Source organism: Syngnathus typhle, linkage group LG6 (assembly GCF_033458585.1).
Source record: "Syngnathus typhle isolate RoL2023-S1 ecotype Sweden linkage group LG6, RoL_Styp_1.0, whole genome shotgun sequence".
NCBI classification, from domain to species: Eukaryota; Metazoa; Chordata; class Actinopteri; order Syngnathiformes; family Syngnathidae; genus Syngnathus; species Syngnathus typhle.
Window position 1 is genome coordinate 15,336,127 of NC_083743.1, and position 255,360 is coordinate 15,591,486.

Genomic DNA, 255,360 nt, shown 5'->3' on the forward strand with positions numbered 1-255,360 from the left:
TTAGTATTTTGACAATACTGCAAGAGGCAGCCTTGAGAAGGAATTGCTAAGAGTTAAACAGCACACAATTGCCACCCATGATGCCTCCCTCACGCACATATTAAAATGTAACAAAATAATTACTGAATAAAATACATACAAGAGGACACCTGATTTTTAACACTATAGTACTCACCAAAGTCAAATTATAGCGCATGTGAGAAAGAGAAACTTTGGTATTATTGAACATAATGAAATGCATGGTGGGACTATTCAAACTCACATTACCGTCTGAGGGAGTTACATCAATTTTTAAAAGTATTGAGATAATTATCAATCATTGCAATACATTCTATATTCTTTTTAGGATGAGAATTCATAAATACGCGTCATAAATGAACACTGTGGATATACTGTTAAAGTGCTACTACCAACATGGATTAGGACAGTTTTGCGACCTGCTAACGTCAGCCTCGTCATCAGCCTCGTCGTCAGCCTCGTCGTCAGTTGCGGCTCCAATTATTCCACAGATCTACATATATGTTATAGTCACTCCCCGTATCCCGCCGATTGCGACTGGGACTCCCCGAATGCCGCCGATTGCAGTGGGGACTCCCCGAATGCCGCCGATTGTGGCTGGGACTCCACGTATGCCATCGATTGCGGCTGGCACTCCACGTATGCTGCCGATTGCGGCGCGGACTCCCCGAATGCAGCCGGTTGCACGCGGACTCCCCGAATGCCGCCGATTGCGATTAGGGCTGGGACTCCCCGTATGCCGCCAATTGCGGCGCGGACTCCCTGAATGCCGCCGATTTCGGCTGGGACTCGCTGAAAGCCGTCGATTGCGGCGCCGACTCCCTGTATGCCGCTGATTGCTGCTGGGAAAACCCGTATGCCGCAGATTACGGTGGGGACTCCCCGAATGCCGCCGATTGCGGCGTGGACTCCCGGATTTCTGCCGATTGTGGCGCGGACTCCCAGAATGTCGTCGATTGCAGCGCGGACTCCCCGAATGCCGCCGATTGCGGTGCAAACTCCCCGAATGCCGCCGATTGCGGCTGGGACTCCCGGGGAGATAACTATATTGTAGCGTTACCAAAGTACCAGGCAAGACATGGATTTGGTAACCGGCTCTTTATTTCACAAAACAAGAGCTCAACATATGAGTGTGTACTCAAAGCAAGCGCCCTGGATGGCTCTTCCCATCATCCCCCGCTGCCTTCACGGCCTCGCTAGATAATCGGAAACTACTCAAGTCTAACAACATACACGTTGCTACTCTAAATAAACTATATATCAAATAACTATAACATAAATAAGTAGTTTATCGAACTTTCTGTCACTCCAAATCATTAAATCTCCTGAGTCCGGAAGTCAGTGAATGGAACTCATTGTCAGTGAGACTCCAATTATTCCACAGCCATAGTGCGCCCTCATGCGGTTTAAAGTGAAAATAACGTGAAGTGATCAACTATACTAGTAAGTAATGTGTTAATGATCAAGTAAAAATTTGTGAATGATTTCACATGTAAATCGCTCCTGAGAATAAGTTCTCCCCCACCCAAACTATGAAAAAAATGCGAATTATAGTTCGAAAAATACGGTAGTTTTCTTTTTCTCTTGTTTATGTATGTAGTGTATATTGTTTTCATGTTTGAAATAAGCCAAACCAAAGCAAACCAAATCAGCTTAGAAAAGACTTGCCAAACAACATAATCAGATGCAAGGTTGCCTCAGTATTGCATTTGCAAAGTGAATACTTGTGAAGCATTTTATATATCAATAAAGACAACTTTGTGTTGATAATACAAAAAGATGGAAGTATAACACTAGGTTGCTCCATAACACATTAAGTTTTTAATGGCCATCTTACATATCAGCCACACTAATGAGCATCACGGCTCTGAGGTCCAAGTATACTAGGTTGTCTCGCATTTTTTAAAAAAAAGAATACAAATCACATATTAGCAAGTATTGGTTGTCTCGCATTTTTAAAAAAAAAAACAATACACATCACATATTAGCAAGGAGGCGCAGGAGCAGGCAATTCAAGATTTTAATATTTTTGAGCGCACGCAGCTAAAGCACACGCAGCTAAAGCACACGCAGCTAAAGACTTGTGGGTGTGAACACAGTTGGCTTGATTTGCCACCAATCAAAGCAGCTCCTCTCATTCCCTTTAAAAAGGTACACTTTGGCAGAAGAATAAACTGATTAGCTGGAGTTCATGCAGCGGGTCGACGCGTGCCAAGTATGTTTATAAGGAATTGCAAGCAGAATGCGACGGCTGGATGATTTGGCCCGGGAGATCAAAGATCTGTGAAGTGGGCACTTGGACACAGCCTTCCTCCCCAATCATACGTGTCCTTGTGTGAGCTGCTGTGTCACACCATGATGCTAGAGTTGAGGACGCTCTCCACCACTCATCTGTAGTAGATCCTCAAGACACAGGTCCCTTTCCGGCATGATGATGCTTCTAGATGAAGTGGAGATTTTGGTCATTCTTTAGCAGACAGTGTTTCTGGTACAGGTGACCCATGAGTCATCTTCAAATTTCACTATATGACAGCTGTGGACTTTCATGGAGCTTTCATACGTCAGTAGTGTGAACAGGAGGGGACTCAGAAGACAGCTCTTGGAGGAGCCAGATCAAGGAGGAAGGACGAATGACAGACCGGTAAAATTTAGACCTCTGATGATTCATTCATAGATATGACAACAGTGGGCATCAACCCCCATGAATCATTGTAGAAATCAATTCATTAAACACATTATTATTAATATAATAAAACAATTATTTATTTTGGGGGGGTTGACGGACTGATAGAAGTGATGGCAGGAGCCCTTTTTAAAGAATGAGGACAGATAGAAACGCTGACAATTAGACAATATGAATAAGGACAGATTGATGACGACTGAATGGTGCCCTGGTTGCAAACGGCGGATGAATGATGGACAGGCTGAATTTGGTAATCGCCCACCTCTGACTGATATGTTATTCATAAATATAACACCAGTGGGGATCAAACCACATGAATCATTGTCAAAATAAATTCATTGAGCACATTATTATAATAAAATATTTTTGGGGGTATCGATGATTGACTGACTGCCCTGGTCACAAAAGGACGAATGACGGACAGGATAAATAAGGCCACCTGTCAAGATCTGTCACAGTTCTTTTCCTTGTTTTAATGTCATAGTTTCAGTTTGCGCGTCTGCGTGCTCGCCCCTCCCCTCCTGTGCTCTGATCAGTGTACCGTATTTTACGGACTATAAGGCGCACCTAAAAAACTAAAATTTTCTCAAAAGCCGACGGTGCGCCTTGTAGTCCGGTGCGCCTTATATATAGACCAAATTCCTAAATTTAAACTTGCCCGAAGCATTGTGTCATGAAATCAGTCATAAGTGGCCCGCTGAAGACTATGAATCATGAATCAAAAAGACTATGGATCATTATTTTGTGATTAAAAAGTAATTTGTTGCGTCTGAAGTTGAAATAGAAAAGATAAAATGGAGAATGATTTGATTTGGATTAAAAATCTGACATGACGCATTAATGGTGCGCCTTATAGTCCGGTGCGCCTTATATAAGGACAAAGTTTTAAAATTCGGCATTCATTGAAGTTGCACCTTATAGTCTAGTGCGGCTTATGGTCCGGAAAATACGGTAATTGCCGTCACCTGCCTCTCGTTAACTGTCTTGTCTGTCATTCCCTGTGGGATTGTTCTCGTCTCTCGGCTTCTTGGTTCTAGTCTCCAGTCTGTTCCGGTCTACTCTTTCTGTTCAGTTATTCATGTCGCTAGTTGAGCATCTATAGTTTGTCTTTTGCATTCCTTCAATAAACCCTGGTCCAAGCTGCATTTGGTCGCCCAGCTCCATTCCTTCTATGACACCACCTCTATCTATTTAAAAAGAGTCTGGCATGTTGTAGCCACGTTTCCATCAAAAAAAGCAGAGAACAATTTCGAAACGCGTTGGGTAGAGTAGTACCGTAATTTTCGGACTATAAATCGCGTTTTTTTTTCATAGTTTGGGTGGGGGGGCGACTTATAATGGAGCGACTTATATGTGAATTTTTTCAAAAATGTGAAACCGCGATGTAGCAACGGATTACGGTAATTTGAATTTCAAGTGACGTCAGCAGTGCGGCGCCGCGGTTGTTTACATAAAGGACAAAGATTCGATCACGGGATGACGAAGATGACGAAGCGCCCCACGTAATACCGGCATCATTAGCGGCTTTGTTTCGAAGTGACACGGAGGACGAAGAGTTTGAAGGATTCAAGGATTTGGAGTGACACAGAAGGTTTGAAAAATTATTATGGCTTTTACGCACACCCGATCCTACTCTACGGAGCTCTCTTTCACCTCCGTGGATAGAAATCGGGGGCCGGCGCTCGGGCGGGTGGCTGTCCGGGGACGGTGGATGGGGCTCGGTCATGGCTTTTACGCACGCCCGGTCCTCTTCTATGGATCTCTCTTCCACCTCCGTGGCTGGAAGTCCACGCCGCCACACGCCTGGAAGTTTTTTTGTTAAATAAAGAGCCGTTTACCAAACCCACGTCTTTCCTTGTACTTTGTTAACGCTCCAATATAGTTATATACTAGATCTGTGGAATAGCGACGAGGCTGATGTCAGGGCGCACGCGCGGCGTTGTTGACAAAGGGCGAGGAATTTGATCGATAGATTTAATGATTTTTGGTGCACAGATGGTTTGATAATATTATTGCTTATATAATAGTTATTTGATATCTATTTTGTGTTGGATTTTGTCGAATAAATTGCCCCCCAAAATGCGACTCCGGAGCGACTTATATATGGTTTTTTTCACGTTATTGTGCACGTTATTTATGGCTAATGCGACCTATATTCCCCGGCGACTTTTAGCCCGAAAATTACGGTAAGTGAATTTTATTGACTAGTAGGAAAATGTTGGCTATGAAGAGTGATGGCATTGGTGGCTTGCAAGACGAGCTGAGCAAGCCAACCCGCTTGTTTACCACAATTTGGATTATGTGCGGATAGCTCCCTGTTGCAGAGTTCTTCACATTAGAGATGAAATTGTCACTGAACTCTTTATAAATTGGTATAGTTCGTGCAAGGTAAACTTCACATGCGTCATTAGTGTTGAGATGGACCTAAAATCATCTTTGTAAAGAGGCTTAATCCTCTGAGCTCGAGAAGCTGCTGTACCATGGAGCAGAGCGGTCAAATAAGGTGAGTTTTTTTTAAACAGCATGAGTAAAGACATGGCTACAACAAAAACTCCCACTTGTATTCAAAGAGCTTATCATTTCACTACAAAACTGATGAACTTGTCCTTAATGTATGCCACTTAAGAATGTTCCAATGTTACTTAAACTACAACTATCTGCGATTGGTTGGCAACTACTTCAGGATGTGCCCGCCTACTGCCGGAAGACAGGTAGATGAATGCATTAAACTAATATATTTGCTTTCTAACAAGAGAAACACAATGAATACACACCTGGACAATTCCTTCCTCAGTCACGGCCAAATACGTTGATGCAAAATGCATATGTAATAATAGACATGGACTGGGCAGTATGTAAACAAGTATAATTTTACTCTGATTTCATGACATCCATAAATCAACTTTCTGTTAACATAGTGTGGCATGGGAAATTGCACACATCACACACTGATGTATTCACTCACGTCAAAGAGTGTGTGTTGACATGCACATACACGTGTAGGCATGGTGATGAATTTGAATCCTGGGGAGCGAGCGGCCATCATTCAAATACCCTTGTATTGTCCTTCATCTTCATTGTGAATGTGAGTCAGGGCTTGGCATTGCACCAGACTGGCTCATTACACGCAATGACAAGCAGGCTCTTGCATGCGGACACATACTACCTGCAGGCACAAAGCACACAAAGCAAGGCCAAATATACAGTACAAACAATAAGTGTCACCATGGACATTTGTGTTATTCGCATTATCTTTTACACATGTAGGTAGGATAGGTTAGATAAGAAAACCTGGTGTTAGGAAAGAGGTGAAGGGTCATTGTCACCTTTGCCTTCATGTATGCAGTGATGTTTGTCTGAGGACAAGTTATGAATTCCAAACAGCCAGTGTGTGTGAGCTGAAAGACGAGTAGAAGACTACAAATAGAATGAGAAATGATGACTGCTGTGTGAGAAGGAAAGTCAGTCAGCGTGCTTACTAGAGAGGAACCAGGAACTAACCAGATGGATATAAATGGGCATCAGAAGTTATAGACATCTTTGACTGCGGCACATTCATTACTGGCACATTAATTGTGTAAATAAATAGCAAATTAGACCAAACACCCGCACACTGCAGATCATTTTAAGATGTACTATTCAAGCATAGACCTCAATACATAGAGCCTTAACTACTATGGTCTCTTTGTTAAAGCCCCGATTTTAAAATGACACGTGGCTTGTATCATAGGTGCATATCTGATGTTTGTAATAATGCGATCCTTGTCCAAATCGAGTTATGAGTTATAATGCCTAATATGTATTTTTTTGTAATGAATTGAATTTTTTTTTTTTTTTTAATGTAATTCGGAAACTCCAAGCATTTGATTGCTGTAGTTATGTAGTTAGCCAGCTAAGCTAACGCCTCACACTGCTGAGCAGAGAGGTTGTTGAAGGACAGTTTTCCCCATTTTCTACACAATGTGCTCCAAACGCAGTCTTTTGTCGGATACGCTCTCTTGTTTGCGTCTTTAGGGGCTTCAAAACAAGTGAGCTAGGAATACCTTGGTATTAAGTTTTCTATTTATCCTTTATAGACATGTTTATTGGACACTAGTGAAAGAGCAAAAGGATAGTATAACGGACAAGGACACAATAAGGATATAGCATGTGAAATCTGGTCTTCTAGTGTATTGTTCACTTTCAGTTTTGTTCACATGGATAATAGATGAAACAGAAAATATATAGAAAAGAGATGTATAATGAATGGAGAGGAGTGAAGGGAGACCGGTGGATCATTCATTTTAAATTAAACCTGATCGAGCAGTCAAGATATAGATATATATAGATAAATGGACAATAATAAAAGGCTTGCAATATTTCAGTTGATTTGTAATCAATCCAGAATGTATGACATTTTTAGTTTTTTAATGGCATTACAGAAAATAAAGAACTTTATCACAATATTCTAATTTTCTGAGACAGTCCTGTACACATGTATACTGTTTTGTTAGAGCTCATCTATTGGTAGTTGATTGTGTCACCACAAAGCCTAACTGCATTAATGTTCGGTCTTTCATTAATTGGTGCACTCTGGCCTGCGCTGTAGGATGCAACCATTATCTTCTTTAAAGGTGGGGGGTTGGTTAGAGTCCCGGAGTCAATTCTAAACTTGTTATTAAAACATTCATTAACATGGAGACAATATAAGAAAAACATATAGTCTCATTTAGATCTCATTACAGATAGATTCATTGGGGAGCCACCATGTGAAATCTGTGCCCCAACTGGTCTGAACATTGTATTCTGATTAATTTTGCATTTGTGGAATATGAATTCAGCAGCAACATCTAATCCGTTTATCTAGGTATTCTTTTGCCACTAACTGTCGACTGAAAATGACAAAACCCCTGTGGTGGGTTTAAAAAGAGGTTATAGATTTGTTTGTTTTTTTGCTTAAATCTAATGCAATAAGAATCTGAATGTTATGTTTTGACTAGTGGGAGCACACAGAATATATTGTATGGACAAGTTTAATTTGACTTTAAGTTAGTGTTAGTTTGATCATTTTGCCTACTTGCACTGGTTTTATGACTTCATGGCTGGGCTGGTAGAGTTGCTGTCTGGCAATCAGGAATGGTTGTTTTAATTTGACACTCCTCCTGAGACTTGAAGTGTGTATTTTTGAAAAGTATAATCAAGTCCTAATTGCTCTGGATAGTGTGGGATCAGCGAATGAGTTCATTTGTTACTTTGTAGCCATTGCCAGCCATTGTAGCCACTGCCATCATCATCACTTTGTGAAAGAGAAAACAAACCATTAAAGGATCTGTATTAAGACCGCACATATACCCTGTTTCCCTGCCGTTGTTTTAATGTCTTTAATCTGGTTTGCTGATGTTGTAAAACTGACAAACTGACATACGTGTGACCCTAATGAGGACAAGAGATATGCAAAATGGATGGGCAAGATTTGCATAAAAATTAAATAACTCCTTTAGATAAATTAACATCTCCACCCAATACATAATCTTCCCTATCTAATCTATAAGAAAAACGTCTATTCTTGCCCCTGAGAAATATCTTGGATGCTGGTGCTTTGACTTAGGTTGATGGTTGATGTTTTTTTTTTTTTCATTAAAGAATCAGCTAAGATTAAACTATACGCACAAAACCACCCCCAAAACACATAAAATATAGACGTAGCAGTGGTGTCATCTAAAAACTACCCATAACTTCAGTAATGCCATATGCACTCAGAGGACACAATCACCTTTTGTTCCAGTAACAAAAGATCACCAACTCATATTCAATTATTCTTGGTCTTTGTCCATCTTTTTACATGCATTTCTTTATATCTCTTTCAGTGTATTCTCAGCCTTTTGATGATCTCTATCTATCTATCTATCTATCTATCTATCTATCTATCTATCTATCTATCTATCTATCTATCTATCTATCTATCTATCTATCTATCTATCTATCTATCTATCTATCTATCTATCTATCTATCTATCTATCTATCTATCTATCTATCTATCTATCTATCTATCTATCTATCTATCTATCTATCTATCTATCTATCTATCTATCTATCTATCTATCTATCTATCTATCTATCTATCTATCTATCTATCTATCTATCTATCTATCTATCTATCTATCTATCTATCTATCTATCTATCTATCTTGCAGCCAGAGTATTTGAAAGTTTTCCCAATCTTGTGATGCCTCTTGTTTTTGCTCAAGATTGCCACTGCCATTCTTTGAATTAAACATGAATATTAATAAATATCATACACATGCATACAGTTTCCTCCCACAGTCCACAAAACATGCACGTTCGGCCGATTGACCACTCCAAATTGTAAGCGCGAGTGTGAATGGATGTTTGTCTTTGTGTGCCCTGTGATTGGGTGGGGACCTGCTTACTGCCCAAAGTCAGCTGGTATAGACTGTGAAGATAATGATAAATGAATATGTATGCTATAACACGCACCCCTCCCCCCAAATCGATTTATAATGTAATTTGTTATTTTGGTGAAAAATCAGTCTTGTAGACCGAGCCTTGCATGTGCAACATTTTTACAGTATCTTGCTCTCAGTTCAATAAAAAGTGGATGCACAAATAAAATATTAATGATATGCAAATGATAAATGGTTGCCTTTCTTCTATCTACTTTTTCTCCCCATCATTGAGCTGACTTTGCTTTTCGTGTACCTTGTGCAACAGAATGCTTGATTGAACACCTTACATTCCAAATTTCAAAGATCCTGTCAGCACTGCTATAAATAGCACTTAGATGAAAAAGCATAGCTTGAGTGTATAGAGTCAGTGTTTTGACATTGCTCGTTCAATAGCTTGGAAAACAGCATATTATTGATTCTTGCTGTTCAAGATTTTGACAATTTGACAAAGTGAGTCTTTTCTGTTGAGGTCAGAGATTTCATTCAACAAAAAATAGTGCATTTGTTCTATCAGTAGATACAATCAAAGATATTCCACTCGTGTCAAATATTGCGTAAATTATCCAATACATTGCATTACATAAGCACAAAGTCAAAATAAGCAAAAACTCAAAGACGTAAAAATCTCGTAAGCTAGTTGCTAAATGGAACATATAGAAGATAGAATATATACTGCAAGAATGTAGGTCATACGTACTATTTGTGTAAAAGCAAATATTCATGCACAGCTATAGCTGATTTATTAGTGTGCAATCAAATCCATCTACCTGCCAGAGAATTTCAATGGTAATGTATCACATATACACACTATGTGTGTTTAGTAACTATGGAAACTGATAATGTCATTCATTAAAACTTTTGTTTTAGAAATTGGCCCAAATTGTGTTGAGAATTGTTTCGAGTTTAAATTTTTATGGTGAAATGGATGGATGGATGGATGGATGGATGGATGGATGGATGGATGGATGGATGGATGGATGGATGGATGGATGGATGGATGGATGGACGGACAGATGGACGGATGGACCGATGGACGGATGGATGGACAGATGGTGGACGGAGGGTAGACTGACGAACGGATGGATGAAGCTGTTTAAAGCCTCCAGCTGTTGTAGTATAAAAATACAAGATGATTTGTCCCATGTGTACAGGTACGTCTTCAGTCTGTACACTCTTCTCATACGAAACAGAAGTCATATCAGTCTTGGGGAAGTGACGTGTGCCGTAAAGCAGTCAGCACATTTGTAGTTTTTTGTGTGGCAGCGTTCCCGCCACCCCCCTCAATTTTATTTCATGCCAGTAAGAGCAATACAGATGCCATCAGGCCATGACAGCAGTGCCACTTTTAACTATTAGTAAGTCAATGTTTCATCAGAACAGTTTGAAAATATTTTATGAGAATTGAAAAGTTGCCTTGTCTTGCATTAACTCACGACAATTAAGCTATTAGTACGTAGTGCTGGATGCCTAGAGTTTACGTTAAATCAATGGTTCTTAACCTTGGTGGAGGTACCAAACCCCACCGGTTTCATATGCGCATTCACCGAACCCCTCTTTAGTTAAAAAATAAAAAACTGATTTCAAATTCAAGCCATAGATGTTTTTTACTGACGCACAAAATGAGCCGTGCATGAACATCACCTTGTTCAAAGAACAAAACCAACATAATGAATGAACTCACAACAAATTACATAACCGCAAATCAGTGTGACTTCTGCTGTTGCCTTTGCGAGATATGCGTCATCCCGAATTTACACAATAAATCAGGTGTGTTCGGACCTCCGCAGTGGAGCCTCTGCTGAACCCCTGAGACCGACTCACCGAACCCCTAGGGTTCGATCGAACCAAGGTCAAGAACCACTGCGTTAAATGTAAATGATTAAAATCTAAAATGTTATAAAATGTTGGAAGCGTCACCTCTGTGATAACTTCAAAATACTTTGTGTTACAACAGTAAGACAGAATTCTCATTTACATACGTCTCAGAAATGCTATGGATACAAGTTGCCCCATATCTAGGCGTAGCTGTGTTTAATTTTACTTTAGTACTTAGTGGTGAGGAGACATTTGCCACAGTCAAGCAATCCTAATTTGGCTCTGCACCTATGATAGCCACAGGGAGTATTGCCTTTACTTCATTAGTCAAGATCTGGCATCATCCATTTAAGAGACAATGTGCAGAATGTTTTGATCTTTCAATGTGCATTCATTTAAAAAACCTATTAAACTATTAAATAAATGAAAAAAAAATAGTTCTATCACATCAACGTTTATATAGTTTATTTAAATGCTAATTATATCAGTTGGGTCACGCTCTGCCATACAGGGCGCTAACATGTCTCGCTGCCATCTTTCTGCTACGGAAACCCGAAGGAGACAATCACCCGATCAAAAATTTTACTTTGTAACTTCAGGGAGTACTAGAAGTAGTTTCTGATGACATTTTGCTTCAACCTCTGCTACAGAAATTTGAGGTAGGGTTGCAAAGTGTGGTCTTTCTGAGGCACCGTAGTGCGCGATGCTTCAAATGCACCCGTTTCGATCTTAGGTAATGTATGCATTATAATAGTTCACCACTAGATGGCAACACACTGTCTCTAAGAAATTAGGAAAATGTTGCAAATGTTGACATGATTCTCATTCATTGCATGGACAAGAACGTTTAAACATTTGACTGGGACTGTATGTATTTAAAAAAAAAAAAAATATTCATGCGTCCTACTCTGCCTGTATAAAAATTTCAGTGGTGACGATTTCAGATGTTGTTTTATCTAGTCTCTTGGTTTAAACGGGTATCATATAAACTCACTAATCATCAATAATGTGATTTACAGTAATTGGTTAAAGAGTGAATTACAAAACGAATGTCGCACTAAATGAAATGGATCCAAAAGTATGAAAAGCAAGCGTCAGTGGACTGAGACAGAATTTATTTGTATTTTATTTTAGGGAGGGGGGTTGATGGCCACAGTGAACACACAACCAGCTCTGTTGAACATTACATGGAAATAAAAGACAGCTTTCTGCACCATTTGCTGAAAATAATGATTGTGGAGACTAAATCAGATTCAAAGGTCACTTCCCTTTTCCATGTTGTTATACAGCAGCGCTATTTAGAGATCAAAATTACATTAATAAATCCTCATTGGAAAAGGTTGGCTGGGATGATGATCATGAAAAATAAAGTGTGCCAAGTATGTGCTGTCCTTTTTGTTAAAGTGATTGAAGGGTACAATAAAACGATTGCAGGGGGATAACTCCTGCATTGGATGGAGTCCTTGACAACATTGTCTTGTGAGTTCAGATTTATGGGATTTATCGGTAAGACCTGCAGATGGCAAGGTCTGTCAATAAGTTGAACCCACTGAACACAGCAGCCTCTTCTCAATGGCTTCCCCATGTCTTTTGATGACAGTTTCTTGGAATAAGGATTTTGCAAGGCAAATGTTGTGTCACCTTGGATTTACAAGATAACAGAATCATGCTGCTGCCATCCATGTATACCATGTGACAGAGAATATTTTGTAAACCCAGTATTAGGAAGATAGGATCAAATAGCTGTTTACATTTTTGAGCCATCTGAACAAAGCACCGATAGAAATTGTATCTCCTATTTTCACATTCTAAATTCAAGTTCTGGAATTGTAGACTAATTAAGACTTATTGATTTGACACTGCCCCCAATAAAAGACCGGTTTCAGACTGTTAATTTTCAAATTGATTTCTTCTTTTGGGCACAGTCAATTAACTACTTAATTTTTACACATTTAATTCCATTACGAGGCTTCAGAGTTGATTTGTTAAAAAATGGATAAACCGCCTGCCTCGACTCCATGGGTTTGTGTGTGTGTGTGTTAAAGTTAAAGTCCCAATGATCGTCACACACACACCTGGGTGTGGTGAAATTTGTCCTCTGCATTTAACCCATCCCCGTGTGATTTTAATCCATCCCCTGGGGGAGAGGGGAGCAGTGAGCAGCAGCGGTGCCGCGCTCGGGAATCAGTTGGTCATCTAACCCCCCAATTCCAACCCTTAATGCTGAGTGCCAAGCAGGGAGGCAATGGGTCCCATTTTTATAGTCTTTGGTATGACCCCGCTGGGGTGTGTGTGCGTGCGTGTGTGTTGTCTGTGTTCCACAAAATGGAACAAGACTTTTTTTGCATAGAGAATATCAAAACTGCCCTGAATTTCACATATTTTTTGACATCTATTGCATCCATGAAATCACAGGTAGGTAAATAGCCCCAATTTATCAACTTTGCACATGTGCTTGTATTTATTTCATCACCAAAATCTGAATTTGTTAAAAAATGCTATTGGTAAAACATGGTGGAACATTAAATTATGTAAAATGTGTACGAGAAATGTATTTCTTGCGAACATCCAAACGTTTACGTTTCTGCATACTTTATAGGTTAACATTAATGTTTGTTTAAAAATCAACCTTGTTGCAATGGCCAATTTTTTAGGTGTACAACAGACCAAATTAAGTGAAATAATTCGTTTTTACACGACGGGAATTACGGAATTGAAAAAATTTGAATACAATCTGTTGGTTCTCCTGCAGGCTGTGCTGTGCCCGCGCACTTCTGCGCGCGACACGGCTCCGTCATGAGCGCGCTGAAGCAGCAGAGGAGAACGCTCACAGCGGGAGAAGCCACTCGGTGAGCAGTTGCTGTGCATTACAGTTACACCGGTGTGGATGGTAATCATAAGTACGACGAAGTTATTCCCTGGGATATTCCGCTGCATATATAGGTAAGTCCCCCCCTGTATATCTTAGATGATGTATGCGAAGTTCGGAACATGCACGTAAACGTGCGGTGAGGATGAATGAGGAGCAACGCGGATTTCTGCAACCAGTTATGCGTTTTACAGTATTAAATGAATACCTATCATGTGCTGGATACGAAAAATGACCAAGAGCATGATGCACCTCAATACTGTAAATGAAGTCCTGCAGCAGTGTGTGTCCTGAATAAAAGGGTGGTGGAGGAAGGAAGAGCGGATGAGAGGTGATTGCTGATGATTGGTGAGCTAAGCATGGAGCTTCAGTCTCAGTCGCGTGGGACTGTCCGGGCTCAGATAGCGTCTCCGTGTTTTTTTGTTTTCATATTACTACTAATCTAAGCCCTGTGGAATGTTAAGAACTATAGCCACACGTGTAGGAGCGCTCAGCTTGAGAGTATGCCACAGAAGCAGGTGTATGTTGAATACGCGAGTACAAACCGTCAGCGACTTGAATATCAATGGTTTTGGTTGCATTTGCTTGAAAAAATCATGAAGTACAAACGTATACTGTGTCCTTGATATTAATTAGTTTCCATACTCAACCTTCAGATATAGAGAGAACTCATAGTGATCATTGTGATTCCTGCAGGATTGTATATAGCTGCAGAAAAGCATATGGAAGCAACAACTGGGGCTGGTCTAAAATGTCCCATGGATCTCCATCATGAAGGTTACCACCAGTCATTATAGGGCTGCTTTGGCGGGGTTGAGAATATTTACAGTCGAGTTTCTGCAAAAGCCATCAGGATGCATGAGACCAATTTCTGATGTGACCAAAGTGGTTATTTAGTTTACAGCCTGGCTTCTCTGATTACAACATACATCGCACGCACACGCAAGCGAGCGTGCACACACACTCGCACACAATAACACACGCACACACATACCTGTGTACACACATCTGCTGCTTTGTGTATTAAGCGGCATCTTCTCACCTTTCAGCTGGCAGGGAGCAAAAAACTGCACAGCTGTATTGCTGCCTGGTGGGCCTGTGTTTACAGCTCCTCCTCATTTCGCACCCTATCACCTCCTCCTCTTCCACCCTCTCACCTCATCGTTGCACCTCCTTTATCACACTGCTCTTGCTTTCAACAGTTTTGCATAGTCTGGGTTGTAGATCAGCCCGGCTCACTGTAGACTTGTGTCCTTGCAGTAGCCTACATAATATTTCTAGCACGTAACCAAAACAGAGCCTGCAGGTGTTTATCATTCTGTCGGATTAATTTTTAACCACATTTGGTCTTCTTGGAAGATTTAGTTTATTGCTGTTTGACATATGGAGAAATGAGCACAGAAGTGATCGTCCCAAAATAATGCACCATTATATTTGGTTTAAAAATTTATAGATCACCTGGACTGGTTTTAATAGAATACAGTTTATCTCTTTATTGAGCAGAAATCCTTACATTTTGTTCTGTAGAGTGTGTGGACAGTGACGCCTCAAGTGTGGCATCAAGTTTTTTTACCATTGATTATCAAAATTAATTATCAATGAAGTTGATGGTGGTTAGCTGTTGACTAATTGTTTCATCTCCTCCAAATTTAGACAATGTAGTGGAGCAAGAGGTCGCGCAGAACCTTTTTAGTTGTTTTTGACTGGTCATATTCCTTAGTTCTGGGCGAAGAACCCATCCAGGCATACATTTCTGACTGATCTTGTTCGGGCATTAGAGAGAACCTAGAGTCTATCCCACCAAGACAAAACTGTTCACCCTGAAAACTGCTGGGCAAAACAACCCAGGAAGTTGGGTCAAATTGAGCACACTGCATGGGTCGGTCCAATTTTTAACCCAAACTGGGTTGTTTTTACCACAGCATTTTTAAGGGTATATAGTTTGTGCTCGCTTGCATTAGACGTTAATATGAATGAAATTCCACCTATTTAAATAACGCTGCATATGGAAAATATTTATCCATCCATCCATTTTCTGTACTGCTTTGTCCCCACGGGGGGTCGCGGGCGTGCTGGAGCCTATCCCAGCCGTCATCAGGCATTAGGCGGGGGACACCCTGAACCGGTTGCCAGCCAATTGCAGGCCACCCCCTAACCCTAACCTTAACCCTAACAACCATCTGTACTCGCACTCACACCTACGGGCAATTTGGAGCGCTCAATCAGCCTACCATGCATATTTTTGGGATGTGGGAGAAAACCAGAGTGCCCGGAGAAAATCCTTGCAGGTGCCGGGAGAACATGCAAACTCCACACAGGGAGGGCCGGAGGTGGAATCGAACCCGCACCCTCTGAACTGTGAGGCGGACATGTTAACCAGTGCATTACTGTGCTGCCCTAGGAAAATATTTAAATTTGAAAAATATCCAAGATCTACGGTACAGATGATGGATGGATGGATGGATGGATGGATGGATGGATGGATGGATGGATGGATGGATATACTATATAGAACATTTTCAGAGATCACCAACGTAGCACTAGCCCGTAGCATTGTTCTAAAAGTAGCTCGTCTGTGATAGAACATTGTGATTTTCTTGGAACGATGTAAAAATAAACATTTAAAAATGCAAACTCTTGCAGAGTTGTATGAACAAAGAGAGTGCATATATTTCTCTGTTTTCTAATTATTGTGAGGCATCGGTAACATGACGACCAGTGTCTGAAAATGCGTATTGTAGCACATAATGTTGTTAAAAGTAATTTGAACTGATTAATTTCAGATGCCTACCAAATCTATAGCCCTCAGCAGTAATCAGTACATAAGAAGTAGGTCTTCTTAAAAAGCTTGGTGACCCCTGTTCCAGACATTCCAAAAATATTATACCGTTTTTTTCCATGTATAGTGCGCCCCCATGTATAGTACGCACCCCTAACAATGGCATGCTGATGCTGGAAAAAAGCTTGTACCCATGTATAATACGCACCCAATTTTTATGAATTCTTTTAAATTTATTTTTTTTTTTTTTTTTTTTTTTTTTAAGTCCCAAAGATCGTCACACACGCAGGGAGGCAATGGGTCCCATTTTTAAAGTCTTTGGTATGGTCTTAACTAGGCTGGATGTCATTTTTTTTGTTGGCGTTGATTTCTCCGACTGCCCCTAAACGCACCACCGCGCTCCGTGCGCACACGGCGGCTCTGTATGGGAGAGACGTTGAAGAGGAATAAAAACACCCTTGGAAACCAAAACTTGCCCCTCGTCGTGACTCGGAGCCGCAACAAATGTTTCGGATTTGTGTAGGGTACATTGTGAGACAGCAAACGAGCAGGTGATCGAGCAAGCCTTGTCTGATACGAGAGCATTGCGGTCGTATGGAGCGTGTTTGAAATGAACAGCAGAGACGAAAGGAACAAGGCAAAGTGTTGTGAAATAAAATATTACCTGTAATACGCATTTTGTTATTTGCTGATTGAAACTGCTAATTAAACTGTGAATTGAAACTAATAGGTGGAGAACTGAACTCTCGCTCTTTATATAGCTGACGTGTCTTGCGCAACCGTTCTGCGCATCTGTAATGGCGGCCTCCGTATGACGTCCGGTCCGCGATGGAGATTAAAAAACAAACAATATTTGACAATAACACACCATCGAGGATTGCACCATCGCATCAAACGATGTGTCGTCAATTATGAATTTTACTAAGTGTGTTGGGCAGGATGGCTGAATGCGATGCGCGATTGACAACAAACAAGAAGAAAGGTGAGTTTTATTTCGGGGGAGATTTGTCATGTCTCGTCCCCAGTTTTGCTATGTGTCTAGGTTGCCATAGTTTCTGTTCGTGTCACCCCGCTCTTCCTGTGTCACCTCAATCGATGTAACGTGTTTTGTATTTAAGTCCTGTCTGCCCCTCGCTCACCGTTGGATCATTGCATGTGTTACTGTCATTCTGTTCCTGTCTTTGGTAATGTCACCCTGTCTTTTTGTTCCACGACTTTGTCGGTCAGTCCTGCTGTTGGTTTTGTTGTACCATGACTTTATTTAAAAAAAAAAAAAAAAAAATAAAAAAAAAAAATTAAAAAAAAAAAATTAAAAAAAAAAAAAAAAAAATTTTTTTTCTTTGTACCCATGTATAATACGCACCCCAGATTTTAGGACAATAAATTAGTAAAATAATGCGCACTATACACGGAAAAAAACGGTAATACAATATATATGTACAATATATAATGTTGTCTATAATGTTGCTCATTTTGTCATTTTATTGAAGTGAAAGCAGCTCAAGTGTTTAGTAGGCATGCCTCACAATTCTGAGGTTTGTAACTCTGCTCCAGCCTTTATGTATGTTGTAGGCATGTCTTCCTTGTACTTTCCGAACTTTCTGGTATCCGGGTCTCTGGGTTTCCCCTGCATTCCAGTAACATGCTTGTTCGGTTGATTAAAGAAGTTTAATTGACCAGAGTTTGAATACGAGTGTGCCCTGTGAATAATACAAATGGTAAGTCTGAAAAGCACATTTCACTCAATACTATCCTTACTTGCTTTGCCATGGATTCACCCAAAAAAAAAAAAAAAATGTTTTCTATGTTTGTATGAGTTTGGTGAAACAAAGTACAGATCGTGGGATCATTGCAAATTATCTGTAGTCAAATAACACAATGTTAAAAATAAAAGGAGCAACAGACATTTTATTTGACAACAAATTTATTAAATCAGGTATAAGTACATTTATATGTGATTTTGCATTGTCTTATTGCCGTCGGTGGGTAAGTGTGCCAAAGGCTCCAATGTGCTCGTTGTGAGTGCAGACTTGACTATTGAATTTGCTTAAAGACATTTCTTGAAAAATATCATTTTAGAAAGCTGTTTGGCAGCAATTTTAATGAGGTAAAGCCAGCATATTTTTCCTTCATCGTGGTTGGAGCATCTGAGCCAGATGTCTTATCAACTAGGCATTCGACAGCCATTACTGAATACACAAAATTAATCCATTTTACTTCACACTGTATTTGCACGACATAATCAAATATTTTTTCACGAGATTATATTTTGCTGTTACAAATTTAATAATGATCAGTTTTGATTGACACTATCAGCTAGGACTATAAATTAACATTCCATTCCATTCCATTACTGACAACAAATTGTCGAAACTGTTTGAAGTAATAAACTCATCTGTCACCTTTACCAATGCAGCTAATTTGGTAAGTATGGCTCTTCTACCCGTGACTCTGAACTGGTTTAGCAGAAAAGAAATGCTAGCTGGATGAGCATCTCTACGGCAGTACAAGCGGCAGGTTAAATTGACTTTATTTTGTTGGCTTCATTAACAACATTGCATTGCTCTTCAGGTGTTTTATGTATATAATATATCATATGTATTATATAATATAGTGTATCGTGACTGTTAAAATAATATCTCTTTTACAAATTTGCTAATTTATTCCCTGTGTGCAATGTGCATTCAAGTAGTCTGTTTGTTTTGTTGAGCTCTATGTGCATAAACCAAGGCCTGACCGAAATATATTCTTTTGATAGTTTTGAGTAATTAGGTTTTAGTAGTTGAATAGATCCAGTTTTGAAATCACTGAAAATGTGTTTTATTACCGTAATTTTCGGACTATAAATCGCACCGGAGTATAAGTCGCACCAGCCATAAAATGCGCAAAAAAGTGAAAAGAAACATATATATGGATATAAGTCGCTCCTGAGTATAAGTCGCCCCCCCCCACCCAAACTATGAAAAAAAACCGCGACTTATAGTCCGAAAATTACGGTAATCATGATTTCAGCCATTTTCAAAACAATCACGATTGTTTTTCTATAATCGCCCAGCCCTAGAATAGCGTAATCTGAATACATGACCAAGGAGGCAAATACTTGTCAGCACGTGTATTGCCGAGATGTACGTATGTCATTTCCTTCTGGCAAACAGCTTGGATTTATTGAATCTTGTGTCGTAATGATGACTGCAGATGTACACTACATGCAGATTTTTAAGAGGGGTGATGTGCGTCTCCTGCTGCAGTGGCTGACCTCTCTGCCAAGCATACTGACCTCCACATGAAGGAGGAGGAGGAAAGGGAGGCCATCCCCCTGTTCGTTTTGTTCTCATTCTCCCTGAGCGCCTCGCTCCACAGGCTGCCTGCTTGGAAATGGCATTACTGCAACCCCTCCCCTCCGTGCTCCTCCACCCTCCCCCACATTTCTCCTTCATCTCCGGGGTCCCGAGGGCTTTGTGAGCGTCTGTTCGTGCCAAATGCCAGCACTCCGAAAGCCCCCCTCCCTCGCTCTGACTGTGTAAGAGAGAGAGTGAGTTGGGGGATTTCTTTGGTTCCCCTCTCCATACAAGCTGGGGGTGCCTGTTCTGTGCTCCTTCGTGTCGGAGCGGTTGGATAGTGTGAGTAAGTGTGTGTTTGTGTGCAAGGACCCACTATTGTTCTCAGCAACTGCTGGAATGCTGTTGAATAGTGGTCGTGGCAGTACAGCGGCATTGTCTGTCTTTGTCATTTTTTCTATGTGTATGGACTATTTTGGCCTCTTTTGTGAGACTGTCTTGCCTCACAATGAGCCTGCTTCTCTGCCCTAAACACTGTCTGGTCTGCTGTACATAAGGTTGTGAACTAAAGCAATATGCTGCATCAGTTTTGCCATCAACGACTAACATCAATATTCATTTAGAGTAATTAGCAGTAGTTAAATGTCTAAAATATGCTGATAGCATTTGCAGCTGCAGTTCAAATATGTTAAAAGTAGGGCTGAACGGATTCATTATAATACAATTTTAACTCTGCCCGAAATTTGCAAATTAACTTGATTAGTTTTTCAATATCAAATTAGAATAAGAGAAATCAGAGTCGTCTTTATTGGCCAAGTAAGAAGACCCAAGGAATTTGTCTCTGGTAGTTTGAGTCACACTAGCATTATAGCAACAAGCAACAAAGAAACGTTTATACACAAATAAGTACAGAGAGTCATTAAACAATGTAGGGATATCATTAGTGCTGTAGTACAAAACAGTGACAGCTGTGCAAATGATGCGGAGAGTCTTCAAGCAAAATAAAGTGAACAAGCGTGCAGTAATTAGGATATAAAGATGATCATGCAAATGATGCAGAGTCCTTGAATCCGTTTTGTCCAGGGGGGTAAAATAATGATCAGCAACAGTTTAACAAATATGTAGAGTCAATCCTACAATGATGGATGCGGTAAACCTTGCTTCATGCTTGACACGTGAAGGCTCTGCTCAAAAACAAGACAAGCGGAATCTGTTGTGTATTTTGCACTATTTTCTATTCTGTGTGGCTTGCAACTGCAGTTAGCCAATATCCTCCCATAGTGTAGGGGGCAGTGAAAAGAATGTTTGGCATTCGAACCACACTACACTGTGAATACTACTACATTTTATAACGTGGCAATACTCACAGGTTAATCAATGATGACACACTGTTTAATGAATCATAACTGTTTGATTGATAACACACTCACATCTTTCAGAAGGTGTATTCTTTGTTCTTCCTGGAACCACTCTACCCTAAGGCATCCTTTTTTGCTTTTTAGGAAGCAATCTCTTAAGTTGTTCCAACTTTTTTAATCGCCTCCTTGTCTATTCCAAGTAATGTCCCAGCAACTCGCTTTTCAATTGTGCAAATGTTTGAACTGTAGCTACAATCGTCGGGCAGGATTAGCTCGTCCGCTATGTTTTCTGTGTGGTCGTGTCCGCATGAATATACAAATCTCAGAAAGTATGCGAGTCTGCTGGTTTTAGTGCACACAGATCAATAGTGCCTAACTGAGGGAAGGAGATGGAAAAGGTGGCGACCAGGATGTGAAGGGTCAGAGAGAATTTTGTCTTAGTTCTTGTGGTCTGCAAGTCATCATAGCAGGCAGGAGGGAGCCAATGATCGTTTCGGCAGTATGTCTCCCTGATTTATTGTGACATTCAATAAATATTTAAATGGTGCACCGGTCTATGCAAATAGCCTGTGAAATCTGGTATTGTTTTACATAGTTGAAGGTTTTTAAAAAATATAGCACGATAATCACTTTCCATGTCAATAGTGACGCAGGCCGTAGGTAGTCTATGACTAATTTAATTGAGCTTTTAGGAAAAATACTAGGAACTATAACTAATGCTTTTTTCCAATTCGTTTGCTCAGCACTGATTATTATAGATTTCAAAAAGGCACTGTGGTCTAGAACTTTTGGACACTTCAGGACACAACACATTCTGTTGTGCCACGCCATTGTGACAAACAGTGAGCTGCAGAACTGTGTTAAAAAAAGCCTCAATGATAAAAGGTTAACTCAGGGTGAGACTGATTTGATCTGACAAAGAGATGCTGACAATGAAACTCATAGAAGCTCTTTGTGTGTTGCTAGTTCCAGATTTGATTGTTGGAATCTACAGTATTAGTGTAACCTACGCTACAAGACTGTTCAAGCTGGTGGCAGTGATATGATATTGTGAAAGATGTTTTGTTTGTTCACTCTGACCAGCAGTACCATGTGGATCCCGGGACTTAAATACAAACATAATTTATGGCTTGCTGAACCTTCTCTGTCACGAGATATGAGTTCAGCAGAACAACCATTTGATGTGGTAGAATTAGCAGAGTGACAATGGCATTTCCATCACATATGATGTGATGCAATTACTGTGTGTAGAAATGGACCTCCATAAAAAAGGAATTTGTGTGATTTGTTTGTCATTTTCCTCTGTGAGCATTAACGGGCGGAGACTCCTGCATCATACATTCGGGCACTTTCAATGAGCTGGGGTTGTAGGTGCAGCAGTAGCCGATGGGAGACGAGACGGGATTATTTTAATTGCTTCCTTCATCGTCTCGGTTTCCAAGGATTGTCTTTCCAGTGAAATCTAGAATGCGCTTGCTGTTTTTTGCCTGACTTCTAATAACAGTAAGTACAGTACACCTGCGATTTCTGTTATTTATGTTTTTCATTTCTTGTGTAGGTTTTACTTTTTATTAGTTTCCGCTGTGGCTCTTTCAAGTGTCAAAGACCTTTTTATTGTTTATTAATTACAATGTGAGTTATTTATGCATCACAACACTTTTCCCCTTATTGTTTTCAATTTAGTTATTTGAATTATTTTATTTTCATGTCGGTTCTTAGAGGCTACTTTGGGAGCAGTCAAATCAAATAGACTCCCTTATTACAAAAACTTGAGTCTTTGAGAACTAAGAAATGGGAGCCCAATGCATAATTTTCCGTCTATATACAGCTGTTTTAACATGTATGTAATATGTAATGTGCTGCAATCAGCAGTCCGATGTGGATTCACTGTACTCTGTGCATTTGATTACTCAAGGCTGTTATCTAAATTTGTTGCAGTGTCCACAGCAACCTAATGTATCCAGTAACACTTTGTCACACTGGCATTTACTGTACTTGACCATAAACCAATTTAGGAAATGAAGGTGTGATTGTTATCAGACTCAAATTAATTATACATGCAGTATGCCGTTAAAGAGGACCATTAAGGACCATTATCTCTTATCAGCACACATAATTTCATCAAGCCTCTTTATGGTTGATCACGTACACCACCAATCATTTTCTATGTTTTAGGCAACACAAAGACAGGTGTCCCATTTTAATTTCCACATGCTTGCAAAAATAGATTAATCTGTTGCCAGTGCGCAGAAATCATAATTTCACCATCCCCCATTTCTAACTGCTGGAAAAGGTCATTACTGGTGACAAATTGCACTTCAGCTAATATTAATGGAGAATAATTATTTAAAATCCCATATTTGGAGACGGTACAGAACTCGCCTTCTCGCCATAATTATCGATGAACTCAGAGCTGTCACCAAGAACAGGCCTACAAGTTGTTTGTGCCCCCCTACCTTGAGGCTTGAGTCTCAGAAAAATATATTTTTAATCACAATAAATGTGTATTTTAGTATTGTTGAAAAGGCTACAAAGTCAAAGAGTATGGGTAACCTAGTATTATGGTTAGTAATTTGCATACTTTGCATCCCGGAGGTGCCGAGGACTAAGCGGAACCTTAGATGGGATCGGGCCTTTTCTGTTGCTGATCCTTCCCTCTGAAATGACATCCCCTTAAATGTCAGGCAAGCCCCTTCTCTTTCCATTTTTAAAACTCGTTTGAAGATCCATTATTCTTTGCTTTTTGACTGACTTTCAACTGTTATTCTGCTTCTGGCCATTCCCTTTTGTGCCAAATTGTGCAGCGTTTTTGATGTCTCCACATTACATCGCAGTGATTGTTAAGTTGGTGTGACGTCGCAGTCAGGAAGTGGTACCAATTCACTGCCACCACAAGAGCATAAACTGGAAGTTGTGCTTAAATGTAGCTAGCTTAACCATGCTTTGTTGAATCTAATGTGCAACAGCCCATCATGTCGCAAAGTTAGTTTAAAGCGTGTATGTGTGTTTGCACTGTAGCATATGAGCTATGCATACACACACCAATGCAGTTGTTTATTGGGTAATTACAACCCCCCCCCCCATGCATTTAATTTCCCACCCTAGACTGGTAACAAGTCTGGCATCAATCCCGCATTAGCTTTCCCAACTAACTTTGTATGTAGAACAGAAGGTATGATTTGGGACTTGTGAGCTCATTGTGCTTGTGCACACAAAGTGGTTGCAGTGAAGGGCTCATACAACTAGTAAACTAGTAGTCTAATTGGGCTTAAAATCATGCCTCAAGGCATGAATGGACAAAACATGAGTAGGTGGTGGCAACATCAGCTTGTACATCGTGAAGAGTATTGGAGGTTCTGTAGTCCACGTCATTTTTTAGTTGCTGTCATCCTTGCATCTGATAGGTGTCATTAGTTTCAATTTATTTCATTGGAACAACCTTTTAATTCCTTTGTGGTAATATTCATCATCTAATCAGAATGTACAGTGTTTAAGTGTCGAGTGTGTTGCAATGTTCACACAGATAGATATCCGTTCTTACTGCTGCTATGTATTATTGGCACCACATGATACCAGAGCAGATGGGTACTTATAGTGGGTGGATGTTGGCAAATCAGTCACTTGCTTGTAGAACTGTACATCACAGTAATTAATTTGAGACTTAGCCATCTGAATGACACAGAGGCGTAGCCAGAAATTTTTCCAGTAGGGGCGCACGCCCACAGGAAAAAAAATCTAACATCACCCACGGCGTTCGCTGATCGCTAAAACAACATCCGGGTCCGGGAGGCAAATGGTGAATGGATAACATCGCGCACATAGAATAGCGCAAGCACATTCGCGCAAGACCGAAAGAAAAAAACGGCATGAAAACGAAGAATCGAAAAAGCTCGATTTTTTTCAACCGGGGCGCAGGGAGTCCTAACCGGGGCGCCACCCCGGCTCGGCTACGCCTCTGGAATGACAGATCATAGCTCTCTCACATCCATCCTACCGTCCATCCTCTCGTCTATCCAGCCATCCGTTCATCTGTCGGTCGATCATCCATCCATCCATCCATCCATCCATCCATCCATCCATCCATCCATCCATCCATCCGTCCAACCGTCCGTTCGTCTGTCCGCCTGCTCATCAGTCCGTCCAACTATCCCTCCGTCCGTTCACCTGCCCATCCATCCGTCCGTCCGTCCGTCCGTCCGTCCGTCCGTCCATCCATCCATCCATCCATCCATCCATCCATCCATCCATCCATCCATCCATCCATCCATCCATCCATCCATCCATCCATCCATCCATCCGTATGTCCGTCCATCCATCCATCGAACCATCCATCCACCCGCCCATCCTCGTGACAGCATAGAGAGGCATTGAAAAATTAAAATAAAAAAATATTTTGAAAAGTCTGCCTCTGCTTTGCAGATTTCACTTATTGCGGGCATTGTAACCCCTGTGATAATCAAAGGAATACTGTACCGGTATGTAAATGAATGAACAAATAAATAAATAAATGAATGAATGCATAAATAAAGAAATGAACGAGTGAGCGAACGATAACTAACTCACTAACTAATAGGGGTGTAAATCGCGGGTTTTGTCACGATACGATATAATATCGATATAAATAACTACGATACGATATTTGCCGATATCTTAAAGCCTGCTGCGATTCATTCACGATATATCGCGATATAGTGCTCTACGATCGATTTTTTTTTTTTTTTTAATAAAAAATATAGAACAATATCCTGATTTACAACAATTCATACGCAAAATCAACAAGGTACTGCAAACTCTTTATTTAGGAAATTACAAGAGTATTGTAGTATACAAATTGCTTACTTTAACACTGAACTTTGATGTCGTGTTTTTTCTTTAAATGTGCGGCGAGATTTGTGCTCCCTGAATATTTGATCACCGCATGGCAGGATTTACAAACTGCACGTGTCTTGTCCGTTGAGCCATCTTTTCTTTGGAATCCAAAGTGCTTCCAAACGAATGACTTGAAGCCTAAAGGGGAGCAAATTTCCTCGTCTTTTTGGACACTAGCCATAGCACCAGCCCAGGAGCCGCGTGCTAGTTGTCGACTCCCCTTTCACGTGCAGCAACGCCGCGCACTGCTCCCTGCTCCCGGAAAGAGGAAGCAAGCAACAATGAACTGGATTTCAAAATAAAGTCGCGTCTAATGTCCGAGGTCAAACACGGCGATATAAATCGATGTTTACCTTTAGCATCGATGCCAATAAATCGTAGAGCATTATATCGATTAATCGATGTGTATCGATGTATCGTTACACCCCTACTAACTAACTAACTAACTAACTAACTAACTAACTAACTAACTAACTAACTAACTAACTAACTAACTAACTAACTAACTAACTAACTAACTAACTAACTAACTAAATAAATAAATAAATAAATAAATAAATAAATAAATAAATAAATAAATGACAATCTTAACTCATTGTGCATCTATGTGCAGGTGATAGGGCTTAAAATAGATTTTGTTCATGTCAAGAACCTGCAAAATGTTCTAAAGAACACTTAGCAAACATTTGTGACGGGTCATTCATCACCCAATCTGATACAGGACCTGAATTTAGAGCAAATGCAACAGATACTATATTTTGGCCTTCTGCAGAAGGCTTGGTTCTATTTATGAAGTGATGTTTACATGCTGATTGAATGTGACTCATTGGTCAACACTCTGGGCTCAACTATGTAAGTTTACTTTTTTTAACTCCACATTGTTTCAATTGACTATTGAGCTATTGTCAGCACTGACCTTACTATCAATCTCTGGTTCAGATGTTCACAAATTGCCCTTTCTCCGCTGCGGCCAATGCCTTTTTGTCAGAGATAGATTTTCTTGCAAGAGGTGTTGTTGACAGAAAATGGGAAAATGCTTTTGTAGTGCAGCTTAGTGGAATTTCGGGAATCAATATCTTGTTAGGTCTGATGGGAAAGTGATTCAGCAATGAACTGAGATGTAAACTCTTCACACCCTTTGACGTTACAGCTGACCAAAAGCAGAAAATTGTTACCTTAGGCAAACATTCCCATCTCAGGCACAGTGCCTTTTTTGCAAATTAAATTATATAACTCAGTGGTAGAGTGGTCGTCTTCCAATCGAGAGGTTGAGGGTTAGATCCCCTGGTATTGTGACCAGGTCGAAGTATCTTTGAGCAAGGTATTGAACCCCCAGTTTGTGATGGTGTGTCATCAGCAGGTACATTTGAATTTAGTGTGAAGCTCTTCAATATGTGGAAAAGTGATAGATCAGTGAAAGACCATTTACCATCTACTGTACAAAGATGACATTGCCTCGCTGATGTTTACAGGCCATCCACATTTGAGTTAAGGTCAACATTTGTAATAACTCAGTTACACCCGTAAATATTGTAGCTGGATCAATTGGAGTGTCCCCATCTAAATCGTGACGATTTCCTGTTAAAATAGATAATTTCTGCTTCTTATTTGGTATGGTCATCAAAAGCCATTATACACATGTCAACTAAAAGTTGTCGATTTCCTCTTCACTCCAAAATTATGGCTTTGGGCTGCATCTGACTTTTGCTGTTTGTTTACCTCTACTTGTGATTTTCTGTTGGGCTTCAGAGTAACAACAGAATATGAGAATATTTAGGTTTTTGTAGGGGTTTCCATGGCCTTGCAGGACAAGAATTTTGCCATTACAATATTTAAAGGTTACAATAATCGACTCCACATGAACATAATGTACATCACAAATGAACGTCTGTGTGGCTGAATTATTGCTGTCACCACAATTTTCAAGTGGGATTAAATTAAGTTAAATTCAAAGTTATCACTGCAATCTTTCACGACTTTGCAGTTGGAAGGATGATCGTGACCACACCAAGCCTGCCTTCCCTGCTCGCACACAGCCCATATTTTGCATCTGATTACGTAAAGGTCGGATAAGTGCGACCTGAGCATATATACTGCAGTCATAGCAGATACATACCATATCTATATTTATCGGCTCTGAAATACACATAAATCATGCGATTGAATCAGTACTACACTGTCTGTGAAGGACAACATAAATTCTTGCCAGCCCCCAATATACGTTAACTCATAAATTGTACTACACACTGCATTTGAATGTTAAAAGGAAATGATTTTACACATTTTTGTCATTTTGGTTATTCGTATACAAATACTTGAGTCTCTGGAATATCACAGGTTAAATTTGATTGCTCCTTGTACCTTTCATTTACAGTCTGAACATGTCTCCAAAAGTCCACAATATCACCACAGTAATTTGCTGGACTTGCTCCAGATTGGTTAGCTGCGTAGTTGGCGGTAGAGGCGAGCACTTTTGTCTAGGTTGGTGAATTTGAACCAGGCAGACACAACAAGTTGGCATCCAATTTGTATTTACCGCACTACAAAATAAAAGCATGGCAATCTTTGCAATTAGTCTAAGTTGGTGAATTTGAACCAGCCAGACACAACAAATTGGCATCCAATTTGTATTTACCGCACTACAAAATAAAAACATGGCATTCTGTGCAATTAGTGTGGAGACACAATGTAAGACAACATAATCACTGTGATCCTTGAGCACCAGGAGCTCTATGCTCCAGCCAGCTTCTAAAAAAAAGTTAAAGTTAAAGTCCCAATGATCGTCACACACATCTGGGTGTGGTAAAATTTGTCCTCTGCATTTAACCCATCCCCGTGTGATTTTAATCCATCCCCTGGGGGAGAGGGGAGCAGTGAGCAGCAGCGGTGCCGCGCTCGGGAATCATTTGGTGATCTAACCCCCCAATTCCAACCCTTAATGCTGAGTGCCAAGCAGGGAGGCAATGGGTCCCATTTTTATAGTCTTTGGTATGAACCTTCCAGTCTCAGGGCGGACACTCTACCACTAGACCACTGAGCTGGTACCGTCCAGGACGGAGCCAAAACTGAGCAGATTTGGAGGATGGAGAGTAAGAAAGTTGCTTTATCTGATAAGTGCACGTACATGTACTTGCTGTTGAAATGAGAATTTAGGTACCAATAGTATTTAGCATTAGCCAAAGTTGAAGCACAACCACCGGCCTCCTGATTGACTAGTGATAATTTACACATACCGTTTTTTCCATGTATAATGCGCAAAATTTAAATAATTTATTGTTCTAAAATCTGGGGTGCGTATTATACATGGGTACAAAAAAAATTATTATTATTATTATTTTTTTATTATCCGGATATGATACGGAAGCCGCCATTACAGATGCGCTTTCTTCTCTGCTGTTCACTTCAAACACACTCCATACGAACACAATGCTCTCGTATCAGACGCTTGTTCAATCACCTGCTCGTTTGCTGTCACAATGTACCCTACACAAATCCGAAACATTTCTTCGCTATCGAATTTGCTAGCGCATGCGCAGTGATATTGACCAGCAGAATAACATCCGGTTGTTCCCAAAGATGATCTTTTTTCTGAAATAATTTTACGTTTACGGACATAAGTAGGAGTCAAAATTTGGGTGCGTATTATACATGGGTACAGGCTTTTTTCCAGCATCAAAATGCCATTTTTAGGGTGCGTATTATACATGGGGGCGCATTATACATGAAAAAAAACGGTAATATGTTCTTCCCACCAAAGAAGAAGGAAGAGCCCCTGCTTTTCTATGTTGTGGCCTGGCATGAAGCTGCCGTGTTTGTGTCCCACGATCAAACTCATGCAAGGCTTAGCCCCGTGCAAAGTGATATTTCTCCTTCGGTCTCGTAGTAGTATAATAGCGACAAAGTTGTTGCTGAGTTGCTACTTGCATTGTTATATGCCCTACCTCTCTGCCGCTGGTCATGACATAATGAAAGCTATACTCATTTGGATTTGGAATGGCTTAACATTACCGATTAAGTTCAAACAGTGGTTATGACCTATGTTATATTTCTTTATCCTCTGTATATTTTGATGGAGTATTTTTGGAGACCATTTTATTAAGACACCTGGGAACAGTAAAAAAAAAAAGCACAGTGTGTCTTCTTAAGGCAAATAATTGGCAAGCTGTTAGCGAGTAGAAGCATTGCAGTATAAACGGTGTTCCAAATGAGAGGGACTAAAAAGCAGAGCAGCTCAGGTTCACTGTTGATAAGTAATACGTAATGCGGCACTCTATAAGGGAAGAAAAAGACGCCAATTTAATTGCCTTGAGATCTTGTTGACAATTAAGAGCCATTAAAGTAGGGGTGTAACGATACATCGATACACATCGATTAATCGATATAATGCTCTACGATTTATTGGCATCGATGCTAAAGGTAAACATCGATTTATATCGCCGTGTTTGACCTCGGACATTAGACGCGACTTTATTTTGAAATCCAGTTCATTGTTGCTTGCTTCCTCTTTCCGGGAGCAGGGAGCAGTGCGCGGCGTTGCTGCACGTGAAAGGGGAGTCGACAACTAGCACGCGGCTCCTGGGCTGGTGCTATGGCTAGTGTCCAAAAAGACGAGGAAATTTGCTCCCCTTTAGGCTTCAAGTCATTCGTTTGGAAGCACTTTGGATTCCAAAGAAAAGATGGCTCAACGGACAAGACACGTGCAGTTTGTAAATCCTGCCATGCGGTGATCAAATATTCAGGGAGCACAAATCTCGCCGCACATTTAAAGAAAAAACACGACATCAAAGTTCAGTGTTAAAGTAAGCAATTTGTATACTACAATACTCTTGTAATTTCCTAAATAAAGAGTTTGCAGTACCTTGTTGATTTTGCGTATGAATTGTTGTAAATCAGGATATTGTTCTATATTTTTTATTAAAAAAAAAAAAAAAAAAATCGATCGTAGAGCACTATATCGCGATATATCGTGAATGAATCGCAGCAGGCTTTAAGATATCGGCAAATATCGTATCGTAGTTCTTTATATCGATATTATATCGTATCGTGACAAAACCCGCGATTTACACCCCTACATTAAAGTATGGAAGCCAGTTATCGTATTGGCACGAATATAAGACGTTGTTTTTGCATTGAAATAAGACTGAAAAAGTGTGGGTCGTCTTACATTCGGGGTCTAGACATTATAAGCATCCGGTCCTACTCTACGGAGGTCTCTTTCACCTCCGTGGATAGAAGTCGGGGGCCGGCGCTCGACCGGGTGGCTGTCCAGGGACGGTGGATGGGGCTCGGACATGGCTTTTGAGCATGTCCGGTTCAACTCTACGGAGATCTCTTTCACCTCCGTGGATAGAAGTCGGGGGCCGGCGCTCGGCCGGGTGGCTGTCCGGGGACGGTGGATGGGACTCGGTCATGGCTTTTACGCACGCCCGGTCCTATTCTATGGATCTCTCTTCCAGCTCCGTGGCTGGAAGCCCACCCCGCCACACGCCTGGAAGTTAGTTTTATTAAATAAAGAGCCGTTCACCAAACCCACGTCTTTCCTTGTACTTTGTTAACGCTACAATATAGTTACTATATACTAGATCTGTGGAATAACGACAAGGCTGACGTCAGGGCGCACGCGCGGCGTTGTTGACAAAGGACGAGGAATTTGATCGATGGATTTAATGATTTAGAGTGCACAGATGGTTTGATAATATTATTGCTTATATAATAGTTATTTGATATCTAATTTATATATCGTTATATGGGCCTGTGGAATATTTTGAAGTGCAAGCGCCATCAGCGGATCGATGGATTTAATGAATTGGAGTGACGCAGATGTATATAACGTGTTATTTATGTACCGTATTTTCCGGACTATAAGGCGCACCTAAAAGCCTAAAATCTTCTCAAAAGCCGACAGTGCGCCTTATAGTCCAGTGCGCCTTATGTATGGACTAAATTCCTAAATTCAAACTGGCCCGAAGCATTGTGTCATGAAATCAAGCATAAGTGGCCTGCTGAAGACTATGAATCATGAATCAAAAAGACTATGGATCATTATTTTGTGATTATAAAGTCATTTGTTGCATCTGAAGTTGAAATAAAAAAGATAAAATGGAGAATGATTTGATTTGGATTAAAAATCTGACATGATGCATTAATGGTGCGCTTTATAGTCCGGTGCGCCTTATAGTCCGGAAAATACGGTAATAGTTTTTTTAATAACTCTGAATGTTACGTCAGGCCCGTTCTCAGCTCTTTGTTTGTGTTTATGTTACGTTAGCATACCTATCTAAACGATAGGTTCTTGGTGTTGGATTTTGTCGAATAAATGTCCCCCAAAAATGCGACTTATGCTCCGGAGCGACTTGTATATGTGTTTTTTTTCATGTTATTGTGCATTTTATGGCTAATGCGACCTATATTCCGGAGTGACTTTTAGTCCAAAAATTACGGTATATACATTTCATTGTGACTACTGTCCACTGTTGTGCCTTTTGTCCGATTGCGATTTGGTTCTTGTGGGTGCTGTTTGATTGACAGCTCCGGTGCGCTCCTTTAAATTTGCTTTGCATCGTACAAGTAGCCGTTACGCAGCAGTCGCCAGCAAATGTATTTTGTTGTCTCGATGACTTATGTTTGGTGTGTTGCCAAGAGTATTTCATTTATGGTTATTTAGTACAGCAGAACCGTTACGCACAGTTAGTTATGTAATGTGTGCCGTCTACGACTGTTATGTGACGTCAGAAGTTGAGCGTTGATTTACGTGCTGTAATTCTGTCTGTTGCAGAACCACACACACACACACCACACACACGCACAAACACACACAAACACACGCACACACACACGCACACACACACACACACACACACACACGCACACAGCCTTCACACGCTTCACACAATAATCACACACACAAGAATCACATTCACACACCCAAAGACTCCCATGTACATGTACACTACACACACCTGCTCTCACATCCTTATGACCAAACTATGCCTATACCCTTTTGCTAGTTTGCCTGTATGTCCCTATGAGCCACAATGCCTGTGACTTTTTTGCCAATAATTCAGTAAAGCAATCAAAACTGAACCACGTCTTCCCTCCTGTGTTCTGACCGACATCCGGGGGCTCCCCAACAATAGCGGTAGCAGTTTGCATTATTTTATTGCAATGTTTTTTCTTATTCAGATTTGTTTCAAGACTACAGTTAGTTAGACTTCACTTTGATGGTTAATGCAGTTATTGCAATTCTGTTGTTTTATTACAGTAGATTGCTTTATTTACATTTCAAAAACCAGAAGCCATTCATTTACAAATGTGATTGCACTTTAGGTTACATATTTAAATGTTCAGATATTAGGATGTGATAGACAGTTTTTGTTTGAGTCTTGAAAAAGAGGGGGTCGTCTTATAATCAGGGTCGTCTTATATTCGGGCTAATACGGTATTTAGTATATAAATGCCATCACCCACTTTCATAACATTCACTGACTCTGGTCAAAAGCAATACAAGAGCACCAGGAAGTAATTGGTGGAGGGGGTGGAGAATTCAGACAAGTGGGGAGAAAGTGCTTTGTCAGCAGGAGATTGTGGATTTAGCTTGAGGCATATATACTATGTGTTTGAGAGAAGAAACAGGGGTGGGGGTAATTTCACAGGCCTCATGTTTTTACTTTCAGTGGTTGTAATTTTTCACCAAGTGGTTGTCAGTGGTGTGTGATGTTCTTTCCTGTAATGTGTACATGATTTGTATCCGGATAGTGATTGGAAGATGGCCGTATCCTCCTTTTTTTCTCCTATAGATTGCTTTCACACAACAAATTGTTAAATTGGTGCATTTATTTATATATTTTTTATTCCACCTTTGCTTATCCAGGTAAAGTAATTTGAAACAAATAATCATTTACAAGGCTGACCTGCAAAAGCCCAAAAAAAAGAAATGCAAATAGACAGACAACAAACTTTACAGTGTGACATACTAACACATGGTTCAAGGTTCCAAAGGCTCAAAACAGGTGCAATCCCTCACAAACTTGAAAAAAAAAATGAGATTGGGATGAAGGAAGCTAGTGTTTTATAGATAAACATGGAACAATTAATTTGTAAAACTTGTGTTGCGCTTTGCTACCTTCAAGCTAATCAAGCACTTGTAAAATATACATTGTTTCACCCTATTTGATACAATGATTAATGGAATATAAAGTCATGTGCTGTCTTGCTGGGACTGCTTCTTCCTCCTCGCTCTCTCTTTCTCCTTCACTCACTCCACTAGAAATGTCATTCATTGCTTCCTTTCTTACCCCCCCCCCCCTTTTCCGTACCAGGAAACACGTCTCGTGAAAATAGAGCAGGTTCTTGGAAAAGAACCTCAGGAAAAATGACACTTGACATCGAATTAATCATTGAAAGCTGTCCTCTTGATCCATACTGTAGTTTTAGTTTAAACTGCGACAAATCTATCGTGTACGTCACTGTTCAGTTTTTAGTTGCTCTCATTTAGCCATCTTCTGTTGACGTTGTTGGTTTGTGTGTCTGCTTTTTTCCCTCCTTCCTTTCTTTTGACTTGGTCCGGGTGCTTTATCTCATTCATTTTTTGACATTGGATTTTGGAGCTTATTCTACCTCCCATCCATCCATCCATCCATCCATCCATCCATCCATCCATCCATCCATCCATCCATCCATCCATCCATCCATCCATCCATCCATCCATCCATCCATCCATCCATCCCGCTTAACCCCACGGGGGTCACGAGTGTGCTGGAGCCCATCCCAGCCGTCATCGGGCAGTAGGTGGGGGACACCCGGAACCGGTTGCCAGCCAATCGCAGGGCACAGAAAGGAACAACCATCTGCACTCGCACTCACACCTACAGGCAATTTGGAGTGCTCAATCGGCCCACCAAGCATGTTTTTGGGATGTGGGAGGAAACCGGAGGACCCGGAGAAAACCCACGCAGGCACGGGGAGAACATGCAAACTCCACCAGAGGTGGAATCGAACCTGTACCCTCCGAACTGTGAGGCACCCCTTATTCTACCTAATTCCACTTTTTTTCTTTGATGTCAAACACTGTGGTAAATACGAAATACTGAAGGTTTGAGCTGTTTACCAAAGAAAAAAGCATCACACACATATACTGTATATATTCGTATAATACACTTATTAAGGTGACTTTGACTTCTACCCTTTTTTTTCCTGTTAGCATACTTATACTTTCGCTTAGTGCTGTCAAGCACTTAAAATATTTAATCGTGATTAATGTATTTTTTTTAATTGTTAACTCATAGTTAATGGCACAATTTATTTACCGTTTTTTTCCGTGTATAATGCGCAAAATTTAACTAATTTATTGTCCTAAAATCTGGGGTGCGCATTATACATGGGTACAAATTTTTTTCAAATTTGTTTTTTCAATTTCTTTTTTTTTTTTTTTTTTTTTTAAGAAAATCATGGTACAACAAAACCAACAACAGGACTGACCGACAAAGTCGTGGAACAAAAAGACAGGGTGACATTACCAAAGACAGGAACAGAAACCAAACAGACATCATGACAGTAACACATGCAATGATCCGACGGTGAGCGAGAGGCAGACAGGACTTAAATACAAAACACGTTACATTGATTGAGGTGACACAGGAAGGGAGGGGCGACGCGAACAGAAACTATGGCAACCTAGACACATAGCAAAACTGGGGACGAGACATGACAAATCTCCCTCAAAATAAAACTTGAAATCACCTTTCTTCTTGTTTGTTGTCAATCGCGCATCGCATTCAGCCATCCTGCCCAACACACTTAGTCAGTAAAATTCATAATTGACGACACATCGTTTGATGCGATGGTGAGATTCTTGATGGTGTGGTATTGTCAAATATTGTTTGTTTTTTAATCTCCATCGCGGACCGGACGTCATACGGAGGCAGTATGACTGCGCATGCGCACTATGGATCCGATGCGCAGAACGGATGCGCAAGACACGTCAGCTATATAAAGAGTGAGAGTTGTTTTCTTCCTATTAGTTTCAATTCACAGTTTAATTAGCAGTTTCAATCAGCAAATAACAAAATGCGTATTACAGGTAATATTTTATTTCACAACACTTTGCCTTGTTCCTTTTGTCTCTGCTGTTCACTTCAAACACGCTCCATACGAACACATTGCTCTCGTATCAGACGCTTGCTCGATCACCTGCTCGTTTGCTGTCACAATGTACCCTACACAAATCCAAAACATTTGTTGCGGCTCCGAGTCACGACGAGGGGCAAGTTTTGGTTTCCAAGGGTGTTTTTATTCCTCTTCAACGTCTCTCCCATACAGAGCCGCCTTTTTCACGTCCGCACGCCTTTTTCACATGTCCGCACTGATCGCGGTGGTGCCTTTAGGGGCAGTCGGAGAAATCAACGCCAACAAAAGAAATTACGTCCAGCCTTGTTAAGACCATACCAAAGACTATAAAAATGGGACCCATTGCCTCCCTGCGTGTGTGACGATCATTGGGACTTAAAAAAAGAATAATAAAAAAAAAAAAATAATAATAATAATAATTGGGTGCGTATTATACATGGGCACAGGCTTTTTTCCAGCATCAACATGCCATTTTTAGGGTGCGTATTATACATGGGGCCCATTATACACGGAAAAAAACGGTATTGTAAAATACACCATGATATTTTTTCTGTGGCATTATTTTAGCAAATTGAAGATGAAGAATGAATGAAGAAGAGGACTGATTTTCTTGTACAGACACATTTGATTCAATTTATAAAAACAGTTCCTCAACAGTCTATTAAGATTTCAAAATTTGGGCAATATAAAAAAAATACAACATGCATATGAAATGTGAACAAGGACTCATCCGCAACAAAAGTCTTAAAGTTTTGTTTGAACTTAGCAGCAATAGCAATGTCTTGAATCACCATATTTATTAACCCTTTTTCTGATTTCTCAAGAAAGAATGAGCAGACCACTCGCCATGACGCTTTTATTTCTAAAAACAGATGAAATCTCTGCTTAAAAAGCCCAGACTAGTGTCACTAGTGTGGTGTGCTTGATGTTTATTTCCGGTCTCGCAAGATCTGGTGAGGTGTTGTAGTTTTTCTACTACAGTACGTGATAAAAGTACAAATTTTATTAGGTCAAAATGAGCCTTAATCGCACGCTTAAAAAAATGTATGGCATTAAAAGGGGGTTGGATTAATTGTATTAACGCATTAAACTGACACCAGAACTTTCACTCTAACGTTGCTTTCAGGACTGTTGGTCAACCTGCGTGGCATCACACTATTTATGTAATTGACGAAGCTATTGGCATAAAGTCACCAACACCCCATAGTACAAACAAGAGGCGGATTGGTTAACTATTAGAAAAATAAATAAAAGCCATTTTCAAACTGGCTGTAGCTGAACTAAAGTCTAAGGTTCTCAAGATGTTCTTTTTACAGTTATTGAATTTTGTTATTTGCTTAATTGCAATGAAAACAGATTAGTGCCGCAATATATTGAAGAAAATCCAATGTCAGCCTCACTGGTTACTGATTAGCCAGAGTCAGAAACTGCACAAAGTCAGAGCATTAGTAGCAGTGCATTTTTTTTTCATCTTTGTGCCTTTTGAGAGAAGAAAGCTCTTTTTTTTTGTTCAAGGTGCCTGACTCTTATGAAAGGCTTGGCAGGTGAAGGAAAAAAAATATTTATCTTTAAATAGTGACATCAGTAAACTCTAAAGACCTGCTTAATCCTGGCAAGCTGTCATGGATGGTGAGCATGGTTCTAAACTTGTTTGAATCCTTATCTCTTCTAAAAGTCCCATCTCGGCAATGAGCCCAAACACAGAAATCTCTAGGTGAATAACAAAGGTTTTTATGTCAAAACGAGAAATTCAGTTAAACCAACCAAACAAAACAGTACAGTTCTTAGCGTTAATCCAGTATATCACTGTGACCTGAATCACAATTCTGTCTTCCTAACACAACTCACATTCCATGCAACAAGGACAGCAGTATTCCATGAACATTTGAACATTAGTCCAACTTTTTTACGACATACACAGCTATTGGGCTTGTGTACGAAATATATATATATATATATATATTTTTTTAAACTTGGGTTTATAAGACCAGCAATGTCAAGAGAAAGACATTTTGGTAAAACAAACTACAATGTTTAAATGAGGCTGTAATGACACCAAGCAACGGGCACAGCACAATGTGAGATAGTAGAATCTAGAGGTGCAATAATCAGTCAATTAAATCAACAACTAATTGAACAATCATATTATCATTTATCATCTTTGGTATTCCTAATACCTTTGTAAATTTGAAATCGACCAGATTCTTCTCCTCAACGAAAGCAGACTGCATATCCTTTTGTTAGATCAAAATAAAACATTTGCCTTGACGGTCAAAACAATTGGGATTTTTTTTTTGCACATATAGACATGTTATAGACAAATTCAAATCGCAGAATAGAATCGCTTTTTTATCTGAAAGGATAGCCTGTTTTGAATAAAGGGATGTATATATGATAACTACAGATTACTATGATATTCTTATGTTTGAATAAACAATAAAGCTACAAATTATAATAAATATTCAAGTTTAATATATATATATATATATATATATATATATATATATATATATATATATATATATATATATATATATATATATACATTGATGAAACAGCCAAGATCCATGAGTACATCAAGGAAAAGGCCCGAACGGATGACGTGCTCAGTGAATGTCTCAGACAATGGCAAACAGAGGAAGAGTGGCTAGAGACACCATCATGGGAGGACAAACCCCTACATGGGATGTACCATCGGCAGATAAGTGAAGTGGCTGACATCAAGAAATCCTACCAATGGCTGGAAAAAGCTGGACTGAAGGACAGCACAGAGGCACTCATCATGGCTGCACAGGAACAGGCTCTGAACACCAGAGCAATAGAGGCCAAGATCTACCACACCAGACAAGACCCAAGGTGTAGGCTGTGCAAAGAGGCCCCTGAGACAGTCCAGCACATAACAGCAGGGTGTAAGATGCTAGCAGGGAAAGCATACATGGAACGTCATAACCAAGTGGCTGGCATAGTGTACAGGAACATCTGTGCAGAGTATGGACTGGAAGCCCCAAGTTCAAAGTGGGAAGCACCCCCTAAGGTGGCAGAGAACGGGCGAGCCAAGATCCTGTGGGACTTCCAGATCAAGACTGACAAGATGGTGATGGCGAACCAACCGGACATTGTGGTGGTGGACAAACAGCAGAAGAAGGCCGTTGTAGTGGATGTAGCAATACCAAGCGATGGCAACATCAGGAAAAAAGAACTTGAGAAGCTAGAGAAATACCAGGGCCTCAAAGAAGAGCTTGAGAAGGCCTGGAAAGTGAAAGCCTCGGTGGTGCCCGTGGTCATTGGGGCACTTGGGGCAGTGACCCCCAAACTGGAGGAGTGGCTACAGCAGATTCCAGGAACAACATCAGACATCTCAGTCCAGAAGAGTGCAGTGCTAGGAACAGCCAAAATACTGCGCAGAACCCTCAAGCTCCCAGGCCTCTGGTAGAGGACCCGAGCTTGGAGTGGGAGACCACCCGCGGAGGGTGAGAGGGGAATTTTTATATATATATATACCGTAATTTTCGGACTATAAGTCGCACCGGAGTATAAATCGCACCAGCCATAAAATGCCCATAAAAGTGAAAAAAAAACATATATATGTATATAAGTCGCTCCTGAGTATAAGTCGCCCCCCCACCCAAACGATGAAAAAAAACGCGACTTATAGTCCGAAAATTACGGTATATATATATATATATATATATATATATAACGATATAACGATATATAAATTATATATCAAATAACTTTCGTTTTTTCCATGTATTATGCGCCCCCATGTATAATACGCACCCTAAAAATGGCATGTCGATGCTGGAAAAAAGCCTGTACCCATGTATAATACGCACCCAAATTTTGACTCCTACTTAAGTCCGTAAACGTAAAATTATTTCAGAAAAAAGATCATCTTTGGGAACAACCGGATGTTATTCTGCCGGTTAGTATCACTGCGGTAGCAAACTCAAAAGCGAAGAAATATTTTTACGTTTTGCTCCTCTTATTTATTGGGTTATTTGTTTATTTATTCATCACTCATTTTATTTATTTATTATTTATTAGTTATTGTTTGTGCCTTCTTGTTTTTATTTTGTGTCGTCTACTTGTATGTTTATCGTGTACTGTGTCTCGTCACCGTGGGATGGAGGAAACGGAATTTCGGTTTCTTTGTGTGTCTGACATATGAAGGGATTGACAATAAAGCTGACTTTGAACTTTTGAACTTTGATATTTCGGATTTGTGTAGGGTATATTGTGACAGCAAAGGAGCAGGTGATCGAGCAAGCGTCTGATACGAGAGCATTGTGTTCGTATGGAGCGTGTTTGAAGTGAACAGCAGAGAAGAAAGGAACAAGGCAAAGTGTTGTGAAATAAAATATTACCTGTAATACGCATTTAGGAAGAGAACTGAAGTCTCGCTCTTTATATAGCTGACGTGTCTTGCGCATCCGTTCTGCGCATCTGTAATGGCGGCCTCCGTATGATATCCGGTTTGTGATGGAGATTAAAAAACAAACAGTATTTGACAATAACACACCATCAAGGATTGCACCATCGCATCAAACGATGTGTCGTCAATTATGAATTTTACTGACTAAGTGTGTTGGGCAGGATGGCTGAATGCGATGCGCGATTGACAACAAACAAGAAAAAAGGTGATTTCAAGTTTTATTTCGAGGGAGATTTTCTTAAAAAATTGTTGTACCATGATTTTCTTCCCAAAAAAAAAAATGTATAATGCGCACCCCAGATTTTAGGACAATAAATTAGTTAAATTTTGCGCATTATACATGGTAAAAAACGGTATTATATAAGCAATGATGTCATGAAACCATCTGTGTCACTCAAAATCATTAAATTCATCGATCGTCCTTTGTCAACAATGGGTGCGCGCAGCTGACGGCGCTTGTACTTCAAAATATTCCACAGGCCCATATAACGATATATAAATTAGATATCAAATAACTATTATGTAAGCAATAGTATTATCAAACCATCTTTGCACTCTAAATCATTAAATCCATCGATCAAATTCCTCATCCTTTGTCAACAACGGCGCGCGTGCGCCCTGACGTCAGCCTCGTCGTTATTCCACAGATCTACTATATCACTATATTGTAGCGTTAACAAAGTACAAGGAAAGACATGGGTTTGGTAATCCTCTTTATTTAACAAAACAAACTTCCAGGCGTGTGGCGGCGTGGACTTCCAGCCACGGAAGTGGAAGAGAGATCCATAGAATAGGACCGGGCGTGCGTAAAAGCCATGACCGACCCCCATCCACCGTCCCCAGAAAGCCACCCGGCCGAGCGCTGGCCCTCGACTTCCATCCACGGAGGTGAAAGAGAGCTCCCCAGAGTAGGACCGGGCGTGCGTAAAAGCCATGTCCGAGCCCCATCCACCGTCCCTGGACAGCCACCCGGCCGAGCGCCGGGCCCCGACTTCAATCCACGGAGGTGAAAGAGACCGGGCATGGGTAAAAGCCATAATAGTTTTTCAAACCTCCTGTGTCACTCCAAACCCCTAAATCCTTCAAACTCTTCGTCCTCCGTGTCACTTAGAAACAAAGCCGCTAATGATGCCGGTAGTAAGTGGGGTCCATCGTTATCTTCGTCATCCCGTGATTAATCTTTGTCCTTTATGTAAACAACCGTCGCGCCACACCGCGTCGCGCTGCTGACGTCACTTGAAATTCAAATTACAGTAATCCCTTGCTACATCGCGGTTCGTTTATCACGGTTTCACTTTTTTTTGGGGGGGGGGGGAATTTTTGAAAAAAAAACACATGTAAGTCGCTCCTTATTATAAGTCGCCCCCCCACCCAAACTATGAAATAAAACGCGACTTATAGTCCGAAAATTACGGTATATACGGACTATATACATATATATATAGATTATATTATATATATATATATATATATAAGAATAATATCCCAGAACCACACAAACATAGACATCCAGATAAACTAAGTCACTGGTCATCTGCGACCATTTATATTCAAATTTGAGTGTTTGACCCCTGAAGTTGTTCCTGCAGCAGCTATCGCTCTCTGTCTCGCTTTCTGTCTTTGTCTGAATGGATTCATCAGGCTGGAAGCTGTTTGTTCACATTCGACTGCCCTCATTAACATTTCACTGCCCCTTCTCCTGCTCACTCTCACTCTACGCACACGCACGCGCGCGCACACACACACACACACACATACGCACGCGCGCACACACACACGCACCCCCCCCCCCCCCCTTAACCACACACACACACACACAAACACACGCTGACAGGCAATTGAACATCGTGGCGGATAAACTTCCCTCACTCAGTGTATCTGTATAAATGACTATTCTCCTTGTTCACTTACCATGAATTGAAAGCAGTAATTCAGCAAAATTAGCTTTTACAAAATTATTACAATTGCTTTTAAAATAAATTGCAGAATGGACATGTCACTAAAGTTAATAAGGGATGAATAAAATCTTGTCAAAAATGATTACCAGCAATTAATTAACTGCTACTAGTGTGTGTTTACTAAACCATAACATCATAAGTAGTGTATATACACAAGTAAAGCATTTGGTCTGCTTCCACTCAAACACCAAATCAAATGTAACGTACACACGACACCTGAAGCTCGATTTTACTCGCTTCAATCCTATGTGACTTTCTGTCTAACGCAGTTTGGTCATGGACGGCAATTTTTTCTGGTCATAAATACATTTCAAGTAGTATTTTAATTGGATGCTATGGGGATTGTATGAAGCTAAATGACTTTCGCGTAAACCTTAGCGCTAGTGAATTGATGAATTCCTGTGACCAATTTAAAGGTGTTAGATAATAAGAAGTCGGGCTGTTTGATCTTTATCACTGCTTTATTAGTGTTATGGATATCTTGGATCGTTCTTGATTCGGAAAGGCGGAAATTCGCGGAAGCACCTCATCCACACAGTCACTCACAAGCCAAAGAGTGTGGCCGGACACAGTAGTAGAATAATTGGGTAGTTTAATAGTTCTTCAATTCAATTCACATAGCATCAAGATGACTTACTCAGTCCACCTGATTTTGTCATCTGCGTATTGCTTTTCTTTTACAATAATGTCAACAAATTTAGTAGATGTGTGGGGAGAATTCACGGTGACGGACGGCAAACGGAAGGGTCGACTGCTCAGCAGCATGACTGATGTAAATTATTGTATGATTACTGCTTAAAAACATGCCTTTCTAAAAAACAAGACTTTCTATTGAACGCGTTTTTCGTGTTAACACAATTTCCAAATTTTGGACCCCAAAGTTCCCGTAAAATCGAGCTACAGCTGTATTTACTAGTCTGCATCATTTTGCAGTACAACTTGGAATTATCTATTGTTTGAAAATCTGTCATTTTTATCACTCCGTTTTACTTGATGTTTCTTTTGTCTTACACAGTTTACAATGCTATCTGATCACATGTGTCACTGTTTTTATCCATCCATCCATCCATCCATCCATCCATCCATCCATCCATCCATCCATCCATCCATCCATCCATCCATCCATCCATCCATCCATCCACTGCACCGCTTATTCTCACTCACTATGCTGCAGCCTATGCCATGTTTCAGCTAATAGGCTCTGACAGCCTACGTTGCGTTAAGGCATAGAAAAAAAACTGCCAGACCTGGTGATTTGACTCATGTTGTGTTGAGGATATTTAATCGAATCTCGTAAAAACTCAGGTTATCATTGCTAAAATACTGAACACATACTATGTAGGTGTGTTTGGAGGGGGTGGAGGTTGGGGCAGGCTACGGCGCTGTGAGAGGAGTCGGACTCCTGAATTGGCTAAATTGGCAATTTCTCTGCACAAATTCGTGTGAAACAACATTGGCATGCACAGTAAACCGGCAAACACATTTGGATAATAGAGATTGGAGTCGATTTTGATGATTGTAATGGCTGCACGTCACTCCAAAGGCCTAGCAGTGAAACAACTACTGAAGGCTACCATCCCTTGAGGAAACCTAGACATAGAGATTAGATTTGTATATTTAGGTTGTCAGGTCTCACAAACAAGATGGCTACTCCATCTGGCTATCGTGATAAGGGCACTGAGTCTGAGTCAGTGGAGCACTGGGGAGCACTGATAAACGAATGATGAGCTTAGGTATAGTTTAGGGCAGCTGTTAAAAATAATCAGTTTCGTCGAGCGTGGACAGACACAGCTAGAAAGGATGCGGCAATGGACCACCCCGCCCTAGACACACGGCAGACACTGATACCCTAAACCAGGGGTCACCAACTCCAGTCCTCCAGGGCACCCATCCACAGTGTTTTAGATACGCATGTCCCTTGTATAACACATCTGATTGAAATGATCAAGATTGCTTGTAGAGAGCTTGCTGATCATTTGAATCAAAGGTGTTGGATGAAGGATACATCTAAAACACTGTGGATAAAAGCCTTTGAGGACCAGAGTTCATGACCCCTGCCCTAAACTATTGCCCGGGGGGGTAATTTGCCCCCCGCTTCATTGTCTGCCACCCATAGTGTGAGCTTGCTGTGTTACACCCTGTGGTGATGGGTTAAATGCAAGGTCAGATTTCCTGACTATGCATGACATTTTTAAAACATTTTTAACAAGAAAAACTCAGGAGATTATATTATTTATATTGAAAAAAAGTCTATATTTTAGGTAAGTAAAAATGTTGCTGGAGATACATTTCAAATCAATTACAGTTAATGTCGTGTGATTCAGTTACAAATCTTTTGCTATAAGTCATTACAACAAGCTTGTAATATTGCTAAAATTGTGGCCATTGATAAGATTCTTCACTCCTTCACGAAATGTTTCTGTGGACTTTCGAGTTCTTTTTGATGCTGCTATTTTATGCTACATCGTCAATAAAGGTTATTTAGCCTGCCCAAGAATAAGCCATAGCAAGCCAAAGCCATAATATTACTGTAGATCCTTTCTTTCTCAAAGCTTTTAGCCTTGCTATTAAATTGACAATCTTTGTCTCGTTAGTCAGTGCTACTTTCTCCCGCAATTTTTGATGCTAATGCCTGTATCTTTGGGAAATGTTCCTATTCTTTCCAATGGAAATACTGTGTTGCAGCCAGCATGGTAACTAGAGCTAACATAAGGAAAATAAATTGGTACTGAGAACAGTAGAAAGGGAGCAAATCTGAATGAGCTTTAAAAGGCATTAGTTCAATGCTTTATTCTCATCATTACCACAATTCAAAGACTTGATCCGAGGTTTTTCTTAACTGCTTTGTGTTGACCTCGCTCGCAAAAACCATTGGGATAAACCGCAACAGAGATTGTGTTCCAGGCACTCTTATAGACCAGCAACAGTGTCTGACCTCACATATTTGGAAACATACAGCCACATCTTTTAGAAGACTTCCCAGCAGGATGGACACCACAGGGTGCAATGAAAGTCCAAATTGAAATTCTGCAGTTTGTTATTCTGGACAGAGCTGTCATCACTACATAAAGTCCATTACTGTCTATAATTGCAATAGATGATCTTTTTTTTATATCCTTACTGTTGAAAGCACACAACAGAGGCTTTCAGAGGAATTGTTGGCAATTCCATAATGGGAGAAGAAAAAACTAGATTGCTACAAAAATTGCAGAACTTCACCATGGATGAGCTGCAAATGAAACAATTCATACTGTGGAGTTCTGCATTTGGGTTTGATTTATTTATTTTTTATTTATTTGAGTTTGAGTTTGAGTTTGAGTTTATTCACGCAATATCCCAGACATACAACATGAAACAACAAACAGTATTACGGATGCGTGAAAGGTCACCCCAAGCAACCTATTTAAAGCTTTTAATAGGGGGCCTGGTTTCCCATAAGTATCAGATATTGACCAGATATCCTTACATTATGGACAACATACAGATATATAATAGACAATAACAATAAACACACAATAAGGTACAACACACAATAAACATACGACAAGTAATAGATAGTCTCAGTATTCTGGTTACACTGGATTTGATGTAAAGTACATTTGCAATTGATTGTCAATCTACTTGTTAGTTAGCAAATACCATCTTGTTAATGGAGGATGGAGAACAGATGGGAGGTACCAAAATGATTCTAATGGTTAGACAATTCCAATTATTGACTCATATTGTAAAAAACAAAACAAAAAAATTCAAAAAGGGACTCGTTGCGAAAAAGTAATGAGACATATTGGGATGTTATAATTGAAATGTAATTGTGTTTTCTTTCACACTTCATTCCTCTACAAATTGTGTGTATTTATTTGTGTAAATGTGCTGTGTCCTATTCTTGTTTCACAAATAATATTGACGACTATTAAAAAGGCTCATGAACACAACCCTATCGGTGGCCCAAAACATTTGCACAGTACTGTAAATAGATAAACCATTGCTAACACCATTGCTAATATAGAAAGTACTGTTTGAGATTAGCGCTCCATGATTCAAAAGAAATAGAACAGAATAGACTTGGATTCAGTACACCAACTGTGTGTCCTATAGCTTGTCCTTCTATTACATGCCATGCCATTGCAGATTAAAAGTGGCTTTGACAAGGAAGCACAATTAACTACTGTGGTATTGTCTGCTATTAAAGTCAGTGTCTTGCCAAGTATCATTTAGGGTTATAGGGGAAGGCGCTGCCCATTTCAACACGAATGTTCAATTTGTCTGGAATGATTCTTGATTTATAAATAGCTGATACCAATTAAACTTGCTTCAAATAGACAGCGTAGAAAATGCACAAAACCAATCATGATTCAGTCTTTATTTGGGTCTGTAACATCAGAAAATAGAGGAGAAATGTGGCTCATTATTTCCCCTAAATCAAAGCAGCTGTTTGCAAATGTCCTTTACAGATTAAACACAAAGATAATCACTTGTCATATTTCACTTCAATTACAATTAAACCAAATTACCAAATGTTATGAAAATACTCATTACAGGGCAAATCAGAATAGAGTCTCTTTGGGTTTAAAGAGGTGTTACATTACTGTTGCCAATCCTATACGTATGTATGAATGAATGAATTTAATAATTTGATTATCAATGTTATTCATCCATCCTTCCATTTTCTGAACTGCTTATCCTCACGAGGTTCACAGGCGTGCTGGAACCTATCCCACGTGTCTTTGGGCAGTAGTCGAAGTACACCCTGAACTGGCAGAGCATACATACAATAGATCAACAACCATTCACACTCACACTCACACCTATGGGCAATTTGGAGTGGTCAATCGACCTACCATGGGTTGGAATGTGGGAGGAAACTGGAGGACATGGAGGAAAGCCACGGAGGCACAGGGAGAACATGCAAACTCCACACAGGAAGGCCGAAGCCATAATTGAACCCTGACCGCTAAACTTTGAGGCGAACATGCTAATCAGTGTGCCACTCTCCCGTCCTAATGTTATTCAATATAAGTATTAAAAAAAACGTTGTCGAAGGGAAATGAAGAGTTCAAGTGAAGATTTAGGTTTTCAATTGTAGTGTTTCTTTCTGCACCCTGGATGGCACCCATGTGAAATTGAAGAAGAGCAAATGTAACGTGACATATCACGAAGGTCTTCTATGCCACAAATGTGTGAATAAATAAATATAGGACTGACCATTGAGATTAGAATATCACCAAGTCCAGACAGCAACCGCTGCCCATTGTGAAACTCTCTGTAGCCATCACAAATTTCATTTCCATCAGGTGAGCTAAGCGCACTTGTGCTAATGCTAGTCCTCTGCATGCTGTTACTTCATTCCCACAGGCAAAGCCAATGTTTGTTCATTGAAAATAAGACAAACCGTTTTCCTGAGGCTAACTTTTATTGTCAATGCCAAAACTCACAGCCATAAATACGGAGCATATATCCTCGATTTTTTTATTCATTCAGTCGTATGATTTAGCCAATCGGTTCCAAGAGTGCATTGCATGCCGCAAAGTATTACATTAATGAAGTTAGGACATAAATCCTTGTCATATCCTTGCCTATCCTGTTACCAGTAGTTGAATGTGTCATGAAAGTTGACATTGTTTTTCTTTTCTTTTTTAAACAAACTGTGACTTTATGTTGTGTGTGTAATAGTGACATCCAGATCAATGTTGCCTTATTCATTGCTTGCTTGTACTGGTATATAGAAACAGTTGATATTGTGAATTAATTATTGGTAAATTAAAAAAGGTAATGGTAAAAGTAATGGTCAATTGTAAATTGTTGGCTAAACTGAATGCATATGAAATAAAATTGTGTATGCTTGCTGAAAATGGTAAAAATACATAAAAGTAAAAATGATCTGTAAACATTGGTCATTTGGCTTATTATTTTTGGCTGACACAATCAGATGATTTTATTCACCGACCGATTAACCGGTAAGGCCCTTATATTATTATAGTATTTATTTAGGAACAAATCAATTTCAGAAAAACTGGACCCTCTGAGCTCAAGCCACAATGGTCCTTTAATTAATCCACTCCATATAATGATGTAAATCCAAAACATTTCAAGGTTTGTGAATGTCATATAATTAAGTCTTAAAAGAAGTAAATGTGTCATTATACACTTCACTTTTCTTCCCTTTTTTAAATTTCTACTAAGGTAAATTTTAAGAAGATTTTTTACCATAAAGTATTCCTGAAGTGTATTAAATATTTAAGGGTAATTACTATATATCGTACGTCATATGAAGTTTTGCATGTTGTTCATTTATATAGTGTTTGATCATAGTTGTGGCAGTCTATAGTTCACTTCATATCATTTTGAGTCTGCGGTTATATCTTGTGCTTCTGACTTCTGCCTGGCATTCTCTGTCTCTGTCACTCCTATCGTGATGACTCTTCTCTATGTGATGCAGTGTGTGAGATATTTTTGCACCGTTGTCTGACACCTCAGTGTCTTACAGAACCGTCAGAACATGCAGAAAGACTTAAAAAAAAAGTTTGCCAGTAGAAGAGTGAGCAGAAACTGTCTCCCTAATTAGAACTTGCTTGCTACAGGGTGCTGGATTTAGCAAAAACAATATGAGATTTTAAAGAAACACTTTTACAAGGTCCTCTGACGAGTGGTTGTGACCTTGCGTCACGTTATACTGTATAACACTGGTCAATGCATTTTTGCTGAATAATAATGGTGGTCAACTGGTAAATGTCAGCTAACTCAGCATAGCATGAATATTGACATAGTACTGTGGTGAAGTTCGACTCTCCAGTTCGTCATGGATGTTGGAACAGCCAATTAACAACTGAGAAACTCCTGGCAGATGTGGACGGCAAGGTTGACACATACTGCCAATCTGAGCTGGTGTCTCGTTTTAGGACTAAGCATAACGGCATTAGCACAAAAGACACTAATGATGCAGAGCAAGAACAGGAGTCAAACAGTTTTGGGAGAAAAGGTTTTTTTCATGGAATGTGTTGAAAAACACACCATGAATAATATATTAATAATAATTTTCTGTTCTCATATAAAAGTGTGCTTCTATGGAATTCCAGTTGCAATTAAGATAGCATCTTGTATACCGTATTGGCCCGAATATAAGACGCCCCCGATTATAAGACGAACCCCTTCTTTTCAAGACTCAAGTTTGAAAAAAGACTTTTTGAACACCAAATTTAATTTTTATACAGAAAATAATTACATCTGAAACAAATGATTATAACAATATATTTGAGAGAAAAAGCATGTTATTTTGCCTCATTCAAATCATGCAATAACTGTCTATCACATCTTAATATCTGAACATTTAAATATGTAAACTAAAGTGCAATCACAATTGTAAATGAATGGCTTCTGGTTTTTGAAATGTAAATAAACCAATCTACTGTGATAAAACAACAACATTGCAATAACTGTATTAACCATCAAAATGAAGTCTAACTAGTCTTGAAACAAATCTGAGTAAGGAAAAACATTGCGATAAAATAATGCAAACTGCTACCGCTATTGTTGGGGAGCCTGAGGACTGTATAGGGTTGGCTCGGATTGATATGCTCTTTTCACCCCCGGGTGTCGGTCAGAACACAGGAAGGAAGACGTAGTTCATTTTTGATTACTGTACTGAATTATTGGCAAATAATAGTAATAAATAACCATAAATGAAATACTCTCGGCAACACACAAAACATAAGTCATCGATCGAGACAACAAAATACATTCGTCGGCGACCGTTAGTCGCCGTGCCGCTGCGTAACGGCTACTCGTACGATGCGAGGCAAACTTAAAGGAGGGCGCCGGAGCTGTCAATCAAACGGCACGCACACGAAGCAAACCGCAAAAGGACAAACGGCAAAACGGTGGACAGTAGTAACAATGAAATCTATATACTCACTTTGTGTCAAAGACGCACACGATCACAGCTACATACTCAATCGATTATGAGCGCGCCGGAACTGTCAATCAAACGGCGCGCACACACGAAGCAACGCTATCGGACAAACGGCACAACAGTGGACAGTAGTAACAATGAAATGTATATACTTACTTTGCGTCAAAGACGCACGTGATCCCAGCAACATACTCAGTCGATACCAGCAACCTTTAATTTACCGCTGCGCACAAGTGAAAATGGGTAAAAAACATTGTCTTATATTCGGGCCAGTACGGTAAATAAATACAATACAAATAAATACAAAAACATTTTACAAAATTATTTTCTTACATGTTGAGTCATTTTGACTTACCTTGCTGTACTAAATCTGTGCAATTAGCATTATTTTTGGATGCAAGCCCACGCTGTCTAACTTGAGCAATACCGTATCTTCCGCATTATTAGGTGCACTTAAAAACTTAAATTTTACTCAAAAAACCACAGGGCGCTTTATAATGCAGAGCACCTTATATTTGGATCAATTGATGAATTTGTTGATCCATACTGGTTGTACACAGCGCTCTGCCAAAATGTTTCAGTACGTTTTAGTACGACTAGTAAATAACAAGGTCGCATCACTTCCCAGCATTTTGGCAACCGTGGTCAGGGGGCGTCACTGAATAGCTGTTGTACTCGCGATGTTTTTGAGTACGTTTACAGATCAATATCCAACGGAATCATAAATAAGCTGCACCAATGTGTTAAATCAGTCTTTAGTCAGTTCAGATCACTTTTATTGGAGAGAGTTTGAGAAACGTGATTGTTTACAGGGGGCTGCCACGACAGTTTGCTGAGGCTCATGGGAGTTTGCGGGTGGCTAATGCTATAATGACAGCTGCTATACGCATGAGGCTATCTCATTTTAAAATACGTAGGCTGCACCGTTAATGTTTCGAGTAAATTTACGGATCAATATGGAATGGAAACATAGGTAAGCAGTACCAATGTGTTAGATCGAACTTTAGTCAGTTCCAATCATTTAATAGGAAATAGTTTGAGAAACGCGATTGTTCACAGGGGGCTGCCACGTCACTTTGCTGAGGCTCATGGGAGTCTGCGAGCTGAGGCTCATGGGAGTTTGCAGGTGGCTAATGCTATAATGATAGCTGCTATACGCACGAGGCTATTTCATTTCAAAATAGGCTGCTCTGTTAATGTTTAGAGTAAATTTACAGATCGATATGGAAGGGAAACATACGTAAGTAGTACCAATGTATTAGATCAAACTTTAGTCAGTTCTGATCACTTTTATAGGAGATAGTTTGAGAAACGCGATTGTTTACTGAGGGCTCATTGGTTATTGGCTATTGGATGCATACGGCAACCCTAGTCAACCTCAGTTTGTTGCAGTATAGCTTCTTTTTTATGCACCTTTTAATCTGGTGTGCTTTATATATGAAATAATTTCTGAAATAAAAAATTCAATGGGGGTGCACCTTATAATCCAGTGCGCATTTTGGTGCGAGAAATACAGTAATTAAAAAAATTGGAATGGATAAGCAAAAGATCCAAGATCATTGCTTAAAAAATGCTTGACAGTTTTATTTTCTCTTATCTGAATAGGGATAAACCATTATAAAGATTTTTATATGTTGGGATTTGCAAATGGGAAAATAGTTGACCTCATCCACTGCTGGTAAAATTACAATGGTTCTATATTAGTCTTGATCTTGCAGTTCATACTTGATATGTTTGGTAGGACTGCATGAAAGTGTGTGATGCTTTCTGTGGTCTGCAGAAGATGCAATAAAATGCTCCTGTCAAGAGATGGGGTGCGAATATTTGACCCAGGAGGCTAAATAGACTGGACACGCATACTGAATTACTCTGTGATCCTCTCTCAGGCCGCATATCCGGTGTGAAATCTCAGTGACATGTTGCAGCATACCGATAGTAACACCTGTCCATCATCCGTCAGCAGAGCTGTTTGTTCGACAAATGTCACTTTGCATGACTGAGGCACATTTGAATATTTTGAATATTCTGCTGAGCCCGCAGCATCATGCCATCTCAGACTAATGAACTAGTTAATGATCACATCCTCCTGTCAACAAACTCAATACTACACTTTCAATGGCAAATGTATTGGTCTGTGTCAGGGGTGTCCAAACGTTTTGCAAGGGCCAGATTTAGTAACGTGAAGGGGGCCAATATTTTTTTTCTCTTCTCTTCTTGGAGTGCTAATGGGACCTCAAACGCTGCGCATTCGCTTCCCTTCCGGGAGGGGGTTGCTAATGGGACGTCAAACGCTGCGCGTTCAGAGTCAGAGAGTCAGAGTCAGCTTTATTGTCAATTCCTTCATGCCAAGACACACAAAGAAATCTAAAATACGTTTCCCCTATCCCACGGTGACGAGACACAGCACACAATTAACATACAAGTAAACAACGGGGGAGAGAGTTCAGGATCCCAACAGGCTGGAGATCACAAACTTCGCCAGAGGCGAGCAGTGCTTGCATCCCACCACAGAATCCCGGCACCATTCGTCACGGATGTAGACGCGCATTCCACCTCCTCGTACAATGGCCCGGTCTGCCCGATAGCACGCTACCCGCTGTCCGGTTCGCTTCTCTTCCGGAGGGGGGGCTAATGGGACGTCAAACGCTTTGTGTGGCAGGCTCCATCTAGTGTGGAAACTGAGAAGTGCAACAGAGTTGAGCTCAAGCTTCTTGTGTGGGCCATATTCAATTATGTTTTCAGAATTTGCTGCGGGCCAATAAAAACTGGACCGCGGGCCGCAGTTGGCCCGCGGGCCGTAGTTTGGACACCCCTAGTCTATGTAAACTAATCAAAAGCCTACAGTTTACCTGACGAGAATCACAAAGACCAGGGAGAACGAACATGCAGTAAATTACAGATAGAATGGCCTGCACAGACTTTTAAACCCAGAACATAACCCACATCTTTTGTATCAAATAAAATCCTACATTATATATCATATAGATAGGAGGATTAGCTAGAGTATGACAAAATACGTAAGTATAATTCTTTTTTTTTTTTTTTTAATGTCAAAATAGAATGTATCGTGATGGTGAGAAGTAATCACCCTTCAGTCAAGATCACGCTATAGACACCATTAGGATGCAAGCTCTGGAGTTGTGAATAAGTGACTGAACGGAGCTCAGCGGCAATCTTTGATCTGAATCAACACTCTGCTACCGTGCCACTGCGAGGAGTATGGCTTTGCATACTAAGCATGAACAAAGAACAGAGCTCTACTCACATTCACTCCCTCACACTTTCATCATTTATGCTGTCTACATGCCACAGGTCTCCTTCGGGTTTCCCTGCATTGCAGTAAGAGCTTTTTTTTTAACGGGTCTAGCCCTAATTTGACAGTGAAATATAAATGGAACATTGCGCTCTTTCAGGATTTCAGACCAATTATCACAGAACAGGATAGCAAACTCAAGAAAGCAATTCCACTCTAGAGCAACAATTACAATATGGATAAATAATTACAAATTCAGATGTAGTAGTGGCATTAGACTGAGGGACTTTACGGCAATATATGTGATTTCTTTTGGTTGCATTTATGTTATGAGTTATTTGCCGTGTTTTATTTGGATAATAAACCTGAACGTCTTCACTTTACCTACACCAACCTGCTTACTACTTCAAATACAAAGGCACATGTCCTAACTCCGTTCATCAGCCGTGGGAAGCGACTTCATAAGGTTTAGTCACTTCAATGTGTTTATTGTGGGCTCACAGTTTTGATGTCTCGGCTGGCAGGAGTTGATCATTTCAAACAAAAAAGCTCTGAAACTAATGACAGATTTGTTGACTAAAATGTTAATCCAAATACTACATTTCTGCTGAGAAAAATCATCCCAGCTGCTCAGAAACAGTCAAAGGGATGAACACGAGTCGGTGTATTATGAGTGCACTACAATCCTGTCAGCACTTTGATTTCGAGAAGAAATCACCAATGCAGACCTTTATGATGAGTCTTGTTGATGAATGGGTTATGGAAAATGTCATCATGCCAAACCTGATTTTGCTCCTCAACAGCAACACATAGCTAGAACGTACTGACACCACAATCGTAACATCCTCATGTTTTTTGACAGAACTGTAATGGAGCCATGTCTTACAAAGGTTATGATTTCATATGAACTGTAGTGGTTCAAGAAAACTGATCTTGCCTTTGGCAAACCACAGGAAATCTGTTTTAGTCATAATGGAGTTTATTGTGAACTCGCTGGAATGGAGTCTAGTCTAGTGTCTCCATCTCCCATGACGTGGGTCAAATACTATCACATGCTACACATTGCTGCTGTATTTTACCTTATTACTTAAAGAAATCACAAAAATAAGTTTGCGGAGAACCTTTGTAGAGAAAAAATGCTGGCCTGAGGTCATTTGTGATTGCTTTATAATCAACTTGCTCACACAAGAAATATGGCCCATCGGTTGCCCCATTATGACTTGCAGTATCAAGTAACTATATTAATAGATTTGCAGTCAGTTGGAATTTAAGTATCCTGCTAAAATACTCACCAACACAAGAGGGCCTGTTGTTTTTACTGTCCACCTGTTTCATGTCTGTCATCTCCTCAGAGCACAGAGCTGCCGTAATGAGCAGTATGAGGACAGGCCGGGCTTGGCATAGATTCACATGAAGATTACATTTGATAACCTGCATTTACAGATTAAATATACAGTACTTCTAAATCCTGTGCCTATCTATTAAATCTTAAAGGGGGCATAATAAGAACATCAAATGGTCAACCCCTGGCTTCAATTTGCATCATCCCTGCTTGTAATGCTGCGCCTTCCGTTCTGTCAGTTAAAGTCATTAAATCATGTTTTATCTTGCGCAATTAAAACTCAACGAGGCTCAGAGACAGAAGAGGCACCTGGGTGAACATAGACACACTCACCCACACACACAGACTGCATTGACTCATTCATGCTTGATCTGGAATGGTGATATCATTGCCAAACCGTTAACATCCTAAGGTGGTGGGAGCCAGGCAGCCTTTGTCTGCTGGTGGCTGTTATTGCATTTGGCTGAAAGCGTAGTGTTAGGATGTTGGAATGCTCAGCAATGGGCATGAGCCAGTAGAGTCCCTGGCATCTGGTTCCATGGTAGTCCCCCCCCCCCCCCCCCCCCCCCGCTACAGCCACATTTGTAGGCTTAGATGGAAGAGTGGGGCAGAAAGACAAAGAGTGAAGGACAAGCTGAACAATTGGTAAAGACAGAGGTAAAATAACGGTCACTTTCTAAGTTCCTCCCACACATAAATTGAGGCTGAAGTGTGTGTGTGTGTGTGTGTGTGCAAGTGGGTGTGCGTTTCTCGGTGTGTGTGTGGGAAAGTGTGAAGCTATAAAGTAGCCTTACAGTAAATCTCAGCCAACCTTTTTCTCAGTCACTGAACTGCCATTCATCTTGGATGTTTGCCTGTTTGTTTGTAACGGATTATAAGGCGCCTGAACTAATGAGTTTAAGACTAGACACTTAAAATCACCCCAGCAAGACTGAGGTGAAAAGGAGGTGTAAAGCCAAAATAATGGGACGGAGCTTCAAAGTAAGACACAAATTATCATAGGTGTGCAGTTTCTGCAATCTAGAGAAAGAGTAATGTGGCAGCATTTAGCTTCTGACTTTGACTGCAAAGAAACAGAATTAAATGTGCCCCACATATGCGGTGAAGAGGAGGAGTTCTTTTGGTTTCAGGCATCGTATGAGCCCGCATAAGCCCAACTAAACAGGATTACACTCAATTTACCGTGGCCAGGCTGAACGCTTGTTGTTTTCAATCAGACCATGACAGTTAATTTGGTGCAAGGTTCCATCTTGCTGTCAAGTGACTAAACTGTGAACTAAATTCAGACAGGACTGAGAGCAACCAAACTGAACTGTGAACTGTGAAGTTGTGTCAGTCTAAACAAAATAGCTCTAAGTGGCCACTACACACTCCTCCTGTGAAATGTGATTCATGCACCTTGAAAGTTACAGCAACAGAATATATACTGAACAGAAATGAAGGGATTCATCCTAGACGAGAACGCACACCCACATACATCTTAACTACTCCATTTGAAAAGACATGAATAGTCGTGCTTTGAAAAATGAAAGGAACTAGTATTATACAGTATGCATCCATCGACTTTGGGCAGTATGCAGGGGACACCCTGAACTGGTTGCTAGCAAATCGCAGGGCACACATAATAGACGAACAACCATTTGCACTCGCTTCTCTCTCACACTTACGGACTATTTAGATTGGACAATTGGCATACCACTTTCCATAAAAAACCTCTTACAAGGACATCTGTACTACTGTGTCGCATCACTAGTCCTTTGAACATACATAACTAACCGTTTGGGAACTGCATACTCGCTGTGGAAGCTTTGTAGGTGGAATTCTTTCCTATTTTTGCTTGTCCAACTTCAACAGTGCAGAGTCCCCATGGTTGCATTTTGCCCTTCATATTAAACCAAGCTTTTTCAATAATAGACTGCTGGCAGGCCACCAGCCTAGTACTTTGTATTTAAAACAGGTCCCTTGGCACAAGTTAGAAAACACTGATCCAAACATTACTCACCAAAATTAAAGTTATTGATTAAGTCCTTTATGATGCAAATTAAACAAGGTGTAGAAGAAACATGATGATGACGATGATGATTATTATTATTGTCTATTTTATGAGAATTATACATGAATGAGCTCAGCTCAAACATAAGAAATACTTCATCTGTTTATTCACAGGACACACAGACACACAATTGTCTTTATTGAAAACATCACAATAGGTTTAAAATGAAACAAGATGTGCTGTAACCATAGTCTTTCAGTTTTAATTTGAGAGAATTTGCATCCAAATCAGGTAAACAGTGTTTGAATGATCACAGTTCATAAATGTGCCTCCCAGTTTTTAACAACAGGGTCGCATGCGTCTAGCTAAGTTCCTATGATATCCAAAACAACTCAGTCATGAACATATCAACTTTCATCGAGTTGTGATTCCAAGTTGTCTGTTTTATGGACATACAATCTTGGCTTGGATTTATAAAGACGGTTGTGGCGTTTTACGATGGTGGATACTGGAGCTAGGATACTGGAGAAGCATACGGGGCAGGATGTGCCCCACTACAATACGATTTGCACATGCCTAAAAGTGTGAATCATTAGACGTCGCCATAATCATTCCAATTTTTCATATATCGGCTGCATTATCAACATGGAACATAGTTATTCAATGTACATTTCTTTTTTGAGAGTATCCGTACACGTCTTTTTTTGTATACACATATGATGATATCATCTGCACAGCGACTGTTCATGATGCGTTAAAAGGGCAACTTGGGAAAACGTGCTATGACATGGACAACAATAGCTGAAACGTTTTCTTGGCTGTTAAAGTGTGGGAATAACAAAGGGGACAGATTTGGAAAATACAGGCAATTGTCCTGTTCCCTCCTTAACGATGCCCATACTTACAGAATAGCTTCCTTTCACATTTCTGTCTTTCTAAGAAATATAAACCGTATACAACACAGAGATAGCTAGTAGTGAAAAGTAATGTAACACAGGTAAGGCAAATATCACAGGCGAACATAAAGGTATGGTAGGCCAGGTAATCACTTGACTGAGAAGGAGATAAAGAGGTCCAGGATATTGAACACATCGTCTAGAAACATGTCTGAGAAGTCAAGTGGGATTTTATCGCAGTTGGATGTAAATTGAATGTAAATTCAAGGTATTTTTTCTTCTTCTTCTTTTCTTCAGTACAGAGACCACAAATGGGGTAATGATAGCGAAAGGAGATCATAGCCATTTGAAATGTTAAGATGGAACAGTCAGTTCATGTTTTGTTGCTGGCTGGTTAGCATTAGACAATCAGGAAAGGGGTGAAGGTCTATTGCAGTAATATGATAATGAAAAAAATATATGCCACACATATTTATGTGTACACTTAATATAACGTTCTGCTTCAGCTTGTACATTGTTGTTATCTTTGTGTGAACCACAATATGGTTTGTCACTAGTAATAAGGCTAGAATTCTTTTATTTTTCAAAAATGTAGAATGTGAGGTTATTGTCGGTCAAATACAAATTCAATCAGTTGGAAGAGAATCAATCAATTTGAGCTGTCAAGGTAATTCATTTTATTTATTGCAATGATCATTTCATAAGGAGTACGTCTATGGAATACAAAGAAGCATTTGGGAACTGTGGATAAGTCAAAACATCCTTACAACAGACATCTTTTTGAGAGCCAAAAAATAAACTATTTGTTTTGATCAGACACTTCCGTGGAATTTATGCCAACCAACTAAGATTCCAGATGGTTTGTTAACTCTAGAAAAAAAATGCACTTAACCCTGGCTTTGCTGCATTTTTCCTGTTTGACACATTCACAAATGTGCAAGTGTTCTATCTAACGCTTTTACGTTTATGTAAATCTTCAAAGCTAGGGTGTTTTTGTAGGCTTAAACTATACTGTCTGTCGCAGTTTGTTTAATTTTTCCCAACATCAATTCTGACATATTTGCTTTCTTAGACTTTTGGAGTACAATCTAACTCGTGCTCTGTGGATTTGGCTATGCTTCCATTTGTCTTGATTGACCAAAATGGAGAATGTGAAATAGACTAAAGATTTTGAATTGGTAAACATTCAAGTAACTGTTGTTTTGTTTTCTTCAGGCCAAGGTTTCATTTGCGCTATTTTTCATTTTGTATTTGACAACTTCTGATTCTATGAGAAGGGAGTGTACCTGTTATTTGAGCAAGAGAGGGTTGTAATTAGTTTATGGATGTACTGTAGTATATGTTTACTTCCATTATGTATTGTAGTTTGGTGTGATTTTGTGATGTAATGATTCAGACTGCCCAAGTTGCTAACCGGTCAATGACTGACCTGTAGTCTGCTACCGTCATTGCATGGGTTGAAAATAGGATATCTACCGTTTTTTTCCGTGTATAATGCGCCCCCATGTATAATACGCACCCTAAAAATGGCATGTTGATGCTGGAAAAAAGCCTGTACCCATGTGTAATACGCACCCAATTTTTTTTTTTTTAAATTAAATTGTCGCCCCTCCCTTCCTGTGTCACCTCAATCAATGTAACATGTTTTGTATTTAAGTCCTGTCTGCCCCTCGCTCACCGTCGGATCATTGCATGTGTTACTGTCATGATGTCTGTTTGGTTTCTGTTCCTGTCTTTGGTAATGTATTTTTGTTCCACGACTTTGTCGGTCAGTCCTGTTGTTGGTTTTGTTGTACCATGATTTTCTTAAAAATAACAAAAGTAAAAAATAAACGTTTTTTTTTTTTTTAATTTAAATTTTTTTTTACCCATGTATAATGCGCACCCCAGATTTTAGGACAATAAATTAGTTAAATTTTGCGCATTATACACGGAAAAAAACGGTAATATATGGAGGGGCTATTGGGACACAACCATTCATCTGCATGCATTCAGTGGTGGTCTATTTGGTGTTGGTTAAGGCTTAATCTCAAACTCTTTACCCCCTCAGTTAAGTTCTTCCCCAGATGTTCCTGCTCCATTACCGTCAAAGAAAACAGCTGTGTGTAAGTCGGGGTGTGCAGTTGGATCTGTGTGAATGTGTATGTTTTATTATTGTGTGCAGACCCCCAGGCGATTACTGAGAAACAGGAGCTTTTCGTCTCACCAAAGCAACTACTTCAGGTCAGAACGGGAATGCCACTATTATAAATACCGCCTGATCGTGCTCATGACCAACAAAAAAAATGGTCTAAAGCCTTTAGCCTAACATAAATCCCAGAGAGCAAATCCCTCGTTACTGCAGCGCAAGCAGTTATGTTCATGGTCCTAATTTACACCCAGGAGGAATACACCCTTTAGATCTGCTTTATGCTGCTGCCTTATGCTTGGCTCAGACATCAGCTTCTTGCAAGGATCAGTCTCAAGAGTACTTCTTTCAATGTATCTCGTCTTCTCTGCCCAGCTTTTCACCACTGCACTCTCTCATTCCGTTCTTTTTTGCATCCAAAACAGTCTGGTAGGCACTCGGGCTGCACGACAGTGGAAAAACATTCAATGTCCAATGTAGGTCTTGAGTATTACGATATCGATATTAGAACCATTTTTTTCATATATAATTTTTTGTCATCTAATGAAATAATTTTTTCATGCGGCCAAATAAGCAGCTTCAATTCTTAGGTAATTAATTGTAATAGCAATTAAAATAAAACGTTGTTCAATGTTGATAATGCCACTACTGTTCTATTTTTTCGTGATGCGCTGTTAACATTAGACAGAAAAATATTTTCACATGAAACTTATTACACATCTTTGTAATACACATTGCATAGGCCATTATCGTGATGACAATATTTTTTCGCTGTATTGTGCAACCCTGTACACATATAATGATCTAGTCGATTTTAATCTTGATTCTTCTTTCCCAGTGAAAAAGAGAAAGAACTGGTTATTTTGAGACTAACAAATTTCCTGTCCTTGGAAAACATAGGGCCTACAATTCTGAATAGTAAAGAAGAAAAAAAAATGGCTGTGACTATTGTCATTTGGAATGGAACACCAGTAAATGCAGTTTACTGGAGATGAAGAAAGAACAAAAAATAACGGCAACTGGAAACAGTGCCAAACTCAATGTGAGATGAACATCATAAATGGAGGACTAACACGTTTGGTAGTTGTGTCAAGTGCTATTGTCAGCAATCTCACTACTCAGCTTCCAGTCAGGCTGTAAACCAACCAGTCAGCCGTTCTGTTGTTAAGTACGGCAATCTCAATCCAGGAATACGATCATGATTTAACATGCTTGCCGTCAAATGCCATCATGCTCAGGTTTCTCACAAGCGTGGAAACTGGCTAGGTACAATCTATAACACCTATATTTCCGAAAGGTATATTAATTCTAGAAAGGTTATGGATTTGGGACCCTTCAAATGATTATCACTTTTGTCTCCATTACCTCAGAGCTGCAAATTGAAAATACTTTTTTAGAGCCCCTTTCAGTCAAATCATCATAATTTTTCTCTTTGTTATGGCGCCACTGCTCTGAAGAATAGGCACTTCAAACTTTGATTCATATTTCATTGGTTGACATTTTTCCTGATTGTTTGAGACACTCAACAATGTACAGTATATTGGGTCATGCTTTTTTTTTTACACAAGAATTCAAATATTTCCACTAAAATGTAAAAAATATATAAAACTAAAGATATTGGTTTTGCAAATGTACACAACATCTTAAATTTACCTAACCGCCCTATTTAGAATACAGTGGAATCCAGGTTGATGAAGTAAATTGCTTCATACATACAACAAAAGTTCATGAACCAAAGCATCTTTTCCATTGAAATTAATAAAAATATAACAAAGAATCTACTCCAGCCTCAGAATAAATTTGTTTACCCCGTCCTTATGAGTTCAGAGAAAATAAATCCACCCGTCCGTTCCTCCATCCATCCATCCATGCATCTTCAACACCGCGTATCCTGTACAGGGTTGTGGGTAAAAGAAATTCAGCACTTAAAAAATACAAACAATGGCCCTCATCTATTGACGTTTGTGTACCAATTTGTACGTAACATGTGCGTCCATCTAGATTCAGTGCCAAATCATATTCAACCCTGCACATTTTTGCACTGCAATTGTTGTACTATAAACATTAGAGCAGGAGTGTCCAAACTTTTTGCAAGGAGGGCCAGATTTATTAAAGTGAAGGGGCCCGGGGGCCAATAGTTTTTTCAGACATTTTTTAACTACAAAAATTTCATGCAAAGACACACTGTTATAAAACAAATTTCATTGTCACAATTGTCTTGACAAAATAACCAAATATAAGCCATTCAGGCAGATGTGAACAACTCTAAAAACACAAATTCTGCCTTTCATTCATGTCTGAAGAGTCAGATAACAGTGAAGAAACTGTTTGAAATACCTTACATTTACATGAGTTTAAAATAGGCACTTTTCACTTTCACTTAAGCTTTGATCGTGACTTTCCCCTAATCAAGTGGCCTGTTATTTAAGAAAAAACAAAAATTCAGTAAATCTGAAACCTGTGTACCTAATGGAGTGTCAGAGTGACGTCACAGATCCAACAGCCAATCAGGAGGTACACCTGAAAATGGGTGTGTACCTAATGGAGTGTCCGAGTGACATCACAGATCCATCAGCCAATCAGGATCAGTGTCCAGCTTTCTTTTCTTCGGGCCACTCATTTTAATGGAAGGATTCCAGGGGAAGGTTTGTGGGTGGCATTAGCGTAAAACTGTATCTGAAAACTCGAGAATATTGACGTCACAGCCGACAATCGAAATTCGGCACTGATAGATGAAATTACTACGTACTACTGAGTACGCACACGCACTTGTGAGTGTGCACCGAGCTTTCTGACACGGCTCCCGGGAGTAAATGCACGGGCATTATATTCTTTCATCACAGCAACATCTTCATTACAAATTAAACAGACACACTCTCTGTTGATTTCTTTGAAGAAATACTCATTTTCCCAACGTGTTTGGAATATTCTACACTCACTTGCTATTTTGCGTTTCTTCGGTGCAGCCATTTCTGGGGACTCGCGGTAAAAGATTTTCTTCGCTTGATTTCATTTGTGTGGCGGGCTCCATCTAGTGTTAAAACTGAGAAGTGCAACAGAGTTGAGCTCAAGCTTCTTGTGCGGGCCATATTCAATTATGTTTTCAGAATTTGCTGCGGGCCAATAAAAACTGGGCTGTGGGCCGCAGTTGGCCCGCGGGCCGTAGTTTGGACACCGATGCATTAGGGTAAAAGCATGCTGGCTGAGAATGGATTATTGCATTTTCAGTTATTTCTAATTGGGAAAATTCCTTCGGAACTGAACGGTTTCGTTTCTCAATGCTTCTTCTGGAACGAATTAGCGTTGAGATTCGATGTTATACTGTAATCAATTGCTGTGAACAAAGTCCTCATGTGGAATTACAAAGGCTTGTTTAAAAAAACAAAAAACAAAACATGAGTTCTTTGTTTCAGTGTGCCACTGTGTGACATCCAAAAAGAAGAAACTGGATGATCTTCCAATTCCTGCTGTGAGTGGTGTTTCTATCAGATATGCACGGTGATTTGTTGAGGGAATGAATGTTATAATTTTGTGTAATCAGGTCTACAGGGTTTTTTCTTTCCAATCTATGCATGAGCAGTAGCTTGACAGAAGTCACTGGGACTCTGAAGCTCTCGCATACTAATCGGAACGCTATCATCCATATTCATGCCATCCGTCTGTTCTCACGCTAGAGCGTTGTCTGCGTGTGTGTGTGTGTGCACTAAGGAAATGGAGAGCTGTATTCAAGAAAAAAATAACAAAAAACAAGGCTAGCACATAAAATAAATGTGGACAAACTGTGTTCTATTGTTTGTAGTTCCATGTTGCTTTTGTAATGCTCTCTCTCAATATATATACATATATTTAGAAAAACCCAGCTACTGACAGTAAGATAAAGACAAAAATATATAAAACAAAAAAAACTAATTTGCTCATTTGCATATGGTCTGATGTTAAGTAAGTACTTTGAAACCTGGTCTAACATTTGTCACCTCCATGACAATACGACAGAATTCCTTCTCCACTCTAAAAGCACATTTAGAGACCACAGTTTCGCGCCACAGTTGTACAATGCTCTCTTAAATCAAAGGCCCACTTAATTCATCTGCCACCCTGAAAATGCGCCAGCTAGTGGGAGGACACTGTCACATACAGAAAAATGCTCGCCATTGCTCAAACACTTAATGTTGCGTGTGCCTACGTGTGTGTGTATGTGTGTGCATGCGCTAGGCACAAGCTGTTGTCTCCCTCTGCTGACCCTATGCCCCTATGTGCTATGATGCCGACACTGCAAGGTCATTTTATAACTCCTCCAAACAGAAGGGACAGCAAGTAAATGAAATGACCATAACTGTTTTTGGTTTTAAATCGGTCAGAATCAATCAATCAATAAATCAATCAATAAATCAATCAATCAACCAACCAACCAATCAATCAATCAATTAATTAATCAATCAATCAATCAATCAATCAATCAATCAATCAATCAATCAATCAATCAATCAAGCAATCAATCAATCAATCAGCTTCTTTTTTCAGGCTTAGGAAAAGTCATTGTCAACTGCGGCAGCTCATTCTGCTTTTGTCTTTACTAAGGGAAATTATGGTACATGGTATGACAATTAGCTTAATATTCGTTTTATTATTTAAAACTATAGTTGCCCATAGTACTCATTTTATTGCTTTAAAGCATTTCATCACCATCGTTTTTGTCTTTTGCTCCCTACTAACTGTGATGTACTTGTTTTACTTGATCAAAATATTTTTTCCAGATACTTGGAAAACTAATTTTGTTGGCATCAACCCTGGTGTTTAAGATGATGAACAAGGAGAATAGCATATTGCTTGCCTGTGCATTGTGTTGAATTATTGGATTTCGCTAAATGACGATACGATAAGATTGCTCTCATGTGTTGTTGGAAAACAATTTCAGTGTGATGAAAAAAAGAAAGAAAAAGAAAAAACCAAAAGTAACACAAAATGATAACTGTGCCAAGAGGCTGGGTACATGACCCAGTTTCTACGTTTACATGCATTAAAGGTTCAGGTCAAAATTCATGTGTTTGAAACATTTGAGACATCCTGAACATTTTATTGCAAACAGGCACCATAAAATTTTGAACATGTTTCAAATTTCTTTTTGACAATAAAAACAGTTGATACAATTACAATGCGAACATTTGCCACCTTAAATGAACCTTGACAAAAAAACATTTGCGTCGGACCAGCATCCATTGATTGTGTACATTTCAAGGATTTTAACTTCTCCATTCAAATATATGCATTATCTGTGGTACTTGGGCACTTGCCCAGGTGCTGAAAGGGGTGGCATCTCTTGCGTCTGTAGCCACGGGGGAGTGGGGCTTGCAAATTTCTTCCGCAACAGAACGTCGACGAAATCATACTAGAAACCCACTCCAGGGCAGTACCCCCGATGCCAAAATATAGCGCCGTATGAAGGCGGCATGACTTTGCCAGGAATCATGGTTTTGAGAGTTGGTGGATCATGGTTCCAGAGGCCGGATTCGTGGCGTTGGACCTGGTATTCAAATACCGGCCTGGTCAGGAAGGACATTGACCATGTACTCGTGGACGGTCGCTGAACCCTGCTGCAGAACTGCACGGTGTTCCGAAGTGCACAGTTCTTCAACACCGACCACAGGCTTCTTGTGGCAACGCTGAAACTACGCCTTCAAGCTCCGAGGAGAGCGGCGCCCGGCCAGATTCGGCTGGACGTTGGCCGACTGCAGGAGCCTGGCGTGGCGGACGCGTATGCCGGGAACTTGGCTGGGAGGCTTGGTGGGCTGGGCACAACGGAGGACCCGCAGGCACTGTGGGAGGGCTTCAGAGACGCGGTCCTGGCGGCTGCCAGCGATAGCATTCCAGAGATCCCTAGGAGTGCCCTTTCCCAGGAGAAGGCGGACATAATCGACGAGTGCTGCAAGGCAAGACTCTATGGCACAACCGGTCACTACAGGGAACTGAGGCGAGGAGCCATTCAAACTGCTGGTCTGGACCATGAGGGGCAGGTTTGAGATGTCTGTGAGGCGGTCGAGGGTCACTTGGGTAAAAGTGACGCTCGCCCAGCTAACGAGGCCATTCGAAAACTCCGCTCGTCTGGGCCCCACCTGCGCAGCTCGATGGTCCTCGCGGCTGATGGCGGTGTCCTCTCGGTAGTAGTTGGGCTGAAGCGCTGGGCCGAGTACTTCAAGGAGTTGTATCGGGCCGAACCTCCACGCTGCAAGCTCTCTGCTGTAGGCATCCAGAGCCTGGTGCCTAACCCACCCCTCAGCATTGATGCGCCTACCCCTGAGGAAGTTCGAAAGGCTCTGGGTCAGCTGAGGGATAGAAAGGGTCCGGGAATCTGCGGTGTCTGTGCAGAGATGCTCAAAGCTGGAGATGATGTGCTCCGGTGGTTGCACACGCTGATTTGCTCCGTATGGAGCTCGGGGTTCATCCCAACCGACTGGAAAAGGGGCATTGTCATCCCTATCTGGAAGGGGAAGGGTGATATCCGGGAGTGCAACAACCACCGAGGGATTACCCTTCTCTCGGTGCCCGGCAAAGTCTTTGCCCGGGTACTGCTAAACAGGATACGTCAGCAGCTCTTAGACCACCAGTATCCTGAGCAGTCCGGCTTCACACCAAAAAGATCAACCGTAGACTACATCCTTGTGTTTCGTGTCCTCACCGAGCGCTTTCAAGAATTCGATAGAAAGCTGCTCGCAGCCTATTATGATTTCAAGAAGGTGTCCGACTCAGTCAGTAGAGATGCTCTGTGGAGACTTCTACGTGGGATCACCTCGCAGCTTGCCCATCTCATCTCGGCTCAATACTCTGACACAGAAAGTGCTGTTAAGTACGGAGGCACCACCTCTGACTTCTTTCCAGTCAATACTGGGGTGAGGCAGGGGTGCGTACTAGCCCCATCACTTTTCAGCACTTGTATGGACTGGATTGTGGGCCGCGTTGTAGACAGGACGGACTGCGGGGCGTCGCTCGGCAATGTTCGGATCACTGATTTGGACTTTGCTGACAACGCTGTAATCTTTGCGGAAACCCTAGACGTCTTGACCGAAGCACTTGAAGTGCTGACCGAGGGACTGCGCGTCTCCTGGATCAAGACGAAGATCCAGGTCTTCGGTAACTTTCTGGACGCTGCTATCAAGTCACCCGATGTGGTGGGCAAAAAGGTGGAGATCGTAAACAAGTTCACTTATCTCGGCATCGTGGTTCTCCGCTCCGCTTCATGTAAGGCTGAGGTCGCTCGTCAGCTTGTTCTTGCGCATGGAGCGATGGGGTCGCTGAATGGGACTGTTTGACGCTCCCGACATCCGAGCACGTTGACAAAGGTTCGAGTATTTTGCTTGCTGGTCATGCCCGTCCTGCTTTACTCTTGTGAAGCATGGACACTGACTGGCGGGCAAAGGCGAAGACTCAACACCGTTGTGTGCACTTCCCTCCGTCGCATCCTCGGGATCTACTGGCGAGACCGTGTGTCAAACCAGATGGTGCTCGAGCGAGCGGGGATGGAGTGCGTCAACTGCCAGATATGGGAGCGACAGCTGCGCTTCTACAGCCACGTGGTACGCTACCTGCCCTCGGATCCAGCGAGCAGGATTCTGCCCACACCGGACCCGAGGGGATGGAAGCGCCCAGTAGAGCAACCGGGTGCGGGGTGGTTGGAGCACCTCAGGAAGCATCTTGCGATTGTGGGGGTGTCGGACCGGGCGGGCGCTCGGTCCAATGCCGGATGCGCGGTGATTGGAGCACCTCAGGAAGCATCTTGAGATTGTGGGGGTGTCGGGCCGGGCGGGCGCTCGGTCCAATGCCGTAAGGTCACAGATGGAGTGGAGCAAGAAGGAGAGCGCAAATATGCTGAAAAGATATTTGTGGTCTGTGCATTGTGGGTGGTTAGATCATTAGTCATCTGCTCATTTATTTGGCCAACAGTTTGTTTGACTTTCCAGCCATTTTGTTATATCTGCCCTCATTCCATGGAGCTGTTTGAGTTTTCTGTCACTGCTTGCTGTTTTTCACAAGTGAATTCTGAGTTGTTTCACAGCTGTCACTGATTAGATTCAACATTAATTGTAATTTGGATGTTAACAGTCAAATACAGATACCACAACCTAGCCAACGTCGTGTTGCGGTTTAGTTGCTATGCAAAGTCCGCTAGACGAATACATTGCTAATTATGAACTGAACTTTTGACTTGTTGCCCTCATTGTGTGTGTGTGTTTGTGTGTGTCTTTGTCTGTGTGCGTGTGTGCGCACAACTAAAACAAGACATGGTAGCACATAGTCCACTGAGACAATCTAATCACTGTTCTAATTAAACACACTCACATGCCACAGTTGATGCGTATCCTGATACAATTTGTGCCTTAATGACATCTTTATGAGAATCCCCACATAATTAGACAAGTCAGATGATTTGTTTCACAAAAGAAGTGCCAGAAAAATAACAGATTTTAAATGTTTCTAAAGGGAAGGATATTATCATTTGGTTGGGTGAATAGTCAATGTATCATAATTTTCATGGTACTAAAATCAGTTGTTTGCTTGTTTTGACACCGAGATTTGTCTTTTTCCTCTTTTTTATTGGAAAACAAAGAGATCTGTTATCACAACCCCTCCATTTGAAACAAGGCTTTAAAAGATACTCACTGATCCAGTCTTTTATATCAGATCACAGCAGTATCAGTTTGAGTTTCACTTTCTTACTTTATCTGTGTTCTCTCAGACGTGAGCCATGAAATCACTGGCTAAAATATTATGTCGATAACTTACTTCCCCAAAGTCTTAGGTCTGTCAACAAAGTATTAAAATACATCACAGTGGGACCGCTAAATTCAAATGCCCTTCACATGCAGTTTTGAATTACCGTATTTTCCGGACTACAAGGCGCACCTAAAAACTTAAAATTTTCTGAAAAGCCGACGGTGCGCCTTATAGTCCAGTGCGCCTTATATATGGACCAAATTCTTAAATTTAAACTGGCCCGAAGCATTGTGTCGTGAAATCAATCATAAGTGGCCCGCTGAAGACTATGAATCATGAATCAAAAAGACTATGGATCATTATTTTGTGATTATAAAGTAATTTGTTGCGTCTGAAGTTGAAATGAAAAAAAAATAAAATGGAGAATGATTTGATTTGGATTAAAAATCTGACATGATGCATTAAGGGTGCGCCTTATAGTCCAGTGCGCCTTATATAAGGACAAAGTTTTAAAATGGGCCATTCATTGAAGGTGCGCCTTATAGTCCGATGCGCCTTATAGTCCGGAAAATACGGTAAATGATTAATTTAAATTGTATAATCCCTAGTCACATATTTCTTTACCCTGAAAGCTGAGCAAAATCTGACTAGCATCTAGGAACTGATTATATACGACCATAAATGTTCCCTTGTATGTAACGGGAGACATGTCCAATACCCCCCCGCCCATACACACACACGCACACACACACACACATACACACACACGAAATTTACAGTTCCCAAATGAGAAATATTTGTCAAAATATCCATAGGATAAAAACTTATGCACCTCTGTTTTACAACTCTCTGAACGGGGTAATCCTGTTACATAAAAATGAGCCACAGTTTACTATGCCAAAATCCACTGCTGAGCCAGTATCGATTATGATTTTCGGTATCATGACGACATGGGGCGGAACAAGAAGGTTTAGATGAGGCAATAGATTCTGCTTGCGGAAGCGGAATCCCAGATGTGAGGAAAAAAGTGAGCATGCACATTCATGTGGCGCATGCAGTGGTCACCAACAAAGTTCAGCAAAATTCAGAATGGTTTACTTAATAGACATACGTATATCAGCTCACAAAAGGTTAACGTAACTCTCGGGTGGGCAGACTGTCCACACCCATAATAACACAGTTCCTCTTTAGTTAAAATGCTTTTTGTAATTTTTTTTCATAGCAACACTGAAATCTGGAGGAATTGCCTTATTTCCAACATACAATGAAACAGCGATGACGACGTTGTCATGCAAATAATGTACGTCCACAAAATAGTAAGCAGTTCAGTTTTTTCACATTGCCTTATCTTATTACAAAATTGACTACATTATTTTTTCCCCTCAAAATTACTGTACATACAGCACTCAACGTTGACACTGTAAAAGAGAAAATTATATTTTTTTAAATTTATCAAAATCAACAACAACTAAGAAATCACACGTTCAAAATTCACCTCAGGCTCATCTTGTTTCCACTGATCATTGTAATCATAGTAATCTATCAATCTGGCTTGAATGCTAGAATGGCGAGACAAAAGTCACGGGTAAAAAGCACTTGGCAGTCCACCCACACTTTTCCTAAAGGCCCCTGAAGGAGACTCAGAACTTGAGCTAAACAACTCTTTCTTGTTTAATGAGACAAAAATATATATATTCATTATTGGTGAGAATTCCAGATGCCATGTTCAAAGAAAAGCAAACCTGGGCAATACTGTCCCTATAGTGAATTATGGCGGTGGTAGCATCATACTGCAGGGATGTTTTTCAGCAGCAACCGGGAGACCAGTCACTGAGGGAATATTCTGTGTCCGGGAGTCCAGAAATTGAGTGTTAAGGAAATTCCAACTGACTGTACTCGTGATAGCCCATGGCTCTTGATGATTTTCCCTCTCACTGATTCAGCTCTACTTTTTCCTCCATGCTTGGACAAATCTCGGTTATCTTTCCTTACAAATACCAAATCTGAAACTGGGCGTAAACATTCAGCAATGTTTATTGTTTGAGTAAACAATGTAATAGGACACAATAGCACAACAAAACACAAATATTGTCACATATTCCAATACTTTTTGCTCACTGGAAAAAATGGTGGGTTTAAATAAAATATGCAAAATATTTAAAATCTTACATCAAACGCAGATGTGAGCGCCTGATAACGTCGACCACTTCTTTGATGTCAAGCAAATGGTTTCAGTCTTCAGCAACAATAAAGGGCTTGGACTCACTTTGAATACTTTGGAAAGGCTGTGTGTGTTTTACACACCCCATATGATGTGAACACCATATTCCCAGTGACGGGATTAGATTTCAATGTAAATCGTTGTTCCTTATCCACGTCTCCTCCTTTCTTCTCACATTTCACCACCCCATTCTCCCATTTTTCTTGTCCAAAACTCTGGGGACATTCGGAGGGACATGACAGAGATAGCATTACATGGCGGGGGCTTAAATGAGCGCAGAACCCAAAACGCCCTCAGACACATAAGCCTCAACTTGATCTTTGCTCTTACAGCAGAACAAATGGGCACTCTCGAAACAGAAGCAGAACTGAGGGGTGGTCTGGGCGAGGCTTCGGTTATCATGCTCTGTGTGTCCAAAGGTCTTTGAGGACAGACGCTCATCCATAGACCCTGCCGCTGCCTTAGCTATGAGCACACTGGATAGAAAAAAAGATGCTTGCTTGGATTTAGGGTCCTCTCATGTGGGATGGAACAGAGCAACACACACAACCGTTTGAGTGCTGGAGCATTTCTGCGGAAATGCACGCAACTGCTCACACACTGACCCACTTGCGTAAAAGGGGTCTTCAGAAAGACTTATGCAATTATTTCTGCCTCTCTGCAATGCATCCTTTCTGAACTACGCGTATGTGTGTGTGCGGAGAGGAGCGATAATGGGTATCTCCTCACATCATAGCGGTATACCCACACGTCTCTAGTGAAAAATGAATGCTTTCAGAAACAAGGGAAGCATGGGAAGTGAGAACATGCACACATATAGAATTTCTGGCAATATCCGAGGAATTAGTATGGACAAGCACAAGCCAGAATCCCTCTATCTTCACATATGTATCACAAAATTGCCTGAGTGAGTTTGTAATGCTGCTTATCCTGCTGCCAGATGACCATTAGTGCAGATCGCATTTCCTCAGGCGGCTTCAAGGTCAAAGCTGCTCCATCACTTTGTGTATGTGCATATTTATATCAGTCTTTTTAAAAGTGTTTGAACTTGCCACTCATTTTACTGAAGTATTGGGAAGATGGCAGCATACTCTATGTCCTTGGTGTTCAAGTATCTCCTTTCAGACCAAAGGAAGAAGTTGGATGGATGTGTTTTTTCATTAGGTTTTATCATAGTTGCTCTTCAGGTGCAAATCAAAGATTAACCTGAAACATAATTTGTTTTGAAATCTTTGTCCACAGTAGAGATAACAAATAACAGATACCAAAAGCATCGGAATCTTGTTTCATTTTGAATACACAAAGTAAAGAAATGGGAATTTAAAATTTTTCACGCAGGCAAAACCCTGCAAAATTGAACAAAAAGGACAAAGACAGTAAACAATTTAACAGAGGTGGGACTACAAGTCACTCACTAAAATAATTCATTGATGTCTGTAATTAATTCATGTCGTTTAAGGAAATAAAAATATGTGACACAATAAACATTGTTTTTCAATTAAAATAGATTTATGTGAACATAAACAACAAAATTCAATCCAAAATGTTTATTTTCAATCAAGTTCTTCCATACACAAACAGATTAGTGCCATTTTGCTGCATTAGGTAGAGAGTCTCAAACTATTAAAAAGTATGTACATTCATCGTTAGTTGTTTTGAAATAAGTGTGATTTGTTAATTGTGGACACAGGCACATCCCAGCTGTGCACATTTCAGTTCTTTATTTTTACTCAACTTTCTGTCTCGCCTGTCTTCATTGTGGTCGCGGGTGAGTTGTAGCCTATCCTAGCTGACAATGGATATAAAGACATTATAAGTATTATAACCAGAGGCATTCAAACACATTGTAGAAATTAATTATTTTTATGGTCGTTGGAAGAACTAATAATAAGTCAGTTTAGTTTGACAGATATCTCAAATTTAAAGTTGATCACCCATCCCAAAGTATGACTAAAGATACAACATTTTGCAAAGTTATTACTACAGCATCTGTGCAAACACAAACATCCTGATAAATAATGTTGAAGGAATGAGGTTGCAGGTTGATAGTGGATTATGAACCCCACTTCTATTGTCATTGCTTCATGTGACCCCTAAAAACATGAAGATCATAAAAAAAAATACTAATTGAGTACATAGTTTTGTCGTACACATAGAATTTCTGCTAATACATAACATGCACATCCGTAGATATTAGAAGGGAAAATATTAATAATTAAGACTTTTGTAGTCTTTAAAACAAATTAATGGGTCACAATATACTGGAGGCTGAGAGACCTTTGTAATAAACATACATTTTTGTGTTTTACCCACAATGATTATTTAATGTAACCAGACGTGAAGCCATTTCGGGCTTAGTGGTTAGAACAGAACCACTAAGCATTTGAAGCAGCAGCAGCTGACTCCAGTGTTTGTAATGCAATCGGACATCGAACATGAGCATGACTTCCCAAATCTGATTGTCCAACCGGGTGGATTCGGGAATCTACAAACGGCAATTTTCTTTAAGTCTTTCATACTTGAAAGAAAAACGGTGGGAGTGAATAATCTTGATATGTTTTGTAAAAGCTATTATCAAACCAAACCTGGCATCAGACCCGCTCTCAAAAAGCGATTATTCAGCATGCCAAATGGGGCGTGAGACTGTGAGTTGATTCTGAGTCAGAGAAGTACCTGCATGCTATTAAATTCTTGAGAGTCCCTAAAAATACAATATTTAAGAGTAATACGACAATTAAATCTATTGCGGCCTTCCGTCCTTGGCAGTGACATTGTAATTTATGACTGTGAGGCTGACACACACACACACACACGCGTATACACACACACACACACACACACACACACACACACACACACACACACACACACACACGCACACACGTATACACACACACACATTGTTAATCAAATAGTGCTGGTACAAGGACAAAATGGAAGCAGTGAATGAAGCGGTGTCACGCACTCTTCCTCCCCCATCCAGCTGCCGTGGAACATGAGAACGCCTGTGTTTACCCAGAAAAACGTTGTGAAAAAGAGGAGAGAGAGAATAAGATGAGGAGAACAAATGCTTTGGTAGAGGAGGCGGTCTTAAGCAGAAAAGATCTCTGCAAAATCACTTACCTACCCTGCAAAGCAGAGGGATGGAAGAAGTATGGCAGTGAAATAATGGGCTCTTACTCTTAACAAAAACATGGGTTTGATTTCACACTTATTTAAGATTACTTTCTCATTATCCCCATTTCACTTAACAATTATCTCAAAACAGTAATTTAATTTTAGTCTTATTATCAGCAATACTAAATTGATTAGATTTAGGTTTTCTTCAGGATTATTTCCACCACATACTGTATGTGCAATGGCGGATGAGAGATTTACAGCTGGACAAAAGACGAAATAAAAATGTTTTGGTTCCATTTCTCTCCATTTGTTGCTCTCTGTGTACCATCAGTGTATTTATAGCTAGTTTTATGCAGTATTGTGTAGTGTGGTGTAAAACGTAAGCCCCCTTTAATTATCTAAGAAACTAGAGTAGACTAGTACTAGTAAATCTATAAATTTGCAAAGCAAAAATGTTTATTCGAGGTTCTAGGGATTTAAAACAACTGTAAAGAATTATTCAAGCTTGTTTGTTTATTATTTCTTTGATTCAGTGTATCAGGGTTGCTCAGATGAAGTCAGCTGCTCTAAAAGAACATAAGCGAGAACAATTCCCGATGGTAACGTGACCCTCCTCATATTAAACACGTCTTGTGATTTTAATTAGGTCTGCACCTCACCTCTTTCAAAAAAATAATGACCTTGTGGTATTTAAAAATACTCATCTAAAACACATTTCTTGGGCTGGGTATATAAACAAACTTTGAGATGTCACTGAAGACTTGTATATCAGAATGACGAGAAGTGAAAGATGAAGTGTTTGCCAATGTTTGTCCCTTGCAGTGAGAGAAATGGGTTAATTGCTCTTTCATTATCATCAATGTCTGCCTGCCTCTTCAGTGTAGGAGGGAATGGTGAGAGCAACAAGTGGGAATTGGTGCCTGGTTTAATAGAACAAAACAAATGAAGAGAAGAGCTGCAATGTAATGGAGCTAGAGTTTAGAAGAGGGACATAGGAGAGGATGGCAGAAAGTGTCATGGACTTGGTTGATTTGGTTTGTGATTTGGAGATTTGTTTCATGTTTTCCATGTGTTCTTTTGTGCTTTTATCTTGTTAGTTTAATGTATTCTCTCGTGTTCATTTACCTTTCAAGTCCTTGTAGGTTCGTTTTGTCTTTGTCTTGCACACATTCTCTTCACACTATCTACTCAGAGTTCCAAGCTGTTTTACTCGTTTTTTGTTTACTCTTTTGATTTTGGACTTTTGTTGATTCTGTATTTTAATCATCTCAGTACCTCGTTGTGCCTTTTTGTTTCCCCTTTAATAAACTGCCCACTACTGGCTCACTTCCCTGCATTTGGATCGTCAATCCTGCCACAACCACCACAGAAATGAGTTCAATCAAACATCCAGGCTTATAAGCAGTGGCTGGATTCTCCAAAACGAATGATCAATCAGACCATGCAAAGGAGCAAGAATGTGAAGATTAGGAATCAGCAATAAAAGAGCAGATATGAGAAACTAAAAGGGCCTTATCAAAGAGAGAATGATTTTGTGTATGTAGCTGGCATGATTGCTGATTAGGTGAGTTGGTCAGGGGGTGTTGAATACGATCAACTATTCTGCATTGGCAGTGCTCACAGAGCTGACCACAGGTCGCATGGAAATCAAAATCAATTAATCATCCTTTGACCTTTAGAATATAACTGGGAGGCAAAATGAAATTACAGGAATATTTCATGTCAATCATGTTACCTGCATGCTGCGTCAAACTGAGTGACCAACAGACAGTAGAATACTAATGAGTCCTACTTAATAATTTATCTCATGTTCAACGGAAAGTACAACACGCACGCACGCACACACACACACACGCACGCACGCACGCACGCACACACACACACACACGCACACACGCACACACACACAGATCACCGGGATCGGTTCCCGTTGTGACAGTGTGGATGTGGGTGTTGATTGCATGTCTCTATGTGTGCCTTGTGAATGCCTGGCGATCAGTTTGGGGGTGTACCGTGTTTTTCCATGCATAATGTGCAAAATGTAATTAATTTATTGTCTTAAAATCTGGGGTGCGCATTATGCATGGGTACAACAATTTTTTTAAGAAAATTTCCCTCGAAATAAAACTTGAAATCAGACCTTGTCACATTCAGCCATCCTGCCCAAAACACTTAGTCCGTAAAATTCATAATTGACGACACATCGTTTGATGCGATGGTGCAATCCTTGATGGTGTGTTATTGTCAAATATTGTTAGTTTTTTAATCTCCATCGCAAACCGGATATCATACGGAGGCCGCCATTACAGATGCGCAGAACGGATGCGCAAGACACGTCAGCTATATAAAGAGCGAGAGTTCAGTTCTCTACCTAAATGCGTATTACAGGTAATATTTTATTCCACAACACTTTGCCTTGTTCCTTTCTTCTCTGCTGTTCACTTCAAACACGCTCCATACGAACACAATGCTCTCGTATCAGATGCTTGCTCGATCACCTGCTCGTTTGCTGTCACAATGTACCCTACACAATTCCGAAACATTTCTTCGCTATCGAGTTTGCTAGCGCATGCGCAGTGATACTGACCGGCAGAATAACATCCGGTTGTTCCCAAAGATGATCTTTTTTCTGAAATAATTTTACGTTTACGTAAGTAGGAGTCAAAATTTGGGTGCGTATTATACATGGGTACAGGCTTTTTTCCAGCATCGACATACCATTTTTAGGGTGCGTATTATGCACGGAAAAACACGGTAGTCTGCCTTTTGCCCGACGTCAGCTGGGATAGGCTCCAGCACCCTCCGCGACCCTGAACGGGATAAGAGATGTTTAAAACGAATGAACAGCAGTTCTTTGTTTGGAATCACTTCTTTCTTCCTGAAGATTGATTGAGGATATGGTGGAATGACAAGGGTCCTTAACGTACAGTGGTTATAAAATGTCAACATATCTCTGCTCAAATGCCAAGTTTTTGTGCCATAAGAAATTAGATCAGTATAGATAATTCTCCCAAAATAGATAATTTCCCCAATTCCACTATTGACATGAACTATAGCCATCCATGCATGCAAAAACAAATGTGAAGAGGGTCTGTATTGTTATGAATGGATGTGAAGCAGGAAACTTTTGTTTTATGATTTTCTTAAAAGAAGACTGCTCTGCAATAGAGCACTTGTGCTTTAGGAATTGACTGGCTCATCTGTGCCAGCCTGTCCCAATTTGTACATTCTGGTCTACCACCAGTCCCCATGCTAAGTTCTTACAGTCTGGCCCAAAAGTCTTAAACTGTGTACAGTGCAACACAGCTATGCACAATAGGAGGGGAGTTGAACAGAGTGACTGACTCGGCTGCTCTGGTAATTGCTCATCCATTACTCTGGGACAGATTACATATACACCAAGGACATAAACACTGGCACTGGCATTCACAGCCTGCTGCCTAATGGATATTTGTGTATGTGTGTGGGAGTTGCACCCTGCGCCCTCATTTATTATATACAAACCGTTATTTTTGCTGCTGATACTCCTGGGCTATTTTACATTAGGTAAAAGCCATTTGTGCAAAATATAGCATGTGTAATATTGTTGAGCTGCACTCCTTTGGCAGTCTGATACTTGCGGTGTACCTTTTGATTTTATATATATAAAATGATGATTAGAAAATACCTGTATACAATGTTTTTCTTCATTTGGAAGTTTCTTCACTTTGTTACCACCCTCTCAGCTCTACCTCCTTCACAAGCAAGGAGATTAAACACTCCTGGCTGAGAGTGGCGAGAGACTTGATCCCTCACTGACTTCCCACAATTAGCACTGATTTTGTTCAATGTAGTGCCTAGCCAAGCTTGAAGCAGCTCTCCCACAAACTGAACTTGATCTTATTTTCACCTGCGGCAGCTTTTTGCTGAAAGACAACAAACAGAAAAAGTATTATCTCTACACTAGAAATGCAGCTTCACAAGTTTTTTTCCCCTTTTCGTTTACATTCCTTTACATTGAAGGATTTTCCTATCTCCTCAGTTGGCGAGCAGCATGTTGGTTCCTTGGCCCCAGGACATTGAATTACAGAAGACAATTTTCTTGTGAAAACGGTACACTATGATTGGGGGTTCTTTTATTGATTTAACTAAAAACTCAACAAAGGTTTATGAGTTATATAAACATATATGAGTTGAACAGATGAGACACATTGCAACTGTTTGTCTCAGAGATGGCTTTTGATAAGGCATTGAAACTGAACTTTTGGTGCCTGACCTATTTTCTGTTCATGTGTTGTGTGTGTGTGTGTGTGTGTACTCAGTCTTTCTTTTGCTTTTGCTTTCTTTCCCTCACACCGAAGCAAAACAAACATTTATGCACATACTGGCTCAAGCCAAATCAAAATTTTCAAAAAAAGGTTTTTAATTGGACTTACTATGAATCATCTGGGGATTTGCCATGCTCAATCTTTTGAAACGGTTGTGAGGCAAAGAAAAAAGAATAACGGAGTAATTGAGTTTGTCCTCGGCCCAATGGATGTCATTCTCTGGATGTGTTAAACAGAGATGACAGTCATGGTTTCAGGCAGTCTTGTGGGTGCAGTTCTTTCTCTGTATGGATGAGATAATGCACACTCCATTTTTTTTTTTTTGCTTTTGTTTGTTTTCTCCTCTAGCTTTAGTGTTCTTTATTCCATCCACCAATCTGCTTTCTTGCACTCTTTCCAGATAGATTGAGCTTTGATCATCACAGTAGGGATCCAAAACAAGCCGGTTTTTCATTCTGCAAAGAAAAATTTGGCAGTGAGATACACTAAAAGATCATTTATATAAAATAATTTCTATGAAGCATGTTGTCCTTCTTTGTAGAGTTGGTGCAGTGATGGTGTTGATGCTTGAATCTCATTGCAGTCATGCAAAAAATCTTACATGTTGTGACTGCAAAACAGAGCATTGGTTAGCTAGACGGATGGATGAATCAATCCATCCATCCATCCATCCATCCATCCATCCATCCATCCATCCATCTGTCCATATATCCATGAAAGATATGCTTTTTTCCTGGCTCCAATTGAGGCAGTGATTGAACTTCTGTAATCTAGTAATTCATACACGTGTGTATGCCACATCCCCCACTGGCTTGCACAAACATGTAAATTACAAATACGTACATTCATTTTATTGTTATTTGTCATTTTATTTTTTTGAATTCACAGATATACTAAACTACAACATATCAATACAATAACTGTCGCTATTACGTTATGTGTACAGTTAAATTACTTCCATTTCCGTTACAAATTTCAGAGTAAAAGATTTAAGACTTAAATCTTAAAAGATTTTAGGATTTAAGATGCTCTTTTGTTACAATTATTGTAACACTAATGTAAAAAATGGACGCAAAAACAACAATATATCACTTCGGTGCCTTTGTGCCTATGAAACATAGGCAGAAATTTGTTTCTGGTAAAACGTACAGTTGCAAAACAATACAAACAAAATGAGCAGTTAGAATGATTAGTGATTCAATTTCATTCAATTAAGTAACAGCCGGCTTCTGTACTGGGCTCTTCATGCACTTTTGTCAGCATGTCAACTTGTAACAAAGGCAGTGAAAACAGAAACTTATGTCACTGGATGCCTGTCTTTCTGATAACACATACTCTATGTGAGCAAGATGTCTGGGCCACCAGAAGCGACAGTAACTCATCTAGGGTGTTGAGACGGTTGGTTTCTACACACAATTCAAATCCAATCAGCCAAGGATGGAAAGCTAATGAGAGGGTGTTTAGGACTAACAGTAAGAAGGGGTTCATGTTGTGTGAGTGTGTGCGTATGCATGTGTGTGTGCGTGCGTGTGTGTGTGTGTGCAAGCATACATTTTAATGCGTGTCAGCTTTGGCTTGTGGCATTACATGTATAGAAAAAAATTATGTACTTATGACAGAACTGTGTCAATGCATTAACAAGCAATATAAAACACACACACACATTTTGTATATATATATATATATATATATATATATATATATATATATATATATATATATATATATATATATATATATATATATCAGAGGCAGACTGCGATGGTACGGACATGTAGTGAGGAAGGACGATGAACGACTGGGTGAAGAAAGTTATGTCGTATAACGTAGAGGGAACAAGACCCAGTGGCCGACCTAAAAAGACCTGGCAGGTGACCGTGGCAGCCGACATGGAGGCACTCGGCATCAACCACGAGATGGCCATGGACCGTTCCCGGTGGAAGAAGGCCATATCGAGAACCCAGTCCAACCCAGCGGCGCCTGGAAAGCGGACTTTAAACCGGTGATGATGATACATAGTATACACACACACGCAAGCAAGAACATGCAAACTCCACACAGGGAGGGCTGTAGGTGGAATCAAACTTTGAAATCGAACCTTTGAACTGTGAGGCGGACATGCTAACCGGTGTGCCACCGTGACCCCCCTGTTTGTGTGTGTGTGCGTGTGTGTGTGTGTGTGCAGTTTTTGCTCAGCTCTAATATACGAACGCACGGACTACTTGGTAAAATATCTGATCTCAACAGAAATATTTTAAGTGTAGAGCAGAGCAGCTTGTAGGATACATGTGTTCGGCATCAAACAACTCCTTGCTACACTCAAAGCAAGGCCCTGTGGCAAAACTATAAACGTGTACAGTGTAGGGGTTGCAGGAATGAATCTTGGTGGCCACAAGTGTGTTTGTGTGGTGTCAACCCAGAGGGAATACTTTGCCTCTGTGTTTATGGTTATTCAAAGTATGGCTATCTCTGGGGTAGTATAGTATCATAACTCAAAATAAACAGCAGACTAAAGTCATTCACATTTGACTTTAAACAAACAGGAGTGGCAATGCAGGATGTCACCTCTCATAAGCATACACCACATGTACAATTGGTGATAAGCACCTTCAGGAAATGGTTGTTCTGTGAATTGCTTTTATAAACAATGACAGCCTTCCATTGTATTTCAGTGAAACATTATAATTCAGGTGTCTACGCAGTTTCTGAGATAAAATTCGATGGTGTGTGAAAACATGGACGTGGCTACACTTAACAAGTGAACTCAAAGCAACGGATTTAAAATTCACATTAGATGAAGTAGTATACTCTATTTGCATAAAGCAGCAATGTGTACCATGTGGAGCATTTCCTTCAAATATTACCTTCTCTTTACTTTTTTTATGTTTTTGTTTGTCCCTGTTACCCAAACAATTAACACTGGTGGCATAGACTACAATGGAAGCAGTGTTAAGAGCTCATTCACAAACTGCTGAGGCAGTATCAGGAGCAAATGGACCTTCACTATCTTCCTAAAGATAATAGGGCAAGGTTATACGGTAATCGTGGATTGCAACCTTCAAGTTGAGAGACAACCAATCAGCTGTTGAACAAATGTGCCCAAATATTATGTACTGTTCTGCCAAATTCACAATTTAGCTAAAACATTGAGCATTAGCATCATGGTGGAACCTGTGTTTAAGAGAATTACATCTACATATTAAAGAAGACATTTTATGCCCGTAATTTAAAACAGTTGCCAAGTGTCTTAATAACATGTCTATGGCATTAGTTTTCCAAAATACCTTTAAATTGCATTTTCTTTACCTTTTAAATTGAGTTTATTGTGTTATCCTTATCATTCTTGTTGCTATATCTTTGTCACAATTAGCAATCTAAACCTGCTATTTTGAATGTTGTCTGGGATGGGTTGCGTCATCATAAGACTGCTTATCTATTAGGTCTCACTTCGCTATATCTTTTTTTTTTAACAAAAATGGACTGACCTAGTAAAAGTGACAGAGATTTCTTTCAGACACTTTTCACAGTAAAGTCCCAAAATGCCTCTCTTCCCATTCCCAAACCCCACGACCACTCAACCTCCTCACTGACTGAAGTTGATATTCTGATGACAGTTTAGGGTCAGATGAAAATTGCAGGGTTCTTCATCTTCATTTCACTGGTGTATATTCGAAGCTGACTTCCCTGAAGGATTTGACTTATATTTAAATGTTGGCTTCGTAGTCAGTTTGCATTGCTTCCACAGAGGTGGTTTTTGGCCAGGCAGGCAAAACCAAACAAACATTCAGAGGTCAAGAGTGTTGTGCAAGACAATAAAATGTTGCTTTTGTAACAGTAATATGTACTACATGAGCCTACTATATGTGGCTGTGAATGTTATATCTGTACTTGGCAATATGTTATTATAAGTATGCTTTCTTGTCCTGCCCAATATAAACTGTATGTATCCCTTGCGGTGGAAAGTGCCAAATCATCAAGTTGCAGACTAGTGTGGCTCTCCTTTGACCACAACATGACATTTACCGGATCAGGCCTGTCTTCCTAAGACTAGCTTTGCACATATTTGCGGTTACATTTTTTTCTTTTAAAACGAGAACATACTCTGAACACATTAACTTGTTCAAAACCATATCCCATTGCCTCTGGAACTATTACGTGGTTTTGAGTTCACAGTTTCTGCATATTTGAGGAAAATGATTATGATAGGGTCATGATGAAGTAGCCCATCATTTAGTCCTATGCAGTTATTTTCTGCAGTGTTTGTTTTGGTGATGTTACACTTATCTTGCTAGCCATATAATTATTTTGTTCCTGCTGAAACCGCCTGTGGTTTTTATGAAACTTGCAACTGATGGTCATTGTTTTGTAACCGCAAAAGGATGATGTCAGACCTCATTTTGGTTCCCCAAGAAACGTGCACTCGCTGTCTCCCCCTCCCCACATCCAATCAGTCTTGTGGTCTACTGGATAATTAGTCGCCCATGAGAGTAGAGCGTTCAAAGGTCAAATTCTGGTTCCTTTTGTCGCAGTAAATCTCTCTCACTGTGATCATCTGTATTTTTCTGTTTCAGGATGGAGTGATGATGGGATGGATGTGAATATGGGCCAGTGGGCAGGCATGCGTGCCCCTCTGCTCGGCCTCATCTTGCTGCTGCTGTTGTTTCTCTTCAAACCACCACCCTGCTGCGGCCAGAACACCCAAGGGCCCCCTCCGAATACACCTCATTTTGGTTTCACTCACCCTGTATACCATGCCACAGTCTATGAAAATTCAGCTGCTCGCACCTATGCCAACAGTAAAATTAAAATGGGCATCCACCTGGCACAGCGCTCCTGGGAGATTCGCTACAGAATCACATCAGGAGATGATGAGGGTTTTTTCAAAGCTGAGGAGTATGTGCTGGGCGACTTCTGCTTCTTGCGCATAAGAACCAAAGGTGGCAATGCTGCCATCTTAAACAGAGAAATACAGGACAACTATGTTTTGACAGTCAAAGCCTCCATTAAGGGAGAGGCGCTACTCGAGACCTGGGCTAAGGTCAGCATCCAAGTCTTGGATATGAATGATCTTCGTCCATTGTTTTCCCCGACCACTTACTCTGTGACCATAGCAGAAAGCACCCCACTCAGGACTAGCATAGCTCAAGTTACGGCTACCGATGCTGACATCGGCTCCAATGGGGAGTTTTACTATTTTTTCAAAGAAAAACGAGAGCTTTTTGCAGTGCATCCAACAAGTGGTGTTGTGTCCCTCAGTGGAAAGCTCAATGTTGAGGAACAAAGCCGGTATGACTTGGAAATACTGGCAGTGGACCGCGGCATGAAGCTTTATGGAAATAATGGAGTCAGTAGCACGGCCAAACTCTTTGTCCATGTTGAGCGTGTAAATGAGAATGCACCCCTTATCAAAGTGATCACCCACAACCCCTCTTGGCTTGATAAAAACTCAGTGTATGCCATAGTCACTGTTGAAGACCCAGATGAAGGTTTAAATGGTGATGTAGACTCTGTAGTCATAGTTGGAGGAGACCTCTCTGATCATTTTTACATTGAAAGAGCTGATGAAGGCGAGTTTGTCATAAAGGCCTCCGAGACAATTAACTGGGAGACTTACCCACATGGCTGCAACCTCACACTACAAGCTAAAGACCGAGGCAACCCACCAAAATTCTCTGCTGTCAAAGTTGTCCATGTTGTCGTTACCAACCAACCAATAGTGGATATCAAGTTTGAGCATGAGTTTTATGATGTTAATTTGAGTGAAATAGCACCACCAAGCACAATTGTACAGGCTGTGAAAATAAAACCAGAGCCAGATGATGCAGAATATATCTTGATCCCCTCCGCAGATTCCACATTTTTTCAAATAAATACTATAACAGGAGTCATCTCCACCACTCGTTGGTTTACCCAGGTAGCTCAGAATGTATTTAACCTGGAGATTATGGAAATTGATAGTGAGCTCAAAGTTAAAGTCCAGATTTCTATTGAGGATGCCAACGACAATACGCCAACATTTACTCAGTCCTTTTACAAGGCTTTTGTCAACGAGAGTGTACCAGTTGGGACCACTGTATTAACTGTTTCTGCAATTGATTTGGATAAAGGAGAAAATGGATACATAACTTACAGTATTTCCAGTCTTGTGACACTGCCATTCAAAATTAATCAGTTCTCTGGTGTCATCAGCACCACAAAAGAGTTGGACTTTGAATCATCGTCAGAGAGCTTCATGTTTGTAGTCAGAGCATCTGACTGGGGCTCACCTTATCGGCGAGAAAGTGAAGTAAATGTTACTATTCAGCTGGAGAATACCAATGATAACCAGCCCTTGTTTGAGAAAGTAGCATGTCAGGGTGTGATCTCCAGAGACTTCCCAATGGATGAAGTCATCACAACAATGTCCGCTATTGATATTGATGAGTTGGATCTAGTAAAATATAAAATAATTTCAGGTAATGAATGGGGGTACTTTGACCTCAACCCTGATTCAGGAGTACTTGCATTGAGACGGCCCTTGGCTACAGCCAATCCAAAGAATGGTGTCTTCAGTCTCAAAATAACTGCCACAGATGGTGAGAATTTTTCTGAACCCATGTTTGTTAACATTTCACTTGTTCATGGGAAATCTTCTCCCAAAGGATTTAATTGCAAGGAAACAAGGGTAGCTCAAAAATTAGCAGAGAAATTACTCAAAAAGTCAAAAATAAGCAACAAGCCCAAAATAGAAGAAGGTTTTATTGACCTTTTTTCCGTCAATCGGCAAATGCCCCAGTTTGAAAGCTCTTTTCCTGCTGATATTTCTGTGGTTGAAGATCTAATGGTAGGCTCAAGTGTTTTCCAGATTAATGCTTACGATGGGGACACGGGTTTCAATGGCCGCCTTATTTACTCAATTTCAGATGGGAATATTGATAGCTGTTTTACAATTGAAATGGAGACAGGTCTTATTCGCGTCTTTCTTCCCATGGACAGAGAGAAAAGAGATCGTTATCTCCTCAACGTAACTATCTATGACCTTGGCCTGCCACAGAAAGCTGCCTGGCGGTTGCTTACTGTCTACATCACGGATGCCAATGATAACGCACCTCGGTTTTTACAAGAAGGAGGTTATAGAATTGTCATACCTGAAAACACAGCCATAGGGACAGATGTCATTCAAGTGGAGGCCATTGACAAAGATCATGGACCTAATGGGGAAGTCTTCTACTCTTTTTTGACCAGCACAACCCACTTTGGTATCAACTCCACAAATGGCATAGTGTATGTTGCTGGGCAACTTGACAGGGAGTTTGGCTCGACTTTATTTTTGAAAATTGAGGCTCGAGACAAGGCAGATAAAGGGAGCCAGAGGTTTTCTGTAACCTCATTAAAAGTCATACTGGAAGATGTAAATGACTGTCCCCCACTCTTTATCCCAACTGTGTACAAAGCCAGGGTTCTAGAGGATCTCCCAGTTGGAACACTTGTGGCCTGGATAGAGACCCAAGACTTAGATCTCGGTTTGGGTGGCCAAGTCCGCTACTCTTTAGCCAATGACTACAACGGATGGTTTGAGATAGACAAAGTAAGCGGAGCTATTCGTCTGACCAAGGACCTGGACTATGAGACCCAGCAGATCTACAACCTCACCGTTCGGGCCAAAGACAAGGGAAAACCAGTTTCTCTTCTCTCTGTCACCTATGTGGAGGTAGAGGTCCTGGATGTTAATGAAAACCTCTATACGCCATACTTTTCCCAGTTTGCCTTGTCAGGATTAATTAAAGAAAACGCACGTATTGGATCTACCCTTCTGCAAGTCAGCGCTAATGACGAGGATGATGGCAGAGATGGAGAAATACAATACTCTATTCGAGATGGGAGTGGACTCGGACGGTTTGCCATTGATGAAGAAACAGGTAGGATTTCTTTGAAAATTATACATTGCAGCCATGCTTTTGATAGGATTTATTTGTTTTAACCTCCTTTGTCTGAGAAGAAATCAAGCTCTAATTTTGTGCTCTGTGCAAATCTTGCACAACGCGTGGCCTTAATCTGTACAGAGGCCAACTAGACCAAGTTCTGGTATTTTTATCTTGCTTTATGTATCACTGTGGATATGAACCTAGCTGAGTTGCAAGAAGACCTCCGTGGGCGTGTGATATAAAGTTTGCAATGTAGATCACGGCTCTGTGAAAAAGACACTTGAAGACTACCGTAAAAGCCGATTGTTCGTGTCTTTTTTTGAGCCCCGCATAACTCCCCTCCCCCCCACTTTCTCTTATTCCTGCGATTTGCTAGGGGCTATAAAAAACTATAACAATGACATTAATAATTGTGCATTCATTATGCAAGGAACTGATTTCTACAATGATGTCCTCTGCCGTCATCCTTAAGAATGAAATATGATCTATCCTCTGTATAAACATCTCAAGTGGGAAAGTTGTGACTAAATTAAATGAAAAATAAAAAGTCACAGCAAAACACTATTGGGGTGCTCACCTGTATTGGAGTGCACGCTTGTACACTAATACAATTACTGTGACATACAGAGAAACAGTATTTAACTCGTTGTGCTTGTCCCGAGGTAATGACCAAGAGCACAGTGAAGGCTAGGATTTATTGCTCTTGTTAACTGAGCTGTGGCAGGTCTCATAAATCAGCTCGAAGCTGTTAAAAAACCCTACAAATGCAATTACAACTTAAAACTAAAATTATCCACGTCCACACACACAAGCACTCACATCAGCATATATAATCGAGACAGTTTTTTAAAACACAATAATTATGTATAAAATCATTCACTAATATTATGGTGTGTTCCAGTGGCGTAGCCAAGCCGGGGCGAGCCGGGGCGGCGCCCCGCTTAGGACTCCCTGCTCCCCGGTTGAAAAAAAATCGAGCTTTTTCGATTCTTCATTTTCATGCCGTTTTTTTCTTTCGGTCTTGCGCGAATGTGCTTGTGTATTCTATGTGCGCGATGTTATCCATTCACCGTTTGCCTCCCGGACCCGGATGTTGTTTTAGCGATCAGCGAACGGCGTGGGTGATGTTCGATTTTTTTTCTCCTACATGAAGATGAATAAAAAGCGAATTACCGATTTCTTTGGTGTACCTAAAGCAAAAAATTGTCAGGAAGAGGATGATGCTTCTCGCGCTAGCTGTAGCATTGGTAGAGTTCCTGAAAGTCGACTCGGGAGCTACTCAGAGTCAGAGTCGAGCAGTGCCAGTGTCACAATCACTATCGATTCTGCATGCACGAGTGGCAGTGCAACGCCAACTGGTACAACTAGTGCTACTGCTGCTGATGAGACCGCTGGTTCTCCTGCTGCTCTTGATGGTGATCCTGCTCCTGATCGGCATGCAACTCTTACTCAGCAAAAAATGGGTAGGTTATATACTATAGCCTGTGAGCATGGCCTAATTTAGTTGTTGAATAAAACTAATTTAATAATTAGTAGCCCAATTATTCAAATTATTATTAGCCTATATCAAATTATATTAGGCCTATAGGCATATATTTTTCATATTCATTAGAGCAGTGTATTGTGCATTGTAGTTATTGAACTAAAATACTGAATTGAGAAACTGATCATTCTAATCAGCACTCCTTCCCTCATAGTAGTGACTGTGTTTTCTTAGAATGTATTTCTTACTAAACCCAAGGTGGACTATATTTTTGGCTCATATATTTTTCATATTCATTATAGCAGTGTATTTGTTATTCATTGTAGTTATTGAAGTAAAATACTGAATCTCAGTTATGAATCTCTCTTATGTTGCCTGGATTTCATTATGCTATACCACTCCAATATGAATGGATGTTGTAACTGCTGATCTATGTTCAATAAACAAGGTTGTACTTCTAAGAAATTCCAAGTTATTATTGATTACTGAGTTGATTTATTACCCTGGAACTATATGTTAAAATATAAGTTTGTTTTACATTGAAACATCTGGTTGTGGGGCCTGTGGGCGCGCGCCCCTACTGGAAAAATTCCTGGCTACGCCACTGGTGTGTTCAACATTTGGGCAAAGCGTATTTTACATTAATTCGGGGAAAAAAAGTTCGATACAGTAATCCCTCGCTACATTGCGGTTCGTTTGTCGCAGTTTCACTACATCGCAGATTTTTTTCCAAATTAAAAAAAATGTAAAAGTCAAAATAAAACTTCTAAATTGAGGAATTATGGCACGAAATTTGCCCACACACCAGCAGAAGGCAAGGTGTGCCCACACAATTGCAGTGGGTACACTTGTACCTTTTTATAATTTTTTTTTATAATAATAGGAGTTTTAAAAACATATTTACAGTGTTGTACCTTGTTCTAGATTTTTTTTTATACTAATAAAAGAGTTCTAAAAACATATTTACAGTATGTACACTTGTACCTTGTTGTAAAAAAATTGCAATAATAAAAGTTGTTCTAAAAACATATTTACAGTATGTTAAGAATTCTCCATGTTATTTATGTTATTCAGCCGTGCTTTGATTTGAGGTAGGGTGATTTATTTTGAAGGGCGTTTTCAGGCGATACTACTTCCTGTTTAGCGTTCGTGTACATGTGTCGGTTACAGTGGTACAGGAGTCATTGGCGGTGTAAGTGGGTCGCCTAACAAGTGAGATGAACGATCACGTGTCTAACCTTTGGGACAATGTAGTATTGCTCCAAATGTTCGTTTACATTCATTTAGAGGTCCGTTTTCACGGATCGTGAATTAGCATCTTTCCGCTAACCCGTTAGCCTGCCCAGTACTTCTTGTTAAAATGTTACACGCACACACGTATAATATTTATATTTTCAATATTTATACAAAAATGTCAGTATGTTATTTATACTATTTATGTATTATTTCCATGTTTGAAACAATTATTTAATGTTCTAATAATAAAATATGCACTTAAATGGTTTCATATCCATTTATTGACACAAAAAATGTACAGATGAGAGGGTGACCGTTTTTCGCGGATTTCACTTATCGCGAGTGGTTTTTAGAATCATTTATCCGTGACAAATCAGGGATTACTGTATTACTAAAATACTTTTTATTGTCGATTGGGAGTGTGTATCATTCACTGCTTCATGATTGTATTTATTGTGTTGAACTGTTATATCACAGAGATATGCATAAGTAGGCCTTATGGGAGTGGGTGTTCGGGTTACGGTGAAATTTGATTTGCACTTGGATAGAATCATAACAGCTGACAGCTTTTTTTTAAAGTCTGACAGTTCCACAGTCCAAGATGGGCAAAATGAAATGCGGATGTCACGAAGGAGTTCAAGACAGTCCATGACCGACCTCGTGCTGGTTGCATTCTTGGCCGGTTCGTTCTGTCATGGACGAGGGAGGGCAACCATGTGCATCACGGATGTTATTATTTAGAGACAGAGAAAGGGGAAACTGGAACTGCAGCAGGGCAGGTGCACGCGGCAGGCTGACAAACCTGTTGCCGAGCAAGCCTCGTGCGTCGTCGAGGTAGCTAAGGGCAAGGCAATTGCATAATCAGGGAGAGGTCAGATCTGGGAGAGGGCGCAAAACAGGCGCTACACAGCGATTCAGGTAACAGGAAACAGAGCAGGAACAGGTGTTCCTGTGTCAAAGCAGATGAACCGACCTGGAATGGATGGAGTGCAGTGTTTAAATAGGAGAGTCAATAAGCCGTGAGCAGGTGTGGTGATAGACAGCAGGTGCGTGCAATCAGTGGTGATCACTGCCGGACGTGGCTGAGAGCAATGTGGGTCACGGAGCATAACAGGACTGGAGGGGCATGACCAGAGACACCAAACTGTCAAAGGTGCTGATCGTGCTGACACGTGACAACGGAATGTTGACAATAGAGACAAAGCCATTTTTAAAACTGGTACTGCAAATAATATTCTCCTACGTCAATAAAGCCCCTTTTGAATTAACCCTGAAAATGGAAATCGTGATATGGACAAAATTTTATACAGTATTTTCCGGACTACAAGTCGCTCCGGAGTACGAGTCGCACCAGCCATAAAATGCATAATAAAGAAGGAAAAGACATATAGAAGTCGCACTGGAGTATAAATCGCATTTTGGGGGGAAATGTATTTGATACAATCCAACACCAAGAACAGACATGTTATCTTTAAAGGCAATTTGAAATAAAAATAGAATAGAGGCAACAACAAGCTGAATAATTGTAAGGTATGCTAACGTTACATGACACATAAACAACGAACTGAGAACGTGCCTGGTATATTAACATATTAAGAGTTATTCAGATAACTATAGCATAAATGGCATGCTAACAAGTTTACCAAACCATCCGTGTCACTCCAAATCCCTAAATTCAATGAAGTCTTCATCCTCTGTGTCACTTTTAAACAACTCCGTTAACATCGTCGGTAGAAGATGCGGCGCTTCTTCTTGTACATCACTTATGTCAGACTCTTCAACACAAATATCAACACAGACCTACTGCGCCCTCTTGCGGTTTAATGTGAAAATAACATGTAAAATGATATAATAATGGGTTTATAATTTCCGACTTAAGACGCTCTAGAGCACAGGTGTCAAACTCAAGGCCCGGGGGCCAGATACAGCCCGCCACATCATTTTATGTGGCCCGCGAAGAAAATTGTGCATCAAATTCATGATGTCATTACTAGGATTGCAAATTGTCTTCACTTTTAATAATACCTTTTTTTTAATATTTGACCAGTTTTTACCCGTCTGATTTGAAAATGAGTTATTTGTCAGTTTGTTTTGTAGCTTTTACTGTATATAATGTGAGGTGCTCATATATTTATTTGGGTTGACATTCGTAATGGCCCTCCGAAAGAAGCTATGACTACAATGCGGCCTGCGAAAAAAATGAGTTTGACACCCCTGACTCTAGACTCTAGACGCTAATGAGACGTCAAACGCTTTGTGTGGCGGGCTCCATCTAGTGTGGAAACTGAGAAGTGCAACTTGAGCTCAAGCTTCTTGTGCGGGCCATATTCAATTATGTTTTCAGAATTTGCTGCGGGCCAATAAAAACTGGACCGCGGGCCGCAGTTGGCCCACGGGCCGTAGTTTGGACACCCCTAGTCTAGAGTATAAATCGCACCCCTAGCCAAACTATGAAATAAACTGTGATTTATAGTCCGGAAAATACGGTACAAACATACGTAGATGTTTTTGCCAAATCTCTCGATAATGATACAGCACTGATATTACTATGAGTTCGGTAAAAATAAACATTTTTTTCTTAAGAAAAAGCAAAATATCAATCTTGAAGGATGTGGAAAGTTTTTTTTATTAGAGCATATTGACAATCATCAACATGAACAAAGTCAGCAATAAATACAAATTAATTGAACTAACATTGCACTGCAATGTTTCCAGTGAATTGGCACTCTGCAAAGGCTGAGTGCCACAATCTCCTGCCCTCTCTGGAGTGGTTCACAGCAGTGTCAAGTGGTTGGGATGAAAATCCGCACCTCCAAATCTGGGACCGTGGGTCTGAGTCGGAAAAGGGGTGTGTGCCCTCTGTAGGTTAGAAAAAAGATGCTGTACAAAGTAGATGAGCGTTGTTCACAAGTGATGGGGGAATGGGCCGGGAGATTGACGAGTAGATTGACGGGCCGATCGGTGCAGCTCTTGATTTACCGATCAATCTACCCTCACCTATGCGTGTGTGCGTGCTTGAACAGATTATTTGAGAGACAAGTGTCTCAAATTACAAACGTGTGTGCGTGCGTGTGTATTTGTGTGTGAGTGCGTGTGGGTGCGTGTGTGTGTACATTTGTTAAAGAGCTATCAACAAATGTGCAAACATTTCCTCCAAAACCTAACCTTTCTATGCTATGCCTCCACCCACTACGTTCAGTTGAATGCTCCTCACATCAAGACTCTTAATCACTCTGTCACCGCTCCTGTTTTAGGTGACAGAATGATAGAAAGGCGTGGGTATTGTGGAACAGAATTCATGGCCTCTATTTGTACTGTAATTAATTTGTAACTGGGAGGGAGGGCTGCATCTTTGTCTCCCAACAAAACCAGCTTTGTAGAGCGTCTTTAATCCAAAGCACAGAGGATGGAAACGGGGACGCACACTTGCATGCGTACAAGTTACTCTATCTGTAAATACCTAATATCTGGCATGCTGTTGATGTGATGATTGTATTTTTATTTTTTTTATTTAGTGTGTGTGTGTGTTTGTGTGTTTGTGTGTGCGTGTGTGTGTGCGTGTGTGTGTGTGTGTGTGCGTGTGTGTGCGTGTGTGTGCGTGTGTGAGATGCGTGCATCCGTGTGTGTTTTTGAACAGATTTGAGATACAAGTGTTTCAAGTTACAAACGTGGTCCTCGAATGAATTAAATTGGTATCTGCAAAGGCACTAATGTACTGTAAACTGTATCTAATTTAAAAGTGGTTGATAATAACGGGATATATTTTCTTGTCTACATTCTAATTGAGATTTGTTTGATTGTAGTATTACTCATTTTAATGTGATGATGATTTATCATAGCAATTGCTTCATTGGATTTAAATCTTGCAGAATATGGATTGGTAAAACGTGTTGGCCAGTATTGATTGATATCACGTGGGACAGATAAAAAAAAAACACGAATTCTGTTCTAAATTACATATATAAGCGGTAATAAGTAATTTTTTGGTGTCTCCAAGCGTCCTCCCAACTCCAAGAAAGTCTTGCAGTGTTGTACTCATGACCATGTGTGTCCACAACTGCATTATAGACCAGAAGTAGGGTGTCTGTTTTCTATATTTTACAGTATATTGTGTTTAGATAGATAGACAAAGAGATGGATAGACACAGACACAGATAGACACAGATAGAGACAGACAGAGGTAGACATAGACATAGACATAGACACAGACAGACAGACAGACAGACAGACAGACAGACAGACCGGCAGGCAAGCAGGCAGGCAGGCAGGCAGACAATCAGACAGATACTCGTTTATTTGAAAACTCATTTGAAAACTGACGTATCTTCTCCACCTAATGGCTTATTAAAAGTCGAATCTTACTTTGCATTGTGGCCAACTGTAGAATCTGGGTTGCTTATTGCACACGTTGGTGTTGCAAAGTTATGATGAATAGTCCTTGGGGCAAACGCTGGAGGGGTCAGCTTACAGGCTTCTTCTTAGGAGCTAGTTGTCGAGACCATAGATGTGCAACTGATAATGTTCATGTTTGTCTTTTGGATTCTTTAGGGATTTTTATGTGGAGTGGGTCTTTACTACCATTAAACAAGCAGCTATGTACAAGCTCATTTTATAAATGGTCATTTTATAACTGGGGATTTAACAAACAGACCATCGCAGAACACTACAGTAAAGACTCTACTAGGCCTTACTTTAATCTTCATGATCCCTCATCATTCACTGGCAACCGCAGATCCGACCGTGGTCATAACCATCGATCCATTTCCTGAAATGCTTATTGCTTTGGTCCAATTTTAAATCCATCCGCTCGTCTCGTTCTTTTTGCTAGTTAACGTGAAGCTAACCGGAGCTTGTAATTTGAAAAGTTGGAGCAATGCAGTCTATGAAGCAGTGGCGGATGCTGACCATTCAAATGAGGGGAAGCTCATCAGATCATCTAATCATCATCCGCGTTAGCTCATTACCCCATAGACCTGACGCTGAGTGTCCGTTGGGTGGTATAAAGCTCCGCATTTATCGAATGACCGTCAAGTTTCATGCAGTAAAACAACCCTCTCAATGAAGTAATAAATACTCAGGGTCCAGTTGTGTAAAGCGCAGTGGTGCTGCGGGCAATGGGAAGGAAGTCAGGTCAGTTTTCTGTCATAAGGAGCTAATTCTGAACAAAAGATGAAGGTATTCTAGTGCATAATTAGTTAATAGAATGTACAGACAGCAAAACATATTTTATATATCTTTTTGTTTGGGAGGGGTGAGGCTTTTAAAGGACGCTTTGCTTCCTCTTGCAGTCTCAGAGCATTCTGCTATGTCGATGTTATTACATACATACGTAAACATGCTTGACCATGGAACACTGTCAAGTGTGGGCCAATGGGGGGAAGTGGATGAAGGAGTAATTGTGCTACACCCAGTCTAATGTTCTTCTGGTGAGCACTTGCAACTAAATTAAGTGTACTGAAACAACTCATTTAACCAACACAAGCATTTTGTCTGTTGCTTTTACAGACTTGTGAAACATAATTTCAGCACAATATTTATGGCACAAAACATACTGTCATTATGAAAGTGAAAAGTGTCACATTTATCGCATACTATTAGAATAGAAAATGACAATTGTTAACCTACTGTAAATATAAAAATTTATAGTTTGACAAAACTCGACATATATCTTTTTCAGCTAGAAGATAACCCCAGTTGAAACTCTGTGCTCCACACACATTCCTTATTCTGTTCTAGTACATTCCCTTATCTACTTAACAAGGAAAAATACATTTTTTTGCAGGTGCAAAGACTCAAAATTCTCATTGCAAAGCCTATGCAACCATGTAATATGTGACTAGTCCCTAAGGACAAAGAGCAAATCTTGAAGAAATATTTAATTTATCAACTAATCAAACACACATGCACACATTCACACACACACAAACACGCATGCGTGAGAAATTTCCTACGCTGAGGAACAAAATAACGGGTAATCACAGCTTGTGGTTGCCCTCGATGTTGGGTAGCCAACGCCTACATGAACACTTGTACATTGTTTATTGGTATTTGTGAGTTTGTAGTTAACTTGCATAATTTTAATTTAGTTAATAACAGGCACTTGTCAGAAATTGAAGTCGTCATGAAAAACGTGTGGGAGTTAAGAAAATAAATATCACACTGATGGAGCTCACCAAACATATTCCTGTTTAGTACATAAAAGTATCTTCAGTTAAGTTTAATTACATTTTTTCATTCAAATCTGAGTTCAAAACGTATAACTCAATAAAGGGATGGTATTACAACACTTAACCTTGGTGTCATGGAGGTATTTATTTATAGTAAGCCGGATTTACAAATCTATCTTAGGTGCCACCAATGCCGGGTTGTAAACTGCAACTCAGGACGTCATTATATTGATAAGCCATTCATTTTCTGAATCGCTTCTTCTCTCGAGCGTCATGAGTGTGCTGGAGCCTATTCCAGCTGACTTCGGAGTAAGGCTGGAACTAGAATCGAACCCACAACCTCCACACTGTGAGGCGGACGTGCTAACCAATGCATCACCTTGCCACCCATTAAAGAACTTATGTTCTTTACTGGTTGACATTCATTGCAGTGAACATTTGAACATGTCTACCGGAGGGGGAGAAAGAGAGAGAGAATGAGCGGGAGAGAGATTGAATAAAACATGTTTTTTTATTATATTTATACCTTTTCTACAAAAAGTGAGAGTTTTTAAAACGTTTTTCGACAGTGTAAGAAACTGGTTGTGATTAAAATCTAAAAAAATCAACATGACTGTGTTTACTGTTTTAGGCTAGCTGCATTAATATTGCAGCAACAAGAACAAAGTCATGTTTTAAGCTGTTCTGGCAGCAGCTGAGTGGTTATCACAGTGAAGGTGTCATGACTCATCTGTGTTATGTTGGCGTAAAAGCCACAATAAATCTAGGTTCTCCCTTCGAACTACATACTGGAGTTTCCGGCAGACCTCAAATGCACCACTGCCGTCAGTGCATCACTGCTATCAATCGCACACCGAAGCTGATCTATACACACTAACTGAACATGTGCCAATGCAGCCCAATCAGACCGACAACAGAAAATGTCAAGATTTTCTGATTAGCCATGCACCATTAGCAAGTGGCTGACCAGTCCTTGGCTATCTGACCCATGGTTTGGCGAGCCTGTTTATAATGTGCTCCATAAATAAGATTGAGCTAAGAGATCACACTATTGCTTTGAATACTAGACATTTTTAAGGTTAGGAGATTGTGTAATGACAATTGACAAATGACGGAAGCGCTTAAAAAAGTAATGGCTGTCATCGTTGTAACGAGTGATTTGACCCACATGCAGAAAAACCAACTCAGATGTCCAGAATGAGTTAGGAGTGTTTATTGGAGGAGCTGCGGTGAGGTAGAGCGGAATGATCGGAGCCAGGAGCACGGAGCGGGGCGTGAGGAGTTCAGCCAGGACGGGGTGGATCTCGGTGGTGATCGGTCAAAGTAATCTGCAAGCAGGATGCACAAGACCTGGTCAGAGGAATCAACGTGACTGTGACGGAGATCTTACTGCGGACCAGAGGAACCTGAAGAGCATGGCGACACTCAGGCGACGAGCAGTCGACAGCATGCTCCTTAAGAGCACGCCTCAACGAGCCTGATGAGTCACACCTAGGCCCTCTGTACTCTGCTCACAGTTGCTCCTTGTGGATAAAAGAAACATGCCACCCCGGACCTTGACACGCCCCCCCCCCTCAACGGCCGCCCCCCGGCAGCCCAGAAGAGGAAGAAGGGAGTGATGGCCAGTAGTCCGAGACGAGGGCAGGGTCGCAGATGTCGGAACGGGGCACCCACGACCGGTCCTCGGGACCGTAGCCCTCCCAGTCGACAAGGTACTGCCACCCCCAGCCCCGCCGACGGGCGTCCACGATCCGTCAGACAGGGTAAAGATCAAGATCCCGGGCAGGAGGCACGGGCACAGCCGGGGGAAGAAGCGCACTGGACTCGACTGGCTTTATCTGAGAGACGTGGAAGGTGGGATGGACTCGGAGGCTCGGACGAAGACGGAGACGGACCGCCGAGGGACTAATTAATGCCAGGATCTCATATGGCCCGATAAAGCGGGGGGCCAGTTTCCGGGACACCGACTTGAGGGGGGCGTCCCGAGAGGAAAGCCAGACCTTCTGACCTGGGGGATAAGGAGGGGCAGGCGTGCGTCATCGGTCGGCATACTTGCGGTTCTGTTCGATCGACCGACGAAGGGCTTTGACAGTGTTTGACCAAATGCTCTTGCAGCGTCGGATATGGTGGCAAACAGACGTGACTGCAATCTCCTTCTCGTCGGCCCGGAACAGCGGCGGTTGATAACCTAATGAAATCTCAAACGGGGAGAGTCCTGTGGCAGAGGAGACATGAGAGTCGTGGGCATACTCTACCCAGGGGAGAAACTTGTTCCACTCAGATGGGGTATCGGAGCAGAGACATCGGAGCGCGGACTCGAGCGCCTGGTTCAAGCGCTCGGTCTGCCCGTTCGTCTGGGGATGGTAGCCCGATGTCAGGGAGACCTTCGCATCAAGGGCTGAACAGAACTGTTTCCCTACCTGGGATATGAACTGGGGACCTCGATCAGACAGGATCTCCTGCGGGATACCGTGGAGACGGAATACGTGTTTGATGAGAAGCTGAGCTGTCTGGAATGCAGAGGGGAGTTTTTTGAGCGGTATAAGATGACATGACTTGGCGAAACGGTCGATGATGATGAGGATGGTGGTCATTCCCTGTGAAACGGGCAGGCCAGTGACGGAATTTAATGCAATATGGGACCAGGGGCGGTTGGGTATGGCGAGAGGCTGTAGAAGACCAGCAGGGAGGACTTGTTGCGAGCACAGATGGGACAGGCGAGAACGTATTCCCTGACGTCCTTGTGGCCACCAGAAGCGTCTGGTGATCAACATGATGATGCGGCTGGTCCCAGGATGGGCTGAGAATTTCGTTGAATGAAATGAAACCAGTTGATTAGGCGAGGACGGACTGAGGAAGGGACGTAGGTCTTTCCCCGTGGCCCTGTGCCTGGATCGGGTTCCCGTAGCTGAGCTTGAGCAACGAGCCCCTCGATATCCCAGGAGAGGGAGCCTATGGTACAACTGGGGGGAAGGATTGGAGCTGGTTCCTCCACAGACTCGCCGGGAGCGAATTGGCGGGACAAGGCATCTGGCTTCGTGTTCTGGGAGCCTGGGCGATAAGAAATGGACGAGAGAAAAAACGAGAGAAAAACAAGGACCAGCGAGACTGGCGAGGATTCTGCCGTTTGGCGGACTGTAGATATGACAGGTTCTTGTGGTCGGTCTAGACCAGCACCGGTTGCTCAGTGCCCTCCAGCCAGTGACGCCACTCCTCAAGCGCCACTTTAATGGCAAAAGGTTCCCAGTCACCGACATCATAATTCCTCTCTGCGGGTGACAGACGTCGAGAGAAAAAGCCACATGGGGTGAAGCTTCCCATCAAAGTCCGAGCGCTGTGACAAGATAGTCCCTACTCCACTGTCGGAAGGGTCAACCTCCAGGGTAAATTGTTTGCTGGGATCTGGATGAATCAGGATTTGTGCCTGTGAGAACTTCTCCTTTAAAGTGATGAACGCGGCTTTGGCTTCTTGAGTCCAGGTAAATGTTGTCTTGGTAGAGGTCAAGGCTGCTAGGGGAGCGGCTGTCTGACTGTAGTTGCGGATGAATCGGCGGTAAAAATTGGCAAACCCGAGGAAACGTTGGACCTGGTTGCGGTTCTCTGGAACAGGCCAGTCCAAGATGACCTTGATCTTGTTGGGGTCAGGCCGAACCTGACCTCCCTCGAGAATGAATCCTAAGAATGTGACGGAATGTTTGTGGAACTCGCACTTCTCAGCCTTGACAAATAAGCGATTTTCCAGGAGACGCTGCAGCACCAGGTGGACATGATGGCGATGTTCGGAGGGGTTCCGTGAATAGATGAGGATGTCATCAAAGTAGACAAAGACGAATATGTTGAGTAAGTCCCGAAGGACATCGTTGACTAAGGCTTGGAAGACTCCGGAGGCGTTGCAAAGTCCAAAAGGCATGACCAGGTACTCGAAGTGGCCTAGCGGGGTCTTGAAAGCGGTCTTCTACTTATCTCCCTGGCAGATCCTGACCAGATGATATGCATTACGGAGGTCGAGCTTGGTGAAGATGGTGGATTCCTGGACTGGTTCAAATGCTGATGAAAGAAAGGGAAGAGGATACCTGTTTTTGACGGTGATGAGGTTGAGGCCACGGTAGTCATGCAAGGGCGGAGAGTCTTATCCTTCTTGCCCACAAAGAAGAAACCTGCCCCCAGGGGTGAGGAGGACGGGCGAATGAAGCTAGTGGCCAGTGATTCATTGATGTAAGTCTCCATAGCTTGTGTCTCGGTGCGTGAGATATTGTAGAGTCCACTGGACGGTAGCGGAGCTCCGGAAAGAAGCTCTATGACGCAATCATAGGGGCGATGCGGTGGTAAGGATGAAGCCTTGCTCTTGTTAAAAACCTGTCTTAGGTCATGGTATTCTCTGGGCACCTGTGAAAGGTCAATCAGCCCAGATTCCTCGGGTGCTACTAGAGGCGGGCGAGATGGCACGGCAGACTGAAGACAAGAGGACAAGGCATTCTGACCAGTTGATCTGAGGGTTGTGTCTCTGGAGCCAGGGGAAACCAAGTACAAGAGCTGACTGTCTTACGGGGAAGACATAAAAGGAAATGACTTCACGATGGTTGCCAGAGACGACTAGCTCCACGGGTCTGGTGTGTTGGGTTATGCTAGAGAGCCCTCTCCCATCCAGGGCAGAGACAGCGTGAGTCACACCTGGGCCCTCTGCACTCTGCTCACAGTTACTCCCTGTGGATGAAAGAAACATGCCACCCCGGACCCTGACAATGGCGGACTGCCAGACGACTGACCATTACAGCTCCATTTGGCTTGAAAATAACAGACTGACAATGACGGTTCTTCTATGCTAAAAGTGATCCGGGTTGGGCAGCAGAAGACGCAAAAAACACAAAAAAACACAAAGTAGCAGAGAGCGATTAACCGAGGCGGCCATCCGATAGACAGACAGACAGACAGACAGATAGTTAGATAGATATACACACACATACATGCGTTATTCTAATTATCGCCTGATAATTATTATTATTATGATATGACTGATTTGACAGCACGTCGAATGTCCCTGTTAAATTGTTTTTCTCCATAAACTATTATACAATTACACTCGTCACTCCGCTACAATATCCTCACACAATTACGTTATCGGGGCGTGCGCTCGAACAAGACGATCGCGATAACATGACGTGCGCAACATGTGATGTGCGACGGTAACGTGTCGCATCAATGGAGCGTCAATTGACGCACCCCGCTGTTAGAGGTGGATCAAAACAGCCGCTGTTCCAGTGTTAAGATCACCAGTGAGATGCAGGTATTGCATACTACATAAGGCAAATATACATATTATCGCCCATTTTAGTGCCCCTTGGCGATCGGACAAAAAGTGCATATAAATGTGCACACACACACACAGAACACTGTACAGTACTAGGATTGCGGACAGCAAGTCTTTGAGTCGACTAGCGGACAGAGGGCTTTTCGTGCGTCACTGTGGACAAAGAACAAGGCGATCTCGTAGTCGGGGACTGGCGAATGATTAAGCCTGACAGGGCATGGAGAGTCCCAGAAAAAACACCAGGCAGAAAGTGAGGGAAAGTTGTGACCGAGAACGGGCGAGTGGTCAGGGCAGCCAGCGTTCGGGATAGTCGGTCAGACAGACGTGCAAACAAAGTTGGCAACAGGAATCAGATGTTAAATGGAACATGAAGAAGGAGCAACAAGGGACGATCTGACAGGGAGTGACGGGATTGCAGCGTTTAAGTAGTGGAGTAGATAAACCGGTGACAGGTGGCCGGTAATCAGCAGTGATTACTGTAGGCGTGGGTGTGAATGATGTGTAACATGGAAGAGTAAGAGGAACGGAACTGGCCAGGGTGCTGAAGATGCTGACATGGGATGTGTGTGTGTGTGTGTGTGTGTGTACTGTACTGTATTTCTTTTGTATTCTTCTTTTTGACTATCACTACAAAGTACAAGAAATCCTACTAGATTCTTACATGTGTTATGCAGGGTGCATGCACGTGCACACATACACACGCACACACACATCTACACGCACACACCACACAACATGTACGGGTAAAGCTCTTAGGCCCTAAATTTGCGCTCATGCTTTAATGGAGAAGCTCATAATAAATTTAGACTACATTTTTCAGCCCGACTTCCCCAAGTGAAACTATCAATGTCGACGAATCCTACATACAGTATGAATGTGTGTGGAGAGGAAGATATCATTTACTTCCTCAGGTTTGTTACATTGATGATTCTTTGATGATTATCTGGAATGACTCCCCGCCCTTTATACTATAATTGTTGAGAAAAAACAGACAGCAACATGGAACTCAATGATTACCTCATTAAGCTTTGACTAACATTCAACAGCAGAAAAGCAGAAAGTTGTACACACTGTACAAAACAGTTTAAAAAAATTAAAATTACAATCTGAGTTCTAATATATAATGCAGGCCGAGATTAACTACAGGTTATGATACCCGACAACAGAAAGCATCAACAGAAAGTATCCCGTAGGACGCTTAAACATCAAATATTTGCATCTCATATCATGCTTACATCAGTGGGTAGTGATTTGGAGTGCTGAATAAATTTATTGGAGCAGCACCTGCTGCAAGGTTTGGCTACTCTACATCAACAGCTTGTGTAATATTTTTTGTTTCTGTATTGTTAGTATCTTTACCCGGAGGATGCGGGTTTGATTCTACCTCCTATGTGGAGTTTGCATGTTCTCCCCATGCCCGTATGGGTTTTCTCCAGGCACTCCAATTTCTTCCAACATCCCCCCCCCCAAAAAAAATGCTTGGTAGGCCAATTGAGCACTCCAAATTGCCCCTAGGTGCGAGTGCGGACGGTTGTTCGTCTCTGTGTACCCTGCGATTGGCTGGCAACCGGTCCAGGGTGTCCCCCACCTACTGCCCGATGACTGCTCGGATAGGCTCCAGCACGCCCGCGACCACCGTGGGGATAAGCGGTATGATGAATGAATGAATGTGCTCAAAATTGTGGATTAAAAGGTCAATTCAATTTGGAATTCCTAATTCTTGTTCAAAAGTGTAAAACACAGAGAGCTCACTAAAAATGGAATAAGGTCTGCATGAAATCACTTTAAAATACTAGACATTGTCTTTATGAAGTTAGTATAAGTATTATTGGTTTAATGATTGCTTATAAAGTCAAAGTCTGCTTTATTGTCAATTTCATCACATTTCAAGACACACAAAGAGATTGAAATTACGTTCCCACTATCCCACGGTGACAAGACATTCTACACAATATACACACCAGAGATGGGACCAAGTCACACATGTGCAAGTCTCAAGTGAGTCTCAAGTCTTAACCTTCAAGTCTCAAGCAAGTCCCAAGTCATTTTTTTCTTGGGCAAGTCAAGTCGAAGTCAAGTTCTTAAATAGGTCAAGTCAAGTCACTTTATTATTGCAATTTTACCCGCAGAATCTGATTTTAGTAACGTGAAAGGACAAGATATAAGTAACTTTAAGTAACCATCATTGTCCAATGTGTCTAACCTGTTTAAAAAATAACAATAATTTGGATTTGCACTGTAATTACTGATATTCAGTAAAATACACCATGGAATCAAACAAAAAAGAAATTACCTCATACAATGATTGACAGCTAAATCTAAACAAATGAACGTCTGCCGACAGTGTCTGACACATTTGAGTTGCAAATATGAAAAAATAATCTAAAAAAATAATCTGAAAAAAATCTGAAAGAAGAAACACATTAAAGAGCATTAGAAAAATTTTATGTTTCATCTGTAACATCTGGAGACACCAGAGCTCTATAAACTTCAAACGGACAAAGTTTGAAGTTGTCGTCTGGCTGTCTGAAATGTTTCTGTTGCATATCTTGCACTATGCTGTCCGTCTTTTGCCGTCATAAACACAATTACGTTAGCCGAAGGTAATGACTCGCGGTACCGCTCCCGCTAACATGTTTGTGCATGTCTGATATAAAGGGGCGTGATTCTCCAATAAACACGTTAAGTAGGTAGAGAGGGCACGACTGATTGATTGACAGGGTAGCGATCCAATCATGACAACGCCATTCTCAGCTTGCGCTCCTACCGTGTTATCGATATTACTTTTTTAAATGTATTATTAATTTTATATTCAAACTGAAAACATAAACTAAATAACACTGAAGTCATTCCAGTCATCGTGTCCCAAGTCAAGTCAAGTCCCGAGTCTTTAACTTCCAAGTCCAAGTCGAGTCTCAAGTTTTTTTATTTTTGTCAAGTCACAAGTCATCAAAACAGCGACTCCAGTCCAAGTCGCAGTGACTCCCCATCTCTGATACACACAAGTAAACAACACAAAAAGTAAAAACAAGAAGGCACAAACAATGAATAAATAAGAGTGACGAATAAATGATAAATGAACAAAAAACATAATAAATAAGAGGAGCAAAAATGGAGCAAGTGTGCATACCGCAGACAGTCAGAATATAGTGCAAGAGTACAGGATGCTACGCAGAAGGGGAGAGAGAGTTCACAACTTGAGATTGACGAGGTACAACACAGATGCCAAGTCACACAGGAACCCGAATACCAGGTCAGAGAGGAGTCAACATCAACTGCCCAAGTAATTGGGTACACAGCTCCAAGAGAATATGCAAGCCTGAACAAGTCAGCAACTGACCTGAAAAATAAGATCATGACTCGAATGAACAGCAGCCAACCCCGACGCCAACTACAAAGGCTAAGAGAAGCACCACCAGAAAGCCTGGTTGAAGATCTGAATGCAGCACTGAGAACAATCCCTACAACCACCATCACTGAAACCAATAAGTTGATATACACTTCAGCAACAGTGATCCTGGAGATGCTTGGTTACAAGAGCAATATCAAGCATGAGATACAAGACCCACCATGGAAAACAAGGTTGGAGGCTAAGATCAAGACAGTGCGGAGAGACGTGAGCCAACTATCGGAGATCCAGAAAGGTGCAATGAAGAAACCAGCACCCAAGAAGTACAGCCAGATGAACATACCTGAAGCACTGGAGACTGCCAAACAGAGGCTCCTAGCCCTGTCCAGCCGCCTAAAGAGATACACAAGAGAAAGTGAAGCCAGGCGAATAAACAGGCTCTTCACAACCCAACCAGGAAAAGTGTACTCTCAATGGCAGGGTAACAACAGCAGAGCAGACCCACCAAGACTGGAGACTGTGCAATACTGGAAGGGCATATGGGAGAAGAACACATCACACAACAGGGAGGCACAATGGCTAGTCTCTCTAAGAGAAGACCACAGCAACCACCCTGAGCAGAACCCAGTTACCATCACTGTGACAGACATCCAAAAGAGAGTCTCAGGTATGAAGAACTGGACAGCACCCGGGCCAGATATGATCCATGCCTACTGGATTAAGAAGCTCACTGCACTCCATGAGCGCCTAGCAGAACAAATGAACCAGCTACTAAAAGTTGGAACTCACCCCGAATGGTTAACTGAAGGACGCACAATCCTGATCCTGAAGGATCCCACGAAGGGTACAGTCCCATCCAACTATAGGCCAATAACTTGTCTCCCTACAACATGGAAGATCATGTCAGGCATCATAGCGGCTAAGATAAGTGTGCACATGGCTCAATACATGAGCACAACACAGAAAGGCATAGGCAGCAATACCAGAGGAGCCAAACACCAGCTGCTGGTTGACGGAACAGTCGCCCGAGACTGCAAGACTCGACACACCAACCTGTGCACTGCCTGGATTGATTACAAGAAAGCCTACGACTCCATGCCACACTCATGGATCACTGAATGCTTGGAACTGTACAACATCAACAGGAACCTGAGAGCCTTCATTGCAAACTCGATGGGACTGTGGAAAACAACCCTTGAGGCCAATTACAAGCCAATTGCACAAGTCTCCATCAAATGTGGCATATACCAAGGAGATGCTCTGTCCCCACTGCTGTTCTGCATAGGTCTGAACCCCCTCAGCCAAATAATCAACAAGACTGGCTACGGATACCGACTCAAAAATGGGGCCACCATCAGTCACCTCCTATACATGGATGACATAAAGTTGTATGCCAAGAGCGAGCGAGACATCGATTCACTGATCCACACAACCAGGATCTACAGCACAGACATTGGAATGTCATTCGGACTAGAGAAGTGCGGTCGCATGGTGACAAAGAGAGGGAAGGTAGTCCATACAGATGGGGTCTCACTCCCAGAAGGAACAATAACAGACATTGAGGACAGCTACAAGTACCTTGGTATCCAACAAGCAAATGGCAACCTCGATGAAGCCACAAGGAGAGGAGCCACAGCCAAATACCTACAACGAGTAAGGCAAGTCCTCAGAAGTCAGCTAAATGGCAAGAACAAGATCCGGGCAATAAACAGCTACGCCCTGCCAGTCATCAGATACCCTGCAGGAATAATAAGATGGCCAAAGGAAGAGACTCAGACCACAGATGACAAGACACGGAAGCTCCTAACCATGCACGGAGGGTTCCACCCTAAGTCCAGCACCCTGAGACTGTACACTAGCCGCAAAGAAGGAGGCCGAGGACTACTGAGTGTGAGAGCCACTGTTCGGGATGAAACAGCCAAGATCCATGAGTACATCAAGGAAAAGGCCCGAACGGATGTCGTGCTCAGTGAATGTCTCAGACAATGGCAAACAGAGGAGGAGTGGCTAGAGACACCATCATGGGAGGACAAACCCCTACATGGGATGGACCATCGACAGATAAGTGAAGTGGCTGACATCAAGAAATCCTACCAATGGCTGGAAAAAGCTGGACTGAAGGACAGCACAGAGGCACTCATCATGGCTGCACAGGAACAGGCTCTGAACACCAGAGCAATAGAGGTCAAGATCTACCACACCAGACAAGACCCAAGGTGCAGGCTGTGCAAAGAGGCCCCTGAGACAGTCCAGCACATAACAGCAGGGTGTAAGATGCTAGCAGGGAAAGCATACATGGAACGTCATAACCAAGTGGCTGGCATAGTGTACAGGAACATCTGTGCAGAGTATGGACTGGAAGCCCCAAGTTCAAAGTGGGAAGCACCCCCTAAGGTGACAGAGAATGGGCGAGCCAAGATCCTGTGGGACTTCCAGATCCAGACTGACAAGAAGGTGATGGCGAACCAACCGGACATTGTGGTGGTGGATAAACAACAGAAGAAGGCCGTTGTAGTGGATGTAGCAATACCAAGCGATGGCAACATCAGGAAAAAAGAACTTGAGAAGCTAGAGAAATACCAGGGCCTCAAAGAAGAGCTTGAGAAGGCCTGGAAAGTGAAGGCCTCGGTGGTGCCCGTGGTCATTGGGGCACTTGGGGCAGTGACCCCCAAACTGGAGGAGTGGCTACAGCAGATTCCAGGAACAACATCAGACATCTCAGTCCAGAAGAGTGCAGTGCTAGGAACAGCCAAAATACTGCGCAGAACCCTCAAGCTCCCAGGCCTCTGGTAGAGGACCCGAGCTTGGAGTGGGAGACCACCCGCGGAGGGTGAGAGGGGAATTTTTTTTTTATATATATATATATATACACATACGGATATATATAAATATAATTAGCGCTTACCAAGCACTTGCATACGTCTGACAGACCTTATTCTTAAAGGCGATGAAGAGAGGTGGCACATATGAGCAGTGACACATTCAAGCCACCGACTGCACACGTGCTGAGGTTAGAGATTGCACTGGCTTTGACATGTATCTTATTTATAGTAAATGACAAGATAAAAAGGATGACTCTCATAAAATAATATTTTGTTTGACTTTTACAGACTCACGTTAGCATTATAGACCCAGCTGCAGTTAACAGGCAGAAGTGGAGGCAGGGAAGGGCTAAAATGTTTTCATCATCCACAACACACAGGCAGTAAAATAAAAATAAAAAATAAATTAAATTAAAAAAATAACAACAGGCAAGAAAGAGATTACAGTGCTAGCAAATTAAAAATATGGAAGTGAGGCATGACTGAAGAATAGACAATGAACTGACAACTCAGAGCCAGGCTTGGTTTTACTCATTCACTGATTGAATGAAGTGCGTGAAGAATTTTTAGCATACTGCTGAAGATGCAAAATGTGTCATTGTAAATAACCCAGTTTGAGCATGTTTTATTTGGCTGGATGGTACAGTTTTGACCTTTGCTCAGCTGTTATTAAAAACAATGTGACATTACAGAGAGAGAAATAGGGAGACATATCACGGTATTACAAGTAGTACAACTGAACTTGACGTTGTTGCAGCTTTTACATCGTACCACACAGGTTTTTGGGACCACTAGTAATATTACTAAACACATTGGTAAAATACATTTGATATCCATCCATCCCATCCATCAATTTTCTATACTTCTAAGATAAATCTATTCTAAATGAAATGAGCCAGGATACATTCTTGAGTGGTTGCTTGTCATTTGCAGGGCACATACCATTCACACATTCACACATTGAAACATTCACACTCAGAGGCAATTTAGTCTTCAATGAACCTAAGAAGCATATTTTGGGAATGTTGGATGAAGTTGGAGTACCTGCAGGAAATTTGCATGGGCACATGCAAATTTCATACTGGAAAGCGGGACTTGAGATTTTAACCTCAGCAATGTAAAGCAGATGTCCTAACCACTCAACCACTGTGGTGTCATACAATAAATATACGTAATACAAAGAAGCACTATCTACTACTGGATGGGATATATTGTAAATTTGACACGTACCTAAACAACACATGGATGTGAGCAGCTTGAGATGGCGAGGAGAGAGGAAGCAAGTCTAGGTTCAGGCTGCATTGCTAAAGGATTACTCAAGACAATTGTGATGACTTGGTTCCACAAAACCATTATAGTTATGGGTGAGAAGTGAATAAAGTACAGTGTATAAGGATGGGTGCACACCCTCAAGGGGGTCAGTCATAAATTGTGTCTTGAGGACGAGTGACTAACAGACTGAGGCCTGCTCGAGGAAAATTGCCAGAGTCACACCTGAGAGGTGGTGCTGATGCGACTGTTTCTTTTGGGTTTAGCAGCTTTAAATCTAACATGATGTACGCCATTCTCCTATAACTATGAATTATAAATAAAGTGTGTGACAGTGACTCAATTAGTATGGCATTATGCGGAATGTGCTTGATTTGGACTTTCTGGGATAATGATGTAGAAAACACATACAACAAAGGTATTTTAACATAAAATACTCCACCACAGTGGTATACTTGATTTATAGCAGTTTGTTTGCCGCATTTGTTCCTACTGAATGTTTTATGTGCACAACACATCTGCAGTTTTCATAGTTGGAACTGTATTTCAGATCCTAGTGTGGGCCATAAATGATTCAAACTGTGCTTTCATAACACCTGTGGAATTGAAAGCATAAAAATACAGATAAACAGACAAACACCATTCATTACACGTATTTATAGTATTATATTGTGTCACTCTCAAGCAAATACGTAAAAGCCTCTATGAGCATTGCATTCCAACTGGAATACAAATAATATTGAACAAACAATATTGATTATATTGGGGGTGCTTTTGAACACCATACTGTATGGATTAGGATGAATAACAAAAATATACCTTCTCAAGTCAAATCTTGCAGTCTTGCTTTAACATAAAATATTGTGGTCTGACTGTCACCTTTTTTTCTTCCTCTAACAGGAGTGATCTACACAACAGACATGCTAGATCGCGAGACCAAGGACTCCTATTGGCTAACAGTGTATGCCAGTGACCATGGTGTGGTCCCTCAGTTTGGCACAATTGAAGTATTCATCCAAGTGGAGGATGTAAACGACAATGCCCCCCTGACGTCTGAGCCGCTGTACAGGCCATCAATACCAGAGAACTCTCCTCGAGATTTTTCTGTGGTCCAAATCCAAGCCCAGGATCCCGACGCCACACCACACGCATCATCGACTGATCGGCTCAACTACCGCATCATCAGCGGAAACCCGCAGAATTTCTTCACCATCAACCCTCGGACTGGTCAGTAATTATTTTTGCTAGCCATAATTACTTGATAAATGATGAAAAGAAATGTGCTGAATTTTCCATTAGCCGTGACTTGATTTGACAGACACCTCTTATCATTCTCCGATGCCAGTAATGACTGACACCCATTTAAACAGTTTCCACCCACATGCACAGAATGTTCATCTTAGTATTAAGAATCAATTTGATACATTTCTAAAGATTGGCACATGTACACTTTGCTCACTTGGCACATGTACACTTTGCTCACTTGAGGCATGTCACTGTAGAGAATGATTTCACAAAAGACATTCTTTCGAGGTGAAAACTGAACATATAAATCTTGTCAGAAAAAGGAAAATGGCTAATCTGAAAAAAAAGACGAGTTTACAAATGAAGAGATCAGGGAAGCAGTTGATTGCTGAAGCAGAAGCAGAAAGGACTGAGCTGTCTTTCTGTAACTCAAACATGATGAATCTCATTGTCGCTTGCTTCCACTTATCATTTTCTTTTGCTTCCGTTTATTTATTCATTCATATTAGCTGTACCCATCCTTCATCAACACAGGCAGTGATGTGAACATTTTCATGATTTAAATAATCAGAATTAAATTTGGAAACATGGAATAAATTACTGTAACAGATTATTTGATTCTTACAATTGCTTTGCCTACAGAACCCAAAAATAAGAGCTGTTGGGAATAAAGTATGAGGACTAATACTGGAATAAAAGATCAAAATAAGGATATCTTTTTGGTTACTATACAGGACATAATCTGATTGAACAAAGTGTGACAAAGTCACTCAGGCACACATGCGTAGAAACTGACGCACTTTTATTTGTATGCCGGGGCAAGTCTAGTTTACAGTGTTTGGGAATTTGGCAGATCATAATGCACCACGCCAGGCAATCCGGGAGACCGAGTGTATTTTTGTTTAAATGTCTCTGGCACATATGACAGTTTGGTGACAGAAGGTAGACTATACTTTATATACTATACTTTAGACCAAGTGAAACCAGGTCTAAATTGTAGCGCGAGGAGTATAACATGATTTTGGTGGATTTGATCCAAGCAAGGCTGACAGATTCTGTGCTTTGCTGATACGTTCATGGATGGTGGAGGATGTCATATTTCATTCATATGACAACAGGGTGTGTGCCCTACATCCTCTAAATAAGTGTAGAAATCACTTTATTGAATACATTGTTGCAATATTACCGTATTGGCCAGAATATAAAACGACCCTGATTATAAGAAAAAAGAAAAAATACTTTTTGAACACCAAATTAAATTTTTATACAGAAAATAATTACAGTACATCTGAAAAAAACCCATAATATATTCGAGAGAAAAGGCATGTTATTTTGCCTCATTCAAATCATGCAAAAACTGTCTATCACATTTTAATATCTGAACATTTAAATCTAAACTAACGTGCAATCACATTTGTAAATGAATGGCTTCTGGTTTTTGAAATGTAAATAAAGCAATCTACTGTGATAAAACAACAAAATTGCAATAACTGCATTAGCCATCAAAGTAAAGGCTAACTGTAACTGTAGTCTTGAAACAAATCTGAATAAAGAAAAACATTGCAATAAAATAATGCAAACTGCTATCGTTATTTTTATTCTTCGTGACAGGGGTTCGCTTTGGCCTGGGGAGTTAAGTTCAGCATTCGCTTTGAAAATATCTGTATATGGCGCCATCTAGTATTGAGTATAATGTCTAGACCCCGAATGTAAGACGACCCCCACTTTTTCAGTCTTATTTCAATGCAAAAAACACCGTCTAATATTCGGGCCAATACGGTAATACTAGTATCATTTTATTTTATTTATATTTATTAGAGATGGGGACTCGAGTCACTGTGACTTGGACTCGAGTCGACTTGAGTCGCTGTTTTGATGACTTGTGACGTGACTTGACTTGACAAAAAATGAAAAAACTTGAGACTCGACTTGGACTTGGAAGTTAAAGACTCGGGACTTGACTTGACTTGAGACAGGATGACTTGAATGACTTCAGTGTTATTTAGTTCATGTTTTCAGTTTGAATATAAAATTAATAATACATTTTAAAAAAATAATATCGATAACACGGTAGGAGCGCAGGCTGAGAATGGCGTTGTCATGATTGGATCACGACCCTGTCAATCAATCAGTCGTGCCCTCTCTACCTAGCGAACGTGTTTATTGGAGAATCACGTCCCATTATATCAGACACGCGCAAACATGTCAGCGGGAGCGGTACCGCGAGTCACCATCTTCGGCTATTGCAATTACTTTTATGACGGCAAAAGATGCACAGCACAGTGCGAGATATGCAACAAAAACATTTCGGACAGCCAGACGACAACTTCAAACTTTGTCCGTCATCTGAAAAGCCATTCTGTCAAGTAAGTGCTTTTCATTTATCTAAATTGGTGTGTGTATATATAGCTTTAATGCAATGAATATGATGATGAAACTGAATTAAGTAAATATGACTTGATATGGAGCAAGTTAATAAATAAAAACTACAGTTAACTTGACTTAGACTTGACTTGACCTATTTAAGGACTTGACTTGACCTCTTTAAGGACGACTTGACTTGACTTGCCCAAGAGAAAAATGACTTGGGACTTACTTGAGACTTGAAGGTTAAGACTTGAGACTTGCACATGTGTGACTTGGTCCCATCGCTGATATTTATATTATCAAGATCATTTTAAAAGGCCATGGCACAATTGGTGTGTGTGTGGCGGGGGCACACCGATGCAAGATCAGGGGTTCAAGGCGGTCTCCAAGTGCTCACTTTATACCAGCCTACTTTAAACCATCTACAAGTGCAGTTCCTTTTACAAGAAATATACCGCATTCATTCAAATTATCGCCCAGGGATTAGGTGTTGAGCAAGACCACTCTTTCTCTTTTCTCTTATGTTAGTTCAGTATGATATTTTTTGGGATTGTCACGGATCGGAATGGAGCAGGGTGACCAAATGCAGCTTGGGCCAGGGTTTATTGAGGGAAAGGGGTGTTGGAATAAAGGATGAAGGGGAACAGACAACGAACAAACTAACATAACGGCCTAACAAAACAACAACAACAGGACTGACTGACAGGGCTGGCTAACAGAAACAGAACAGAAAGACAGAGACATGAACAGAAAGACATGAAATAATCCGACAGGGGGGTGACCCGCAGACAGGACTTAAATACGTGACAGGTAACGAGAGGCAGGTGACGGCGATTACCGTAATTTTCGGACTATAAATCGCACCGGAGTATAAATCGCACAAGCCATAAAATGCCCAAAAAAGTGAAAAAAAACATATATATGTATATAAATCGCTCCTGAGTATAAGTCGCCCCCCCCCCCCCCAAACTATGAAAAAAACCGCGATTTATAGTCTGAAAATTACGGTACATAGATTGCGAGCAGACACAGGAGGGGAGGGGCGACATGAACAGAAACCATGGCAACATATACACATAATAAAACGACCGGGGACGAGTCGTGACAGGGATATGCTTCAATGCTTCCAATTTTGTGGATTTTTTTTCCAATTCCTGTGCACAAAAACCTACCCCACTTAAAGGGACGGTAGAGCGAGTATGGTTAATTTCTCACTAACTAGCCCAGATTATATATGTATTTTTTTTTATCAGCAAAATAAAAAAAAGTTTGCATTTTATATTTTATCACATTCATTTTAGAGAAATAAAAAAACAACAAATGCCTTTAAAGACGGCCACTTTTAATGAGGAATAGCCCCTCCCCCCTCCATGTCTTGGTTGATTATGGTTGATGATTTCCCCATTGAAAATCATTGTGCAGACAATCGGTTAACTCTCCGTGGCCGATTTAAGTGAAATGAGCAGTCTCTCTGCAGCTGAAGTGCCCTGTCACGTCTGTCGATTTCCTTTCATCAGTTACCAACGTATGCAAACACGGCATGTTCCAAGAGGCTTTATGGAAGCTGAATTGTTCATACGTTGTTCTACAGTTATTTTAAAGTGGTAAGGATTCACTTGCCTCACATGAAGTCCACGTATGGGGTACCACCTCTGCCGCATATCCGAAAAGGAGGTGCTTTAAACGGCCACACTCAGCTGAAGTGTCCTCCCTGGAAGTCTGGTGTTTGGCACGACACTGGGGGGGTGTTCAGAGACCACTCACACAGTCGTAAAACCCAGTAATTGCACCAAAAAGCAATGACGAGTATGTGAGCACATTGCAGGGAGTACGTGGAAGCAAAAAAAGACAATGCAATTGGTCAAATTAAGCAGACTTTGTCCAAAAAATGGGTGTCAGTACGTCCACTGCCACTCTGTTTCAAAACACTGCCCCTGACCAAACCATGTCTGCAATTGGAGCTAGTTTGTAAACCGAGGCCTTTAAATTCAACAATAGGGACCTTGGACCTCACAAAAAAATATATATTTTCACTGAATGGAGGAAATACCCAGGGGCACACTCTATTATCTTGTAGAAGGTATAGATGAATCTGTTTTTGTTGCAAACTGGAAAAGGAAGAAACTATGGTTTGTTCCCAAATCTTTTAGTTTCCTCTATATTCAGTTCCTGTTTGTGTAATGGTCAAGTTGTACATATATTTTGTTTTTACAAATCCCTTTACACGCAATATACTGAATTACTTGTATATCCAATGCATTTGCATCTCAAATGATTCATATGGGATAATATTGTGTTCATTTTCTTGGCATTTTCCACATAGACTGTGCATTTCTTTCCACACCCATTTGACCGTCTCTCTTCTTGATGGCAGGTCTTGAATATTTGATCACTCATCATGAAACATTGATGAGGGATTTATAGTTCATCGCATCAGCCTGAAATCAGGATCATTCATTCTCTCTGATTTAGCGTTTACTGTTGTCTTTGCATCCTATCCGTGTTCTGCCTGTCTTACACTCTGTTGGTTTATTGCATCCACTTGCAAATCTCTCAAACTTTATTTCTCTTCAGTACTCCTCCGTGCACTCAGAGTTTTATGTTGTCATTATAGCTGCTGGCAGGCTGTAACAAGGACATGACTCATGTACATACATAGCAATTAGTGCAGCCCTGTGAAGCTGTTGACCTGAGCCTTGGCCACCTACTTTGAACAAATCGAATCGTTGATTATAAGAGAATATTTTCAATTTACCTGGGAACAGTGATGGTGTCTCAGTTCACTTGCCTGAATTCTATGTAGGTACTGTTGATTCAAGCACACTCAAGTAGGCGAATGTAAAATGGAAAAGCTCTTTCTCTTTATGTGCCGACCACTCCAGGGCATAGAATAGAATAGAATGTTGAATCTGTGTTCAACAATGTGGCGGGACAGTCGGATGTCTGATACCATTCATTTTAGTTTGTCGTTTTCAGGAGACAAGATTTCAACGTCACTGAGGCATTGTTTAACAAACTCCCCTTCATTGTATGGCTTTTTAGCCCATGCAATGTTTCTGCCTGACTTTTCAAAGTGTCCAACTTGCGCTTGCGAAATTCAGTCCCTTTTGGAAAGTCCTTATCGATGTTAGCATGGAGTGAGCTGAAAATTCGAAGCTTTGAAATGCGCTAATGATGTTTGACATATCAGGCAGAATGGCTTGCCATTACGTTCAGCAAAAAAAGCAAAACTTTCCCACTCTGTTAAAAATGTCCTGTGTTCATCTTCATATTTTCGTTTAGCTGTGCATTTGAGAGCGAAATTGACACTAATTGATTACTCGAATGGGTTTGCCCCTCCTGCTTTGTGGAATTTCACGTCATGGAATGAAATGCCTTTAAGGAATTAAAGATGTGTTCAAATTGTTTTATCCCAATATATCTGCGTTCGCCGAAAATACCATATTGAACTCAAGCGAAGCGAACATGCACAAAAAAAAACACAAACACAAATGCTGATATGAAAGTAAAAGAGCCGCATGAAACCAGGCAAAGAGCCTCATGCGGCTCAAGAGCTGCGGGTTGGCCAGGCCTGCATTAGTATAACTTAGGATAATGTAATGTTAATGGCAGTACTAACCAAGTATTCTTAGCAAATTTTGTACTCTGCACACTTTGATGATTTCCACAGCAGCATTTGCAGTTGAGATGAATATTTCTTTGCCTGACATTGGTGCAGGGAGTGTTGGTTCAGCACCCACTCAAAGACAGTCTAAATCTGGGAGTGAAAGGTTGTCTGTTTGTATATAGCATGTACTCTGCGACTGACTGATTGTCCAGCGATTTTCTCCTCCGATACAGTCGATTTATTCGGGAGAAAATTTGTCTCCTCTGACACAATAGATTTATTTGGAAGAAAATAGGCACTGATTAGACACCCTCTTAGCTATTGTTTGTTTTTGAGGTATGCGCAATCTGGCATCTTAGCCTTTTTTGGTGGTGGTCCTGTCTATTCATGATATAATATGTTTAGTCCATCCATCCATCCATCCATCCATCCATCCATCCATCCATCCATCCATCCATCCATCCATCCATCTTCTTCCGCTTATCCGGGGTCTGGTCGCGGGGGCAGCAGCTTTAGGAGGGACGCTCAGACTTCCCTCTCTAATATGTTTACTTTTAGTGATTATTTTATATCAGCGCTTTATTCTCAATGCCAGGCATTATCTTTGGACGAAACCATGCACTGCTCATCATCGGACCAATATTATCCTGACAGTGAAGATTTCATGACTTGTTTTGCCTAGATTGTATATACGGTTATAGTTTGTTTTCTTGGTCTGGCTTGCGTGTTGGGTCTTTGGTTTCCACCGATGCTTGCAAACCTGGTCCCTTTTGTTAAGCAATCAGGTCCCTCCAACCCTTTGTGTCTTGTCTAGGTGATTCTTGTTGTCTTCTCAGTGTAGTTCAGTTTAGTTCCCTGGTTTCTTACAGTCCTGTTGAATTGTTAGTGTTTTCGAGTTTTGTTGGTACTTTAAGTTTTTGTCTTTTCGGAACTTTGCTAGTCTTTTTTAATTAGAATTTTCCATAGTAATCCTGCTGGTGTTTTTTTGTCAAATTATTTTGTTCAGTTTGTCCTGCCTTCCTGCTTTTGAGTCCTCTACTGTGCAACTTGACATGAGCATGGTGATGCAGCATTATGATAGAACTGGAAAACTCATCAGGATTGAGGGAAATATAAATTTTGTAAGGTACAGAGACATCCTCGATGAAAACCCGCGCCATAGTGGTTAGGAACTCTCTCAAACATCTCTGGAGAGTTCTGAAAATGGCCATGCACTGACACTCTCAATCCAACTTGATAGAGCTTGAGAGGTGCTCCAAAGAGGAATGGGGCAAAGTGATGTGATAAGCTTTAGGCATCAAAAGCTGTAAATACTGCCAAAATATTGAGCAAAAAATGTCATTTTTTCTAATGATTTTGCAAGTAGTACATTATTAGTAATTGTTTTTCTACATTATCATGATGAGGTGTCTTTAGTAGTATTTTGAGGAAAGTCGGTTAATGATTTTGCATGTAGTATACACTTTTTTTTAAACCGTCATGATGAGGTGTGTGTAGTATTCTGAGAGGAAAAAACGTTCATTCATTTTGTGATGAGGAGGTAATAATGTGAAACACTGTAAACACTTCACAGATGCACTGGACAAGGACAGAAAGGTTGTAACAGTGGTCTCAGAGACCTTAGCAGGGACTCTTCAACAAGTAAGGAGGGGAGTACAGAAGTATAAGCTTGTGTTGAAGACATTTATTTCATCTAATATATTATTCATATTTATTCTATAATGATCACTACGACCAGTACATTTGGTTGCACCGTTTTTTACTATGGCAGATTTGTGTTCCATGTATTAAAATGCCTTCATTTCAACTCAAGCGTGCACTGTTTGAAATTATAGTATTCATTATTCATTTCTAAGCCGGTTGAAAAATGACATCCACAACATGGTTGTGCAAGAAACCGTACAACAGTTGTATTGATTTCCCAGAGGGTGCTTTCTTGTGTCAACCAGAGATGACAGACATCCGAGTCATTGGATTTTTTTTCATTTGACTAATCAGATTCCATATATTCTTGAAATGGCTGATATTGTATGGGTAGAGGAGAATGCGATTTGATTCTGATGCCAGTGTTTTATTTTCCATGACCTTTCTTATACTTTGCTGTTGGCTTGTTTCTTATTTTTGCTCAAGTAAATTGTAGATTTTGTGGCAGCGTTCAGCCATTCATTTACTGCACAGACTTCTTCAGTGCACGCATCTATATGGTAATCAAGTCACTCTCTCTTTCTCAGACCCACACACAAGCCTCCTCCTTTACATTCCATCCCTCCTACTTTTTTCCACACTCATCATTCTTCCGTCTTCTGTTGCTCTCAGAGTTCCTGGTTAATAATATTTTCCTGTACCACCAAATCACATTATTCTGTATTGAATAGATTATTGTTAAGTTTCAGGACCTGTATATGTTTCTATAACGGTCAGAAAAAGCAGGAGCATTGTATTTCTTCAGTTTTTTTTTTTTTGCGGCATTAAGCACTTGAATTGCTTGATTTGCTCTACTACAAGCAGCCCCGCCCCCCTTTTCTTGTCTTCCGGGTTAGAGCAACGCTGGCGTCTGGACTGTTGACTGCCGCTTCTACCCCGTACCGTGTCTGCTACTTGTTTGTCCCCCATCTGTTTTGTGTTTCCCGTTTTAAGTGTGCCCGTTTTTCTTTTATTTTCTCGCCTTTTCTCCTGCCCACCGCGTATCTCTGGAGCTCTGCTCGCACCTCTCCGATCCCGCTCCCTCTGACTACGAGCTACGCTAGCCAGCTAGCCAACCCACCACCGGACCCTCCTACCTCCCGGCTCTGAGCCTGTAGCTGCTTGCTCTTGGCTCGGCAAACGGCTCCAACCCAACTTGCTGGCCACTTGGCCGGCGTCCTCGGGGGAGAGCACCCGCTCGCTGCGAGCTCGCCGGTCGTGGCTCGGCTGTGTGCCGCCATGACACACTTGGGCGTGCCGTTTGCACGGGTACAGTCGGGATTGACCAACACCACCACCCACTCCATCAACATCACGACTCGGTCCACTGCTGCTTCCATGCATTTCACTGCCTACCAACTTCTAGTTAACCAGCTACTAGCCATTTCTACCATCTTATCTGGATTATTCCCTGCTGCTGTCACGTCTCATCTCCTGCATGAACTATCACTTCTGCTACTCCAGGCTTCCATTCCACTAACTTCTCGTCCATTTGTCTACACTGCTGCTGATCTTCATCATTTCAACAATAATCACCGTCTCCCTGCTGCTGCTGCCTCAGCTGCCAGCAAGGCTGGGATCCTCCGCCGCTACATCCACCGTAGCTCCGGACTATCTTTTAAACGACATTTCCCTGATGGCTCACCCATCCCCTCTTTCTGGACTAACTCTCGCCCCCCCGTCACCCCCACCTTCCGTACTGTGAACTTCAACAATCTCCGTTCCCCCACCCCCGCTCCTTCATCCATCACCCTTGCACTGCTGAACTGTCGCTCCCTCTCCAACAAATCACTAGTTATTTTCGAACTAATATTGGACAATAATTTGGATCTGCTCCTTCTCTGTGAAACATGGCAACAGCCCCTGGACTATTTTTCTCTCAACCAAGCCACTCCGTCTAACTACAGCTACATCGCAAAACCCCGCCTCTCTGGGCGAGGAGGTGGTATTGCTGTCATCCATAAGCGGTCCCTATCAATCACTGAATTGGACCTTAACCTCCGATCTATTTCATCCTTTGAATATCTCGCTTTTTCCCTCCCCAACTCTACTACTGCTGTTCTTATCTACCGCCCCCCCCCAAGTCACATCCGTCTTTTCTCTCTGAACTCTCTGAACTTCTCACCATCGTATCCTCAGTCTCCTATTGCCTCCTACTAATCGGTGACTTCAATATCCACATCGACCAGCCAACTGCTCCACTGACGTCTGACTTCATCTCCGTTCTGGACTGCTTTCATCTCACCCAGCACATCAACTTCCCCACCCACACCAAAGGCCACACTCTGGATATAGTATGCTCCTCCTTTCCACTCACATCCAACCCCCGTCCTCTCACCTTTCCACTGTCAGATCATCTCTGCATCCTCTTCTCCGCCCCTCTACCCTCGCCTCATAAATCCACAAAGCGCACCATCTCCTACCGCAACATCAAGACTGTAAACCCAATCACGCTTTGCCAGCTCTTATCCTCTGCTCTTCCCTCCGACCCCACTTCTTCCTCCCCTGATGACCTTGCCACCACGCTCAACAACATCCTTTCTGACTCCCTTGATTCCCTAGCCCCCTGGAAAACCTCCTCTGTTACATTCACTAACTCTGCCCCTTGGTACACACCGGAACTCCGCACCATGAAACAAACTGGCCGTCAACTCGAACGCCTCTACAAAAGAACCCGCCTCACATTCCGAAACCTTTAAACAACACATCTCCTCCTATCGTGATGCTCTTCTTGCTGCCAAATCTGCTTACTTCTCATCTCTCATTAATAACACCAACCGAAACCCCCGCATACTGTTCTCCACCATCAACAAATTGCTCCAGCCACCTGTCACTAAGCCACCCTCCTCACCCGCCCTCTGTAACTCCTTCCTTGTCAACTTTAACAACAAAATCGCCCAAATCAACAGTTCTCTGACCGACACCATCAATAACTCCTCCTCCCCTGCCCTCCTGCCCCCCCTTCTTGACCGCCCGCCCTTTCCCTCTCTCACTGCCTTCTCTCTTGTTGACTCCTCCACTATCCTAGACATCATTACCTCATCCAAGACAACCACCTGCTCTCTTGACCCTCTTCCAACGACCTTAACTAAGGCCTGCCTCCCTGTCCTCCTCCCCTACCTCACCACTCTTTTTAATCAGTCTTTATCCCTAGGACACTTTCCCACTGTCTATAAACTTGCAGCCATAACCCCCATCCTCAAAAAGCCCACCTTGGACCCACTCAACCTCTCCAACTACCGTCCCATCTCCAACCTTTCATTCCTTTCCAAAACCCTTGAACGCATTGTCTCCGCCCAACTCCACACCCATCTCCAGTCCAACAACCTCTATGAACCCTTCCAGTCCGGATTCCGCCCACTTCACAGCACTGAAACAGCTCTAGTTAAAGTCACCAACGATCTCCTCATTTCTGCAGACTCTGGAGCCCTCAACATCCTACTACTACTTGACCTTAGCGCAGCCTTTGACACTGTGAACCATTCCATCCTCCTCCAAAGGTTGCGCCAACTAGGTGTTGAGGGCACTGCACTCGACTGGCTCACCACCTACCTCACCAACAGAAACCAGTTCATCTCTCTCTCCGGTCACACATCCATCCTCTCCCCAGTTACACAAGGGGTCCCCCAAGGCTCAGTTCTTGCCCCCCTCTTATTCATCTGTTACCTCTTTCCCCTTGGTACTGTCATCCGCAAACTCAATCTGGACTTCCACTGCTACGCTGATGACACCCAGATCTATATACGTACGACACCAACCAGTAACCCTTCCCTCACCCATCTTGAAACCTGCATCTCTACAATAAAAGCATGGCTGACCCACAACTTTCTCAAACTCAACAGTGACAAAACAGAGCTCCTCCTCATAGGCACTAAATCCTCCCTTAATAAAACTGGCTCCATCACACTCACCATTGACTCCTCAAACATCACTCCTTCCTCTCTGGCACGCAATCTTCGCGTTATTTTCAACCCCACACTGTCCTTTCAACCTCATGTTAGCTCAGTTGTCAAGACCTCCTACTTCCACCTCCGACGCATCGCTAAAATCCGGCACTGCCTTTCTCTCCCTGCCGCTGAATCTCTCATCCACGCCTTCATCTCATCCCGGCTTGACTACTGCAACTCCCTTCTCACTGGAATCACTGCTCACTCACTTCAACTAGTCCAAAACTCTGCTGCCCGCCTCCTTACCCACACCCGGTCCCGTGAACACATCAATCCTGTTCTCCACTCTCTTCACTGGCTCCCCATGAAGGAGCGTATCATCTTCAAGATACTCCTCCTCACCTTCAAAGCCCTTCACCACCTGGCTCCCACTTACCTATCCGACCTGCTTGTCCCCTACTGCCCCAACCGTCCCCTCCGATCCTCCAATACTTCACGTCTGACAGTCCCAAAATCCAAACTCAAATCCTTCGGTGACAGAGCCTTCTCCTGCACATCACCCCGACTCTGGAACTCTCTCCCCCAGTCTGTCTGTGACTCACCCACACTCCCCATATTTAAGTCCCGTCTAAAAACTTACCTCTTCTCCCAAGCTTATGACCTCCCCTATCCATAACTGGTTTCCTCTTCTTAAGTTTATCCGATTGTTTCCTCCCCGATCATGTATGTCCTTGCCTTGTTCCCTGTAAGCGTCTTTGGGTTCTTGAAAAGCGCTATACAAATTTAATGAATTATTATTATTATTACAACATCTATCAGAAACAATGACCCACATTTACGACCTTAACATTTATTGCATAAAATGGCATTAATTTGTTCTCAACGGTCCATTGGTATTCTCTTAATTTGATTGCGTTTTTCTTGGCTGTACCACTTCCAGTATGTGTAGCCTGAAGCTATTTCTTTAACCAGTCAGATTTCAAATCAGCCTCAGAGAGCCAGCTAACGGTTAGCACATCAGCCTCACAGTTCAGAGGGTTCGATTCCACTTCGGGCTCTCCCTGTGTGGAGTTTGCATGTTCTCCCCGTGCCCACGTGGGTTCTCTCTGGGCGCCCCGGTTTCCTCCCACTTCCCAAGATCATGCACGGTAGGTTGATTGAGCACTCCAAATTGCCCGTAGGTGTCCACTGGTATTACTGGCAGTCCGTAGGTGTGAGTGCAAGTACGGTTGTTTGTCTCTGTGTGCCCTGCGATTGACTGGCAACCGGTTCAGGATGTCCCCCTCTTACTGCTAAATGACTGCTGGGATAGGCTCCAGCATACCTGCGTAGGGACGAGTGGTACAGAAAATGGATGGAGCTAGCTAGCGGCCCTATAGTGGCATTCCAATTGGTAGGTCAGAACAAGTCAAGCTCAACTCGCACAATATATGCGCTCACATTAACACATTTAATAATCAGCATCTTAGGTAAGCCCAATGTATTTTTAAATGATATTTTATCAGGTTATCAGATAAATATTCATTCTGATGTGATCGAGATCAGGGGATTTCAACTGGTTTTGTCCAAGGGACCACCATTATAACCAAAAAGCAACTCGGGGACCACTGCTTTGGCGTAATACAATTTATTTATTTTTCACTGAAGGAGGGTAGACCTATACAGGCTATTTATTTGCATCTGTATGTCTATTTTGGGAATCTCAGCTACATTTGACACAATTTGGATGGGTAAATGATTCACAAAATTAGCTGAAAAATAAATCAAGCCCAAATAATAAACCCATTTTATTTTTAAAAATTTTACAATTATTTTCTATTTCCAATTTCGCAGACCTACCGCAATACCACCATGGAAAACTTGAGGGTCCGCGGACCACCGGTTGACAAGCTCTGATCTAGATTATATAGAAAGCACTGTAGGAAAGGAAGACACTATTTTAGTGATTGGTTATGGCTGTTTCATTGTGACAGCTACAGCTGTTGTAAAATAAAATAAAATAAATGTAATTTGTGTTGCGTGATTCTTCATTCAGATTTTGTATCGTATTAAATGTTATTATTACAACACGATAGAAAAGCCATAAGTCGATTAAGTCAGATCAGTCACCATTAAAGGCCCAGGTATCAAATGCATGGCCTGCCACTGTTGTAGTGTCTTTTTCTGATGGCACTGACAACCACAGGGTCGATTATAGAACAAGAGCGTTGACATTAATACTCTTCATGCTCCTTTGAAGTTTCAGCGGACAATCAGAATTTAATCTGTGTATGTGACATACAGCGCTGACGTTCACAAAGCGCAACTCATGAATATGGAGATGTGTTTTTGTCACGCAAGACATTGATAAGTGAGTAACTAATGAACTATATGGAGGAGATCCATGTCATGCATTTTACATTCAGATGTCTTGTACATTATCTCCCCTACAACACTACATATGCATTAGCATTTAAGTATAATGTGAACAGTTTGACAGCAATCATTTTCAATCATTCAACACAGCAACTTTATTGTACTCTTAATCTGTCTCTTCTGGGATATATTTTCATTGTTGCTTTCTCATTGGGTTACATTAACAATGCTGCAAATACTTTTCTTTGCTCGCTTGTAAGCAGGTCTACATTGGTTTCATGAGGATTTCCATTGATTTATCAATTTTCTATGCCATTTATCCTGTTCACATCAGGTGGAGCCTGGATCTATGCAAGGAGCGGTGGCATAGAGCAAAAAGCAGACTTCTGTGAAGTTACACAGCGTGTTGCACAGGATTTATGCCATTCACAGAAATAGAGCCTAAAGTATACATCAAAGGGACATTTCAGTTTTTCTTCATTTTTTTGGTGCATTTTGGGTCTATCTCTCTCGCGCGCACTCTCTCTGTCTCTTTCTGTCTCTCTCTAGCTCTATTTCTATCTCTCTATCTCACTATTTCCATTTCTATTGCTAGTGTCCATCGGCCTCTCTTTCTCTCTCATTTTCTCTATATTCATCTATTACAAGTATGTTACAGTAAGTTACAGTATGTGACGGTAAAAAAAAAAAGCCAAACTGCATTAAAGAGATAAAAGCCCTTCATTTGAACTGTTATTTGTTATTTTTTGTTTAGATTTGTAAAGTTGTCACACTATCTGGTGAAATATTCATCCAGCAAAGATGTTGTGAAAGGAATGGTATTGGTCTTAATTAGTGCTCTTTTATCGTCGACCATTTTACAGCAGATGGTGGAAATGTGTGTGAGGGAAATAAATGTGCGCAAATACACCCCTAATCATGAATCAAATTATAGGACTCTGTATTTCTTTGTTGGGGGTGTTATTTTAAGGTTGCGGTATCGTAATAATGAGGACTTGTTTGTTAGATCCATAATAATGCTTGTGTTGTTAGAGATCATGTGGCTTTGATGCTGACTGAAGACGACTGTTTACTGTCTATTAGAAAGAGGTCGAGTTCACCTCACAGCATTTTTCTTCATTGTCACGACTGCAAATTGTGTCAATGAACTTCACTTTAGTTTTCCATGTAAGTTAATAGGTTTATTATAGGTTTATTAATAGGTGTTGGGAATGTAGACACGACTGACCAATACAGAGTCCGCATCACTGCAGACCCATCAACTTGAGACAGGATCTCATCACTCTCCTGGTGATGGTAGTCTCCTCCCAGAGTCATCTTCATGGTGGAAGGGATGAATGTCACAATGATCCTAGAAGCTAAGTGGTTTGGGACTATAATTCTAGCAGGGTCACCCACAGAAAACAGGTCTTTGACAAAGCATGACTTCAGGACCCCTGTGATGAATACCTATGTGGGTCACAGCCCCTAAAGGGCGAGTGCCTGGTGACTGGGCTCAGCTCAAAAAGGTATCATGGGTCCCCCTTCCCATGGACCCACTACCTGTGAGAGGGGCCAATGAAGTGCGCACAATGTGAGCTCGACGGTTAAGAGTAATGATTCATGGAAATAAAAATGATTAACCATGGAGGTCTGCATTCAGAATCATACTCAAAGTGAACATTTTGCATGAATAAAAATGCTATTTTAAATTACATGGAAATGCCTCAGGACAATTGAAAATGAAGCTTAGTCGTGTGTGTGTCTTGCACATACGTACCTGTATACATTGCCATGTCTTGGCTTGCTCTTGATATGACATTAAATGTTTATCTGAGGGACTGGTTCGACATTTCCTATTTCTAAATACTAGACTTATCAATTAGTGTGCTTCATTAGATACGGTACATCGGACAACACAAATACACCCACATGACTGCATCAACAACTTCTCATAGCAATCATGTGTTTTCTGCCAAACAGCAATAGCCCGGTCCATGGTGTACCCTGACTCTCACACTAATCAGCTGGGCTAAGCTAAATGTGTAGTTGTCCAACTATTAGGGATACTATATCGCTTATACAGTTAATTATGTTTCATGTACATCAACTCCTCTTTTTCAAACAGCTTGTTTCCTTATGTCTTTCAGTCCAATTAAAAGTTAAAACAACTATAATTTAGACATTTGGTTCACTTGTATGGGTTTTGGTGTGTGCTTTAAACAAACTATAGCTTCATGTTTTCTCTCTCGTTTTCTGTCTCAGGTCTAATTACAACAACCTCGAGAAAACTGGACCGTGAACAACAAACTGAACATGTTTTAGAGGTGAGAACTTTTTTTTACCAAAATAATGAGCGCATAAATAGGATACAACTGATACATAAAATGACATTAAAATGTCAGAGGATAAAATTCACGCATCTCCGCATCTTCGAACGTAAAACACATTTGCTAAAAGAAAGTTAATTGGGTGAAAAATTCTGTTTATTAACATGCCATTTCACTTATATCCCACTTTTTAACCATGATTATTACACAAGGTTTATTTATTAACACATATAATTAAAAACTGTTCCATCCACCATCAGTATTACTGGTAAGGATTCAACATGGCAAACCACTTGAGGCATTGAGATACAGTTATCCAATTTCACATCGCATGAACTTAAAACCCCCAAAATTAAATGAAACACCCCTGTTGTGTTACCCCAGGACTCACAATGGTGACCCTTTCTTTATAAATAAAAGACATATGGTTGACATTGTGCTGCCGGTATTTAGCCCTGCACCATTTCAGAAGCTGCCAAGGTTTTGATGAAAACAAATGGCTTCTCCCATCTCATCTACGGCACATACTCAGCTCTATCCCCTCTGCTCCCTATGGCTTTTCCCAATGTGGTTTTCATTAGCTTAGTAATAGAGCTTGTTTGAGGACAGTCAGTCCATTCTGGTCCCTTTTAACAATAATGAGAAGTTATATCAACTCAGGTCTCCCATGATTAATGATAAATTGTGCCATGCAGTGGCTTTCTCATCATGACTCAGTTGAGTTGAGTGAAAGCAGTGTGTAGTTCTTGTTTCAGGTGTGTGTACGTGTGTGTACGTGTATGTCGTGCGGTCTTGGGACCAAAAATTACTCATAAGGGGAACGATTTTAAATGAACCTAGCAAATATCCTAGACATGTCTGCCCCCTGCAAAGAATTTTCATAGATATCCAATCCTTCCAAGTCCGTGTAATGGCCAGTGTTGATGAGGACACACGGGCTAGTCATTTCAAAAACTAATTTCAGCAAAGGTTCATTTTCTTTGCTGTTGCTATGTCATGCACTGATTTGTTTGCAAAAAGCCAATCAGGGTGATCGACCGCCACTAACAATCAAAGCTAGTTTGCATAGAGTGGCTCATTTGTTCAAATCACATGTAAAAATCACAACGACACAAAAGCTCTTAATCCATTACAATTCTAAATGTCGCCTTGTTACTTAAGTTCCTTCCTGCTTGTATTACGGGCAAGACTGGTATATGTACACATTTTATTGAATGAAACCATGACTTGGATGGTATGATAAACGATGACTTCTCTGCTATGCTGTTTTCTTGCTGTGGTTTTAAAGTAATGTTGTGATTGATTTTGACTGTGTGCAATTTAAGGTCCTTTAGTTCAAACTAGAGATGCACCGATCCGACTTTTTCAGTTCCGACACCGATACCGATGCCGTGGCTTTGCGTATCGGTCGATACCCGATACCGATCCGATATTATGGTTGACTTAACAAGCTACATAACTCTACATGTGGAACAGAAAAGACCAAAGGCAATGGCATCAGGCAGACTACACAGTTCTTTGCTCTAAATTAGGGGTGTCCAAACTAACGGTCCAGTTTTTATTGGCCCGCAGCAAATTCTGAAAACATAATTGAATATGGCCCGCACAAGAAGCTTGAGCTCAGCTTCTCAGTTTCCACACTAGATGGAGCCCGCCACACAAAGCGTTTGACGTCCCATTAACACCCCCCCCGGAAGAGAAGCGAACACGCAGCGTTTGACATCCGATTAGCCTCCGCCCCCCCCCCCCCCCATTCGGGAGAGAAGCGAACGCGCAGCCTTTGACGTCCCATTAGCAACCCGAAGAGAAGCGAACGCGCAGGGTTTGACGTCCGCTTAGCAACCCGGGGAAAAGAAGCGAACATTCGCTCCATGTTTGCGTTTGTTTAGAAAACTCTCGTGGCATGGGGCACACGTGCTGCTGACGTATGACGTAGCCCGCGTCCCAATAGATTAAGAAAAGTATCGGCTCACAGATCGGCTGTATTTTCCGATACCCGATCCATCTATTTTGTTGATATCGGGGCCGATATCCGATCCAGATATCGGATCGGTGCATCTCTAGTTCAAACAGATGGTTTTAATCATTCAAGCATCTAGATTAGTTGTATTTATTTCTTAAAAATGCAGTTAATATAATTAACGTTTAACAGAGTATCATGGGATTTAAGAATACAGCATCCATGTGAAAATGTCACAGCTCTGCCCCTGTTTGTGGCTACCTACGAGAATCGTACAGCAAATGACGTCATTCATTTTATTGTTCTGAGTCCAATCTTTATGCAACAATGGCTTGGCACCTAGAATATGCACATTAGGACCAATTCGATGACACCAAAGCCCTCAGTTTCCCTAAGTGGTCACCAGAGCGAAAATAGCGTCCTGATTAAATTCGCAACAGGGGAAATGCTGCACACAACACCATTATGGAGTCAGGAGTGGGGGAACTGGTGCTATTTAATCAACTACCTAAACATGCACAGGGAAGCGCGTTCATGCACTGTACCTAGTGTCAAGGCCTTTGACAAAAAAAAAAAAAAACGTGTCTTAAAGTGGGCTCAGTAGCTCCCCTTCCCGGAGCCAGGAAATAATTGTTCAATGTTTATAACCATGCCATTGAGTTGTTATCCAAAAATGATTGTAAAAAAATTGGAATTGGACAGCACATTAAAGAAAGGTGGATCAGTATATATAAGTATACATAATAAGAGCATACAGTTTAATTATGAGGAATTAAGACGTGGTAAAGAAGACCATGGATTTCTGAGGAGTCAACCAGAATGTATGAACCGCAACCAACTGAACACTGCAAACACCGCTACCAAAAACCTTGCTTGAGATGGCAAAGGCAAGTCTCAAGCAGATGTCTCCCTTGAGCCAATGTTTTATTTTAAAACATTTAATAATGAAAATTGCAAAGTGTGAGAAGAATTCAACTCTTGGTTCAAATCCAAGTGTATTTGACATGCATAGTTTTGGTATTCACACAATTGTAATGTGGTAGTAGTACCTTACAAAGCATTATTTTTGAGGCGGTGCGGGACTGAGTTTAACTCCTCACGCATCCCCAATCGACATCCTGTTTATGTCTGGATTTGAAGGTAAATGACATTTTATTCTTAATTTCAGTTTTGTGGTTAAAGTAGATTCGCTGTGTATGGAAAAGGGATTTAGATCTAGTGTCTTAAAACACACACGCACACACAAACACACGCGCACACACGCACACACATGCACACACATACATGCACGCACATCATGGATACAAACTAAATCTCTGGTTCCACATGTATGGTCCAGCAAAAAAACTGTCACTCTTTCAAATCTATTAATTTGCATATCCTTGCATATGTAATTCAAGGAGGTAAATGTCAGGCTTTCTCAATCCAGGGAAACATGTACTTGGAAAGATGCATTTGAGGAATTTGCAAATATTTTGGGATAGGCATTCATGCTTGTAATTCTGTTCTGCCCATTAAGGTGATGGTGTCAGATGGTGGGCCCAGTCCGAGGCAGACTACAGTGTGGGTGATGGTGCAGGTTCTAGATGAAAATGACAACAAGCCAACATTTCCAGAGAAAGTCTACCAAGTCAAACTACCGGAGAGGGAGCGCAGAAAGAAGGGGGAGCCTATCTACCGCGTCTTTGCTTATGACCGCGATGATGGACCCAACGGAGACCTTTCTTACAGCATTGTGGATGGCAATGAAGATGGGAAATTCTTCATTGATCCCAAGACTGCAATGGTGTCATCTCGCAAGGCCTTCACTGCTGGGAGCTACGATATCCTGACAGTATGTACAATTGATATTTGTCCAATTCCTGGTAACAGAGTAGCTGTAATTATTATAGTGTTTGAAAAGAACAAATGAAATGCAACCAAATGTGTATATTTGCTATTACTAATAAATTTTAATTTTAGTAAGTCAAATGAAAAACTTTCACATTGCAGATTAGAGAATTACTTTAGTTCCTAGCTAAATGAGAAAAGTCTCCTGCAACTCTTTAAGTCAGGGGTCACCAAACTACGGCCCGCGGGCCGGATACGGCCCACGGGACCGTTTGATCCGGCCCGCCAACCCTAAACAAATAGTATTATTAAACTTTTTTTTTTGGGTCTTTTTGCCTGCAATGACTGCGTTTCCCCAGTAGATGGGGAAGCGCTCGCCTGCGCATTTACTACCGGAAGCCATGTCAGAAAGCTCAGTGCACACTCACAAGTGCGTGTACGTACTCAGTAGTATGGACATGGCGCACTCGCGCTCTATTTGTATCAGTCCCGAATTTAGAGCGTGGGCTGTGACGAGAGCATTCTTGTAATTCGCGCGCTGAGCTTTCAGATGCAGTTTTGCGCTAAAGCCACCCACAAACCTTCCCCTGGAATCCTTCCATTAAAATGAGTCGCCCAAGGAAAAGCAAGGTGGACACAGTGCCGAGCGTTTAAAAGAGAGTGGCCAATTTGGCTCGACGTACGCGACGTGACGTTCAGCCACATGAACGTCAACGTCAACCCGTCACAGATCGAGGTAAACGGACCAACACCTCGGATCTCGCCTAAGAATTGCCACAACAAATTTTACTCCAGACTACGACGAACTAGCAAACTTTAACAAAAAAGACAGCGGTGTCTACAAGCCTACTGGAACCAACAAAAGGATTATAAGGAAGGAACACAAGAACTTTAAGAGACTGCTCATATGTGTCAGAGAGATTCTGCTCTGACAACTGAGCTGAACTTTTATCTGTTAAGATTGTGCATGGCACAACAGAAAGTTAATGTTCCATGGCTTTTTTTTTCTATGAAGAACCCAGAGAGAGTTATTTAGTTATTATTTATTTCCTGTTTTTTCTGTGAAGAACTCAGAGAGGGTTATTTAGTTATTATTTATTTCATTAATAGTGTTATTATTTGTTTCCTGACTTTTTTTTCCTGTAAAGAACCTGGAAAGGGTTATTAAATAACCGTTATTTGGTTATGTGTGGCTTTCTGGAAAACAATAAATTTTTTAAGCTCCCCTACGATCGTCACACTTTTTCTGTTACAAACTGACACCGGTCCCCCATCAGAGAAGGGAAAAGTTACCGTTTTTTTCCGTGTATAGTGCGCAAAATTTAACGAATTTATTGTCCTAAAATCTGGGGTGCGCATTATACATGGGTACAAAAAATTAATTTTAAATTTTTTTTTTTTTTAGAAAACAAAACCAACAACAGGACTGACCGACAAAGTCGTGGAACAAAAAGACAGGGTGACATTACCAAAGACAGGAACAGAAAGCAAACAGACATCATGACAGTAACGCATGCAATGATCCGACGGTGAGCGAGGGGCAGACAGGACTTAAATACAAAACACGTTACATCGATTGAGGTGACACAGGAAGAGAGGGGCGACGCGAACAGAAACTATGGCAACCTAGACACATAGCAAAACTGGGGACGAGACGTGACAAATGTCCTTCGAAATGAAACTTGAAATCACCAAGTTTTGGTTTCCAAGGGTGTTTTTATTCCTCTTCAACGTCTCTCCCATACAGAGCCGCCTTTTTCACGTCCGCACGCCTCTTTCCCGTGCGCGCACGGAGCGCGGTGGTGCGTTTATGGGCAGTCGGAGAAATCAACGCCAACAAAAAAAATTTAATCCAGCCTAGTTAAGACCATACCAAAGACTATAAAAATGGGACCCATTGCCTCCCTGCGTGTGTGACGATCATTGGGACTTCATTGGGAAAAAAAAAAAAAAAATCATAAAAAAAAATGCATAAAAATTGGGTGCGTATTATATATGGGTACAGGCTTTTTTCCAGCATCAGCATGCCATTTTTAGGGTGCGTATTATACATGGGGGCGCACTATACACGGAAAAAAACGGTATGTGGCCCTCACAGGAAAAAGTTTGGGGACCCCTGCTTTAAGTGAATACGCACTCTAGCATTAAAATAATACAGTATAGCAAAATGATTGATAATGTTGAGGCAGAGAATTAAACAATCATGAAGTGTGTTACAACACAATACAATACAATACAATACAATACAATACAATACAATACAATACAATACATCCATCCATCCATCCATTTTCTGAACCGCTTAGTCCCCACGGGGGTCGCGGGCGTGCTGGAGCCTATCCCAGCCGTCATCGGGCAGTAGGCGGGGGACACCCTGGACCGGTTGCCAGCCAATCGCAGGGCACACAGAGACAAACAACCATTTGCACTCGCACTCATGCCTAGGGACAATTTGGAGTCTTCAATCGGCCTACCAAGCATGTTTTTGGGATGTGGGAGGAAACCGGAGTGTCCGGAGAAAACCCACGCGGGCCCGGGGAGAACATGCAAACTCCACACAGGGAGGGCCGGAGGTGGAATCGAACCCGCACCCTCCTAACTGTGAGGCGGACGTGCTACCCACAACACAACACAACACAACACAACACAACACAACACAACACAACACAACACAACACAACACAATACAATACAATACAATACAATACAAAGTAGATCCTTTAAACGGCAAATTTATGTAAATTGCTTTAATTCAGTATTTTGCAGTCCCCTAGTGTAGCTGCATTGTGATAGGGCTCCTGCATTTAAGATGACTGAAGAGAATCTCGAGTAACACCTCAGTTCTAGGTGAAAAAAAATAAAATGATGTAGATCCAATTCATTTTAATTGTGTTCCACTGACACTATTATGAGCCTTTTGCATACTTCCTTTACAACTTGGACTTCTTTCTTTAGATCAAGGCAACAGACAATGGTCGTCCTCAGAAGTCCTCTACAGCTCGCCTCCACATTGAGTGGATCCGCCGTCCTCCAGCCACGGCTCTGCCACCTCTATTTGATGAGCCTTTCTACAATTTCACTGTTATGGAAAATGATAAAGTCACAGAAATTGTTGGCGTGGTCTCCATGCAGCGGAGTTCAGCACCCTTATGGTTTGACATCACAGGTAAAAAGAAATGTTTTTCTGGCAACGAGTGAAGTGCTAAGGGCATGGCTTGTTTGGCAGAATAGATCACTGCATTATCAGTGTAGCTCAGGTACCGTCGCCTCACTGTTTGCTCCGTTACGCCCTGCTCATCCCAGTCACCATGGTAACAGTAATTCCAGATATATGTTGTATTATGCATCGGAGAAGAAATAATAAATTAAACCAGCATTCTATAAAGAACTTTAACAAAGTACATCATTAAAATTGGAATAGGGTGTGATGATGAGCCCCCCTGAACCGTTCTGCACTAGGCTTTGTTAGTAAATTACGTCGCATTGCTCATTCATAACACCTTTGTCATGCGCCATCATTGCTGTGCCCAAAAATGTGGTTTTGTCCAACTAAATACATTTTTGCACAATTTATCGTAAAAAAAAGTCAAATTTTTTATCCTGTCCAACATTGTACACTAATATGGCTTTGATGCGTCAAAATTGACTTTCTCCACTTGAGAGGCTTAAATGAGATTATGTCATGTAAATTGCGCTAAACCCAATTTCCCTGCATGTGTTTGCACTGACTGGTGTGGTACAAGTGATGTGATCCAATTACCAGTAGTTTTTGCTGTAAATGCACATGATTCAAGTGGTGTGACAGTGTGACTGAAAATAGTACTGCATTTATTCTGCACAGTCTAGGTCTCACTTCTTTGTCACCCGGCATAGAAAGTCAGCATGTGTCCAACTTTCTGACTACTGTAGTGCTTTTGATTGACCAGTCCATAAACATTTTTTTTTACTTTTTCATATCAGTCACTGATTGTGTCTCAATATTATTGTTCCTAAGGATTTCAAACATTTTTCTTGAAAAGTAAGACTTTTTCAGTATTACATATTTTAATTTTCGTTTGTTTTTCATACTTCATTTTATATTATTCATTTTCATATTTCATACTATATACGTTATTAAATATTGCCTTTGCAGATCAGAAAATGAAGACATCCAAGCCAAATTAGTTTTATCCAATGTAACGAAATGTTAGTTACGATGATTCTGACCAACCCTCGCTCTCTCGTTCGCTCTCTCTCATTCCATCCATCCATCCATCCAACCATCCATCCATCCATCCATCCATCCATCCATCCATCCATCCATCCATCCATCCAACCCACAACCTCTGAAATGTGAGGTGACATGCTAACCAGTTCTCCACCATGCCTCTCTCTCTCTCTCTCTCTCTCTCTCTCTCTCTCTCTCTCTCTCTCTCTCTCTCTCTCTCTCTCTCTCTCTCTCTCTCTCTCTCTCTCTCTCTCTCCCTCTAGTGCTCTCCCATTCCCATGGAAGTACAATTCAGACTAGTCATTATCTATTTTTTCAGGATCCATTTTGATCAATTGGTATATTTGGATTTAAGCATTGGATTTTAGTTCAAATAAGCCTTGATTCGGTATAGTTAAGAGTTAACACTCTTCATCATTTAAAAGTGATCTGTACCTGCAGGTAATTTCTAGGCTGGCGAACATTTACAATCTCGGTGGGCTCTATTGGTGTGGTTTCTTATAGCTGTGTCTTCTTCATGCACTCCTTTTGTCCTATTCCTTTGGTCTTTGTGTCTCACTTGTTCTCTCCTCTTTCTCCTTAATGCTTCATGACTGAAAGGTCCCCGGTCTTTCCTTGAGATGTTTATTATTCTGCAGAACACTTGCATCCGGAACTGTTCCTCTGAAGGTATCTGACTTCCACTTCCTCTTTTATGCTGTCAACTTTCCACTTGGTCTCCTTTCATTTCTTCCCATTTTTTTGGGGCTGTTTTCACTGTAATCATTGTCCACCCATGTGACCTAATTGGTTTTGGTCTTATCATTTTGTCGATTGCTGGTTGCAAATATTTCACTATGGACTTGTGCTTGATCATGTCTGGTCTATTGACAAGCAATGAGTAATTACCAGAAGGTTCAGATCAGGCAGGAGGAGAGCTGTGTAATATAACAAAACACCGTAGCGCTGGTTGCAATATAAAAAAAAATGACTATACAAAACAACCCTCTAATGTTCGATTCTAGATTTCCCTTGTCGTGACCGAGAAACTCACATAATTTGTTTTCCTCCGCGTTTCAATGTATTTATGCTGAGCAGAGAGGGGCCACTGCCTATTATCTATCTTGAGCGAAGCAATGGGCTGCCTCAGCCAATGGACAGCAAGTTGCGGTCGATCTGTATAATTTTTCGCTGCCAGCTGCAGTTTTGATTGACGCATGAGCCAAGTATTGCGCCCCTTCAGTATCCACACAACTTGTTTTGTTCTTTGTCAATGTGTAAACTAGTTCTAATTATGAATAGGCCATTACTGATACCAGCCTTTTTCAAGGTATCGGTATTTTCATGTACTAGTATCAGCCGACCTCATTGGGCCATTTCATGATCAGGGATTAGAAATTAGAGATATAGAAAATTGCAATTAATTTAATGCCATTTTAAGGAAAATGCCTCCATTAGAATGTTTAGGTTTCTTTAAAATCATCTGTCATTGTATTTGGGGGAAAAAAAACATGTTTCAAAAGTACTATTGGTACTATTATGCTATTGGGGACTACCGTTTTTTTCCGTGTATAGTGCGCAAAATTTTACTAATTTATTGTCCTAAAATCTGGGGTGCGCATTATACATGGGTACAAAAAAAAAAAAAAAAAAAAATTTTTTTTTTTTTTTTTTTTTTTTTTTTAAGTCCCAATGATCGTCACACACGCAGGGAGGCAATGGGTCCCATTTTTATAGTCTTTGGTATGGTCTTAACTAGGCTGGATGTAATTTTTTTTGTTGGCGTTGATTTCTCCGACTGCCCGTAAACGCACCACCGCGCTTCGTGCGCGCACGGGACAGCAAACGAGCAGGTGATCGAGCAAGCGTCTGATACGAGAGCATTGCGGTCGCATGGAGCGTGTTTGAAGTGAACAGCAGAGAAGAAAGGCAAAGTGTTGTGAAATAAAATGCACAGAACGGATGCGCAAGACACGTCAGCTATATAAAGAGCGAGAGTTGTTTTCTTCCTATTAGTTTCAATTCACAGTTTAATTAGCAGTTTCAATCAGCAAATAACAAAATGCGTATTACAGGTAATATTTTATTTCACAACACTTTGCCTTGTTCCTTTGGTCTCTGCTGTTCATCCTAAAACACAAAGGCGCTCTTTAAGCAATGCGACAGTGAGCGCCCGGCGCGCTGCGGTTGCGCGACCGCACCAAATTAAGCTCCCTGCGCAGTGCGCACTGAGGTCCACTTAAATTTTAGAAAGTACATCAGGACTTTAAAAATATCTTCTAAATTTCAGCGACGGCTCTGTCACAATAATCGGCCAGCCCGGTGCAGTTGGGCGGTCGGCGGCGCGCTACGGTTGAGCGTTCTCTCGCACACTTTCTCTCTCGCTCTCTCTCGCTCTCGCACACACGCAAACCGGATATCATACGGAGGCCGCCATTACAGATGCGCAGAACGGATGAGCAAGACACGTCAGCTATATAAAGAGCGAGAGTTCAGTTCTCTACCTAAATCCGTATTACAGGTAATATTTTATTTCACAACACTTTGCCTTGTTCCTTTCTTCTCTGCTGTTCACTTCAAACACGCTCCATGCGCACGGAGCGCGGTGGTGCGTTTATGGGCAGTCGGAGAAATCAACGCCAACAAAAAAAATTACATCCAGCCTAGTTAAGACCATACCAAAGACTATAAAAATGGGACCCATTGCCTCCCTGCGTGTGTGACGATCATTGGGACTTAAAAAAAAAAAAAAAAAAAAAAGAAAATTAATTTTTTTTTAAAAAAAAATTCATAAAAATTGGGTGCGTATTATACATGGGTACAAGCTTTTTTCCAGCATCAGCATGCCATTTTTAGGGGTGCGTACTATACATGGGGGCGCACTATACACGGAAAAAAACGGTACTCGAGAACTGAGTACTTGTATTGGTATCGGTCTGGAGAAAAAGTGGTATCAAATATCGGTAGTTCTGATATAGCTAGATCAAATACATCACAGATGGGGCTGTGGTATTGGTGGTCTAGAATACCTCTTGTTGCAACATTATAAAAATAGAAAAAAATAAAATAACAAAGAGAGGGGGTCGAGAGGCTGCCACAGAGCACTGAGAGGTGACTGGAATGTGAATTTAGACTGTCCTAATTACAGGTTGCCTATTTGGTCAATTTGGAATGGTTTCTTTTTCTAACAAATGCTATTTAATGACTGTAAGAAGGTCATCCAAGTTAGCGTGCCTTACTTTGCTGTCCATTTGACCACCACATACAGTAGATGAGTGAATTCTGGAGCGATTGACCCCAGCTCCCCTACGAGCAGTGATTGTGAAAAGAATTTTTTGTGCTGTAGCCATAACCTGACAGGATCACCCACCTTTTTTTTGTTTAACAATGATAGTCAGAATATGGCTGCCACTTCTTTTGGTTTGTTGACATTCTAAAACCTTTGTTGTCCAGAGACATGGACACTGAACGTATGTTCAGTGGAGCATACTCTCCTGTGTGTAAGAGGGGAAAAGCACGCTTGTCTGGCTGCACAGATTCTCCATCCCCTTAAAGTGTGTCATTCATGCGTCTTCATGCCAGATACACACTTTGGCTGGAGCAACCCTCATGTGGCCTTTTCTGTCTGATCTGGCCTTCTGCGTATTCTCCCCGCTTGCAGTTTTCCTTTTGCATTTCAGAGGCTGTAGTAGGTCAAACACTCCATGAAGGTAAAACATCATATTGCACTTAAAGTTTGGATGCAGTTACAATACATGCAACTATTATTACAAGAGACTTCAAGAAAGCTATCAAAGACTGAAAACTGATTAAGTGGAGCAATTTGTCATTGGGAGTTAGCCCATTGGCGAATAATATTGAGACTTTTTTCAGTTTATTTTCAATACTCAACTCCAACTGAGCGGAATGATTCACGTTCAGTTATGATGACGGCCAACTGTCAAAGACAAGCATTTTTTGAAAGATAAAAAAGTTGCCCCAGGATGAGACTGGCTTGTTGAGTAAATGGCTCCCACTATTACAACAATTAACATTCACACAAGGGATGTCATAAATGTTTAGTTTCATATTTAATCATAAACGTTTTAGTGAGTGGTCTGCATCTCCCAATTGGCCATGTGCACACTTCACCTGCTAATGCAGTGCTTCTCAAATAGTGGGGCGCGCCCCCCTTGGGGGGCGCGGTGCTATTCCTGGGGGGGCGCGTGTGACCCTGGGGAACAGGCTTTTTTTTTGGCAGTACTAGAATAAAGTGTAATTGCGCGTTTACTACAGCAGGGGGCAGTGGCGCTCTCATTGTTACTTCTGTCACGTTTGCGACAGTGCAACATTTTACGACTTACAAGACAAGTTAGGATAGTCGGGGTGGGGAGGGGGGGCGCGAATAGTTTTCTTCTTGCTAGGGGGGGGCGTAACAGAAAATAATTGAGAAGCACTGTGCTAATGTAAAGTATTATAGTAAGGATTTTATCTATATCTCTTAAGTGTGGAGCAGAGGTTTGTTAGCAACAAAAAGTATTTTATTAAAAAAAACACTGGGTGCAAATTTGCAGGAAAAAATTTACTCACGCTTTATGTGACCTTTTTGCGGCAGTCAGGAGCCCTGTAAGAGAGTGTTTGTCACCCGCTGTGCTCTGTTCCGAGAGTGGCATTTTGGGGCAATAGTTTTAGATCAGGCGTGTCCAACACTTTAAAGATATTCTTCTCCAGCAGCCAACCTTTAATTCAGTGTCAACATCACAAACCTCCACGGTCGACTTGAGCTCAGTTTGCAGTCTACCATTTGGCAGATCGGGTTCTCCAGAAGAAAAAAAAAACGTTGATGAATTTATAAATTTTTTTAGACGACATAATTCTTAGGTGTGAAAAAAAAAATATTACTACAGTAAAAAAATGTATAATTTTTTTTTTCCATTTCTTTACCTTTTACAGTATGTCCTTTTGAGAGGACATCGGGACTCGGTTATGGCAAATCTGAAAAGCCTAGGATTTTCTCTGTAAGGGCCAACAGGAACTAACACAGTGGCATGTATGGCTTCAGAGATACAGGGCAAAGACATACGTCCTCTACAGAGGACAAAAGAGAGATCGACTTAGCTACTTTATACTCTCGCTGAGAAAAAGATTTTTCCAGGCATTTGATAACTTCAATTTTATTTTGGGGAGGCGCAATTTTGTACAATTTAACAAAAAAAAAACATTTACCAATTGCCAAAAGGAAACTGCTCTGGCAAGATGATAATGCAGTGATGATTGCTCTTTGAATTTGTCTTGTACACAGCAGTCACATTTAAAATATGATGTCATGGCAACCAAATATAAGCATGCACCAACCACACCCTTATATCAAACACCTCATTATCCAGTTAAAGCTGATACTCCACCCAGAAGATGAAACCGGTATAATTATGAACTGCTTTAGATTAGACATTCCCACGGTAGTGGATGGCCATCTGTCTACATAATTGCTACCTTAACTAGGAATAACACGTAATTGGGTTTTTGCTCCCGGGCTTCATTAAAAGGACTGAGGTGTAATTTAGTTTTAATTTCGCAAAACTTTAACTCCAAGTACAGTAGTCATAAGATGGCCTGGTTACCAAGTTTGGAGGCCCAAAAATGTGGACTCAATCAATTTGGGGCGAAAATACCCAAACATGCAAAATACTGGGAGTGATGTATGAAAACAGATTTATTTAACATGCAGAGTGTGATTTATCAAACCTGAGACAAACTGTGGTGGCTAATTTTGCATGTTAGGATGGGCAGGTCTGTACCTGCACTGCTGTGTGGAACAATTACGAGAAACCATAGCGAGAATGAGGTTAGGAATAGTGAAAGGCGATGGACGAGCGAATAATTTTTCCTTCTGTTATTATTTGTGAAAGATTAGAAACAGTTATCATCTATTAAGCGATTTGAAGCTTCTGAATGATCTAAGGTACATGTGTCAAACTCAAGGCCCAGGGGCCAGACACGGCCCGCCACATCGAAGACAAATTGTGCATTAAATTCATATGTCAATATTAAAATTACCAATTGTTTTCACTTTTAAAAAATAGCTCTATTGCTAGCAAGTTTTATTATCATTCATATTTTTAAAATATGTTAACAGTTTTTCTTAGTCTCTGTTTTGAAAACTAGTTGTTCATCTAGTCCAGGGGTGGGCAAACTTTTTGACTTGCGGGCCGAATTGGGTTCTAAATTTTGACCGGGGGGCCGAACCAGGAGCAGATGGATGTAGTGTTTGTGTGAAGTAATATAAATGACAAGTGAAGGTCCTTTTATGCAATGACCTTTTTACTTCTAGTAGATACTAAAGCATGGATATTAAAAAAAGCTTTTTTAAAACAAATGCATTTATTAACAGGATTAAAAAAATATTTCACCAAAAAACTACTATCAGTGATTCTTATTAAATACGACACTGTTATAATGAATAACATTTTCCATCACTTCAGCGCTTGCAGGTCAGATTTATAAAATATGTTTATCTAATGAGGCGAAATCACATCCAACGGCAAACATTCTGACCCATCACGTCATCTTGAAGAATCAGTGAAAGAATACATCTAAATAAAGCAATAAAGAAATCAATAGTATTGTTGGTTTCCCTTTTTAGCTAGTGCATCATAGTCTGGGGTAAGATTTGTTGTGGTAATTCTTAGGATAGAGCCGAGGTGTCGGTTCGTTAACCTAGATCTGCGCGGGCGGGTGCTTCCCCATCTACTGGGGAAACATAGTAATTGCAGGGAAAATGACCCCAAAAAAATAAAATAATACAATTTATTCAGGTTTGGCGGGCCGGATTAAACGGCCCCGTGGGCCGGATGTGCCCCGCGGGCCGTAGTTTGCCCATGTCTTATTCTAGTCATTCAGTAGTTTGTTGAGTACCGTACACTATATATAATTTGAGACATTCAGACATTTATTTGGGTTAGCAATTTCAATGGCCCTTCGAAGGAAACCATGACTATGACGCGGCCCGCGACATAAATAAGTTTGACACCCCTGATCTAAGGGCTAGTTTAGAGCCAGACGCAAGAAGGTGTCATGCAATAGCACAAATATCTGGTGTTAAAAAAATACTCACATTATGTGGTAGATCATATTTTGTTACAAAATTTACAAAATTGGCAAAGCTACACAGTACGGAAACATGTTTTGATGCTACATGTGACATGTAACATGACACCCCCCCCTCCCCTTTCTCAGTACTAACACTATCCAGTAAGTTCATAATAGAAGGAAAGCTTGTGAGTAGAGAAATGTTCTTTTCATTGAGCCAGGTTATCAAAATGGGTATTGTGTATTATATATTTGCCATATAATTGTGTTTGATTGAGAGTAAAAATTCATGTTTATTATTATACTTACCGGTAGGTACTAAATTTCTGAGTCTGCTTATGCAGTGGTAGAACTGCATGAATTTTTCCAATAGGATGAGTAAAGTTGTGTTTTACTCACTTATCTGTACTTGTACTTAAGTTCAGAGTTTTGCCACATGAAGCAAACACACTGCCAACCAAAATTAAACTTTTTTTTTAGAAATAGACAGCTCACAAAAAAACGTACCGTTTTTTTCCGTGTATAGTGCGCAAAATTTAACTAATTTATTGTCCTAAAATCTGGGGTGCGCATTATACATGGGTACAAAAAAAAATTAAATTTTCCTTTCTTCTCTGCTGTTCACTTCAAACACGCTCCATGCAACCGCAATGCTCTCGTATCAGACGCTTGCTCGATCACCTGCTCGTTTGCTGTCCCGTGCGCGCACGGAGCGCGGTGGTGCGTTTATGGGCAGTCGGAGAAATCAACGCCAACAAAAAAAATTTAATCCAGCCTAGTTAAGACCATACCAAAGACTATAAAAATGGGACCCATTGCCTCCCTGCGTGTGTGACGATCATTGGGACTTAAAAAAAAAAAAAAAATTAAATTTTTTTTATTTTAAAAATTCATAAAAATTGGGTGCGTATTATACATGGGTACAAGCTTTTTTCCAGCATCAGCATGCCATTTTTAGGGGTGCGTACTATACATGGGGGCGCACTATACACGGAAAAAAACGGTACTTGTAAATTGGGAATTCTCACTTTAAAGTCAGAATTTTGAGGAAAAAAAAGTCTGAATCTTGTCAACCCCCCTTTTTTTCTATTCTTCACTGGCCCTAATCCTCTTCTGTACTATGGAGTACTACACCAGAATTGCAAATATACCTGCATGGAAACCAAGTCAGTTCCCCATAATATGACACTAAAATGTTATCGCAATTGTATTATTGTCATTAATAAGATGCTTTAGTTACTAAGAAAACAAAAGCTGTTTTCATTGTTCTGTCATCCAATCTGGTGTACTGTGTCAAATAGCTTTTCATTCAGCAGTATTGGTTCGCATGGATAGTAATTGCTGCAGTCCCGAGTGTTGTCAAATGTGCCACTTTAAATTACAAACTGTAGGCGATATAAACACGTAGGAGGTGCATGATAGAATAACTAATAGCATACAGTTAGAATACAGTTGAATATGTGAAAGCACCAATTCAATAGGTGGCCACATTGCACTTGTGGTTTGGCCGGTTATCCACAGCAAATGTTCTTGTGCACTAGTGTGTCACTACAAAACAAATACGGATCCAATTAGAAGTTAGCGTAGCTCTGCACTACCTTAAATCTATGCTAACAGCCGTTTAATAGCCAAATAACAGCCGTCTGCAGAAAACATTAGACTGGTTATTGAATAGTGCTGGAGGTTGAAGGTCCTTTAAGGGGAACCGGCACTAGAGAAGACAATTTCAAGTGGATTTTTTTTTTTTACTGTCCTCAAGTTGCTGATGGGATTAATGTCAATTAATGCTTTTGTGTAAGCAAACATCTCGAATCTGTTGGGTGGTAGTTTATAAGTACAATTTCAAGAGCATTTAGATTTGCTTGTGTTATTATTATTATTTTTTTTGTGACGCATATTATTTCTTTAAAGTAATATCTAGCAAGCACACTTCCTAATCCTCCTTTGCATATAAGTGAAATAAGTACTGCACTGGAATGGAAATAGCAAAGCAAAAGAGCTGCTACGTATAAGATGTAAAGAATGAACTAGCAGCATAAATTGCTGCAATGCAGTAATGAAACACTGCACCATATTGACTCGTGACAGATGTCTTTAGACTAAAATTGTTCAATTGCAAACACTACAATGATAAATACTATTAATTTATGATGCGCCACCATAATGCTTGTAGCGTTTAATTGAAGATCCCATGGTGAGGTGAGGTACTGCCTTGTTCTGTCAACAGACAGTGATCATAAACCCTGCAGGCAGCAGAAAGCAATTTTGAGTTCTGGCAGAGTCTAGGTTTCTTTGTATATAATTTGGTGTTGGCAGATGGGAGGTTCTCTCTCTGGCCTCAGTGGGATTCTTGCCAAACCTCCTTCTTCCACATGGCCTAAAAGAGGATGCTTGGTTTGGACAACAGAAATAGTAATTTCAACATCCCTGTAATCACAGTGTATTTGATTTTTTTTTCTTTTTCTGTCTTAGTGTCATCTTCCCCATTTCCGACTGCCGAACAAACAGTGCATCCTGTGTTCTTCAATGTTAACATGGAAAAATCATAACAAATTGGCATTTACCTTTCAAATCTTTTGTTCTCAAAGTGCTTGTGTATGTTTCCAGCCAGCACAAAGGTTTCTCTAAACAGTGATTTCCAAAGTGGTCACATTAATAATTCACTAAAACATGCAACTAAAGACATAGACCACCCTTCAAAGCTGGAGTTATGATGCATATGTAATCTTACGTGATCATCCTATTACAAACACACTCAGTCGCAACAAGATATATGAGATCCAATACAGGAACTGTATCATAATTTCTATCTTTACAAAGAAAATGACGATCAGCTTGACAAAGCCTGTTCATGTATTTTTTTTTTTTTAATCATTGCTATTGTACTCCAGAATTGTGTAAAACTGACCCCTGGTAATTGGCCATTTTCCCATTGCAAAAGTAATGAAACTAAAATCTCACATCCCTGTCAGATTCCGAAACCACTGAAAATACCAACCAAAAGAAATAAACATCCGTGGACTGTGTAAGCAGTGTGTGTGTGCGTGTGTGTGTGTATATGTGTGTGTGTGCATGTGTGTGTGTGTGCGTGCGTGCGCGCGCGTGTGTGTGTAAGTGTGTGTGCGTGTGTGTGTGTGGGCGTGCGTGCGTGCATTCATTGTGTTAGCGGTTTTGTGTTCTGATGCAGTCTACATGATTAACATTGTTTCTCTTCCACTGTGGTTGTTTGGAGCAGGTGGGAACACAGACAGTGTATTTGATGTCGAGAAGGCCATGGGCACCATCATCATCGCCAGGCCTTTGGATGCTGAGCAACGCTCTTTTTATAACCTAACTGTGCAGGCTACAGATGGCATCAACATCGCATACACACAGGTAAGACATGTATGCCACACAACTGTCCTCACTATAATTGGATTTGAGATGGACTTAACAGTCGCAATTGTGGTAGATGTATGAAAAGTTGGTGAATATTTTAGGGGTAACAGTCACTCACACTATATAAACTTGGCAACATTCATACAATTGATATGCACTTAAATCTCGATTTCACGCCAACTTTGGGGTCCAGAATTTGGGAATCGCGTTAACCCCGAAAGCATGTCTTGGTTCTTTAGAGAGCCATGGTTTTAGGCAGCCAAAGAGGTCCTTTGTTACATTCATTTAGGTCAGCCATGTTATTGGGCCGTCGAAGGGTTCCATTTGATCCACACACATTGAAGTCTGTTGACATTTGATTAAAAGAGAAGCAATATGCAAATGGCAATATCAGGCGAATTGAGTAAGTAATTTTGATGCTAGTATGTGAATTAGATGGAAGAGAAAATAAAGCAGCAATGTGTCGCTCTTTGACTTGTGAGTGACTGTGTGGATGAGGTGTTGCCGCCAGCATCCCCCTTTCCTAATCAATCCTAGCTATCCTTAACACTGTAATATAAACAGCCCGGCTTCTTATTATCTAACGCCTTTAAATTGGTCACAGAAATTCATCGTGTCACTAGCACTAAGGTTAAAGCGCCAGTCATTTAGCTTCGTACGGTCCTTATATCCATCAATCCATTTTCTATACCGATTGTCCCCACGGGGGTCGCGGACGTGCTGGAGCCTATCCCAGCAGTCATCGAGCAGTAGGCCCTGAACCGATTGCGAGCCGATCACAGGGTCCTTATATCATCCATTTAAAATACCTGAAAATGTATTTATAACAAAAAGAAATTGGGGTACATGACCAAACGACATTCGAACGTTGCATCGGATAGAAGCAAGTAAAATCAAGATTTAAATATACTGTTGACATATTGAGGTGTTGTAAAACATAATGGTACATTTACATCAACACAGTCTGTATGTTGTTGTTGGTTTTTTAAATTAGTAATAAGTAAAAATACATTTTGGGATGTTTATGCATATTATCAAATAGCTCTACTATGGGAGAATAGTAACATGCATAGACTTGATTTTACTTGGCAAGAGGTGGTAAGCAGGTCTGCCAACTTTTGATTCAACTCAAGTTTCATTTATGTCATGTTATTGAAGATTATTTCTTGGAGGCACTTGTGTTGTAAATGTTAGCTAATAATGTGAAAATGTAACCCATTGGTTGGAGTCTTTGATTCTATACACAGAAAAACAGTTTTTACTATAATGGTTAACAAGGACAGCCCTCGTGTGTTAATGATACTAGTAAATACTAACATCATGGGACTACTTCTGGTTAATGTGGAACATTTCTATTTTTGTTTACGCTTCCAATTTAATTGATTGAAAAGACAATTGGTTAACTTTTGGTTTATTAAACTGCTCCCGCATTAAAAGTTTTTCATAAGCGCGTGTTACACAACATTGAAAACAAAAATTGTGTCAGTCATTTATAATTTACCATTCATCTGCCCAGTTAAGGGGATGTCTTTGGAGGACTTTGCTCCTTTGCCTTTGGCCTCCTCTTTTCCACACAAATACACACCTTTGTGATGGAACCACGTCTCTCGTATGGACATTCAGCACAGCAACATGCCGCCATGGAGAGCCTTGGCAGTTCAGCTACAGAAGGCTGACTGCCGCAGCAGGGTTTATATTTAGACTAACTGGAGGCAGCTCTCCAGTCGGTTTCCTTCCACTTTTTGTTATGTTTTCTTTACAAATCCCAGGATCCAATTTCCGAATGTGTGCAAAGTACATGTTGAGGCTTTCCTTGCCTTGCAAATCATACAGTTGCGCCTGCTGCAATTTCAGTTTGGTTAGTTTATGTTGGATGAGCAGTCATTCAGTACAAAAGCTGAGAGAAGTGGTCGCTTTTTTCACCTAAGCTTGAGCTAAGTGGTTTTGAAGAAGGCTAGACTGTGTGGGCTCCATTGGTAAGAGTCAACTATTTTGTTGAAGTTTCTTTTTATTCCCTAATATTGACTTAGAAGAGCAGTCCTTAACATCTCATCATGCTATATCTGAAATGTTCCAATTTCGCTACCTAATGAAACTAGTCAAAACATTTGGCTGACAGTTTAGCCCGGTGATTCCTGTATAAAATAAAACGCAATAGGTGACTCAATAAGTTACTCACACTGCACTGAGCACAGTGCCCGCTTGCCAAGGGGAAAACAGTTCAATTTGGGTGGCAGTGCGCTGCAATGTCATCTCAGTACATCCCATCGGCGAGATGGTGGCCGAGGGATTTCAGAATGGGAATATAAAGCGATTGTGATGTAGTTTTACAGTAAGAAACTGTAGAGGAAGTAAAGAAATAAGTAAATGAAAGAATAGATAAATAATGTGCCGTCCCAGTGCGCTAAACTCTGGGTCACAAGACAGATGACATGCAAAAATGGAGAAAAAAAATAATAAATCCATGGAGATTTCCACTAGTTTGCTGAAAGTGGGAAATATATTATATTATATTATATTATATTATATTATATTATATTATATTATATTATATTATATTATATTATATTATATTATATTATATTATATTATATTATATTATATTATATTATATTATATTATATTATATTATATTATATTATATTATATTATATTATATTATATTACCGTTTTTTTCCGTGTATAGTGCGCAATATTTTACTAATTTATTGTCCTAAAATCTGGGGTGCGTATTATACATGGGTACAAAGAAAAAAAAATGTTTTTTTTTTTTTTTTAAATTTTTTTTTTTTTTTTTTTTTTTAAATAAAGTCATGGTACAACAAAACCAACAACAGGACTGACCGACAAAGTCATGGAACAAAAAGACAGGGTGACATTACCAAAGACAGGAACAGAATGACAGTAACACATGCAATGATCCAACGGTGAGCGAGGGGCAGACAGGACTTAAATACAAAACACGTTACATCGATTGAGGTGACACAGGAAGAGCGGGGTGACACGAACAGAAACTATGGCAACCTAGACACATAGCAAAACTGGGGACGAGACATGACAAATCTCCCCCGAAATAAAACTCACCTTTCTTCTTGCATTCAGCCTTCCTGCCCAACACACTTAGTAAAATTCATAATTGACGACACATCGTTTGATGCGATGGTGCAATCCTCGATGGTGTGTTATTGTCAAATATTGTTTGTTTTTTAATCTCCATCGCGGACCGGACGTCATACGGAGGCCGCCATTACAGATGCGCAGAACGGTTGCGCAAGACACGTCAGCTATATAAAGAGCGAGAGTTCAGTTCTCCACCTATTAGTTTCAATTCACAGTTTAATTAGCAGTTTCAATCAGCAAATAACAAAATGCGTATTACAGGTAATATTTTATTTCACAACACTTTGCCTTGTTCCTTTCGTCTCTGCTGTTCATTTCAAACACGCTCCATACGACCGCAATGCTCTTGTATCAGACGCTCGCTCGATCACCTGCGAGTTTGCCGTCTGTCACAATGTACCCTACACAAATCCGAAACATTTGTTGCGGCTCCGAGTCACGACGAGGGGCAAGTTTTGGTTTCCAAGGTTGTTTTTATTCCTCTTCAACGTCTCTCCCATACAGAGCCGCCTCTTCCCCTGCGCACGGAGCGCGGTGGTGCGTTTAGGGGCAGTCGGAGAAATCAACGCCAACAAAAAAAATGACATCCAGCCTAGTTAAGACCATACCAAAGACTTTAAAAATGGGACCCATTGCCTCCCTGCGTGTGTGACGATCTTTGGGACTTAAAAAAAAAAAAAAAAAAAAAAGTTTTTAAAAAAAATTAAAAAAAATTCATAAAAATTGGGTGCGTATTATACATGGGTACAAGCTTTTTTCCAGCATCAGCATGCCATTGTTAGGGGTGCGTACTATACATGGGGGCGCACTATACACGGAAAAAAACGGTATATTATATTATACATTTTTACACAAACAAGTGTCTCAAATCCAGTGATTCCCAAATATTTTTACAAAACAAGTACCGTATTTTTCGCACCAAAAGGCGCACTGGATTATAAAGCGCACCCTCAATGATTTTTTTATTTTAGAAATTATTTCATATATAGGGCGCACCGGATTAAAAGGCGCATAAAATAGAAGCTATACTGCAACAAACTGAGGTTGACTAGGGTTGCGGTATGCATCCACTAGCCAATAACCTATGAGCCCTCTGTAAACAATCGCGTTTCTCAAACAATCTCCTATAAAATGATCAGAACTGACTAAAGTTCGATCTCACACTGGTACTGATTACCTATGTTTCCCTTCCATATCAATCCGTAAATTTACTCAAAACATTAACAGAGCAGCCTATTTTGACATGAAATAGCCTTGTGCGTATACCAGCTATTATTATAGCATTAGCCACCCGCAAACTCCCATGAGCCTCAGCTCGCAGACCCCCATGAGCCTCAGCAAAGTGTAAACAATCGCGTTTCTCAAACGATCTCCTATAAAATGATTGGAACTGACTAAAGTTCGATCTATTACATTGGTACTGCTTACCTATGCTTCCCTTCCATATCAATCCGTAAATTTACTCGAAACATTAACGGAGCAGCCTATTTTGAAATGAAATAGCCTCGCAGGTACAACAGCTATTCGGTGACGCCCCCTGACTACAGTTGCCGTAATGTTGGGAAGCGATGCGACCTTGTAATATACTAGTCGTCCTAAATCGTACTGAAACATTTTGGCAGAGCACTGTGTACAACCAGTATGGATCAACAAATTCATCAATTGATCCATATATAAGGCGCTCTGCATTATAAGGCGCACTGTGTTTTTTTGAGTAAAATGTAAGTTTTTAAGTGCGCCTAATAGTGCGGAAAATACGGTATCTCAAAACCAGTGATTCCCAACAAGAATGTTGGGGCACACTGGTATACTGTGAGAGATCATGACAGGTGCTGCAAAAAGATGATTGATTCTATGTCACTTAATTTGTGTAAAATGTATTTATTCATTACAAATATATATTTGTTCATCAGGCAGATCAATTAATGTCTTTTTTATAACTGTGCATTGGTTTTTTATTTTGTCACGGGGTTGGGGGTGGCCTGGCGTCTTTCAATATTTAAACTCTGGCTGTCCAGTAACTTGTTGCCAGAACGCCCATCTTTCCATGCCTCTTCGTCAGGCACTCAACCAATGCCACACCCTGGCCCTCGTCTTTTTTGTTTCTTTGTTTGTTTCATTTCTCGCTTGTAGAGTGTTTTTGCCTCATACGTTTCTTTATAAGGACTTTTACTTTGCCACTTCCATATTGAATTTGCGTTACAGCTCCTTCACTGGAGAGTACAAGTGTTGCCATTAAACCTGTTTCCATTTATAAAGTCATGGCTTCCAGCGATTATATCAGCCGTGTGTTTACTCACAAGAGTCACCAATTTCAAACTGTATAAATAGGTAATTGTTTTTAGTGAATTGAGATATGATGGGGAAAAAATGAAATTTGTAATTAAGCATAATAATTTATTTGTCATTAGTTTTGCAGCTCTGTATATATCCAGTATTATTTTCTTAAAAATGAAATTCTGACCACCTGGTTTTGTAATCCCTGAGTTAGAAAAGACTATTTTTTCCCTGTCAGATTTTAGATGTCTCATTTTGTGCCTTCTCACTCATCACTGGTGACTCACAAAATTTTACTTGTCTTAACATGCAACTACCACAACATCAGTTTCCTGACAGTTTTTAGTAAGAGGTCAATTGCATTGGAGAATATGTATTGATCAGCTGAACTGCCAAATTCTAATTTAATTTTTCACAGAACATCCAACACAATGTCAATTTCCACAGAAAGTATGAAAGTAACTTGAAAGCAACTATGCATGTACTTTCAAAAGTATCTTATAATAAGACCACTCAACAGTGATATCATTTCTCTCTGTCTTTTCTCTCCATCGTCAAGGTTCACATCACTGTTACTGACAACAATGACAACGCTCCCATCTTCTCCCAGCCATTCTATGATGTCACTATTTCTGAGGACACACCCCCTGACAGTGAAGTGGTTCAGGTCCTAGCATTGGACAGAGATGAGAATCATCAGCTGAGTTATTCCTTGCAAAGTGCAATAGACCCAAACAGCATGCGTCTGTTCCGCATCGACCCCACCATAGGGACTATCTACACAACCCAGAGTTTGGACCATGAGGCTTGTGCACAGCACATACTTACTGTTATGGTAAGCAATCTTCAGGGGGAGATTAACAAGCTCATGCACTCAGCTTGTGCATGAGCTTGTTGTGTCAGAGTTCATCTGTTTTATGTGTTGTTGTTTGTTAAATGTTTATATTTTACCTGAGAACTGACATGCAATGTGTATTCTTTCCTAAAAAAATAATCAATTTACAAATAGATAATAGTGTATATTGTAGCTGCAAATCCTCCACTTACTCTACAAAAAAAAGAGCCTCGGCATCTGCTGTTATCGCACAGAGAGGCAAAGGTTGGCAAGGGATTGTATGGCCCAGATTTTTGGTCAGGGGTTGTTCAAGGTGGCAAACGGTTGCAAAGACGTTCGCCCGTCATTTACCTGTCACCTGCAGAATGGAGTGGGGTGACCAAATGCAGCTTGTACCAGGGTTTATTGAAGGGAAAAGGGTGGTGGATGACATGATGAGGGGAGCAAACATGCAGCAGAAACTAATGGGAATCAGACGTGGGCGAGGCAGACGACTGAACAGGGAAACAGGCCGGGACAACAGGCAGGGACTAACAGGCAGGGACTAACAGGAACTAACAGGGCAAACATGACAATCCGACAGGGAGCGACACGCTGACAGGACTTAAATACAAGACTGGTAACGGGGGGCAAGTGATAATGATTATGGGTAGAACACAGGCGGGGAGGGGCGAGTGCACAGACGCGGAAACGGACACCACAACAGCAATGTGACATACGAGGCTAAGAGAAGGCGTGCATGAGTTCCACTCCGCGTGGCGATCGCCGCTACCGAGGAGCGGAGACGGGATATTACCAACAGTTTGAACAGTTTTTCTCATCACAAAGAAATTGTACACATTCACATTTTATTTGCTACAAGAAAAACAGTTTGCAACCTTTTGGGAACCTTGACAAAAAAAGAGCCTCAGAAGTCCAACCTTCATTGTTAAGATTAAGATTAAAGATTAAAGTCCCAATGATCGTCACACACACACCTGGGTGTGGTGAAATTTGTCCTCTGCATTTAACCCATCCCCGTGTGATTTTAATCCATCCCCTGGGGGAGAGGGGAGCAGTGAGCAGCAGCGGTGCCGCGCTCGGGAATCAGTTGGTGATCTAACCCCCCAATTCCAACCCTTAATGCTGAGTGCCAAGCAGGGAGGCAATGGGTCCCATTTTTATAGTCTTTGGTATGACCCGGCCGGGGTTTGAACCCACAACCTTCCAGCCTCAGGGCGGACACTCTACCACTAGGCCACTGAGCTTAAGAAAAGATTAAAAATGCTGTGACTAATTAATGCTTAACTGCAGTATGAAAAAAAAACCACTGTAAAGTGGTATGTTTCTCAGGACTCAAGTGCAGATACAAGGAATGAACGGGAAGATATGTAGAAACATGTAGTACAACATAGTGGAAATGGCTGTGGCTGGAGGTGAAGGGATGAATCAGGGTGCATGGTCCAAGCGGGCGGGAACAAGATTCGAAGCAGGTGCGTAAGGCAAAAGCAGGAGGCAGGCAGTAGGCAGGCCGGGGAATATAATGCCAAACAGGGCAGGGTAAATATTTCAGAATATAAATTTTAATGTTCTAAGCGGCTGGATACAATGAACGCGATGAAGCGTGTTGAAGATCTGGAAGAGTGGTGAAGTCCAAAACCATCTTAAGAAAGGCAGCGGCTAATTGGTAGAATGACATCCATCTGCCTGCAACACACCCAAATCCTGCAATTAACACCAACACACACGCACAGAGGGGAACGAGTTGGCATTCGGGATGATGAGAGAGGAATTGTTAATGAAATGTAAATTTTGCAAGAATCTGCTGCCACTACTCAGACACTCTGTTTGAATGTTTTGTCCTTGTAACCTTTATAAAAACATTAATGGAGGTGTGGATGTGAAACAAAAATGTTAAAGGTATACAGAACGGCATACTGTCTTTTGTTATTTACAGGAACTTATGTGAATCCATAAAAAATATGTGAAATTGTGAAAAACAGAAGATGCTTAGATGTCGAGAACTATCTGCAGACATGTTCATTGGATGTAGGCCTAAATCATAAAATCACTTTTTCTACGTCTGGCTTCAATATTGATACTAACATTTGACAATGTGTCTTCCTACAGGTAAAAGACAAAGAATTCCCATACCGTAAGAACTTGGCTCGTGCCTTGGTAGAGGTGGAAGATATAAATGACCACGTACCGATATTTACTAGTGCACTTTATGAGGGTTCAGTCTATGAGTCAGCAGCTGTGGGATCAGCTGTTGTACAGGTGACTGCTTTGGACAAAGACAAGGGGAAGAATGGAGAACTTCACTACTCCATTGAATCGGGTTGGTGCAACTAAAGATTTTTAATATGCTTACTAATATCGTTAAATAAACCAAATTCTTTTTTCTGTTCCTACAGGGAACATTGGAAATTCATTTCATATTGAGCCAGTTTTGGGAATCATCACAGTTGCACATGACCTTGACTTGTCCAGTATAGGTCACTACATACTCACTATCAGAGTCACAGACAATGGCTCCCCCTCTCTCTCCACAACCACGATAGTGCGTATAGCTGTTACACTCTCAAATAATGCAGGTCCAAAGTTCCCTCAACCTGAGTATCAAGCCGACATCACAGAAAATGCAGTGATTGGAACCTCTGTCACCACAATCAGTGCAATGAGTCGATCCACGCTTACTTATGAGATCAAACAAGGCAACTCTGATCGTTTTTTTCAGATAAACCAGTATAGTGGAGTAATTACAACTCAAAAGTCTCTGGACTATGAAGTTAGAGCATCATTCACTCTCACAGTACAGGCTACCAACATGGCTGGCTTGGCCTCCAATGCAACTCTTTTGATTCAAGTTTTGGATGAAAATGATAACGCACCAGTGTTCAAGCAACTTCACTATCATGGCAGCATCAGTGAAGCTGCACCAATCAACAGTCTTGTTTTAAACACAGAAGATTTCCCACTAGTTATCAAGGCCACTGATGCTGATCATAACCAGAATGCTCTGCTCGTATATCAGATTGTCGAAGACACAGCAAAAATGATTTTCACGGTGGACTCAGGTACTGGCTCTATCAGGACCATTGCAAATCTTGATCATGAGACGTCTTCTATCTTCCACTTCCATGTTCAAGTCAGAGATAATGGCAGACCACAGTTGACAGCAGACAGCCCAACTGAAGTCACAGTACAAGTCATTGACACAAATGATTCACCACCTCGTTTCACCCAGAGTAACTATGAAACAGTTGTGCTTCTCCCCACCTATACAGGAGTGGAAGCGCTGCAGGTGTCAGCCATAGATCCAGACAAACATGTGACAGGACTCACCTACTCTTTCACAGATGGAGCACTGGAACATTTTTTCATCCAACCTTCCAATGGAATTATAATTGTTAAAAACAACACTTTTTCCAGAGAACGTTTCCGCTTCACTGTCAAAGTCTCAGATGGGAAATTTTCCACCACAGCCATGGTAACCATTCTTTTGAGAGAAGCTCTGGATTCTGGTTTAAGCTTCACCAATAATCTTTACACTTCGTTAATTCAAGAGAATGTTTCTAACATCACCAAGGTAGCTGTAGTCAATGCTGTTGGAAACCGTCTTAATGAACCTTTGAAGTACAAATTATTGAACCCTGGTAAACGCTTCAAAATCCGTCCAACTTCTGGGGTGATCCAAACCACAGGTCTGCCATTTGACCGTGAAGAGCAAGAATTCTATGAACTGATTGTTGAAGCAAGAAGGGAGCATGACCGTCTGCACGTAGCCAGAGTTATGGTGAAAGTCCAGGTGGAAGACATCAACGACAATGCCCCTATATTTGTTGGGCTTCCTTATTATGCAGCTGTTCAAGTAGAAGCTGAGCCAGGATCCCACATTTTCAAAGTTATGGCAGTTGATGGGGATAAAGGAATTAATGGAGAGGTCTCTTATTACCTCAAGGACGACCATGGTCATTTCGAAATCAATCGACAAACAGGAAATCTTAAGCTGAAGAGAGCCTTTGAGTCTGACCTATCTAATGTGGAATACCTGATGGTGATATACGCAAGGGATGGTGGTTATCCACCTCTCTCTTCTACAATTGAATTTCCGATTACAGTTGTCAACAAAGCCATGCCTGTCTTTGACAAATCATTTTATTTGGTGTCTGTTAATGAGGACGTGGCAGTGCACACACCTGTCATTGGTATTAATGCAACTAGTCCTGAAGGTCAGACTATCTTTTACACAATAGTTGATGGCGATCCAGCTCTTCAGTTTGACATTGGTTTTGACACAGGAGTCATAAGTGTCATACATTCCTTGGACTATGAAATAGCATCATATTATCATCTGACCATAAGAGCAACTGACTATTTAACTGGTGCCCGTTCTGAGGTTGATGTGAATGTGGTCATTCAGGATGTTAATGACAATGTCCCCATCTTTCAGAAAATGTCCTACTCCGTAGTTTTATCGGAAACAGCAGTGATTGGAACTCCAGCTCTTCGAGTAATTGCTACTGACAAAGACTCTGAAAAGAATAATATTGTTCTTTACCAGATCTTATCCGATTCACATAACAACACAGACTGTTTTCACATCGATAGCAGCAGTGGACTAATTCTGACTGCCCGTATGCTGGACTATGAACAAGTCCAGAAGTATGACTTCATCGTCAGAGCAACTGATAATGGCTTTCCACCTTTGAGTAGTGACATGTCTGTCACAGTTGTGGTGAATGACACAAATGACAATGCTCCAATTTTCAACCAGCTTCTTTATGAAGCCCACGTGAATGAGCTGGCACCAAAGGGTCAATTTGTAACCTGCGTCCAAGCCTCGGATGCAGACGATTCCGATTTCGCCAAACTGGAATACAGTATTTTGTCTGGAAATGAAAAGACAATCTTTGTGATGGAGAAAAGGACTGGAATTATCACTTTGTCCAGCCACAATAAAGAAAGGATGGAACCTGTTTACAGCCTTAATGTTTCAGTGTCAGATGGGGTCTTCACCAGCACTGCACAAGTTCATGTTAAAGTGGTGGGAGCCAATTTGTATAGCCCGATATTTGAACAGACTGTATATGAAGCAGAGCTAAGAGAAAATGCTGCAGTTGGAACCAAAGTTATACAGGTAAGAGCTGTTATGAAATTATTTAATTGGATGTTTCTGTCATTTTTTGTAATTGAAAAAGATGCCTGGCATACGTATTTATTCATTTTCCCCTTCATTAAATTAAAGGTACAGGCAGCTGATGCGGACCCTGGTGCTTTTGGTCATGTGGCTTATTCCTTCGTCAATGATGTTGGCAAGAACCAGTTCAGGATCGATGCAAATGGCCAAATCACCACAGTGGAAAAGCTTGATCGTGAGGACCCTGCAAATAAAGACACAGTCTTGACTGTGCTCGCCCAAGACTCAGGTGGACGTGTTTCTTACTGTACAGTACAAGTTACCCTCCTGGATGACAATGATAATGCACCTCATTTCAGTGCCACTGAATACAGAGCGTCTGTCAAGTCTGATGTTGCTCATGGCTTTTTAGTGACACAGATTCAGGCCAGTGATCCTGATGATGGCATCAATGCCAGGGTTACATATTCTCTCTACAGTGAGGCACATGTCCCTGTGGCAGACATTTTGGAGATTGATCCTGAAAATGGCTGGATGGTGACAAAAGGAAGCTTCAGCCATTTGAGAAACTCTGTGTTATCTTTTTTTGTAAAAGCCATGGATAATGGAAATCCAGTTCGCCACTCTCTAGTGTCAGTCTACATTCATGTTCTTTCTCCAGATTCCATCATTCCCTCATTTAGTCATCATCCATATTCATTCAGCATACCAGAGGACACACTAATAGGCTATGCTATTGGTATGGTTCGCCTTAACAATCCTCCTGGATATGACACGCTTATCGCTGCATTTTCCCTGGTTAATGGAGAAAATGGAGAAAACAACAAAGATGAAATGTTTGTGATTGAAAAGGATACTGGGGTGATAAAGATAGATAAGCTCCTGGACCATGAGCATATCAAAGAATACCACTTCAAAGTTATTGCAACTGTGCAACAAGCCAAGCTGAATTCTGTAACTTCTGTTGATGTTAATGTTAAAGTACTAGACCTAAACGACAATAAACCATGTTTTGAGGCCATCTCCTATGAAGCCACAGTTTTGGAAGGAATGCCAATTGGAACCAGAGTTATTCAAGTCCAAGCACATGATCCAGATTCATCTGCCAATGGACAAGTAACATATAGTCTTGGAGACTTTGTCAATTCAGAAGTTGAGACTACATTAATTGGAATTTTCAGTATTGACTCCAACGCAGGCTGGATTTCCACCCGCAAGACCCTGAACCATGAGTCCAATCCATCATACACATTCACAGTGATTGCCTCAGATCTCGGGGAGGCATTATCTCTTTCCAGCACTACCACTGTTACAGTGGCAGTATCAGACATCAATGACAACCCACCCATTTTCTTGGAGCAGCGATATGTTGGTACAGTTAACGAGAGTGACTCACCAGGAGAAGTGGTTGCTGTGCTGAACACAAAAGATGATGACAGTTCTGCCATTAACCGACAAGTCAGCTATCACATTACAGGTAAGATTATTATTATTATTATTAATATATTGTTATTATTATTATTATTATTATTGCATTTGAAATGATGTGTGTTGATATCACGGTAAGAGTTTGGGTAAGCCACTGATTGTGTTAAAGAACTACCATGGCAAAGAGTTACAGTAATTATATTGAGGGCAAAAGAAACAATTAAAATTGATGAAAGCAGGATTAGTTATCTCCTTGATTAAATAGTATGTATTAAAATCAAATGATTACTTTATTCATTGACAAATAAGATGAAAATGAAGTCGTCAATTCCCATGAGATTGAGAGAGCCACCACCAAGAGACGGGAGATTAAAAAAGCGAGTAATTTTGGGGGAAGAAATCCCTTCTCTTTATTACATTGCAATGAACATCAGCAAGACAGGCACCCTGGTTGCCCTTACCCTTGACAGTTGAGAGGGAAAATGATATATGGGATTTACTTGCATCGTACTTTAATTCCGTCAAGGGAATCAAAGTGCTTTAATGCTGCCTATTAATTCACCCAGTCATACAGTAATTAATGGAATATACAGTGATGTCTCATTTTTGCAGAAGATGCGTTCCAAAACCACCCACAAAAAATGAAATTAGAAAAAACAGTAGAAATGGTATACGGTGATACCTCAACACGTCACATTTCATCGTACGCAAATGCACCACTTTGCCGGTTTATAACTGATGGGAGAACGTGTGGCATGGGTGTATTGTAAGTTAATTAGAAGTATGGTCCCCCTTCCCATGGGCTCATCACCTGTGGGAGGGGCCAAAGGGGTCGGGTGCAGTGGGAGCTGGGCGGCGGCCAAAGGCAGGGACCTTGGCGGTCTGATCCCCAGCTGCAGAAGCTGGCTCTTGGGACATGGAATGTCACCTCTCTGGCAAGAAAGGAGCCCGAGCTGGTGTGCGAGGCAGAAAAGTTTCGACTAGACATAGTCAGACTTGCTTCCACACACAGTTTGGGTTCTGGTACATGTCCTCTTGAGAGGGGCTGGACTCTCTTCCACTCTCGGGTTTCCCACGGTGAGAGGCGTTGAACAGGTCTGGGCATACTTATTGCCCCCCGGCTGGACGCCTGCACATTGGGGTTCACTCCCATTCTACTGGGTGACTTCAATGCTCACCTGAAAGGGCGTGATTAGGAGGAACAGCCCCCCCCCGATCTGAACCCAAGCAGTTCTATTATTGGACTTCTGTGCTTGACACGGATTGTCCATAATGAACACCATGTTCAAGCATAAGGGTGTCTTGATGCCAAGTGCACACATGGAGACCCTAGGCCGCAATTCGATGATCGACTTTGTGTCATCGGATTTGCTGCCACATGTTTTGGACACTCGTGTGAAGAGAGAGGCGGAGCTGTCAACTGATCACCACCTGGTGGTGGGTTGGGTTCGATGGTGGGGGCAGATGCCCGTCCCACCTGGCAGACCCCAACGTACTGTGAGGGTCTGCTGGGAACGTCCGGCAGAATCCCCTGTCAGGAAGAGCTTCAACTCCCACCTCCGGCAGAGCTTTTCCCACATCCCCGAGGAGGCAGGGAACATTGAGTCCGAGTGGACTATGTTCCGTGCCTCCATTGTTGAGGCAACCGACCGGAGCTGTGGTTGTAAGGTGGTCGGTGCTTGTCGTGGCAGGAACCCCCAAAACCGCTCTTGGACACCGGTGGTAAGGGATGCCATCAAGCTGAAGAAAGAGTCCTACCGGGCCGTTTTTACCTGTGGGACAGGTACCGAATGGCCAAGCGGAACGCGGCTTCGGTAGTTGCTGAGGCAAAAACCCGGGCGTGGGAGGAGTTTGGTGAGGCCATGGAGAAGGACTTCCGGACGGCTTCGAGGAAATTCTGGTCCACCGTCCAGTGTCTCAGGAGGGGGAAGCAGTGCACCGTCAACATTGTTTACAGTGGAGATGGCGTGCTGCTGACTTCGACTCGTGACAGAAAAAGCACGCCTCACACAAGCCCCTTATGACGAACAAACTAAATGGATCTCGTTTTCCCTTGCCCGGAGGCGGGTCACTGGGGCCCCCCTCTGGAGCCAGGCCTGGAGGTGGGGCTTGAAGGCGAGCATCTGGTGGCCGGGCCTTCGCCCATGGGGCCCGGCCGGGCACAGCCCGAAAAGGAAACGTGGGTCCCCCTTCCCATGGGCTCATCACCTGTGGGAGGGGCCAAAGGGGTCAGGTGGAGTGCGAGCTGGGCGGCGGCCAAAGGCAGGGACCTTGGCGGTCTGATCCCCGGCTGCAGAAGCTGGCTCTTGGGACATGGAATGTCACCTCATTGGCTGGAAAGGAGCCCAAGCTGGTGTGCGAGGCAGAAAAGTTCCGACTAGATATAGTCGGACTTGCCTCCACGCACAGTTTGGGTTCCGGTACAAGCCCTCTTGAGAGGGACTGGACTCTCTTCCACTCTGGAGTTGCCCACGGTGAGAGGCGTCGAGCAGGTGTGGGTATACTTATTGCCCCCCGGCTGGGCGCCTGCACATTGGGGTTCACCCCGGTGAACGAGAGGGTAGCCTCCCTCCGCCTTCGGGTGGGGGGACGGGTCCTGACTGTTGTTTGTGTCTATGCATCAAACGGCAGCTTAGAGTGCCCACTCTTCTTGGAGTCCCTGGAGGAAGTGCTGGAGAGCGCTCCTTCTGGGGACTCCATCGTTCTACTGGGTGACTTCAATGCTCACGTGGGCAATGACAGTGAGACCTGGAAGGGCGTGATTGGGAGGAACGGCCCCCCCGATCTGAACCCGAACTGGTGTTCTATTATTGGACTTCTGTGCTCAACACGGATTTTCTATAATGAACACCATGTTCAAACATAAGGGTGTCCATGTGTGCACTTGGCACCAGGACACCCTAGGCCGCAGTTCGATGATCGACTTTGTAGTCGTGTCATCGGATTTGCGGCCGCATGTTTTGGACACTCGGGCGAAGAGAGGGGCGGAGCTGTCAACTGATCACCACCTGGTGGTGGGTTGGCTCCGATGGTGGGGGAAGATGCCGGTCCGACCTGGCAGACCCAAACGCTCTGTGAGGGTCTGCTGGGAATGACTGGCGGAATCCCCTGTCAGGAAGAGCTTCAACTCCCACCTCCGGCAGAGCTTTTCCCACGTCCCGGGGGAGGCGGGGGACATTGAGTCCGAGTGGACCTTGTTCCGCGCCTCCATTGTTGAGGCGGCCGACCCGAGCTGTGGCCGTAAGGTCATTGGTGCTTGTCGTGGCGGCAATCCCCGAACCCGCTGGTGGACAACGGCGGTAAGGGATGCCGTCAAGCTGAAGAAGGAGTCCTATCGGGCCGTTTTGGCCTGCGGTACTCCGGAGGCAGCTGACAGGTACCGGATGGCCAAGCGGAACGCGGCTTCGGTAGTTGCTGAGGCAAAAACCTGGGCGTGGGAGGAGTTTGGCGCGGCCATGGAGAATGACTTCCGGACGGCTTCGAGGAAATTCTGGTCAACCATCCGGCGTCTCAGGAGGAGGAAGCAGTGCAACGTCAAAACTGTTTACAGTGGAGATGGCGTGCTGCTGACCTCGACTCGGGACGTCGTGTGTCGGTGGGGAGAATACTTCGAAGACCTCCTCAATTCCACCTACACGCCTTCCATTGCGGAAGCAGGGCCTGGAGACTCTGAGGCGGACTCTCCAATCTCTGGGGTCGAAGTCACTGAGGTAGTTAGAAAACTCCTCGGTGGCAAGGTCCCGGGGGATGAGATCCGCCCGGATTTCTTAAGGGCTCTGGATGTTGTGGGGCTGTCATGGCTGACACGTCTCTACAACGCGTGGACATTGGGGACAGTGCCTCTGGATTGGCAGACTGGGTTGGTGGTTCCCCTCTTTAAGAAGGGGGACCGGAAGGTGTGTTCCAATTACAGGGGAATTACACTCCTCAACCTTCCTGGTAAGGTCTATTCAGGGGTGCTGGGAGGAGGGTCCGTCGGGAGGTCGAACCTCGGATTCAGGAGGAACAGTGTGGCTTTCGTCCTGGCCGTGGAACAGTGGACCAGCTCTTCACCCTCAGCAGGATCCTCGAGGGTGCATGGGAGTTCGCCCAACCAGTCCACATGTGTTTTGTGGACTTGGAGAAGGCGTTCGACCGTGTCCCTCGGGAGGTTCTGTGGGTGGTGCTTCGGGAGTACGGGGTACCGAGCCAACTGATAAGGGCGGTTCGGTCCCTGTATCACCGATGCCAGAGTTTGGTCCGCATTTCCGGCAGTAAGTTGGATTCGTTCCCAGTGAGGGTTGAACTCCGCCAAGGATGCCCTTTGTCAACGATTCTGTTCATAATTTTCATGGACAAAATTTCTAGGCACAGCCGAGGCGTTGAGGGTGTCCGGTTTGGGGACCTCAGGATCGCGTCTCTGCTTTTTGCAGACGACGTGGTGCTGTTGGCTTCTTCAGGGCGTGATCTCCAGCTCTCACTGGAGCGGTTCGCAGCCAAGTGTGAAGTGGTCGGGATGAGGGTCCGCACCTCCAAATCCGAGTCCATGGTCCTCGATCGGAAAAGGGTGGAATGCCCTCTCCGGATCGGGGATGAGATCCTGCCCCAAGTGGAGGTGTTAAAGTATCTTCGGGTCTTGTTCACGAGTGAGGGGAGGATGGAGCACGAGATCGACAGGCGGATCGGTGCAGCGTCGGCAGTATTGCGGACTCTGTACCAGTCCGTCGTGGTAAAGAGAGAGCTGAGCCAAACGGCAAAGCTCTCAATTTACCAGTCGATTTACGCTCTTACCCTCACCTATGGTCACGAGCTATGGGTCGTGACCGAAAGAACGAGATCCCGGATACAAGCGGCCGAAATGGGTGTCCAGGCTCTCCTTTTGAGATAGGGTGAGAAGCTCGGTCATCCGGGAGGGATTCGGAGTAGAGCTGCTGCTCCTCCACGTTGAGAGGAGCAAGATGAGGTGGTTCAGGCATCTCACCAGGATGCCTCCTGGACGCCTCCCCGGGGAGGTGTTCCGGGCATGTCCCACCAGCAGGAGACCCCGTGGACGACCCAGGACGCGCTGGAGAGACTGTCTCTTAGCTGGCCAGGGAACGCCTTGGGTTTCCCTGGGATGAGCTGGACGAAGTGGCTGGAGAGAGGGAAGTCTGGGCATCGCTCCTAAAGCTGCTGCCACCGCAACCCGACCCTGGATAAGCAGAAGAAGATGGGTGGATGGATGGATGGATGGGTGGATGGATATGTGTTATTATAAGCTTTTTAAACCCTTCCCAGTACTTTTACGCGACATAAACTTTCCCATTCCCCTAACCATTCTGACACTCTTTTGTGCATGTATTTTACCTTTGCAGTAAATATAAGAACAAACATGTGATATTTTCACTCTTTCTGCACCGATTGCTGCGCGGGGCCAGCTGCCCCCTCCTGTGCTTGAACTCTGTCACGTCCGGAGAATGTGCATACATTGCTCAGAGGCACGCCCCGCTATCAGGGCTCATTGCCCGTGTCCCGCGCACGTAGGAAGAAAATCACTGCCGTCCCAAGTCCTCGACTGCAGTGCCTTCTTCCTACGTGCACAGCAGCCAGCTACGCAACCCGCGCTTGTCCTCAGTGAAGCACATTTCTCAGAGGCACTCTCCACGCTATGAGTGGTAATTGTCGTTGTCCTGACACTTTCTGCGCAGCGATGCATTTTTCCCTTGTGTGCGACTGTCACGTCTTCGCTCCCGCCCTGCTGGCCGGCTGACGCGCCCTCCGCGCTAGACCTCGGGGCGCCCGTCGCCAATACGGTATTGCATGTGCTAATCGGCGCTGATTGCCACCCGATTGTTACCCCCTTATTAGGGCATTTATATAGACGCCATTCATCCCCTGTCAGTGCTTGTTGTTTCATCTGCTTTGACACACGCACGCCTGCCTCCCGATTCCCGTTTGCCTGATTTGCTGTGTAACGAAATGCCACCACGACACACGACGCGAGCTTGCTGACTGGCTCGTCAGTCGCCTCGTGCACCTGCTCTGCTGGCGTTCCAGCCTCCCTTTTCCTTTTTTCCCATTCTCTAAATAAACAGTCCGTGTTGCACGTGGTTGTCCTGCCTCGGTCATGACAGGCTGGCTGCCGCGCTTCGCGCGTTTGTCCGCAGTGACGCACATTGCTCAGAAACACCCCACATTATCAGCGTGTATTTACATGCCGTTCTCCCATCACGTATAAACCCACAAAGTAGCGCATTTGTGAAAGGTGAAGCGCAAAGTGGCGAGGGATCGCTGTATATGTAGTCTTGATAGAAAACAACAGCTTATTTACATCGCCATGAGTTCAAGGGTACTTCGAGGAAATTTGCTGGGGATGGGACCCACAACCAAGGTGGTAGCACCCTGCGATCACCCCCACATTGCGGCACCTTAAATACGTAAATGAATGGCAAATTAAAACAATGATTAGCCCACTTGATACTATGTTGATACTGAGGAATCCATGCAGTCATTATTATGGACAAGCCAAAGTCCTATGTCACATGAAAAAGTATAGATCTTAACATATTGTAATAAAAAACATGTTAATTTGACTCTAGTAATGAATATATTTGATAGGAACGCAATAGAAGCCCTACTAGAATGAGGAATGAAATTGACAAAATAGATAAATGAGCCCGTCACTGTGGTCTGCATTTTCCACACATATTGGGAAACTACCAAAATATGTATTACTAGTACCCGTGTTTCAAATCATTGTTCTAATGGAATCATGGAAACCTATATAGTATACTCTTTCAGTTGTGATTTTCTTAGGCTTTGCCATTTATTGTTACTGAAACAGCAAGCTTCTTACTTTCTAAATATTTTACTTTCTCCGTGATTTCTTGTTAGTATTCTCTGTTTAAATAACCCTGATTATGTTGTAAACCATGTATATATTATATTATTTACATACTATCATGTCTGTCCACAGTATTAGTAATAAATGATAAACTAGCATAAAATACTGTTCAGAATATTTGCTTGTATAGTCTGATCAGTTGTAATTATCAAAGAATTCTGTATGGACTAAGACTCAGAAACCAGATTGATTGCTGTCTGTTTCTCTGTTTTACAGGTGGAAACTATCGTGGTGTGTTTGCACTGGGTCTAGTTCAGGGTGAATGGAAAATGTACGTGAAAGGGCAGTTGGACAGGGAGGAACGCAGCCTCTACATTATTAATGTCACTGCAAGCGATGGACTATTTGTTTCCCAAGCAACCGTGGAAGTCACAGTGATGGACGCCAATGATAACAAACCCATCTGTGAACAGGTGATGATCGAGCTTGCTGTTGGCCACTGTCGTTGTTTATTGGATCCACTGGATTTGAATGGACTATGAATTATTTTAGACTGAATGTAACAAGCTGATGTCAATTCATAAAATATTTTATCCGAGGGCTGTGTGTGTGTTTGTGAATGTATGTCCACAGGCACTCTATACTGCATCTGTTCCGGAGAATATCCCAGTGAATAGTGTGCTGGTAAGGGTCGGTGCCACTGATAAAGATGTGGGCATCAGTGCTTGGATCCAGTATTCCTTGCATGGCCGTGGATCACATGACTTCAGTATCGACCCAGACACTGGTATGAATGCAACTTATAGTATATCAAAGTCAAAAAGTCAAAGTCAAAGTCTGCTTTATTGTCAATCTCTTCACATGCCAAGACACACAAAGAAATCGAAATGACGTTTCCACTATCCCACGGTGACAAGACATAGTACACGACCTACATACAAGCAAACAACACAAAATAAAAACAAGAAGGCACAAACAATGAATAATAAGAGTGATGAATAAATAATAAATAAACAATAACACAATAAATAAGAGGAGCAAAACGGAGCAAGTGTGCATACAGCAGACAGTCAGAATATAGCGCAAAAGTACAGGACGCTACGCAGAAGGGGGGGAGAGAGTTCAGGACCTTAACAGCCTGGAGTATGAAGCTGTTGGTGAGTCTGGTGGTGCGGGAGCGCAGGCTCCTGTACCTCTTCCCAGAGGGCAGAAGATCGAACAAAGAGTGAGATGGAACGCTCTATTTTCGTCACAGTGCAGTTCTAGCGTAAGGCGCATTCTAAATACATGCGGAGACTAATTACACCTTGTTTTGGTATTTTCACAAAGCACAGCACGGTGCATTTAAAAAAGGGTATTTTTCAATCAAAGCAGCTCCTCTAATTCCCTTTAAAATTGGTGCCTGAGAGGAGTAGTCCTTCACAGTCCATGTAGGAGGTCAACCTGTGAAAAGTACAGATCAACCGGAGTCAAATTCCTTGTTTGGCATGCACAAACCTGTAAACCAATAAAAAATATTCTGATTTAACGGGAACTGCAGGCAGCCCTCCACATGTGAATGATGTAACATTGACCTGCATTGATCTCCAATGATCTGCATGGAGAAGTGGGCACTTGGAAGCCACCTTCCACCAAAAAAAAAAAAAGCTAATAAAAAGAAAACTTGGTCTAAAAACTAATTAAGACTAGGTGAATTTAAAAAAGACTTGATAATGAAGAAAAAACTAACTACAAATAGAAACTTTTTTTAAACAAACCCAGCTACTTTTCCATTTGAACATGGCCTATTAATACCAATGGTTGGATGTGGCATCACTTTAAATGACTTTCAGCCAAACAAATTTGTCAGGTGCGCATGGTACTTCAGGACACCCAATATGACTCAAAACGTTCTACCAAATACCAAAACAGGTGAAACAAGGCTTGCACTGGCACAAAAATCAGGATGTGCCATTTTTTACGCTCAAGCACCTTCTACGAATAGATTATAGAGCCCATAGCGTGGATATATCAACGCTCCATACTTTTGCATTGTGTGTACAGTGTGCATTTACTGTATGTATTTATATGAAATGAAGTTCAAATTAATTTGAGTTAGTGTGTAAAATCTATGGCCTAAGTTAATAGTCTTTAATTATGCACATGTGCATACAAATCACTATACGCATTTCTATCTGTTATTATTCCACCTTCTGTTAATAACTTCATTCATCAGGTGAGATCAAGTCATCTGTAACTCTGGATCGAGAGGTGACACCCAACTATTGGCTGGTTGCCCTGGCAACTGATGGTGGTGGGCAGTGGTGCCGTGTTGAGTTGTGGGTGGAAGTGACTGATGTGAATGACAACCCACCAGTCTTTACCCTGCCACAATATACAGCAAGTGTATATGAAGACACTGCTACTAAAGCCCTTCTCACTCGCATCCAAGCCATAGACCCAGATGAAGGTGATTCACTGAATTTTATTACTTGTGACTCATAAATGCTGTTACTTTTTTCCACTGTCTCTTACATCATATGATGTACATTCACCCATAGCAATAGTCCGTAAAGCTATACAATGAAGTCCAGCTTTTTTTATGTATGACTTGTTATGCTAAAAAAAATAAAAAAGCCCCCCCCAAAACTTTTTCTCATCGCATTAGAGTATAAAGTGAATATTTTTAGGTAGTTTTCAAAATATTTATTAATTGCCCAATCGACTTTTTACTATGGAAGATATTGGATGCAGACTGCACCTACACATTTGAAAGGATAATTGGGATGTATCTATGTTATCTATGGTTTTAGTTTTTGAATTCTTTGGAGGATACAGTAGTTATGTCATTCTACTTTTTGTTTTGTTTGTTTTCAAAACTTTTTTTGTCCAACTGGAAAATTACTAAAACTACTTCTTTTGTCTCTGCAGCTGGTCCAGGGCGTACGGTTGTCTACTCCTTGGCAGATTCAGCTGATGGTTCATTCTCTATTGATAAGTCAACAGGCATCGTGGTACTTGAACGCATCCTTGACAGAGAGATTCAGCCATCTTATCAGTTAATAGTCCGCGCATCAGATGAGGGTTCACCTATTCCCCTTTCTTCATTGATCAATGTTACAATCACTGTATTGGACATAAATGACAATCCCCCGGTGTTTGAACGCCGCGATCAGTTGGTGACCATCCCAGAGGATGTGGCAGTGGGCACCAAGATGCTCACGGTGTACGCCGCCAGCAAGGACATAGGAACTAATGCTGAGATTACCTACAGTATACGATCAGGAAATGAGCATGGAAAGTTCAGTATCCATTCTCTTTCTGGTGAGTATAACAATTGCTGTTGTTGGTATTGGTTCACTTGAGACACACCTGAGACAGTGTAGCTTATACATTCTATATCATTTCACATTTTCACAAACATAGTGCACACTTTTCCCCAATATCATTCCAAATGATTCTAGAGCTGTCAAAATAAATTAATTGACAACTAATCGATTATCAAATTACCGTATTGGCCCAAATATAAGACGACCGTGATTATAAGACGAACCCCTCTTTTTCAAGACTCGGGTTTGAAAAAGGACATTTTGAACACCAAATTTACTTTTTATACAGAAAATTATTACATCTGAAACAAATGATAATAACAATATATTCGAGAGAAAAAGCATGTTATTTTGCCTCATTCAAATCATGCAAAAACTGTCTATCACTCTTAATATCTGAAAATTTAAATATGTAAACTAAAGTGCAATCACATTTGTAAATGAATGGCTTCGGGTTTCGGGGGGGAGCGAAAACACAAACTCCAGCCGAATCGGCCACTACAGGTTAATTAAAGGCCATATCATAGAAATGTGTCTTTAAACGTGTCTTAAATGTTTCTACTGAAGTAGCAGTTCTAATATCCATTAGGAGGGAATTCCAAAGCCCTGGAGCCCGAATAGAAAATGCTCTAGACTAGGGGTGTTCGAAATTCGGCCCGCGGGCCAACTGCGGTCCCGTTTTTTTTGGCCCGCAGCAAATTCTGAAAACATAATTGAATGTGGCCCGCACAACAGCTTGAGCACTTCTCAGTTTCCACACTAGATGGAGCCCGCCACACAAAGCGTTTGACGTCCGATTAGCCCCCCCCGGAAGAGAAGCGAACGCGCAGCGTTGGATTTGACGTCACACTAGCAACCGATGGAGTGTTTGAATCCATAGCTATGAGAAGATCATTAGTCACTTTGGCAAGTGCTGTCTCGGTGGAATCATTAGCTCTAAAATCAGACTGAAAAGATTCATATCGATTATTGGCGACCATGTAATCAATTGGCTGCTGCGCTGCTACTTTTTCAAGACGTTTTGCTATGAATGGGAGATTTGAAACTGGCCTATAATTACTGAGACAGTCCGGGTTGAGATTTGGTAGCAGTTTAATGATAGCAGTTTTAAAGGCTGTTGGCACTATACCAGAGGAAACAGACAGATTAATTATATTTAAGACGGACGGTCCTAAAATTTTAAATAATTCTTCAAATGGTTTGGCTGGAAGTGGGTCGAGTACCATATTTTTCGGACTATAAGTTGCGGGGTTTTTTTCATAGTTTGGGTGGGGGGCGACTTATACTGAGGAGCGACTTATATGTGAATTTTTTCATACATTTTCAAATATAAAAAAAAAAAAAAAGTGAAACCGCGATGTAGCAAGGGATTACTGTAATTTGAATTCCAAGTGATGTCAGCGGCGCGGCGGTTGTTTACATAAAGGACAAAGATTCGATCATGGGATCACGAAGATGACGAAGGGCCCCACGTACTACCGGCATCATTAGCGGCTTTGTTTGTAAGAGACACGGAGGATGAAGAGTTTGAAGGATTTAAGGATTTGGAGTGACACAGAAGGTTTGAAAAACTATTATTGCTTTTACGCACGCCCGGTCCTACTCTACGGAGCTCTCATTCACCTCCATGAATGGAAGTCGGGGGCCGGCGCTCGGCCAGGTGGCTGCCCGGGCCGGTGGATGGGGCTCGGACATGGCTGTTACGCACGCTTGGTCCTACTCTACGGAGCTCTCTTCCACCTCTGTGGATGGTAGTCGGGGGCCGGTGCTCGGCCGGGTGGCTGTCCGGGGACGGTGGATGGGGCTCGGACATGGCTTTTACGCACACCCGGTCCTATTCTATTGAGCTCTCTTCCACCTCCGTGGCTGGAAGTGCCACCGCCGGGGATGGAAGTCCACGCCGCCACACGCCTGGAAGTCAATGCTTAGGTCCTTGTACTTTGTTAACGCTACAATATAGTTATATACTAGATCTGTAGAATAATGACGAGGCTGACGTCAGTGCACACGCGTTGTTGACAAAGGACGAGGAATTTGATCGATGGATTTAATGATTTGGAGTGACACAAATAGTTTTATAAACGTGTTATTTATGTAAGTTATTTGAATAACTCTGAATGTTACGTCTGTTCTTGGTGTTGAATTTTGTCGAATAAATTTCCCCCAAAATGCGACTTATACTCCGGAGCGATTTATATATGTTTTTTTTCACGTTATTGTGCATTTTATGGCTAATGCAACCTATATTACGGAGCCACACTAACCAATTGCAAATCTTCCTCTCAAAAGTATTTATTCATTAATTTGTCTGGTCATTCATGGAAATAGACTGATTATCTTTAGTGGTTAATCAAAACAAGATATTTGCAAATCACCGCACCAGTAACAAAATCAATTTAGAAACGTTTGATGAGCAGTACAACATTAATAACTAATTAATAAACTGATATTGTTTAATTGCTGTTTACTAAACAATACTAAATAAACAACACTGGTTGGTTAATAAACAATACTTGGGAATACAGTTTTAAAAAACACTTTCGTGTTAAATTAATTATTACCGGATTTTTTGATTAATCTGTAGAATGAACTATAAAATAATCAATTCCGAAAAGATTTAATCGTGACAGAAAATATTTGACGGACAGTGACAGTCATTCAAAGCATTTCTACTATATCATTCCTCATCTTTTCATTTAATTACACCACACATGATTCCAAATAGGCGGCTCAGTGGCGCACTGGTTAGCACGTCCGTTCTCCCCGTGCCTGCGTGTGTTTTCTCTGGGCATTCCGGTTTCCTCCCACATTCCAAAAACATGCTTGGTAGGCCAATTGAGGACTCCAAATTGCCCCTAGGTGTAAGTGCGAGTGCGGATGGTTGTTCGTCTCTGTGTGCCCTGTGTGCCCTGGCTGGCAACCGGTTCAGGGTGTCCCCCGCCTCGTGCCCGATGACTGCTGGGATAGGCTCCAGCACGCCCGCGACCCCCGTGGGGCCAAGCGGTATAGAGGATGGATGGATGGATGGATGGATGGATGGATGGATGGATGGATGGATGGATGGATGGATGGATGGATGGATGGATGGATGGATGGATGGATGGATGGATGGATGGATGATTCCAAATATTTACTTTCAGAATTTCATTATTCATTTACTCCGGAAATTGTATGTTCTAGTTAAATCTTAATACCCATGTTTTTTCTCTGCTCACCTCCGTGTAGGAGCCATTTTAGTTGCCCAGGCCCTGGATTATGAAACTTGCAGGGACTACTTCTTAACAGTGGAGGCTCAAGATGGGGGAACGCCTCCATTGAATGCCATTACTACAGTGAACATAAATGTAACGGACGTCAATGACAATGCCCCCATGTTCAGCCGTGACCTGTATACCGCTGTTGTGTCAGAGGACGCCACCATTGGAGAATCTGTTGTACAGGTAAGATCAATTCATGACCTTTTTAACCAAGACAATGTGATTAATTTCTGCCACATTATCATAGCATTTAAAGCACATGGGCAAACTACGGCCCGCGGGCCACATCCGGCCCACGGGGCCGTTTAATCCGCCCGCCAAACCTGAATAAATTGTATTACCGTTTTTTTCCATGTATAATGCGCAAAATGTAACAAATTTATTGTCCTAAAATCTGGGGTGCGCATTATACATGGGTACAAAAAGAATTTTTTTTTTTTTTTTTTTTAAATCCAGATATGATACGGAGGCCGCCATTACAGATGCGCTTTCTCCTCTGCTGTTCACTTCACACACGCTCCATACGAACACAATGCCCTCGTATCAGACGCTTGCTCGATCACCTGCTCGTTTGCTGTCACAATGTACCCTACACAAATCCAAAACATTTCTTCGCTATCGAGTTTGCTAGCGCATGCGCAGGGATACTGACCGGCAGAATAACATCCGGTTGTTCCCAAAGATGATCTTTTTTCTGAAATAATTTTACGTTTACAGACTTAAGTAGGAGTCAAAATTTGGGTACGTATTATACATGGGTGCAGGCTTTTTTCCAGCATCAACATGCCATTTTTAGGGTGCGTACTATACATGGGGGGGCATTATACATGGAAAAAAATTGTAGTATTTTTTTTTTTGGGTCATTTTCCCTGCAATTACTATGTTTCCCCAGTAGATGGGGAAGCGCCCGCCCGCGCATTTACTCCCGGGAGCCATGTCAGAAAGCTTGGTGCACACTCACAAGTGCGTGTGCGTACTCAGTAAAACGTAGTAATTTCATCTATCAGTGCCGAATTTCGAGTGTAGGCTGTGACGTCAATATTCTCGTAATTCGCGCGCTGAGTTTTCAGGTACAGTTTTACGCTAATGCCACCCACAAACCTTCCCCTCGAATCATTCCATTAAAATGAGTGGCCCGAAGAAAAGAAAGGTGGACACTGAGTGCCGAATGTTAAAAAAGAGTGGACCATTTGGCTCGACCTACGTGTGTGAGAAGACGTTCAGTCACATGAACGTCAACAAAGCCCGTCACAGATCTAGGTTAACGGGCCGACACCTCGGCTCTATCCTAAGAATTACCACAACAAATTTTACTCTAGACCAGTGCTTCTCAAATAGTGGGGCAGTGGGCGCGGTGCTATACCTGGGGGGGCGCGTGTGACCCTGGGGAACAGGCTTTTTTTTGGCAGTACTAGAATAAAGTGTAATTGCGCATCTTCACAGCAGGGGGCAGTGGCGCTCTCATTGTTACTTCTGTGACGTTTGCGACAGTGCAACATTTTACGACTTACAAGACAAGTTAGGATAGTCACGGTGGGGAGGGGGGGGCGCGCATAGTTTTGTTCTTGCTAGGGGGGGGCGTAACAGAAAATAATTGAGAAGCACTGCTCTAGACTATGATGCACTAGAAAAAAAGGGAAAACAATAATACTATTGATTTCTTTATTACTTTATTTAGATGTATTCTTTCACTGATTCTTCAAGATGATGTATTTGGTCAGAATGTTTGCCGTTGGATGTGATTTCGCCTCATTAGATAAACATATTTCATAAATCTGACCTGCAAGCGCTGAAGTGATGGAAAATGTTATTCATCATAACAGTGTCGTATTTAATAAGAATCACTGATAGTAGTTTTTTGGTGAAATAATTTTTAATGCTGTTAATAAATGCATTTGTTTTCAAAAAGCTTTTTTTTAATATCCATGCTTTAGTATCTACTAAAAATAAAAACCTAGTATGCAATGACTTTTACATGTCATTTATATTACTTCACACAAACACTACATCCATCTGCTCCTGGTTCGGCCCCCCGGTCAAAATTTAGAACCCAATTCGGCCCGCAAGTCAAAAAGTTTTTCCACCCCTGATTTAAAGGTACGACTAAAAAAACTTTCTCTCAAGAAATATCATATATGAGGTATAGTTACTTAGCCAATAATGTTACGTATTCATCATTGTTAGTTTGTAAATTATGATACCATAATTTTCGGACTATAAGTCGCGTTTTTTTTCATAGTTTGGGTGGGGGGGCGACTTATACTCAGGAGCGACTTATACACATATATGTTTTTTTTTTCACTTTTTTGGGCATTTTATGGCTGGTGCGACTTATACTCCGGTGCGACTTATAGTCCGAAGATTACGGTACATTGTATCGACCAGGATTTCTCACTCTCTCTCTTTTATTATGCATGAATTAGGTAAGGCCTCTTTGGCACAATAGGTGGCTCGTGCTGGGTGCAAATTTAAAATGATTTGTTAATTATCCCTAAATGTGGAACCGCTAACATTGATTAATATTGTTAGCCCAATTAATATTGGCTGACTCAGACCGCCCGACTGGCTGTGGCTGAAATAGGGATGGAAACTTAAGGACGGAGGACAATGCCCACCTTTTTAATTAGCCTCACACAACTATTCTTCATAAGCATTGTAAAAATCTTCTTGTATAATTAAATAATGGTCAAAAATTGTAGAAGTGCTGCTAAATGTATGTATATGTGTGTGTGTGTGTGTGTGTGTGTGTGTGTGTGTGTGTGTGTGTGTGTGTGTGTGCGTGTGCGCGTGTGTGTGCATGTGCTTGTTTGTGCTCATGCGTGCTCTGCAGCTGGTAGCAGAAGATATGGACAGTCAGCTGAATGGGGCCATCCTCTACTCCATTGTAAGTGGGGACCGAGACAACCAGTTCTTCATTGACCCACTCAGCGGGATCGTCAAGGTCAACAAGCATCTAGACCGTGAGACAGTAAGGGCACACACACGCACGCGCACACACGCGCACACACGCACAGGTGCGCACACACACGGACTTCCATCCATCCATCCATCCATTTTCTATACCGCTTGTCCCCATGGGGGTCGCAGGCATGCTGGAGCCTATCCCAGCAGTCATCGGGCAGTAGGCGGAGGACAGGCTGAAATTGTTGTGAACTGGTTGCCCTTGCAGGGCAAGGGCATACAGAAACGAACAACCTTCCACACTTGCACTCACACTCGCTCCTAGGGGCAATTTGGAGTGCTCAACCTACCAAGCATGTTTTTGGAATGTGGGATGAAACCGGAGTGCCCAGAGAAAACCCACGCGGGCACAGGGAGAACATGCAAACTCCACACGCGGAGGGTCGGAGGTGGTATTGAACCGGCCTGACTGTGAGGCGGACGTCCTAACCAGTGTGCCACCAATCCGCCCCAAACACACACTTAAAATAGCTAAAAATGATCAGTTAAACATCTAATTGCTAGCCAAATGCTCCTGAAGACTAAGAATTAAAACTCTGGAGTGGATGAATCTCAAAGCAAATGGCAATTATTCACACTCAACCAGGAAAGCCAGGCAAACAATTATCTGAAAGTCTCATACATGTGCTCAGTAAATTCTAGCATGAATAGTGAATTGGTCATCTCCTATTCATCTGAAGTGCTTGAGTAATTCAGTAATGTTCAGATTCTAATGATAAAGTATTCATGAGTGTGGTCCATGAGCCACATGAGTGGAGTTTGAAGTTGGGTGGGTGGGATCAAAGCTTTAGGCTGATGAAAGTGTTTTAGAGGTTATCACACAATGAGCATTGGTTTGTGTGTTTGCACATGTCTGAGAGAGCACAAAAGAATGGAGTGATTGTTTTCTCCCGAGGTTGTCAGTGTTAATGAATAGATGTTTGTGTTTACCTGTTTCACCTCCAATTTCTTATAGAACTTGCTTCCCCTCTACCACTTTCTCATACTCCTTGTTTCTGCTTCTCCGAAGCAGGCCAAGGATGTTAAATAATTTGTTTAAATGTGGGTCGCTATCATATTCCTCATATTGTTTTGCTGCTGCATTGGCATTTCTCTTCATTGTACTTCATTACCGCTATTTTTATTTCTCAGTCTAGTAAAAATAATAAACCAAAAAAATACCCCCATTACTGTCTGTAGAGCATTGTGCAGCACATCAGTGTGGTGTGGTGTGGTGTGGTGTGGTGTGGTGTTGTGTGGTGTGTGTGTGTGTGTGTGTGCGCGCGTGTGTGTATGAAACAATCCTTCACTATTAAAAGAAGGCAATAAACAAGTCACAGCTGTTTGGAATTAAGATATATTGTGTAATTATAGTCCATTATATTTTATGACAACAACTATCTTTACTATTCTGGAAATGCAATATGCTATATCCTTTCATCAAAACGTATTGAAACAGTGAGCCCAATTGTCTTTTTTTTTCAACTACTTGCAATGAGGAAAATAAACCTCCATGATTGTATTTTCATGTACAGCAAGGGTCTCAAACTCCAGTCCTCGGGGGCCGCATTCCTACATGTTTTCCAAGTTGCCCTCATTCAACACACCTGATTCAAATGATCAGTTCATCCTCACGTTCTGCAGGAGCCTGATAATTGATGTACAGGGTCCGGTAAAATGATCTGACACATTTGTAGGTTTGATAAAATGCAAATAAATTAAATAAACATAATTTTCTTTTGAAAAGTACATATAATGCCATTTTGTTTTGTTTTGTTTCGTTACATTTAACTTTCGTTTTGTTTTCGAATAATGTTATTTTGTTTTGTTTCAGTTGGTAACATGAATTGGACCGGTGAGCATCGCGCTTTCATTGTGGAAACATTTATCAAGAACAAATCTGTAACTGCAAAACAACGAGCGTTCCGTTTGCGCTTCAGACTTGGTAGACACGATCCCGTACCTGCTCGAAACACGATCTTGTTATGGGTTACTAACTTCAGAGCCAGTGGATCAGCATTGAAATGAAAATTAACCGGCCGACCTCGCACCGCCAGAACTCTAGAAAATGTGGCAGCGGTAAGACCAAAATAACATTATTTGAAAACAAAACAAAAATGAAATGAAACGAAACAAAACCAAACAAAATGGCATTATATGTACTTTTAGAAAATAAAAAATAAGTTTGTTTCTTTAATATATTTGCATTTTATTAAACCTACAAATGTGTCAGATCATTTTGCTGGCCCCTGTATTCACATCTGGATCTGATACATAACTGAAAAAAGCATCATTTGTAAAAAAATAAATAAATAACTGTTGATAGTGATTGCAACACTCCATTTCTTGTTGAGAATATGTGCATAGAATAGAGAGAAAAACTAAACGTATACACATTATTCCCTGGTGTTGTGATAAAAGGTTTCTGACATTCTGGAAAAGAACTGGTGTTCACCTCACACCCCTGTACTGCTGGGCCAATGCCAAGAACACCTTTTATTTTCCATGATGGAGGGGTGCAGAGGTAGAGAGTCGCAATGCAGTGAGGTCTGCTAGACCAGAGTTTGGCACGAACAAAAAACAGGCACCCATAGATTTGGAGTATTTTCTCTTATGGAGGCAGTACTTCATCTAGAAGTCGACGTTCCACTTGTTAATTAATGTCAGGCACCCATGCAGGCATGTGTGGTCACATCACCATATACAAATACACCCCCTCCGCCCATGGAAAACAGAGCTAGCTTCCAACTCAAGGGAGGAAAAACTCTTGGGAGGGCTGTTTATGAAGAGTAAGTGAATTGTGAAAATTGTTACTAGGTAAAATAAGGAATCTTTTTTTAACAGACACACTTTTGCAAATAGGTCACAAACAAATAATTTAATATGGTGGGAAGTAATAAACTTTCCATAATGTGTCCTCTTTATTATTTGCTAATCGTTTTGCTGTAATAACTGCATAAAGTATTTTTTATTGTCGTTCTTCAAGACCAAATAGTTTTGTAGACCTGTAAATTGCTGCTGTCATCATGCGATACATCACCAATCCAGTTTAATGAGCACGTACGAGGAAACGCCACACAAATCCAAACCATGAGATTACCTCCACAGTTGGGATCATGACTGAGATCCGAGTTTTTTTTTTTAAGCTTAAGCATTACCTTGTCTGAGAATTTTGTCATAATCTAGCCTGACCATTATATCCTTGCTAATGAGAGTTTTGCAGCTACTCATTGTACGTTTTCATTACAAAATGCTTTTACTCTACGCTATGGCCAGTGTTTTTTTTTTTTTCCTCATGGCTCTGATTTCATTTTCTCAGCTTCAAAATGTCTTCTTTTTCCACCCACAGACATCTTGGATTTTCATGTTGGTTACACTTCTACAAAGTATAAATCTAGTCTGAATAAAACAATTAAGGATCAATATTTGGTAGGTAGGTGCTTGTGCACTCAACATTAGAACAGGGCCATCTTCATTTTAGGTGTTGCGGGTTATGCGGCTGCTGCACCCTTTGGCGTATCTTGCAATTTGGTGTCAAAAAGTAGACAAAATGTTAGACTACCTAAAAGCACGTCTTTTAGACTACCTTATAAGCATGTAGCACAGGTGGTATAATATGATTTTGGTGTATTTGATCGAGGCGCAGGCAGACAATCTGAATCATTTTAAAAATCCGTTCATTGAACAAATTAAAATCATGATCCATATTAGTACCCCTCTGACTGACCAGCACACGTGTCGAGTGGATCCACAGCATTTATTTCCAGTATTATAAGATTAGTGTAAATAGTTTAATATAATTTGTAAACTATTATGAATTGCCTATCAGAGAGACAGGCCACTTAGGCCACTCAGCCCATGAGCATGTGAAGAGGGAAAGACGATTGGATTATATCAATTAACACCCGCCCCCACAGTCCGTATCAACCACACAGAGCGCGTGTGGAGGAAGGGGTGTGTTACTATGTCAGGTGCCTGCAGCTGTAGCTAGCGAGCGGTGCAAGTGAGGATAATGGACTTCGTACGAGGTAAAAAGAAGAGAAAAGGCGGTGCGCAGAGGGACAAAAAAAGAACCCCCCACACACACACACACACACACACATGGTGCCATTATAAACTGTGTGCCCGCGTGTGTATGCATGCCAGTTTGCATGTGTTGTGTGCATATGTGCCGCTGCCAAGTAATAAGGCCGTCCCTCTGCTGATTTATTGTTTGATTTAGTAGTTCTAGTTTGTTTTGTAAGTTGAAGAGTCATTTGGTATTCTTTCTAACTTGCACATTCCTCTAAACTTTGTAACTGGCCCTGGCTAAATTAATACTAAAATACATGTCTATGTTCCCTATGCAAAGGTGGAAATATTGCCAGTTTAGGTACTTCAGAAAGTAGGCCCAGTACTAGATCAGAGCAGCTGACAGTTAAAGAACAGTCATCCATCAATATATGGAATTGAATAGGCTATGACGATGCATGAAACATTTGGGGGAAAAAAAGCATATACTTAACCATATCATTCTTTTAATATTGATTAAATGTGTTCTTGTTGATAATATAATTATCATGCTGGTTGTTCTGACACTCCCAGCAGATGCAGAGTGCCGTTTTTTCTAGACTGTAAGGCGCATCTAAAAACCTCAAATTTTCTCAAAAGACCTTATAGTCCGGTGCGCCTCATATATGGATCAATTGATGAATGTGTTGATCCATACTGGTTGTACACAGTGCTCTGCCAAAATGTTTCAGTACGTTTTAGTACAACTAGTAAATTACAAGGTCGCATCGCTTCTCAGCATTACGCCAACCGTAGTCAGGGGGCGTCACTGAATAGCTACCCGTGGGTCTATTTCATTTCAAAATAGGCTGCTCTGTTAATGAGCGGATCTGCGGAAGTCCGTGTTCCTTGAAGTGAGGAGCAGCAGTTCATCCATCTTGTTCGCCAGGGAGCGGACATTCGCCAGATGAATTGACGGTAGGGCAGAACGGAACCCTTTCTGCCTCAGCCTTACGAGTGCTCCGGCTCGCTTGCCGCGCCGCCGTCGTCGCGCTAGCTTGTACAGCACCGCCGCTCCGGCTAGAATCTCCGACAAACAGTCTGAATCGGAGAGAACAGGAGAGAAAATACCAGAAGAAGTCTGTCCGATGTTTAACAGAGCTTCTCTGGTAAAAGTGGTCCGGGATGGACAGCAGAGGACACAGAAAAAATGTTTAATAATACAATTTATTCAGGGTTGGCGGGCCGGATTAAACGGTCCCGTGGGCCGGATGTGGCCCGCGGGCCGTAGTTTGCCCACCCCTGGGCTAGTGGATGCATACCGCAACCCTAGTCAACCTCAGTTTGTTGCAGTATAGCTTCTTACTCTGGTGCGCCCTATATATGAAATAATTTCTAGAATAAAAAATTCAATGAGGGTGCGCTTTATAATCCAGTGCGCCTTTTGGTGCAAAAAATACGGTATCCTGGCAAGACAAGCCCAGGGAGCAGTGCAAGGGAAAGGCCAACTCAGGACACAGTCAGACTCAGAGAGACCTTTTGATTATTTTGCTCGCCCTCATTCTAGAGATTTTGATTTGTTTTTCTGGTCCACCCACAACAAAACCCAAATAATGATTGTGTGCATGTGTGTGCGCACAAATGCGTTTTGCTTGTGAACATGCACGTGTGAGCAAGGCCAGGTTGGCCTGGTTACATAACTGACTCCTGGCCTGAAAAAATCTCCCAGTCCAGCCCTGCTGACAGTAAACCATGATCAATACAATTCTTTAATGTATTTGTGCCACTTAGGTTCCTGGCTACTCATTATCCATCAGAGCTCTGGATAGTGGAATGCCACCTCTGTCCTCCACTGCTATGGTCAAGATTGATGTCTCTGACATCAATGACAATCCGCCTAACTTCTCACCTGCCAACCTCACCACTGTGATCCAGGTAAATGCCATCCTGACAAAATGTTTAGACTAGGATTTGGTGGTAATGTTTTTTTCATTTCTATTATTGCGCTGAAAGCGTCTTGGCAAAGAACCCAGTGGTGCTGCCTGCCAGTAAGCAGTAATAAGGTTGCTGATGCATGATGAGAGCTCACCCGGGAAAAGGAAGTTATTATTTATGCCCAAAAATGTATGCCTGTCAGGTGATATTTCCTCCCATGTTTTAGGCTCCGAACGGCCCATAAATTAAATGGTTAGTACGTCTTGTAACACATGTATAAAACACAAACTTTGAGGCGCACTCACACAAACGTCTTAGTTTTATTTCTGAAATAAAGACAAAGACACCTCAATGTGCTGCTCACATCATCTGTGAATAATTGCTGATTGGACAATCAGAGAATTGTCTCCCATTTGCCCTACACAAGACTGGGTAAGCGCGAGACTCCTGATGTGACTGCTGAAAGTCGTGTAGAAAATGAACGGCTGGATATTACCATTGGTATATTGTAGTAATGTTACGTGCACTGTGATTGTATCTCCCTCTCTCTCTCTCTCTCTCTCTCTCTCTCTCTTTCTCTCTCTCTCTCTCTCTCTCTCTCTCGATTCAACTAGTTGATACTGTGTAGTCTAAAACCTCTCCTCATGAAAAGTCCATTGATATCCTATTTTGTTTGTTTATTTGTTTTGTTTTTGTAAAATCTTGCCTCAACAGAGCTAAATCTACATCTCAAAATTCATAATTTTATAACAATGTCTAAGCATGTCTACTAAATAGCTATTTTTCTAACATTTGTGTTTTGCTGCTGTCTTTATTTTTTTCCAGCAAGAAAGCAAATGTCCTTTCATAAGATATCATTGGAAAGACCAATGTAAATGAGTTTGAATTACCGTAATTTTCGGACTATAAGTCGCTCCTGAGTATAAGTCGCCCCCCCACCCAAACTATGAAGAAAAACGCGACTTATAGTCCGAAAATTACGGTAAATGTTCTCCACAGTGGACACAAATTAACAGGCCAGGCAGAAGGATAACCAAGTTGATCTCAATAAATAAGAGCACGGTGAAAAAATGAATTAATTTAGTAGTTCAATAAGAAAGGGAAATCTCATATTTATCGGCACATTTATCAAACATAAATATTTCAAAGATAATAACCCTCACATTCAGTACCTTGTAAAATTAGAGTATTTCACAAAGTTTAATGTTAGATGCTAGAGTCTTTATCCAATAAGCTGATAATTAAAACACCAGCAAAAGCTTCCTGAGCCTTTAAATACCCCTACAGTCATGGGGAAACTGTTGAGAACTTGACTGTTAATTGACTGCCTCCACAAGTAAGGCAAACCACTACAGGTTACAGCTGAAGAAGCTGTCTGTTCACACAGTTCAGGGTCCAGCTAGGCACATTAATAAAGCTGATAACCTCAGCCTTCAGAAGACTATCGTGCAAAACCCATTGGAACATTTGAGGAAATTTGGGATTCCGTCAACCTGCCTACACTGTCAAAACTACCAAAAACTGGTTAGACTGGGATATTATCGTTTTCATTAACTAGCAGACACTGACCTGAACAGTATTGCCGCGATAATGATGAGAAACATCCGATTCAATAATACAGTAAAGCTGTCATCAAAGCAGCCTGGGCTTGGATAACATGTCCGTAATACCTCAGGCTGATTGCCTCCATTCCACACCACGTTCATGCAGTAATTTATGCAGAAGCAGCTCCAACGAACTATTCACTCTATTATGAACCTAGTTTTCAAAAGGGTAATATTCCCATAGGAAAAAATATTATTGTTTTTATGTAATAAATTATTTCATGGGAATGTGTGATGGGAAAATATAATCTATAATACGATCATCAAAATGATGAGAAATAAAATCTTAAAATATTTTACTTTGTGAACCTCTATAATGTTTTTCACTTTTGTAGTGGAAGACTTTAATAAATTAAGTTTCCCTATATCTTGGAATTTCTTGAAATGCAGCTGTAGTGATTGTTATGCTATAGCACTAGAAATGAATTTAATTAAATTTAGCAACATTCTAACATTCAGAAACAAAATGTTGGAAATGATTCACTCCCAATCTGAGTAGTCCCATTGACAGATTGTTTACTCCCCTAGGAAAACAAGGCAATTGGCACCAGCATCATCCAGCTGTCCGTTATCGACCTGGACTCATCCCACAACGGCCCACCATTTGACTTCCACATTTTATCCGGAAATGAGGGAGGAGAATTTGAGCTGGAGCAAGACGGAACACTTGTGGCCAATCAGGTGTTCAGAAGGGACCTGGCAACCAAATATGTTGTCCATATACAGGTACAGCCACTTGCTTTAAGATTACCCTAAATAATTAGGGCAACACCATCCTAACCTGAAAAGACTGGGGACTTGTATTCTTGTTATCATGAGCAGGTTTTTGGTGTCATTACAAATAAGTCAATGACCAAACGCAATTGTTCTTTAACTTTGGCTGGTGTGAGTCTGGCTGAGTGTGGTGCAGTATGTTAAAAACACTTGAACAAATTGAAACAGATGGAGACTGGTTAGTGTTGATGTTTTGGCAAGAGAAAAGCAGTGGTAAGCAAAATTTCTAAACTTACAGAGTACTTTTGAAACACCTCCGGCAACAAATTAGCACCCATGAACAAGGAAGCCAATGTATTTTTGGATTGCAGTGCAGAGGAAGGGAGATAGCACCAAATGATCTGCAGGTGTTGAGATGAAGCAAGTCTAATCACTTCATCGACTCCGCTAAAGATATACACAAGGGAGGAACTAAAACTCCAGGGCAGGCAGACAGACAAAGGAATAAACACGCTGAAAAACAAAAACATAATGAAATAAAACAGGCACACCCTGAAATTATTTAATCTTCAGATATAGACTGAAATATCATAATCATTTGGCATCAATTCAAAGACATTCTGGCAGTCCAATAGATTTAGTTTATTTGTTTTATAATTCAATGCATTCTACATACAAACAAGCTTTATCCTTTTTCAGTGCCTTAAAGTGGAAGTCAAGTCCAAAATCTTCTTTGTAAAAATGGGTTCTGTGCAGACCATGTAGTTGAAAAACATCCTTCTGGTTGATGTATCATTTGTGGAATATGAATTAAACGGGCAAAATCCACTTGTTTTTATACATTTCAAGAAGCAGCCATCTTGCCACTTGCTGTTGACTGAAAATGACATCACAGTTGCCATGTCTCAGGTGACAACCAGACACGGCTCACCAATTTATAGAAACTGAGCCATGATTGCTTGTGATAAATAATATACTGTCATTTCCGAGCTATAAGCCACAACTTTTTGCACAAGTTTTGAACCCTGTGGCTTGTAGTCCAGCTTGGCGTATCTATGGATTTTCTATGATTTTTATGCTATTATAAAAGGATTTGTTTTGGTAATACAACTAATAGAATTGAAAACAATTCATTTAAAGACCCTGCAGTTTATAGTCCAGTGCAGCTCATATATGACCAACACGGGATTTTCCCCTAATTTTAGCTGGTGCGTTTTATGTTCAGATGCAGTTTATAGTCCGGAATTTACGGTAAATAGTAATACATGTCCAGTCCTACCTATCATGACTTGGAGAAATGCCTCCTGACGAGATAAAGCATGTCAATCCCTGTATTCAGTGAATCAAAATTAATCTTCTCCCCTTTTCTTTCCACAAGGTGACCGACTCTGGACAGCCTCGCTTGTCCTCATCCTCCATTCTGACAGTCAGGGTGATTGAGGAGAGCCTACACAGGCCTGTAGCGCTGCCACTAGAGATTCATATTGTCACCATGGAAGATGAGTTTCCGGGTGGTGTCATTGGAAAGTTGCATGCCACAGATGCGGACCCCTACGATGCATTGACATTTGGCCACGCCCCACCAGCCCATCGCAGTCTCTTCAAGATTAGCCCTCGTGATGGAAAGATCATTGCCCTGGGAGGTTTGGATGCTGGCAGATATTCTCTGAATGCCAGTGTTAGTGATGGCCGGTTTGCTGTCCCTGTGCCCGTCAGCGTGCATGTTGAGCAGGCAACGCCTGAGATGTTGCGTGAGGCTGTGACGGTTCGCTTTGAGAGTGTTGCTCCACAAGACTTTGTTGCCTCACACCTGAAAAGCGTGTTAAAGGTGTTGCAGCAAGCGGCCACCTCTCAGCAACGGGATGCTCTGCAGCTGCTCAGCTTGCAGCCAGTTGGTGGAACTAAACAGCTGGACATGCTTGTCGCTGTGGAAACAGCTGAGGGCGGATACTACAAGGCAGCTTACCTCACTCAGAAGCTTAGTGCTTCCCGGCGGCGGCTAGAGGAGGTCCTTAAAGTCTCGGCCATCTTGGATAAAAATTGCTCAGGTCTGGATTGTCGTGGGGCCCAGTGTGAACAAAACATAATCTTGGATTCACACAACCTGGCAACGTACAGCACTCCACGAGTCAGCTTTGTCTCACCGCGATTCCATCGGACGTCACGCTGCACATGCGCTGGTAAGCAATGAGATGTTGTCAATGTCCCGTAAAATTCGTATTAGAATGCAATCGTCAAATTATATTACGAACGTCTATACTTACGAACATTTCGAGATACGAACCGGGGCCTCAAGAATTTTTTGCCTCTTCTTACGAACCAAAATTGTCTTCTAAACCCATGAACGATTCTCTCAGAGCGTGTCTGGTGACGTTGTGTTGTGTGTGTGTGGGTGTTTGTGTGTGTGTGTGTGTGCGTGCTTGCGTGCGTGCGTGTGTGTCGTTTACCCATTTTCTTATTGCCCTTGCCCTTCGGTCCTGTATTCTTGTGTGTGCGTTGGCATATTGAGAAGTTGTGCTTATTTCGTCCAGAGTCTTTGTAGTTAATCATATCTCCTAAGAAGACTAGCGCAAAAAGCGTCGAGGGTAATCAGAAAGTGTAGCGAACATATAGATTAAGCATACGGTACACTCGCCATAGGCCCCCATCACTCAAGCACCCACCTATCTTTCAAGTAAAGCACTTAAACATTAATTTTACATTAATTAATAGGGAGAAAACCTCTACTTACGAACTTTTCGACCTGCAAACTTGATCACGAATTAAGTTAGCCACACAATTGCAGTACGTACACTTGTACCTTTTTGTACCTTTTTATAAAAAAAGTTGGTATAATAAGAGTTCTAAAAACATATTTGCAGTTTCGTACCTCGTTATAATTTTTTTATAATAATGAAAGAGTTCTAAAAACATATTTACAGTATGTACACTTGTACCTTGTTATAAAATAGTTGTTATAATAATAAAAGAGTTCTAAAAGCATATTTACAGTATGTATACTTTAGCTACATATACATATGTCACACACACACGTATCATTTTTATATTTAAATGATTTATACATATTTTTTTTTGTCATTTATACTATGTATTCATATTTATTTACATGTTTGGAACTATTATTTAATGTTCTAATAATAACATATGCACTTATATGGTTTAATATACACTTATTGATACACAAACAATATATGTATGTTAAAAAAAGGGTGACGCTACTTCCCGGATTTTCACATAGTGCGGGTGGTCTTGAAACCAATTATCCGCAATAAACGAGGAATTACTTTAAATAGATTTGCATTTCACTGAGGGAAATAAGTATTTGATTCCCTGGCAAAACATCGCTTAGTATTTGGTGGCAAAGACCTTTTTGGCAAGCACAAAGGTCAGACATTTCTTGTAGTTTACAAGGTTTGTGCACAGAACAGGAGGAATCTTGGTCCATTTATCCAATTCCTTAATGTTTTGATGCTGTCGCTTTGCAACTGGAAGTTTCAGCTTCCTCCACAGATTTTCTTTGTGATTAAAGTCTGGAGACTGACTTGGCCACTCCATGACCTTAATGTGCTTCTTTTTGAGCCACTCCTTTGTTGCCCTGGCCGTATGTTTTGGGTTATTGTCTAGCTGGAAGACCCATCCACAACCCATTTTCAGTGCCCCGGTGGAGGGAAGAAGATTGTTAATCATCCATCTTTCCATTAATGCGGTGATGCCGTTCTGTCCCCTTAGCAGGGAAACACCCCCAAAGCATGTTATCACTTCCATGCTTGACAGTATGGACTGTGTTCTTGGGGTCATAGTCAATACTTTTCTTCGTCCAAACACGGCAAGTTCATTTGATGCCAAAGAACTAAATTTTGTTTCATGTGACCACAAACCCTTCTCCCAAGATGTCTCTGAATCATTCAGATGTTCATTTGCAAATTTCAAATGAGCCTTCTTGAGCAGGGGGACCTTGTGGGCACTGCAGGAATTTAAAGCATTGCGGTTTAGTGTGTTACTAATTGTTTCCTTCGTGACTATAGTGCCAGCTGAGTAGAGATTATTAGCAAGCTCCTCCCGTGTACCGTATTTTTCGCACCATAAGGCGCACTAGATTATAAGGTGCACCCTCATTGAATTTTTTATTTTAGAAATTATTTCATATATAGGGCGCACCGGATTAAAAGGCGCATAAAATAGAAGCTATACTGCAACAAACTGAGGTTGACTAGGGTTGCCATATGCATCCACTAGCCAATAACCAATGAGCCCTCTGTAAACAATCGCGTTTCTCAAACTATCTCCTATAAAATGATCGGAACTAACTAAAGTTCGATCTAACGCATTGGTACTGCTTACCTATGTTTCCCTTCTATATAGATCCGTGAATTTACTCGAAACATTAGCAGAGCAGCCTATTTTGACATGAAATAGCCTAATAGCAGCTATCATTATAGCATTAGCCACCCGCAAACTCCCTTGAGTCTCAGCTCGCAGACTCCCATGAGCCTCAGCAAAGTGTCGTGGCAGCCCCCTGTAAACAATCGCGTTTCTCAAACTACCTACTCTAAAATGATCGGAACTGAATAAAGTTCGATCTAACACATTGATACTGCTTACTTTTGTTCTCCTTCCACATCGATCCGTAAATTTACTCGAAACATTAACGGAGCAGCCTATTTTGAAATGAAATAGCCTTGTGCATATAGCAGCTATCATTATAGCATTACCCACCCGGAAACTCCCATGAGTCTGAGCTCGCAGACTCCCATGAGCCTCAGCAAAGTGTCGTGGCAGCCCCCTGCAAACAATCGCGTTTCTCAAACTCTCTCCCATAAAAGTGATCTGAACCGTGCTGAACCGAACATTGGTGCTGATTATTTATGATCCTGTTGGATATTGATCCGTAAACATACTCGAAAACATTAACAGAACAGCCTATTTCGAAATGAAATAGCCTCGTTGGGTACAACAGCTATTCAGTGACACCCCCTGACCACGGTTGCCGTAATGCTGGGAAGCGATGCGACCTTGTAATTTACTAATCGTACTAAAACGTACTGAAACATTTTGGCAGAGCGCTGTGTACAACCAGTATGGATCAACAAATTCATCAATTGATTCATATATAAGGCGCTCTGCATTATAAGGCTCACTGTGGGTTTTTGAGTAAATTTTAAGTTTTAAAGTGTGCCTAATAGTGCGGGAAATACGGTAGTACTTTGCTGATGTCTTACCTTCCTCATCATCAGTAATACCCCACGAGGTAAGATCTTGCATGAAGCGCCAGAATGAGGTTGATTGATAGTCATTTTGTGTTTCTTCCATTTTCGAACGATGGCACAGACAGTTGTCACCTTCTCACTCAGCTTCTTGGCCATGGTCTTGAAGCCCACCCAATCCAACCTTATGCAGCTCGACAATCTTGTCTCTTTTTACAAGACAATAGTATATTTTAGGAAGATAATTCTTGATAATTAACCGCAAAGTATAATCCGTTTTGGGGGTAACTGGATAATGTTCACCTTGGGCTATGTTACAATATGCACAGAGTCCAATATGTAGCTCGTACATACTAACAGGGGGTGATGTTGGGTATATTGTCACATGGACACAAAATTACTTCTTTTCATGCTTAAAATGTTCTTTTGCTCTGAATGCATTCTCTGGGTCATCTTCAGAAATGTGACATTAAGCAAGAACTACACAATAGATGTTGACCAACGTTTTTTATGTTAAAATGCTTTTTTTCTGTTTATGTTGCTAGACGCCAACTGTGCTGCTTTGTCAGAACAATGTGAAGACCAGCAGTGCCCAGCAGACATGCAATGCGTTTCGGTGGATGTGACCAGAGGGCGGTATGCATGTCAATGTCCACCGGGCAAACTTGGAGAGTGTGCAGGTGTCAGAAATATTACTTTTATATGTTGTTCTCTTTTGTTACATAATGTAATAATGCACATTGTGGTGTGTCCATGCATGCATGCATGCGTGTGTGTGTGTGTGTGTGTGTGTGTGTGTGTGTGCGTGCGTGTGTGTGTGTGCGTGGGTATGTGTGTGCGTGTGTGTGTCTCTAGGCCATTCATCTTTAAGTTTCTCAGGTAACAGCTACATCAAATACCAGCTTTCAGAGCGACTCCAAACAGAGCTGAAACTCAGTCTGAGAATCAGAACATTGCAGACTAGAGGAATCATCATGTACACTCATAGTGAGCCTTGCACCATGCTTAAGGTATGCTGTCTCCATCTAGTTCCCTGGCCCTTTAAAAAAAAAGATATATCCTCAAAGCAAATTTTTGTCCAAGCATAATAACTCTTGCAGACTCCAGGATTATTCAGGGTGCATTCATCCACAGGGCAAGCCATACTTACTGCCACATACAATATGTTCTCATCTGTGTGTGAGCAGCTGGACGAGGGAAAGCTGTGGTTCCAGCTCAGCTGCACACCTGACACTGCAGGTAGTGACAGTCCCGACATGTTGGGCATCTCTGGCCGGCGGATCAATGATGGCAGCTGGCACACGGTGGCAATGGAGCTCAACCGCAACTTCAGCAGTCTCTCTCTGGATGACAGCTATGTTGAAAGGCGCCATGGGCAAGCCTATGTGCAATTGTTTGCTCCAGACAGAACCATCTACTTTGGAGCAGTGGTCAGTGCATTCTTTTCTGTTTCCTAATTAGTATTACTGTTGTAAACTCACTCAGCATCCACTTTAGTACTTTGACAACTGCAGTCACCATCTTTGATTAAGTAAGGCAGAACCTCATACCATGTTTATGTAATGCAGAATCTGTGACTGTGGAAAATTGTCCCATTTTCCATGGAGTCTATGAACCAATTCAAGACTTAATTTGACCAAGTTTCTTTAGTAATTCAAATAATAAATGCCTACACTTATTTCTTCCATAGATATTTTTACAGCACTTGTTTTGGCAAAGTAAAACAAAAGGGTGGTTTTGGAAGAACACAACAATTTGGTGATGTAGTGCAGATAAAGGGACAACAGTACTCGAATGGGTAGCTTGCCAGCCTCACAGTTCTGATGCTCTTTCTTTAACTAAGTACTCTGATTTTATCTTATATTCCAAAACTATTCAACTATTTCTGAAACGTTCCCATAATGCCACTAACTCAAACTTAGACTTCTTGATTAATTAAAAAAAAGAAAAAAAACACCACACAGACTGTGTTGATGTAAATGTCCCATTATGTTTTACATGCTCTCAATATGTCAACAGTACACCTAAATCTCGATTTTACTCGCTTCGATCCAACGCGATTTTCTGTCTAATGCGGTTTGGTAATGGACCCCATTTTTTATTTCTATTTTTTTTTGTAAATACATTTTCAAGTACCTAGTATTTTAAATGGATGATACAAGGACCGTATGAAGCTAAATGACCAGCGCTTTAACCTTAGCACTACTGATTCGATGAATTTCCGTGACCTATTTAAAGGCGTTAGATAATGAGTGTTAAGGATCGCTAGGATCGTTTTTTTTTAGGAAAGGGGGATGCTGGTGGCAACACCTCACCCATACAGTCACTCACAAGTCAAAGAGCGTAGCCGGACATGTATCTGCTTTATTCTCTTTTCCATCCAATTCACATAGCATCAAATGACTTACTCAATCCGCCTTATATTGTCATCTGCGTATTGCTTCTCTTTTAATAAAATGTCAACAGACTTCAATGTGGGTGACGGACGGCTAACGGACCCCTTCGACTGCCTTACAACACGAGTGACCTAAATTAACGTAACAAAAGACCCCTTCGGCTGACTAAAAACATGCCTTTCTAAAAAAAAACAAGAATTCCTATACAACACGCTATTTGGGGTAAACACGAACCTCAAATTCTGGACCCCAAAGTCCGTGTAAAATCGAGATTTAAGTGTATGCAGTTTCCATGTGTACAATTCCATGGATTTTAACACAAAATGTTCTAATTGTAACATGTACAAAGATCAAAAACCCCTCATTCAAACTGTTCAAACTTATGGCATTTCCAAATTTTAAATTTGCCTCCGTTACCAGCACTACATTTGCAAATGCACCGTGTTTAATTCCTCTAATGTCATGTATTGCAGTCAGCTGTCTCAAGACTGTAGAACAGGGGTCACCAACCTTTCTTAAACCGAGAGCTACTTCCTGGGTACTGATTAAGGCAAAGGGCTACCAGTTTGACACACACTTCTGAAATAGCCAATTTGCTCAATTTGGCTTTGACTATGTGTTATTATTGTCATTTCCAGTTCACGTGTAAGTGTGATTTTAACAAGAATAGCAAAAATACAGTCAAACCTTGGTGTTTGACCACAATCCGATCCGCACGGTTTTCGTGGGTTCTCCCGGCTCATCTCGCGAGGTTCGACCTCCGAATTTTGTTCAACAACCGAAGCAAAAAAATCGCGAATTAGTTGTTCGTAAATAGATGCAGTTCACTGACAAGTGCCGCTATTTGAGCTAATTTTAGAACACTCCTGCGGGCGACTCATGCGGTCCTCACGGGCGACCTGGTTTCCGCGGGCACCGTGTTGGTGACCCCTGCTGTAGAAGTTATGCTTGGATACCCACTGGGTATCGTTGTGTTATTATCCTAACACTTGCCCACGATGGCTTCAGGTGCAGCATCCCACTTCACGCAGCCTCGTTGACTCCCAAAAGGACCCGAAAGTGCTTGAGGGCTTCCAAGGCTGCCTGGACTCGGTCATGCTGAACAACAATGAGCTGCCACTGCAGAATAAGCGGTCACACTATGCTGAGGTGGTGGGACTTACAGAGCTCAAGTTGGGCTGCGTCCTCTTCCCTGATGCCTGTCTGCAGCAGCCATGTCACAATGGGGGAAGCTGTATCAGCCTGCCTTCTGGTGGTGAGTGACAGCTACTGCAGACACTACAACCCAAAAGCACAAGTTGCACAAACTTGTAATGATCAATCAAGTATTTGCTTTTATTTGCATCAGTATATCTGATTGAAACTCATCACTCCATCATGATATTACTTTGCTTAAAGCAAGCCCCCCTCTCCCATATACAGTACAGTATACAATACACGCCATGTGAGACCAATTTAATACCTATACTGAATACAGCTTTTTAGCCATGATGAGGCAAAACAATTGTAAGTCCATTGAATAACATATACAATACAGTAGACATTTTAGATCTCAAGACACTACATCTTGTAATATCGCAGAACTCTGTCAAACCCATCTTAAAACATTACCCATAACAATAACTGGCTTATAGATCATTTCAATTTGACACACAGTTTGGTGGATATTAATTAATATAATAATTATAATTTTAATATTAATAATAGATATTCTTGTAGAACATTGCTTCTGGCTGTTTATTGCCTATACCAGTTGAAAGTTACTTCACACTTAACATAAAACAAAGAAAATATCATAGCCTCCGAAAGCATTCAATAGGGATAACCACAGCGCTCTGAGTGGCGGTGTTGTTGTAAGCAACGGATATCCGAACACTAAGGGTGTCGCAACACATGTAGCCAATATCATAATGCTCAAACTGTATAGTCATTATCCTTCGCAACAAACAAATACTATAGTACTGAGAATCTGACAGAGGAGCTGATTCTTCACAAGATATCCTCTGTCTGTCTTATACTGTCCCCTGGTGGCAAAACATCAGAATGGATATTCCAGGAGAAAGTGAAACAGTTGAATTCTTGTGTACTCACTGTATATTTTTATAGAGTTTGGAGTACATTCGAATCCTATTTTTCTCATTGAAAATGTGTGGGTTGTCCATGCTAATTGTACGGTTTTGGCTTGAGGAGAAGGTAGAAGCAACAGGATTGTGCTAACAGTATTTTGGAACAGAAGAGCACATACTGACGGCCACTGTTTGGGCTGAGTCTGCTTAATCAGCCCGACTATGTCACGGAAAGAAGCGATTACAATCTCCCCATTGGAAATCATTGTACAGACGATCACATAAAAATGTCCAGAAACAGCTATCAATTGGCACCAAAATTAACATGGGCATCTCTACTTATGACAACTTCAACATATCACAAGGATTAGCCTCTCCGTGGCTGATTTAAGAGCAAGAAATGTGCAGGCTCTCTGTAGCTCAAGTGCCTTATCACGTCTATTTGCTTTCACCAACATACACAAACACGACGCGTTTGTGCACAGCATGGGGCTTTATGGAAGCTGAATTGTTCATACATTGTTATATAGTCAAATGAAATTGGTAAGGGTTCTTTTGACTTACATTTACCCTGAAGTCCACCTCCAGAAAACAAAAGCATAATTACCTAAAATCATTAAAAGAACAGATATTGAAAACTTAAACATTAAAGTGCCTTCTATTTATAAATCTACAACTTTTGTAAGTAATGAGAACTACTAAATTGGAAACGCTTAGGCTCTAGCGATATTTTGAACCCTTTTTTGGCCCCACTGTGAAAATCGAAGGAGAGCGCAGAATTATCCGCCACACACAAAGCGGTTTGAGCTGTTGATTGACGATGAATAGATTATTGTTCCTCTTGTCATTTGTTAAAATTACAGCATTCTCGCTCCTGAGACAAGTTCAATGACATTGTGCAACCTATGCTGTCTGCGAAATGGCTGACTTCTTAATTGTTTGGTTCTTTTTTGTGTCTGACAGGATTCTCATGCAGCTGTAACCCCTTGTACACTGGTGGGCGCTGTGAAATCGAGATAACGGCATGTGTACCCAATCCATGTAAGAACGGTGGGATGTGTAAGGCTATCGGCAATGCGTTCCTCTGCAGTTGTAGAAGAGGCTTTATGGGTCTGACGTGAGTATCATGCCAATCAAGCTCTGAATCCTTTAAGAATTTGTTTGAGGGCTGTAACGATTAATTGTGTAACTCCATTCATTTGATTATACATTTAGACCAAGGGTGTCCAAACCTTTTGCAAGGAGGGCCAGATTTAGTAACGTGAAGGAAGGTGCCCGGGGGCCAATATTTTTTTTCGCTTCTCTTCCCTGGGTTGCTAGTGAGACGTCAAACGCTGCACGTTCGCTTGTCTTCCGGGGGGGGGGGGGGGGGGGGATGTTGCTAATGGGAGGTCAAACGCTGCGCGTTCGCTTCTCTTCCGGGGGGGGGGGGGGCTAATCGGACGTCAAACGCTGCGTGTTCGCTTCACTTCCGGGGGGGGGGGGTTGCTAGTGTGGGAACTGAGAAGTGCAACAGAGTTGAGCTCAAGCTTCTTGTGCGGGCCATATTCAATTATGTTTTCAGAATTTGCTGCGGGCCAATAAAAACTGGACCAACTGCGGCTTGTTTGGACACCCCTAATTTAGACAAACAAGATTAAACCATCGACTATAACAGAAGATGATAAATATAAATAAGATGAGAATTAAGTAGATCTTAAATATCTTTAATATTTACTACAAGGCAACAGCACTGTGAATCAATTACAACTATTTGTAGATGAGGCTTTCTAAATCCTGCTGTCCTTGAATCCTTAGTGTATATTTTTTAGGTTCGTCAAAGGATGATGATAATTGCCTATTGCCTTGTCTGTGGTTGTAATCCAAGATTGTTTTTAAAGATACAGACTTTTAATCTTTATTTCATGATTCCGCAATCTTACTTCAGTTCTAAAACCCTGCAATTGAAATCCTCACTTATATACTATTTTAATGAGAATCAACTGAACCTGCTTTATTTAGGGAGGGGGATCTTCAAACAGAACCAACACCTGCAGTATGTGTGCTGGGTCATCTGCCTGCATTCATGGGGGTGAAATTGATGAGACCGACACAGGGATAGAGAAAAACACAGCTGTAGTGATCTAGAGTATTTCTGCACATGGTGGCTTTTTTTTTCTCAATTTAGGGGTAAGGAGAAAGGCTCTTATACATATTTATTCAGTCACATTAAAAAAAAAAAAATTAATTAATTAGGGAAGCATGTTGCATCGGACTAAAACATGGCCACAACCATCACATGCCTGAGGATATTCGAAAATGTGTCAAGATTTTGCCTCCACAAAGTACAAAGTAAACACAGAAAATAATTGATTCACATTAGGTACAAATGGGCTAATCACAATCGAATATCAGCATTATGATTTGCAATTGAAGTTGTATAGTTTTGTGTGCAGATAATAATGATAATAATAATGATAATAATAATAAGTCCTTTATTCCACCTCCGGCCCTCCCTGTGCGGAGTTTGCATGTTCTCCCCGGGCCCATGTGGGTTTTCTCCGGGCACTCCGGTTTCCTCCCACATTCCAAAAAAATGCTTGGTAGGCTGATTGAAGGCTCCAAATTGTCCCTAGGTGCGAGTGCAAATGGTTGTTTGTCTCTGTGTGCCCTGCGATTGGCTGGCAACCGGTTCAGGGTGTCCCCCGCTTACTGCCCGATGACGGCTGGGATAGGCTCCATCACCCCGTGACCCCCGTGGGGACAAGCGGTACACATAATGGATGGATGGATGGATGGATGGATGGATGGATGGATGGATGGATGGATGGATGGATGGATGGATGGATAAGCGCTTTAAAATTTTAACCCAAATGTCTCACAATTTTATTTTGGATATAGAGACTAATTTCCACATATTTATAAATAAAAAAAAATAAAAAAGTAAATGTTTTCTTTCTGTGGCCACTTGGGGGCAATATTACAATGTATATCATGGATCAGTGTTTGACAGGGACGGCTTTTCTCAAGCTATTTATTGATCACACCGTTTTCCATCTATTATTTCATAATGTGAGGGATTGTCAGTTAGTTTGGAGGAATACAAGCTGCCAACAGACTTTTAATATAGTTTATTATTGGTTGTATATATAACCTGGTCTGTTTGATTAATCTGACTTTGTAAAACTTAGTCTTGAGTGTCTCCACCATTGAGTGTACTGTAATTCACTTTTTAACGATGTTGACCTCATTTGACATTAAATGAAGAAATACCTCTATGTCCACCATTTTAATAGCCCCCAAATCTCACTGTCTGATTTTCGTATAGTCTCTGACTTCCCACAGGAAGAATAGGAGCTAAGCAAATTAAATGGAAACAGTGATGATCCTACTCTGACTTAAAATCGTAGTTCTTGTTTGCTTTTAGAAAAACATATATGTAGTAAAAGTCATGATGGAATTGTTTTTCAGCAGCACATTTCTTTCACTAAATACTGCCAATAGGATTGTATATAATTTAATCTCCATTTCATATTGGCCTTGACTGAAGATGCCCCCCAAAAAAATTAATTTGCTTGGTAACACCCAAGGTTATTATAGTTAACAAAAAAGCTCACAAAATCACCTTATTTATATATTTTTTAATCATCATGTTTGTCAACAGTTCCCTTAATTTTAGTGGTTATTGCACCGTTAAATTCACTTAAGCATTAAAGGGACCGATTTTTGGGGCCAGCACAAGTCTAACCCAAAGTGCAATCTAACTGTGTGCATGGTTTGAGTCTTAGAGCCACAGAAATGGGCGTTTGCGCCGTTGTGAGACTAAACACAGCCAACTTGAACCCTAGCTAATTGATGCCCCGCGCCCCGTTTCCTTTAAATTCAGCACGCATTCTACATGGCGGAAGTATAAGGAACTCGCTGGAGTCAGTGCAGGGTGATCATACATTCAGAAGAAATTGTAAGAATATCTCCCCTTACAGATGTTAATTTGGCCACTGAGAAATGGGAACTTTGAGATGATTAAACTCATTTGTGCAGCCCTTGTTATTTATACATTCTACTCATACCAGTTCCTTCCCCTCTTTCCTCCAACCCTCCATCCTGCAGCTGTGAGAAGGATGTGAACGAATGTGACCACAGCAATCCCGAGGGCGAGTGTGAGAATGGTGGGATCTGTGTCAACACGCACGGTTCCTTCTACTGTAACTGCACTGCGGGCTTTGTGGGACAGCGTTGCAGCCTGCGGCCCGTTGTCGTCCCGGACATGCAAGCTGGGCACGCAGTAGTCGGAAAGGAGGAGTTGATTGGCATCGCCGTGGTGCTGTTTGTCATCACCACCCTCATCATCCTCTTCATCGCTTTCCGCAAGAAGGTCTTCCAAAAGAGCTACTCGCGAAACAACTTGTCGCTGATCCAGGACCCCGCCACAGCAGCCCTTCTCAACAAAGCCAATGGTGTTCAGTTTAAGACCCTGCATTGCACAGCAGGAGACCCCATCAATCTTTATTCAGAAACCGGACTGGGGCCCACCGTGGTGGGAGCGGGTGGGATGATGGGACCTCCACAGGTCCCGGTCAGGCCCATGGCATACACTCCTTGTTTTCAGGCTGATCCAAGGGCAACATTGGAAAAGATGGTGGATGGGCGCACAGTGGAACATACAGAGATGAGCACCTTTCACCCAGAGTCGCCACGGATTTTGTCCGGGTCCACCAGGAGGGGGGTTGTGGTGTGCAGCGTGGCCCCAAACCTACCCCCAGTTTCCCCTTGTCGATCAGACTGTGATTCCATACAAAAGAACCCGTGGGACAGTGATGACGGTGAGTGACGGTGATGGTGTTTGTGAGTGTACGTACAGTTGATCTGAAATTCAAATCAGACTACAGATTATGTACACCGAAGTTTGTGAAATTTCAGAATGAACGAAAATGCTTTATAAGAGTTACTCGTGTACCTAATTTGACCTTCTCTTAACTCTTGAATATGCATGTCCAGCTGTTCAATGTTTCAGTTCTTTATGCACTTGCTGTTCTCTAACAAAAAGCTGAGCGGGGGAAAAAAATCACAACTCCTTAACAAAATAGGACACCCAGTTCTAAAATATGCCTTTCTTTGACTCTTCCAGTCTTTCTCTTTCTGCTATGACACTCTAAACTCAGTGGCCACTTCCCTCTGACATTATCTCACTTGAAGCCTTCAAAAGACAAAGTGCTTTTGCTCAAATCGGTGTCGAAATGGTGTTGTGATGTCAAAATGTGAACATGATTAAATACCGAGTATTCTAATTGAGCAAGTATCCTCTCTTTACAGGTAAGATGGTTGACATGGCCGAGGAAATAACTTGTCTCTCGGGGAGCAACAAGGGCAGTAATTCAGAGGTCCAGTCGCTGAGTTCGTTTCAGTCCGACTCCTGTGATGACAATGGTAAGATACGCCCGCTCTCCTTTTCAAGCTCTGTTAATGTTGGTCTTCTAAAATACTTTTGCTTGTTAAGACCTGGACTGTGTCTTTACATTGAAATGCAAATACAAATGCTTTCCCCATGGGTTTCATACATTGGTGAAATGTTTGGCTTGCAATAGAACCCTATTCAAAGACCTCATGTCTCTAGTGTGTCCTTGAGGAGAATAAGGATGAAAGAATGGATGGGGACAGTACAAGACGGGTGAATCGTCAATGAGAAGAGAAGGAGGAATGGAAACATTTACTCCAACCAGAAGCTGGCTTCCCTTGTGTTATTTCCACAGCCAACTGTGTCTCATACATTATTTTTGCGGAGCTGCAGCTCACATAAAAAACCTGCTTCATGAAGTGCACAGCCACAGAATGAGTTTTCAGTGCATGGGGTTGTGCAGCCTTTGCCATAAACAAAATCATTCCTCTACAGCAGAAACCAAGCGTGCGGTTCTGACCCTGTAAACAATGTGGTATTGTTTTGATTGACGAAATTAGCAGTTGAAGTTAGCAATTGTTCATTTTCTATTCATCTAAATTGATTAAAAAGCAATAGTAGGAGCAGCATTATGTTCATTTTACTGTACAATGATGATCCTTCTTTATTATGTTTACTGATGCTTAGAGGTGCCTCAAGTCCTAATGGTAAAATCTTTTCGTTATTCCTGTCGAACTGTCAAATGACATGTCCACAATGTCCTTACTGCTAATATAATATGAAGCAACCTCTACAACTGTAGAATATCTACAGGATGTTTTTTCTTTGCTTCTCACACTGATTTTGTGACACCAAGTACAAGAATATAGTGAACCATCCTGCAACGGGGTTGGACAAACGTTTTGAGTCATTTCTAAAGCACATTATAGTTGTTCCGACAACCAGCCGTACTTCCTGCAGATGAGGGTTTTTAATCTTTCAGAGTGTATTGTATGAAGTGAAGCCTTTATCTGGAGCTTTGCAGATGGCTTTGTGTCTTGGTTTGATTGTATTGCCTTGTTTTCATGACATCACTTCATCGAGAGCCACAATTCTCTGAACAGTTGTGATTCAGAAACGTCAACTTCATAGCCCATTAATTAAAAAGCATTCATTTTGACCAATTATTTCTGACATTTCAAGCCAATATAATTTTGCAGGTGTGTTGTTTTGCTCCAGACTCCTCATTACATTCTCGTTTTATCTTTGATCCCTGAGGCTTTATTTCTCATTTGAAGTGTTTAGTCATTGTGCATGTTTGTTTAGGAGGGTTGTTCAATTTTTATTAGTAAAAGCAAAAATGTGAGAGAAGTCTTCAGGTCAAAGGTTAAAAAGGTAGTCTTCTATTCAGACAGGGATGGCAACTGATAGGATTTTGAGTGGATGTCCTAAACCATCACCATGAATTACTGTCTTCCTTTTTCCTTCCAAAAGCCTCCATAGTGACCGTCATTCGACTGGTCAATGACGCTGTCGACACAATCGAAAGTGAAGGTACCATGTCTCATCCATTTTGCATCTCACCTCTGACTATTCGACTCTTTCTTTCTCCAATTTCTGTTTTTCTTTACACTGGAGTTTGAGGAAAGCACAATTGGAACGGACAAATACGGCACAGCGTTCATCGCTTAAACGCCCATTACAAGTCCCTTTAAAATTAAAGATAGTGGCTCTGACCCCACCACCACGCCCCTCGCCACAACACGTATGCCTTAGAGAAGTAGCAGAACTATGATTTATTTTTGTCAACTCAAGTCCAGCAAAAACGATCATTTAATCGTCAAACGTCTTTGAGACTGTAAGATTTGCAAGTAAGCGTACTTTCATGCTCCCAAATGCTGACAAAATGTATTAATTTGATTTAAATTGTATTATAGATTTTTATTCATAAATATGATTTATTCTTCCTGAATGAGGTGCACTGCCCAAGAACGTTGCCTTTAGAGTCTATTTAGAGCCTCATAATCTGTGATTTTTCTTGTGTTAATAGGATCTAAAAGTATTGGGGCCCTTCAGCATGGACATGTGTGAAAATATGGTTGATATTATGTTAATTTGTAATAGGTCATTGAAATGAGTCACTAGATTTATAATTTATTACCGTATTTTCCGGACTATAAGTCGCACCAGCCATAAAATGCGTAACAAAGAAGTAAAAGACATACAAGTCGCATTTTGGGGGAAATTTATTGGATAAAATCCAACACCAAGAACAGACATGTCATCTTGAAAGACAATTTAATATAAATATAGAATAGAAGCAACACCCGGCTGAATAATTGTACGGTATGCTAATGTTACATGACACAAACAACAAACTGAGATCCTTCCTAGTATGTTAACATAACATATCAAGCAATGGTAATGGTGGCCTCGGGCTTTAATGTATCATGCAAAAGTCTCGTCACAGAAACATACAAATGTTTCAAACCTCTCATATGTTATTCTTCCATCTGACAGTGTCAGTCATGGACCAAAGTCAAACCTTCAACAGAGGTGAAAAATCTATCTACTGTATCTCTCTGTCTCTCTCTCTTTCTGTGTCTCTTTCTCTCTCTCTCTTTCTCTCTCTCTCTCGCTCTCTCTATTTATCTACCAATGTATTCCTCTCCTGTGTCTCTCACCCTCACTCTGTCTCTAAGCAAGGAGTAGACTTAATCTTAGTAGATATGTCTTAGCCAAATGATGACTACTGACGAAACAGATTCATATTTTAAAAATGGCACGCTATCAATCCAACCGTGACGACATTTTGTTTCGGGCAAGATAAGATGACCTACTTTCCATAAAGTTTGTTGCAAGCACCTGACCTTTTCTCTAGGACTAGCATCAGGCTAACATTCCCATTTGACTAACGTACAAATACTGTACTCGGCAATCGCTTCATTAATCATTGTCCGACCGTCCAAACAGACAGAAGGAGTGAGGATGCAATTCTGTGACTTTGATGTGACCAGGGCCTCCAGCTTCACACTCCTTTGTGTTGTGGAACCAATTAAGTGCCTCAACACTCAAAAGTTCTAATCCTCAGTTTTGAAACCAACCAACTACCGTTATCCCTCAAAGCTGAAGAGCTCACCGCAGAATGAGATGATATGGAATTTGACTGGCTAACCGCCTGCACGTCACATAGCCAGGCAGTGACTTTTTTAAAATTGGTCTACTCCTTGTATCTTTTTATCTATAAATACCCAGATTGTCTTTTTATCATTGATAATTCATATGACTCTTCTGAGCTCTATCCCCGCTTCCCTCAACTTGTTGGCTTGGCAGCAGAGGACAATCACTCATTTGTCATCCTTCTTTCTATCTTTCACCCGTCTTGCTTGTCCCCTTACTTACCCGTAGTACAGCCACAGTACTATCATGTTGTTTGGAGTTGTTCCTCCATACCAGTGATTGTAATTGTGTTTAATGACATAAAAGTTCACATTCTCAATCATGAAGCAATTTGCATTCTGATTTGATGCATGTTATTCTTTTTGTTTGTAATTTTTTTTTCATTCAATTTGCTCAATTGTTCAACTGCATCAGTCCAATAATAACATTATATTATTCAATCCAACATTTCATCATAATTGTTGAGAACTTTTCTCTTGAACTCTGAGACCGGGACTCCAGAACTCTGCTAATTTAAATAACACTGATCATTCTTTCAGATGAGCTGCCAATAAAATTTGTTAACGGAAAAGCGACAAGGAGAACCATAATGTGCTGCATGTTTAAATTAAGCCACCATATAAAATGATTCTTTCAAGAGTCAGCATTAGTATTCAAAACCAGAGGTATCATGTAGGCCAGACTTCACTACACAGAGTCTGTGTGTGAGGTTGTCATTTAAGACATTGAAAAGAGCACCATCGTTTGCTTATCTGGGCATCTGGGGGTAATAAGACAAGGCTGATGACAAATAATAAATAAATAGGCGAGGCGCTAATGACAATAGTTTGTCACCTTCATTGTTTTTTACATTTCGAATATTCTATATCCCAGACGTTATCTGACAATTTTTGAGGAAAGCTACATTCTAGGATCCTAGTAATTTGTTTATTTGTAGAATATTCAAATCAACTATGAATTTAGAACAGAAGATTATGGATGTACAATTGTTAAACTAAATTGCACCTTTTTTTTCAAAAGGTAAAGTAATGGACATGTTTTGTTTTTTCTAAATATTTTTGTGTCATTGAGAATGGTCATTTAAAATGGCAAATATTTAGTTTACCGTATTTTCCGCACTATTAGGCGCACTTAAAAACTTACATTTTACTAAAAAAAAACACAGTGCGCCTTATAATGCAGAGCGCCTTATATATGGATCAATTGATGAATTTGTTGATCCATACTGGTTGTACACAGTGCTCTGCCAAAATGTTTCAGTACGTTTTAGTACAACTAGTATATTACAAGGTCGCATCGCTTCCCAACATTACGGCAACTGTAGTCAGGGGGCGTTACCGAATAGCTGTTGTACCCGCGAGGCTATTTCATTTCAAAATAGGCTGCTCTGTTAATGTTTCGAGTAAATTTACGGATTGATATGGAAGGGAAACATAGGTAAGCAGTACCAATGTGTTAGATCGAACTTTAGTCAATTCCGATCATTTTATAGGAGATCGTTTGAGAAACGCGATTGTTTACACTTTGCTGAGGCTCATGGGGTCTGCGAGCTGAGGCTCATGGGAGTGTGCGAGTGGCTAATGCTATAATAATAGCTGGTATACGCACAAGGCTATTTCATGTCAAAATAGGCTGCTCTGTTAATGTTTTGAGTAAATTTACGGATTGATATGGAAGGGAAACATAGGTAAGCAGTACCAGTGTTAGATCGAACTTTAGTCAGTTCTGATCATTTTATAGGAGATTGTTTGAGAAACGCGATTGTTTACAGAGGGCTCATAGGTTATTGGCTAGTGGATGCATACCGCAACCCTAGTCAACCTCAGTTTGTTGCAGTATAGCTTCTATTTTATGCGCCTTTTAATCCGGTGCGCCCTATATATGAAATAATTTCTAAAATAAAAAATTCATTGAGGGTGCGCCTTATAATCCAGTGCGCCTTTTGGTGCGAAAAATACGGTACTCAAAATTTTAAGTTTATGAATAAGTTCAGGTGGATTTATAAAGATAATAATTCACAGTATTTTGGAATTTTTACTTCAGCCTCCAAACTACTCCCTAAAACACGGCAATAATTTTACAGGGCATCCTTGTGTCAACAAATGGGTGATTATACGACTGCCTCGTCAATCAAGGGGATATTTTACCATTTTTTTACATGCTATTCTGACATGTCAAAATGTTTCATGTGGGTGTTTTTAACATGGCTTTTGTGCTGCAATTCCCATGAACCTGTGCATGCTGTAATCTTGCCCCTCAACGGTTTCTTGTGTGCATGCCACAGCAGTGTTCTATTAAGTGCTTGTCATGTAATTGACCTTCACTACCTTTGTGTATTGTTGTCGCAACTGCTTGTGTGTGACACATTGAATGCATATCAATGGCATGTGTACTGCAGAGCTTTGTACTGTGGACAAGAGGGTGTTGGCAGTGCTGACTAATTCCATGATCCTTCACCTTCAGATTCTAGCTTGTCACTAACCGTGTCCTTTTCTACTCTCCAGCATATCACTGGGACACATCAGACTGGATGCCAAGCACTAAACTGTCAGACATCGAAGAGGTGCCAGGCTACGAGGCTTGTCCCGGGGGCATTGCAGTGGGCACCGCTTCACGACTCGGAGGAAGCACTCGTGAATTAGAGTCTGACTACTACCTTGGGGGTTTCGACGTTGACAGCGACTACCCACCTCCCCATGAAGAAGAATTCTTTAGCCGAGACCAATTGCCTCCTCCGTTGCCCGTCGGAGAGGATTATGCAGAGCCCCATACTGCCCTACCTGCTAACTTGCCAGATTCCAAGGCGAGCACCTTGAGTTCTGGTGACACTGGACATCAGCATGGCAGGCTTCATTTCCACCCCAGTCAATACTTGCCCCCCCATCAGATTCCAACGGGGGAGGCAGCACACGGGGACGTCAGTACTTCGGTGAGCGGGGTTGCCTCAAAAACTGGTGACAACGGTGATTCTGTCTCTCTAAATATGCGTCTGTCAATTGGAGCATCATCAGCGTCGGACGTGTCGGCCCCATGTGGGCTGGATGACTCAGAACATGGCAGCAATTTTGATAGTATGGACGAACTGCGTCGAGGGGTCACCATCACCACTGAGTCGCAGCAACAAACAGAGGTGTGATTGATTGTATAGTGACGTCTCATCAAGAAAACACAGTGGTGCAGAAACATCGCCGTATGGTAGGAAAATGCTTTTGAAAAAGTTCCATTGATCGATTAATACAACAATGAGAATATGAAAATGATGATAACATTGTTAAAGCATCATCCATAGTATTTCTGCATTGAATCACACGTTAAAAAAGTCATTCCTTTTTTTTATTTACAGAAGTGCCCTTTGTAATTCCACAGGAAGTCATACGTAATGTCAGAATAATTGGATAGAGAATGTTGAGAAAGATTAATTCACAAGTGATTCATGTTTAGAAATATTATGAGGAAATGTAGAAAACAGAAAGGACAATAATGTAAGTGAAATGATTGTTTGATTTCCTGCTGACTAACAGATGCCAAAGGAGTACTTCTTTCTCGAAACACAGACATCCTCCCCTAATACTGCCTTCCTGTTTTTCTTTATTGCACAATTTAAAGTGCTTGTACAGACTTTGTATGATAAAATAACCTGACTTGTAATCAGGTGTGAGGGGAAAAAATGCTTTTCCTAAGAGACATGTATTTTATTTCATGTGGAATGTGCCCCTGAAACCATGACTAGTATTGTATGAAAGCTAAGGGCTGCTGTTGTTGCTAATATACGTGTACATACTTTCAGTTAAGTTCTGTTATTTGGGACTCACACATCGAGATTCTCCTCTGAAGCACAGTGTCATCATTTATGAACAGTAACATTTGAGTGTAGCTTTACGTATAGAGACCACACAGTACTTTTGGTGTTGTTTAGTTATCTTCTTTTTCAACAGTAAGTAATTCTTTTGTAGGGATGTGTTCCAACAATACAATCCATCCATCACTGTGAGGCCGATGTGCTAACCAGCCGACCACCGTGCTGCCTCCAAAAGCAACCCCCAATATTATATCTGTGCAAATGGTCTGAGTAATGGTCATGTAATAGAAATGCTTGCATTCTTTTGTTTTGTTTTTAGCTAATCATAAATAGGAAGAATTCTACAACAACAACAGTTTTGGGCAATAATATTGGAGCAAACTTACATTAGGTTAGTTTATTCTAGTCAGTGAATGCAAGTCAGATTGACATTTAATATTTACTAATGCAATTATTCACGCACTGCTGGAAAAGCACTGCATCTAGTATTAAAAAAACAGTTTAGACTGATGAAAAGGTACCAAAAGAGATGAATTAATATGCAACGTGAGTGAGAATGTGAATTTAAGATCCTTGTATGTTAGCAACCACAGGGAAACTTAGCTTCAGTAATTGTGTTTCATGAAATTGTTTGCTTTATGATACGTAAGTGATGTGATGCTGTTTTGTTGAGATATTTATGAGATGTTGTGCCACATTCATGAATCCTACGCCTTAGTCACAGTATTGATCTCATTCTTATTCTTAAATTAAACATGCAAAAAATGGCAGTGCAACTGCTAAACTAAAAATGTGAATGAAAACCATTGTCAGGCTCTTTCTACATTCTGTTTTGAATCATTGCTGCCATAGAGTTCAGTTAAGCGAGTTAGACACTTCCTTTGAGCATTTCAGTTGTCGGCCACTTGGCATCTTCACCATCCAGGTATTGACTGATCTAATTAAGCTTAAGGCTTTTTTTTGTAACAGATTTATGTTTGTTAACAAATTGTTGTACAGTGTACATAGCTGTTGTTATAATGCAGATTTTATAGGTATGAATTGTAACCTTTTGTTATGAGAATGTGGAGAAAGAGGCATTCAATTAAATATCGTTCTTTTGATTTCTTCACAATCAGACTTGGATCGAATTCATTCCACATCAATACAATACTACAGATGAATAGTGTTCAATCCACACAATGTAACAGATAAAAAACGTATCCATTTCAGTGATTTGAAATCTGATTTTGACTGAATTTCATTTGTAATTAGTTTTTCACTGTCAGAATACTGTACGTTATCTACAGAAACTGTACAAAATGATTCCTGTATTCCTTATTTTGTATTCAGTGCAAAAAAAAATAAAAAGGTTCTTGCTCATGATATTATCTGCTTTTAATTCTGAGAATATTAATTCCTAACTTTTTTGGGGCGGTTTCTACAAAGGTTTGGGGTCTTTGGATTGTTTGGGATCCAGTTTCGGACTGCAAAGTTTGCTTCTGTTGGCTCCATTCTCAGTTCATGATATTCGAAGCATTAGTCCTTTGCTTTAGAACTTGCAAATGCATTCGACAAAGTTTTGACCATCACATTGTATTATACGTAGGGTTCACCTCATTGAATTCCGATAGGAAAAACAAGTTTGTTGAGACACCTCAGACGAAACTGGCCCATAAAATGACATTGCAATGTAGATCACACCCAACTTCATATATCAACAAAAATCTTTAATGTCAAGGGTTTCTTAATTACTTGCCTTTTCAATACAACTCAAATAAGTTGACGTTATTGTGTATGTATAGTAATCCTCTAAACATTTAAGGGCATTGGGGTTACAATAATCAGGACTTTTCCTTTAACTCACGAGTACTGCAAAACATCCACATACCTCTGCAGAAATCTGAAATATATTTGTCTGTGTCTTGTTCAAGCTTCAGTGTCCTGTAAGCTAATTGTCTTGTCAGACTGCTGCAACACGTCTCACTGGACTCTCTAGATCACAAGTATCAAACTCAAGGCCCAGGGGCCAGATATGGCCCGCCACATCATTTTATGTGGCCCGCAAAGACAAATTGTGCATCAAATTCATGTCAATGCTAAAATTACAAATTGTTTTCGCTTTTAGAAAATAGCGATATTGCTAGCAATTTTTATTACCATTCATATTTTTTGAAATATTTAAACAGTTTTTATTAGTCTCTGTTTTGAATACCAGTTCTTCATCTAGTTTCACTAGTTTGTTGTGCAGTCTACACTATCTATAATATGAGACATCCACACATATTTGGATTTCAATGGCACTCCAAAGGAAACTATGACTATGATGCTATGAAACTAGGCTCAGAGGCCTAGTGGTTAGAGTGTCCGCCCTGAGACTGGAAGGTTGTGGGTTCAAACCCCGGCCGGGTCATACCAAAGACTGTAAAAATGGGACCCATTGCCTCCCTGCTTGGCACTCAGCATTAAGGGTTGGAATTGGGGGTTAGAAGGAGTGGAGCTCTTTACAAGCCCTAGGCTTCGTCTCCCTCCTTGCACAGTTATTGATATAATAATATGTGCTAAACAATAAACTAACTAACTAAACTAACATATATAAACCTGACAATGGCATATTTTGTAATAACTAGGCATAATCATGAGTAAATACATGCAAATAACAAAGGCAAGTTCTCATATAATAATTCATCATGACTTAGTTGAATGGGGAAGAAGAGCCAAAAAAATGGTTTAGTTCATTAAGTTTTCAGTCTTTAGATAAACTTGGAACAAATAACTAATGCATGTACAGTCTTTGTGTGTTGTTTATATACCCACTTGTTATCTCATTAAACATCCCTGGCCAGAAAAATCACAGAGAGCTGCCATATCTTCCTTTATTCTGGCCAGGGTGTGGCCAGAATATATGTACGTACATAAATAATTGTTTCGATTCGTTAGAAGCGGATGTTGTCTACTGCCCGGACTTTTGGGTTCGCAAGCCTAACAAGAAAGCAGTTGCCATGGCGGCAGGAGCCATGCCTAGCTGGAAGGCAACTTGATTGACAAACAGATTGACAAACGTTTTTGTCCAAATTCCCACAGTAAAACTGGGTGAATAACTCTGATTTGTTAGAAATTAGTGTTGTCTACTCCCCGGGCGTGGATTTTGGGTACAAGCCGAATGATGAAGGAGGTGCTACGGCGGCAGCAGCAGAAACGAGTTTGCTCAACAGCATGTCTGGCGGGCAGTGGACTCATATGGCGGCTTATCAAAGTCACCTAGTGAAAAAAGATTCCATCCATAGGTAAGCAATCTGGCTAGCAGGTGTTGGGTGAAAGGGATGGCCCAGTTAACATCACCTGTTCCAACATGGCGCCATGCATTAAAGGTAGAGAGAGGAATGATTTTGGGATATACAAGACCAGACGCAAAAATGGGAAAAGCAGATGTTGACCAAATTTTACATTATTAATCCCTTTCCCCAGAAAGACCTCAATGTGGGTTTCCCACGGGTGCACTTAAAGACTGATGGAGGACCAATATTGCCAAGATTAAAAAGAATAATATTGAAAATAAAATTAATTACAATCTTACTGCTTCACATTGACCATATATAGTTAACTTTGTATGCCAGCGACGAGAATAATCGTCATCGACATTAACTTTTTAAATACCAAGTGTTTTTGGAAAAGACAACCCCCAAAATCCCAGCCAATTTTGAGCATTTTCACTCATTTTTCAAGGCCTACAGAATATTGTTAGCTATGGCTATGTAAACATGAGTGGTGCCACGTGAAAGATTAAATTTGTAGATTCTTTGGGTCGTCTATTTCTGAAAACACTTGGCACTTAAAGCGTTAATTAAGATGGGGTGGTCTCGTTTTTTTGGTTTGTTTTCAGGTTTTGTGGTTACGCACACTTTTAGTTGCTACGCGTTTGCTAAGTGAGAACCCTGAACTGTACAGACATTGACCAGTATTTACAGTATTTATATGAATTGTGCTTGAACTTCTGGAAAAATGCAACAAGATTCAAGAGTTTTTATTCGCCATGTTTGAGTGTGCCAAACAAGGAATTTGACTTCGATAAATCACACCCTCTGTTCAACATTTAGGTGACTAACAACACTCAGGACATGTGAAAAATGGCAAATATTCTCAAACATCTCCTGATCTTAAACTCCCAAAAGGGCAAGTTGAAACTCAAAACTCCAGCGAGGGGAAATGAGAAACCTTGAGAAGGGACCACAGATGGGAAGGTCCCTCTTCCAGGATGACCAGGCTGCAATGGATGCAGAGAGGACACATAGTACAAACAGTGTAGACACATTCAAAAAAGGTGTGGAGAGCAGGATGTTATTGCACAGTAATAACTGAGACTCTAAGAGTGGTGTGAGCTCATCAGAGCAACAGCCTGGGGGAAGAAGCTGTCTCTGTGTCTGCTGGTTTTGGCGTACCGAGCTCTGTAACGCCGTCCGGAGGAGAGTAGTTCAAACAGACTGCAACCTGGGTGAGAAGGGTCAGGTACAAGTCTTGGATAGATGGGAGGTTGATTCCAATGATCTTTTCTGCAGTCCTAATTGTCCGTTGCAGTCTGTGCTTGTCTTGTTTGGAGGCCGATCCAAACCAGACAGTGATGGAGGTGCAGAGGACAGACTGGATCATGGCAGTGTAGAAGGTCTTCAGAAGCTCTCGCGGCAGGTTGAACTTCTTGAGCTGTCTCAACAAACTCTACAAGTAGTACCAAATATTGGTTTGCTCAGAAGAATGGTCGATACAAACAAATCAATCAGAGGACCAAATTTTCTGGTAGAGGAAATGCTGGAGAGGAAGCAGAGTGTTGGCGGTGAGCTGTTTAAGTAGGCCAGGGACCCACTCCTTAACCCAGTGCTTCTCAAATAGTGGGGCGCGCCCCCCTTGGGGGGCGCGGTGCTATTCCTGGGGGGGCGCGTGTGACCCTGGGGAACAGGCTTTTTTTTTGGCAGTACTAGAATAAAGTGTAATTGCGCGTTTACTACAGCAGGGGGCAGTGGCGCTCTCATTGTTACTTCTGTCACGTTTGCGACAGTGCAACATTTTGCGACTTACAAGACAAGTTAGGATAGTCACGGTGGGGAGGGGGGGCGCGAATAGTTTTCTTCTTGCTAGGGGGGGGCGTAACAGAAAATAATTGAGAAGCACTGCCTTAACCAATCGCGTGTTTGCAATCAGGCCGATACTGAGCGATACCTGTTCCTCGTTCCATCAATCAAACACACCAAGGAGAGTACATGACAAAACATACACAAATAAAATCCTGAAAATCCAAAAACAGTGCCAGTCTCTGCCTCTTCTGTGCAGGAACATTTCTCATCTGTTTTCCCAGCAGACAACATTCTACTACACATCATGGAAAATTGTAAATGCATCAAACGCATTGATTGCATCAAAGGACCCTGAGATCACAAGTTTCCTTGGAGGTCACTGTGTCTATATTATTCATTTTTATTTTACATATATTACAATTTCTTTTGAAATGTCAGGATTTTTACAATAATGCACGTTTTACAAACGTCACTTTACTTCTGTTTACTTTCACTCAAGTATAATTTTGCAATGTCCAAATGCCCATGCACAAAAGAAAACACATCAAAAAGATGCCTCCTCCTCGGGACTTTTATTGTCCCGAGGAAGAGGCAATGTGGGCTGTTATTGAGTAGTACAAAGGCTTCCCAAGAGAAAAAAGTCCACTTCCATTTTCTAACAATATGTTATGCATATAGCATATGTTGGTGCTGACGTTGTCATACTTGTGTGTGATTTTGAAATTGGGGCTCACTGTGTAAATGGCAAACATGACGTATTGTTGTTTCTAGAGGAAATGATCCTGTTGAGGTCACAGCATATCTGATCACATCAGACTATATCTTACAGCTTTCATAATAAATGAAGCAGACTGAAGCCACCAGACATGATATTGCAGTTTCTCAAGGAGAACACAGGAGTGCCCGTAGCACTCTACATTTTCCATAGAAACACTTAACAAAATGAGGCGCACTTACTACCATAACAGCCTTTTGCCATTGGTTCACAGGTTCTCTACAAAGGTCAATTGCTCTCATCGGCAATCTATACAGGGTGTCATCTAAGCACTGATATTCATGACTATGTGCCCAGGCCCATCGTTTAAGGTAGGAAACACACTGTCGACATTCACAGGTTAATGCCTCTGTCAGCATTTGCATTACAGTATCTTATTTCCCTTGCACACACACAATTAACATAGATACAGAGACAATAAAAAAGCTGTGGCCAAGGTTAATCACATGCACATTTCATTCCACCCTGACGTGAGTAGAACATGCTCTATTGCTAATGTGGTTAGAATGATTTATGGAGATAGGGCACTGAATAATTAAATAGCAATACCATTATCATGACAGCGTAAGGTAATATATATTCATAGAGTTGCTCACTTGTTTTCACCTAAATTACGTACATCTAACCTTGAGTGTGTCTGTTATCCAGAGCTGATCAAATGATCCATCCATCCATCTTCTTCCGCTTATCCGGGGTCGGGTCGCGGGGGCAGCAGCTTCAGGACGCACTCCCAGACTTCCCTCTCCCCAGCCACTTCATCTAGCTCATCCCGGGGGATCCCAAAGCATTCCCAGGCCAGCTGAGAGACATAGTCTCTCGAGCGCGTCCTGGGTCGTCCCCGGGGTCTCCTACCGGTGGGACATGCCCGGAAAACCTCCCCAGGGAGGCGTCCAGGAGGCATCCTGATGAGATGCCCGAGCCACCTCATCTGGCTCCTCTCAACGTGGAGGAGTAGCGACTCTACTCCGAGTCCCTCCCGGATGACCGAACTTCTCACCCTATCTCTAAGGGAGAGCCCGGACATCCTGCGGAGAAAACTCATTTCGGCCGCTTGTATCGGGGATCTCATTCTTTCGGTCACGACCCATAGCTCGTGACCATAGGTGAGCGTAGGAGAGTAAATCGACCGGTAAATTGAGAGCTTTGCCTTTTGGCTCAGCTCTCTCTTTACCACGACGGACCGGTACAGAGTCCGCATTACTGCCGACGCTGCACCGATCCGCCTGTCGATCTCGCGCTCCATCCTCCCGTCACTCGTGAACAAGACCCCAAGATACTTAAACTCCTCCACTTGGGGCAGGATCTCATCCCCGATCCGGAGAAGACACCCTCAACGCCTTGGCTGCGCCTAGAAATTCTGTCCATAAAAAGTATGAACAGAATCGGTGACAAAGAGCAACCTTGGCGGAATTCAACCCTCACTGGGAACGAAGCCGACTTACTGCCGGAAACGCGGACCAAACTCTGCCATCGGTGATACAGGGACCGAACCGCCCTTATCAACTGGCTCGGTACCCCGTACTCCCGAAGCACCCCCCACAGAACCTCCCGAGGGACACGGTCGAATGCCTTCTCCAAGTCCACAAAACACATGTGGACTGGTTGGGCGAACTCCCATGCACCCTCGAGGATCCTGCTGAGGGTGAAGAGCTGGTCCACTGTTCCACGGCTAGGACGAAAGCCACACTGTTCCTCCTGAATCCGAGGTTCGACCTCCTGACGGACCCTTCTCTCCAACACCCCTGAATAGACCTTACCAGGGAGGCTGAGGAGTGTAATTCCCCTGTAATTGGAACACACCCTCCGGTCCCCCTTCTTAAAGAGGGGAACCACCACCCCAATCTGCCAATCCAGAGGCACTGTCCCCGATGTCCACGCGATGTTGTAGAGACGTGTCAGCCATGACAGCCCCACAACATCCAGAGCCCTTAAGAAATCCGGGCGGATCTCATCCACCCCCGGGTCGCAATGGAAGGCGTGTAGGTGGAATTGAGGAGGTCTTCGAAGTATTCTCCCCACCAACACACGACGTCCCGAGTCGAGGTCAGCAGCACGCCACCTCCACTGTAAACAGTGTTGACCTTGCACTGCTTCCCCCTCCTGAGATGCCGGATGGTGGACCAGAATTTCCTTGAAGCCGTCCGGAAGTCATTCTCCATGGCCTCGCCAAACTCCTCCCACGCCTGGGTTTTTGCCTCAGCAACCGCCGAAGCCGCGTTCCGCTTGGCCACCCGGTACCTGTCAGCTGCCTCCGGAGTCCCGCAGGCCAAAACGGCCCGATAGGACTCCTTCTTCAACTTGACGGCTCCGCGCCTCTCTTCGCCCGAGTGTCCAAAACATGCGGCCGCAAATCCGATGACACGACTACAAAGTCAATCAACGAACTGCGGCCTAGGGTGTCCTGGTGCCAAGTGCACACATGGACACCCTTATGTTTGAACATGGTGTTCATTATAGAAAATCCGTGTCGAGCACAGAAGTCCAACAATAGAACACCGCTCGGGTTCAGATCGGGGGGGCCGTTCCTCCCAATCACGCCCTTCCAGGTCTCACTGTCATTGCCCACGTGAGCATTGAAGTCACCCAGTAGAACGATGGAGTCCCCAGAAGGAGCGCTCTCCAGCACTTCCTCCAGGGACTCCAAGAAGGGTGGGTACTCTGAGCTGCCGTTTGGTGCATAGACACAAACGACAGTCAGGACCCGTCCCCCCACCCGAAGGCGGGGGCTACCCTCTCGTTCACCGGGGTGAACCCCAATGTGCAGGCCCCCAGCCGGGAGGCAATAAGTATACCCACACCTGCTCGACGCCTCTCACCATGGGCAACTCCAGAGTGGAAAAGAGTCCAGCCCCTCTCGAGAGGGCTTGTACCGGAACCCAAACTGTGCGTGGAGGCAAGTCCGACTATATCTAGTCGGAACCTTTCTGCCTCGCACACCAGCTCGGGCTCCTTTCCAGCAGAGAGGTGACATTCCATGTCCCAAGAGCCAGCTTCTGCAGTCGGGGATCAGACCGCCAAGGTCCCTGCCTTTGGCCGCCGCCCAGCTCGCACTGCACCCGACCCCTTTGGCCCCTCCCACAGGTGGTGAGCCCATGGGAAGGGGGACCCACGTTTCCTTTTCGGGCTGTGCCCGGCCGGGCCACATGGGCGAAGGCCCGGCCACCAGACGCTCGCCTTTGAGCCCCGCCTCCAGGCCTGGCTCCAGAGGGGGGCCCCGGTGACCCGCATCCGGGCGAGGGAAAACAAGATCTATATATTTTATTCGTCATAAGGGGGCTCGTGTGAGCCGTGCTTTGTCTGGCCCCTCACCTAGGACCCGTTTGCCATTGGTGACCCTACCAGGGGCATGAAGCCCCAAACAACATGGCTCCTAGGATCATAGGGGCACGCAAACCCCTCCACCACAATAAGGTGAGGACTCACGGAGGCGTGATCAAATGATGATGAATTATAACTGTGATGTCTATGATTGAGAGGCAATACATTTGCATTTTATAAAACAAAACGTTATTGGCTCCATTAAAATACATATACAATAATTGTTGTTTGGATGGGTCATGTCTAGGGGTGTACATGAATTTAATCAATGTGTCTGCCCCACGATCCAGCTTCATCGATGAGAACTGGATTTACATCGATGCTGGCCATATAGCGACACGACATAATTTTTACAAGTTATCAATCGATGTAATCGATACAGTGATCCCTCACCACTTCGCGCTTCATCTTTCGCGGTTGCGCTACTTCACAGGTTTAAAAGTGACGGGAGAACGGCATTTAAATATTACGCTGATAGCGCGGGCGTGCCTCTGAGCAATGTGCATCACTGCAGACAAGCGCAACAGGGAGTCCGTCACGAATGAGGAAGAACAACACGGACTGTTTATTTAGGGAATGCAAAGAGAGGAAAAGGGGAAACGGGAAGCTAGAACTGCAGCAGAGCGGGTGCAATAGGCAACTGACGAGCCGGTTGTGTCGTGGTGGCATCTTGTTACACAGCGGATCAGACAAACGGGAATCAGGTAGGACAACCAGCTAGGCGTACTGCTACACAGAGGTCCAGGCAAACGGGAATCAGGTGGCAGGCGTGTGTCTGTTAAAACAGACGAAACGTCGAGGACCAAACAGCGAGGTCGAAATGGCGAGGACTGACCGGCGACGAACGGCACTATATAAATGCCCTAATCAGCGGGTAACACGGAACAGGTGGCGTGGTGGCGATCAGCGCCAATTAGCACGCACAGTTCTGTACTGGCGACGCGCGCCCCTGAGGTCTAGTGCGGAGGAGACGTCAGCCGCCAGCAGGGCGAAAGTGGAGACGTGACAGAGCTGCACACAAAATAAAAATGCACCGTCGTGCAGAAAGAGTCGGGACAGCGAAAATGAGCACTAATAGCGTGGGGTGAGCCTGCGAGCAATGTGTGTCACTGAGGACAAATGCGGGGTGCGCATTTGGCTGGAAATAAAGGGCTGCCGTCCAGGGGTCGGGACAGCGGCCATGAGCACTGATAGCGTGGGGTCTGTGAGCAATGTGCTCCACACTGAGGACAAGCGCTGGGTGCGCATCTGGCTTCCACATACGTAGGAAAAAAGCACTGCCGTCCAGGAGTCGGGACAGAGGCGTGAGCGCTGATAGCGCGGGGCGTGCCTGAGCGATGTGCATCACTGCGGACGTGCTGAGTTCAAGGGCAGGAGGCAGCAGGGGTCGCTTATAGTGTAGTGGTGCACTCGTTTGTCTTGTGTGCAGGTGCCATGAGTTTGATTCCCGCATATGCTGGTGTGCGTGCGTGTGCGTGACAGGAAAAAAGTTTTTAAAAAAAGCAGGAGGCGGCATACGGTCACGTGTAAGGGAAGAAGCATCAACCGGTGCAGAATTCTTAAGGAGTCAGGTCACACTATCACGTGTTTGTTCTTTTATTTACTGTATAGGTAATGCACAGAACAGTGTGGGAATGGTTATTAAGGGAATCGGAAATGTTTATGTAGCGGAAAAGTATTGTGGAGGGTTTAAAAATCTTTAATATTGTGTACTTCACTATGCATGATCTTAGTCTAGTCTGGTAATATGGAAGATGGGCAAGTTATAATTAACTTCGGTCATCAAGAAACACTATGTGTTGGAAATTTCAACACAGTGGTGACTATATACCTAATGAGACAATTTTTGACTAAAAATTCCAAGTACTGTATTTTTTTCTTCTTTTTGCTTGTGATCTCATCAAAATGTTTTTTGATTTGGACTTTGTTTTTTCTTGTGTCCACAATGTCTGTCTCATCAAGTTATTGTGTGCACCGGTGCTTGTTTGCCCGTTCTCATGTGTTACCCAATCAGCTCTAGCCTACCCTTCTTATCTTGTGCAGGTGTTCCTCATTGTCTAGTTCATCTGTACTTACGTCCCTGCTTTCTTTAGTGCTTTTGGTTCATTTTCCATGTCACGTCTTCTTTTTGTCATGTCTAGTCATAGCCTAGTCATATTTGCTAATGTTTGATACTTTTTGTTCGATGTTTTGGGGCTCATATGTAGTATTATTTAGTAAAACCAAAGCAGCTCAGTGGCCTAGTGGTAAAGTGTCCCCCCTGAGACTGGAAAGTTGTGGGTTCAAATCCCAGCCGGGTCATACCAAAGACTATAAAAATGGGACCCATTTCCTCCCTGCTTGGCACTCAGCATCAAGGGTTGAAATTGGGGGGTTAGATGACCAAATGATTCTCGAGCGCGGCACCGCTGCTGCTCACTGCTCCCCTCTCCCCCACGGGATGGATGAAAATCACAGGGGAATGGGTTAAATGCAGAGGACAAATTTCACCACACCCAGATGTGTGTGTGATGATGATCATTGGGACTTTAAAAAAAAAAGAAAAAAAAGTCAAAATTTGGGTGCGTGCTTTTTGGGACTTTTATTTAGTTTGTATTATCGGGTTTTTTTTTCAAGCAAACAGTGCACACTGTTTAATTGGCCACAATTAATTGTACAGTGCTATAAAAAAAAAAGTGCCTGTCACACATTGAGACGATGATACTTGGTGCCGGTGAGCCAGCTCTTAGTTTGCCCAATACACACAAAGTCCAAAACGAAACGAATCCAGCCTTGTGCAGTCAATCCAAAACAAAATGAAACTCAACAAGGATCTCAACAATGTCACGTATCCCGTATTACTGCTGCTGAAATACATTCCCATAACATGATAAACCAGGTTTTCGTATTGCACACGTAATGAATAGTACCTGGTTTCCTCCTATAATGTTAATGCACAACTTTCTAGACTAGAGTTTTATCCCCAAGGTTCTATGAGTCCTTCGGGTTCCTTTGGCCAAAACCCTGGGCTGGCTTCCCTGTGCCTCTTACCCTTCCCACTGGCATTATACAAAATTGATTGATTGATTGATTGATTGATTGATTGATTGATTCCTGCGAATGTCATTACTATCATTCTGTTGTGGTACTTAAATAAGGCTAAAATTGTATTAATGTCTTTGTCTATGTGACTGTGGTTTATTATTAAGCGGTTAAGTGTTTTATAAAGTACAGTAGATCCATTATAGCTTTAAAAAATAATACATAGCTTTGTGAATTGTTTTAGTTTTTTTCATGTCTGTGAATGACATTAGATTAGTTTTGTGTGATCAGAGAGAAACGTGTCTCTCAAGTCTGAGAGGCGAATCCTCAAGACTCTTGCTGATTGTATTTTACTGCAGCTCACTAATCATATTTTGCCCGCTTGAGGGTGCGATCGAACTTCTCTCTGTCTCTCCATCAAGAGATGTTTCAGGGTTTTTTTTCCATTAAAGCTGTGTGTGCTTCTGCTATCAGTCTTTGTAATGAGTGAAGTTACTGACATTAGCCACATTCTTTCTGCTACTGTATGCAATATGTTTATGACACGCCCGGTATGATTGAATGCATAGTAATAGTATCACAATGTTTTTACAAACTGTCTTGTCTTTCATATACTGAGCAAATCGAAATAAACCTTCAAAACGTAGTAGTCTGTACAAAACAAAAGATGCGTTTATGAAATTGTAGATAGATTGTTTTGCAGTTCACGCTGTTCCCAAATATGGCCTATAAAGTGAATATGAAAAGTGTACACACAGGGTTGTGCCAGATGAGACCAAGATGAAATTTTACAACTGAAAATCTGGGGATTGGACCACCCAGGAAGTTGGGTCAATTTGATCCAACTTTTGGTTCTTTTGCAAAAACACAGCAATTTCTTTAGATGTTTTGTACAATATAGTGGCTTTTCTTTATGTGCAAAACAACTGGTCCTAGTCTAAACCCAAATTTTGGACATAGAAGCTCTCTGCTCGACAGTAACACTATGTCTTGTTTTTGTTGTTGTTCTCTTACGTTCTAAGAAAAAAATTGTTCTTAATTAAATTATACAGGTTATAGGTCACACTGATGATAGAATATGTACGTGTCTTTTTTTTTGTTCTAATACTTTCTAAAATAGTTCTCATTCTCAATTAAATTATACAGGTTATCGATCACATTGATCATGGGTCAAGTCAAGTCAAGTCAAGTTTATTTGTATAGCCCTGAATCACAAGCAGTCTCAAAGGGCTTCACATAGACAAAAATTGACAATTTTTCTCAAAGCATCCCCTGATCTTAAGCTCCCAAAAGGGCAAGGAAAAACTAAAAAAAAACCTACCGGGGGAAAATGAGAAACCTTGAGAAGGGACCACAGATGGAAGGATCCCCCTTTCAGGATCACCAGGTTGAAATGGACGCAGAGAGGGCACAAATGATACAATATGAGAATCAATGAAATAAAAAGTGGATGTCCATGTCAGAGCAAAGGGCTGCCGAAGGAGCCCTCAATTGTCCTGGCAGTGTCTTCGAGGAGGTTGAGTTGCAGTTCCCCCATCCTGAATTGGCCCACGAGAATCCAGATAGCCGCTGTCAGCATGGGTGCCACCTAACCACCGGGGAGGGGGGAGGGAGAGAAAACAAACTCCAGCCAAATTGGCCACTACAGGTTAGGGCCATGTCATAGAAATGTGTCTTTAAACGTGTCTTAAATGTTTCTACTGAGGTCGCAGTCCTAATATCCATTGGTAGGGCATTCCAAAGCTCTGGAGCCCGAATAGAAAATGCTCTAGAGCCTGCAGACATTTTCTTGGCCCTCGGTGTCGCTAAAAGGGTAGCGTTTTGCGAACGAAGGTTACGAGACGGAACATAAGGAACAACTAGGTCGACGAGATATGAAGGCGCTAAGCCATGCAGTGATTTATAGGTTAATAGAAGAACCTTGAAGTCACATCTTAAATGGACCGGGAGCCAATGTAAGTTGGCTAGTATTGGGGTAATGTGATCAAATTTTCTTGCCCGAGAGAGCAGCCTTGCAGCAGTATTTTGTACTAACTGTAGACTTTTGATGCGGGACTTAGGAAGACCCGAAAATAGTACATTACAGTAGTCCAGGTGCGACGTGACGAACGCATGTATAATAGTTTCCGCATCACCGGTCGAGAGGATCGGACGAATCTTTGCAATATTACGAAGGTGAAAAAACGCAATTCTGTTTATAGTCTTAATGTGCTTTTGAAAGGAGAGAGTTTGGTCAAATATTACCCCGAGATTAGTTACAGTATCGCTCTGAGTGATAGTACGGTTATCTATAGTTATAGCGGTTTCCTTAAATAAGTGTTGATAACGAGTTGGACCAATTATCAACATCTCAGTTTTATCTGGGTTAAGGCGAAGGAAGTTGAGAGACATCCATTGCTTGATCTCCGCAAGGCACGCCTCAAGATTACAACAATCCCGCGGATCTGTCATTGATAACGGCATATATAATTGGGTGTCATCCGCATAGCATTGAAAACTAATATTATATTTACGTATTATGTCCTCAAGCGGAATCATATAAATATTAAAAAGAATGGGAAATGTTTTGAAATGATTAAGCTTGGTCTCCATTTTTTTTGTCATAAAAGCCTGGCAGCAAACAGCCGTGTAGAATTTTATTTCCACTGTATATACCACATTTTGTCCATAAAATGTATCATTTGAGTTTTTTAATGTAATGAACTTGTGGGCCTTGGAGGCGCTTGTCGTGAAGACTCAGAATTTGACATTCGTAAAGTGTGTTGTGGTTGTCTGATGGGCATGGCTATATATTTCAATGAACCATCTTAAAATATGCCCATAAATGACTTGATTGTCGTGTCTCATGAATACACCATAGCGTGAGAAATGAAGGTGAAAGAAAAGTTGTTATGACGCAGTTTCAACCTCTGAACCTGAGTTTGCAAGGCATCTTGTCGAGAGTTGGAGGAGCGAGATACAGAGGTTTGAGCTCTTCTGCACTTCCATTGCAGAAAAATCCAAGAATGTGCAGTGTGCAATATTTTAAGAAAGTGATTGAATTATTTTAAACTGGTTTAAACTTTTGTCAGGAACAAGGCAGGGCGACAAAATGCAGCACTTATCTTTATTGAATAAAGAGAAGTGGAAGGCCCGACTGCAGTGGCGTAGCCAGGAATTTTTCCAGTAGGGGCGCGCGCCCACAGGAAAAAAAATCGAACATCACCCACGCCGTTCGCTGATCGCTAAAACAACATCCGGGTCCGGGAGGCAAACGGTGAATAGATAACATCGCGCTCATAGAATAGCGCAAGCACATTCGCGCAAGACCGAAAGAAAAAAAACGCATGAAAATGAAGAATCAAAAAAGCTCGTTTTTTTTTAAACCGGGGCGCAGGGAGTCCTAACCGGGGCGCCGCCCCGGCTCGCCCCGCCTTGGCTACGCCACTGCCCGACTGCCGGCTTGGCTGGTGTAATTGGGCAGCGGAACAGGAACTGGCGGATGCTGGCCTCGGAACGAGAAGCTGACTGACGGCAGGAACTAACCTGGCGGAGAGAGCAGCAGCGCAAGCGCACCGGGCAAAAGAGTGCAGCCCGTAGTCGTGGTCGGGGGTAAGGAGGTGGTCGAGGCAGACGGCGATCAGAGCGTGGTCAAAGACGGGCAAGTGGTCAGGACGGGCAGCGAGCAAGGCGAGTTGGGTCGGTACACGGGCAATGTCAGCAACGGGAAACGTTCGGTCAGAGCACAGTGAGCACAGTGGTGGCGTCACGGGCAGGGTAAGAGGACGAACCGACAGTTACTGGCTGGGTTCACTGGGTTTATGTAGGGCTGCCCTAACGAGCAGTGGCAGGAGCTGGTGATTGGGGGTGTGGCTGAGAGTGATGATGTTGAGGAAAGGAGTGGCTGGATGGCAGGTGACGCAGGCACGTGACAACTTTGAGGACAGCGTGAAGGACAAAACAACTGTGCTAAAGGAGAAGTTGTAGAACTGTTAGCAGAAAACAAAGCTTATCTTAAACATGACATTTGCTTCATGAGACAGAGAGGTCAGAGTTTATTGATTCATAGGTAACACATGAGAGGCGAAGTGAGAGGCAGACTGTTTAGAGAGACCAATCTAACCCTTGTAAAAGCCATTGATATCTGTTATACAAGATAGCAACGCGCCATATAGAGTCACTAACAAGAGTTGAAATGAACAGACGAAATCTCAGAAAAAAAAACACGAAATTAAAGCAAACACAGAACAAAGAATTTTGTTGCAGGCAATCCAGATTTAAACAATGAACAATAAAAAAAAACTCCTGCAATAGGCCAACTGTGTTAGACATGAACAAACAAAATCACCTTGCCAAGGTGAGCGTTCTCAAACTCAGTAGCACCAACAGAGAAATAAAGTTATTGTTGTTGCGCAAAATGAAGATGACATCTCTATTAGCACAAGACCATGAAAAACATGAATGTGATGGAGTCTGCACAAATAGAAAGTGAGGAAGCCTGAGAATAAACAAGAAAAGTAACTTTTGTAGTGGATATGGGCACGCACTGCAATGCGATGTCAGTCAAAACATTTAAAGCAGTGGATGTCAGAAGTAGGCTCGGAGCGAGTAAAAGCAAAGTTGTTGCTTTCTTGGACAGAAAATAGCTCCAGCTGGCGAAATAAATACATAAATAAATAACATTGTTGGAGGGAAAGTTGAGTGTGTTTCCTTACTGCTAGAGGCAAAAGGCAACATTAAAAAATACCAACGCACACGACCGGAATCCATCTCCAGAATACTAAAATTTGTCACATTCATGGTTTTATTATTCATCCAACACCATCTTACATCTGATCGCTAATAAGCATAGATTACTTATGGTTTCCAAAAATGTCAATAGCATCACAACATAAAAATAACTGCGTTTTTAAACGTGAAATAGAACATTCTTGTTGAATTGTTTGAAAAGTTGCCTGCTGTGAAAATAGAGTTCATTCTCCTTTTGAGCAAGAGGACGTGCTGAAGACGCTTTTACAGCTTTACAAACAAAAACAAAAACCTTACATGGCAGGGAATAGTCTCTAACCGAATACAATGGCATGGCAAGTTTTGTTCAGCTTTATTTTGTGCTTTTGGGGGTGCGGCATTAATTATCAGATTTTATCTGTTGATTGTTCTTGTCTATTTTACTGCCATCTACTTTTATTTTTTGTTTATCATCGTTTATTGCTGTAATGTGCACTTTGGATTTCCCTTCAAATAAAATACATAAAATCTTATCAGAAATAAATACAATCTAAATAAAATCTCTAATTATTATTATTATATTATTTTTTACAATTGCAATCAATTCAGCATTTAAAAATTTGCCTAAAAAAAACTAAGACAACACAACAAAAAGCTTCATTTTTTTCACTTTTGTTTGAAGTTTTTACAGTGGTCTCTGAATGTGTCTTGTTTCATATGTGTGTGTGAATAGTCATACTCAATATGATTGGTTGAATTATTGCAGCAATTTTATTGTTTTAAAATCTTTGTTTTTTTCACATATTCTTCAACACACACAAACACATACACGGGTGCACAGCTTACACACGCTGTTTGTTCAAGTTCAGTAGTATTTTAGATAGTGACCGTTTTTTTAATTTACTCACAATAAACAAGTCAAGATGTGAATGAAGTGTAGACATTTTTTTAGGAGAGCACAACATGTATATACTAGATTGTAATCAATCAAACAATTAGATGTCAAATCAAGGGGTTAACTTGTTACAAAAGTAACAGTACAGTAATGCATTAGATTTAAGAAGATTTTTTTTAATGTTATGTAATATTATTTATTTATTATTTATTTGCAGTTTGGCAGTGGTAGGTCCATGACCTATTCGGGATCAAGGCGCTCCTGCCATCACAAGCCACTCAGCTGACTGGGTTATTGTCAGGTCTAAATACCATCAGACATTTATTTACAAACTGGAAACAAAGAGGAGAAGACAACCAGTATTCTTTTGCTCGCGAGGAGAATTAGGTAGAGGGCCCAGTTCACAGTCCTCCACCAATTCTGACCTGCCCTACCGTCATCTCCTCTTTTCTTTTTTTTTTTTTCTTAATGGATGCTCTATAGAATGTTCTGTCACACATTTCACAATCCAAGAGATAGATTTCACACAATCTTTGATCAATGGTGACGGTACAACATAAAGCAATGGTCACAAACCCATACATATGACATATTCAATTTTTGTTTGTCTTTACAGCTTGTTTTGCCATTAGCAACCAATTGTTTCGTTTAGCAGTTTACTCTTATACTAGTTACCTGAAACAAATTATCCACATTCACTTTAGATATATTCATTAACATCTACAGCGATTGTTGACAAAGTACACATATAAACATCATACTTTCATGGCAGTCCAGATCTGACACAGCAGATCATCCTGCAAAGGTCAAATTGATCTTTTAAATCGCTACAATGCAGCATAATTTTTTAGGAGTGATCAATATAAGTTGTTCACTCATCTTTCCCCTACTCATTATGACTTAGTTCCCACAAATACCATATTGCTGAAGTTAACAAAGTGGCAACAAAGATGGCCACCTTACATGCAATAACGTCATTGTTCCATTTTCTTGTTCCCGGCATTTCTCTAAGAGGTAAGGCTCCCTTTGGGTCACTTTTTCCGATTGAACGTTACCTCAAAAGAAATTACCCTTTTGTAATTTGCAAGGACCACCTCAACTGACCTTTCTGCTATTTTAATGGCAGTTGACGTAATTATCAATATTCAATGTGGCCCTTCCCCTTTGGAAGAACACCAGTGTTTCATTTTCAATGCTCTTAATGAGAACGTGCTTTGTTCTTTTTGCCTTTAAAATATTAATTATAAATATAAAATGTAAATGCCAAATTTGAATCATCCTTAGTTTCCCACTTGGTTTTAAAACATGGTAATCTATATTGTCGCCCAAACAATTTTTCATACGGGGTTAAACCCACAGTACTTGTAATATTTAGTACAGTTTGACCAGGTCTAAACATTTTGTCCATGATCTTCCATTTTTCCCATGCACATTTTCACACTTTATACCAGTTCTGTCACGAGAATTAATTTCCGAAATCCCATATCTCAGTATTATTTCTTTACATAACGTTTTTGCCACTGTTAAGGCATTCAGTGTTTTTGTTGAAGCCAATTCAAACCATCTTGAGAATGCATCTTTTATGACCAGGCAGTATAACCCTGTGGATTGCATGTTAAACAAGCTCTACAAAAAAATTTTTGTTTTGAAAATGTTTTGAATATGAATCAAATCCGTATGTTGTATAAAGCTGACTGACCTGCCCCACTATCCCTCCTCTTGAGCCATGTGACACGCACTATGGCTCAATATTGCTGCCAATTGGTATAGGTTCTTTGGTGGGATAGGTCTGTCTTCTGGTCATTTATAGATGCCATTCTCTACTCTTGCCCCTCTTTTTGTCCATGATTGAATTTCAGTCTATGGACTTTGTCTCTGCACATCTTAAAAAATGTTTCAGTAATTCAATCCGCTTCTTGTGTGTATAAAATTTGAAGAGTCTTTTGCACTGCAGCTATGCGGTTCCGTCTGCAAGCTTGTTACCTCTTGACACCTTATCAGTCTCGTGCGTGCCCTGCACACGTGCACATAGCTACCGTTTTTTTCCGTGTATAGTGCGCCCCCATGTATAGTACGCACCCCTAAAAATGGCATGCTGATGCTGGAAAAAAGCTTGTACCCATGTATAATACGCACCGAATTTTTATGAATTTTTTTTAAAAAAAAATTTAATTTTTTTTTTTTTTTTTTTTTTTTAAGTCCCAATGATCGTCACACACGCAGGGAGGCAATGGGTCCCATTTTTATAGTCTTTGGTATAGTCTTAACTAGGCTGGATGTAATTTTTTTTGTTGGCGTTGATTTCTCCGACTGCCCCTAAACGCACCACCGCGCTCCGTGCGCATGGAGCGTGTTTGAAGTGAACAGCAGAGAAGAAAGGAACAAGGCAAAGTGTTGTGAAATAAAATATTACCTGTAATACGGATTTAGGTAGAGAACTGAACTCTCGCTCTTTATATAGCTGACGTGTCTTGCTCATCCGTTCTGCGCATCTGTAATGGCGGCCTCCGTATGATATCCGGTTTGCGTGTGTGCGAGAGCGAGAGAGAGCGAGAGAGAGAGCGTGCGAGAGAACGCTCAACCGTAGCGCGCCGCCGACCGCCCAACTGCACCGGGCTGGCCGATTATTGTGACAGAGCCGTCGCTGAAATTTAGAAGATATTTTTAAAGTCCTGATGTACTTTCTAAAATTTAAGTGGACCTCAGTGCGCACTGCGCAGGGAGCTTAATTTGGTGCGGTCGCGCAACCGCAGCGCGCCGGGCGCTCACTGTCGCATTGCTTAAAGAGCGCCTTTGTGTTTTAGGATGAACAGCAGAGACCAAAGGAACAAGGCAAAGTGTTGTGAAATAAAATATTACCTGTAATACGCATTTTGTTATTTGCTGATTGAAACTGCTAATTAAACTGTGAATTGAAACTAATAGGAAGAAAACAACTCTCGCTCTTTATATAGCTGACGTGTCTTGCGCAACCGTTCTGTGCATTTTATTTCACAACACTTTGCCTTTCTTCTCTGCTGTTCACTTCAAACACGCTCCATGCGACCGCAATGCTCTCGTATCAGACGCTTGCTCGATCACCTGCTCGTTTGCTGTCCCGTGCGCGCACGAAGCGCGGTGGTGCGTTTACGGGCAGTCGGAGAAATCAACGCCAACAAAAAAAATTACATCCAGCCTAGTTAAGACCATACCAAAGACTATAAAAATGGGACCCATTGCCTCCCTGCGTGTGTGACGGTCATTGGGACTTAAAAAAAAAAAAAAAAAAAAAAAAAATTAAAAAAAAAAAATTTTTTTTTTTTTTTTTTGTACCCATGTATAATGCGCACCCCGGATTTTAGGACAATAAATTAGTAAAATTTTGCGCACTATACACGGAAAAAAACGGTATTTGTCGTGGCAATTGGACTGCTTCCACAACTAGCTTAGTTGTAGTTTCTTGTAGTTTCTTTTCAATCAGTTTCTCATCGTTTATCACAAGAATCTTAGTAATTTGAACAAAAATCAAAAAGTATGTTTTATTTTACTCAATTGTACGATTTAGAGAATCCATATGTAGTAAGGCGTTGTATTACTACATATGATTTCATCTTCATTTAATTTTGACACACCTTTCAAAATGCTTCTCAGTGTCCCAGTGCACACATGTTTTGCATGTGTAACTGGCTGTCTCAACCCGTGTTCCACATCCTAATCTTTCCTCCCTCCAGGTGTCAAACCAATCAAGATAAAGATAAAAACTAACAAAATAACCGCCAGTAAATTAATATAATAGTCAATTCTTGTTGTTTCTTAACTTTAACTAACTCAATCACTCTCTTATTCTCAAATGTAAAAACTTGTGTAGTCTTGACACAACCAATCGACTATTTCTTCTAAATTTAGCTTTGAAATGTTGTTATTTAATCATTTTGCTTCATCCAATTCCAGAAAGCAAGTTCTTTCCATCTTTCAAATTTTGTTTCATCAGGGCTAGGCATTAATGCAGTGTGGACCAGTTTCTGCCCACAAAAAATTGCTTGCCTTTCTTCTCTTCTTATTCTTTTCAAAATTGCTTTTGTTTTGCGGTGCAAATCAATTCTTTTGTGCACCTACATTAGCCAATTTCATCCTTTTAACACATAACACTGACAGCACACAGAGAACACAAAAACTTACAGCAGAGACACAGCTCACAAACAATACAAACAAACAAACAACGCTGCGCAAACGTCATCCTCTATTTTGACGTTTTGGTTATACTTTTGTTTTCTCATCAGTGCCTTTTATCCTTCATGCAAATATTGTCACATCTTCCTTAAGCATCACTCTCTGAGAAAATCACACTGTCCCAGCCCCGCCCGCAGCCATAGCACCCCTTGTGCGAGGGGGGGCGCAGCATCAATGTTGATTGGTCACAGGCTGGCCATTTCCTGCAACAACCATGATGCCGGCCCACCGCCCACACGAGCATAGCAAAGGCCCACGCGGACAGCCCCGCCCCGCGACAACGCGCGAGCGCAGGCACGCTTATCAGTTTCACCTTCTCAAAGGGCAGGCTAACTTTGCTGTTGCCCTCCCCCATCATGTTCACCTTCAACATCTTTCAGTCTTCTACACAACATTTGCTGTCTCTTATTCCCATCCTATCAAGCCACCATTCTCGTAACTCTCTGTCACGCACGTCTTATTTTCTCTACTTCCACACACTGCTCATCTTAGTTTCTCCAACGAACTTAAACACATCATTATCCACTTCTCAATTTACCTATTATTGCTCAACAGCCTCCAGAACATTCTCCATTACTGATTTCTTCCATAGAACACACATCTCACTCGCACTCATACGCACACCCATTCATGAGGACACAGTTTTGCGTGACTTTCGGTTTAACTTCCCGCGGACTACGCTAACCCTTTTGAACGGATTTCTCCGTCGGACGACTGTGTCCTTTTATTTAAACGGAATTTTCATTTTCAGCTTTTCTGTGGCTCCGCAACCTACTTACTTGGACATCGCTGTCCTACACGGAATTTCAGTTATGCAGGGTCTGTGGACTTCCGTTGTCCTACTTACACACCTAGGGTTTTACAGGGCATGACAAGCCCTCGGCCGTACCACACTTTTAAACAAAAACAAACTCACCCTCTGGTTCTCTTCACCTCTGCACTTCGGATCGCCTTCAACCTCTGGATCCCAGCTGACGAGCAGACAGCCAGCCCTTGAAAAGGATTCTAGGACCTCACCTAGGGAGGTCCTGCCGCGCGCGGTCTATCTGGATCTCCGCTGCCGCCCGCTGGAATCCCCGGGTGTATTGGCATCCGGCTCGAAGGACCAATAAAATGTCAGGTCTAAATACCATCAGACATTTATTTACAAACTGGAAACAAAGAGGAGAAGACAACCAGTATTCTTTTGCTCGCGAGGAGAATTAGGTAGAGGGCCCAGTTCACAGTCCTCCACCAATTCTGACCTGCCCTACCGTCATCTCCTCTTTTTATATTGGGTTGCCCTGGTTACAAGAGGCGTTGCTACACTAAAGGGAGGGGAGAGTGTGTCTGTAGCAACGCTGTTTCAGCTAGCTAATAATGTTGTGTGGTGCGAGGCCGCATGGCCTTGGCCGATCTGTGACCCCAGGAATGCAGAGTCTGTTCTTAGATGGTTGGCATCCTCGTTCCCGGCTGCAATCTCCAAAACTGGATGCCGTGTCTCTGTAAAACAATGCTCTAGACTTTCTTGCTACATTTCATACAATAATAATAATGAGTAAATAATCAGATACCTCTCGTGCATACACTCCAACAAACGTTAAGTAGATGTGAGATAACTTGCATGAAGTCTACTTAAACAAACATTGAGTAAATATGGGATAACTAAAAACTGTCTCTAAAACAATTAACAGAGAAAGGACTTCTCTTGAACTAACAAAGAACAAAGAACAGAGATGTTCTGTTCTTAACTAGTGAGGGCCTCTCACAGATAAGACAAGGTAGGGAGTATAAGGACTCCCCAAGGCTAGCCGGCACATATGTTGACTTGAGCGAAGATATGTGACCTTCGGTTTCAGGCCGACCAGCGCATCAGCAAAACTAATTATTCTAACAGTTATAGCAGTGGGTAGATGGGACTCATTAGCCCTGTTAAGGCAGTCCACCTAAGGCAGTGTTTCTCAATAATTTTCTGTGATGAAGGGAGAAGAAAACATTTCGCGCGCCCCCCCCCCCCCATGTTATTAACATTAAAGAAAACAAAGTATAAACAAAAAAGAAAGCTCAACTTACAATAAAGAATAACTATTAATAACATCGTTTTCTAATCTGTAACGGAACAGATTCAATGTGCTTCACTTTGCCTGAAATTAAAAATAAATTATAATTATTTAAACTATAAACATTCTTGACCAACTGCCATTTTATGCTGTAAAAAATACAATAACATAATAATAAACATACATAATATTAAATTAAATAACAGCAATTAATAATATTCAATTCAAAGTAATCAGCAACATTAACAATATATAAAACATTTTAACCTATCCATCCATCCATTTTCTGAACCGCTTAGTCCCCACGGGGGTCGCGGGAGTGCTGGAGCCTATCCCAGCCATCATCGGGCAGTAGGCGGGGGACACCCTGAACCGGTTGCCAGCCGATCGCAGGGCACACGGAGACAAACAACCATTCGCACTCGCACTCACACCTAGGGACAATTTGGAGTCTTCAATCGGCCTACAAAACAAAAATGAATAACAATTTGTGCTCAAAATGAGGCAGCATGACGGAGACCATATCCACGGCTGCAGGTAGTATCAGCTCTTCTGCAATGGTGTGTTTTTTTCTTGCGCTGAGCAATTTGGTACGCTGCTTTATATGGTGCAATGACTTTATAAGTGCCACCTTAATTTATTTGGCTTCACTGTTCGCTGCCAACATTGTAAGGCAAATTTGTTTGATATAGAAGAACCAGAGAAGTAATTGAAAAAGAAAAAACAAGATGAACCTAGTACAACTATTGTAAGGCAAAGTAAACACACCGGTCTTTCCTCGTCTCCCATCGTAGTCGCACTGAAGCCGAGCGCTACGTACGCTTCGTCATATTTCCTTGTCTTAGCTTTCGTGTGACTCTCAATTCTTTTATCGCCGTCTTTCTCCGCCGTTCTTTTCAACGCTGTTGAATATTTTTCTATGCACTCTTTATCGCCTGCTCTGTGCTGTGTGTGCGTATGTTCCGTGCGCTCTACACTGTATAGAGCAAATATGTACTCCTTGCGAACACTCTTCCGGTGATACTGCCACTCCCACCTACTGCAGTGGATGTCTAATTACCCTTTAATATAGTACAGCCAAAAGAAAAGCATGTTCCCTGGTGTCACAGGCGCCCCCCTTGGTATCACACCGCGCCCCCCCTGGGTTAGTGCCCCCGTGGCTCTGAGGAAAGTTTTTTTAGCTTAAGGCTAGGAGAAGGTCACTTTGATGTAAAACCTACAAACTGATGGTCACCACAGCCATCTCAGCCTGTCTATGCCACTGTGGAGTGTCACCTGAGATCTACGAACCGGACAGTGCGTAGCTGCTGTGTGCTCGTGTTCACTGAGACTTGGTTGGCTGTCAACATTCCGGACTCTGCTGTACATCTGGAGCGGCTAGCGTGCTATCGGGCGGACCGGGCCATAGTAAAAGGGGGAAAATCGCGAGGAGGTGGAATATGTGTCTACATCCGTGACGAATGGTGTCGGGACTCTGTAGTGGTATGCAAGCACTGCTCGCCACTGGCGGAGTTTGTGATCATTAAGTGCTGTCCTTTTTACCTGCCAAGGGTACTGCGATTCTGCTAGTCGCGGTATACATCCCACCTTCCAACATCGAAGGCAACAGGATCACGGCTCTTAGTGAACTGTACTAGGCCGTCAGTGAACAACAGACGGCGCACCCTGACGGTGTCCCCATCTTCGCTGGGGATTTTAATCATGCTAACCTGAAGTCGGTTTTTCCGAGGCTTCACCAGCATGTTAATTTTCCAACACGTGGCGACAGCTTCCTGGACCTGGTCTACTCTTCACATGAAGGAGCTTTCAAAGCCGCCCCCCTCCCCCATCTTGGACTTTCTGACCATATCACTGTTATGCTTTTGCCCGCTTACAAACAAATGGTGAAAGCATCCAGGCCGGTTCGCAGGCGCGTTAGAGTGTAGCCTGAGGGTGCCTCTGATGCGCTTCGAGACTGCTTTGGCTCTACTGACTGGGAAATGTTTAAGCAGGCGCCACTTGCAACGATCGGACGGACATAGAGGAGTATACTGACTCTGTTTCCTCTTACATCGCGAAGTGCATTGATGATGTGACCCACTCAAAATACATCGTCACTCGGGCTACCTGGAAGCCATGGCTGACAGGGGCTGTCCTCAGGCTGCTGAGGGCCAGGGACAAAGCCTTCAGAGCGGGGGATGAACCTGGCTTGAGGACAGCGAGGGCCGACCTGTACCGGGGCATCAAGGAGGCGAAAAGGGCATTCTCTTGCAAGGTTACCGCCCACTTCAAGGACAGCAAGGACGCACGGAGCCTTTGGCAGGGCATTCAGACCATCACGGACTACAAGCCCGCGCCGCAGGGCTGTGAGGGCGACATCCGTCTGCTCAACGATCTCAACCGCTTCTTTGATCTCTTCGACGCTCAGAACAACACTTGCCCGCTGAAGACCCCTCCCCCTCCACAAGAGCAGCCCCTGTGCCTCTCTGCTGATAGCGTGAGGAGGGCGCTTGCCGCTATCAACATCCGTAAGGCGGCGGGCCCTGACAACATCCCAGGTCGAGCGCTGAAGGACTGCGCTGGGGAGCTGATGGGTGTCTTCACAGACATCATGAAGTGCTTTGAGCGGCTTGTCATGGAGCACATCAGATCTGCGGAAACTCAGGCGAGCGTGTGCTCCTCCGGCCGTCATGACTACATTTTACCGTGGCACCATTGAGAGCGTCCTCTCCGGTTGTATTGCTGTTTGGGGTGTTAGCTGCACTGACTACAACATGAAGGCCCTCCAGCGCATAGTGAACATGGCTGGTAAGATTATTGGTGCTTCACTCCCCTTCTTGAAAGACATTTACACCTCCCATCTCACCCGCAAGGTGACCACGATTGTGAGTGATGTGAGTCACCCCACTCACTCTTTGTTCGATCTTCTGCCCTCCGGGAAGAGGTACAGGAGCCTGCGCTCCCGCACCACCAGACTCACCAACAGCTTCATTCTCCAGGCTGTTAGGGTCCTGAACTCTCTCCCCCCTTCTGCGTAGCGTCCTGTACTTTTGCGCTATATTCTGACTCTGCTGTATGCACACTTGCTCCGTTTTGCTCCTCTTATCTTTTGTTATTGTTTATTTATTATTTATTCATCACTCTTATTATTCATTGTTTGTGCCTTCTTGTTTTTATTTTGTTATGTTTGCGTGTATGTAGGTCGTGTACTATGTCTTGTCACCGTGGGATAGTGGAAACGCAATTTCGATTTCTTTGTGTGTCTTGGCATGTGAAGAGATTGACAATAAAGCAGACTTTGAATTTGACTTTGAAGAAGGCCCAGCGCCGCCTGTACTTCCTGCGGAAACTCAGGCGAGCAAGTTCTCCTCCGGCCGTCATGACTACATTTTACCGTGGCACCATTGAGAGCGTCCTCTCCAGTTGTATCACTGTTTGGGGTGGTAGCTGCACTGAATACAACATGAAGGCCCTGCAGCGCATAGTGAACACGGCTGGTAAGGTTATTGGTGCTTCAGTCCCCTCCTTGAAGGACATTTACAACTCCCATCTCACCCGCAAGGCGACCACGATTGTGAGTGATGTGAGTCACCCCGCTCACTCTTTGTTCAATCTTCTGTCCTCTGGGAAGAGGTACAGGAGCCTGTGCTCCCGCACCACCAGACTCACCAACAGCTTCATTCTCCAGGCTGTTAGGATCCTGAACTCTCTCCCCCTTCTGCGTAGCGTCCTTTACTTTTGCGCTATATTCTGACTGTCTGCTGTATGCACACTTGCTCCATTTTTGCTCCTCTTATTTATTGTGTTATTTGTTTCTTTATTATTTATTCATCACTCTTATTTATTCGTTGTTTGTGCCTTCTTGTTTCTATTTTTTGTGTTGTTTACTTGTATGTATATTGTGTACTATGTCTTGTCACCGTGGGATAGTGGGAACGTACTTTCGTTTTCTTTGTGTCTTGGCATGTGAAGAAATTGACAATAAAGCAGACTTTGACTTTTGATTCGACAGTGTGATAGAACAGACGAACTACACAACAGGGTGATGCCTAGCGCGGATTGCTACACGTATCATCGCTTGATCCGTTCCAAGATTGTTTTCACTTTCAAGCCCCCTTCAAAAAAGAAGGGCCCACAGTTTAAGAAGCTACAGTGGTCGTGAGGGTTTGTGGAAGATTCTGGCACGCCTTTGCTGCCCCCCAAAGTTCCTCATCATCCTACACCAACTGCATGAAGGCCAGATGGGACAAGTGAAGCACAACGGGACTCTGTCCAGCAGCTTCCCTATCTCAAACGGCGTCAAACAAGTTTGTATACTCACGCCAACTCTGTTCTCCATCTTCTTCAGCATGATGCTTCGTGAGACCAAAGAAGACTTGAAAGACTTACGACAGACGGCATCTACATCTGCTTCAGAACCGATGGAAGTCTATTTAACTTGCTGCGCCTTCTGTCCCACACCAAAATCACAGAACAGATGCTCATGGACCCGCTCTTTGCAGATGACTGCGCCCATACGGAGCAAGCCTTGCAGCAAATTGTCAACTGTATTGCTGAAGCAGCAAAAGCCTTCAGCCTCACCAGCAGACTGAAAAAGACAAAAGTGCTATATCAACCGGCCCCCAATAGAGCATATTCCCAACACCAAATCAGCATCGAGGGTACCAGCCTGAATGCAGTAGAGCACTTCACGTATGTCAGTAGTGTCATCTCCAAAGACGCATCTGTCGCCAAGGACCTACACAGTCGCCTTGCCAAGGCCAGTAATTCTTTTGGTCGCTTTTCCAAAAAAGTCTGGCAGAATCATGCACTGCGACTTTCCACAAAAGTACAGGTCTACAGAGTCATTGTGGTCCCTACCCTCCTGTATGGAGCTGAAACCTGGGTTCTGTACCGCCCGCAGATAATGGAACGCTTTCATCAGCATTGTCTCTGAAACATTCTCGGCATCAAGTGGCAGGACTTTGTCTCAAATGAGGATGAGCATGGAGTCTATTATCCTCAAACAACAACTTCGTTGGGCAGGTCACCTAGCCAGCATGGATAGTGCACGCTTGCCGAAATCAATCCTCTTTGGTCAGCTCAAGGAATGGAGACAAAACCAAGGACCCCCACAAAGCACTACGAGGACCAGATGAAGAAACAGCTCTCCCTTGCAGGCACTCAGTCTTGTGCATCCCAAAATGGACATTTCAGCCACCAGAGGGCTTGTAGAAATTAAACTCTGGCCTTCCTACTATCTTTGCAAGCGGCAAAACCACCAAGAAGAGAAGAGAAAGATATAGTTACTAAATTTACTATACTAAATTTTACTAAGATTAGTTACTAAATCTCATAAGGAGTTACAAATGCGGGCACCACTCAAAATCAATCATTATATTTTAACAGGACCATAATGATGTTTTACAAAGTAATCTTCCCGTTGTGATAACTGCTAGCAATAATAATTTTGACTTTCCCAGGAAAACTATGCAACAATACTAGAAGCAAAGCCCCAAATACTTTACTTTTCACACTTCACTTCAAAGTATGTGCATATGGATTTGGGGCGTAGAATGGTCTATCTGACAAACTTAAAGAAAGGAAGACAGTTGTACATTTGAAAAGTAATTTGAAATTTAATGTACTAGGAAAATACAGAGTGAAAGAATGGTCTTTATTTACTGAAATAATTTTTTGATCGAGACACATTTTATCGAGTTCTTAGGGATTTTATTACTTCTACCGTAATTTTCGGACTATAAGTCGCACCGGAGTATAAGTCGCACCAGCCATAAAATGCCCAAAAAGTGAAATAAAAAACATATATAAGTCGCTCCGGAGTATAAGTCGCATTTTGGGGGGCAATTTATTCGACAAAATCCAACACCAAGAACAGTCATGGACGAGTAACAACAGGCTAAACGATAGGTATGCTAACGTGACATAAACACAAACTAAGAGCTGAGAACGGCCCTGACGTAAAATTCTGAGTTATTAAAAAAACTATTACATAAATAACACGTTAATAAAACCATCTGCGTCACTCCAATTCATTAAATCCATCAATCGTCCTTTGTCAACAATGCGTGCGCGCCGCTGATGGCTCTTGCACTTCAAAATATTCCACAGGCCCATATAACGATATATAAATTATATATCAAATAACTATTATATAAGCAATAATGTTATCAAACCATCTGTGCACTCTAAATCATTAAATCCATCGATCAAATTCCTCCTCCTTTGTCTCTGAACAACGCCGCGCGTGCGCCCTGACGTCAGCCTCGTCGTTATTCCACAGATCTACTATATAACTATATTGTAGCGTTAACAAAGTTCAAGGAAAGACGTGGGTTTGGTAAACGGTTCTTTATTTCAGTGGTCCCCAACCACCGGGCCGCGGACCGGTACGTGGGTCACTTGGTACCGGGCCGCCAAGCCGCACAGAAAAAAAAAATATTATCGACGATCAATTAATTCAGGTCAAAACACTCATCCCGGTCACGTGACATGTTTCCCCAGTCGAGCCCGCAAAGCTAATATGTGGCGACAGGCTAACTAACCAGGCAATGAAGCATTCAAAACTGCTTCAACACATGGAGACCAAGCATCCTGCAATAAAAGACAAACCTTAATCACTTCGGGTGTCATTGTCTCCGATTACGTCGAGATGGGACCGGCTCTTTTCTGAGAAACAAACTCAGTGCTCCCACTAATTCAACGTAATGGTGAGTTGTATTTTTGTCGTTTGTAATTGTTTTTATGTCAGTCGTATCATTTTATTTCATCGTATTTAAACATTTATTATAAATGTATTATTTATTTATTTATTTATATAAATGTATTATTTATTTATATAAATGCCGGTCCGCGAAAATATTTCTGACATATAACTGGTCCGTGGCGCAAAAAAGGTTGGGGACCACTGCTTTATTTAACAAAACAAACTTACAGGCGTGTAGCGGCGTGGACTTCCATCCACCGTCCCCGGATAGCCACCTGGCCGAACGCCGGCCCCGACTTCCATGCTGGTAGTACGTGGGGCCCTTCGTCATCCCGTGATCAAATCTTTGTCCTTTATGTAAACAACCACCGCTGATGTCACTTGAAATTCAAATTACAGTAATCCCTTGCTACATCGCGGTTCGTTTATCGCGTTTTTTAATTTAGAAGATTTGTGAAAAAATTCACATAAGTCGCTCCTCACCCAAACTATGCAAAACAACCGCGACTTATAGTCCGAAAAATACAACACATATGTGCTTTTACATTTCTCAATAAGACTTTTTAACACATCTCATACAGTTTCATAATCTAAACATAAAGAAGTAAAAGGTTTTACTAAGTTGGCTTCTCGTCATTTATTTTTAGGAGCACTCAAGAGGAATGCAGTCGCAAAGGACATGGAGAAAAACGCAGAGGTGGCTCTGTCCATGTGGTTCACGGCACACATGGCAACATGCAGGACAACTAGCTCTCTTATCTTAATCTCACCTCTCTCATCTTATCTCACCTCTCATCTACCACTGCCTTGGAGTAACAGACACACACACTTTTCATTCACACACTTTTCACTGATGTGTGATGATGACACCAATAATTTGGTCATCTCATTGCAGTTTCATTCAGATCCAGCACTTTAATTTGATTTCGTTATATTCTTTGTGTTACACTGACAACATAAAATACACAACACTTGTACAATTTATTTTACAGTTTCAACCTCAAGGCCAAAGCAGTTTGTTTAATAAACTGTCAAATGTAAACTAGGGTTTTTCTTTCAACCTCAGGGCCAAAGCAGTTTGTTTAATAAACTGTCAAAAGGTAAACCATAATTTTCTTCCCCCCACCCTAGATAAATTAAAATTTGCGTACCGTTTAGGCAGATGGCTGAGCTTCTCTGAAAGGGGTCACAAATTGCATCTTGACACCAGCTCAGTGTCCTAGTGGTTAGAGTGTCCGCCCTGAGACTGGAAGGTTGTGGGTTCAAACCCCGGCCGGGTCATACCAAAGACTGTAAAGATGGGACCCATTGCCTCCCTGCTTGGTACTCAGCATTAAGGGTTGGAATTGGGAGTTAGAAGGAATGGAGCTCTTTACAAGCCCTAGGCTTCGTCTCCCTCCTTGCACAGTTATTGATATAATAATATGTGCTAAACAATAAAAACTAAAACACTCCCTCCAGCCAATCAGGATAGTTGCCAATTTATCACATCTGGTGGCACAAACAAAGCACCATAACGCTTCTTCACAATTGATTTGCTACTTTTTACTTTTTGTTCTTGCTTTTTTTTTGAATATGTTTTGCATTTCATTTTATGAAACCATGACAGTGATAGGTGTCACAAACACATTTCCTGACACAAAGGAGCAGATTCAGAGAGGCAAAATGTATTTATTTATTCAAACAACATTCACATTTACACACCAGTATCCGCAGATATGTAGTGCAAAAATAATGCCGTGGCTGGTCCAAAGGCTTAAGGCTGAAAGCTTTATAAATGCCCTAACCTTGCTCACAATCTTAATTTCCCCCAAAATAAAAAAAATATTTTCTGTTGATCCTCACGCGCACACGAGGTGAAAGACAGCTCGGTAGAGTAGGACTGGGCGTGCGTAAAAGCATTGTCCGAGCCCCATCCACCGTCCCTGGACAGCCATCAGGCTGAGCGCCGGCCCCCGACTTCAATCCACGGAAGTGAAAGAGAGCTCCGTCGAGTCAATCTTTGTCCTTTATGTAAACAACCGCCGTGCTGCTGACGCGCGACCGCGACGTCAGCGCGGCCGGGTGGCTGTCCAGGGACGGTGGATGGGGCTCGGACAATGCTTTTACGCACGCCCGGTCCTACTCTACCGAGCTGTCTTTCACCTCCGTGGATGGAAGTCGAGGGCCGGCGCTCAGCCGGGTGGCTGTCCGGGGACGGTGGATGGGGCTCGGTCATGGCTTTTATGCACGCCCGGTCCTATTCTATGGAGCTCTCTTCCACCTCCGTGGCTGGAAGTGCCACCTCCGAGGATGGAAGTCCACAGCGCCACACGCCTGGAAGTCGACGTCGGTGCTTATTTGATATATTTTATTTCGTGTAGCAACTTGTATATGTTTTTATTAGGGGTGTAACGATACATCGATAGACATCGATTAATCGATATAATGCTCTACGATTTATTGGCATCGATGCTAAAGGTAAACATCGATTTATATCGCCGTGTTTGACCTTGGACATTAGACGCGACTTTATTTTGAAATCCAGTTCATTGTTGCTTGCTTCCTCTTTCCGGGAGCAGTGCGCCCGGGAGTTGTGTTGTGAGCAGAGCACGCACGTGAAAGGGGAGGCGACAACTAGTACGCGGCTCCTGGGCTGGTGCTATGGCTAGTGTCCAAAAAGATGAGGAAATTTGCTCCCCTTTAGGCTTCAAGTCATTCGTTTGGAAGCACTTTGGATTCCAAAGAAAAGATGGCTCAACGGACAAGACACGTGCAGTTTGTAAATCCTGCCATGCGGTGATCAAATATTCAGGGAGCACAAATCTCGCCGCACATTTAAAGAAAAAACACGACATCAAAGTTCAGTGTCAAAGTAAGCAATTTGTATACTACAATACTCTTGTAATTTCCTAAATAAAGAGTTTGCAGTACCTTGTTGATTTTGCGTACGAATTGTTATAAATCAGGATATTGTTCTATATTTTTTATTAAAAAAAAAAACCCGATCGTAGAACACTATATCGCGATATATCGTGAATGAATCGCAGCAGGCTTTAAGATATCGGCAAATATCGTATCGTAGTTCTTTATATCGATATTATATCGTATCGTGACAAAACCCGCGATTTACACCCCTAGTTTTTATGGTTACAGTTCAGTAGTTGTTGGCTCGTTGAACTCTTGTTTTGTTAAATAAAGAGCCGTTTACCAAACCCACGTCTTTCCTGGTACTTTGTTAACCTACAATATTGTTATGGACTAGATCTGCGGAATAACGGCGAGGCTGATGTCAGCTGCGCACGCACGACGTTGTTGACAAAGGACAAGGAATTTGATCGAAGGATTTAATGATTTGGAGTGACACAGATGGTTTGATAATATTGTTGTTTATATGGTAGTGTGGTGAATGGTCTTTGTTGCCTCGCTGGTCTACAAAAAACACTCGGTGGACGATGGCTGGCCCAGGGAAGGAAGCACTCCAGTGACACACGGCTGATTGGGAAAATATTTTATTCAACCGATGTCAGAGTGATGTCTCTCCAAAGGTTCGAGTGGCCCTAAAAGCAAAGATGTTTCAGCCCTCAAAAAGCAAAGATGTTCGCCCCCCTTCCTGACAGACAAGCCTATCTTATACTTGCCCAAACCGTTGATGTCATGGCTTGGAGTAACAGCTGCCGTTCGCGTTTCAGTCTACTCGTTGCTGTCAATGTCCTAAAAAGGGCATGGACAAGGGTCTTCCTGGTCACGGACAAATGGGCCTTCCATATTCTAAGTACCTACACATTACTGAAACTAAAGCTTCTCTGTACCGCAAAAATAGCTTAGAGTAGTCTCATTGCTGCTAGTTTGTCACCTAAAGGCAACATATAAAGACGCATAGAATCCAAATTTCACGACAGTAGTTTTTTTATATATACTTTATATATCGTTATATGGGTCTGTGGAATATTTAGAATATTTAGACATCAGCGGCGTGGCGCATACGCGGCATCGTTTCCATAAAGGACGATCGATGGATTTAATAAATTGGAGTGACACAGATAGTTTGATAAACGTGTTATTTATGTAATAGCTATTTGAATAACTGAATGTTATGTCAGGGCCGTTCTCAGCTCTTCGCTTGTGTTTATGTCACGTTAGCATACCTATCGTTTAGCCCAGGGGTGGGCAAACTTTTTGACTCGCGGGCCGAACTGGGTTCTAAATTTGGACCGGAGGGCCGAACCAGGAGCAGATGGACGTAGTGTTTGTGTGAAGTTATATAAGCGACCTGTAAAAGTCATTGCATAAAAGATTTTGGCCTTTAGTAGGTAGTAAAGCATGGATATTCCAAACAAGTTTTTTGAAAACAAATGCATTTATTAACAGCATTAAAGTAATAATAATAATTCACTAAAAAACTGCTATCAGTGATTCTCGTAAAATACGACACTGTTATTATGAATAACAGTCTCCATCACTTCAGTGCCTGCAGGTCAGATTAATGAAAGATGTTTATCTTATGAGATCACATCAAACGGCAAACATTCTGACCAAATATATCATCTTGAAGAATCGGTGAAAGCATACATCCAAATAAAGTAATCAAAACGGCAACACGGTGAGGGGTATCTGAAAATCAGAGTTTTAACTCGCAAACACCTGGTAACAGAGGTGAGGAAACGGGAAACACTTCCTTAAAGTAAGCCTTAAGAACTTTACAGGTTAAGATTAGTCCCTAACAGGTGGTGCATCAATGTCCTTGAGCATCCTGCATTGTTTGAAAATGAGAAAAGTCGCTAGTTTCAATCCCTGCTATGTGTACAAATCATATTCAAAAGGCCTCCCCTTCATTTACAGTGGGAACAGTGTTGTTGGTCTCCCTTTTTTGCTAGTGCGTCATAGTCTAGAGCAGTGCTTCTCAAATAGTGGGGCGCGCGCCCCCCTTGCCCCCCGAATAGTTTTCTTCTTGCTAAGGGGGGGCGTAATAGAAAATAATTGAGATGCACTGGTCTGGAGTAGAATTTGTTGTGGCAATTCTTAGGAGAGATCCGAGGTGTTGGTCCGTTTACCTCGATCTGTGACGGGTTGATGTTGACGTTCATGTGGCTGAACGTCACGTCGCGTACGTCGAGCCAAATTGGCCAGTCTCTTTTAAACACTCGGCACTGTCTCCACCTTGCTTTTCCTTGGGCGACTCATTTTAATGGAAAGATTCCAGGGGAAGGTTTGTTGGTGGCTTTAGCGCAAAACTGCATCTGAAAGCTCAGCGCGCGAATTACAAGAATGCTGTTGTCATAGCCCACGCTCTAAATTCGGGGCTGATACAAATAGAGCGCGAGTGCGCCATGTCCGCACTACTGAGTACGTACACGCACTTTTGAGTGTGCACCGAGCTTTCTGACACGGCTTCCGGTAGTAAATGCGCAGGCGAGCGCTTCCCCATCTACTGGGGAAACGCAGTCATTGCAGGCAAAATGACCAAAACAAAATGTTTAATAATACAATTTGTTCAGGGTTGGCGGGCCGGATTAAACGGTCCCGTGGGCCGGATATGGCCCGCGGGCCGTAGTTTGCCCACCTCTGGTTTAGTCTGTTGTTTCTCATTCATGTCTGTTCTTGGTGTTGGATTATGACAATTAAATTCCCCCCAAAATACGACTTATACTCCGGAACAATTTATATATGTTTTTTTGCACTTTATTGTGCATTTTATGGCTAATGCGACGTATATTCCGGAGCGAATTTTAGTCCGAAAAATACGGTATGTGTATGAGTGTAGGAATTGCACAAGTAGGTACAGTATACCACATCACCTCACAAGTACAAGCTAGTTGGCATGGGGCAGACCTTGTAGATAGAAATTGGCCACAGGGCAGCAGCCGAAACTTAAAGCGCCACTGTCTCAGTTTTCCTGGCAGAGCTGCGCTGTTGATCTGCTTGAGGTCGTTGATGGTATCCCGACTGAAATGCGCCGACTGCTTTGAGTCCTTGCAGAGGCGTAGCCAAGCCGGGGCGAGCCGGGGCGGCGCCCCGGTTAGGACTCCCTGCGCCCGGGTTGAAAAAAATCAAGCTTTTTCGATTCTTCATTTTCATGCCGTTTTTTTCTTTCGGTCTTGCGCGAATGTACTTGCGCTATTCTATGTGCGCGATGTTATCCGTTCACCGTTTGCCTCCCGGACCCGGATGTTGTTTTAGCGATCAGCGAACGGCGTGGGTGATGTTCAATTTTTTTTCCTGTGGGCGCGCGCCCCTACTGGAAAAATTCCTGGCTACGCATCTGAGTCCTTGAGCTCTGCACTGTACCTGGGGCCAAGGCTATTGACAGGCTTCTCCAGAACTGTTAACGTGGAACCTAAACGTGGTTTAAGGCAGTGGTCCCCAACCACTGGGCCGCGGACCGGTACCGGTCCGTGGGTCACTTGGTACCGGGCCGCCAAGCCGCACAGATTTTTTTTTTTTTTTTTTTTATCGACGAATGTTATCAAACCATCTGTGCACTCTAAATCATTAAATCCATCGATCAAATTCCTCGTCCTTTGTCTCTGAACAACGCCGCGCGTGCGCCCTGACGTCAGCCTCGTCGTTATTCCACAGATCTACTATATAACTATATTGTAGCGTTAACAAAGTTCAAGGAAAGACGTGGGTTTGGTAAACGGTTCTTTATTTCAGTGGTCCCCAACCACCGGGCCGCGGACCGGTACGTGGGTCACTTGGTACCGGGCCGCCAAGCCGCACAGAAAAAAAAATATTATCAACGATCAATTAATTCAGGTCAAAACACTCATCCCGGTCACGTGACATGTTTCCCCAGTCGAGCCCGCAAAGCTAATATGTGGCGACAGGCTAACTAACCAGGCAATGAAGCATTCAAAACTGCTTCAACACATGGAGACCAAGCATCCTGCAATAAAAGACAAACCTTAATCACTTCGGGTGTCATTGTCTCCGCTTACGTCTCGATGGGACCGGCTCGTTTCTGAGAAACAAACTCAGTGCTCCCAGTAATTCAACGTAATGGTGAGTTTTATTTTTGTCATTTGTACTTGTTTTTGTCAGTCGTATCATTTTATTTCATCGTAATTATATATTTATTATAAATGTATCATTTAGGCGGCTCGGTGGCGAGCTGGGTAGTACATCCGCCTCACAGTCAGGGTGCGGGTTGGATTCCACCTCCGGCCCTCCCTGTGTGGAGTTTGCATGTTCTCCCCGGGCCCGCGTGGGTTTTCTCCGGGCACTACTGTTTCCTCCCACATTCCAAAAACATGCTTGGTAGGCTGATTGAAGACTCCAAATTGTCCCTAGGTGTGAGTGCGAGTGCGAGTGGTTGTTTGTCTCCGTGTACCCTGCGATCGGCTGGCAACCGGTTCAGGGTGTCCCCCGCCTACTACCCGATGATGGCTGGGATAGGCTCCAGCGGTTCAGAAAATGGATGGATGGATGTATGATTTATTTATTTATATAAATGTATTATTTATTCATATAAATGGCAAAATATTTCTGACATGTAACCGGTCCGTGGCGCAAAAAAGGTTGGGGACCACTGGTTTAAGGCATATGTAGTATATTATTTTGACCTGCTTTTGAACTAGTTTATTTTTCGACACACTTTTGGCTCACACTTTAAGAGAACCTGCTATCTGGTTTTGAGACTATAGTTATTTACTTTTTTACAATTTCAAAGTGCCTAATGTTAATTCCTGAAATTAAATAAAATTCAAGAACACTCCTGCCTGCAACCCTGCCAGAATGTAATTGAGTTTAGTTTCATTTCAACTGCAGATGCATTACAGAAACTCACTCAATAACAATAAATCACTTCTTCTCTGCCAGTGAGGTGTCAGTCTCTGGAGGGAATGGTTGATCACACTTGCCAGTCAGTTAAATAAAGAAGGTAAAATAAGTAAAAGCCATTCCAAGAACACTGTATAAATAGAGTAACAGCATAGGGTTTCAATCACTTGACTTTTGTGCATTTATATGCACTATATAACAGCTGGCCCACTGTTATATAGTGTATATACTTTTATTACTACAAATCCCAGTATTTTTTTCAAGTGTGTCTGTGCATTAGTTGAAACCAGCAAGCCCTACTTTTCTGTTACAGTCATTGCCAGTGTTCTTGGGAAAATGTACACCTCCCCTACCCAAAATGGTCAAATAAAACATGAAAAAAAAAAGATTTCAATACAGGCAGATTATCTGTTTACACCACTGTAAGGGGTAGACCAATTTGTCTTGTGTAGGGTGCCATCGTGGCTGCAGGTGTTAAACTCTGAAAAGGTTTACAGACAAATGTCTGTGAAATTGAAAGTCTTTAAAAGGGAAACATTGGGTTTATTGCTAAAACATGCTCCGTAGGCTGTCAAGGAATAATATGGCTGAAATTGCTTAAAACAAATTGGATCAAAAATTGATGAACATAATAAAAAAAGTTTGTTCTAGGTAAACTTGAACGGTCATTTTTGGTTTCGTGGACAAAATACAATTGAAACTATATAGTTATGTGTCATGAAACAAAATCCTTGATTGGAATTGTGGCGGGTAAGAATAAGCAAGGTTGCTTCATTTCGTTTCCAATTTCGACAAGTTTTATGTTTCTTCAGTGCATACAAAGAAAACTGAAGAAGTGTGATGATGTACCTGCCAAAACAACAAAAAGCACAAAAAAATGTGCTAGTTCCTCAGGTCCCTCAGAACAGTTTGATGAACGGGTTGGGAAAAGGAAAGTCAGGGTTGACCTGCAAAAGCTGCTGCCCCCGACCGGATAAGCAGGACAAAATGGATGGATGGATGGATGGATGGATGGATGGATGGATGGATGGATGGATGGATGGATGGATGGATGGATGGATGGATGGATGGATGGATGGATGGATGGATGGATGGATGGATGGATGGATGGATGGATGGATGGATGGATGGATGGATGGATGATAGCTTTCACTTCAGTGTAAAGTCTTTATAGACACACTGAGGTCAAATCAAACATTCTCAAAATGAATATCCAACCAGACACAGTGTAAAGAAATCAAAGGAAATAATACACTGAATAGGAAGCTTTCTGACTGCTGAGAGTAAATGAATAGAAAAAGATTTACCATCAAACTTCTAAGAAAAATGCACCTTCCTTGTAGACCTGCCGCTAATGCACTGCCCACCCCACCCCCTTTATAGCAGAGTGCTGTGTACATGCATGTAGTTGTCATGGATCGGAACGGAGCAGGGCGACCAAAGGCAACTTGGACCAGGGTTTATTGGAGAACTCAAAAGACTGACTACAAGAAGTTCAACTAGGGACGAGTATAACTGAACAAAAAGACAAGAACGACGACGACGACGACGACGGACGGACGGACGGACGGACCGACCGACCGACCGACGAGACGCGAGACAAAGGACATCAATGATCCGACAGGGAGTGCAGGGAAGACAGGACTTAAGTACACTACAGGTAACAAGGGGCAGGTGACTGTGATTACATTGATTGTGAGGCAACACGGGAGGGGCGACGCGAACGGAAACCATGGTAACCTAGACATAGTAAAGCACCTGGTGAGGAGATGTGACAGTAGTGCCTCAATCATATGTAAGACTTCTTATTTATGGAAAGTTATATGGCTTACTGCCAAGACATACGCATGGCTCGAGTGCTATCAAATATAGCTTCAGCAAAGCCTTTGTTTAGGTTGCCATCAGAAAATATTCAACCTTTCGTCTTTAACAGTTAAAATTTGTGTTTTCTAACCAGCTTATACTTTTTTGTTCACATTTTAGAGCAATCTCAAAAAGAAGAGAAAGAATCAGAGCTCCTACAAACGCCCTGGCCACTTACAAGTGCAGCTACAGTATCGTACACAGTAAAGCTAAGCTCTTGCAAATTTCACTGCAAATGAATTAAACTGGCACCCTTCCACATTTTTTCTTGAGCTGTATCATGCATTTATTGAAACTGTGAGATGTGTTGATTTACTATAATGGACATTTTGGAGGCTGTAATTTGTGGCACAGTTTGAAGGGCAGTGATCTTGAGTGGCCATCATTGCAAAATATCGAAAAGAAATAAGAATTTATTGACAAAACTCCATCAAGTTTGTAGATGACACATGACGGCCAGTAAAGTCAATACTGTGCACTAACAACCGTCACACTTTTTTCAAAGGTCATATTGTTGTACAAGACAGTGTGCTAGGTCCGACAAGAGAAAATGAGATGACCTAGTCAAGACATTGCGGTCAACAACCCAGTTTTTTACACCTAGCCTACCCAAAACAACAAGGTTTATAAGGATGGACTAATTCCATGTATTTCAACGTTATTTCCTAAAAGTATGTTCTTAACGTCGTACGCGTTTGTGCTGTAATGTGTCAAAATTGGCCAATTAGTACCTCTATTGTAGCTGACAAATCCTTCCTTCAAACATTTTTCTCATTCAGTTGTGGTCTATATAAAGTGCAACATCAAAGCTTTTATCTGAATTCCTTGTCATCAGCATTACAGCATTACCCCGGGCTCAGAGCAACCCGTTTTGATGCGGTCTCTTTAAATGCAAATGAGATACTTAACACCTTTCCGGTCTGACATATTTGCAGTTTGTTAGCAGAAATACAGTTTACTTGCGACGTACACCTTTTGATTGATTAAAAGATGTCAACAGCAGTCCATCCAACCACACATAATAGAACTTTATTTATCCCACAGTGGGGAAATCTTCTTGTCACAGCAGCGTACAAGAGTGCAAGAATATAAGAAACGTGCAAAATGTAAAAATTGATAAAATACAGACAAACAAAGACAAAGACAAGTGCACAAACAAAAACAAGTACTAGTAGTGGTCGAGGTGATAACGGAAGGAAACCAACAGATGATCAGGTGCTGCATGTGTTGTAATACGTAACAAAATTAATTCCCTCCCAATATTTATGAACATGTCTTGTAAACAACAGTTAATAAGTAAGCTAATGCTATCGTTAGCGAGAAACTAACGAATGCATTTAACTAAGGTGACCAGACGTCCTCTTTTTCCCGGACAACTCCTACTTTTGAGACCTAAAATAAATGTCCGGAGGGAATATCAAAATTGTCCAGGATTTTGTTCAACATCCACAAGTGGAAACCCGCACAGCACTAAAATCAGCTAAAAGACTGATGCTAACGCTATGAAAACGAGGATGTTACGTTTCAACTCGCTTCCAGGTTAACTGGCTCCCCGAATCCAAATGTGGTCGTTAGGGCAAAGCCAGTTCAGTAATCTTGTGTTTCCTGACTGCAGATTCATCACAAGCATCATGGAAATTGTCGAACTGCAAAACCCTTCAGTTCCTCAATGAACACGTGGAACAAAACGTATCGTTTACAAGAAATTGCAAACAGTAAAAAAAATGAAATAAAAAATACAACATAGAAAATGGGATTGAACAAATTAATAGCAAAGCAATAAGAAAACACTGACAGGCCAATGGCTTTACCGCTCTACTACGAGCCGTGCACTCTGACCTTCGCAAAGTATATTATTTGAATTTAAAACCAATTTCCCCAGCGAGAGTACGAGTTGATCTGGTGCCTAGTGTATGTATACACGCCCATGCTGTTTGTTTGTTTGTTTGTTTTGTGCAAATCAACAGTTCAGAATGCACGTTGAAAACACATTAGTTTGCCATCACCGGCAGTCCATATAATGCATCTGAGTATGGCAGCCTTTAACGTTTAGAACGTTTTAAAAGGTCCATTTAAAGAATATGTGTTATTATTCTTTTTTTAATCTTTTAAGACTTTAGGCAACCTGACTTCTGTGGAGGTTTAACAAATCCCACCTGCAAATCTTGGGGGACTTCTAACTGCCGTGTCATCAAGAATATGCTAATAAACTTTAAAAAATATGCAACTCAGTAACGCCGATGAAATGTTCTGCCTCTCACCATGAAGCCCTCTAGCAGGTAAAAAGAATACTGCCAGACCGATAACCAGCTCCCACTTAACCCTCATTGATGACATTTACCACAAGTGCTGCTCGGGAAAGGTGACGTACGTTATCAAAGCTACGCCAACCATGTATTATTTTCTTTGCGGTTTCACATTTATAAACAACTCTGCATATGGTGATGACACCTTGACAGATGTGCTGAGACGTTTTACATCGTTTTTGTCACGTGCTGGCGCCACCTGCGACACGACCACGCCCCCCTGTCAGCGGAATCGCCGCGGGCTCATTGACAGCACTATATCAGCGCCGCCGGTGCAGACCCGCGTCAGCCTGTCCCGTGATGCTGCTTCGCTCATCAGTCCCTGTAAACCTGACTCGCTTAACCATTTGGAAATCCCGCAGAATTGCCTGTCCACCCCAGCCAAATCGAGGCTCCAGTGCCAGCTATTCCCATCTTTCCCCCACAAAGTCTCTGTCGCTACGCACTTGGCTGTACTGTCTGCTCCCTTACAGTACAGGCTGACCATTGCTACGCAGCCAGCGAACGACGAGACGGCATTGAGCCGACTGGAGCGAGCCGAGACCGCCATCAGCAGCCTGTCCGCTGACATCCGAAGGCTGATCGAGGTGGGTCAACAACAACAGCTACAGCAGCAGGAGATGGCCCAAGCCCTCCAGAGACTGTCGGTAGCTGCGTCCCCGGCTGTCACGGCACCCCCGCACCACCCGTCTGCCGAGGCCAGGAGGCTCGTGGACGTCTCAGAGTCCCGCCTCTGCAATATTGAGAAGTTTAACGGAGATCCCAAGCACGTAAGGGCATTTGTGACTAACTGCCGTATAATGTTCAGCCTCCAGCCCGTCACGTTTGCGACGGAACCTGCCAAGGTTGGGTTCGTCCTAACCCACCTCACAGGCGAGGGGCGGCTGTGGGGTCTGGCCGAATACGATTCGATTCGTTCTACGCCTTCGCGGAGTTATTGCTCCGCCTATTCGACCTGGGCTCCGCCACCGAAAAGGCCGCCGGGGAACTGGTGACGCTGCGTCAAAGTAGCCGATCGGTCGCGGAGTACGTGCTTAAGTTCCAGACGTTGGCCGGCAGCAGCGGATGGAACACGCCGGCGCTCGTTAGCACCTTCTTCAACAAGTATATGAAGGACGAATTAGTGTCCTACGACCACCCGCGAACCCTGGAGGGCGCGATGGACTTAGCGGCCCGAGTAGACCGACGGATCCGGACTCGGCGGCGCGATCTGGAGCGGCGCGATCTGGAGCGGAGTTCCCTGCGGAACCCACGTGGTCACCCTCTTCCGTCTGCTCAGAACCCGCTAACCACACCACCAGCCGAGCCCATAGACCTGGGAGGGGCTCGGGTCCCCTCAGAAGAGCACCGTCGAGGCCTCTCACTAGGCTTGTGTTTGTACTGTGGGGAGGGGGGTCATCGGGTGGCGGGGTGCCCGTTAAAAGACCAGAGCTCACGCGGCGACGGGGCATCCGCGTGAGCTCGACCAGCACCGGCTCTACCAGTCCCAGCAAGCTCACGCTGCAGGCACGTGTCTAGCTTGCAGCGGGCGACCAGAACGTGGCAGCCTTGGTGGATTCCGGGGCGGAGAAGAACATCATGGACATTGGCCTGGCTCGTCAGTGGGGAATTGACCTCCTGCCTCTGAGCCCCTCCATTCCCGCACGTGCCATTGATGGCTGTCTGATCGGCGAGGTGGCTTTCGTGACGGAACCAGTTAAGTTACTGCTCTCCGGCAATCACCATGAAACCATCCAGTTTTTTCTTTTTTCCCTCCCAGGACAGCGGCTCACACTGGGGCACCCTTGGTTGCGGCAGCACAACCCAGTGCTGGACTGGGAGGTGGGGGTTGTTCAGCAGTGGAGTGAACGCTGCCATTGTGTGTGCCTGAAGGCATCGGAAATCGGGAGCTCCTTGATGTCAAGTTGGCCTTGGAGGAGTGGCGGCATTGGCTGGTGGGCGCCACCACTCCGTTCATTGTCTGGACCGACCACCGCAACTTGGAGTATCTGAGATCGGCCAAGAGACTGAATGCGAGACAAGCACGGTGGGCTCTGTTCTTTGACCGGTTTGAGTTTTCTGTTTCCTACAGACCGGGTTCCCGTAACGCGAAGGCGGACGCCCTGTCACGTTTGTTTCCTGGTGGGGAGGAGGGGCAGGGCCAGCCTCCCACTATCTTTCCGAGCTCGGTTTGGGTGGCGGCTCTTTCATGGGAGATTGAGCGGCAAGTGGAAGCCGCCTCGCGGGATCAACCCGCCCCCAGCAACTGCCCGGAGGGTCGCCTGTTCGTCCCTGAAGGCCTGCGGTCGTCCGTCCTGCAATGGGCGCACAACTCACGCCTGGCCTGTCATCCCGGAGCTGCCCGCACGGGGTACGTGGTGGGTGGCACAGCGTTTCTGGTGGCCCACCTGGCAAGTGGTCACCAGCGATTACGTCAGAGCCTGCTCAATTTGTAACCGCTGTAAGACGTCTACTCGTCCTCCGGCCGGGCTGCTCCAACCCTTGCCGGTTCCCTGGCGTCCCTGGTCTCACTTGTCGGTCGACTTTGTCATGGGCCTCCCCACCCTCAGAAGGAAACACGGTGGTCCTCACGGTGGTGGACCGTTTTAGCAAGATGACACATTTCATTCCTCAGCCTAAGCTCCCATCTGCGAAGCAGACTGCGTCCATCATGGTGCGGGACGTGTTTCGTCACCACGGTCTCCCACAAGACATCGTGTCAGACCAAAGCTCACAATTCCCTTCCACCTTCTGGGCGGAGTTCTGTCGACTCCTCTGCGCTACGGCCAGCCTCTCCTCGGGGTTTCACCCTCAGTCCAATGGTCAAGCGGAGCGCCTGAACCAGGAACTGGGCAGGTCCCTCCGATGCATGGCCGGCGGGGATCAGCGCGGGTGGGTCCAACAGCTTCCCTGGATGGAATATGCTCACAATTCCCTCCCCAGCTCGGCCACGGGGCTTTCGCTTTTCCACTGCGTTTTCGGGTACCAGCCACCCTTGTTCGCCCACCAGGAGCGTGTTGCGGCGTGCCCGTCGGCCCTGGCTTGTGTCCGCCGTTGTCATCGAGGCTGGGCGAGGGCCCGGATCACTCTTCTCTGCTCAGTCTTCACAGACATCTTTAACACTTCCCTGCAGCAGGCCATCGTCCCGTCATGTTTCAAAGCTGCCACCATCGTACCTGTGCCGAAGAAACCCACTCCGTCCTGCTTCAATGACTACCGCCCCGTGGCATTTACGCCCATCATCATGAAGTGCTTTGAGCGGCCTGTCATGGAGCACATCCGATCCGTTCTCCCCCCCACCATTGACCCCTTCCAGTTTGCGTACCGAGCCAAACGGTCCTCTGAGGATGCCATCTGCTCTGCCCTCCACTCGGCCCTCACCCACCTGGAGAGAAGGGACTCGTATGTGAGATTGCTGTTTGTGGACTTCAGTTCTGCCTTCAACACCATTGTGCCACAACGCCTCATCAGCAAACCTGACACGCTGGGCCTCAGTACCTACCTCTGCAACTGGCTACTGGACTTCCTCTGTCAGAGGCCACAGGTAGTACGTGTTGGCGACAAAATCTCCGCCAGCATCACGCTGAGCACGGGGGCCCCCCAAGGCTGTGTGCTCAGTCCACTGCTCTTCACCCTCCTGACGCATGACTGCACTGCAACCTACAGCGACAACCGTATAGTGAAGTTTGCTGACGACACGACTCTGGTGGGTCTCATCACCAAGGGAGACGAGACTCAATACAGGCTGGAGGTTGACCTTCTGACCACGTGGTGCAGGGACAACAACCTCCTGCTGAACGTCGACAAGACCAAGGAGATTGTTGTGGACTTCCGGAAGGGTCACACCCAACACCTGCTGCTGACCATCGACGGTGCTGTGGTGGAGACAGTGAGCAGCGCCAAGTTCCTGGGGGTGCACATCAGTGAGAATCTCTCCTGGTCCACCAACATCGCATCACTGACAAAGAAAGCCCAGCGCCGCCTGTACTTCCTGCGGAAACTCAGTCGAGCGAGCGCCCCTCCGGCCGTCATGACTACATTTTACCGCGGCACCATTGAGAGCGTCCTCTCCAGCTGTATTGCTGTTTGGGGTGGCGGCTGCACTGACTACAACTTGAAAGCCCTGCAGCGCATAGTGAACACGGCTGGTAAGATTATTGGTGCTTCGCTCCCCTCCTTGAAGGACATTTACACCTCCCATCTCACCCGCAAGGCGACCACTCTTTGTTCGAGCTTCTGCCCTCTGGGAAGAGGTACAGAAGCCTGCGCTCCCGCACCACCAGACTCTCAAACAGCTTCATACTCCAGGCTGTCAGGATCCTGAACTCGCTTCCCCGTTCTGCGTAGCGTCCTGTACTTTTACTGTCTGTATGCACACTGGCTTTTATTCGTTGTGTTATCTATTTATTAATTATTTATTGTTACTCTTTTTATTTATTGTTTGTGCCTTCTTGTTTTTTATATTGCGTTGTTTACTTGTATGTCTATCGTGTAATATGTCTTGTCACCGTGGGATAGGGAAAACGTAATTTCGATCTCTTTGTGATGTGAAGATGTTGACAGTAAAGCAGACTTTGACTTTTTTGACTTTGAGTTTCAGGCTACGCCCACCAGGCGAACAAGCGCCGGACGCTGGCTCCGGAGTACAGAGTGGGGCAGCGTGTGTGGGTCTCGACGCGGGATTTGCCGCTGCGAGTGGGATCCCGCAAGCTGGCGCCCCGCTTTGTTGGACCGTTCCCTATTCAGCAGGTGATTGGCCCGTCCGCTGTCCGTCTTTTCCTTCCAGAGTCCATGAAAGTTCACCCCACGTTCCACGTGTCCCGTGTGCGGCCCATCTTTGAGAGCGCGTTGGCGCCCGTCCCGCCGCCCCAGCTCGTCGATGAGGGTCCGGCTTACGCCGTCCGCTCCTTGCCCCGATCGCGGCGGCGCGGTCGTGGCCTCCAGTACCTCGTGGATTGGGAGGGTTATGACGACGCGCACCGCTCCTGGGTGCCGAGACGCTGGATACTCGACCGTTCGCACATCGCAGAGTTCCACGGCTGGCACGGACGCCCGAGAAGGGATGAGGGGTCCAGGGGTGAGGGTCCAGGGCGGCCTTGTCCGCCGGCACCGGGGTCTTCTGGTCCTGCGTCCGTCGATCCTGCGTCCGCCGAGGAATCGGACGCTTTGACGGAGTATTGACCTTTCGCCTGTTCGTCCAGGGGGTTGCCTTCTTTATTTTTGTTTTGGTTTCTGGGGACGTCGGGAGCCGTCCCTAGTTTTCTGTCACGTGCTGGCACCACCTGCGACACGACCACGCCCCCCTGTCAGCGGAATCGCGCCACCTGCCGCGGGCTCATTGACAGCGCTACGTATATCAGCCACGCCAGCACAGACCTGCGTGTCAGCCTGTCCCGTGATGCTGCTTCGCTCATCAGTCCCTGTAAACCTGACTCGCTTAACCATTTGGAAATCCCGCAGAATTGCCTGTCCACCCCAGTCAGATCGCCGCTCCAGCGCCAGCTATTCCCATCTTTCCCCCACAAAGTCTCTGTCGCTACGCACTTGGCAATGGTCAGTCTGTACTGTAAGGAAGCAGTACAGACTGACCATTGCTATGCAGCCAGCAAACGACGAGATGGCATTGAGCCGACTGGAGCAAGCCAAGACCGCCATCAGCAGCCTGTCCGCCGACATCCGAAGGCTGATCGAGGTGAGTCAACAACAACAGCTACAGCAGCAGGAGATGGCCCAAGCCCTCCAGAGATGTTGGAGGCATTTTCTTTCCTGTACATTATGGTTGATTTCTGAACCGTACAACGACTGGGAAATACTGTGAGGTTCTCCTGCACATGTCAATGATCACCTGAAGAAATGAAGAAGGATGTCTGAAATCTGAAGCTGCATCAGTCACAATTAATGAGTCTGTGAGAGAGAAATATGAAATGAAATGATAATGCAGCCCACCTGGAACCAGCTGCATTTATCTACATAAGATTACATTTGCAAACCACCAATGCAAAGTTATTCACTGACTGCACAATCTCTGTGACTCTAATTGTATTCACGATGAGTCACTGAATGCGGACAGTAACGAACACAAAATACTTTCGTCAAAGTCACCTGCTCTCTAGTGTTTTGCATGACTAACTCATCAATTAAACGTCTATACGCACAAAGTGAATTTGTGGACAGAAAAGCAATCGTGATGTGGCATTGAAGTTGTTACACAATGTTGCAATCAAACCTACCAAGAATCTAATCACCTTTCTCCTCCTTTCCAATTAAACTCCACCCCAAGAGAGTATTCGTAATATATTATCTTTAAGCTTTGGAATGCTTTTCCGACAGATATGTGTAAATATTGTGTAAAGCCCAATTCCAATGAAGTAGGCATGTTGTGTGAAATATGAATAAAAACAGAAAACAATGATTTCCAAAAAGAGTGCTACATAGTAAAAGAGTGTGAGTACTCGACACGCCTGCCAGTACCCCAGACTTGTCTTTCATTGAAAATAGGGTGGCGGGTTCATTTTGAAGCACAAAATAGAAGACTGTTTTAGCAACTGAAGTTGGACATCAAGCATCAATGGGAATTTTACCGACAACGCTTCAACAATTAGTGCTCACAGTTAAGCGTGATATATCACAGTGGGAAACATACCCATTTCCCAGCTTTTTTAGAAAGTGTTGCAGGTCTAAAAGAGGGTGATACGCAAAAACAAAAGGATAAAATTTAGTCATTTAAACATCACATATCTTATGTATTTATCTGTTGCCTATTTAATTGGATATCGGCCAAAAGGATGTTTTGGCTTCACAAAATGCGCAAACTTCATTAGATTTGTGTTTTTTATATTAAGTCACATATCACATGATAAAGTATGTGTTATTGCTCTTATGATTTGATTACTTTGCTATTATTATAGGTAATAACTTAATGACTTAGTTATTTATCATCGAAACTTGCACAACATAATTTGACTCATGTAGAACTTGATTGAGTCTTGTAAAGCAGTGGTCCCCAACCTTTTTTGCGCCACGGACCAGTTACATGTCAGAAATATTTTCGCGGACCGGCATTTATATAAATAAATAATACATTTATATAAATAAATAAATAATACATTTATAATAAATATAAAAATACGATGAAATAAAATGATACGACTGACAAAAACAAGTACAAATGACAAAAATAAAACTCACCATTACGTTGAATTAGTGGGAGCACTGAGTTTGTTTCTCAGAAACGAGCCGGTCCCATCTAGACGTAATCGGAGACAATGACACCCGAAGTGATTAAGGTTTGTCTTTTATTGCAGGATGCTTGGTCTCCATGTGTTGAAGCAGTTTTGAATGCTTCATTGCCTGGTTAGTTAGCCTGTCGCCACATATTAGCTTTGCGGGCTCGACTGGGGAAACATGTCACGTGACCGGGACGAGTGTCTTGACCTGAATTAATTGATTGTCGATATATATTTTTTCTGTGCGGCTTGGCGGCCCGGTACCAAGTGACCCACGGACCGGTACCGGTCCGCGGCCCGGTGGTTGGGGACCACTGCCTTAAACCACGTTTAGGTTCCACGTTAACAGTTCTGGAGAAGCCTGTCAATAGACTTGGCCCCAGGTACAGTGCAGAGCTCAAGGACTCAGAAGCGTAGCCAGGAATTTTTCCAGTAGGGGCGCGCGCCCACAGGAAAAAAAATTGAACATCACCCACGCCGTTCGCTGATCGCTAAAACAACATCCGGGTCCGGGAGGCAAACGGTGAACGGATAACATCGCGCACATAGAATAGCGCAAGTACATTCGCGCAAGACCGAAAGAAAAAAACGGCATGAAAATGAAGAATCGAAAAAGCTTGATTTTTTTCAACCCGGGCGCAGGGAGTCCTAACCGGGGCGCCGCCCCGGCTCGCCCCGGCTTGGCTACGCCTCTGCAAGGACTCAAAGCAGTCGGCGCATTTCAGTCAGGATACCATCAACGACCTCAAGCAGATCAACAGCACAGCTCTGCCAGGAAAACTGAGACAGTGGCGCTTTAAGTTTCGGCTGCTGCCCTGTGGCCAATTTCTATCTACAAGGTCTACCCCATGCCAACTAGCTGAGAGACTGGTCAGTCCGCAATATAAAAATAATTTTAAATACTTGTGAGGTGATGTGGTATACTGTACCTACTTGTGCAATTCCTACACTCATACACATACCTTATTTTTCGGACTAAAATTCGCTCCGGAATATACGTCGCATTAGCCATAAAATGCACAATAAAGTGCAAAAAAACATATATAAATTGTTCCGGAGTATAAGTCGCATTTTGGGGGGAATTTAATTGTCATAATCCAACACCAAGAACAGACATGAATGAGAAACAACAGACTAAACCAGTGGTGGGCAAACTACGGCCCGCGGGCCATATCCGGCCAACGGGACCGTTTAATCCGGCCCGCCAACCCTGAACAAATTGTATTATTAAACATTTTGTTTTGGTCATTTTGCCTGCAATGACTGCGTTTCCCCAGTAGATGGGGAAGCGCTCGCCTGCGCATTTACTACCGGAAGCCGTGTCAGAAAGCTCGGTGCACACTCAAAAGTGCGTGTACGTACTCAGTAGTGCGGACATGGCGCACTCACGCTCTATTTGTATCAGCCCCGAATTTAGAGCGTGGGCTATGACAACAGCATTCTTGTAATTCGCGCGCTGAGCTTTCAGATGCAGTTTTGCGCTAAAGCCACCAACAAACCTTCCCCTGGAATCTTTCCATTAAAATGAGTCGCCCAAGGAAAAGCAAGGTGGACACAGTGCCGAGTGTTTAAAAGAGACTGGCCAATTTGGCTCGACGTACGCGACGTGACGTTCAGCCACATGAACGTCAACATCAACCCGTCACAGATCGAGGTAAACGGACCAACACCTCGGATCTCTCCTAAGAATTGCCACAACAAATTTTACTCCAGACCAGTGCTTCTCAATTATTTTCTATTACGCCCCCCCTTAGCAAGAAGAAAACTATTCGGGGGGCAAGGGGGGCGCGCGCCCCACTATTTGAGAAGCACTGCTCCAGACTATGACGCACCACTGGGGGTTGGGGACCACTGTTGTAAAGGACTCCCAGAACTGTGCCTTGTTATGCATTACGTAAATTGAAGAGAAGATAAACCCAATATTGATGCAGTCGCCGACATCCAAAAGCAGAAACGTACGGTTTGTGACTCATTAAAATCTCAGTAAAGCAGACATATCATGGCATATGATTTGTTGGTGATTAATAAAATATTTCTTCAAGAAAAAATACTTTTCCATTCAACAAATGCATGAACTGCTGCTAAAACTGAAAAACAGCCAGTGTGCACAGACAACAACAGAATACCAAAGGCGCTGTAGCAAGTTGCCTCCAGTTCCTCAGAGATTAGAGGAGGGGGAAGGAAAGGAGATGTGTTGGAGGAGGCAGAAATGAAGAGAAATGAGGAGCAGCAGCTTTGGAGAGGCAGAGTAGCAGAGAGGATAAAAGCTGTGGAGACCCATG

General features: G+C 42.2%; 1 protein-coding gene across 1 annotated transcript; it reads left to right on the forward strand.

Moving 5' to 3' along the window:
* Positions 1-13,781: 13,781 nt before the first annotated feature.
* fat3a (FAT atypical cadherin 3a) lies at positions 13,782-203,530 on the forward strand. The gene is made up of 30 exons (XM_061281270.1): positions 13,782-13,906; positions 83,078-86,404; positions 108,945-109,271; positions 125,433-125,494; positions 128,977-129,291; positions 132,243-132,453; positions 143,777-143,916; positions 149,876-150,151; positions 152,261-152,471; positions 152,548-155,273; positions 155,382-156,750; positions 163,780-163,976; positions 164,137-164,290; positions 165,719-165,952; positions 166,414-166,806; positions 170,037-170,251; positions 172,899-173,036; positions 178,790-178,933; positions 181,066-181,263; positions 182,630-183,431; positions 187,001-187,135; positions 187,311-187,465; positions 187,643-187,885; positions 189,860-190,106; positions 191,881-192,034; positions 195,007-195,719; positions 196,210-196,323; positions 197,765-197,824; positions 198,791-198,826; positions 201,955-203,530. The coding sequence occupies exons 2-30, from the start codon at positions 83,095-83,097 to the stop codon at positions 202,584-202,586; spliced, it is 13,911 nt and encodes a 4,636-aa protein (XP_061137254.1). The 5' UTR covers positions 13,782-13,906; positions 83,078-83,094; the 3' UTR covers positions 202,587-203,530.
* Positions 203,531-255,360: the final 51,830 nt, after the last annotated feature.

What these genes read in the sequence shown, in the direction of transcription:
- fat3a (XM_061281270.1), top strand. Translation starts at nt 83,095, where the DNA reads ATGGATGTGAATATGGGCCAGTGGGCAGGCATGCGTGCCCCTCTGCTC. An exon ending in AGTCAGCTATCACATTACAG is followed by an intron (nt 156,751 to 163,779) that starts GTAAGATTATTA and finishes TCTGTTTTACAG; the next exon opens with GTGGAAACTATCGTGGTGTG. An exon ending in GTCACGCTGCACATGCGCTG is followed by an intron (nt 183,432 to 187,000) that starts GTAAGCAATGAG and finishes TTATGTTGCTAG; the next exon opens with ACGCCAACTGTGCTGCTTTG.